Raw genomic sequence first — 288,358 nt, 5'->3', positions numbered from 1 at the left:
AAGGACTTTGTAGTGGCTGGCCCTACTCACACAACACACTACCCAGGCTCTTCACTGTATAAACCGGACGTTCTGGACATAGACGTCATGAAGAATCTCTCCCAGTCTATGGAGTTGGAGACCTTAACAGCACTGATGTCCGACCACAACCCAGTGTTGATCACAGTTGGAGACGTGTTTGAAAACCATCAACAGGACCCAAAGCACAACTTCAGGAAGTCAGACTGGAGCCCATACAAGAGCAGCCTGGGGGAAACACTGGACCCTGGTCCCTTATTCTGCATCGAAGACATTGAACAGGCGGTTCACCACTTCACAGCTGCGGATGTATGACGTTACATCGTGGACACAGTCATCGCCTGCTTTTACCCCGCGCCTATCACCTCGCACAGACCATTACATCGCCTTCTTCCACATCGGTATCAGTTGCAACGCGATTGCATTGCTTTCCATTGGCCAGCACATTACCCCGCCGAACATTAAATCGCATGGCAAAACAACGCGTTTTTTGCTATTTGCCGTGTGACCCCGCCTCTAACCCCTGGCCCCCACTCACCCACTCCCCCCGTACCCCTAGAAACACTAAAATGTGGCAGCATAGCACATCGCATTCCTTTAAATCGCGCGTCAGTACAACGCGTGATCCCGTATCTGAAGGGGGGGGGGAGGTTATTTAATCTGCCGCCCACCGTGCCTGCATCCTGGAAATGTTCCATGTCTTTATTTCTTTACTCCTATTTTGGCTCATTCCAAGTCACCAGTATTTATACTTTCGCTGATGATTCCCTGTACATCCAACCACATCCATGCCACAAACCAACCAATTCCCAGGTATTATTTTCCACGAAGAAACAAAGAAATGTGGGGTCTGCCTGTGCAAGAGCTTCATGCCATCACACCCATCGTGCACACGTCAGGATTAAAAGGGGTCCCCAGTCATCACTGGAGGCTGCAGACCTTTAAAGCTCATCCTCAAAGCCTGCAGGGACAGTGAAATGCACGGCTCCACTGTACAGATATTATTTTTTCTGTCCCTCCTTCCCTTATTCCTTCATTTCTCTTCGTCTATTTGCTTCTCTCCCATCTCTTTCTATTCTCTCTCACCTCTCTTACCTCTTCACTACTCCTTTCCCCGTCTTCCCTCTGCCTTTCTCTTGTTCTCTACCATGTTCCCTTATTCTTGCCCTTTTATTATTTCCTTATTTTCCTTGTATCTTCATTTGCCTTCTTCTCTACTTCCTCCCCATTGCCCCATCTTTTGGTGCCCCCTCCCCCTCTCGTGTCCCTTGTTCGTCCATCGGTTTCTTCTTTCCTTGTTTGTCTTCACCCCTTCTCTTTTCTTCCTTCCCACTATCCTTTCACATGTTTCTCCCACCTGTCCTCTACACCCACCTCCCACGTTGCTTGGAAGGTAAATGTGTGACATACCTCTTCACCTATCGTTGTGGTTATTAAAGGCGCCAGGTCTTCTTTTTGCAAAGTGTGTGTGGATCCATAGGAAACACTGGAACTGTAACAGTAGTTTGTAACATTTTTCTCTTTGGCTTGCTTGCATGAAACGGAAATTCTATAGGCAGTATACTATAAGGCATATTATATGGTTATCTCAGAACACGATATGTGCACGTAAGGGTTGTGAGCATCGCGCCGGTGCATATTGTACGGTCTCAGCAGCTGTTATTTTGCATCTCATATTATACGGTAAATATTTGTTATTATTGATATCTTTAATCTGATTGGGCCCGGTTTAGCATTAGCCTCTGTGCCGCCGTACTCACCTCCACCTGCGTGTGCCGAATGTTTTCTGTCTGTTCGATGACGCACACTACTACGCGGTAGGTGCCCGGCTCCACGTGCCATGTGCGCTCTTGGGCACTTCGCTAGCGCAAGCTCACGATGGCTCTCTGTGCCAGCCATTGGTTGCTTGGGAGAAGAGCAGCCGGGCTCTGCATCCACCATTCCGGCTAAAAGTGATTAGAAAGAGAACCCACGAAGAGATAGATTGCTGCTGCTCTCATTATAATGACATCCATTCTGTTGCTTGGAAGGTAAATGTGTGACAGGAAACACTGTAACTGTAACAGTAGTTTGTAACATTTTTCTCTTTGGCTTGCTTGCATGAAACGGAAATTCTATAGGCAGTATACTATAAGGCATATTATACGGTTATCTTAGAACACGATATGTGCACGTAAGCATCGCGCCGGTGCATATTGTACAGTCTCAGCAGCTGTTATTTTGCATCTCATATTATACGGTTATCTCAGAACACGGCACCTCTCAGATTGTACGGTCTCATGCGTTCTCCTGCGTTGTAATGGCATCTTAACATCGCATGCGTTGTAATTGCATGCGATGTTAATGGCATGGCGCCGTTGTAGCATGCGCAGTAAAAGCCTGCGATGCAAACGATCCTGCGATGTAAAAGTCGCGGTGCAATAGCACCGCGATGTATTTACATCGATGTAATGGGTGTTTCCCCACAGCTGCAGTCCACACTGCTATTGAATGCAGCATTCCTCAGCAGAAACTCCAACGCTGCTCCATCTACGTCCCCTAATGGCATCAAGAAGTCGATAGCTGACAAAAACAGGGCCTGGAGACAGTGGCAAAAGTATCACACCCCTGACTGCTGGAGGCGTACAAGGAGCTGACAAGACAGCTGAAGATGCAAATAAGCCAGCACAAGGTGAAAAATGGGAAGCAGCTACAACTAACTGGAAGGACTCGGACAACTCTCTCTGGAGAATGACCTGAGGCTTGACTGGAAAGAATTAACCAAACCCACCGATACAAGGAAAGACTTGCCAGGCATGCAGCAACAGAGACAAGGCTGAGGTCTTTGCTGACACGCTGGAGGCATCCTTCAAACCTAACCAGGCAAGCAAACTGGCAGCAGAGGTCGAGCAATAGGTCACTAAACACCACCTAAAGAACCCGCCAGAAACAGAAGCAGTAATCATTGAGCAATGCTCATCTGATGAAGAGCTGGCCCGTTTAAAGACACAGAAAAATGGCAAGGCTCCAAAAAAGGACAGAATAACCAACCAACCCACCAAGATGCTCCCAGATGCTGCAGAAGATCGTCTTGCTGAGATCTTCACTGCGTGTAAGCGGCACCAGCACTTCCCTACCACCTGGAAAGAAGCAAGAGTCGTAGTTTTCCCCAAGGCTGGGAAACCACCATGAGATCCTGCAAATCACCACCCTATAAGTCTGCTATCTGGCCTATCGAAGTTCTTCGAAAAAGTTATCCTCGCTCGTCTTATGGACTTTGTGTCAAGTGAAAACCTCCTCTCCAAAAAACAGTTTGGGTTCCGGAAAGACCACTCAGGAAATCACCAGCTTCTCAGAGTTGCGGACATCATTAGCAATAGACTTAACATCAATAGGTTTACTGGTGTAATCTTGTTGGATGTAGCCAAAGCATTTGACTGGGTATGGCACATAGGACTGCTTTACAAGCTTATCAAGCTCAAGTTTCCAAGCTACCTTGACCTTTCACGTGGCGGTATGAGAATAATGCTCATCATCACGCCCTATTCTTGCTGGAGTGCCTCAGGGATCAATTCTTGCACCATTCCTCTTTAATCTATTTACAAATGATATCCCCACGGACTTAATGAAGACAGATCTTGCTCTTTATGCCGATGATGTTACAACCATCTCCCAATCCTTCAGCTACAAGAAAGTGGCTAAGTACCTTGAGACATCACCCAGCAGACTCTCCGAATGGTACAGCGACTGAACACAAACAAAACCACAGCAACATTATTCACCAGGAAGCAGATCAAGAAGCATCCACAGGTCCTCCTCAATGGAGAGGTGATCAAATGGGAAAACAGCAGCTCCTACCTTGGGGTAACTCTGGACTCCAAACTCAGTTGGAGGAACACATAGAGAAGACTTGCCAGAAAGCAATAACCAAACTGGCCGTGTTGTACCCACTCCTGAGGACCAAGTTGATGCCTATGCAGAGCAAGTTACGAGCAATTGACGCAATAATTTGACCAACAATGACATACGCTTCACCAGTTTGTAGTGGCTGCCACCTGCAGTATCGGAAGGACCTGCAGAGACTACAGTGCAAGGTCTTACGGATTGCAGCTGGTGCTGCTTGCTTTGCAAGAACAGCAGACCTTCACAGAGACCTAGGCGTTGAAATGTTGGACGCCCATCTCTGCAAACTCAACGAGACATTCTACAACGGATTGGATCAAAAAAGAAAATCCACTGGTCTGTAAACTTGTTGACATTTCTACAAACCCATTTGACCGCTACCAGTGGCCCATAACAGCGCTGACCTTGTGAAACCGAAACAGCGACTAAAAAACTCAAAATTAATGTGGGGCAATGAGGCTACTGCCTCAGCATCCAAAACTCATCACTGTCAGAAGGTATCTGACAGACAAAGACAAGACTCTGCGACAAAACTTGTTGACACTTTTGCAAACCCATTTGACCGCTACCCTCAGCCCATCACAGTGCTGACTCTGTGAACCAATTTCAACTGTGACAAAGTGTCACACACCAATAAGAAGACTGAAGCAGTGACTAAAAACCTCAAAATTAATGTGGAGTAATAAGGCTACCTCCTTGGTATCCAAAAACTCATCACTGTCAGAAGTCAACTGGCATACGAAGACAAGACTCTCTCTGAGTTGGGCCCGGGGGGCCTGAGTCGGGTCTCCTATGCCTTTGCTGGTTTTTCTCATATCCTTGTTTGTCTAAAACGTTTTAACTTGTTATTGCTTTTTAATTTTGTGAGGAGTATAGACTGGGGCCCACCTAAAGCAATTCAGTTTAAACCCTGTTTCTCATGGGAAGAGTGAATTCAAAACCTTGGTCACCCCTTCACCCTCCTACTGTTTAATTGGGAAATGTACTACCCCCTCTCCCTCCGAAATTCACTGACTATGCTACGCCCCTTTTGATAAGGTGTCACATGAGGCATGCAAACACCATAAATAGATGCCCTGCAAACCGAGAATTAACAAAGGTATGCATACAGACAATGTGCACACACCCAATAAATGGCTCCCCTTGTTTCAGATGCAGGCAGTAACCTGTTACTGTGCTCTTCGACAATGGGAGCTGAGTCACACCCGCCTCTTCGAAGGATAGAAAGATAAAAGGAGGCAGAACACCTTGTTGGTGGGCAGACCAGGAAGCAAAAGGCCTTCTACTTTCCCAGTCTCCTGGACCACCAAAGGATTGTTTCAATATATTTCCAACCAACCAGCACTGAGCACTCCAGCTGCCCTGCTTGAATGACTTCATCTTTTAAGCGTCACAGGACCTGATCATTAATGCCACTGAAGTGACGATGTGGCTGTTAACTAGAGATTACATGAGGTGTTTCATACAGGAATCCTAATGTAAAAAACTGGGGAGTGAAAAACTGTAATCTTCATTCTCAGGGGTCTCACTAATACAAAGAACTTGGCACAGAAGCTGAAATATGAAAAGACATTTTTATTAAACTTAATTAAGTGAGACTACGTCACACAGAAGCCTTAACAACTGAATGAGGCAGTCTAAAGAGTATAAAACACAGAGGCCTTTTATATGCTTAGGGTTACAAACTCAGCATAAAAGAAAGGGGCAGTCCTAGCTTCTACAAGCATGCAAAATACCTAATATGGACATACAAGATCTGCAAAATATTAGCCAATAGGAGAACATTCAAAAAAAGCATCATATAACCAGAACAACCCCCTTACGTCATGTTTCGGCCCAACCCACAAGTAAATTAACTACAGCACCTATAGGTCAATCAGTAATGGCAGAACATGTCTGTATGCAGTTAGGCCAGCTGGTGTCTGAGATTGATTTCAAAGCAAGGACAGAGGGGGGTTTTCAACACATTGCAGTCCAAAGGGCAGGGACACTTCATGAATAGAGCAGCCTGTGTAAAGGCAACAAAAATTGACGACAAATGTAAGATGGAGTCAAAATTAAAGAACCTCAGACCCTCCTTTTGCCATTACACAGGCAAATCCTAATTCATTGCTAGGTGAGCATTCTACTCATTTTACACAAACAGGTATATATAAACTATCAGCAGGAATACAAAGAGAACAAAGCATTTAACATTCAGATAGCAAAAGAAAGTAATGACTACTATTACAAACACTTTTATCATATTTTTTCACAACCCCAGGCAAAAGCAAATCCTAAAATTATTTTGCAAACATGTTTAGGGCTCCTAGTTATTTCAGTGACTATTGACAATGCCAGTAAAACAAAAAGAATCAGTCTCCAAACACCCGTTCTATGCAATCGCACGGGAAATACCCAGAGTCCGTCGAAGCCTCTCTGGCAGGCTTCTATTGTCCATCAAATCTGCTTCTGTTGTTTTCTTCCGCATGGGCCTCTTCATTCAGGCCTTTCCTGAAAAATGGTGCTTCTCAGTATCCGTTGGAGTGCCTTCCTGGCAAACACTCACAGCTCATTTGAAAGTCTCAATGTCTCAAGGCAGTGCACCAATATCTCTCCTCTGCGGCAGGCACTACAGATAGTGTCCTCTTCATTGATCAAGGGCACAGATCATCTTATGCAGATCCGGGTCTACATTATCAGGCTGTCCGAATGAGGTTGCACACCGCTCGTCCCATCAGCGTGTGACCCCGGAGCATGATGGTCTATGTAGTCGGTATCAGCGGGTGCGCTTCTACCCGGGTCTTGAGTCTTCAAGGTATTCACTTGGTGTGCTTGCCATCCCTGGACACGTGTTTCGCGTTCATTAACGCTCATCAGCAGGGATTAGGCGCGTGCACGGGGTTGCTGCGTGGGCTGCCGAAAATATTCGTAGGTCCAGATACCTCTTAAGGCGCGCGGATGCGTTATCTCGAGGTCGTCACCTCCACCGGCTCAAGGGAGCCTGTATAAATAGTATATCCGAATGAGGTCGCACACCGCTCGTCCCATCAGCGTGTGACCCCGGGGCATGATGGTCGTTGTAGTCGGGATCAGCGGGTGCGCTTCTACCCGGGTCTTGAGTCTTCAAGGTATTCACTTGGTGTGCTTGCCATCCCTGTGTAGTGTAGTTCCTATCATCCCAATAGGCTCTGCGCATTGGAATAATATCTTCAATAGTATAGACATAGGACGGAGGTTAACTAGGTCTTCTACTGTCGATATTAGACTTAAAGTTATGTGTGTGCCAGCTAGCTCAGAGTTCACTAGAAACTTTCTCGAATAGACAAGGAGGAGTTTAACCTCCCTGGATAGACAAGAAGGGATTTAGTTTCTGACAACCATAGAACATGACAACTTTGCTCTCCCCTAATCAAGAGTGTATCTCTAGAGTCGTGTGAAAACAAAAGACAACTTATTTTACTCAGTCAGTTCAGTGCATTCTTAGTTTCACCAGATTGTAGAGAAAAGGAAGAGACGGGCGTGTTCAATAAAAAGATGTTATTTATTGATCGGTCTCTGTTCTCATACAAGAGAAATGAATCGCTATTATTGCAATACTTAGAGTTAAGTAAAGTGCATACAGTAATAACAGAATTATAAAATAATACTGTAAAAGCATTGATATGGTTTCTTAGCCATATGATACTTAAAATGGATAAAATAGATACATACATATATACATTGACTAATCGTACTCAACTGGTGCTCCTAACTACGCCTACCCCAATGTACCTGACCTAAGCCTAATACGTGGCGGGAGTAGATAAGTAGCAGTTTAAGTTAAGTTTGCTTTTCCAAGAGTCTGCTTCAAGAATTCTCTACAAAGGATGATTCAGTTCAGTACCTGGGAGTTTAGAAGGCTGGAGGGCTGGTATCTCTATCTCAGGTCTTGATATTCCAGCTGCCTGCGAGGGCTGCTTGGAAGCGCCGGAGCTGGATTTCTCGGCAGGAGAAAAGGCAGCGTCTCTCTCTCTCAGCGCGTCAGAAAGGAGGGGCAGCGTCTGTGGGCTTCACTGTCAGTTGGGCTCCTCGGCAAGTCTCGCTGCTCCAATCTTGTCACCACCTCGTGTGTTTGCTTAAGGCAATGTCGGTATTATTTATACCTGAAAGGTGCCGGGATTGACGTAAGGATGGACATAAATACGTCAATAAGGATGTCATACGAACTTGATCGTTCGCACATTCTTTACTGAAGTTCTCGGCTAAATCAAAACAATGGCTGTGGGGATTTCCCAGATCGTGGTAGGTTTGATTTGTTTTGAGAACACCGTATGCTTATTAGGGGGCTGGAGGAATAGTGCTTGCCTAATGAGATTGCATGCGCTATGACCTAATCAGATAACGGGCTTCTGTGCCGTTGTGTGGCTAATCAGATAACGGATTTCTGTGCAGTTGAACGGCTGCTAGTTAATTATTAACCAGACAAGGGTCAGAAACAAGGGGATCGATACAGTACCCATAATAAATACACCACACCCACTCCACGTAGTCTATGTCCATATTTACAAGTCTAGGCATAGTAAACATACTAGTAGTGCATGTGTATACCGAACCACCCCAAAATACAATCATTTGCATATTGAAATTTGGAAATGCGAAACACACGAAAAGATGAGTATAGTTACTATATGCACTTCAAGCAGTATAATAAAAGCTAAATCTAAACGTATATTTTGAAATCAGCATAAATGAAATGCGGAAATTACACATGAAATGGCTCTTAATACAGAAGAAAAAGTCGAGACCATCTCATCACAAAATCATAATACTCTTGAACATGCTAGAGGGTAGCTAATGTGTCTTGAGTAGCTAAATATAGAAAGTTTGTTCTCTAAGAATAGTCTTACTTTAAGCAAAAGATAAGTGTCCCAAAAAATCGTAAATATTTTGGAATGGAAGGGGAAAAAATATCTCGCTCTCTGTAAAAACTGGTGAGAACATTTCTTTTTGCTTTATTTTCAAGGTTGAAGGCCAAATACAGTGTGTAAGGAACGCCATGTGCTAGTTTGCTCAAAGTCATTCTTTCTGCTCTGGTGAAAACATCATATTGTTGAGACTTTCGAAAAAACTATCAACTGCGTCTTGTGAAAGTTCCACTAATTCGGATAAATTTTGTAACATGCATTCATGAGCATGATTGCCTTCATTGATGTTTCGATCAGCATAGCTGACAGAAGGTTGTACCTGATCGATGCTGCTTTCATCTTGTACTTCACAACTCTTCAATCGTAGTGGTGAAGTCTCCACGAATGCCGTCATCAGGATTGGTAGCCGCTGGGGACAGCACAATGCATGAGCCGTTACCGGACCCAACAAAGTCTCTGCGTCCATTGGCACATCCGATTGTAGTGTCAGACAGGTGTCCAACACGCATTCTTCGCCGCATAGCAAGCACCTTAATACAGGCATAACACAACTTTGCCACATCGGTCTGAATGAAAGAAACCAAGTCGTGTTCAAATCTCATAGCCGTGCTAGTCCAAGGACTTTAGTTATGCGGTCCCGGTAGCCAATAGCTCGGATTGTTTCTTCCATTATCGCTGGTGTGATGCCTGGGACGTGGTTTGCCATAGCGAAGTAACAGGATCAAAAATAGGATGCCTGCCACTAGTCCCAAAAGGAGAGGAAGTCCGCCAAAGATGGAATGGACAAAATCAGGAAAAATACCCAGGATGGCTTTGAATGGGGTTAAAGCTCCCGAAAACACTGTCTTAAATACACTCGCGATTCCGCTTGTATCAGAAATATTTAAGATTTCGCTCAGTATTTCTGCGAAATGTATGGGGGAATTGGTTGATAACAGTGAATGAATCTCAGCCGTTGTCCTTGCAACTTGGAGATCATATGTTTCTTTTGATGATGATAACATGGTTGGCGTCTGTAGGAGCACTGTCTTCATTCTGCTTAAAGTATCAATTCGAATAGAAGAAATTTTCAAACTGGGCCACAACCTTGCCTCCCTGTCTCGGGCATCGTTCGGGTACAATACTCGTTCACAGCACATGACCTTCGTAGTCACGGTTATGAGATAAGGTTTTCCGGGCAGCAGACTGCAACATCTGCGATCTACAATTAGAATGTAACTCCCGTTCGAGAGTCTCTTAAAGAATGGTTCTATTTGTGTTGCAGGTGTGCCTAGCTGGTGACATGAAAGGTTATTTGAGTTCCCTTCACAAGCTCCATGCAAACTAATACCCTGACACAGAAGTGTACCGCTTAGTGACCTTTCACAATTATTGCCACTAAGGAACACACTTTGTCCTTTATTACTAACACATGCGTGTGTATAGGGCAAGTTCCATGTTGACTTAATGTATCCTTTACCCAACCTTTCATACTGGCCTGCCTGTATATATTTTTGGCAGTATTGAAACTGGAAAGTTGTTATCGGAATATTTATTATCCCGTGTATTATCCATTCAATGACAGGTCGTTCTGACATTGTCAATGGTAATCTCTCAAGTTTTTCAATGCTCAGAATTGTATAGTCAGCGCCCTTCTGTGCCAAACTGATTTGTTTATCAGTAAGGTTAAAGATATTAAACAGTGACGTTGAGTTGATTAAACGCCAAGGCACATAGCCTGAACGCAGGTTTTGTAACGTCCAGCCAAGCTGTACAATAGAACGCAATTGGGACTGACCGTGTTGTAACATCAGTAAGTCTTGCGATATTATATCGATTGCTGAAGATACAATACTGTCCAGTGAATATATTCTGGAGGACAGAGTCATTAACCCATTGTCCACAACAGAAAGTGATTTTTCCAAATTAATACGGTCAATTTCCCGTATTTTTTCTGCTGTCTCAATTTGAGTTACTTTCCAAACTTCATTGTAAGCTGCATATATAGAGGCCGCTATGAAACGTTTTTGACGCTGCTTGCGTGGTCCCATAATGAAATCACGCAAGTCAGCACCTTCTTGAAGTAAAGTTAGGTGTTGCTTAATTTCTGCCAGTGTGGATGTTTGTAGCCATTGAAGGCAGAGCTTGCCCACACTGTAACTAGTTACTATCCCTGGATGTTGTCTTTGGGAATATCTAGGGTCTGGCCTGGTCAATTTTAACCCCTGTATTTTGTTCAGGAATCTGTCTTGACAGTTATTTGTGTCTGTGGGCCAGATCAACCATTGTTTCCAATCAGGATGTGTTCTGTTTTGGTTTAAAATATGATTTACGTCTATCTCAACATCTATAGAGTTATTACTATTCGTTGTTGGCTTTGGAATAGACGGTTTGATTTTGGCTAAGCCAAGACAGGTAGTTTGTTGAATGGTGTCATTCAAAAATATAATTTGTTCTGGGATCATGCAGGCTCTGAACAATGATTCTATACCTTGTACTTGCCAATCTTTTGTACCCCAAACAGTTTTTGTTTCAATGTTACTGTTCCAGAAATCAAAACCAAATGTATTCATTTGCTCAAAAAATGAATCTGAATATGTCAATTTTGTGTTTGTAAGCATGGTCTTCATACCTGTCTTATTTGACAATTTGAAATAAAATGTTTCTGCATTACTTGTGTTAAACCCTGAAAAGTATGAATATTTATAAAAAAATGTTTTGGAACTACCCTTTGGTGGAGTAGCACAATGTTCCCATTGGTTATAATTTAAAACATTTCTAGGTTGTGCAGATTTATGGAGATAATGGTTACCATAGTGGTTATAGCAGAACATTTGATCATAATTAGATGAACCCTGTAAATAATCATGTTCTGTAAACTTAGCAGACATTACTAGGTCAGACATCATATCATTAATACTTTCAAAGTCCCAATCATCAGCAAATGTGCTTGGTTTTACAAAGTCACTTAACGAGATCTTAAATTGGTGTGGATACTTCAGGATTTCAACCGGGCCATAGATTTCATAATCAGTATTGTCCCATGCTACACCGCCTGGTATAGGGTTGGCTGTGAAGTTCACTGAAGAAAGTTCTCTTTTCTTGACGTGTGAAGACGTGTGTGGTTTAAGGACCAAGTTGATTTTCTGGCTTGCTGTGTCCATTTTAGCATCTTTTCCCTCAATGAAATGTCCCAAGCATAGTACCATGATGAGCCAAAGTATGAGGATGAATGCACCTAATGTCACCCATATTTCAATCCATGGAGAAGTCAGATAGGTTCTCTTTAGTTGATGAAAAAGTTCCTTTGCTTTGTCTTTAAAAGTTTTTGTTGATGGCTTTACTTCTGGTTCGCTTTGTTCTTCTGAAGAATCATGGAAGTTGATAAAGTAGCCGGATGCCGTTCTGTCAATTGTTCCAATTGCTTCTGGATTACTTTTTGCTTTTGGCTTTTGCTTTGTTTCATTAGAAGACTCTGTAGTTACATCATCGTAGGTTGTTTTTTCTTGATGAAAAGCTTTGATTTGGGTTTTAAGAGGTTCAAGTTCCATCGCTTTGTTGCATAGTCCTTGTTGTTTCACTGTAGATTTTCCAAATGTGATCAGTCTTTCAGATTGAACCTCTGTGGATGTAGCAAACTTTGGTGTTCTGCTACTTCTTGGGAGTCCACTTGGCCTACTATTTGTTATCGGCCACATGATTGTGGTTTAACCAGGTCGATGGATATGACTCGGTTCTCCTTTTTACCAGCAAGGGGCGGTAGTACTACTGATCTTGTCCCGTTGATAGACAAGACAGGAACTGCTTTTCTGTAAGAAGGCCCAAATTCCTTCTTTACCGCGATCTTTTCTCTGACCAGATCCCCGACTTTTGGAATCCAGACAGGCCTTGCTGGGACAGGTGGTTTTTCTTCAGTGGTTGTTGGCTGCTGTTTCAATTTTATGTTGCTCAGGTCTTTTCTTGTTTCATTTAAGTCCTGTAAAATAGCCAAGCGATCTTTGATGTCAAAGCATTTTTCTTTAACCACTGAAGTCTGACTATCTAAGTCCTGGATTAACATTCTAGTCCCAAACAATAGTTCGTACGGACTGAGTCCTTTCAGAGAATTTCTTGGCAGGTTATTTAGACTACGTTGGACACTTATTAAATGTTTGACCCACCCAGCTCCTGAACCTAATACCTTTGCTGTTATAGATTGCTTTATGTCACGGTTTTTTCTTTCTACGATTCCGTTTCCCTCGGGATTAAATGGACAAGAGTACCGCAATGCAATCCCCATGCTGGTCATGGCCTCCTTATAAGCCCGTGAGCTAAAAGCAGGACCCTGGTCAGAATGTATCATGCCAATTGCGTATGTGCCGATAAAGACTCGCAAATCTTTTATAACAGTTCTGGCGTCAGCCCAACGCTGGGGCCACATCCATATGAATCTCGTGCATGAATCCACTGCGACCAAGATATATTTATAGTTACCATCCCTTTGTAAGGGACCACAGTGGTCCAGGTAAACACAGTCTAATGGTTTATCTGAGATTAGAAGGGGCGTCTGTGCTGGTCGTTTCACTGTTGATACTTTCATTCTTTGACATATTTCACATTCTAGAACATAGTTCCTTGTTTGTTGTCGCATTTGTGGCCACCAGAATCTCTGTTTTAATAATGATACTGTGGCTGAAACGCCAGCATGTACAGAAGCAAGCCCTTCGTGTGCCGCTATGATGAGTCCTAACCTATGTTCCATGTTTGGAATTGCCCTATCCCCCACTCCAGGGATTCGAGCAAACGGAACATTATTTGCATCAGTTATGTATGAGTACTTTACTGGAAAGCCTTTCGGGAGTGTTTCTATCGCATCTTTTACTGTAGCGCTGACAGCTTGTAATATTTCGCTGTCTATTTTTGTTTTTGACCGAGTGATGGCAGCTACGGAAGCTGTTTGCACAGCTGCCTTCGCGGCCTCATCAGCCAATGAATTCCCTGCAACGTGAATGCCATCACGTTGATGACTCAGTGTATGTATCACGTGAGTCTTTTGTAGTTCTTTTTGCAAAAGAACTACTTGTTCCCAAAGCATTTTATGCTGGATTGTGCCACCTTTTGCATCTTTAAAACCGTTCTGAACCCAGATCTGCAAGTATTCATTGTAAGATTGGACGCAGTAATATGAATCGCACACTATGAGTGTGGGGAATTCTCGATCGGTATTTTCAAGCGCCATCTTGAATGCCAGTAGTTCAGCTCGCTGAGCTGTACAATCTCCTAGAGATTGTGTTTTGGTGACCACTGGTTTAAATTTTCCTTCGTGCCAGCGACCTTTTACAATCGCGCACGCAGCACTATAAGCTTGCTTACCCCCCACTGCGGGTTGTGCTGATCCGTCTGTATATATTATACAGCCGTAATGTTCTAAAGGCAGAATCTCGGTCGGCGGAGGACATTCGAATTCATATTGGAGAAACTCTTGTGTTTTTAAGTTGGGATCAAATTCGTATGCCACGTCTGTTGCAGCAAGAGAATTAGCCCATTGTATCCATCTCGGATGGAGTGCTTTAGCATTCGGAATGCTTGCCTTTGTTACCGCCTCCAGGGCTGGTATCGGTGTCACGATGATTATTCGTTTACCTTGTGCTAGGGCTCGTTCTTTTGCTACTGCAGTCTGTACCGCGGTTAGAATTTTTTCCGTTGGGCTAAATTTCATTTCAGCTTTTGTGTACAAGTGTGATTTGTATGCTATTGGTACCTTTTCTCCCTCATTAGAGGTCAGGTACGTGAATCCGCATCTTCCTGGGATGACTCGAATCACAAGGTTGCGTGTGTTGTCACTTGTTTGTAATTTTGTTTTGACTAACATATCTGTTTGTAAAGATCTCAAAATTTCTGTGTGTTTTTGAGTCCAATTGATTCTTTTAAAATCTGGTTTTATAAGCTCATAGAGAGGTTTAACTCTCTCTGCATAATTTATAATGTAAGTTCTTCCGAAATTTAGGAAACCTAGAATTGATTGTAAGTTTTTTTAGTGTTCTAGGTGCTTGGATTACAGCACATTTCTCTAGGAAATTGTCAGCCAGGCTTTTGCCTTCACTTGATAGTTCATATCCTAAAAACAGGACTGTTAGATGGGCAATTCTTGACTTTTTAAAGTTGAATTTGTAACCCTCTGCTGCGAACCCAAGTATTATGGTGTTCACTCTCTTCAAGTGAGTATCCAAGTCATCATCTGTTAGATAGATGTCATCGACATAAGATAATGCCTCATCGTCATATATTTGTAGTAATTCTGTTACTCTTGCTGAGAATAATCCTGGGCTGTTCTTGAACCCCTGGGGCAAACGACAGAAAATTTTTTGCGCGCCATTTATTGAGAACGCGGTCAAATATCTGCTCTCTGGTGCTATGTTTTGACAGAAGAATCCATTAGAGATGTCTAATGTTGTTTTGTATTTTTTGCGCAGTATGTTATTCATTAGTGCAGCACTATGTGAGTTTTGTACTGCAAAGGTTTTGCAACAAGAGTTAAGGTGTCTGTAGTCCAAAACAAGACGATATGAATTGTCTGGTTTGGAGACAGGAAACAAAGGATTATTCATTTGTGAGGTGCAAGTTTCAATCACCCCCTGGTATTCAAGTTGATCTAGGATCTCTTTTACCCGTTTTTTAGCTTCTTGCTTAATTGGATACTGCCTCTGAGCAGTAGGTTGGATTTTGTGAGGAGGAGAGTCCTCATCCCATCCCACATGGTTTTTATATAATGCAGGAGCTTGGGCTACTGCCTACTTTCTTGCAAGTGTATATTTTTTATGAATTGGAATATGATTTGAGAAGGCAGGCATAATTATTTCTTTGCCATGAGGGCACTCCCTGACAAACTCTGGTGGCCAGTCTCTTGCAGCTAGAAGGATATCATAGCCCTTGGAGAGATTATCCCAAAAGAGACCCCTTATTTTCCTAGTCTTATCCCCCTCTATACGCAATGTTATTTCATATATTTTATGAGGTTTGCTAACTCTGGTATCTGCAGTTTCCACCTGAATGTATTCATTCGTGTCCACTGTCTCCAGATGATTCATAAGGATCTTGCGAGCTATGCTCACTTCTGCTGCGCTGTCTAGCATTGTCTGAGCCCATTCTCCGTTTTTCAGCTGTGTCCTCAGTATTCTCGGCATGGTTTATTACTTTAATACTGGCTACCTTCTTTTTTGGAAACTGTAATTTTTTATTTTGATGAGCAGGTTCCTTGTCTTTGGACTTGACGTGCTCTTCCCTGTGTTCTGACCGTCCTCTCCTTTCCGATTTCTGCGAGGAAGTCTGAAAAGATTGAGAGGGACGTGTATCAATATCTTGATATCTATCAGGTTTTTTCAGATTATCCCTATTTCTAAGGTTGTATTTTTTCTCAGAGGGCTCCCTCTGGGGAGACTTGTGTCCTTGGTCCGGAGATCTTTCTCTCCACCGAGGAGACCTTCCTCTGGACTGGAATCTTTTTTCTTTAGGAGTGGATTGTTTATTTCCATCCCAGCTCTTTTTGTGAGTGTTTAGATTATTTTTAATAAATATTTTTTCAGGTTTTTCAATTAGTTGGGGTTTCACCGGTTTTCCACCCAAACTATCTCTTCCTAGTTCTTCATAGGATTTTTCTATGATTCTGGCAATTTCAAATGGTTGGTCTGCTATATCTGTCTCTTTCAACCTCTGGCGGATCGCCACATTTGCTGCTTCTCCCTTTATATTGGCTAATAATATTGCCGAGACCTGCTTGAAGTCTTTTAGTAGTTTCATACCAAGAGTTAAAGCAGGTTCTGGACCGTATTCATCTTGAATTTGTTTTAGCACATCTGGTATTACTGACATGGATGGAACACCATGTGTTTTTGTGTAAATGGAAGCAAAGACTGTACCCCAAGTGTCACAGTCCTCCACATGTGGTGCGATTCCCATTGGAAGACAGATAGTCAGAATCCTGTGTTTCTCAACCGGGGTGGTATCTGGAAATACCGCCTCTATTTGAGTGATTTTTTGTGCTAACCAGAATGGAATTTGTTCCCGTTTTGCGGGTACTTTACCTAGACAGGACTGTATGTTCTGTGGTGTAATTTAATTTGTGTTCCCCTGGTGAGGGATCAGCTGTGGAATTTTAATAGCTGGTAGGACTGTTGAAGTCCGCATTACATATTGGACTAATTGTCTGTGTATTTTAATTAGTTGTTTTAGCTGTGCTAAAAGATCTGGTGCAGACATTTCTTTAATGTCTGGATGTCCGGATAGGACAGGCCAAGTTGCTCCTGGTCTACCTAGTGGACCGAGCCTGGTGATGTGATTATTATGTTTTAGGGCGCCATTAAACCAGAGCATGTGCTCTTGGTATTTGAGTGGTATTTCCACCTCCTCGAAAGGAGTGTACTCATTAGGAGGTTCCTCTGTTTTGTAATAGTGGAAGTCCTTTGTTACAGCGTTTGCTGCTGGAAAGTTTATCCATGAATAGAATACCTCTGTCTGCCGGTATTCGTGTGCCTCGATTACGAATATGACTGTACCACCTCTCGGTGTCAGCCCATTTTCTATAAGTTTTAAAGTTATAGATTTTCTTATGTTGACCGGGATGAGTATTGCATCTGGGTCTGTTTGCAGCAGAGTATTGTCAGCTGCTAGGAGTTCAGCTGCTATTCTAACTGTCTCCCTTTCTTCTTCTTCTAGTGACATTCTAATGTCAAGAAGGTTATTTTATTTATTTGCAGATCAGGTTTCTATGGAAACAAAGATTAGATGCACAATATTTTGGAACAGTGTATCCTTCAACTTTGAATAAACCAAGAACCATACATAGGAGTCTCCTCCTACTAAGTTTGGCGGATTTAACCTTTCACCCACTCCAGACGTCTTTGGAGTATTATGGGGAAAAGGGGTATGTGTGAAAAAGCACGACTGAGTTACTCTAATGTCTTACGTTAGATTTATCGCCCATCCAAATACGTTGGGCGCCATGTAGTGTAGTTCCTATCATCCCAATAGGCTCTGCGCATTGGAATAATATCTTCAATAGTATAGACGTAGGACGGAGGTTAACTAGGTCTTCTACTGTCGATATTAGACTTAAAGTTATGTGTGTGCCAGCTAGCTCAGAGTTCACTAGAAACTTTCTCGAATAGACAAGGAGGAGTTTAACCTCCCTGGATAGACAAGAAGGGATTTAGTTTCTGACAACCATAGAACATGACAACTTTGCTCTCCCCTAATCAAGAGTGTATCTCTAGAGTCGTGTGAAAACAAAAGACAACTTATTTTACTCAGTCAGTTCAGTGCATTCTTAGTTTCACCAGATTGTAGAGAAAAGGAAGAGACGGGCGTGTTCAATAAAAAGATGTTATTTATTGATCGGTCTCTGTTCTCATACAAGAGAAATGAATCGCTATTATTGCAATACTTAGAGTTAAGTAAAGTGCATACAGTAATAACAGAATTATAAAATAATACTGTAAAAGCATTGATATGGTTTCTTAGCCATATGATACTTAAAATGGATAAAATAGATACATACATATATACATTGACTAATCGTACTCAACTGGTGCTTCTAACTACGCCTACCCCAATGTACCTGACCTAAGCCTAATACGTGGCGGGAGTAGATAAGTAGCAGTTTAAGTTAAGTTTGCTTTGCCAAGAATCTGTTTCAAGAATTCTCTACAAAGGATGATTCAGTTCAGTACCTGGGAGTTTAGAAGGCTGGAGGGCTGGTATCTCTATCTCAGGTCTTGATATTCCAGCTGCCTGCGAGGGCTGCTTGGAAGCGCCGGAGCTGGATTTCTCGGCAGGAGAAAAGGCAGCGTCTCTCTCTCTCAGCGCGTCAGAAAGGAGGGGCAGCGTCTGTGGGCTTCGCTGTCAGCTGGGCTCCTCGGCAAGTCTCGCTGCTCCAATCTTGTCACCACCTCGTGTGTTTGCTTAAGGCAATGTCGGTATTATTTATACCTGAAAGGTGCCGGGATTGACGTAAGGATGGACATAAATACGTCAATAAGGATGTCATACGAACTTGATCGTTCGCACATTATTTACTGAAGTTCTCGGCTAAATCAAAACAATGGCTGTGGGGATTTCCCAGATCGTGGTAGGTTTGATTTGTTTTGAGAACACCGTATGCCTATTAGGGGGCTGGAGGAATAGTGCTTGCCTAATGAGATGGCATGCGCTATGACCTAATCAGATAACGGGCTTCTGTGCCGTTGTGTGGCTAATCAGATAACGGATTTCTGTGCAGTTGAATGGCTGCTAGTTAATTATTAACCAGACAAGGGTCAGAAACAGGGGGATCGATACAGTACCCATAATAAATACACCACACCTGGACACGTGTTTCGCATTCATTAACGCTCATCAGCAGGGATTAGGCGTGTGCACGGGGTTGCTGCGTGGGCTTCCGAAAATATTCGTAGGTCTAGGTACCTCTTAAGGCGCGCGGATGCGTTATCTCGAGGTCGTCACCTCCACCGGCTCAAGGGAGCCTGTATAAATAGTATGTCCGAATGAGGTCGCACACCGCTCGTCCCATCAGCATGTGACCCCGGAGCATGATGGTCGATGTAGTCGGTATCAGCGGGTGCGCTTCTACCCGGGTCTTGAATCTTCAAGGTATTCACTTGGTGTGCTTGCCATCCCTGGACACGTGTTTCGCGTTCATTAACGCTCATCAGCAGGGATTAGGCGTGTGCACGGGGTTGCTGCGTGGGCTGCCGAAAATATTCGTAGGTCCAGATACCTCTTAAGGCGCGCGGATGCGTTATCTCGAGGTCGTCACCTCCACCGGCTCAAGGGAGCCAGTATAAATAGTATGTCCGAATGAGGTCGCACACCGCTCGTCCCATCAGCGTGTGACCCCGGAGCATGATGGTCGATGTAGTCGATATCAGCGGGTGCGCTTCTACCCGGGTCTTGAGTCTTCAAGGTATTCACTTGGTGTGCTTGCCATCCCTGGACACGTGTTTCGCGTTCATTAACGCTCATCAGCAGGGATTTGGCGTGTGCACAGGGTTGCTGCGTGGGCTGCTGAAAATATTCGTAAGTCCAGATACCTCTTAAGGTATCTGGAGGTCAGAAGTGTGTGACCCATAGACTTTTTCACTTTATATGGTTCCCTTGAACCTTGGAGCTGACGAGCTCGGACACCGCATCTTCGCACCACGAGGGGTACCAAACCTGTTAATACTTTGGCAACCTATCCAGCAATCCCTGAAAATACCTACACTCTGCTGATGAGGAACATCAATTCCGAAACACCGGTGTACAGAGTTGGTGCTGCAGCTTTGCCTGTTACATGTCCAGAGCCACGAAAGGCGCACACGCCTAAAGACTGCATTTACTATGATGCTCGAGGGTTACACCAGCTGGTGAGGTCAGAAGTGTGCGACCCATAGACTTTTTCACTTTATATGGTTCCCTTGAACCTTGGAGCTGACGAGCTCGGACACCGCATCTTCGCGCCACGAGGGGTACCAAACCTGTTAATACTTTGGCGACCTATCCAGTAATCCCTGAAAATACCTACACTCTGCTTATGAGGAACAACAATTCCGAAACACCGGTGTACAGAGTTGGTGCTGCAACTTTGCCTGTTACACGTCCAGAGCTACAAAAGGCGTACACGCCTAAAGACTGCATTTACCATGATGCTCGAGGGTTACACCCGCTGGTGAGGTCAGAAGTGTGCGACCCATAGACTTTTTCACTTTATATGGTTCCCTTGAACCTTGGACCTGACGAGCTCGGACACCGCATCTTCGCGCCACGAGGGGTACCAAACCTGTTAATACTTTGGCGACCTATCCAGTAATCCCTGAAAACACCTACACTCTGCTGATGAGGAACAACAATTCCGAAACACCGGTGTACAGAGTTGGTTCTGCAATTTTGCCTGTTACACGTCCAGAGCTACGAAAGGCGCACACGCCGAAAGACTGCATTTACCATGATGCTCGAGGGTTACACCCGCTGGTGAGGTCAGAAGTGTGCGACCCATAGACTTTTTCACTTTATATGGTTCCCTTGAACATTGGAGCTGACGAGCTCGGACACCGCATCTTCGTGCCACGAGGGGTACCAAACCTGTTAATACTTTGGTGACCTATCCAGTAATCCCTGAAAATACCTACCCTCTGCTGATGAAGAACAACAATTCCGAAACACCGGTGTACAGAGTTGGTGCTGCAACTTTGCCTGTTACACGTCCAGAGCTACAAAAGGCGCACACGCCTAAAGACTCCATTTACCATGATGCTCGAGGGTTACACCCGCTGGTGAGGTCAGAAGTGTGCGACCCATAGACTTTTTCACTTTATATGGTTCCCTTGAACCTTGGAGCTGACGAGCCCGGACACCGCATCTTCGCGCCACGAGGGGTACCAAACCTGTTAATACTTTGGCAACCTATCCAGTAATCCCTGAAAATACCTACACTCTGCTTATGAGGAACAACAATTCCGAAACACCGGTGTACAGAGTTGGTGCTGCAACTTTGCCTGTTACACGTCCAGAGCTACGAAAGGCGCACACGCCTAAAGACTGCATTTACCATGATGCTCGAGGGTTACACCCGCTGGTGAGGTCAGAAGTGTGCGACCCATAGACTTTTTCACTTTATATGGTTCCCTTGAACCTGACAAGCTCGGACACCGCATCTTCGCGCCACGAGGGGTACCAAACCTGTTAATACTTTGGCGACCTATCCAGTAATCCCTGAAAATACCTACAATCTGCTGATGAGGAACAACAATTACGAAACACCGGTGTACAGAGTTGGTGCTGCAACTTTGCCTGTTACACGTCCAGAGCTACGAAAAGCGCACACGCCTAAAGACTGTATTTACCATGATGCTCGAGGGTTACACCCGCTGGTGAGGTCAGAAGTGTGCGACCCATAGACTTTTTCACTTTATATGGTTCCCTTGAACCTTGGAGCTGACGAGCTCGGACACCGCATCTTCGCGACACGAGGGGTACCAAACCTGTTAATACTTTGGCGACCTATCCAGTGATCCCTGAAAATACCTACACTCTGCTGATGAGGAACAACAATTCCGAAACACCGGTGTACAGAGTTGGTGCTGCAACTTTGCCTGTTACACGTCCAGAGCTACGAAAGGCGCACACGCCTAAAGACTGCATTTACCATGATGCTCGAGGGTTACACCCGCTGGTGAGGTCAGAAGTGTGCGACCCATAGACTTTTTCACTTTATATGGTTCCCTTGAACATTGGAGCTGACGAGCTCGGACACCGCATCTTCGTGCCACAAGGGGTACCAAACCTGTTAATACTTTAGCGACCTATCCCGTAATCCCTGAAAATACCTACACTCTGCTGATGAGGAACAACAATTCCGAAACACCGGTGTACAGAGTTGGTGCTGCAACTTTGCCTGTTACACGTCCAGAGCTACGAAAGGCGCACACGCCTAAAGACTGCATTTACCATGATGCTCGAGGGTTACACCCGCTGGTGAGGTCAGAAGTGTGCGACCCATAGACTTTTTCACTTTATATGGTTCCCTTGAACCTTGGAGCTGACGAGCTCGGACACCGAATCTTCGCGCCACGAGGGGTACCAAACCTGTTAATACTTTGGCGACCTATCCAGTAATCCCTGAAAATATCTACACTCTGCTGATGAGGGACAACAATTCCGAAACACCGGTGTACAGAGTTGGTGCTGCAACTTTGCCTGTTACACGTCCAGAGCTACGAAAGGCGCACACGCCTAAAGACTGCATTTACCATGATGCTCGAGGGTTACACCCGCTGGTGAGGTCAGAAGTGTGCGACCCATAGACTTTTTTACTATATTCTCAGGCTCCAACACTCATTACTCAGTGTCAGAGGACGCTCGGGCTGCTCCTTCATTTAATCATAGGTACCACAATGTAGCGCCTTTTGCCAATCCTGGATCCTCCGGTGCACTGCACTTCCGTTGGAGCAAAGAAAAGAGGTGGTAGCCAAAAACTCAGGCCAAGGAGCTCAAGGGACTGCACACTGTCAGAGGTTACCAGCACATGACAGGTGGAAAACTGAAGCCTCAATTATTTTGCTCTTTTGCACTGAAACTCTGGTTCTGTGGCAAAACCAGCTCCTCCTTCTTTTCTGATGTTCAACGCCTTCTGATGAAGCAAGCACAATATTTTGTAGATACCATTGATGGCACGCTGGCGATCGCTGTCTGGGTGCTGGGACTTTTCATCTGTTAACTGTCACTGATGGGATTGTGGGTGTGTTCCGCAGGTTATTATGACTTAATTCTGCAGAACCTAGTGACGTAGGAAATGTGACACAGTTGTTAGTTTCCTTCAATTAAGTACAAAAACAGTTCATTGTATAACAAGGGGACTGCAAGCAAGTGGCCTGCAATCTTCAAAGGAATGGCCATACGCCATGGGACTATTGTGATCTAAAATACACTGTCATTCTCAAAGGCAATACAAAGACAAAGGCAGTAGGCAAAACAGTGCCTCTAGCCTCTTTAATTGGGTTTCCAAGTGAGAGCATATCCTCTACCATCTAAGGGTAGATAGCGACATGGGAATTCTATCTGAATGGATGTCCTCACACATGGTGGCATTGTCTAATGGGGCAAACATTTCTTTCCCTCAATGATTACGTCTAGGTGTTCCTAAATTCCTTATCTACAACACTTCAAAAGAGAAATCGCATAATACATATTATCAGGGACATGTAGATACCTCCCTTTAATAATTGTGCATCAGGTGGACTATGCAATACAAAAGCTAATGATCAAAATGTGGAAACAAAAGACAAGAACTAGAGAGTCCTGGTATTTCCATGATTTAGAACACATCTAATCCACCAAAAATTAAAGCAGCAGAAAAAAGGAACTAAAAACCAAATTAGAATAGGCATTGAATTTATCATATTCAAAAAACGTAGGGTGTCTCCTATTGAGGTGGAAAACTTATCTTATTATAGTATTTTGTCAGTTAACCAGTCCATCACTACCCTGACAGTCCGACTGGAAAACATCAGAGTAGGCCTAAAGAAAATTCTTGAAAACCAGTCTGGTCATACAAAAGGGAATTATACATAATATGGGTGTCTCTTGTACATTACTGCAATCTGGAAGTGTGAACCTGAACAATTCAAAAATAATAAAAGGGCTAACTGGTGAAAGGAATATGGAAAAGAGAAATGGAACTAGGACACAGCTAAAATCCCCAATAGCTAGGAACTATGCGACATCGGTCAGGGGAGAAGTAACAAAAGAAAAATCTATAGGAAGAACAAGGAATTACTTGGGTGAACAAAAATCAAAAATAGTTAAAAAATGATAGCTCTACCACTGGCCGCTAAACCATATACGGTAATCTCAGCTAATGTTCCAGTTTCTTCTTCAGAGAAAAATTAAACCTTGTTTCCTTTATGGTACAAAGCCATACACTACTTAGGAAGCAGAACAAAACTGACTAATGTAATATAGAAATTAGGTCACCATGTACAAGAGTCACGAATCTATAATTTATCCTTACGTCCAATCAGGATACATAAATTTAGGGCTGTCTGTTCCTTAAGGGAAGAGGACAGTATCGTGACTAACAGCAGGTGACACACTTTGATCCTATATATCTCTTTTATTTTACTTCAATACTATATAGCCAAATTTGACATACACTGGTGAAGTGTTGTCTGTCTTGTTCACAGCATAAAAAAATCATATCTGTGAAATTTAGTATCAGCGCAAATTCACCCAACTGTTGTGCAGCGATATACATCCCTCCACAACACAGGTGAACTTGTAATAGTACCTAAAGCAGCAACATAAAACAAAAACATGCATAAAATAAAAAATAAAAAAAACACACACATGCCAAGCCATCAGATATACGCGCTGTATATCAAGCACAAAAAGCATAGACAAAGTACAATAGCATATGTAAATAAGCGGTAAAACACAACACCATTGCATGTACTTTATGCACTGTGAACCTGCAGCCCAAAACAGAATATTCAGGCCTGCTTAATTTGTCAGGCTTAAAATCCTCACCCTCCTTTTGACAGCAGATCACCAGTTAGTGGAGATTTGGCTGTCAAATACAACTTACTGTGTCGCTTCTGACACACAGGACCAACAGGAACAATTCATGAAAGTATAAAATGCAAAAATATGTAAAACGCACAAACATTTCTTTTCAAAAGAAGTCATAATAAAAAAACACATCTTTTTCAACATACTGCTGACACTGCACATAACACACAAAATATCAACTGTAGCCAACCATCTTTTGAAAACATGCTAAACCACCTTAATTGTGATGTCCCAAAAACTCTTTCACAGACACTCTGCGTGTCCCGTGCGCCAACACCCTTTGAGGCCCTGCTTTTCCAAGCAATGATTTCTCCATCTGTTTACACTTACTCCTAACTCCCAACTCACTGACCTTAAGGTCAAAATCTGCCTTGCGGGCTCCTCAGCCCTCTATCTCTTCCTCACTCTAAGCCTGAAAAAGACAAAAAACCTTCCCAATTCTTTCTAACCTGCAATAACCAACCCTATTTAAAAACACATGATATATATATTACTCCTGTTAGGGGCTACAATTTATTTTTATACTTAGATTATTAAAACAGTTACTGTGAATAATTCGCAGAACATAATAACACACATACCAGTTTTTAGGACAAATGCTTGTTTGCAATGGTACTCATTTTATCAACCTTAAATGGATGAAGGTCTCAGTTATGTCCAGCCAAAGTTAAAACCTTCCACCCTGATATTAAACTCAAACCTCTGCACCAGGCACATTGGCTCACTGAGCCATTTAAAAGCAAACCCAAATGGGACCAACCTGCAAATTTGTATTATACCTAAATGTATGCATTTACTGAAGCCTAAAGCACTTTAAGCTATTGTAAATGGCAAAAATGCCCAAATTTTACCCAAATTCGACTTTGATATTTGGGGCACTTAAAAATAAAGATCCTACAATTGCATTACTCATTAATCATCCTCAGAATGTTCTTTACAAATTGCAGAGATTGGACATTAGACATATCTCATGCAAATCCTTAGAAAAATGAGTTTGTCACGCCTGCGCCAAGTGAAATTCTATATGCTAATGTCCTCATTATGCAGTATAACATAACTTAAATTAAATTATAATGCTAGGAGGTCACAGTATAAGTATTAAGCTTCACGAATAGTAAAAAACTAATTTTGTAGCACTTATTTTTATAACCCAATCATTTTTGATAATTCCACATATTAAGGCTCTGTAATTCCTCGAATCTGACTTCATTTTCTTTTTTTCTGCTCTGTGCCATGTAGGCCTGCAAAGATAGTCTGGCGAACAAGGTGGTACACATTAACCAGATTTACTCTGAAATAAACTGTAAGAAACTGACCTCTTCACCCGAAACTGACCTCGCAAAGCCAATTTCCCTGATTGATCTTTATCTGAAATTGCCAATCAATGTTCAAGACATTGTTAACTTTTTAGTTTCCTTTCACTTGCCTTATCTTGTTTCAGCATCTGTTACTGTTTCTTTCTTTTTAAATGTTTCTTCATTACATGGGTTAATTATTATTTAGCAACAGAGCCAAGAATATGCTTACAGAAATGCTTAAAGAGAGGGAAAAAAAACCTTAATTGAAATGTCTTCCTATAATACAAAATAATTAACCTTAATTTTGGAACCTTTTTTAAAGCAACATTCTGAAATGCAAAGTTTCACCCGTGCAACTGAGGGGAAAGTCCTGGCTGAATAAATATTCCTGTGTAGCTTGTCTCTCAGTGTTTGTAACATGAGCACGATGGCAATCTATTTAAAACTAAAACTAAGACATTTCAAGTTTCAAAATGCGTGTGCAATACAGCAAGGTCCAATGTATTCAGATGATGTGTTTGCCTGTTAATATCTAATACAATATATCTAAGGAAAATGCTGTAAGTTTATTTATTTTTTGCAAAACACCCAATTTCGTTTTTGGGGCCTTTTTTATTCCTAGTGAATGTGAATTTACCTTTTAGTTTTTAAGCATTTAGACATTTTGCTTAATAGACTGAAAACATCGAAAAGAAACACAAACACACATTTGAGCTCATTTCAGACATAAACAGAAAGGAGTCAAACACTCAGGACACACAATACGGCGCTCTTTAGCCATGCATTTCATAAATAGCGCCAACGCTATTCACTTACAGAAATTGCACTAATGGGAAAACCACATAGACATTTAAACACACATTTAACCCACAAACCAATACTCAGAACAGAAATAAAGGACAGCCCACAGACTGTACTTAAACCAAACCATTTGTAAATACTAGTTGTAAGTCATATTTACAAGAAACGCTTCTCAATTGTGTTCCAAAAGACTGCAAAAACAGACTGCTACATATCCAAGAAGCCAAAACACACTCAATTCACTAGCTTTGGCTGGCAGAACACCAAAAATCGCTCTGCATATCTTCATTCATAAAATTGCACAGAACAAAGGATCCTTGTATGTATTATGTCCATATTTTAATTCCCTGGGGATACAGAATCACCAAGGAAGAAATATGTTTGTATACCTAAACCTATTAGGTATTCCTTCTAGAAGAGCCGGCTAATTAATTTCACATCACAACATGGTACCTTCCAAATAAAGCAGCACATTCCTCTATGTGAGCTTTGAAACAGGCATGCCAAAAATATTGCAAAATATACAATATTATAATTAAAGTAGTGCTTAATGTACTTTTCGTACGTGCACCGTTCAACAAAACCAAATAGAGAAAAATCTCCTCATTACCTGTCTACACAAATTGCAATTTGCATATCAAATCCATACAAATCAAAAGTTGGCCAACACAAATTCCAAAGTTCCAAAGCTACAGTAAGCGTTACTAAACTACCTTACTCTTACCAATCAAAAGGTTGTCCAAATTCTAACTGCCAAGCTCTAAATGACCTAACGGTCCTTTTTTAGAATACTCACGCCAAAAAGGTTCTCAGTCAGGAGTGACATCATGTGGAGGATCAAAATCAGGAAGATCAGAAATATACTGGGCTGCAAAGACAAAGAATCTCCAGAATCCTTGTGCACAGAGTAGTAGAGTCCCGTTCTGTCCTCCACAGTAGATTTCAGTCTCCTGACAAGATCACTCCTTCAGAAAGTCACTTCTCTGATGAAGCCCACGTTGGCCGCGCCATTTGAAGAACTGTAATCTTCATTCTCAGGGGTCTCACTAATACAAAGAACTTGGCACAGAAGCTGAAATATGAAAAGACATCTTTATTAAACTCAATTAAGTGAGACTACGTCACACAGAAGCCTGAACAACTGAATGAGGCAGTCTAAAGAGTATAAAACACAGAGGCCTTTTATATGCTTAGGGTTACAAACTCAGCATAAAAGAAAGGGGCAGTCCTAGCTTCTGCAAGCATGCAAAATACCTAATATGGACATACAAGATCTGCAAAATATTAGCCAATAGGAGAACATTTAAAAAAAGCATCATATAACCAGAACGTCCCCCTTACGTCGTGTTTCTGCCCAACCCACAAGTAAATTAACTACAGCACATATAGATCAATCAGTAATGGCAGAACATGTCTGTATGCAGTTAGGCCAGCTGGTGTCTGAGATTGATTTCAAAGCAAGGACAGACGGGGGTTTTCAACACATTGCAGTCCAAAGGGCAGAGACACTTCAAGAATAGAGCAGCCTGTGTAAAGGCAACACAAATTGACGACAAATGTAAGATGGAGTCAAAATTAAAGAACCTCAGGAGAAGCATGACGGGGTCATTGCAGAAACACGGATTCCTGCGTGTGATTCCCCAAAACGTATAATCCTAGTTATATCCACATCCTCGGAATTACCTGGACCTCCTGTAATGGTCATTCCGATGCAGGGTAAGGAGAGGCATTATTCCAGGGCACTTGTAATGAGGCCCCATAGTTGGCACACTCAAAAGCGGCTGTTTTGTATGAGTGCACCCAATGCTCACTCCCAGTAAGGAGTGACGCTGGCTCTCGTGAGCGGGTGCAGCCAGACATCGGTTCGACGTTAAGAAGAGCCCACAGCAGACATATAAACATCAGAAAGCAGTAATCCCTGTGACCTGAAGGGAACACCAAGTACCTCTGAGCAGCAACGCGCACTGCTTCTATCGGACCTCAGGCACTTCCGTTCCTGCAGAAAATATCATCACGCGGCATCATATCTGAAAAGTCAACATTTGATGAATCCATAACATTTATGCATTCGGGTGTGAATGGTATCTGCCAGACTAAAAGAATCAAACTTCACTTGTGTCCTCTTTTGAATGTGGAGCTCAACTAAGTTACATCACATAGCAACATAGCATAACAAAGCATAGCAAAGTGTAACGTAAGGTTTAGTGGGGCACTTGTGATTTAACTCTAAAGTATTGTTGAAATAAAGTATGTGTAAAAAACTGGGGCGAGAAGCGCAGGAGTTAAATGAGTGCAAATGTGGAGGAAGCGAATAAAGTGCTGCCTTCCGAACCAGGAAATGTCAGTTTCAATCCCCACTTCACCCAGTTCTGCCACCCTTGGTAAGACAGCACCCTGGATGGAGAGAAATGAGGCGCCCCTACTGATTCTAGTGAGTAAAATGAAGCAGCAGGGGACGGGTGCAAGGTAAGAGGGGCGCTTCTGCTTGCATAACCTTAATGCACAAAACTCTTTGCACCCTTCAGTAGATTGGCACCCTGGATCAAGCTCGCAGAGGCAAAAAGCCGGCCTTGGTATCACCCTGCCTCCCCCCTGTACCTCAGATCCATTATCTGCCGAAATACCTTGAAGAAATCTGATTCTCTTTATACCTTATTACTGATTTTTCACTATAATACTACCAAACTATCGTAGCCAGAATGTCAACTACCACAATAGTGTGGAGGTGAGTATGGATTTCAAATACTTAACATAGAGGTACATTATTTATATATATATATATATATATATATATATATATATATATATATATATATATATATATATATATATATATATTACCTACTGGTGCTAGCCAGTAGGTATATATAGTTAGGATTGTTTTCCATAGGGAAATCGCAAGATTCTATTGGGAATAACTTTGGCGCCGGTTGAGGAATCTTCCTGAAATTTTCCCTAACTTTGCCTCACGGAGCTCCGCTCCTTCCCTGAGAGTTTGGGGGGGATCCGTCAAGCGGGGGCCGAGATAAAAGGGGGGGTCCCAAAACTTATGTTCCCCATGTTAATTTCCATAGGGCGGTTGAACTCACTTTTAGCCCGAACGGCTGAATGGTTTCCCACCAAACTTGGCAAAATTGTAGAGACTGGTAGCCCGATGTGCCTTTGCTATGTCTCAAGATATGTGCTCCAGTGGTTTTTACGAAAATTAACTTTGAAAAAACTATATATTGGGCTAAATTGGGCTATATGTATGTTAGAGCCCAAATGTAACCCAATGTAGCCCAATGTAGCCCAAAGATGGCCTCCAGAGACAGAAAAAAACAAATGTAGCCCAAATATCAGCCAGATGTAGCCCAACTATAGCCCAATGACAGAATGTCCCAGAGTGTTCTAAAGAACAACTAGAGCGCTAACAGTCTTACTTATGACAAAAGTATGGCACACCTGAAGTCATCTTGATTGGAATAAAGTGTTAACACTTAAAACATTTAATTTGCAAAGGAACAAAATGAGGGGGTTCATTTTGCCATAGAAATTATGATTAGTGCTGAAGAAAGAAAAATTAGGGCACATTTTGAGTGACTTCTCAAATACTCTTACATTTCATTAAAAAAATTCTGATATGCAGTCTCACAAGATGGCCACCAGAGACAAAAGAGCCCAAATGTAGCCCAAATATCAGCCAGATGTAGCCCAACTATAGCCCAATGACAGAATGTCCCAGAGTGTTCTAAAGAACAACTAGAACGCTAACAGTCTTACTTATGACAAAAGTATGGCACACCTGAAGTCATCTTGATTGGAATAAAGTGGTAACACTTAATACATTTAATTTGAAAAGGAACAAAATGAGGGGTTTCATTTTGCCATAGCAATTTTATTACCTACTGGCAACAGCCAGTAGGTATATATAGTTAGGATTGTTTTCCATAGGAAAATCGCAACATTCTATTGGGAATAACTTTGGCACCGGTGGAGGAATCTTCCTGACATTTTCCTTAAATTTGCCTCGTGGCGCTCCGCTCCTTCCCTGAAAGTTTGGGGGGGATTCGTCAAGCATGGGCCGAGATAAAAGGGGGGTCCCAAATCGTGTTTTCCCCATGTTAATTTCCATAGGGCGGTTGGACTCACTTTTAGCCCGAACGGCTGAATGGTTTTCCACCAAACTTGGAAAAATTGTAGGGACTGGTAGCCCGATGTGCCTTTGCTATGTCTCAAGATATGTGCTCCAGTGGTTTTTACGAAAATTAACTTTGAAAAAATATATATTGGGCTACATTGGGCTATATATATGTTAGAGCCCAAATGTAGCCCAATGTACCCCAATATAGCCCAATGTAGCCCAAAGATGGCCACCAGAGACAAAAAAAAACAAATGTAGCCCAAATATCAGCCAGATGTAGCCCAACTATAGCCCAATGACAGAATGTCCCAGAGTGTTCTAAAGAACAACTAGAGCGCTAACAGTCTTACCTATGACAAAAGTATGGCACACCTGAAGTCATCTTGATTGGATGAAAGTGTTAACACTTAAAACATTTAATTTGCAAAGGAACAAAATGAGGGGGTTCATTTTGCCATAGAAATTATGATTAGTGCTGAAGAAAGAACAATTAGGGCACATTTTGAGTGACTTCTCAAATCCTCTTATATTTCATTAAAAAAATTCTGATATGCAGTCTCCCAAGATGGCCACCAGAGACAAAAGAGCCCAAATGTAGCCCAAATATCAGCCAGATGTAGCCCAACTATAGCCCAATGACAGAATGTCCCAGAGTGTTCTAAAGAACAACTAGAACACTAACAGTCTTACTTATGACAAAAGTATGGCACACCTGAAGTCATCTTGATTGGAATAAAGTGGTAACACTTAATACATTTAATTTGAAAAGGAACAAAATGAGGGGTTTCATTTTGCCATAGAAATTTTATATATATATATATATTCACTGAAAAAACCATAGGTTACACATCAGTTATAGTTAGGAATTAGCATTTAAAAAACCTTTGAAATTCACTGAAAAAACCATAGGTTTCAGGCCTTATATAGTTAGGAATCAGCATTTAAAAAACCTTTGAAATTCACTGAAAAAACCATAGGTTTCAGGCCTTATATAGTTAGGATTTAGCATTTAAAAAAACCTTTGAAATTCACTGAAAAAACCATAGGTTTCAGGAGTTATATAGTTAGGAATTAGTTTTTTTTTTAAAAAACCTTTGAAATTCACTCAAAAAACTATAAGTTTTAGTGGTGTTATAGTTAGCTGGACATTTTACTCATACAAAACCAATGAAATTGCTCCTATATAGTTAGTTGTACTAACTATATTTCGCGCACCCGCAATCCACTGCTGATGATGTCACATATTAGATCATTCATGACATGGTCAGTGACATCACTGATGACATCTCAAATGGCATCACTGATATCACTGATGACATCATCCATGTGACAATCACATACACCTTTTCATACACTATTACAATTTTTCATCACTGTTTGTAAAATACAGAGTATCATATTTAAATTCATTGTCACAGCAATACAAGTATCTAAAAATCCACTCAGTGATTCATAGATGTATACACACATCTAATCACTTACCTATGGATTCACTCATACATGCTGTCAATGAACAATAGAACACTATCAAAAATACTTATACGTCTATATCGACATTAAACAACAGCACGCATCCTATTCACATATGAAGTCATCCTACTCACTTATGCAAACAATGGATCATACTTACATATTTACTTAGCAAAACACTTATACAAACACCACTTCTTCTATTCATTAAGATAGTAAGTCATACTTAGTGAATTATAAAATCATTATTACAAGTATACAGTTATCTATACAGTCACTCACACAATCATTGTGTCTTATGTATACTTATTTATATACAACAACTGACACATACACTGCCTTTTATTTTTCTAGTTTGTTGGACCTGTACCTTTGAGAAATATATTTGCTCATCACCACACCCATTAAGAGATTCCCTCACCCAAACTGTTAGAACATGTAGTTTTAACTTCATATATCTACTGAATCAACTATTCACACATCTTTGGACAGTCACACACCCCCCACCGAACCACACACACTTTCACACTCCCATACAAATACTCAGTTAACTAATCAATAACTAATATAGACTTTCACATAGCTAGTAACCAACTGTAGAATCAGTTTACACAACAACTGATAAAGTGATACAGATATTCACACAGTTTAGTCACTATCCACTATATTTAGTGAGACATTATAAATTGGTCAAGTAAACAGTCAATTACACTGCTACTAAATCCTCCATCCAAATATTTATTTATATATATCCACTCATTCTTCAATGTAAATTGCTATATATATAATGCATATTTAAATAACGAAGCAAACCACATTCACTGGATGATGTCATCAGTGATGTCATTTGAGATGTCATCAGTGATGTCACTGACCATGTCATGAATGATCTAATATGTGACATCATCAGCAGTGGATTGCGGGTGCGCGAAATATAGTTAGTACAACTAACTATATAGGAGCAATTTCATTGGTTTTGTATGAGTAAAATGTCCAGCTAACTATAACACCACTAAAACTTATAGTTTTTTGAGTGAATTTCAAAGGTTTTTTAAAAACGAATTCCTACCTATATAACTCCTGAAACCTATGGGTTTTTCAGTGAATTTCAAATGTTTTTTTAAATGCTAATTCCTAACTATATAAGGCCTGAAACCTATGTTTTTTTGCAGTGAATTTCAAAGGTTTTTTAAATGCTGATTCCTAACTATATAAGTAAGGCCTGAAACCTATGGTTTTTTCAGTGAATATATATATATATATACATATATATATATATATATATATATATATATATATATATATATATATATATATATGTATATATATATATCTATTACCTACTGGTGATCGCCAGTAGGTAGTTATAGTTAGGACCTCGTTTCCATAGGAAATCCACAACATTCTGTTTGGAATAACTTTGGCGCTGGTGGACGAAAGTTTGGGGGTGATTCGCCAAGTGGGGGCCGAGAAAAAAGGGAGGTCCCAAAACGTGTTTTCCCCATGCAATTTTCCATAGGGGCCTTTAGCCAGGGCTACAGCCCGAACGGCTGAACGGAATTACACCAAATATGGCAAAAAGGTAGAGTTCGGTTCGCAGATTACCCTTTTTGTTAAATGGTGTAAATCTGTTCAGTAGTTTCTGAGAAAATTAAAAGTAAAATCATAGCGATATCTAGAGACGGAATATGGAGATCCGTTCAATTACTGAATAGGTTGTTCTACCTGGTATTGGTATCTCCATTTTTTTGAAAATTTTAGGTTCTATTTTTGAATGTGTGTATCAAAGGTTATATTAGGCTGAGAGGAGATCTGCCACTCTTTCACTAGGATGATGTCATCAGTGATGTCATTTGAGATGTCATCAGTGATGTCATGAGTGATGTCACTGACCATGTCATGAGTGATGTAATATGTGACGTCATCAGCAGTGCATTGCGGGCGCGCGAGTTATAGTTAGCTGAACTAACTATAACGGGGGGATTTCAATGGTTTTGTATGAGTGAAATGCCCAGCTAACTCTAACATGTGTGAAACCTATGGTTTTTTCAGTGAATATATATATATATATATATATATATATATATATATATATATACACACACACATACACAGACACATACACACACACACACACACCTTTAAGGTACATTGATGTGGAGTTAAGAATAGAAAGTCATCATCATAATCTTTATTCGATTTTATAGATAAAAGACAAATCATTTCATTTAAAAACAACATATAGAATATCAATATCATAGTCATTCAAATTTAAAACTCCCACCAGAAAGTGCACAAGAAAAAAGCAGGTAAAAGGTGAGTTTAACAGCTCTAAAAAACAAGCATTGCAAATGCAATAGGTCTCGCAATGTTGGAGTTGGAGCTGTTGGCATTATAAATGGCAATTTATTTTACCTAGCCATGTTGCAGGGTCCATAGGACCTCTTTAGGCCACATATGGTACCGCAGCATAGCTAGGTAAAATAACTTTGATATTTATAATGCCAATAACTTCAAATATAAGACCTAGGGCCAGATGTAGGTAATTCTTATTTACCACTTCTTAAATACCGAGTTTTACCGATTCGGTATTTAAGAAGTGGTAAATATGAAGGGGGGAGATGTAGGTATTTCCAGATGTGGAAATACGAATCGTTAAGATTCGGTATTTACCGAATCTGGAAATACCGAATCGGTATTTCCTATTGATTCCTATGGGCTGTGAAGCCCATAGGAATCAATGGTCAATACCGATTCTGTAATTACAGAATCGGTAAATACCGATTTTAGCAAGGGTGCAGGGGGTGTCACTTTGACACCCTCTGGCACCCCAAAAATAGGCATGTGCGCCATGTGGCACACAGACATGCCCTAAGGGCATGTCTGTCTGTCACATGGCTAGGTGTGCATGCACACATGTGCATGCACACCTGAATTCGGTATTTTAACACCCAATTGGATTGGGTGTTAAAATACCGAATTTGTAGGGCCTTTGGGACTCTGAAGAGTCCCACCTACATATGGATTTACAGAATCGGTATATTTACCGATTCGGTAAAATACCGAAGTGGTAAATTTACCGAATCGGTAAATATACCGATTCTGTAAATTCTGAACCACCTACATCTCAAAAGCCAAATACCGGTCGGTAACGGCCGAATTCGGCCGTTACCGACCGGTATTTGGCTACCTACATCTGGCCCCTATTGCATAGACTTTGGCGAGCTGCGCTGAAGAAAAGAAAGACTCGGCTTGCCAAAGTCAAGTTTTTCAATATTGTATGCTATTAGTAAGCAGCGCAGCATGCCTCCTGTCCGCGCTGCTTCCTAAAAGCATATAATATTAAAAATAGACTTGGTTGAGCCGCACCGAAGGAAAAAGAAAGGCACGGCTCACCAAAGTCTATTTTTTCAATATTGTTTTTCTGAATCATTTTGTCCACCATAAGCGTGGAAGGGTATACTCAGACATGAGTCCCTTGCTCACTGCTCCATCAGGATTCAAGCAAGCCGGGCCGACGACGCCTGAAATGGCAGAAACTGGTCCCCGGAAGCTTGTCTCCTTTCTGGTGAAGAATTGGCTTGGTAGTTTGGTCTGCCCTGTTCCCATGATGCACTGGGCCAGGGACAGACTAATTTGCATATAGCCAGGTTCTGAGCTGGGATGGGGCAGTGAGCTAAATAACGGTGATGGATCAAGCCCTGATCTTTGGACTGGGTAAGAGTGGTCTGCTTAATTCAGACACTCTGTTCATCACCACCCCCTTTTTCTGAATCATTTTGTCCACCATAAGCGTGGAAGGGTATACTCAGACATGAGTCCCTTGCTCACTGCTCCATCAGGATTCAAGCAAGCCGGGCCGACGACGTCTGAAATGGCAGAAACCGGTCCCCGGAAGCTTGTCTCCTTTCTGGTGAAGAATTGGCTTGGTAGTTTAGTCTGCCCTGTTCCCATGATGCACTGGGCCAGGGACAGACTAATTTGCATATAGCCAGGTTCTGAGCTGGGATGGGGCAGTGAGCTAAATAACGGTGATGGATCAAGCCCTGATCTTTGGACTAGGTAAGAGTGGTCTGCTTAATTCAGACACTCTGTTCATCACCACCCCCTTTTTCTGAATCATTTTGTCCACCATAAGCATGGAAGGGTATACTCAGACATGAGTCCCTTGCTCACTGCTCCATCAGGATTCAAGCAAGCCGGGCCGACGACGCCTGAAATGGCAGAAACCGGTCCCCGGAAGCTTGTCTCCTTTCTGGTGAAGAATTGGCTTGGTAGTTTGGTCTGCCCTGTTCCCATGATGCACTGGGCCAGGGACAGACTAATTTGCATATAGCCAGGTTCTGAGCTGGGATGGGGCAGTGAGCTAAACAACGGTGATGGATCAAGCCCTGATCTTTGGACTGGGTAAGAGTGGTCTGCTTAATTCAGACACTCTGTTCATCACCACCCCCTTTTTCTGAATCATTTTGTCCACCATAAGCGTGGAAGGGTATACTCAGACATGAGTCCCTTGCTCACTGCTCCATCAGGATTCAAGCAAGCCGGGCCGACGACGCCTGAAATGGCAGAAACCGGTCCCCGGAAGCTTGTCTCCTTTCTGGTGAAGAATTGGCTTGGTAGTTTGGTCTGCCCTGTTCCCATGATGCACTGGGCCAGGGACAGACTAATTTGCATATAGCCAGGTTCTGAGCTGGGATGGGGCAGTGAGCTAAATAACGGTGATGGATCAAGCCCTGATCTTTGGACTGGGTAAGAGTGGTCTGCTTAATTCAGACACTCTGTTCATCACCACCCCCTTTTTCTGAATCATTAGTAAGCAGCGCAGCATGCCTCCTGTCCGCGCTGCTTACTAAAAGCATATAATATTAAAAATAGACTTGGTTGAGCCGCACCGAAGGAAAAAGAAAGGCACGGCTCACCAAAGTCTATTTTTTCAATATTGTAAGCAGCGCAGCACACTGCTTGTGCTGCACTGCAAAGGTGAAAGTTGGGTGAGTCACAATCACAAACGGCCACAATTCCTAATAATAAAAATATAAACATGGGTACCCTGATGAAATCTGCTGCATGGAGCCTGGAGGTAGGACAGTAGTGAGTGGAAAAGCGGGCACTGTTGCAGAAAAGCATGTCCTGCATGCAATAGGAGAAAATTATTTCAGAAAATCGTGATCATAGACTGTAAATGAAACATAGTGAGTAACAACACTAGTAAAAGGGCCAGTCCTCATGGGAAGTTATAAAAGAAGAAAAGGCAGTACTAAGGAGGGACTACTAAGCCCATTCACGAATCGAAAGCAACTAATTAGAATGGACAGTGACAGGAGCCAATTGAAAAGATGGTTGGAAAATGGACAGAGCTTCAATGTCATACCTGAGCACAGTAGGTCTCGACAAGACAGCGCAAGCGCTGCTTAGGCGAGACCTAAAAAGGATGAAGCAGAACAGGAGGCAAGTCAAATCCCCGAGAATGATCAATAAACTATGAACATAGATTAATTGAAAGTCACCCTCAGTGAGAGGATGGAGAAACTACCCAAACCAACTTAAAACCGAACTCAGGAAAACCTTCACTGGTGGACTAATGCCACTGGGAAGAGGTCCACCACAACGCAAAGTACAGAGGCAAGGAAAGGAAGGTAAACTGGCTAGGGTGAGCGGGAAAAAGAAACCCGACTAGCCAGAACGAAATGCAGAACGGATACAGCAAAGGAGAGTCTTAAGAATACCAGTTTAAAAGCATAGGTGAAACCATAGAAGACCCAAAGCGAGCACGTTGATCAGTGACCAAAAGCAAGCTACAAGTATAAGCAGCATTGTCAAGCCCAAACTAGGAGAGAAGTAAAGACACTCAAAGATAGCATAAGTGTCAGACAGTGAGCACATTAAGCCAAAGAGGTGAAAGCATATCCAGGAAGACTATCCCAATCAGAGGGCATAAAAGAAGGCTACCTAGTAGAATCCTATCCACAGGAATCATCCCTAAAAGCACATCCAACAGGCTGCCTCTGACATTAGAAGGAGAAGCTCAACCAGAGAGTCCAGAATAACAGCGGAAGACCCACCAGGACACAGAAGTGGAAGCTGCTGCCAACACTTTAATCACCTTTAAAAAAGTAGATTGACCTAAAGTGCAGGCAAAATAAATAGGCAGCATTTAAAGTTAATATAAAAATATATTAAACAAAGCACAATTTAAACCAGCTTTGTTATTAAAGAAAAGGAGATTGTATTAGGTAGGTGTGAACAATGTGCACTAGCATTGTGCAATTCCTTTAAGTGAAGGGAGCCAGTGGGTAAAATGGGCTGAACCTTTGTGCCACGCAGGATGCTGGTAGCGAGCAGAAGCACAATGTGAATGACAATTTAAGGCTAATGCATGAAGTTCACTCTCTGTATGTATATTATGTATGACTTATTTTTGTAGAAACAAGTCTGGTAAGACAGAATGCTATCTCGGGAGACACGCTTGTTGTGAAGTTAGCAGACTAGTGGTTGTGGGTGGAGACTAGGGGGTGGACAGGAAGAGGAGGGGACGGACAAGGGAAGAGGCAGTTAGAGTAGGGACAGGGTAGAGACAGGTAGCAGAGAATAAATCTCCTTAAAAGTAGAACCTGTGTCTGTGGTTCTATGTAGCACGATGCTACAACTGGCGACGAGGGTGGGATAAGCAGGACTGCAGCCCACAGAATCGAATGAAAGCACCCTGTCCCCTGCAGCGTGGAAGAGAAAGGTCTGCTGCTGTGTGATGCTGCCAGCTGAAGAAGAGAGCAATAGTAGGTGACCCTGCCCCTCCTGTGATTGTGGGAGCCCGAGGGAGCCACTACTACGAGCGCTGAAACGCTCGAGCAAAGAAGAAGTTTTCGCGCCGAAAGCGCGAGCTCCGCCTGATGCGTGAGCTTTGGCACGCCATCGGCACCGAAGAAGCGGGAACTCCGAAAGTGAGTTGGGAGCCTACCCCAACCCACCCTGATGTCTGCTGTGGCCGGGGGAGATTGAATCTTGGGGTAGATAGCCCCACAAAGGCCTGCTGCTGAGCGCTGCTGAGCGCGAAGTAATCGGAGCCTGAGTGAGCTCCGACGTCGGAAAATCTCACGCCTGATGCGTGAGACTTGGCAAGCTGCTGCCGAGGACCATGCAAAGTAAGGCGGGAGCCCACCCCAACCTCACCTGAAGGTAGCGGTGACCTGAGGGAGTTGAATCCGGAGGGTGCTGCTCCTGAAAACGACTGCCGGTGAGTCCTGGGTGAAGAAAAAAGAGTCGAATGAAGAGAGAGAAAGTAGTGCCTGTGGATGATCACGGCGGCCATCTTTGAGTCAGGCAACTTTCGGGACACCTTCCCTGTGCAAACTGTAGGCGGCCATTTTGAAGTCAGGCATTGAGCAGAATAAACAAGCATTGGCACCTAAAGTTAAACAAGCATTGGCAAACAAACAAGCATTGGCACCTAAAGTTAAACAAGCATTGATACCAGAAACTGAAAATAAGCAGTGACAAGACAAGCATTGACGACTAAGTAAATAGCAGAAAACAAACATCAGTGAGACAAGCGGGACGCCCCTCGGACAACATGGTGTCTGACAATGAAGCCAATCTACCGCAACAAGGCGACGTCAAGCCCAAGGTTGCAGGTGGATCGCACCTACGAGCGCCCGAGCCTCTCAAAGTGACCACTGGGGGAAGCATGGGTCCCAGTTGGCAAGAATGGCTGGAAGAATTTGAAGACTACATCGAAGGGTCGGAAGTGACTGCGGACAAGAAGAAGTTGATTGCCCTGCGCAACCTGGCGGGGCGGGAAATAGTCAAAATAATCAAAGACCTTCCTGCTGCTGAGGCGGACACCTATGACAAAGTGCGTGACGCACTCAACAAAAGATTTCTTCACAAGAAAAATGTGGATTACGAACGCCATACGTTCCACTCGGCTCGTCAAGGGAAGGAAGAACCCATGAGTACGTTCATGATGCGCCTGCGGAGACTAGCCAAGCATTGTGAATTTGATAATTTCTCAACAGATGCTGCAATTAAGTCACAAATAATAGATGGATGCCACTCCGATCAACTGAGGAGGCGACTATTGAGGAAAGAACATAGCCTAGACGACATAGAGGAGATGACACGAGTCTATGACCAGGCGGAGGAGTATGCCGCTGATATCGAAACGGGACACAAAGGGAGTCACGAACAAGTGCGACGAGTCCACGCCAAAAGCGAGTTCGAGGGACAGACAATGGAGGTCACGCCCGCCCTCCCGTCAAGATCAGTCAAGATACCAGCGGCGAGAGCCATGGAAGAAAGAGAGAAAACCAGAGAGAGTGAGGAAATGTTACAGATGTGGGTATGATTACCCTCATGTGGATAGCTGCCCTGCCATGGGCCAGAGGTGTCGGAAGTGTGGTCGAACTAATCATTTCGAAGCGATGTGTGGGGAATACAACAAGGAGAGACGAAATAGTGCAACCAGGACATCTCAGTCTGACACGCGGAACAGCACTTCAAGGACATCCCGGTCCGACACTCGAAGACATCATGCGCGAGCTGTCCAAGAACTGACTGAGCAGTCCTCTGGGTCGTCACACTCCAGTAGAGAGTCACGGCGGTCCAGGTGGGAACGGAGGTCACCATCCAAGGACTCGAGACCTTCCTCCTGAGACTCAGCATACACCATCGAATACCTGAACCTAGCTGCAGATCCGGACCAACTGAAAACGTATCCGCGTTTGGACATCACAGTTGGCAATCATGACACAAAGTTCGTACTAGACTCCGGTGCATCCTTGAACTATATTCCGGTCACCGAATATGAAATAATGAGTCCACGTCCTCCTCTGACATTTGCACCAGTGAGGGTTTTCACGTGGATGGCAAAGAAGCCACTTCCCTGCCTTGGGAAGTTCTCGACGACCCTCAAGCACGAGGACTCAACCATTTCAGCGGTCATCCATGTTATCAAGGGCCCAGAAGCAGACTGTCTGCTGAGCCTTCCGACAGCTGAACGTCTTCACCTAGTGGAAATCCTCTTCAAGGTTAGCGGTAACCAAGATGTGACCCGCCAATTTCCCAGACTATTTCAAGGACTAGGCAAATTGAAAGACTGCCAAGTGCGATTACACATCAATGAACAAGTCAGGCCCGTCGCTCAACATCCGCGAAGGGTACCGTTCCATCTTCAGACTGCTGTTGAGGAAGAACTCCAGGATCTGTTAGCTGCTGACATCATCGAGCGCACGGATGGTCCCACACCGTGGGTGTCCCCAGTAGTTATAGTACCCAAGAAGGGCACGGCCAACAAAGTCAGACTCTGTGTGGACATGCGCCTGCCCAATACTGCAATCGAAAGAGAACGACATCCGGGACCCCATCTAAGCGATATGATCTCCGCCCTCAATGGTGCAACAGTGTTTTCCAAGTTGGATTTAAATAAAGGTTACCATCAGCTAGAACTAGATGTAAAGTCAAGATACATCACCACATTCGCAACCCATCTGGGGTTGTTCAGATATAAGAGACTGAGTTTTGGAGTTTCCTCCGCAGCCGAAATATTTCAGGAAGCCATTCGGCAAGTTATCCAAAACATTCCCAACACGCTTAATTATAGCGATGACATACTTGTATATGGTTCTGATCTACGAGAACACGATATTGCACTCAATCGTGTCTGTCATGCGTTATTGGAGGCCAACCTGACTCTAAACAAAGAGAAATGTGAATTTCATCAGAACACACTAAAATTCTTTGGCCACATTTTCTCAAGCGCTGGCATGAAACCTGATCCTGACAAGATCATGACCCTGAACAACACCAAGAGTCCCCAGGACGTCAGTGAACTCAGGTCGTTCCTAGGCATGGCTAGTTACTGTGCTCGCTACATCAGGGACTATGCGACGATCAGTCATCCTCTCCGCATCTTGACCAAACAAGGTCAACCATTTGAGTGGACTCCTCAATGTGAGCAATCCTTCAAGGAAATCAAGAAGGCGGTGGAGTCTGCGGATCACTTGTCTTACTTCAACCCGCAAAGAAAGACTGAGATAACTGTGGATGCCAGTCCCGTCGGACTCGGTGCCATCCTGGCCCAGTATAATAAAGACTCAGATCAACGTCGTATCATTGCTTATGCGAGCCGCAGCCTGACAGACCCGGAGAGGGCTTACTCGCAGCCCGAGAAGGAAAGCCTTGCCGTTGTGTGGGCATGTGAACATTTTCATGTTTTCATATACGGCAAACATTTCACTTTAATCACAGACCATCAAGCCCTTGTCACCATTTACGGAAACCCACGATCAAAGATGCCCCCAAGGATTGAAAGATGGGGCTTAAGGCTACAGGAGTACACATTCACCATTATCCAAAAGCCTGGCAAATCGGAAAACCCGGCTGATTATATGTCCCGGCACCCACTTGCATCGTCAGTCTCCAAGTCATCCATCGCGGAAGAATACATAAATTTTGTGACTGACCAAGGCCTACCCCCAGCTATCCCCATGGATACCTTCCGGGAAAGTACGGCTCAAGACATTTTCCTGCAGAAAGTTCTTCGCAGGGTTCGAAACAACAGGTGGAGACATGACCCTCAGGATGAAGAGACTGATCCCATTATCAAACGAGAAATGCAAGCCTTCCGGCATGTCTGTGGTGAACTATCAGCCACCACTGATGGCATACTACTGCGAGACCAGCGTATTGTGATCCCCACTCAACTAAGGCAAGGAGTGGTTGCCCTTGCACATGAAGGGCATCGGGGGATCGTGTCGACTAAACGTGCGCTACGGGAACGAGTATGGTTTCCCTATCTGGATCAACTGGTAGAAGAGACCTTGAAAGACTGTCACCTCTGTCAGCTCACCAGCAAGAGTGATCCTCCAGCACCACTGCACATGACCACGTTGCCCCCGGGAGTATGGCAGGAGATCGCCATTGACTTCTATGGACCCCTGGCATCCGGCAAATATGTGTTGGCCATCATTGATGAGCATTCTCGCTATCCCATGGCATACTTTGTACCATCCACAAATGCCTCTAGTACCATCAAAGTCCTTGATGAAGTCTTTGCCACATGGGGTGTTCCCACGAAGGTGAAAACGGACAATGGACCCCCTTTCAACGGGCAAGACTTGGCAGCTTTTGCGAGACACCTGGATTTTCATCATCGCAGGATAACACCTCTCTGGCCTCAAGCTAATGGAACAATCGAGAGATTCATGGCCACACTCAAGAAGACGTTTCAACATGCTACTACGGAGGGCAAAGATCTGCAAGTGGCTCTCAACGAGGCTCTCCGAGCCTACAGAACAACTCCTCACGCAACGACTGGGCAGTCCCCGGCGACACTCATGCTAGGACGCCCCATGAGGAATCGCATTCCAACGTGGGAAGGGGCCTTGCAGACGTCATCGCCCGCACGAGACCATTCAGAGATGGTGATAACGGACAGACGCAATAAGGACAGAATGAAGTCATATGCCGACCGCCGGAGAAGAGCGAGGTCACTGTCCTTACATGAAGGGGACCGTGTTCTCGTCAAGCAAGAACAGCAAAGGAAGACCGACTGCCCATTCAAGGATGAACCTTTGCTAATCACGAAAAGGAAAGGAACAATGCTGACTGCGGAATCAGAGCATCGGCGAGTCACGAGAAACATCTCGCATTTCAAGAAGTTATCACGAGACACCACCGGAACCATGGTGAGTGAAATGGACACTCCCAGTTCAGAAGAACCAAGTTCAGATGATCGTGATACCACGGGTCCTGTCCATGAGACAATGAACAATGCTGGTCCGAGAGCTAGGTCACCACGACCTCATCGCGACACACGTCCACCCAAAAGACTTATTGAAGAAATGGACTGAGAAGCCAGTATATTTGTTTTTGTTTGTTACAACGGGGGGAGATGTTGTGAAGTTAGCAGACTAGTGGTTGTGGGTGGAGACTAGGGGGTGGACAGGAAGAGGAGGGGACGGACAAGGGAAGAGGCAGTTAGAGTAGGGACAGGGTAGAGACAGGTAGGAGAGAATAAAGCTCCTTAAAAGTAGAACCTGTGTCTGTGGTTCTTTGTAGCACGATGCTACAACGCTGATAGCTCATGTAGCACAGCATGACACTGTCAGGACCCAAGCAGGATAAAATGATAAAGTATTAACCTTCCACTTGTTTGAGAGATCTTTGTATCTCCATGTCACTGAACAGAGTTTCAAGTCAATACAAGACTATATCTAAAGTGGGAACATTCAAGGATGGTCAGCAGATCCTTGGCACCTAGGGGTAGGGTGGCACCGAACGAACTGGAGAGACTCGTAGCATAAATGCATGTTCTCGACCTCAGAAAAAGGAACAGTACTGCTAGCATGCAAACCATGTCCCACGGTACAAACCTGAAACCTGTAGGTAGAAGCAGAACCCTTAATCCATCAGACTCGGCTGCATAGCCTGGACAGAGCATAGTGACTGACTCACAACACACTAGCAGGAAGAATATGTCAAACACACCCCAAATATGAAAGGAGCTGAACGAACTAGGCTAGCCACACAAGCAAACTCCAACATACAGCAGACAAAAATTGACAGCAGGCATGGAATACAGCTTGTAAATGGACTTTGCGGTCTGTCACTTAAGTTAGTGTACGAACACAGCAATGCCTTACTGGCTCCCCGTCTGGTAGTAAAATCGGGTGCAATACGGTCTCTGTGGCAGCACAGTCGTTTTTTTTGCCTTTTAAATTATTTTATTTACCCTGAACTCTAAATGGCAGGAAACTGACACTGTAGGTTAGAACACAACGATATCATCTTGATCTGAAAATTGGTGACATTCTAAAACACAACATTCGTACACTCAGAGGTCGAAAACTCAACCATAGAGAGCTCGTCAATGAGAGAACATATAACCCTCAAACAGCTCCCACCACAAAGTGGACCAGACCCTCCGGACTGACAATTTATACAAGCATGTGCAATGCAATAGGTTTCACCTTAATCTCAATGTGAGCTATTAGCGTTACATATCAGCCCCCCCCCCCCTTTCAAATTATCCCAGCAGTAGCATATTAATCAAAGACATTTCTGTCACGAAGAAAAGGGCGCAGTACCACAGGCTGTTACTAAATTCTAGGGATACCTATTAACAGCCTAGGGTACTGCGCCCTTTCCTACGTGAAAGGAATTTCTTTTCTAGTCGAACACGTTCCAATAGAAACTAAACAAAGGCAAATTACAATGGAGAAATGTTAATAACCAATGCACGAATGTCTTCATGTTTTTTCTAGCTTTGGTTATTAACATTTCTTCGTTGTAATTTGCCCGTGTCGTGTGTAGTTCCTAATGGAACGTGTTTGCACAACAAGCATATATAGAGATAATTGTACTGTCCCTAGAGGGAGAGGATGTGGCTCAGAGGTCAGAGCTGCAGACTCGGGCGCTGGCGACCAGATATCGACCCTCGTCATTGGCACAACATTCTGTAATTCTTAGAAAATCCTTTAATCAATTCATTTAAATACCCAAATCAAGGGATCTAATTTAAATTGAAAAAGTAGCATCGGATTTGGGGTAGGGAGCGACTATGTAAAATGAAAGATCCAGCGAGGGAAGAATCAATAAAACAAAAAATTCTCCCAAACTCAAGAAGGCCTGCTTGTACTTACACCAATGACTTATTGGCTCCCTGGCTGGTAGTAAATTCTGGTGAAATACTGTCTCTAGGGCAGCACAGTTTTTTTTTTGCCTTTTTACATTATTTTATTTACCCTCAACCCTAAATAGCAGGAAACTGACACTGTAGGTTACAACACAGCAATATCATCTTGATCTGGAAATTGGTGAAATTCTAAAACACGACAGGGCATATTATCAATAACGGAGTAAAGATTATCGCTGCTTTAAAAGGAGACATTAATTTTCCCGTTAATTTACAAATGAGTGGGGGGGGGGGGTTACATAGATAAAAGTGAAATAGCAATGTTTGCATTAAAGATATCTGGCTCTTCATTCGGATTACTGGCATAAAAGTTTCTTAGACTAAAATGCAAATGATGCTTGCCTGACATATCTTTTTTCTATCAATAATCCGGAAAGCTAAAATCACAGTAGGCATTTTTATATTTCTGATCTTTGCCTGCCATCTAGCGGTACAAATGATGTTATAGCTATTACATGACGTTAAATGCCTAGGAATTAGTAACTGGGCATCTTCTTGCTAAATTATATTTCAAAAAGTGACGGTGATTGGTAAATCAGCTAACAATAATGAATCTAATTTCCGCTTGCTAAATTCTAGTCGCAATGTGGAAGAGAAAAAAGCTAAAATATAATGACGTTTAAAGCAAGTTATTCCTCGGCATACATTGAGTTGTAGTGCCTTGAGGCAATTTTATTGCTGCTGCAGAGCACTAGTACATTATTTCTAAACTCGGGCTAGGGGTTTATTTAGAAAGCCGTACTGGGAGTTTAATTTATAATGTGGACACTTGGGAGTTCAGCAATTCTGTGGACCATGAGGGAAGTTCCATCACTTCAGTTATTCCTACAGAGAGACCTGCAAAGAGAGGGTCCATCTTCACTACTCACATAACTAGTGTCCTCTAAAGTAACTTTTGAGCTGGAATGTAAATACCTACAAACCACACACTGCGATTCCCTACTACGGATAGGAGTCAAAGTAGCTTCTAGATCCCTCGACCACATGTAAGGCTAAATTAGAGGAGGATGCACACGTTTCAGGCAAGTAGCTGTATTTTTGTTGACTGGACCTGGTGATCATTCTGGTGTATAGGGGTTCTATTGCATCAGCATAGATTTGAAGCTGTAAGTAGTACTGGGATATAACCAGTGCCAGTGGTCCCCTCTACATAGTGAAAAGGAGGATGAAAGTCGAGGACGAGCATCTAAATCCGATTTGCTGACTGCAGTTTATGGGATTGCTTAGGGACATTGAAAAGCCATCGCAGCAGTTTATGGCCACGTTTACTATGAAGTGATGCTTTCGCTGACATCAGTCCATGCTTAGTTTTTTATACCCCCATATTAATGAGGGAACTGCTGAATCTAGATTCTGGAAGAAATGTAGAAACAAAGGGCCACACCAACCTGCCGAGTTTAAAATTAATACTGTATTTATTATGCCTGTTACAAAACCACAGATACTCCAACAGCAAACGTATTCTTACCCATAAATTAGCCAACACTCCTTTACTTTTGGGCATGGCTATTTATTCAAAGGATTTTTTAATATATTTTAAAGTCAACTCATTAGGAGTGAATTTAGCAATCTGATCTAACCCCAATTTGTCTGGAGAAGGCAAAAATACAACATAATAAACATAAGAACAGCAGTTTTACAAAACCCGAGACACATTGACCCACAAAAAATATACTAGTATTAATGAGCTTTCCAATGAGTTTGGGATCATTGTGTTCAGAAAATATTTTCTGTTTAACCAAGTAACACCCTGACCAGACCACCATAAGGTTTTTTATGTGACAGTTTTCAGCCAGCTAACTTCTCCAGCAGTTAGCACATGTATTGAATATGCATCTAGGTTTAAAACCGAAATTATAGTCTTTGGCGTGAAAGGCTCAGAGGGCTCTTTCGAGTGAGCGGGAAGTGGGTAATCGTAAGTATATAACCATCTCATTCGAAAAAGACTTTAAACTGCAATATTTCAGAACCGCAGATTATAGGGGAATTATCCACTTGGCAGTGGTTAGCAGGTCTCTTGAGGAGTTTACAGTTGTAAACCTATGTGGTTTTCTATGCCATCTTGTATTTTTTTGTTTTTTCTAAACTGCTTTTATTGTGTCAAGTGCCAAACACAATGCAGAGCTTTGTAACCCAGAGGCTATCTGCTACAGTTTGCAGTACAGAAATTGCATTGACATTTAACATAGATATCTTTGAGAAGAAAATAATAATACATAACTAAGAAAACTCCCCCCCCCCGCAATGCACTGTCTTTGCGCAACATCTTAAGCAGCACCTCCACTTCCACCGCATCAATGACAATTCCTGCTGGATCATTGGCCCCCAGCACCACAGTCCTGCCCATTTATCCCAGATTCTCAGCATCTCCAGCAGAAATGGGCTCGAGGTAGATGCCTCTATGATCCGTCCATCTCTTCCGGATCTTAAAATGCTTTTGCGTGCACCCCGTACTTTAAATATAGGAGTCTCCAGACCCATGCTAAAATCAAGACCGTTCTTTCTTGCTGACAAGGAGGGTGGGGCCAATGTAAACCCCAGTAGCATCAGGTGACGTTTATAAATATATCCCCCACACCCTCCATTATATGTAGCAGCACTCATTTAGGCGAGAAGGGGAGCTCCCAACCCACAACCTCCGCAAGGCAGGCCAAAACCCACCGCCAGAATTTTGCAATTGCTATACACTGCCAGACCGTGTGAAATAAGGTGCCATTCTCCTGACCATATCGCAGGCAATGCGGGGATGCCACAAGGCCCGCCTTCCACAACCTGACTTAAGTATATTATACTCGGTGAAGGTAGTTAAATTGGATTAGCCGGATGCTCATTTCGATTACAGTCTACCGAGGGGAAGCCAGTGCCTCCGTCCAGTTATCCCCTTCCAAAGGGCCAAGGTCCTCCTCCCACACTGCCCTAAGTTTGTCTAATGTGGTGGGGCAGTCTGTTACCAGAGACTGATAAATCTTGGAGATTTCACGGTCTTGTACATCTCCCATAACCAGTTTGGCCTCAATGGGACTAAAGTCAGGAAGGGACTCCAAACCAGTAACACTGGGGAGGACGGAGTGCCTAAACTGAAGATATTTATAAAATTGCATCTTTTGCATCTGATGTTCTTTCTGGAGATCTTGAAAGGACTTTAGGACCGTACCTCACATCACATGCCCCAGGGAAGAGATCCCTATACTGTCCCAATCTCAGAAGCCCGCTAGACCAGCTAATTGTGGCTGTCTTCCATTGGACCAAAATCGAGTCTTCTTAGTCAACCTGCCCCACAATCCCATCTTCCGCAGAGCTTGCCTCCAAACCTGAAATACCACCCTAGTGGCGAACGGCAGGGCATTGCGCACTGGGGCCGAGTATAATATGTGTGTATAGTGTTGGTCCCCATTTTATAAGCGGGATCAGACCTGTCTCCATACCACCAATCATTTAATATCAATAATTGTGAGGCCATATAATATGATTAGACATCTGAGGTGGCCAGCCCTCCACAATATGTTGACTGAAAAGAGGTTTGCAATGGCACTCTGGGTGCCTTCCATGCCCACAAGAACTGCCCCAGGGCTGAGTTAACTTGACGAAACCACGAAGGGGGGATGGAGAAGGGATAGTTCTGTAGTTGGTAGAGCAGTTGCGGCAACGATACCATCTTGAAGATGGCCGATTGACCGGGAACGGAAAGGGGCATATGAGACCAGGCCCTCAGCTCGTCACGCACCTGTGCCCACACCTTCATAATGGTATGTTCCCGGGACACCTCCGATGAGTCTGATAGAAAAACTCCCAAATCCTTTCTCCTACTGTGGTTGCCTGCACAGCCGAGGCCCAAGTACCCAGATCCACCTGTTTCCCCAGAATCCACAAAGTGGACTTACAGGGGTTCATAAACAAACCAGACGGCTCCCCAAAGATTTCCATGATACGAGGTAACCTTGGTCCTGTTCTATTGACGTCCGTCAAGAAAATAGGACATCGTTGGCGTATAACGCGACAAGGTCCGATAATCCCTGGGCCCACTCAAAGTCTGCCACCTGTGCATCCATCCGCACCCATTTTTTTTATTTTTTTTATTTAAAAAATCTTTTTATTAACAGATTAACAAAGAATAGAAAAACACCGGGTATGTAAACAGTTACTCATTAGTCAAGAAAATAAAGTGTCACTCATACAGGATAATAATGACAATACATATGTAGTGAATCATGGGGATTCTTGCGCTTCCACCAAATCTTGCCGTGCCGGGGGCGCACAGATCTCTCCACGGTGGCTATTCCAGGCCCCCCATATCTTCCCCCACTTCTCGGGACAACCCCCAGCAACATACACCAACTTCTCCTGGAACATACAACAGTCCATGTCCTCCGCCCATTTGGTGACCCGGGGTGGCTGACTGGCTCCCCACAGCTGAGCAATATTTCGCTTCGCTACCATATAAGTCAGTGTTACCTACTGTTTCCGGTACGCATTAAAGTCTGTGAGTTCCCACACATTCAATAAACACCTACGGGCCTCCTGTAGTATCTCCACCCCAGAGCACCACGCATCTCATCATGGACCTTTGTCCAATATTCCTGTACTTCCGTGCAATGCCACAGTGTATGCATAAATGTGCCAAGCTCTCCACACCCCCTACGGCACTCTCCACTCTCGCTGCGACCCATTCGTACCAAGCGAGGCCCCGTGATGTACGACCTATGCAAAATCTTTAGTTGCACCAGTCTAAGTCTCATCTGGATCGCAACCACCCTAGGAGATGAGACCGCCTCTGTCCAGTCCTCGTCATCTAGTTCCAACCCATCAGCAGTCCACTGTGTCCGGATATGGCCTAGCGGGTCCTCCATATTGGTAATACGTTTTTTATATATTAGAGAGATAGTCTTCTCAGGGATATACTCGTCTAGTACTCGAGAGGATAGGCTTCTGGAAGTGTGGTGCCCCGAGGTATGTGTGCGAGGAGTGCATGTCTGACCTGGAGGTAGCGATGGTACTCACTGTCTTGTAGACTATATTGCTGCTTGAGAGAGTCGAATGTGTGTATTGTGTCTCCGCCCCAAACGTCTTTGATCTGAGTGATTCCAATTGGATCCCACTTGTCAAACCCCTTAGACTTCCACTAACTCCCAAGTCTCTCCGAATTCCATAGGTTATCTTCCCTTCCCAGGTAAGATATCTATTGGCCGCATGCCACACGTGGACTGCATGCGCCGTTGGGCCTGCCAGTGAGAACCACCTAGGCCTGGCATAAAGCGCCCTGGTGATATCCCCACTCGGCGCCTGTCTGCGGTCCATGGAATACCCTGGATCCCCTGGGGGTATGTACACAACATGGTTTACCGCTGCTAGATGTGAGGCCCAGTAACATTTCCGCAGATCAGGGAATCCAATCCCCCCACTGTACCAAGGGTGGGTAAGCTTAGTGAATGCAATACGGGGACTTCCGTCCCACAGAAGCTTCCTCTGGAAGACTTCTATTTCTTTAAAATAGGATGCCGGTACCGGGTCTATTGTATTCTGGAGTACATAAAAAAATCGAGGAAGAGCCATCATCTTAAACAGTACCGCCCTACCCAAAAGGGAGAGCGGGAGAGCCTTCCAGCGCTCCACGTCCCTTTTAAACCGGCTCGGGGGGGGGTCCAGGTTATTGGTATATTGTAACTTCGAATCAAGTGTCACATAAATACCTAGATATTTAAACCCTACTGGCTCAATTTGTATAGGGATCACCGGCGGCTCACCCTTGAGAATGAAAAGCACCGATTTCAACCAATTATTTGCAAATCCGGAATACCTTCCGAATATGGCGAGCACGTCTAGAAAACTGATCAGAGATCCCCTGGAGTTGGTGAGATAAAGTAAGATATCATCAGCGTACAATGAGATTTTGTCCTCCCACTCCGGTGTCCATCGCAAGCCGCGTATTGACCAGTCCCATCTGACCCAAGCCGCAAGAGGTTCCAGAGCGGGAGCGAAGAGAAGCGGGGACAAAGGGCACCCCTGTCTCGTGCCCCTACCAAGGGGAAAATCAGCCAACTCGCAGTTATTGACGACTACTCTAGCCAAGGGATTAGCATAAAGCAAATGCACCCAACCAATAAACTCTGGGCCAAAGTCCATCTTCGCTAGTACCGCAAATAAATACGACCACTCGACCCTATCAAATGCCATTGTGGCATCCAAGGACACAAGTACTGTCGGCTCATGAATCTTCGGGGACCCACCCAAAATCCCATGCAACCTCCGCAGGTTAAGAGCTGTGTTTCGGCGCGGCATGAAGTCAGGCTGATCCAGGTGTATCAAAGTGTTGATTACCTTAATCAATCTAGTAGCAAGTAGTTTCGCCAGGATTTTAGGCTCGGCGTTGAGCAAAGAAATAGGTCTGTATGAGGAACAAAGCTCCTAAGGCTTACCTGCCTTATAAATAATCACAATATTAGCCACCCGCTGGTCATATGGGAGTCTACCTATTTCCCTACTTTCTGCGAACATAGATCGAATAAATGGGGCGAGTTTATTAGCGTTCAATTTATATAATTCTATAGGAATTACGTTTGGGCCTGTGGCCTTCCCAGATCCAACCCCTCTAATCGCCTGTGCCACTTCGTCGTCAGTAAAAGGGGAGTCCAAATATCCCATATCTTCCTCCAAAAGCTCAGGCATACAGACATCCCTGATCATATCACTGTTCTCAGCCTCTCAGTATCCATCGGCCGAGGTGTATACTCCCCTATAATAGCCAGAGAATTAATCCGCCACTGCCTGCGGGTCCGTAACCATGACTGAATCTGCTCCCTGCAGCTCAGGCACGAGCCTAGATGCCCACTCCTCACGTTCAAGCCATGCAATCAATTTACCGACCTTGTCTCCATGTTCATATATTCGACTCTGAGTGACATTATTCTGGGCTATCGCCCTATCTCTAGCTAGGCCTTTATATTCATCCTGCCGTAGTTTAAAAAGATGCAGGTCCTCCGAAGTGGCCGACCTAGCCACCTTACCTTCCAACCTTACCACCTCTGCCTCTGCCCTCGCAACCTCAGCCTGATGCCTCTTTTTCTTCCCCGCCACCAAAGATATAACCTCTCCTCGCACTACCGTATTGAATGCTTCCCACAAAGTCTGCGCTGAGTCAACAGTACCAACATTTTCCTGGAAGTAACACTCCTAAATCATGGTGACTTCCCGCTTGGTGGCAGGGTCTTTTAAGTGCCACGCATTAATAGGAGCAACCCTGCCAACCGCTGGCTGCCCAAACTCCACCCTCAACCACATAGGCGCATGATCGGAAGTACCCCTGCCAAGGTAGTGTGCCTCTCTGACTACAGCCACCAGGGCTGCCGGTATCAACATGTAGTCCAGTCTGGACATGCTGCGGCGTGCGGCGGAGACATGCATGAAGTGTACCTGTGTCGGATTTCAGACCCGGAAGCTATCTACAAGCCCCAACGTTTCAAGGAAATCTGATAGCCACCTTTGAGCTGGTCTGAGTATCTTTGCCGGTTGTCTGTCAATCTCACCGTCAATTACTGCATTAAAGTCGCACGCTAAAACCACAAGGCCCAGGGGCAGGGTGAGAAAAACAGCACCCAGATCTCGGAAAGTGTCGGATTGGAGGCCAGTGGGGACATATATGGAGAAAAAGGTGACCGTCCTCCCCACCCACTGACCCGAAACACCAATATATCGGCCCCTTTGGTCAGACCACGTAGCCTGTATCGTCAAGGGAAAGGAGTTCTTTATCAAAATTCCGACTCCCCTGGACCCCGTCGTAAACCCGGCATGAGCCACCAGTTTATACCCCCCCTTATGAAGAGCCATGCAGCGGTTACCAATGAGATGTGTCTCTTGCAATAAAACTACATCCGGAGCGTGCCTCCTAACCAATTGGTTAATAATAATAATAATAATACAGAATTTTGTAAAACGTGTGCGGTTACCTCAAACGGAAGTGTCCCGGCGCTAAGCGTGCAGTACGAGAGATGGAAGTGGTGAGGGGAAGTCCATGGCTCTGATCTAATGGGTAAAAAGCCAAGTTTTCAGGCCCTTTTTGAAACCAGCCTCTGAGGGGGCTAGCTGTAAGACAGGCGGCAGGGTGTTCCACAGCTTCGCCGTATTGGCCGAGAAAGTCCTACCACCCAAACGTACCCTTCTTACTCGCAGAACGAGTAGCTGGAGTAGAGCGCTGGAGCGTAGGAGTCTCGTCTGTGTATATCTGGGGAGTCGAGCTTTTAGGTACTTGGGGCAGCTCCCATGTAAGGCTCTAAAGGCCAAAGTCAGAGCCTTAAATTTTATTCTGCTTGCTACTGGCAGCCAGTGAAGTGCGCGCAAATGCGGAGAGACATGCTGCTTGTACGGGATACACTTTATCAGCCTCGCAGCCGCATTTTGAACGGTTTGCATCCGTTGGATCAAGTATTTGGGCAAGCCCAGGTACAAGCCGTTGGCATAATCCAGCCTTGAGGTGACCATAGCATGGATTACTGTTTTCCGGCAGCCTTCAGGTAGAAGCAGGAGAATTTTTCGCAAATTCCTCAATTTGCTTAAGCAGCCTCCTACGACCTGTTGGATGTGGGGAGAGAAAGATAAACTATCATCCCACTTCACCCCCAGATTTTGTGCCTTTGTGCTAGGGAGGGGCGCCTGACCCAGCTCAGCAGGCCACCACAGCTCTGAAGAGGGGTAAGGGCCTTTTCCGAAGAAAATAACCTCAGTTTTACCGGCATTCAGTTTCAATTTGTTTGTATTCAACCAGCTCGCTACATCGCAAAGGCACCCTTTGAAATTGGCAAACGCTGCCTCCGACACCTCCGAATACGGGAAAACAAGCTGGGTGTCATCGGCGTACGAGACTGCCGTGACTCCCCAGTTAGCAATTAAAGAAAAAAGAGGGGCTACATATACATTAAAGAGTAGCGGGCTAAGAGCAGAGCCTTGAGGAACCCCGCAGCCCAATCACCTAGGTTTGGAGGAAAAGGCACCCAGCGCCACCTTCTGTGATCTATTAAGCAGATACGAGCGCAACCATCCTAATACTTGTCCCTGAAGGCCAATCTCCTCCAGACGTTGTAATAGTCTGCTGTGTTCGACCGTATCAAAGGCGGCCGATAGATCTAGGAGCACCAGCATAGCAGATGTCCCTGAATCCAATGACCACCTAACCAACTCAGCCACCTCGATCAATGCGGTCTCGGTGCTAAAACCGGGCTTAAAGTCCGACTGGGTTTTGTGCAAGATGTTATTATCCTCCGTGAGTCTATTCAATTGACGTTGAATCAGTTTCTCCAGCATTTTGCCTGGTGCTGCCAGCAGCGAGGTTGGGCGTAGATTGCTGAGATCCGCCGCATCTCCGTTAGGTTTCTTTTTCAGAGGGAGGAGTGTGGCGTGTTTCCAACAATCAGGAAACACCCCAGTGGAGATAGACATATTCCATATATGCCGAAGAGTGGGCGCGATTGAGTCCGCCATCAGACTCCAAAGCTTAGATGGACAAGGGTCATCTGGTGACCCTGATTTGCATCTCTTTATTTCCTGCAGAGCCTCAGCGTGTGTTATCGGCTGAAATTGACATAGGGTCACAAGAGGGGCGCTAGCCTCCGCCGTATCGGACATTACCGTGGGCCTAGATTGGGTGAAGGTGCCATTCACTTTCGTTATTTTATCATCAAACAATTCAGAAATATTATCACAGAGAGTCTCCGAGGGAATAACCTCCGTTTCAATGCTTCTAGGTTTGAAAAAGGTCGGCACCACTTTAAATACTTCTTTGCTAGAATGTTCTGCTTGTTGAATGGAGGTGGCAATAAAACGTTTTTTTGCCTTTTTTATTGATTTATGAAGCTTGCGGATGGCTGTCTTATAATGCTCCCTAGCCAGTTCGCAATAGTTTGCCCTCCACAGCTGCTCCAGCCTCTTGCAGGCTGCTTTTTCTGTCCTCAGCTCCATTGAAAACCAGGGGGCAGAGGGAGAGCCCCTCCGTGATACTGCACGTTTAGCTGGTGCAATAGAATCCACCATATCGCCTATCCACCGATCCAGCGCCTTAGCATCAGCATTCGCATTAGCGGTAAGTGCAGGGGGGTTCAGTGCCAGGGCTGGGCCAATGGATTCAGATTGCAGATTTTTCCATTGTCTCTGCAGGAAGGAGCGTCTTCCCACCTCCCACCCCCCACCTGGCAGTGTAACAACGAAGGGGATCAGAGCGTGATCCGACCACAGCAATGGCTGAAGCGCCTCAACTGACGTGTCCCTAACGTTGGAAAATATCAGATCAAGCGAGTGTCCCGATCACTATCACTGAATGATAGTCAGTGTCAGGTTGGCCGCGCTCAGGGTAGAAATTAGCTGCTCCGCCCGGGGGCAATCAGCTCTATCAGCGTGCATATTGAAATCCCCCACTACTATGAAAAGTGGGTGGAGAAGGGAGCTTTGGACAATAGAGTCCATAAGTTCAACTGAACTAGCCTCAATACAGTCCGGTGGTCGGTAGATAACTAAGCCAGCCAGTGACTGTTGTGGGTTGACTTGGAGGCAAAAATGCAACCCTTCCACTCCTGGAATCGTAGTCGGGAGAGACGATGTAAGCGTGTACCGTTCTTTAAAGATGAGAGCCACCCCTCCGCCCCTTCTGGCGCCCACCCAATTTGAAAAGCATATTTTGAAGCCTGGAGGCACAGCTAAGGCAATACTGGTCATATTGTGGTCATTCAGCCAGGTTTCAGTCAGAAACACGGCGTCCCACTCCAAGCTCTCCAGCAACAGCCCGATATCTTCTGCATGCCTCGCTGATGATCTGCAGTTCAGCTGGCCTGCTCTAAAGTTACAAGTGAGAGGGCCGCTGAAGCATTAGATTTGTAAGTGCTTAACCATTCCTCTCTTGATCCTGTCCCCCAGGCCATGCACATTCCAGCTCAGCACCTTTATCCCCGATACCCCGCTAACACACGACATCTGACCAGTATGGGTACCGTCTCACTGCCACGTTGCCACCCGATGCATAAAAGGAAAATATTTAAAAAATACCAAACAATGCAAACATTACCATGTGCAATAGAATATCCAGACCGAACCTCTTCACCCACCCCTCAATCCACCCCCCCACCCTGCACCCCTGCATATGGCTAACACCCATCCCCAACTCGCAGTGTGCCTGTCGCCCGAATCCCCTTAAACGATTAACTAAAAATAGTAACGAGGAGGTAGTCATAGCCCCAGCCCTCCCCCCAGCCACAAAACAACGTCTTATGCCCAGACTTAGTTCACAGCCATGGTGTGATCCACTAGGACCAAAGAGACACAGCTGCTGAGTATCTCCAACAGGGCAAACAGCCATTCCTGATCTTCACCGTGCTCGTGTTCCTCAGCCCTTGAAGAGGGCCTGCTGTCAATCCAGTCCGATGCCACTTTCGGATTATCAAAGAATCAGGTCTTTCCCTCAATTTCCACTCGCAGCCGAGCCGGGTACATCATCACATACCGCAGTCCCTTATCCCTCAGTTTCTTCTTCACTGGGAGGAAACTTTGCCTTAGTTTCTGCACAGTCTGAGTGAAGTCCGGGAAGAAGGACAGGGTTGTGTTCTCATACCACAGTGAGGGCCCCACCCGCGCCGCCTGCAGGATGGCATCCCGATCTCGAAAATTCAGCACTCCGGCAATTATCGGGCGAGGGAGCGCCCCGGGTCTAGGTCTTCCTCCCAGCACTCTCTGAGCCCTTTCAATAGTAAAAAAGTTGCTGAGGCCCTTCGGCTTGCGATGGTTAAGGACGATGTTTTCCACAAACAAATCTGGCGCCGGATCCTCTGACCTCTCGGGCACAAAAGAATGCATACGTTATTATGCCTGGCTCTCCCTTCATACTCATCAAGCTTCCTATCTTTGGCATCTCGGGATTTTTAAGGACACGCACTTCCTGTTGCAGCTCCGCCACATCTTCCATTAGGCTAGCAGTCTTAATGTCGAGCCGCTTCACCTTCTCACTGGCCTTGGTTAGATCTGCGCGTATCAGGTTTACCTCAATCGTGACCGCGCCCAGTTTATTGTCCAAGGATTCCATCTTTCCTCCCAGCGAAGACTGAACCCCGCTGATAGCAGCCATGACGTCAGTTAAAGTTGGTTCCGGTAGGGCATCATGCGTGTCACCCCCTGACGCCTGAATCTTCCTGGGTTCCACCGGGGACCCTTTAGGCATTGTATAGAGATCTAACTTATTGGATTGAACGTGCTTCGCCCCCTTCGAAGACCTGGGCATAGTCTTATTGGAATCCAACTTCGTAGCCATCGCCGCAATCCCACTTCCACTTGGTTTGTTCCCGGCCTTAACCGATCCTACCAGATCCAGAAATGCTAATGGTCAGCTGCAGCTCAATGTATGCAGTAACCTGTCACCCTTATCAGTGCCACAGTCAGCGAGCCTTTCACCCTGGGTATATGAGTTTGCGGTAGGTCTACTATCAGGTGTCTGCCGTGAAGTCTAGTGCCTTGGTAGTTCAAAACTATACTAATATCTTCCGAGCACACAAAGTTCATAGATGACAGTCTTTGAATGGTAGAATCTCTCAATTTATTTTCTTCATTGAAGAGTTAAATTTTTCATAACATTCTGACGCAGCCAACACGTGTTTCGTCAAGTCAGTATTGACCTTTGACTTCCTCAGGGCTGCAACCCAAATGATAAGAGTTATACATATTTAATTATACTCCACATATGGAGACTTATTTGCAATGATAATCTCAAATAAATGTGTACATTCTGAAGGGATAAACCCTTATACCATTCAGTGTCTATAGTAATAGTAGAAAGGGAGATACCAAATTCAAACTTAAGATACCCAAAAGTGCTGTAAACGTCTATAAGTATATAGTGTGAATAGTCACCAAAGAAGAGTGTCATTCTACGTTAAATTTCTCAGTCAGGAATAGTAAATCATGCATTATAATGTTATCATTAGATGTGGTCAAGAATGAGCATCAACGCGCCATTATAACAATATCTTAATACAATATAGATCTAAATATTGTATTATCGAATTCGTTTACTCTCATAATGGAAATAACCACCATAGATAAATTCCTTGTATTCTGAAAAAGTCTAATAAAGTAAATTCTATTCTTGTTTGCGAACTCACCCCTTTATGTAGTAATCTTGACCATTTATTTTTCAAATTAACCGGCAAAATAACCTGCAAGGAACAAGTTAGGTTATGATACGAACTATTCCGTATTATAACAACTATCTGTTATCAGAACTTTAGTTGGGAGTTCGTTTTTAATATCCCTCACCTTCTTTTGTATAGTAAGCGTAGTTGCCGATATGCTCCTATGTCCCTCTATTCATTTTGTCACAGTTGTGTGAGTAAGACACCTGAAATAGTATCAATTTCTATCACTACTTGATTCAACAGTACAATTCTGTACGGTTTTCTCTTATAACGTCCAAAAAGCGCGTGTCTCAAAAGCTCGAGCTTACCTCAAGTGTTCTGATATATTCGTATCTTCCTAGCGTTCTACGTAAGCGCCATCTTGTGTCTCTCCTTTATACAATGTTAAGGTAAGCGCCATCTTAGTAAAGGAGTATACTCTCGATTCAAAATTAACTGTATTATCTTCATTAATAGTTCGTTGTCTACATTAAAGCTTCATTATTTACGGTATTTGGTATTCATATATTGATCTTAAGATTCAAATTTATTATGTGTTATATTTTTAGTGAAGGGTCTAAATTAGTTGTAATCGCTCGTTTGATGACAATGTATTCTAGTATGTATTTATTATAGTTTATGACCTTATAAATGCTGTCGTTTTTCCTCTACGTATATATCCTCGTCGTTAACATAACATAACGAAAATACGATCGCCATCTTGGATCGGATACCATGATTGAAGTAAAGTTACAAAGTATGCATAGCATGAGTTGGCTGAGCCGTTGCAGATTCATAGCCGTACTTCTGCCCGGTACAAAACCGCATTGGTCAGTGTGTATGAGTTGTGGGATGTAATGAGCTAGTCTCGTCGCCAAGATCTTACTTAATATTTTAAAATCCGTATTTAGTAAAGACAGGGGTCTGTAGTTGGCCAGATGCATTCCATCCCTGCCCGGCTTCAGCAGCGAAACTATCAAAGCCTGCAGGGATGTCTGTGGAAGAGTGTGGGTACGTAGCGCTTCTTGGTATACTACATGTAGACGTGGGGCGAGTAGGTCAATGTAGGTCCCGTAGAACTCGGCTGGGAGGCCGTCCGTTCCGGGGGTTTTATTCCTTGGGAGCGCGCAAATGGCCTGTCGTATCTCAGCAATTGTAAGGGGACGTGCCAGCTCCTTCTTCTGTCCGTCTTCTAGGTGCGGTAAATCAAGTCCTGCCCTAAACTCCTCAAACGCTATTTCTGAGAGAGGTTGGTGCGGGCCGTACAGCGTTTCATAATAGTCCCTGAAGGCGGTGTTAATGTTGATTTGTGACGTGGCGTGAGACCCCCTGTGGTCAATAACCTCCAGTATATGCATGTGTGTTGGGACATCTCGCACTAAACGGGCCAGTAGGGGCCCTGACCTGTCCGCCTGTGTGTGTTGCTTGCATGTGTATTCCCTGTAATCCAGCACACCTAATTCCTCTAGGAGTTCAGCGTGCCATATGTGCGCCTCCTGGAGTGGCGTAAGATTACTACATAAAGGGGTGAGTTCGCAAATAAGAATAGAATTTACTTTATTAGACTTTTTCAGAATACAAGGAATTTATCTATGGTGGTTATTTCCGTTATGAGAGTAAACGAATTCGATAATACAATAAAAATGAAAAATTGAACTCTTCAATGAAGAAAATAAATTGAGAGATTATACCATTCAAAGACTGTCATCTATGAACTTTGTGTGCTCGGAAGATATTAGTATAGTTTTGAACTACCCTGGTGGTTTATATATGTGGTCGTGGTAACCGACCACTGTCATCCTGAGCACCTACTTTACCAATTGGGACATTACGAGACCTTTACTTGCTGTGCGCTCAGATATAACTGTTACCAAAATTCTTTGTAAAGTCTAGTGCCTTGATGGCCACGCCTCACATCTGTTATATGCAGCCATGCTCAACTCGATTAGAGATTTGAACTTCGGCCTCTGCCAGGTAGCACTTTCCACATACAGTGTCACGGCTGCCCCAATCGGTGCACGTCTCGTGGGGCACAGGAGTAGTGTTCGCCGTCCATCAGCACTGCACCGGCGTTCCCAAACACACACCCCTTGCTGCAAGCTGTCAAGGACTGTCCTTTACTCAGGGTGTTATGTGGTGCATCAAACTGGCCGTCAAGCGGTCCCACTTGGGCACCCCCCACGACCACTTCCCTGCTTCCAGGCGTCTCCACAACCGTCCCGGGTAAACCCACCTCCTGCAGTTGTAATCACCAGATCCCAGTGTCTGACCGGCAAAGCATCGGGCCCCCTACACAGCCCTACCACTTGAAAGTCAGCCGCTCTGTCCCAGGGCCCCGCGTCACACACCACGGCCCCCCGGGGCCAACCGCAGCTCTTCACTTCCAGCGGGCGCGGAGGAGGGCCGCAGCTGCTCACTTGCTCAGTAACCACCTCTTGGCGGTGTGCCCACCTCGCCGGTCATCCGGGATAAATACCCCCAAATATTAGCAGTGCACCGTGGCCGGGCAGGACAGCAGCAGAATCGGGGCCCCTCCCGGGCCGGGCAACTCGCGGGTCGCTTCGGGGGCCGGACCAGTGACTTCCGGTTTCCGGCCCTGTTGTTATTAAACCTGCGGCCGGGGACTCTGAAGCACTCTAGTCCCCGGCTTGGAAGACAGCAGACTGCAGGCTGACGGGCGGCATAGCTCGGGGCCCCGACACCAGAGCTGGCCGAGAGACACCTCGCCGGGCGTCGCTTCTCTTCCGCCTCACAATTTTGTGACCTGGGCACAGGATATTTTCCAGGATAGGACCAAGGGTGACCGGGGTCTCGGCAGCTGAGCGCTCACGCGGCCATCTTGGTCTCGCGCATGGCTCCTCCCCCTTGTTTTTCTTTTTTAACATTTTATTTAAAGTTTTCATTCCACGAGCATACTAGGCAGAAACCCATTCAGATAGCAAAAGCATCAGTTTTAGCATAAATTGACTTTGAGGCACTATCATCTCTAGCCTATATGATGGATGTATGAAGGAACCCCGCATGCATTTACCATGCATGCCGTTACAATGCAATCTCTACCCCGACTGAGACGTTTCCACACGTTCCTTTACCATGCAAGTCATTACAACAACTTGCCTTGAAATGGCCAGAAATGGCTATAGTATCGGTAAGGCGTACTCTAGGACAAGACAGGAACAATATTTTTCTTTGCGTCATTTAAAATATTTTTCAACGGGATTTAGTGGTGTATTTCCTAGCACGGTGAGATCACTTGATGAATATAATCCCACCTCTCCTCACATGTACTTAGGCTGGCGAACCGGTTGGGTCAACCTTCCACTTTTTGGTTTGATGCACCGTTCTGAGCTTAACTGACACTCTTTTACCCTAGGGTTGAATTTTCCCTTCCTCATACTGCTTCAAACTTGAAGTTTCATACTGGCTGTGATACAGCATTGGTTTCCCTACTTACTCTCTAAAGGATTCTCTTCCCTTATTATACACTTCCCCTCTCTTTTCCTGTGTTTTTTTCTACCCAGATTACTTTAAATAAAAGTCACGTTTGTCCTGCACTCAATATTTGGTTAATATTCGGATTCTATGTATATATATATATATATATATATATATATATTGTATGATATAACAGCCCTGTAGAAGCCCATGTTTGGGCAAAACGCGTTGGCTGTTCACCTATGAAAACCAAGCACATCTGTATTAAAGACACACTAAGGCTACATACAGCAACGTGGACACATTTCTTTCCCTTAACACAGATTTTTTGATTGACTTTGTATATATATTGCCACTCATACCCCTTGAATGAATGTTTAACTTTGTGGTCAAGTGGCAGCTGGCCATCTGAGGTGGGCAATATTTTGGAACCTACGTGACTTGACTTGGCAGTGCAATCCTCCATAACCTGGCTGCCTTTATCGAAGATTAGAAATTGTGTACCCACACTGATCAGTATGGCAAATCCTTTTGTCTTAGATTGTGCAGTAGAAAGATACTATATTTGACCTCAAGGTAAGTATGTCACCAGTTAATGGGTGTGTTTCTTGGAGCAGCAACTTCAATTGCTCCTTCTTTAATATTATTGGACTGCAGGTGTGCCGTTCCTCCTGGGAGGGAAGAAGGTTATTTTTTTGTTATAGGGGGATCCGTGGAGGTGACTGCGGGGATCTGAGTGTTCTGATCTGAATACCCTCACATACCCAAGGGGTGTCATGCTTTTTCAAAGGGGTCTCCTCGTTGAGTTGGCACTGCAATACTCAACGGGCCCCACGGTGGGGGCTCTTTTGTAGCGATCGTTTGGTCTTCTAGCTTTTGATGATTGAAAGCTAGGGAGAATATAAGGAGTAGGGTGATGCATTACTGAAAAGAGTCTAGGGGTACCAAAGAGGGCACTATAGAGGTCCCCCTGACATGATACAAACAAGAGAGCTATTGTCAGTGGTAATGTACCAAATATAGTTTAGTGAGTGTTGAATCAGGTCAACATGTTTTATGCTTCTGTGCCTGGAGAGTCAGTGGCATTTCGCCAGGACCAGGGATAATCTACCCTACACTAGGAAGGAACCTACTCAGTCACAAAACATGATATACAATTGCACCTCAGACATTGTTTGCGATTCCCAAATGGGTTGCAAAGGACCGGCCTCGTTAATATTCATGAGGCAGGTCGCAATTTGCCACCCATTGGGAATAGCCAGCACTCACGGGGATGGTTGCCGGCTGGGTTCAGCAGACCACCATGTCTGTGATGGATTTTTAAATAAAGCAGTTTATTTTTTTAAATGTAGCCCTTAAAGGAAAATGGGCTGCATTTAAAAAAGTAGATTGAAACGTTTCATTTTAATTTTTTAGGCATAGGCAGGGGTCCGTGGGGCCATTTCCTCCTCTTAAAAAAACGTTTTCACTACCATTCACAAAGGGGAAGGAGTACATCCTCCTGAGACTCACCATTAGAAAGGGACGCCCATGGCACGCCCCTTCCTAATAGCGACTCACAAGCCCTATTTTGCGAGTCAGTAATACATTGCCAACTCACACAATAGGGTTTGTACATAGTAAAATGAGTTTTATTGGTTGCACCTGGTAAAATGCATTGTACATCTGTCTCCTGGTCCCTAGGCAATCCACAGAAAGGTCTTTCCAGATGTTTCTAAATGGAGACAATTATTGGCAGAAGGTATGATTTAGGAACCTCATGGTCAAGGGAGGACCCAATATAGGACCCATTGCTCAAAAGGTAGACTCGTCACCAAGCTCGACCTACATCGTCTGTGAGAGAATGGAAAAGGAGCTCTTGGGTGTCTCACATAGAAAGTTCTTCCCTTCGGCCTATTCCAAACAGTAATTGTCCTGAGTCAGTAAGGCAAAGAGGCCTCGTCAATCACTCCAATCCACAACTCACAAACTACGGTGAAGTTGCAGGCAAAAGAGATTAATATTTGATCAGTTTAGGAGTGCAGATTTTTAGTTCTATGTAAAAAGAAAAATACCAACAAAGCAGTCTGCTGTCACCTATAATTCTGGAGTGTTTCTCTCTTGTCACCCCTGATAACAGCTAGAGTAGCTTAATTTTAGCTCCATCCTTCTACATTTGGATAGGTCACATGTATATTTCCATTTAACCTCATGTATTTGTATGATGCAGTAATACTAATGAGATATGGTGCACCAGATATTTGGCAAGTACATTTATTGTGTGTTTTTGATATATATGTATATGTGGGTGTACATTAATGTTTTCCTTTTCAGAAATGTCTTCTATAGGCAGGGGCGGCTCCTCCATTAGGGGGACAAGCGCCGCCCCACTGCTTAATACATGTATCAGTTATAGTAAACTATATAAGAGTACAGTATAAGATGGTTTGATTTCCATATCAAAGATTTTCTTTTATTGGGATATGTGTAGGTTGTAGAACTAATAAGCATCCAAAGAGAAATGTTTAGTTAGAATTATTGTGGGCCTTAAGCTTACAGTTGAAACATTTAATACTAGTGTGGAAGTTGTTTTCTGCATATTTGTTCCTCTGCAGGTGCAGACCAAAGGCATTCAGTAGTTAGTGGAAAGCACATTTTATTTCTGAAAAAGTGTGGCAAAGAACTGGCAATGTTCAACAATTTTAATGAAGAACAAAGAGAGTGTCATCAGTTGGTACTATTAGACGAAGGGAGGAACCCAAGGATGCTTTGGAAGCTGAGACTGGAAATATGGGAGTATTGTTCAAGGCGCTAAGTTATTTCTTGGGAACTGAAGAGATACCATGATGTGTATGATGTCATATTTCTTGAATGTTCTTTGTGCATTTTAATTCGTGAACCCACCATAGGGTTAGTCAGATTCCCTTTAGATGTGAAGAAGTATAGACCTCTCTTGACATCTCTGATTGTGTGGCTTAATGCTGTACATGATTCTTTACTTATAGAACTTCAACATAGGTTCTGATGCTACCACCTTTCTTGCTACCTTGCCTCAATAGGGTTTGCCTTATCCTTAGGCTAGTGTAGGGTTTGTTAGATGCTGCAAATCCTTTCCATGTATGGGGAGAAGAATTGTAATTATGTGTCCAGCCATCAAGTTCTTTATCACATATGTTGTATCGCTGCAATTGAGATACCTATGCACTCTTTGCTGTTGAGGACCAATATTGTCAAAAGCATTGGTCATTCTTTAATAAACTTATATTTGTACAGTATGTTTTTGAGATTGCTTTATATTAGTCTAGCTTTGAGTTTGTAATAAATCTTTTAACCTCAAGTTACTGACTGGGACTTTTATTGTGTGGTCCTAACGATCACATTGTACTTGAAGATTCAAACTATTGTTAATACCTCTTTCTGGCTGCTAAAAAAAAGTCTATTGACCAGAGTTGAATTGGAAGTAACAACCCAGAGCATTCTCATAGCCATCAGGAATGGATGAGAGTCTTCACAACCCTCCTCAGATCTCCTCTACCTACATGAAGGTGCCTGCTCTTGCAGGGCTGGGGTGTCTTGAATTTATTTATATAATTATTTATTGATCTTGTAGAGTGCGACAGCTACCCACAAAGGTTTCCCGGCGCTAAAGGAGACTGTAAGCCAAAAAAGGCGAAAGGGATACCGACAAGCTGAGGGATTATTGGTTGAAGAGCCAGGTCTTAATAGCTCTACGGAAACGGACATAGCTGGTCTCTGAACGGATGTTATGGGGAAGGGAATTCCAAAGTCTAGGGCCTAAAAAGGGCAAGGACCTGCCACCCATTCTTGCAAGTCTGTATATGGGCACACAAAAGAAGCCTTGCGATGAGGAACGGAGACAGCGTGAAGGTGTGTAGGTTTTAACAAGAGATTGTAAATAACTAGGTGCACTACCTGTCTTTATTTTATGCATGTAACTCAAGGTTTTAAATTTGACTCGACTTTCCACTCTAAGCCAGTGAAGGTCGCGGAGGCACCCCGTGATGTGATCAGTTCTGTGACTGCCGCATAGCAAACGCGCAGCAGCATTTTGAACTAGTTGGAGACGTCTCGTTACTGCCTTGGTTGCCCCTAAATAAAGTACATTTCCATAATCCAACCGAGAAGTTATCAGGGCATTTATTACGGATTTCTGGGTGTCAGGTGGCAGCATCCAGAAGATTTTCTTCAACCAACGCAAAATGTGAAGTGAAGCAGATGGCTGCCACTTTGTTTACTTGGCATTGCATTGTTAAGCCGTTATCCACGGTCACTCCCAGGTTGCGCACATGTTCCGATGGTGAAGGAAAGGCGCCCATCTCTGATGGCCAATGTTTGGGGCTCCAGAGGTCTTGTTTTTGACCTAAGACCAGGACTTCAGTCTTCCCTCCATTCAGTTTGAGTAGGTTAAGGTTCATCCAATTGGATATTTCCCTAAGACCTGACTGGAGGAGGGAGGTGGAAGCTTGGTCAGAATGTGTTAGAGAGAAAACAATCTGTGAGTCGTCGGCGTAAGTAAACAGGGTAAGACCTGCATTTTCTGCAATAAGGGCCAGAGGTATGACGTATAGATTGAAAAGAAGAGGGCTGAGGATCGAGCCCTGGGGAACTCCGTAAGGGGATGTGTGGATTTTAGAGGTGGCCGTATTAGAGAAGATTTGAAAAGTCCGGTCAGTCAGAAAGGATGTCAGCCAGTCTAGGACCTGGCCACCTATGCCCACAGACCGAGGGATCTGAGGAGTATGTTGTGGGAAATGGTATCAAAAGCTGTGCTGAGGTCGAGTAAGATCAGCACAGCTGTGTCTCCGCAGTCTAAGAGATGCCGAAGATTTTCTGTGACGCCAAGAAGAGTGGTTTCGGTGGAAAACCCAGGGCGAAAACCAGATTGGGAGGAGTGAAGTATATCATTGGTTGCAATGAAATGGGCGAGGTGAAAATTAATATGTCTCTCCAAAATTTTGGAGAAGGCCGGCAGCAGAGAAATCGGATGAAAATTCGAAGGAACTTTGGGGTCCGCAGTGGGCTTTTTCAACAGGTGAGTCACCATGGCATTTTTTAATGAGAGATTGAGAGTTTTGCAGATCATGGAGAGCTGAGGGGTGTCCAATAGTCTAAGTATAGAGATGGGAAGAGGGTCTGTAGGTGAGCCCGATTTTACTTTACTCAAAATCTCAAGAAGTGTTTCTGGATTGAGATCAGGCCATTAAAGTAAAGGATCATAGTTGGGGATTGGAAGGTGATTAATATCACTCAGGTCGGGGGCCAACAATGGTGGAGAGCTATTACAGCTCTGATCCGATATATCTAGATAGATATTTTCAATTTTCTTTGTGAAAAACTGACCAAGTTCTTCACATTGATCTTTCACTAGACCAAAAAGTACTTTAGATTTGTTGGAAGCTTCTGCAATGGTCCTAGCAACATAGCTAGTCAGGGCACATTAACAACCACAGGGGCTGTCCAAATTCATTAAGGACACTCTAATGTCTATGTTGTTCCTTTTTTCTATCATGTAATGGTTTTGTTTGCCACATGTCTGGTTTCTGTCATATGTTTTTCCCATGTACACCAGCATTGTTTGTCTTGAGCGTAGTTGTTTTTAATGGTTTTGTGTATTATATATAATAAATAATATCCTTTTTGATACTGGTAACACTGTTTTCAGGGCTTCTTCAATCATTTTCTGGTATTGCATTTCCTTTATTTTTTTCACTTTTCTTCTTAGATAGACCACGCACAGTTTCAGATGTGCTTTCTCTCTCCCTGAACCTATTGTTTGATGTATTAACTTAGTCAGGGCACAAGCCTTATGATAGAACACCAGTTCTTTTTTATAGACAGCACCTGCTGTGGGAGAATAATCCTTTCTCCAAATACGTTCAAGTTTTTTGCATCTGGACTTATCTTCTTTTAAAGGTTCATTGAACCAGAGTGCAGGTGATTTATGAGTTTTCAGTTTTTTATGGGGTAGTGGAAGGCAGATGTTAATAGCCTTGGTGAGCCAAGTATTTGTTTTAGTAGGTGCTACTTCCACATCGTTCAACACATTCAGGTCTGTAGGATAATGTGTATCTAGGACATTCTTAAGAGAGGCAATATCTAGCTTTTTCCAGTCTCTTTTGCTGGTAATTAATGGCGTGCTGGGATGGAATAAGACAACGGTAGAGGTGAGATTAACTTTGATAAGAAAATGGTCAGACCAGTGAAGGGGAAGTGCGGGGGAACAGTGTAAGTGAGGAAAACTAGAGAATATAGGGTCAAGAAGGTGACCACCCCTATGCGTGGGGCCATCATTATGTATTGTAATGTTCATAGCCGCAAGATCGGTGATGAGATTTTTACCTGAAATGTTTTTAGGATCCTTCAAATGTATATTAAGATCTCCCACAATCAGAAAATTGCTAGAGTACACAAGTGTAGAGGCCATATAGTCTGATAGTTGGGTCGTCCAATTATTAGCAGGGCCGGTAGGGCATATAGACCAGTAAACCTGTGAGGGTGAACTTCGGGTGAAGGGCGAGTTTGAAGAGCGCTGCCTCGCAATTGCTCATAGTAATGGATTTGAGCATACATTCAAAGTTGTTCTTGAAAATTATAGCAATGCCCCCCCCAGTTTTGTTGGGTCTGTCAAGCCTAACAATTGCGTAGTTGGTGGGCAGAGCTTCAGCGATGTCCGGGCCGGAACTGTCGTGAAGCCATGTCTCAGTAATGAACAAGGCGTCAGGTAGCTCATTATCAAGGAGGTCAAAGATCTCTCTTTTATGCTTAGGTAATGAACGACAGTTTAGGCTGAGAAACGTGAAGATGGAATAAGGGGGAGATATAGTAAGAGGTGCAAAGCATTGACACAACTGAGGGGCATCCAGGGAGAAAGTACAGTGCGTGCAAGACCTAGGGTCTTGTGCATCCATATCGAGAATGCTACAACACTGCTTCTCCCTAGGTCTAAGAGCATGAAATTGCAAAGCGGAGTAAGTGTGACACACCGTAGATTTATAAACAGGGAGTATGGCCCCTGGGCCCGGTGGTGCGTGGACGGGCGCAGACGGGCTCGCCCCTGGCGCGCCTTCGGTGCGCCGTCGGCGCGGCCGGGTAATGATGGTCATTTATACAAAATGAGGGCGGGAGGGACCGAACAACTGGACCGCAACCCGGAGACTACCCCCAAGATGGCGGCTTACCCCCGAAGTATCCCACGTCAGCGCCAAATCGGCTGTGAGGGATCAAGGGTGGTGATGCGGTAAGTAGGTGCAAAGAATAGTGCAAGTTACAATTTTAAAAACAAAGTTAAAATTAGTGCCTTGCTTTCCCGGCTTCCACCTCAGGAAAGTGCTCACAGTCTGAATGCCGCGTTTGCTTCCGCTACTCTCCATCAGGCATTGAAAGCAATTGCCATTGAATGGGGTTTGAAGGCTCCGCTCTTCTTGGAGGTTACCCAAGGTAGTCTCTCCACTTCTGTCCCCAACAGCACCCTCAGACATTCCACCCATTGTGCCAGGTGTGAAGAGTAGTTTTTGTCACTGGCTGGGTCCACGTCTTCAATTGTGTGGTCCATATTTACTAAGTGGCTTTCACATATCTTTCTCACTGTGCAGGCCTTCAATTCTCAATGCACCCAGGATTGTTTCAAATCTTCCTCGCCCTGCCCGACTCCAGGAGAAGAGCTCTGGTGACTGTTGCTGATAATGTACCACATATGTACCTTGGAAACACAGTCGTAGCCTAGGCCTCAAAAAGAGTGAACTCAACGAAACTGATCACCAAACTGCAATGAAAACTCTAGTTGTCCCCAAGGTCTCATCAGTCAATAACCCCCCTTCCTTTCATCCTCATAATCTGCCTGTGCAGTATGTAAATCTGAGAAAACACTGATCCACCTACGGGAAGCAGCCCAGATCACGGAGCTCAGTCAGGTCACTTTAATATAGGTGCTTGTCACATCCACGTAACTTGTCATCTTGTTTTCAAGTGTCAAAGCCAAAGCAGCAATAGCTGGCAACATCCTGAAATTATCACCTCAATCTGGTGAGGAATCATGATGTTTCACCAAAAATTATTTCTGATCAGGGCTTTCAATCTCTCCAGAATATATCCCACAAACTGTCTTCATTTTGCTATTCTCCCATTACCTTACTAGTAAACACAGACCATTCAGGACTTAACTGAGACTTTTCTTCTACTGAAAACCTAACATTAGTGTACTTGTTGACATGTAAAATGCACACTGGTTGAAGACTGCATGGCATTCAGGTAATTCTGTAAAACCTACCCAGCATCATAAAAAAGGTCTCACATAGCTCCTAGCTGGTCTCACAAATATGAACCCTCAAGATACCTGAAATCTTTCAGTGCTGACCCTATGCAAACTTGTTACTAGGGAACAAATGGCCTCCTGCACTTTGCATTCTGACAACATGGGGTCTGTTACACACACTAACCCATATTCCTGTGCCAAGGTTGTCTGAAGTTGTGGGAGCAATCTTAATTCTACCAATCCCCTCACCAGACACCCCCAGCAATGTAGGAAGCTGTTGGTTTGGGTCTCAGGCTGGGTAAAGGGGTGGGGTGGAAACTATAGTTCTTGATTGTGAAGCACTCTTTGGGGATCTCCAGATTTAGGTATGGCTTCCTATGCTTATGTCTGTCTCAGTAAACTCTTTCAGCAGTTCCCTAGGCAGCAACAATGTTGCATTTAAACATCGCACTTTACAGTATAAATAGATACTTTCACTTTTTTTTAACATTGATGTAACTCCCAGTTTGATTTCGCACTTATGTTTTTCACTGTTCGACGGGGGTTCAAAAACAGTTCCGTGCTATGGCTCAATAGCTGATTTCTTTGCTTGATCAAGTTCCTTCCTGCGTTATTAACCAGGTAGCTGATTGGCAGGCAAGAGAAGGTGCCACTAAATAAACTCTTGTTTGCACAATTATTCTTTGGCGAGGCAACTGAGGTGGTTGTCCCCTTTTGCGTTACAGCTTGACAACCAGCTGTAAGTGTACACTTGTTTGCTACCTTGCCTTGCCTTCCAAAGAGAAGTCCTTTAATAATTTGTTCATGTTTTTTTGTTTAGTAAAAACAAATGTGGCTAACCTTTCTTCACTTTATTACAGGGTCTGACTAGCTGAATAATTGACAGGATTTTCCGGAACTGGATTCTAGAAGCAGGTATGATTCAAGGATGCCCTTCCTACACAAAAACAAAAACCATTCTTAGAAGCATTTTCCATTTTCTTAGAAAGGAGGAAACGAGGAGAAATAAACATTTCTCCTTGAAGCCTCTTCCCTGGGAAGATGTAGCATTTTGACGCATTCTCAGGTTTCACAAGTTTTGGTAAATCATGAATGGGAACACCCGTGCTTCACCCATGGAACGCCTTCCCAGGGCAGAGTAACGCATTTCAGTGACTTGTGCGGCCTTGTCTTACTCCTGATTTATCAAGCAATGTGTGGACCACAAATCTAAACATGTCGTTGTATGAAAAACAACTTCAGAGAGAGCCAAGTTCCATCTGTATTAGAAAATCTTTATTAGGCTTTAGCCATGTTGAGCGTACCAACTTCTCAGCATGGGGAGGGTTATGAGTTGACAGCTTACAATCGTATAAGAATACGTTTCAGAAATAAAACCATCAGTGTATATTTAACAGGTTCAGTAATTAAACTAACTATGTTACAGATAAAATCATGTTACAACTACATTTTCCAAAAGTCTCAATTTTAACTCAATGACGTGTTAAAAGTGTCAGCACGTGGTGGCAATCATCTTTTACACTGTCAATCAAGGAGCCTCGAATTCAACAATGGGCTTATTTGATACACAGGAATATGTACTTTAGTACGTCTAGTTGTTATGTCTGTCATGTGACTTTGTTATTTTCATTTCAACAACAGTATGCCATATCCAAATTTTTTACAAAGCCTCAACATATAAGCAAACCGTAAAGTAGAATGTGAATAGCACAAAAGTGTGTTGACGGTCAATACAAATTATGGCGGCTATCTTAGGTGTATTTTCTGATAACTTAGCTTTTAACAAGAATACACACTTTAATAAGTCTAGCTTTTATCATGGACTTGTCACTTTTTTATTTTTATTTTACCAATAGCTTACCCATATCTAAATTTCTTGCAAAGTCTTGGCGCATTATCAAAAACCAAAGTAGTGTATGAATACCAGTGTATTGTCGGGCATGTGTATGAGAATATATTGGTTAGCAATTACATGCAATTTCAACAGAATGTTTTATTCCTAAAATATTGGTTGAGTGGAGGAAGTGTTGTTGACATTGCTGCAAAATAGACATAGGATAATTGTGTTCTAACTATGTGTTTTTATTCTTATTAAAATAAGTCTACATACGCTTACTTGTAGCCTTGGAAAGTATATATTGGGACAACATGTTTTGGCTCTCAAATATTTTATGTGATGGATCATTTTACCCCTATATTTTTTGGGGAATAAGAACAATATAGATTGAAAAATACACAGAAAAAAGACTCTCTGAAATACTTATGATCTTGGACTTGTTGTCTACCTCAAAAAAGTACTTGAATGTTATCAGATTGCTGAGTGCACACAAACTTGTTTAAAATTATAGCAATCATAAAAGTTGCAGCATGTTCCTATGAGGGCTTGAGGAAATATAATCAAATCACCCCCATTCTGTTCGAACTCCCCTGGCTCCCCTTGCCAGCCCACACCATCTTCAAAACCAGCTGCATCATTTACAGACTCAAACACAAGGAAATGATGGATGGAGCGCTGAAAATTTTCAGACACTCACTCTCAGTCACAGATCTGGATTGAATCCATCATCGTTCTTTAGCTCACTTTGCCACCTCAGTTCAGACCCAGCGTAATGCAAATCAGTCTTCACCCTGTGCCTCATGGGAACAGTCCAGCATCCTGGGACCGGTTTCAGGGTAACACCCCTCATCAGCCAGGTTATCTTGAACCCAACGGCGAAGTGAGCAAGGTACCCACGTCTGGGCATAACCTGCCATCTTAGGGCGAACTAAGCAAACACAAGGAGATCAATCAATCAATCAGATCATTTGTAAAGCGCACTACTCACCAGGGGGGAGGGGGTGCTACTGCTCGAATAGCCAGGTCTTGAGTAGCCTACTGAAGGTTAGTAGGTCTTGGGTTTGCCGTAGGAGGATGGGGAGGGTGTTCCAGGTCTTGGTGGCGAGGTGGGAGAACGATCTGCCACCCGTGGTTGCTCTTCGGATGCGGGGGACGGTGACGAGGGTGAGGTCGGCGGAGCAGAGCTGGCGGTTTGGGGTGTAGAAGGTGAGTCGTCTGTTGAGGTATGCCGGTCCGGTGTTGTGGAGTGCCTTGTGAGCGTGGGTGAGGAGCTTGAAGGTGATTCTCTTGTTGACGGGAAGCCAGTGCAAGTCTCTCGGGTGGGGTGTGATGTGGCTGTTGCAAGGGATGTCGAGGATCAGGCGTGCAGAGGCGTTCTGTATGCGTTGAAGTCGTTTCAGGAGTTTGGCCGAGGCTCCTGCATAGAGAGTGTTTCCGTAATTCAGCCTGCTGCTGATAAGGGCCTTCGTGACCGTTCTTTTTGTTCTGATGGGGATCCACCTGTAGATCTTGCGGAGCATGCGGAGGGTGTTGAAGCAGGAGGATGAGGCGGCGTTGACTTGCTTGGTCATGGAGAGTGTTGAGTCAAGGATGAACCCCAGGTTGCAGGCATGGTTGGTTTGTGTCGGTGCTGCTCCCAGTGTGGTCGGTCACCAGGAGTCATCCCAGGCTGAGGGGGTGGAGCCGAGGATGAGGACCTCCGTCTTGTCCGAGTTCAGCTTCAGACGGCTGTTCTTCATCCACTTGGCGACTGCCTTCATTCGTTCGTGGGGGTTGGTTTTGGCGTGAGGGAGTCCTTGGTGAGGGAGAGGATCAGCTGGGTGTCGTCAGCATAAGATATGATGTTAAGGTCGGTGCAGTTGGGCGACGTGGGCGAGTGGTGCCTCATAGACGTTGAACAATGCCGGGCTGAGGGATGATCCTTGGGGTATGCCGCAGATGATCTCGGAGGCTATTGACCGGAATGGGGGGAGGGGGACGCTCTGTGTTTTGCTGGAGAGGAACGAGGTGGTCCATTCCAGAGCCTTGTCTCAGACCCCTGCGTTGTGGAGGCGTGTGCGTAGGGTGCGGTGACGGACAGTGTCGAAGGCAGCTGATAGGTCCAGGAGGATGAGGGCTGCAGTTTCGCCATTGTCCAGCAGGGCCCTGATGTCATTAGTGGCAGCGATGAGGGCAGTTTTGTTACTGTGGTTGCTGCGGAACCCGGACTGGGACGGGTCCAGGATGTTGTTCTCCTCGACGAGCGGTTCAGTTGTCTGTTGATGGTCTTCTCTATGACCTTCGCCGGGAACGGGAGCAGGGAGATGGGCTGGAAGTTCTTGAGGTCCTTCGGATCCGTCTTGGGTTTCCTGAGTAAGGCGTTGATCTCGGCGTGCTTCCAGCTCTCTGGGAAGGTCGAGATCTCGAATGAGATGTTGATGGCCTTGCGGCGATGGGGTGCGATGGTGACGTTAGCTTTGTTGATGATGATGGACAGAGTGCTGAAGCTTTTCAGACACTCACTCCCAATCAAGGATCTGGTCCAAGGATGCTTATTTCTGGTTCAGGGAAGACCTGGCTTGGCAGTTCTGGCTGGACTGTTCCCATGAGGCACAGGGTCAAGGCTGATTTAGATATAGCTGTGTCTGAACTGCGGCGGCAAAGTGAGCTGAAGAACTATGTTGGATTCAACCCAGATCTGTGACTGGGATTGAGAGTCTGAAACGTTTCAGCGCTCCGTCCATCATCTCCTTGTGTTTGCTTCATTTACAGACTCATCACAACCAGCACCACATCTTATCTTTCAGACAAGCTCACCATCTCTGGTGGTTCCTGGCATGCCCGCAACCAGGACCTCATCAGACTGCAAACTAAGAAGTGTAAAAAATAAAAACAAATAAGGCACTAACTTTCACACTACCTGCCTCTCCGATTCTGTACCTAGCTCAAGTAACCGTGATGAAGCTTGTTTTTGTTTCAATAAAAAGACTTAAAAAAAAAAAACAAGGCCTTTTCCAGTTATGCAAACAGGATTTGGAACAACCTCCCCATATCCAGCAGGACTGCCCTAATGATACTCTATTTTAGGAGAGAGATGAAGACTCACCCCTTTAAAGAACACTACGCCACAATGCATTATCAGTCCCTAACCGTGCTTCTTCTTTCATCACTCATTGACTTTCTGCTAGTTTTTGACCAATACGGTGGTCTGCAAACTTTTGGCAAATTTTGGACTATAGAAATACCATATACATACATATAACATCAATATTTTGGACCATAATATTGCTGTAGTCAATATTTTGGTACTCTACATCATAAGTATGGAAATTTGATATTTTTGATGTAGATATTTTGACATGAATATTATTATCAACAGTAGATTCTAGTTACAAGAATTGGGGGCAGTGCTATCCCAGATCGAGAATGGGGATGAGAGGGTGGCGGCGTTTGCCTCTCATTCTCTCAAAGGGTCCTAAAGTAACTACTCCGTAATTGAGAGGGGGCACTTATTTGTACATGAACTACTCATCTCTTTACATTTTTTCTGTAGGGTTTATGGTTTAGGGTGAGAAGTGTCTGCTTATCCATGTGTTTTCTTGCAAAGGAGGTAAGAGATCTACACTTTGTAACAGCAGGTAGATGGAAGCCATGACAAAGTTGAATTGTCCTGTGGATTATCTATCAGGGTCAATGAACAAGTCTTCTGGTTGTGTTTCCAAATTGCCCACATTTAGTCCTAGTGTTATCAATGAAGTCTGACCAGGTTTGTGAGTTTGTGAATGAGCTGTGGCTAGAGAAGAGTGAGGCAGTGAGGGCAGACAGTATATTAAATGAGATGAAGCAGTTAGCAGTGCAAGGGTGGCCTAATGCAGTAGTTTTACTGAGGCAGAAAAACAGTTTTGAGGTGTGTGAGTTAAACTTTATGCTCCGGAAGCAGAGTTGTGTGAGAAAGACAGAAGGAATCTGGCCAAGGACTATTCCATGGACTGAGTAGTTGCTAAATGTGTAAGCTCCGTCACCACCAACATTGGTATGAGAGGCAACTGCCTAATGTCATAATAGCAGACAAGGGAGTTGAGTCCATGTGTATTAAAATGCCAGATTTCCTCAAGTAGCTGGACATCACACATTAAAAAACTTGTATTCTCTCCTCAAGCCAAAGGGTTAGCTGAAACGATGAATAGGTTGGTCCAGAGATGTGTACAGAGTGCTATGAGTGTGAGGGAACTACACAAGTGTGTTTGGAGAGAAACTATGTGAGGTCATAGGATGGTGCCCAGCAGTGTAATTGGGGGTTTCCTTTCATTAGCCTAACGGGATGGTTGCCGTGCACCAAGGTCAGTCCACTCTGGTTGGATTTTGGTTTGAGGAAAATCGTTGCACATGTTTCCTTGGGTTTTCCACAATTCACAAGGAATGCTATGGTGGTGGTGGACACTGGAGATGTGTGAATCATGTCCAGATAAGTCAAGTAAAATGTTAGGGATTGTCCAAATGAAGAAATTATTTCATAGGAGGAAAGCTGGAAAATCCTAACTGTAAGGAGTATGTAACCAAGCACAGTCAAAAAGGTCCTACTTGCATGTGTTGGAATCTTAGCACAGGTGGATTAATGTCTGCATTTGACTCCCTGCCTCTCCGCTTCTCCCCTCCTTCTCACCGCTGCTGCCCATGCGGCCCCTCCCTCCTGTCCACGCCTGTTTTCCCACCTCCCAGCTGTCTCGTCCCTCCCCTACCCTACTAAATGGCAGCCTAAGGCAAGCTCGTCTGAGCCCGTCCGAGACCCGACCTCGACCAGCACCAGGGACCCTGCATCTCATCCCACACAGCGATACAACATACCCGCCCTGCACGCATTCAACGCCGGAAGACTCAGCCAACAGGCCACGCACAACGTGACCCACGGACAGTTCTCCGGCCTCCACTGCTGCCAGACCTTCACCACAACCCCCACCACCGCAGGAACCAACGCCGGCAACATCCTAAGATGCATCCTCCTCAACGTGCGCTCTGTACACAAACACGCCATGAAGATCTGGAATCTGCTCGACTCCCTATTGCCGACATCACGTTCTTCATGGAGAACTGAACCAACGCCATCTCGGCCCCCGACATCAACACCGCCATCCCGGATGGATACATGATCCAGAGGAAGGACCGCCCAAACCAACAGGGAGGGGACCTCGCCATCGCCCACAAGAACACCCTCCAGCTCATCACCTCCAGTGAAACCTTCCCCTCCGCCAAACACCTGCACTTCCAGTTCAAGACCAGCCCCAACTCCACACTCTGAGAAACCCTCGTCTACACACCCCCCGGCCCCGGACTCCCTTTGCCTCTACCATCACTGACCTCATCGCACCCCACTCCATCGCCACAATGAACTACATACTCATCGGAGACCTGAACTTCCACCTCGACAACGCCAGTGACCCCAACTCCACCACCCTTCTAGACAACCTCGCCAACATCGGACTCAAACAACTCATTCCACACCGACCCACAGGGCAGGACGCACCCTCGACCCCATCTTCGCAGCAGGCAATAGCGTTTGTTTCAGCCACACTACAAAACCCCCATAGACGACCACTACTGCGTATATTTCACCGTGGACAAATCCCGGGCACCCAAACCAGCCCCACACCCTCCACGAAGAAACTGGAGCAAGGTCACCGACGACCAACTCAACTTCGCCCTCGCCCGAAACAACCACACCTCGGCACCCTACGCCAACATCGCAGCCAGAGGACTCCACACCTGGATCTCCAAATGCGCAGACGAGCTTGCTCCGCTACGCAACCCTGACAAACAGCACCCCATGAAAGCCGCCTGGTTCACCACCGACCTCCAAGAAGCCAGACGCACCTGCAGACGCCTAGAAAAGAACTGGAGAAACACCAAGACATCCGAACACCACGCCACCTACAAGGAGGCCATGACGGACTACCACAACCAAATCAGAACCACCAAGAGGACATTCATCCACACCAAAATCCTCGCAAACTTCACCAACTCCAAGGAACTCTTCACTGTCATTCAAGAATTCACCAACCCTCACTGCGAAGCCACAGACATCACCCCGTCCCTGGACCTCTGCGACAACCATGGGACATACTTTCAACTCAAGATCAAAAACCTCTACGACAACTTCATCAACCTTCCACCCGAGGCCACGGCTGGCCCGCCCCCCAGATGCACCGACCAACCCACCATCTCCACCTGGACGCCGATCACAGTTGAAGACACCACCTCAACCATGAAAGGCATCCACTCAGTGGCCCCCACCAACACTTGCCCCCCACACATCTACCACAGAGCTGCCATCACACCCAAACTACACACCGTCAGCAACCCTCGAAACAGGCACCTTCACAGATGACTGGAAACACACAGAAGTCAGACCCCTGCTCAAGAATCCGACAGGTGACCCCACTGACCTCAAGAACTTCCAACCCGGGAAAAGTATGGGCGCCCTCCTATCGGATCAGCGTCTGGCCTCTCTGGTAGTTATCCACAAAGAGGCAAACCTAAGGATCTGTGCTCCGCATACAGGCCCATCTCCCTTCTCAATGCGGAACCCAAAATCCTCTCAAGCTACTTGTGACTAGGCTAATTAAGGCCATAAATAGCTTAGGGCATGCTGATTAATCGGGCTTCATGCCTCAGCGGCGTACGGCCCTTAACCTGCGGCTAGTACATGGTGTATTGGACAGGGTTGACACGATCCAGGAAGACACCATTATACTATCCCTGGATGCCTCGATGGCTTTCGATATCACCGTATGGCCATATCTCATGGCGGTGCTTGAGAAGCTGGGCTTTGGACCTACTTTTATATCCTGGATCAGACTGCTGTATGCGACACCACAGGCACAAGTAGTAGTTAACAACAAACGCTCTGAGGCCTTTGAACTAAGCTGAGGTACCCGTAAGGGGTGTCCACTGTCATCATTATTATTTGCTCTATCCCTGGAGCCCCTGGCGGCCTGGATCCGACAGGATCCCGTTATCCGAGGGCTGAAATGGTCAATAGATTGGGAGGATCACATCTCGCTATATGCAGATGACATACTCCTTTTTTTAACTTCCCCCTGTAGATCACTCAGGAGTATCCTGGACATTTTTGCAGCATTTGGGAGACACTCTGGTTTTTCGATTAATTGGGATAAATCCACAATGTGTATGCTCATTGGTGCCCCCCGTTTGTTTGACGATTGTCCCATTCAGACCGCGGAAAGTGGATTTCGTTATTTGGGAATATTTGTTACTATTGACCCCAAATTTCACTTTGCAAGAAACCTGCGCCCACCTTTACAGAGGCTGCGGTGAGATATTGCCACCTGGGGGGCGCTGCCTCCCTCACTCCTTGGACGGTCAGCTCTATTTAAAATGATGTCACTACCCCGTTTCCTATATGCTTTTCAAAACGCGCCAAATCCGGTACTGGCCAGTTATTTTGGGGAAATGGAGGGTCTCCAGAAGGAATTGAGCTGGAACGGGAGACCTCACATAGCACATAAAAAATTGGTCCTTAACTGTTATGACGGTGGCATAAGCCACCCAGACGTTAAAAAATACTACTGGGCTGCTCAGCTTACAGCCATCAATCAAGCCACTTACCGCAGCCCCCATGACCCAGGCTCTGCCTGGGTCATGGGGGCTCTGCCATGGATAGATGGCTCCTGCCAGGCGGAATCTATAATGTAGCATTATACTCGCCCCACAAAAAGTTACCGCTCACTGGTCCAACCAAACATGCAGTAAGGATTTGGCACGACGTCCAGAAAAGTCTGGGTTGGAGTGGTAGATAATTCTTGCCACTCGGAACAACTAGGTCAGCTGAGGACCTCCAAGGGTTTTGATAGATGGGATCTAATTGGCGTATCACGTACAGGTGATCTCTGGTCCAGGGGGGAGGTAGTACCATTCTCGACATTACAACAACAATACGAAATGGCAGACACAGAATTAATCTGATACTTACAGATCCGCCATGCCCTCTATGCGGTTATACTAAAGGGCACTTCGCTCCCTGACTCCTCCTCGCTGGCAAATAGACCCATGGATGGCTACCTACCGCAAAAAGCGGTTTCTCTTATGTATAAGAAACTGCTACATAATACCCCTGACCCCCTCGAGAAAGTTAGGGAACACTGGGCAGCAGACGTCCTTGAAATAGAGGATGATGAGTGGCGGGGGACGGTGGCATCCCCCGAGAGGTGGGTATCTCCGCCCAACTGCGACTGATACAACTCAAGATCCTCCATAGGATCTATATCACAGGACCGCAACTGCTACATATGTGGAGGGGAGGTGAGGGTGAATGCCGTAGAGGGTGTGGGCAGGTAGGCACGTTTATGCACATCCTCTGGGAATGCGTTCATATTCAGCGGTTTTGGCAAGCAATATATCAGACCTTGAGCACGGTTCTGAACAAAAACATACACCCCGAAGCGAAGTGCTGCCTCCTTAACATATGGGAGCCCTGTGACCTTAACACCTCTGAGAAAAACCTGGGTGACACTAGGTCTTACAGAAGCAAAAAGGGACATTGCACAAAAAGGGGGTCCGACACGCCACCTACATTGTTAACCTCTTGGCTGCTTGAGTTCTTCTTCTGCTGTGCTGGACCACAATAGAAACGGGTGTGGTCATGACGAGCTCAGCTCGTCATAAGCACACGAGCACTGTGCTGCATGACGAGCTGAGCTCGTCATGAGCATGGATGGGGTTAAAATGGAAACAAAACCTTGACTGGTGCATGTTTAGAGAAAAGACTGTAAACATTGCACGGGGAATTCCAGAAAAGTGGTCCTCAATTTGGGGAAACTGGAATACTTACAAAGGAGATATATATGAGGCACCTTTGATACCAACAGATGACAAGGACCTGTCTTCTTGAGTCCATGTTATGAAACTGTCTTTAAATGTAATACTGACGTTTACTGTATGTGTATTGCAGGTGATAGATGCGTTGTATTTCTCTATTGTTATGCCGCTGTCTCTTTGTATTTTCAATAAAAAGAATTTAAAAGAAAAAAAAGAACTACCGACCCATCTCGCAGCACCCCTACGTGGTCAAAGTCACAGAGAAAACAGTGAACAAGGAACGGACACGATTCGTCGAAGACAATGCCATCCTCGACCCGTCCCAATCTGGATTCCGAAGCAACCGCAGCACTGAAACCGCCCTACTCGCCGCCACAGATGACATCCGCACCCTCCTGGACCTAGGCCATTCCGCAGCCCTCATCCTACTCGACCTATCAGCAGCCTTCAACACAGTCTCCCACTACACATTCGTCGCCAGACTGCACAATGCCGGCATACAAGGAACAGCCCTAGACTGGATCCGATCATTCCTCACCTGAAGAAGCCAAAGAGTTAGACAGCCGCCCTTCCTCTCTGATCCCACGGAAATCATCTGCAGAGTACCAAAGGAATCATCGCTACGCCCGACCCTCTTCAACATCTACATGGCCACCCTCGCTGCCATCGTCCGACAACACGGCCTCAACATCATTCCTACGTCGATGACACCCAGCTCATCCTCGCCCTCACCAAAGGGGACTCAACTTCCAGAACGGAATGCAGAAAGTCGCCGCCTGGATGACCAACAGCTGCCTCAAACTCATCGCCAAAAAGGCAGAAGTCCTCATACCCGGAGCCACCCCTTCAGCATGGGACAACACCTGGTGGCCGACAGCCCTCGGAAGCCCATGACCCCCTCGGACCTCGGCTGCCGCACAAAGCCATGCAAATAGGGATTTTCACAGCTTTGTAAATCCCAAAAGGTTATGCAACCCCGACTCAAAATCTAAGTAAATCTGGGCATAGCTGTGTGCCTGCTTTCAGAGGTTTCATACATGCTTCATATCACACTTCATATCATAAAGACAGCAGTGGTGTAATGTCATATTTGTTTAGCTTTATCATGGGAGTTGGATAAACAACATAGGTAGATAGACCATGGAAGAATAAAATCTGTCCATAACGGTAAATCACAGTAGTGAAAAGATGGAGTGTGCAGATGGGAGGAATATAACTGATTTGTTTGCAACGAAAAAAAACTTGACAAATCCATTTACCCAGTTTTTTCAGTGCTCAAGAAGAATCTCAGCATGGCAATGGCTATTAAGTGCAAAATGATGATCTTTCTGGAGATGATTTCACCTAACATCCTCCTGAGGAATAATTCAGTCCGCATCGTTCAGCTGCCAGGATGCTTTCTTGAATACTGGAGCGAATGATCTCCGTCTTAATTTCGTTTAAATTGTAGCGCCCAATGATGGGCAGGAAGCAGGAGAGCATTACGGTGATGATGGCCATCATGAAGCCCCAGCCCAGTTTGCACTGGCCACTGTTGTAAGCCCAGGTGGAGCCGCACACCTCCATTGCGAATGGTGAGTCCAAGCTGAAGGGGAATATCAGGAGCCCCAGGACCGTCACAACCACTGGATAAACACAAGACCAAAACATTGAGTCAGCAATGCTTTGTAAAGCTTACACGCCAAATTCTCCAATAAATTGAGAATTGCGAAATAATCAAGTACAAGATTATAAGAACAACAGATTTACGGACTCTGCAACAAGGTTTTTGATATTTGCTTTAAATATGACTATTTTAAATATTCATCATTTTGGTAGGCTGTTCTTAGAAGCTAATCCTGCTGATTAAGATTCAACTCTTAAACTGAACTTGGCAGCAGCATCTTCCACTTCGGTGTAGTCTGCTAGCTGGGGAAGAGTGGTCTCCTTTTCTGGCTAAGTGCAACGGGTCTGAGAGGGTTTTCTCCTTGCTTAAGAGTCCTAAAAATGTCTTATGCTACCAAAAGTCCTTGAAAATCAATCTGAATTTATTGTATATATTTTAAAACCTCTCTGCTCTGCCTCTGATGCTGCACTATGCCCCTGAGGCTCTGTTGCTGCAGTGACTCCATTGAATGTGGCTTAGGTTCTAGGCATCCACAAAACTGCTGCTCCACAATATGGCTGGTGAGCGCCAGGGGCTTTTGCAATGTCCCAGTAGATGTGCTTGTTTCTCTAAATCACCACTGCGAGAGATTATTCAGCTTAAAACGTGCCCAGGGGAGGAAATAGCCATTTGGAAGGGACAGTTACCTGCTACAGTCCAAATCCTTAGGGGATAAGCAGAGGTGTCCTAATACACATAGCGGGACCCCAACACTGCGACGTGGGAGGAAATTAAAATAGGTAAACTATACATCATTAGCGGTAGAGCAGACACCTAATCAAAGATTTCTGAGATTGTGTATAGGATACCGTAACAATGTAAAACCCAACGCTATATTGGGTCTGTTAAGCTTCCAATTCATGCAAAACCAAATCATTATATACAAATTGAATTTAAAAGTCGTCTCAGTATTAATTTTTTAGAGGCAAGTGTCTCTGGAAGCCTCTCACTAATTTTACTATGGACTGTCAAAAAGCTGTCACTATTTGAATCGTTGTGGTTCCTGGGATGACTAAAAAACACGCAATACAACGTTTTCATAATACAAGCCGTGAAGTACTATGTTGCATGGTTTTGGAAGCTTCCTTCTCTGTACCGCCCTGAGTTACCCAACTGAAAGTATCAACACTATCTTATATATGTAGTCCTCAGCGCATGTGCACTGAGGCCTTGTATGTGTATTCCAAAGACCAACAGCCTAGCCTGATTCATCATTCTCCCGTTTAGCGAGCCCCTAATAGCGATTCATAACGAATCGCTATTAAGGACTTGCAAAACGGGATTCATGTAGGAATTGCAATAAATATTGCGATTCCTAAATGTTCCTTATTTGCGATTAGCTAATTGCTAATCGCTAATAAGGAATAACTCCCCATGCATTCCTATGGGCCTAAAGGCCCATAGGAATGCATGGGGAGTTATTCCTTATTTGCGATGAGCAATTAGCTAATCGCAAATAAGGATGCGATTTCAAGGGTGCAAGGGTGTCCAAAGGACACCCTGTAGCACCCCTGAAATGTAATCTACATTGGTGTTGCGCACACACATGTCCAAAGGACGTGTGTGTGTAACATGCAACTTAGAAAAATGCATTTAAATGCATTTTTCTAAGTTTTTGCTATTTACCGAGAGGTCTGACCTCTCGGTAAATAGCGGCCCAAAATTGCAATTTCGCAATTTTAAAATGCTTCATGAATTGCATTTAAGGAATCTCAAATAGAGATTCCTTAAATTCAATTCTTCGCAAATGTGCGAATTCTTAAATAGCGAATTTTGCATTTGGGATGATGAATCCCAAATGCAAAAATTGCACTCGCAAAAGGCAAGATTCTGAGAATCTTGCCCTTTGCGAGTGCAATTTAGCTTGATGAATCAGGCGGCAAGAGCGCAGGATTCTGTGGTCTGGAAGGATACACCGAGTGTGACTTCCTTGTTACAACGAACTACAGTCTATGTACTGGTTCGTACATGCTTAGCAGTGAAAGCAGCATGCAGTGTTTGAATCTCTAGAACATTCAGTCCTTTTTCCTGTCATGAGTGAGAAACCTACAATACTTCCTCTCCAAGGTTCCACTGAAGTTCATGTGTATCTCCCTTTCCTTCCTGGTTGTCAGAGCACCAAGAGACCCTTGGGTGTGCGTGCATGCTAGACATTTTCATAACATAACATATAATATAACATAGCATATATTATATTATGAGTCTGCATAGCATGCAAGTGTGGTTATGAGATCAGTGGGATTCATTTTGGATTTACTCTAGAAAAACATATCACAAGATGGAGACTGGGTACCTGCCTCTTAGACGAGCAAAGTGTGTTGTTGACATTCCTAAACCTTTTGAGAAGCACCAGACATAAGCGTGTGGGAGGATTGCGACAGGGATCCCTGCATAAATGTAGCAGTGGCCTGTCAGCAGAGGCTTGCTTGACTGTGGAGAGGTGGTGATATCAATAGTCCATTGTCAACACAATCAACTTCTCCAAATGGATGCAGGATTTTCACTGGTTGAAGAGATGACACTCCGAAGTGTGTCAAGAAAACTCTTGAGATCTGGAGCTGTTATTGCTGACAATCCATCTCCTAGAGATGAGGGAGTCTAACTGGACTGCTAAGAGAGGGGAGTGGAGCGTACCCTTGCAAGAGAAAGTCTACACAGAGGAGAAACCCAGCTGTGGTGATATGGAAAAAGAAACTGTATAGAAGTGTGGACTGGCTGGAGAAAAGTAGCTGGAGCCAACACAAGTGCTGGCGTGGGTCTCCATGAGTCCCCTCTTTACTGTCTGGGGCGCTCCTCCAAAGATCTCAATTTTGACTGATGCTTGTGGCCATTTTGACCAGGAGCTCATGACAGCAACCGACCTGCAAGTTGGAGTGTTCTTTCCTGAATCCCCCGGTGAACCTTTCATATTGTACCAATGAAGAGAAGCATCACCTCCTCCCTCGTACTTTGCTGGGCTGTGACACCTAGAACTGTGACTGGTGCTGGCATCAGCCGTGACCTATGACCGGCTGGGAACCTAGTAGACTTGCCTTTATTTTTGGGTGGGCTCTGATCACCATTTAGGTGGGGGGAGGGGGGTGATTCGGCCTGCATAACACCACCAGGATATTGCAACAGCCCTCACTGAATGCCCGTTGAATCTGCTGCTCCATCTGCAGTGCATAGAGATGGTGGGGCCATTCTCACACAAGCTTATCCTGACCTTGTCCTACTGAAATGGAGAAAATAAAGGCTAACTGAACACTATGCCAGAGGCACAAGGGGCTTAGAACCATGACCTAATTTGTAATTGCTAAGAAACCAGATACCATTAAAAGACTGGCCTGTCGGTCATAGACACAGTAACCTGCTTGCACTGAGTGTACGCTGGTCATTTGCTTTATAGATTGCATTGCCTTACCGGTAGGGCTATTTAATGATTGTTGAGTTCTGAGTCTCTGCGCCCACACTACATCCCTGTAAACCCGTGAATGGTCACCTCTCTACACTGAGATTAAAGGGCTAGGAAGAGTATACTTGATGTTCAGTTTTAAATAACCAGAGTGAGTCAGGTCTGGGGACATCCGAGGAAAAGTGCACCACTCACCTTGGTTGTAGCCCTCTAACCCCTGCATGCCTTCAGCAGTCCACCCTCCCCATCCCACCCCCTTGGAATTTTGCAATTTCGAATGAGGTTTTTTTTCTCCTATGATTGCCTCCAATTCTGCAATCCCGGCCCTTTTGGGGAATTAGCAAACAGAATCTTGCCTCATTAATACCAATTGTGATGGATCAGTACACTCACTGCAGTGCAAAATAAGTCCCACGTCACAAACAAATTGCCGTACCACACAGAGACTGGGGCTTTCTACATCGGGCCCTGATTCTAAAGAAGGAAAGTTAAATGATTACCCTGTCAAGTTTTATTGAGAATAATTGCAGGCCTTATTAGGCGCTCACAGAGACTGCCATCGACAAAAACTGAAGGAAGTGTTTCTTGGCTTTTTGCAGTAGATCAAATGCAAAGCCTTTAAAGGGACCTTGAATATAATACCTGCCTGTGCTGTAAAACCTCATTGTTATAGCTATCATTAGAACCGTTTCCTTCAGTTTTAGCACATCACCCCATTCTCTTTATTATGCACCACATGCAATGTTCTGTTTTTTTTTATATATTGTCTGTAATACCCACATTTAGCTAATTTCACACGGTTATGGGGATATTGAAAGTGGAAAGTGATATTGAACCAAACCCATAAAGAAAGAGCAATAGGAAACAGAGACACAGAAAGATACAACAACAGGATAATGAGATCAAATGAAATAAAGCAATATAGTACTGAGGCGCATTGAGATAAAGTAACTGAGAACTAGGAAGCAAAGAGATAGACAATAGGATCCGAAAGCTAGAGATTAAAAGTCAACGAGGAACAGAGATCTGAGTTGATAACGCAACAGCGAAATGAGGACAAGAGAGATAAAGCGACGAGAAACTGAAGCCCAAAAAGAAGAAGCACTGACAAGGTTAACTGTTCTCTGGCCTGTGACAACTACTGGCCTTGCAAGAGCTTTTATTTTTCTCATGTTTGCGGTGCCTGCTGTCATTTCAAATGTTTCTTTCTGAAAACCAAAAAACTCCAAGATGTCGGCCATATGCAGCAGACCACCTTAAATATTATTTTTCTTTTTATATAAAATCATTCAAAGATGATATGCATGAGCATCTCAGGCGGCATCTTTGAATGATTTTTCTAAAAGCAAAACACACTCACCTCTCTTTACTTTTTAGCTTATCTCTGTCTCTCCATTGAACTCTTTTCTCTCTATATCTCTTTCCTCTTTGTAGTCTTCACCCCTGTGTCTATCTCTTTGCCTAATTAATCTCTTTACATGGTCTGTCTTTTCACACCTCTTCTCAATTTGCTTCTCTCTAGTTCACCACTCTTTCTCTACCTTGCTCCTCTCTATAATTATCTCCTTACTTCACCTTTCTGCCTTTCTACCCCTTCAGGTACAGATGTCTGCCTTATCCATACTACTTTGGACTTCAAAAACTAATGGGATTGCTTGCTTGTCCCAGTGACTCTTAGGGTTGAACATTTTTGTGAATAAGTAATTACCCATTTTTAAGTGGATCGTATTAGCCATTTTCTCCAAGTTTGGGTATTTAGATTATTTCACATTTCTTTATGTTTTCATGTTTGTTGAAAGTGTGGTCTCATTTGTTATCTCAGTGGCTTCTCTTCTTTAGTTATCCTCCCTTTGTCTCCCTGCATCACTTTATCTCCAATTGGGCACAAAATACTGAGATGCTTATGCCTTAGGCTAAAACCTTATTGGTGGCTTTTTACGGGCTTTGTGGGTGCATGAGTTTTTATAGATTTTGAGGTGATATTTAATGGCCTGTTTCATTTTGACTATGATACACACACCCCTTGCCACTGTATAAGTGGAGAGGGCAACACCAATGCTACCAATACAGTCAGAGGAAGCAATTGGTCCTATTCACTTCTCATCCGGGAGTAGTATTGACTGTATGATGGTACTAAACAATCTATGAAATGTGAGCTACATGGTTACTTCACACAGAAACAAGGGGAGAGGGTCAGCTACTCACAGTGCTTAATTTGTAAAATATGAAGTGCAGGTGCTCACAGTCTTTAACGAGGCCACAACCACTTCCCCAGCTCCACCCACTCCCTCTAGTGGCCCCACCCACTTCCCTTTATTGGCTCCACCCACATCCACAAGACTCAATACATCTGAGTCACCTACTCCATTCTTGAGTTCCGCAAGAAGATAAAGGGCTGGCTCTTCACAAAAGCAACTCACGCACCTCACACCTACACATCTGCCTAAATCCCTGGATAACCTCCTGGGTAATCAGTGCGCTATACGCTATACAAATCAATATAAAATAATATAACATATTGGAAGCCTATGACAAAAACTTAAAAGTGAACTCAATTTAGAGAAAGGTCATTTGAAGACTTGAGCCAGCTTTGCGAACAAAAGAAAATGTGCTTGCACTGCGCTGTTTAAAAGAAAGAAAATAATGAATTAAGGAATATTAAAGAAGGCAGTAACAAATACAGGCAGTAAGAGGAGCACTGGAGTAAGGAAAGAAATAAGTAATGGAGGAAAGGAAGAAAAAATAAGAAAAGAAAGTGAAAGGAAGAAATGAAGGGATAGAGGGAGAAACACGCCATGTATGTTTGTAAAGCACATATTCACTAGAGGGGGCCTTGACACCAAATTAAAAATGTTGTTATCCATCTCAATTGCACTAATTTTGTCTAAAGATGAAAGACGGAGTGGGCACACCAAGATTTCAATTTATGACCCTGAGATAGAACACAGATTCCTGGAGTAGATATAAACATATGTGCAAGAAGGAAAAAATTAAAAGGGAGAGTGAGGGAGGAGGACAGGTCTAAAGGCAAAGATAGATTCAGTAGACAATGTGAAGAGAAATGTGGAAAGCAGAGATTAGGATTGCAAGACTGGAGTGGAACGTGATGAGAAGGAAAAGTGAAAAGAGGAGAAAGGCAAGGGAAGAAAAGCAGACAGTGGGTAGCGTGTGAGAGTAGACTGGAAGGGAAAGATGGAAAGGTGAACAATGAAAAGCATTTAATGAGGGGAGGTGGCAATTAAGAGAAAACGCAGATGTAGGGCAGAAAGTGAAGTAAGATTCGAGAGAAGTGAAGGAGTGAAGTGTGAAGGGGAGGAAGAATAGCAGATACTGAGATAGAGAAAGCAAAGAGTACACCTCTGCTTTATTAAATATACAGTCATTAATTATGAAAAGTTGAGAGGTGACAGGAGTGTATTATTCTTGGCCTGTCACAGCAGTGTTGTCCAAGACACACAATAGCGATTCTTTAACTGTGTTAAGTTTTATGCCTTAAAAAGATGTTTTGTTATGTCACAATAGGTATTCCTGATAAAACATAATAAAGTGTCAGTTATACCATTGGGATTACGCCTTGATGGAGAACCACACTCTCATGCTTCAAACAAATAGTTCTATTACATGATCAGGCTATAAGTCGCAAAATCCCACTGCCACGTATTTTCAAATTAAGTCAGACATTCAACTCCATTCAGACAGGCTCCCACACATACTTTTTAACTAATAAAGCCCAAAAAGTCTACTGAGTCTGCCGCCTGTGCAATATTAGGATTGTAATTTATGATCAGCGAGTAACAAAAGGACGCCACATATAGTTCTGTCATCTACATGGTACATGTTTGTTAGGATGTAGTGCCTCTTTAATGGCCACGAGCTTTCTCCACGAGCGTGGTTGTACTCGTGGCTTCCTGGTCTAGGAATTGTGGAATTCCCCGGACGGCAGTTGCTGCCGGGAGAGCTGATGCCTGGACGTAATTAAAGGAAGATCTCTTCTACAATCGTCTCCGTCTCTTCCTTCCACTGGCGACGATGGTCCAGTGCTTCGCCTCTCCTTAGAGTTGCCTTTCCTTTAATTTCGAAGACGAGGCAACCGTGACGTCGGGTCTGATGTTAATCCCTACAGAAAAAGAAAATCAGAAACGGCACGACGTTCACGCATCCTAATTGGTGTAACTATTTGGACCGTGAGTTTTTTCAAAAGACTTTCCTTTTTCTCTGCGTGTTTTAAAGCTTTTCCTGTCTCAACAGTTTTAATGCTAAGACACGAACTTTGTTCTCGAGCCAACGCGCGAGCTCTGCACATCTACGCGCTGTCATCCTCGCTCTCTTTGTAGAAGACACATTGTGACGCTTGCTATAACTGCGTTCACAAGCAGATTTCCTCACGCATGAATTTACTTTGTGATGTGCATTCTCCTGACATTCCATACAGATTACAATGCGCTTAAAGTTACAACATGGCATTGTATTTTCTTGATAGAATTATGTAAATTCATGCACTGTTTTAAAAAGGAAAAAAAAGGAATACAAACACCTTAAATAATACTTATTACTGGAATATTGTAATTTTGGATTTTCTTCTTGGGGTTTTGTGGCAGCAACCCACCCACGCAAATGGAAAAGGTAGCCTCGCCACCTCCCTCTTTGCAGTCTTCTGCTCCTCCTCCTATTTCCCTGGAAGCAATGGAAAGCCACGTTTGAAGCTTACATTGAGGCCATTGATGGTGATACCTTCACATCTAAAAAGAAGAAGGCGTTATTAGTGTACAATTTGGGGCCTGAAGGAAGGTCCATTCTAGAAACCTTACCCCTAGAAGAAGTAAGAATATCCATTTCAAGTGATGACGGTGATGCACAAGTATTGGATGAATATGCTTCTCTTATCAAAACTCTAGACAAAAGATTTAGTCCCAAAAGAAATACTGTTTTGGAGCGTCACAAGTTTTTGCAACGTGCGCAAATGCCCGGGGAGTCTATTGACGATTTCGTTGCAGCTTTGAGGATCTTAGCAGTTAATTGCAACTACATAGAATTTAGGGATGAAATTATAAGGGATCAGCTTATTGAACGCACTCATGACAGGAAGGTGCGTGAAAAACTTTTATCTTCTGGTGACCCTGACTTAGAAACTGCGTTGACTTTGGCCAAATCTGTTGAGCATTCCCAGTTTTGTTTGAAGGAGATGAGTACTCCTGCGTCAACTCCTGTGTCAACTGTTGTGGCCCCAGCAGAATCTTCTGAAATCAATGCTATCACCACTAAAGCGGCAATTAGGACTTCTGAGCGGAGGACATCGAATCCAAATACTCTTCGTTCTTCAATTCCTGCCAACAAGCCCAGGAGTGATGCGCAAGGATTGTCTTGTTATCGTTGTGGTAGTAGATCTCATTTGGGAAACTTCAAATTTTGCTTTGCGATTAATCAATCTTGTTTCAAGTGTGGGAAGAAAGGTCATCTAGCACGCATGTGCAAGGCCACTAGTGTACAAAGAGGGTCTTCACACATGGTGAAGAGCATTGATGAACGCCTGTATGTTGTTGATGATGAAGATGAGCACTATGAGTTGTTGATGTTGTCTTCTTCTCCCATGGATGCAGATGGTGTTGTTGAGATAGCTTCTATGGATGGGTCTCGGAGAAGAAAGTCCCCGATTTGTTCCATTAATGTGAATGGTGTGTGTATCAAATTTCTAGCGAACTCCGGTTCTCCTTTCTCCATAGTCAATGTTAAAGATTTGGACATGCTAGGGAGAGTTCTTTTGTCCCAGTCCTTTATTAAAATGTTTGCGTATGGAGGCAAAAGAGTGGAAGTATTAGGAAAGTTTAGAGGTGAGCTCGAGTTCAAAGGTGATTCTACGTCTTCCATTATTTATGTTGTCAAAGACGGTACTAATTTGCTGGGTTGGCATGAACAGGGTGAGCTTGGTATGATCCTTGATCCTAACCATGAAGACATGGTTTTGTCAAGACGTGAGGCTAAGCAGTATTATGCCTCCTTGCCTGATTTTGAGTCTGTGCACTCTCTGAGTGTTTCTTGTGCGAGTGAATGGGTGCATGAGTTTCCAGAAGTTTTTTGCGACAAGTTGGGTAAACTCAAGGGTTTTCAGCACCAGATTGTTTTGAAAGAAGGAGTTAAAGCAGTTGCACACAAGGTTCGCAAAGTACCACTTAGTATGCGAAACGAATTAAAGAATGAACTGGAGAGATTGCGTCTTTTAGGAGTGATTGAACCCAAAGAGGCGTCAGAATGGTTGTCTCCCGTAGTTTTAGTGCGCAAGGCTGATAAGTCTCTTAGGATGTGTGAAGACTTGCGCGACTTGAATGCTTGTATTTGGGTTGATCGACAACCATTACCTAATATTAATGAAATGCTGTCTACATTGGAGGGTGCCAGGTATTTTACCACCCTGGACATTTTTTCGGCATACCACCAAGTTGTGCTGAGCAAGGAATCAAGGCACCTAACGTCTTTTGTGACTCCTGAGGGTGCCTTCCGTTATTTAAGGATGCCATTCGGACTGGCGTCGGCTTCCGCAGTTTTTCAACGCCTTATGGGCAATCTTTTTAAAGATACTGCGGGAGTCGTCTTCTTTCAGGATGACATTCTCATTTATGGCAAATCTGTGGATGAGCATAATAGCAGAGTGAGAACGGTTTTAGAAATCTTAAAGAAGTTTGGTTTAACATTAAGGAAGGACAAGTGCAAATTTCTCAGGGATGGTGTGGATTATTTGGGTCATCACATCTCAGCCAAAGGGGTGGAACCCAAAATGAAATTGTTGGATGCCATTCAAAATGCACCAGAACCATCGAACAAGGATCAATTGCGCTCCTTTTTGGGACTGGTTGAATATTATGCCAAGTTTGTTCGTAATTTTTCTGACAGGACTGTGTCTTTAAGAAATCTGTTAAAAAAAAATGTCAAGTATGATTGGTCACAAGAGTGTGCAAATGATTTTACTTTACTGAAAGATGCAATTGTGCAAGCACATCCTCTCAAGCTTTTTAATATCAATGATCAATGTATTGTAATTACTGATGCCAGCAATGTGGGTCTTGGGGCGGTTCTTTTGCAGAAGAGGCCGGATGGTAAGGTGGAAGTAATTGCTTTTGCTTCCAGAACCTTACATGGAGCAGAAAGCACATACTCTACCATTGAAAAGGAGGCGTTGGCTTTATGGTGGGGTGTGCAACATTTCAGGAATTTTCTCTGGGGGAATCATATTATACTCAAGACTGATCATAAGCCTCTTGTTGATCTCTTCACTACTAAAGGTGGTGGGAGGGGTTCTCCTCGCATTGCTAAATGACAATACAGGCTTAGTGAGTTTGATTATCATCTGGAATATGTCCCTGGGATTAGGAACAATGTGGCTGATTGTTTGTCCAGGTTGCCTCTTCCTTACGATGAATTGGAGCTCAGTTGTGGGGATTTGTAAATGGTGTGTGCAGTGGGTTCTGTGTCGGAGGTTGGCATTACGCTGTCGGAGGCTGATTGGAAGTTGGCTGTAACTGAGGATAGGAATTTGTGTTGTGTAATTGATTACTTGATGAATGGTTGGCCCGATAGCAAGTCCTTGTCTTCGGAGTTAGTACCTTTCAGGAGGGTTTGTGATGAATTGTCCTTTATTGATGGTGTTTTACGTAGAGGTGGTTTATTGGTAGTTCCTGAAACTCTTTGCAAAAAGGTTTTGGATTTGGCTCACATTGGTCACTTGGGTATTCGTGCAATGAAAAGAAGAGTACGTGAAGATTTTTGGTGGCCTGGAGTGGACAGGGCGATCGAACACTGTGTTCGTGATTGTGGTGCTTGTGTTCTTAGTGATAAGTCTCAAGTTACTAGTCCCTCTCCTGTGACTCCGGTACAGGTTGAGGAATTGCCTTGGCATAAGTTGGCGTTTGATGTGGCTGGTCCATTTTATAATCTAGGAGTGACTCCGAAGTATGCACTAGTTTTGATTGACTACATGTCAAAATGGCCGGAAGTTAAGTTTGTTGAGGGCATCAATTCAGCTACTGTTATTGATTACTTCAAGGATATTTTCTTGCGGGAGGGTTTGCCAGAAGAGCTGGTGTCTGATAATGGCACTCAGTTGGTGTCGGGTGAAATGCTAAATTTTTTAAAGTCTCTTGGCATCAAGCACATTCTCACCTCTTTGTATCACCCTTCAAGTAATGGATTAGTTGAGCGGTTGAACCGCGTGATCAAGGATCAATTGCAGTTGGCCAACATCAATGGTTTGAATTGGAGGAAGGTAATTTCCGACATGTTGTGGGCATTGAGAGTTACCCCTCATTCTAGCACGGGTGTGTCACCTTTTACTTTACTCAGGGGTAGAATAGCAGGTTCGGAATTGAACAAAGGATTGGATGTCGAGGAAAGATATTGATGTGATCAAGCTAGGCAGGGTGGCTGATGTTAGAGCTTGTACTCAGGCCAACTATGCTCAGAGTAGTTTTAGATCATCTCCAGTGCGCTCGGGGGACTGGGTGAGAATCAGGAAACCTGTACTTTTGCGTAAAGGATTAGCTCGATTTTCCCCTCCTATTCAAGTTAAGGAAGTTAAGGACCATGTGGTGGTTTTGGAGAATGGTAAGATTTGGAACAAATCTCGTGTTTCTGTTGTTCCTAAGCACAAAGTGGAGTTTGTGAAGAGCAAATTTGGTTTGGAGTCTCGCGTTTTACCCACCTCTGACTCAGGTTTACTTCCTGCTAGTACCATTCCTCGGGTTTTGCCTGCTTCTAACCCTAATTCTGTTTCTAATGATGTTATTCCTCAACGATGTTCCACCAGGTGCAAAGTTGTTCCTGGAAAGTTTCGAGATTTTGTCACTTATTGAACAAATGCATTTATCCTGTTTTATTTTTAGGGAGGGGGTGGGTTAGTTGTTATTATTTTATATTTTATTCAATGTTTGTTAATTGAGGGAAGGGGGATGTGTTAGGATGTACTGCCTCTTTAATGGCCACGAGCTTTCTCCACGAGCGTGGTTGTACTCGTGGCTTCCTGGTCTAGGAATTGTGGAATTCCCCGGACGGCAGTTGCTGCCGGGAGAGCTGATGCCTGGACGTAATTAAAGGAAGATCTCTTCTACAATCGTCTCCGTCTCTTCCTTTCAATGTTCTACATTACCCCTCTGTGCTACAGTCAAAACTTCAACTAGACAAAACTCTGATCTCTCTCCAACAGGGACATAAGGCTGTAAGTATGCAGCAGGGGTTTATAGGACATGGGTCTTTGGAGGTGAAGAGAAGGTGTGGGGCGATAGATCTCAGCAGGCTTGTGGGGGTGGGGGAGGTACAGAGCGCCCAACACAGCCTAGCCCCTCTGATAGCACGTTTTGAATCAATGCTATTTTTCTCCAGGTCAAAGGTGAGAAATTCCCTGTGTAACCTCTCTCTGGTTAGGGGGTAATTGGGAAAGCCTCCTGGTTCGAGTAGCCAAGACCGAGAAGGGCTTTGCGGTCTTACGTGCGAACTTAAAGTATGGATACTTAGGGCCCAGTGCAAGCTTTAATACAAAGCGATGGTGGGGAGGGGCCTTCTGAGAGTGAGGGAGGGAGCCAAGGGGTACTGTAACAGGAGTGAGCGAGTGTTGTTGCAGGGAGGGGCATTGTGATACAGAGGGGAAGGGGACTGTAAGCAGAGGGGCACTGAGATACAGGTGAGGAAGGCCCTGTGGGAAGAGGGGCACTGGGATAGTGGGAGAAGGCCACTGTGGAGAGAGGGGCACTGTCGGAGGTAGCGGTGGGGCACAGTCACAGTGGCAGGGATGGGAGGTGTTCTTCAAGGTGCTTGTGGATGCAACGGTGTCCATTGCAGAAGAGAGAGGACGGGTGTGATAGAAACAAGATGGTACTGGGACAGGTAGGCGCGTGGTACTAATACACTGACTGGCAGGAAGAAATGTTTTCACTTTTGGACCACCCTCAGCTGCTTCCCTTATTTTGTCATTACGCTGCAAGGCCTTGTCTGGGCTCCTGAGGCAGGCAGCTAATGGGCACCGTGAACATTTCAAACAAAGGTTGCTCAATCCCTCCCCCCAGCCTGCACTCACCGAGTTTACTGATTTAAAGAACTCAAAATGCCGGCGGGCAGGGAGAACCCCTAAGAACACAACCTGCATCACAGTGCAAACCAGCAGTCGTAAGCACAAATATCCTGCTAAATCTGGCAAGTATGTTCCTCGTCAAATCACCCGGTAAACCCCAGGGTCAAGCCCGCTTATTGTCCCGAAGGTGGTTCACGCCATTCCAGCTAGCCTCATCACCGCCGTGTAGTGTACCGTTGAGGCGCCGGGCAGAGCAATAAGTATCCTGCTTCCGCATACGGCCCGTATCACGTGGGGCACGTCTGCGTCAGGATTCTCAACACTGGAAAGGGTGTAGTCCCACCTACAAGTTCCACCTCTTCACAGGCCGCACCATACTGCCGTCACAAGTGCTATTCTCCATGTCAAAGGGCATTGCCATAGCTTCTTATCATATGCCCTCAGCAAAGCCATTTTCCAGAGCGTATATTGTAAATGTCACCTCCGCTATCGACATGTCAAATGAACAGATACCGGGGACATTCCCCAATAAAGACATTTTTAAATTTAAGCCTCCTAATACAGCTCTCGACCACCGGTAATAGAGTCGAGGGATTCAGTTCTGATTCAGGTGATGATCACCAACTTAGCACATACCCCACCACCCCATATAAACTGAGTTATCACAAGGAGAGACGGGGAGTGGACACGTAAGACCTGTGAACTCCACAAGTCTGCAGATGGAAACACATTATTCATCCCATACATGCAATCCACGAAAAGCCTCAGATATAAATCAGTGGTAATCAAGAGTACCCAAGAGTGCCACATAGGGTTCATCTCGTGAGAGCATGCCACGGGATATCATTTAATCCCACCATGTGGCTTTTCAATCGGTAAACCCACTTCTGTTCTCGCAGTAAGAGAGCTCTTTTCTTATCCCTAACATAAGAATTCAACTGCAGTTTTTCAATAACGGACCATCTCAGATCTTTCGTGGTGTGCCGTAATTCCAGGAAATGTGCAGTCAATTTCGTATTAGATCTCCCACATCTAATAGTGCTGCGATGCTCCATTATCCGGGTTTTACCTTTCCGGCTTGTCATACCAACATATTGCTTTCGGCATGGGCACGTAATCAAATAATTCCAAATTACAATCGGTGTGAGTTCTCTGTTCCCAAGGGTATGCCAAACCAACATCAATACACTTCGTGTTACTGGTCAAATGGCACACACTACATGAACCACACCGTGTATGCCAAGTGACCGGCAGCAGACAAGTTGGTATGTTAGCTCCACCGTCTCGTGTCCCCCTAGGTCTGGTGTGAACTAATAGATCTTTGAAGTTTTGACTACGTTTGAATGAGAATAATGGTTTTTCTACATTCAACCTATTTGAATTCAAAATCCTCCAATTCTTGTGGACAGTCCGTTTGATCTGCTGAGAAGCTGTGTTAAATGTGAAGACAAAAACAGGTTTGTTAGTAGCAAGTCTGATCGTTTTGGACAAAAGAAGGTCCTGGTTAATATTGGTCGCTCTCTTTCTTGCCCTTTTGATCACCCATGCTGGGTAACCCCTCCTTGACAATTTCTTGGATAATAGACTCACCTCCTCCTTAAAGTCTGATTTATCAGAACAATTACGTCATATTCGGAAAAATTGTCCAACCGGTAGGTTTTCCCTAAGGGATTTTGGGTGGAAGCTATCGAAGACTAGCAGTGAATTCTTGTCCGTAGGTTTATGAAACACTTTCATCTGGAGTACCCCCTCTCTATGCTTGATTATAAGATCTAGGAATGGTAACCGTGTTTGGGTGACAGTAGAAGTTAAGTGGAGCAAGGGATTCTTCATATTGAGCCATTCTAAGAAGAGGTGAACAGATGTTTCATCACCCTTCCAGGTCACCAAGACATCGTCAATATACCGACGCCAGAGTCTTATATTGGACGACCAGGAGCAAAAGATGTCATAAATCACAGATTTCTCAAAAGATCCCACATAAAGTCCTGCCAAGCTCGGGGCAAAAACACTGCCCATAGAGGTACCATGGGTCTGCAGGTATAGGGTCCCCTCATATTCAAAATAATTCCTGGTCAGGGCTATTTCCGCCAGATGCAGGACGAATGCCCTAGGTGTTTGATAGGGCCAGTCTTTAGAGAACAAAATATCCTCCAGGACTCTGAGGGTTTCTCTTTGTGGAATGTTGGTATTTAATGCCTCACTATCGAGGCCTATGAGAAACTCGGTCCCAGGGTCAAAAGGCAAGTCCTTCAGATGGTGTAGGATATCTAGAGTGTCCCTTAAATATGCCGGTAACTTCTGAACCAAAGATTTCAAATAAAAGTCACAAAATTGTGACAGAGGTTCCAACAAGGAACCCATCCCTGAGTCAGTAGGTCTCCTGGGAGGGGGTCTGACAGGTTTATGAATTTTAGGGAGAACATAAATATATGGAGTTCTCAGCTGTTTATTAACCAAAAATTCAGCTTCATGGTCAGGGATCCAGTCATTGGATCGTGCTTCCTCAACAAGAGAGACAATTTCTTTAGTGATATCGTGTGTAGGGTCCCTAGATAATTTCTGATAATTCCTGTCATCAGAGAACAGGCGGGTGCACTCATTGTCACAGGTGGTTCTATCCAGAATCACTATTGCCCTCCCCTTATCTGCAGGTTTCAGAACAATATTCGAATTGTCCTCTAGTTCTTTTAAAGCCCTTTTCTCCACATTAGGCAAATTGGAGAAGAAACGAGTCTTACTCTCATTTAAATTCTCTAGATCATGAATCACTGCCTGTTCAAATGTCCCCACCTCAATAGGTAGTAACTAAAATGTTATTTATTTATTACATTTATATGGCGCAACAGCTACCCTGAGGGTTTCCCGGTGCCTTGGATCTGAGTTTGCTTAACTAGGATGGAAGTAAGAGAAGAGGAAAAGTGGAATATTTATTGGATAAATAACCAAGCTTTGATGCCTTTCCTATATAGGATATAGCTAGGTTCAAGTCGTAGATTGAGCGGAAGTGAGTTCCACAGAACCGGGGCCAGGTAGGCGAAGGAGCGTCTGCCCAGTCGTACCCGTTTGACCCTAGGGACAGCAAATTTGGACTGATGCATTGAGCGAAGGTTTCGTGAGGGAATATATTTATGCACTATCTTACATAAATAGGCAGGAGCATCCCCTGTATTTATCCTGAACATGTAACAGAGTGCTTTAAATTTGACTCTATTGGCTATCTTCAGCCAGTGTAGTTTTTTGAGATGTTCTGCAACACTCGTTCGTCCAGGGAGATGGAGAAGCAGCCTGGCTGCCGCATTTTGAACGACTTGGAGTCGGTGTATAATGTCTTAATTGGCTCCTAGATATAAGATATTCCCATAGTCAAGCCTTGAGCCAACTAGGGCCTGTAGCACTGTTCTCTGTGCCCCTTCCGGGAGTTGCCATAGGATTTTCCTCAACCATTTGAGGATGGCAAAGCAGGTTGAGGCAGTTTTTGCTGTTTGCACACGCATAGACAGCTTGTCATCAATTATCACCCCTAGATTGCGTGCGGATGATACCGCAACCGGGGCCGGACCCATTTCCGTCGGCCAATGAGTTCGTCCCCAAAGGTCCTTATGTTCTCCAAAAATGATGAGCTCTGTTTTTTCCCCGTTCAGTTTTAGTTTCTTGGTATGCAACCAGTCTGCCATTTTTAATAGTCCAGAGCGGAGAGAGGATGTGTTGGATTTGTCAATTGTTGATAGGGAGAACACTAATTGTGTATCATCCGCATAGGAGTAAATTGTGAGGCCCATTTCTTCAGCTATTTTTTGCTAACGGGGTAATATAAATATTGAAGAGTAGTGGACTCAATATTGAGCCCTGGGGTACCCCGTAGAGGGAATTGAGGATGTTGGAGGTATTGTTTTTCAAAAAGACCTGGAAAGTCCGGTGTGAGAGGAATTGTTCCAACCACTCCAGAGCTTTCTCTCTTATCCCAATGTCATCAAGAGTCTGAATCAAGGTTTTATGGGAAATGGTGTCAAAAGCGGCACTCAAATCTAAAAAAATGAGTGCCACCGTGCCACCACTGTCCAGTTCCTGGCGGATGGTTTCCGTTACCCCAAGTAAGGTTGACTCAGTAGAATGACCCTTTCTAAAACCCGACTGGGAGGGGTGTAATATCTTATTTATAGTAACAAAATCCGCGAACTGTTTATTCACATACTTCTCCAGAATTTTGGAAAAAATTGGCAGAAGAGATATTGGGCGGTAATTTGAGAAGTCCTCAGGGTCTCTATTAGCCTTTTTTTGCAGCGGCACTACCATTGCCCGCTTCCAGTCTTCAGGAACTACTGCTTCAGTAAGAGAAGCATTTAACAGTGTTCTAATAACATCTAAAATGTGTGGGTCGAGCTGTTTAAAGATGTGTGCTGGCATTGGGTCCTGAGGAGAGCCTGATTTGATGCTGTTTAGTATTTTCAGAAAAGTAGTGGTGTCTAATGGTTGCCAGGCAGTAAGTAGGTTCTCAGGAGTTTTACCCCTCTTGCCAGACCCACTGAGAGTAGGAGTCAGCGGCGGGATAGCTGTAGAATTGCATCCTTCGTGGAAATTTGAGTAGATTTTAGATATTTTCTCATTGAAATAATTAGCAATGAGATTACATTGAGTGGTAGATAATGTAGGGGGTTCTGGTTGGAGTGCAGCTCCTGCTAAGTCCTTTAAAACTTTAAAAACAGTGCTGGAGTTACTTTGTGCTTCTAAAATGGTGTTTTTTCTATACTATCCCTTAGCTATTTTACAAGACATTCAGTGCTTGTTTATATGCTTCTTTACTAGTTGTGTCATAATTTCTCCTCCACTGCCTCTCTAGCTTCTTGCAATTGCTTTTTGCTTCCTTTAGTTTCACGGAAAACCATGGGACCGGGGGATTACATAACTTTCGTTTACTCAAAGTGAGTGGGATGATAGTCTGTACGGCCGAAGATAGCCAGGTGTTGACCTCTTTGTGATCTCTGACTTTAAGGTCACTGAGATCGATATCCGGTCTCGATCGTATTATCTGAGAATTAAGATCATTCATATTTAGTTTTTTCCAGTTTCTACACCAGACCTCAGTTCTATTCAAATCTTTTGTAATAGGTACCCGGATTTCGAAATTGATTAGATAGTGGTCAGACCATGGAATGGGAGATGCGGGCTCACATCTTAAGTTATTAAAATTAGCAAAATGGGGTCTAGTAAGTGACCTGCTCTGTGTGTGGGGCCTTTGTTCCATAATTGGACGTTAAGTGCTTCTAAATCGGTGAGAAGGTTGAGGACCATAGGGCAGTTATGATCCTCCAAGTGCATGTTCAGATCACCAAGGATAGAGAACATGGATGCTTCCATCAGGAGTGGGGTGATGAACTCTAAAAGAGCCGCCACCCAGACCCCTGCTGCACCTGGTGGTCTATAAATCAGAATACCAGTAAATGTGATTTGCGTCGTAAGAGTTAGTTTTAAAAGACCTGCTTCGCAGTTGGCCATTTTAAGATCCTCCCATTTACATTTATAATTTTTCCTAAAAATTATCGCTATGCCACCCCCACTTTGGTTCAATCGATCTTTCCTAACTATAATGTAGTTTGGGGGTAGGGCCGTGGCGATATCCGGCCTGAGCTGTCATTGAGCCAGGTTTCTGTTAAGAACAGCGCATCAGGCTTCTGATCATTTAATAGATTAAAAATATCCTCTTTATGTTTGGGGAGTGATCTGCAGTTGGTACTAATAAAGTTGAATTGTTTGACATCAACTCTATTTGTCCCAGTTTCCGCATTCATGCAAGCTCCATTTTCCCCTGTTATTCCTAACTGTAAATGGGAGAAGGAAAAATTACATTCGGGACAGAAAGCAGGTAAATCTTCTGAAAGCATTAACCTACAGTTAGTGTTACATTTGGACCTGAGGCTGAGTAAATGGTAGCGAGAGCAGGTATGTGCTTTGGAAAATTGGGCAGGGGGGGTGGCCCCTGGTCCTGGACGGTCGCGGACGGGCTCAGACGGGCTCCCCTTTGGCGCGCCCGCTGTGCTCGTCCGCTGCGCGACGTGCACATAGCCGACTAAATATTGCTCCAGCAGGAGTGAAAGTGGACTTGGGACGTAAAGTAGTATCCCCTCTTAAAGGTTCACTGATCTCCTTATCTTAAAAAAGATGTTCAATCTTATGTTACGAAAAAATGGCGCCAAATCCTGACGTAGCTGGAAGTGACCCAGATGATTCGTGGGAACAAATCCCAGCCCTTTGTTGAGGAGTTTTTATTGGGTGTCTGATACGATGAATGAAGACAAGTAAACTACTAAGGACATCAGCTACATGGTTACCCAGAGGCTCTAACATGAAAAACATCAAATATCATTTTCCAAGTTATTCATTGCATCCTTCGGTGTAGCCTCAGTGTTTTCTCAGGGTTAGTACTACCTTTCTGAAAATCCATTGAGGCCTTGAAAGTGTGAACATGATTCTTCATATTTCTCGTTATTCAAGCCCTGCAGGCATGTGAGAAGTGTTTATGGGGTCTGGACACTCATGCGGGGCACAATGTAGAACAATCATCTTTTTCTAAATTAAACAAGTACTGGCAATGCCAATAGATTTATTTTTATTGTGCTGCATCTGCACTCTCACAGGCATGCCACTCACCTTACGCTCACATGAGCAGAGTCTTTTACCTCTGCTGTACTTGAAATGGGAGTGAAAAAAAAGAAAGTCTGTCTCCCTGCTCTGATGGACTAGAACATGGGCACAACTAATAGTGCATGAGGAGAAGAAGAGAACATGGGAGAGGGTATGTAAGAGTGAAGTGGAAAGCTGAGCATCACAGGGAAAGGACCAGCTAGTGCTTTGTGCACCATGTAAAAAAAGATCTGTTGAGTCACTAGTAACTTCTGGTGGGACTGTAACTAGAATTTAAACAAGTGTGCTTAGGAAATTTAATTAAGAAAGGTGTTACCTGCATTTTGCACAATCTGAAGGTGGCAGATAAGATATTTATCTTTATTTTCAGATGGGATAATAAAGCCCATCAACCAAATGCAAACATATCAACATTCAATAAAAGTTCATAAATACAACAAAAATGTCTAGGTTTAAAAAAGAAAATAGCAAAACAGAATTACAATCTAATAAGCAATGGGCAGACTACCTGCCTTAATGTTTTAGATGTTATGAGCAATGCTGTGTATACATACCTATAAACGGAAACAGCCTTTACAATGCAGCATTTACCACACAATGCCTTTACCACATGTTCTTTACCACGCAATCTCTTTACAGTGCATTGCCTTTGCCACTCAGGTCTTTACTACGCATATGCCTTTCTACCACGCATCCCTACAACAAAATGGTAAGTATATATCAGGTAAGTGTAGAAGTGTGTATATATATACATATATATATTCACTAAAAAAAAACACGTTACAGGGATGTTATAGTTAGGGTTAGATTTTACTCATACAAAACAAGAGAAATTCAGCCGTTATAGTTAGCTGAGTTAACTATAACTTGCGCCCCACTATGCACTGCTCATGGCCTCATATATTACATCACTCATGACATGGTCAGTGACATCACTGATGACATCATTGATTACATCTCAAATAACATCACTGAAGATATCAGTGATTACATCATCCAGTGACTATGAGCGTTTTTAAAAAGTGTTAAATATATATACCAAGGTGTATTGGTGAATCAGTGGGTGTATGAGTGACTGTATGGATGACTCAGTGGGTGCGTGACTGACTGTATAAGTAAGTGAGTAGGTATCCCAGTGAATGTATGGATGAGTGCTTGGTTGTGTGAATGTGTTTGTCTGTCAGTTGATGTGTAAGTGGGTATATGAGTGTCTTAGTGGGTATGTGAATGGCTATATAGTAACTAAGTATTATGCTTGTAAAGTGCACGAATGCCGAGGCGTCTTGGCCCTGAGGGAGGACACAAGTTTAGCACAGGAGAGGTAGCATTACTTCTACCTAGCAAATAGTTACGTCTTCAGCAACTTCCTGAAACGAGGTCTGATCGGTTGGAGTCTGATATCGTCAAGTAACTCATTCCGTAGTTTGGACGCACGGTATGTCATGCTCCTACCACCCCATCAGCCTTTGTTGGCCGATTTAAGGTTGCGCCGAGGAGTGTACTGTAGAAATAGTTTTTGTAAATCCGCCACTCCTCCCCGCCGCTCCTCCCCCAAACTTGGTTTTATGTACCAAGCACAAAGCTTTAAACTCAATTCGCTGTTGCACCTGCATCCAGTGAAGAGTTTTGATGATGCCAGATATATGGTGGAACTTAGGAATATTTAACAGCATTCTAGCTGCAGCATTTGAATGCAGTGCAATTTTGACAGTTGACGCTTATTTATGCCCATGAAGAGGGTATTACAGTAGTCAATCCTAGAAAGGATCAAAGCGATGACAACTGATATCCGTAATTCCGGAGGGATAAAAGGGAAGATTTTTCATAGGACTTTCAGCTGGAAAAAGCAAGCTGATGTAAGCTGGTTAGTTTGGCTTAGGAAGCTCAGCTGATTATCCATTAAGATTCCTAAGTTCACGACCCTTCCTGCGGGTACAGGGCAGTTTCCTGCCTCTTCCGGCCACCAATCCTGGTTCCAGAGTGGTGCACCAGACCCAAACTCCATCACTTCAGTCTTTCCAGTATTTAGCTTGAGATAGTTCTGGTGCATCCAGTCCATGATATGTTTTAGACAGCCATGACATTTTCCTGCAATGGTGTCAGCGTTAGAAGAGATGGAAATTACCAGTTGGGTGTCATCAGCATATGACACTAGCGAAAAGCCATGTCCTCTAGTTAACTCAGCCAGAGGTGTCTTATAAATGTTGAAGAGTGTTGGGGACAGTGCTAACCTCTGGGGAACTCCACAGGGGAGGGAGCACTTCTCTGATTGGTGGTTGCCCCAACATACCCTTTGTTCCCTATCCATGAGGAAAGAGCCTTCTCATTGACACCTATTTCCTTCAGCCTTTGAATCAATACCTGATGGTTGACTGTATCAAAAGCGGCTGAGAGGTCTATGAGGATTAATATGGCCTTACCTCCACTGTCCGGTTCCCTACGTATCTCCTCCGTGGCCATAATCAGTGCTGCTTTGGTGGAATGGTGTTGAGAATGGTCCAAGATGTTATTAAGCTCTAGATAGCCCAGTAAGTCTTGGTTCGTGGATTATTCCAGTATTTTTGCCGCTAGTGGCAGACAGGAAATGGGCCGATAGTTTTCGATCGCGTGGGGGTCCAGAGATGGGTTCTTTAAGATTGGCCTGATACATGCCTTCTTCTAAGAGGTGGGTGATTAAATGGTTGTCTGAATACCTCTGTGGTTGTCTGGGTGTCTGTGTTTGTGGGTGAGGAGGCATGTGACTGCCTGTATGGATGAGTCAGTGGGTGAATCCGTGGCTGTATGGGGTACTGTTGTGTGTGTGGGGAGGTGTATGGATGAGTGAGTGTCTGTTAGGCTGTGTCAGTGATTGAGTGCAGGTGTCAGTATGGGTAAGTAACTGAGTATGTGAAAGGCAGTATACGTGAGTGATGGGGTATATGAGTGGCTGTATGCATGAGTGAATGTGAGAGTAGCTATATGGATGAGTGAATGCTTCTGTCAGTGACTGTATAGCTGAGTGAGTATGTGTTACTATTTGTATGAACAAGTAAGTGAGTGGGTGTGTAACTGTTTGGGTAAGCAAGTGGCTGTGTGATTGACTGTATGGGTGAGTGACTAGGTGTGTGAGTAGTTCTATTGGTGACTTCCTCAGTGTGTGAGTGCCTGTTTGGGTATATAAGTGGATATGTCAATGGTTATATTAGTGAGTGGGTGGGTCTATGAGTAGGAGTATGGGTAAGCAAGTGGATGTGTGTTTAGATCAATGTATCAGTGAGTGGGTGTGTACTGGTATGGCTCTGTGAATGGGTTTGTGAATGGTTGTGTGGGAGTGGCAGTGGGTGTATAAAAGATTCTATAGGGGTGTGCTTGGGTGCATCAGATATGCTGTGGATGATGTCATCACTGATTTCATCAGTGATGTCATCTGAGATGTCATCAGTGATGTCACTGGCGATGTCATGAGTGATGTAATATGTGAGGTCATAAAGAGTGCAGGGGCACAAGTTATAGTTATCTCAGCTAACTATAATTGCTGAATTTCTCTGGTTTTATATGAGTAATATCTGACCCTAACTATAATGTCCCTGTAATCTTTGGTTTTTGAGTGAATTTTTAAAGTTTTTTCAATTCTATTTGCTAACTATAACGTCCCGGTAACCTTTGTTTTTTTTAGTGAATTTCTATGGTTTTTAAATTCTATTTGCTAACTATAATGTCCCTGTAACCTTTGTTTTTAGTGAATTTCTAAGTTTTTTTAAATTCTATTTGCTGACTATAACCTTTGTTTTTTGTTAATTTCTAACGTTTTTTAAATTCTATTTGCTAACTATAACATCCCTATAACCTTTGTTTTTTTGTGAATTTCTAAGGTTTGGTGCAGAAAGGGGGCTGGGCCTCTAACCAGCTCTCGTGAATTCCATAGCATAGGACTTACAGGATGTACCAGGAGGGCTCCTTGGCCCCTATGTACTCTCAGGCGAGAAGGGGACTTCATCCCCCATCCAAGAGCATGCCATCAGGTGCTTTCTCTCTCTCTCTCTCTCTCTCTCTCTCTCTCCACACACACACACACACACACACACACACACACACATATATATACACCTTGTGCCTGTCGCTAGTAGGTAGGTATAGTTAGCACCTAGTTTCAGTTGATGTAGCATTTTGTTTTGCCAATAAATTTGGCACTGTTTGACAAATCTTCACAAAAGTTTCAAAATTAGTACACAGCTTACTTCAGCTTCTGTGTGGGAAGTTTCAGGGTGATTCATCAAGCAAGTTCTGTGAAAATAGGGGGTTCTAAAACACATTTTCCACATGCAATTTCCCATAGGGATTTTAAACACAACCTCAGCCCAAACTGCTGAAAAGAATTACACTAAGTTTAGTAGAAGGACAGATCTTGTCCAGAAAGAGTGCTTTTTATGATTTGGTTATAAATTTGCATATCTTGGGATGCAAATCCTCTATGGATCCAGAATATATCTTGCTGAAATCTGATTGACTGCCAACTCTTCAACCAGAACATGTTGTCAGCCATCTTGGGACTCTGACTGGTCTGAGTCTCAAGAAAAAAGGTGAAAAAAAGAGAAAGGGGCAGGGTAGGAATACCCTGACCCGCTAGGCCTGGTGGTGGGTTCCCATAGGGACCCCCCGGGAGCCAAAAATGTTTTCCGCTAATTGGCAGAGGATCTGCTGAATTATAATAAAAAACAAGCTCTGGCTCCCATGCTTGTTTGGTATATGCCCCACCATGTGGGCCAGGTTCCGGGGGTATATTTATTGATTTAATTTGGGGAGGTGTGTGCAGCCAACCAAACCAGCCCGGGGACCACCACCTCCCCAGGGCCAGGCCATCATTGGAAAGGGAGAGGGGAGCCACACTGCCCTCCTTCTTGGGCTGTTTTTGGCCCTGTGGACTGCCACCCCATGGGCTCTGGGGGCAGGCCAATAAAGAAAAGAGAGTGGGTGGCCCACGGCCCCCCTCCAGAGTTCTGGTATTACCAAGGCTATAGGTACTCCCTCCGTTACTGAGAAGTCAGTTCAGGGCTTCCTTATTAATGTTAGATCCCTGATTAAAAACAAAGTGGCTTTTAAAGATTTTGTTTTACAACGAAAACCAAACTGGGTGTTCGTAACTGAAACTTGGGCTAATGATTTCTCAGGTCCCGATCTTGTAGAGGCTATCCCTTTGGGATACTGCCTTACCAGATTGGACAGAGTAGGATGACGAGGGGGGGTCTGGGTATTTTGTTCAGGGATACTTTGACCTGTCGCTCTGAACCACTCACCTCACCTCTCGACCAGTACCAGGCTTTATACTTCTCCATAAACACGAATCCTACAGAAAGGTTCTCTGGTGTTCTCTGTTACCGACAACCTGGCCCTAGGGCATCCTTCAGCCAGGATTTTTGTAAACTTCTGGAGCCCTACCTAGAAAGAACAAATCTTACACTTCTTGGCGATTTTAATTTTAATTTAGAGAATAGCTTAAGTCACGACACAAAAACCCTCTTGGAAAGTATGAATTGCTGCGGCTTTTCATAACTGGTCACCTCCCCCACACATGCGGCGGGCCACACCCTAGATGGGATCTTTTCTAACGATCATCCCATTAGGGTGGGAGAGCCCCTTCCGCTAACTTGGTCAGACTACTTTGCCATTCCCTTTAATGTAAGGGTCTCTGCATCTTGGAATATTCGACCTGAAAATAAGAAAGTGGTTGACAAACGGAATCTTAATCTGATTGGTAATGAGGCCTGCGCTAACTCTCTCTCAAATTTTCAGCTTTCATCACATCTAAGCACAAACTTAGCCGTTGATGAGTTATCTAAGAAGTTAATAACAGTTATGGACAGCTTAGCACCCATAAAATGTCATTATTCAGCAAGAAAAATGCCTTTGACCCCTTGGTTCTCTGACAGACTGCGTAAGTTGAGACAGGAGTGTAGGAAACAGGAAAGACTATGGCGCATTGCCCTAGCTGGTTCAGGAAGAGAACTGCATAAACAATGCTTGAAAGCATATAAAGCAGCTATCATGGAGGAAAAGGGAAAGTACTACGTAAAAATGTCAGAGTCGCTTAAATCCCCCAAAGAGCTTTATAATATTGTTAACTCCCTTATTTCTCCCCCGGTTATTGACCCTGTGGAGTCTTCACAGGAGCTCTGGGATAGGCTTTCAGCTTTCTTTGCACTAAAATCTCAGAGAAACATGCCCAGTTTGAAGCCTTAAATTTAAATAAGGACCTAGATGCCCAGCCTGTAACTCATCCAATGGAAAGTCCTAGCAAGAATGCGACTCCTAGTTTACTTGCCTTTCCGAGTATGTCATCAGAGATTATAGACCACTTATTAGAAGGAGTTAAGTCTGCATCTACTATGGATCCTTGTCCTTTGAAGGTCCTAAAAAGTGCTAAAGCTGCTATTATACCACATCTCACCACTATCCTAAATTTAGCCATCTCGGAGGTGCAATATCCCCTGGTTTGGAAGGCGGAGTAGTTAGGCCACTTTTAAAAAAGCCCTCACTGGAACCGATAGAACTGAAAAACTATCGTCCCATCTCCCTCTTGCCGGTCCCAGTGAATATTTTAGAATCTTACTTGAATTCCCACCTGAGTGCCTATTTGAGTGACCATTACATCCTTGACATGGGTTCAGAAGTTGTCATAGCACAGAAACTGCGCTCACCGCGGTTTTTGACAACATTCGTACACAGGTGGATGCAGGTCATACCACCTTACATATTTTACTTGATCTTACCGCAGCTTTTGATACCCTTTCTCACTGAGACTTGTGGGGCGTCTCAGGGAGATAGGTGTTAGGGGCTCGGCTTTTAGGGCTTCTCGCCTCTTTCCTTAGTGAGCGGACGCAAACAGTGAAATTGGGAAATTTCTATTCGGATCCAACTCCCCTTTTATGTGGAGTGCATCAGGGCTCTTCCCTGAGCCTTAAATTTTTTTAATATCTATGTTGCCCCGATGGCAAAGGTGGTAAAATATTTTGGTTTAGAGGTGTTGGTGTATGCAGCTGACACGCAAATAATAGTATCCATCACTCATAACATCGCAATTTTAAAAACTGCATGCAAGCTGTCTCTTCATGGATGGTGCAAAACTATCTGAAACTGAATGGCGAGAAGACGGAGGTTCTTATTTTTGGGGACAGGTTGGACATTTGGTCCGGGGAGTGGTGGCCTGACTCTCTGGGCCCAAGTCCCATCTACCATGGAAAAAACTTGGGAGTGCTGGTGGACAATTCCCTTTCTCTGAATCTGCAGATTAGCAGGATGGTGGCTACCTGTTTTGGACTAATCAGGCTTATCGCAAACTATTTTACTACCAAAGTTGAGAAGATATATAGTTCATTGAAGTCCTCTATTCCTGGGAATGAAGAGAGTCCCCTGATTGACAGGATTGGCAGGAGCCACTACTCTTCAGCAGCCAAGATCTCTATATGGTCCCCTTTCGAAGATCGATCTTTCTTTGACTGTCTAGTTAGGGTAAATTCAGGTTCCCCATTAGACCTGCTACCTGTTAATATCCTGCAACAGCTCTCTTCAGATGCCTTTGGAGTTCTTAAAAGGCTTTTAAATGCCTCTCTGCGAGAATCATGCGTCCCTCTGGATTGGAAGCGTGCAATGGTCATTCCTTTGCTAAAAAAGCCAGGAGCCGACCACACAATTATGTCTAATTTTCGTCCTATCTCTCTGTTGCTGGTGCTCTCTAAAATTTTGGAAAGACACGTTAGCAGCCAGCTTTCAACCCATGTGGAAAGCTCGGGCTTCCTTCACCCATCCCAATCTGGTTTTAGAACTCATTTTTCTACAAAGTCTACTTTGTTGGGGGTCACCGAGAACTTGCGCTCCTGTCTGGATCGGGGGGAGACTACGGCGCTCGTTTTACTTGATCTGAGCGCCGCATTCAATACTGTGTCACATACCATCCTTCTTAAGTCTCTCCAGTCGGCAGGAGTTGAGGGCCCTGCTCTAACTTGGTTGGCCTCCTTTCTCAGTGACCGCACATTTCAGGTTTTCTCTTCCAAATCCGCTTCTACCATCCAGCCATCAGCATATGGAGTTCCCCAGGGGTCCACTTTGAGCCCTCTGCTCTTTAACATCTATGTGAGACCCCTGGCATCCATTGTAGAGGATGCGGGTTTATCCCTTTACTCGTACGCTGATGACACCCAAATTATCTTTTCCCTGTCTTCCACCAAGGATGGCTCCACATCTTGCCTTCAGCTTGGTTTACGGCGGGTGTCTGAGTGGATGAGTTCTAATCGGCTGAAACTAAACGGAGATAAGACGGAGGTTGTTATTTAGGCAAACACAAGCATCTCTGGGGTCCCCAACATTGGCCCCATGAAATGGGTCCTTTTCCTCAACCTGTTACCCAAGTTCTAACCTTGGGTTTGTTATTGACAACAATCTCTCAATGCAGCAACAGGCGGTTAGCGTTGCCTCCACCTGTTTTACCATCCTAAGGTAGCTACTGAAGATCATCTGGATGCTTCCTGACTCCACTAAAAGAACCGTGGTCCAGGCACTTGTCATCTCCCGCCTGGAATACGGAAATATTCTTTATTTGGGTAGTAGTCAGGAGGTGTTGAAGAAGCTCCAGGTGGTCCAGAATTCCGCGGCCCGCTCCTATGTCACATCCCAAGGAAAACATCCATCTCTCCCTTCCTTCGGGATCGGCATTGGCTCCTCATTGAGAGTCGTATCAAATTCAAGGCCCTGTGTATTGTCTTCAAAATTAAACAAGGGACCGCTCCTCCCTATCTCAAAGATCTTATCCTTCCTTATGTCCCTTCCCGGCCTTTACGCTCATCTGCACAAGGCAATTATGTAACCCCTAGCTGTAAGCTAACTAGAATGGGTGGTCGCTCCTTTTCATTTCTTGGTCCTAGACTATGGAATTCCCTCCCTAGTTCTATGAAACAAGAATCCCTTTACCTCAAGTTTCGGCGAGATCTTAAGACCTGGCTCTTCTCTCAGTAATTAGCTGGTTACTTACGTAGTCTGCAGCAGTGGACGCGCCGGTAAACCCTGTTAGGGTAGCTGTGCGCATTATAAATGTAATTAATAATAATAATAATAATAATAATAAGGAAGATCTCCCAGTTTCTTTAATTTGCCGCACGCAAACAAGTTGTTGTTGCGCTAATATTGTCCAGATTGGACTATTGTAATGCCCTCTATTTGGGCATTAACAAAGGACAGTTGTGGCACCTGCAGCTGGTGCAGAACGCCTCTGCTAGGCTGGTGATGGACTTCCCTAAACACCAGTCTGTCTTGGCTTCGCTTTTTTACATTGGCTCCCTATGGACCGCAGAATTATGTTCAGAACCCTCTGCCTCACTCACAATGCTTACTATGGCCTAGGTCTTGATGGCATTAAAGCTGAATTTCAACACTATGCTCCCACTAGGAATTCCAGGTCAGCAAGCAAACTTCTCCTTACCGTTCCCAGGTTTGAAAGGGTTAGATGGGGCGGGAGAGCCTTTTCAATTGCCTCAGCCAAATTGTGGGACTCCCTCCCAGAGGAAATTTCGGGACAACGATCACACACTCTTTTTCTAAAGGTTTTAAAGACCTGGCTGTTCCCTTAGATGTTTGTCAGAATGTGTCTTCTCCTGCTCTGCTGTGAGTGCCTTGATGCCCTTGGGCTAAGTTAGCGCTCTATAAATTTTATATTCACTCATGCATTCTGTTTTTGGCACCGGGGACCACCACCCCCTGGGGCACAGTCTAGCAAATGGTAAAGTAGGAGGACCAGGATGCCCCAGGGGCACAGTCTAGCAAATGGTAAAGTAGGAGGACCAAGATGCCCCAGGGCCGGCTCCTGCTATGTCTTGGGGTGCTCACTCTCGGGACATAGTGATTTCCCTGGTCGGAGTGCCACATGCAGAGAAATCTCTGTTTGCTCTCGCATGCCAATTGAGAGCAAACAGTAAGTCTGCTTCCAGCGAGCGTGAGCACATCAATTTCAGAGAAAACCGATGAAAAAATTGCTCCTACCCACAAGGAGCCGCATTTTAAGCTGCTCCTTGCAGGCTGAAGCATTGCCTCCCCTCCCCCTTAAGTATGAGGTCAGGCCCCAGGAGATGGAGTCCCCAGGGCCAAATACACCCCGTGGAGGGAGGCTTCTCTTTATTTTCAATACCAATATTTGTCCAATGGAAACATACGCTTAGAATTTAAAAACAACGTTGGCTGCAAACTGCAGTATGTTGCAAGTCTGAGGAAGGCAAGCGCCGAAACGTGTCATTTGCAGAATAAATGATGATTATTTGATCCCATGAGTACTTCTTATATGCTTTGAGATTGTGAGTGTGTTTAACCTGGGTTCACCCCCACACAAAGCTAGGACCAGTCGCTGAGTTCGGCAGGGCATTTCGTGGATTTTGGAGTGCAGTTTATGAGCCTATGGTTTTTTGAGCCTATGGTTTTTTACGAGTGAAATGTCCAGCTAACTATACTATAACACCCCTGAAACCTATGTTTTTTTCAGTGAATTTCTAAGGTTTTTTAAATGCTAATTCCTAACTATAACATGTCTGAAACCTATGTTTTTTTCAGTGAATTTCAAAGGTTTTTTAAATGCAAATTGCTAACTATAACCTGTCTGAAACCTATGGTTTTTTCAGTGAATTTCAAAGGGCAATTTTTAAATGTAATAATAGTTATATTTATTTTTTATACTGATTTTCTACATTTTTTTTAACCATTTATTTTTACATATTTTATTTTGTTAAATGACATTATATATTTTTAATATAAATGGGAAAAAAGTTTTTAAAATATGGAAACAGTTTTTTTGGTTTTATACTTTTTAAAAATATATTTATATTATTTACTTTATTGGGGTTTTTTTCAAATTTTTTTTGGGGAGTCGCGCACCCAAAGAGTACCTTTCTCGATCACTGCGCGGAACCTAGCTGCCATTTTAGGATTGTTGTGTAGGATCCGCGTAGGATGTGCGATGGGTGCATATTTTCCTGCGCGATCGCTATGCGACTGGTACGCGACTCCAGGCGCATACGCGACAAATATGTATTACTTTACGCGACGCTCACGCGCTTGTGTGTGACGTCATATACGTGTACGCCGCGGTGGGTTCGCGAATACCGTAAAAAAATGTTATGTTTCAAATTATATATATATGTATTTAATATACATATCATGGCAAGACATTATCTAAGCTAATCATAAAAATAATATACTTTTACTTTTAATAAACTTATATTACTTTTAAATGCAATTTCGGGAAGTCGCGTTGGGTGTGTGTTGCCTGTGCGCACGGTGCTAACTATTGAAGGACCCCACCCATTTCCATCATTCTTCTTTGAGCTTCTTTGGAGGAACATCTCATAGCTGAGAAGAACTTTTTTTGGTGATTTCCATAGCTGCTATTGACTTCAATATCAAGACAATGGCTTCTGGACAGCATCCAGCATCAGATTCAGAACATTCTTCTTGATGATGGGTTTGTTCCTGAACCTGCACGCCCTGAGAGATACACATCAGTGGTCTGAAAAAAAAAATCAATTCCAGAGGGACAAAAAAAAGTCAACGCCACTACAGTGACTTGCAAAATCTGCAAAAGGGTCCTGTCGAGAGGTGATCCAACTTAGAAGTATTCTTGCGGGATCGCAAGCATGATGAAGCACCTCAAGACTCTGCACCCCGTCAACCTGGCTAAGGAGGAGTACAGAAGACTTTGTGAAAACCCTCCGCCAGCAGTCGCAAGTACATCTGCGGCATCTTCATCACTAGGGCACCAGGACATATGTGCAGAATTTGGACAAGTCAAAATTAGTTGCATTAGATGCAACAAACTGCTGTGCTTCGGAGAGCAGTCCATCGACCTTATCTGTGCAGCGCAGAGAAATCACCGGTGTTAGATTTTTGTTTATGTTTTTTTCCTGAAGTTCACTGTTTTGTGCCTCCTGTTCTCTTTTTCTTTTTAAAAATATCATAAAATCGTTCAAAAAACTACAAAAAAAATAAAACAAAAAAAAAGTTATTTTCAGAACTAACTTCTCTGGTTTAAAAAAGAGCTATATTTGTATGATAGTGTGTGAAAGTTTGGTTGAATCTATGTGTAGTGCATAATTGACTGAAAGAATGCATTAGTAGTGTTTGGTGAATGTATAAGTGCAGAACTATAAGGAAGTGCTGCAGCATGACACTGTAACCTCTTTAGCTGCAGTGTGCTGTGGTACTTCCGAAGCACAGGGATGCAACATATGTCCATAAATATGTTGCAAGTCCATGCTTCCCTCTGCACTGCTGTTTAAACTGCAGCCATGCAGCGACACAGGCACCCTTGCACCATGGTGCAAGGATATCTGTGTTGTGTGGAGTTTGTTTTTGTGCAGGAAGACACACCTTCATGCACAAAAATAATCAGTGAAGGCATTTTTCTCCTTTACTGTATGCTGTGCAATGTAGCATTTATTGAAAGAAAAATAATGAGGAGAAATGAAAACAATTCTCCTTGTTGTGCCTTGCTACACCAATTGGAGGATGGTGCAGCATTCACACACGTCCAGATTTATGATTTATGATAAATCTGGAGATGTGTCTTGTTCTATGAGTGTTCTGTGCAAACACGCACAGCAACACCTAAAGAACGCCCTGCCAACGCAAAGTGGTGTGTATGATGAGGTTGTATTTACATGGAGAAGAAAAGCTACACAGAGTGCCTTTTCCTCTCTTTGTAAATATGAAAGAGTGTCTTGCGCTATCACTATGTTACAAAAAGTGACATATTGTTGGCACAGGATTCTTCTAAATTTGCCCCATAAGTGCTTAGGTATTGGCAGACTGTTACAATAAGAACATATTGCTAGTTCATTGATTGAAAAATTGCATGAGAGTGACAGGAGGTAAACACAGAGTTATCAAGGATGCTCAAAGAAGAATGATTGAAATGATTGCGGTCCTTCAATAGGTACAATGGCAAATGTTATGAACCAATCAAATCTATTTTTTTCAGGTCACATAGGATCCTATGATAGAGAGATTCTAAAACTACATAGGTATACACTGGGTGTTTTGAAGACTGTATTAATACTTTGTAGCTTCTTGCAGATGTGCATGCATAATATATAAATAAATTAACATGTACTAGGGTTAGTGGCTAGGCCAATCCTTAACTATATGACTAATAAGTAGAGTAATTTCGGTACTGCAAATAGAGAACAAGCCACATTTATTAGTACTTTGGTTTTGGCAAAGTGATAAGACATGTTTATAGAGTGGTGAAGGGAAGGGGTCGGGCCTGATGTGACATGTGCAAAAACACTCTGTGACGTGTTTTAAGTTGAGGAATTTAGTCTCTTTTAATCCTGAAAGTCCCTGGGTCCTACTAGCCCACCATGTCTCTCTATTGAACACCATACAGCTGCGTTGCAGAGAGGTGCTCCGAAGCCTTGTCCCATTTTACACCTCTCTGCAATGCAACTCTCTGGCACAGTCTGCACATATCTGGTGGGTTAGTTGGCCCCCAGGGACACTCAGTATTCAAGGCAACTTTATTCCGTAACTTAAAATGCCCACAGAGCATCCTTCCACACATATCTACTCCGTCCATCCCCCCTTTCTTCACCAGTGTGCAAACACAGCCTATTGTGCATAGTAATACTTAGTTAATTTTACCTTCACAGTAATAGAAATAAAAAACGCTAAACATTTTTTCAGTTGTTTTTTATAATTTAATTTTCTGAAAATTTCATATTTTAGAATTAGGATCTGTGAAAGAGAAGAAAAAATAAAGTTATAATATATAATATTATATTTTTTACAACACAACATAATTTTATCATTTTATAAATTATTTTATTTGCCTTTTTTGCTGTTCTCAGAATATATTGAATTTCACTACAAACAGTGATTTCAATCTTACTCATCACATAACAGCGGGCACAAAAAACCCATTCAATAAGATTGTTAAAAAAAAAAAAAAGTAAGTCTAACATATTTTTCATATACTCAACTATTTCAGAACATTGCACAAAAACTACATCCTCAATAACAAACCATATAATACAAATCACACATATATAAAATGCTTTCTTCCAAGAGAATTTTCTCACTTGAATATGAAGGAACTCAAATAATAATACGATGCATAATTATTTCTAATAATACACTGTAAAGAATGTTCTTTAAATATATATGCTGACAGAATAGTCCTTAATTCAAATATATACTTTTCCTCTAGGGCAAATGTTATTCTTGAAATCCCTTATATTGAAATTGCCCAATAATAATCGTGTTAATACATATTAATAAATTCCTCAGAGGCCGAATTATGTTCCTAAAACTTTGGCTTTAAAAATTTTAGGTAGAAATTTGGTAATTCGCTAGGCAAACATTGTATAAAAACCAATTGAGCATCATTACAATATGTCCATCCTTTATCACATTTTAAATAGGCAGTGTAATGTCCAGATGTTGTAGAAAGACGATCATGGAAAATTATTGCTACTGCTACAGAAGTTCTTCCTGATATTGATAGTTGACTTGCTACAAAATGTTTTATTAAAGTTTCCAATTTTCTTCCATCAGCTGTACAACGTTGCATCATTAAAATTATATATTGTCCATATCTTTGTATAAATAATATTGATAACATTTCTGATTTGCATTGGCTACACTCCATGTTTTGATTTGCTGCTTTAACTAGTTTGTTGAAAGACACTGATTTACAGTCTGATAATGTCAAATATATAAATCTTTCAGTGTCTATATATCAGTGCTACATGTAAACATACAATTTTCACATTGGTGCTCCTATTTATAACAAAGGCCAAAAAGAGTTTTCATTTTTATGCCTTAATTTTTCAATACGGTAAGCATATACATTAGAAATTCCTGAGTATCTTGTTGGATATTTACGTAAATTGTGTAGAACCAGAACATATATCCAAAAGATTACTAATATCAGAAACGCTTTGCATTTTACTTTTATCAGTTGTCAATTTTTAATAAACAGAATGCAACAAGGAACAAAATCTTTTTTTCTCGATTCTCCATAATTTGCTGTTGCAAACTTTCAAGAAAAAAAGCAACATTGACCACTACATTAGCATAGCAGTTGATACCTGAACTATTTTCAAACTAATAACCAACAATCTCTTCAACAGTGTCCTTTTTCTTTTCGCTTGCAAACACAACATTATCTTGTTTTTTTTCCTTCTCTATAACTTTACTACAGATATTCTCATATGTTCTTTTTCGACCTACCACACGCTTTTAAATACAGGATATTGACCTAAATTGGGAGCATACGCTCTTCTTAACCTATTATACTGTTTTACAAAGTTTGCATCTGCAGTAACCTTTGTCTCATCAAAATCAATCAAAAACAAACCTGATAAAGTTCTGACTTGGGACAAAGCAACATATGCCATACCCTCTTTAAACACGGTACTTCAAATGTTCACCAAAGCACTGTCTACACTTAAACCTTGAGATTTATGAATAGTCACTGCATATGCCAGAGAAAGTGGAAACTGTTTTTTACGGACATATAAATCTTTAACAAGCAAAAAACTAACTGAACAACGACCAATTTGTTTTACTTTTTCAATCTGATCAAATTTAATTTTTAAAAATTAAATTCCATCTTCCAAATTCCATCAAATTCCATATATTCTGATAATTAACAAAATCCACAACTTTAACCATTGCTCCATTAACTAAACCTTTTTCTACATCCAAATTACGCCTTAAAATTACCCGCAAGCTTATCCATGCACATAGATTCTTTTCTAAACCAGCAGTTTTAGATATCGATTTTTCTAAAGAATCCAATTTTATTTTTCTATTTTTCCGTCAATATAATATTTATTTATTTTTGACATTTGTACAGAGCTCTGTTACCCGTAGGTGCCCTGGCGCTAATAGTGATTCCTTCATGCTCTATTTTATCAATGGCTTCCATTTCTATTATTTCTTCCTTTTCTAGCTTCAAAAGTTGTTAATTGAATATAGAACACTCGCGCAGTGTTGGCATTAAGCAGATTATAGATTTATTTTCTGCAATTTTCATATATATTTTTTCAGGAACTATGTTTTCATTTGGAAACAAATTGAAAAGTAATCGACTTTGCAAAGCTTGTTTGCCATGTTCTGTCAGTACTCCAATTCTTATATCTTGAAGAATAGTTCCATAATCAACATCATTTACCAGTTGCATATTTGTAATGAGTTCTTTGTATTCCAAATATGACCAAATATTAATGTTTTCAACACTACCCAAACACTTTCTAGTGTCTTCATGCTCAAGTGTTTTAAATACTGTTTGTCCTTTTAGGGGAGTAAGTTGCAGTAGATCTCCAAAAACGATGACATGTTTTCCTCCAAATAAGACATCGTTCTCTGTTTTAACAATTTGCTGCATTCTTAAATGCACAAAAGCAAGCATTAAGTTTGAGACCATGCTTACCTCATCAATATTCAGATGTTTCATTTTCTTTAGCACTCTCGAAACTTCGTAACAAGCTTCTCCAGTGTTACAGGGATTCTGCTCAGACACAGAACTGTGCCTAGAGACTTAGGACCTCAGTGAATTAGGGTGTGCCAAAATTCACCTTAGTACCCAAAATCCCCTACCAGACTAGCAATCAGTGTCATATTAGCTCTTCGTCCTATAGCAAAGAAACCAATGATTAGACAACCTAGAACATGTGACTTAGGACTATCTCAGAGATGGTGAGAAGTGAGAACACTCTTTTGTTATACGTTCATACCAGTCCACAACAGGAGTAAAATGGAGACACTGTAAGGTTAAAAGGTTTATTTTAACGACGTGATCTCAAGCGCAGTATTTTAATCAACATAAGCATACATATGATTAAGAATAATACGGTCAGCATGGTTACAATTCCATAAAATACAAAAGGAGGAATCATATTACAATGATAGTGCAAACAGGTGATAAAAGCGCCTATTTGAAACACACTCTCTATCTAGGAACTATTTATTATAAAACTATAGAAGGTCTCTTGAGCTTTCTTAGGGGGACCCCATTTACCTGTCCTCTCAGTAAGTGTAAATTACATCAGGATCGGTTAGTCTCTCTGCATGCCTGTAATCTTCCAAGTGTGTTCAATTCTGGCAAGTGTGCTATGATAAAGGCGCCAGAATCCTACTCGGCTTGCAGCTGCCAAATTGTTGTGTTTAGAATGTGTTACGTGGACACGCCGATAAACAGGCTTGCACGTTATGATAACCTTGGTGGCTCAGCACTCACTGTACAGACTGGGGACACGATGTATGTCTAGAGATGTCGAAAAACAAACCTTTTCTCATGTATAGACCTTCGTGAAAGCTAACGCTGCAAAAACAGTTAAGCAGTGTTGTGTGCAAAAAAAGCAGTAAAAGGAAAAATGGCGTTCAAACTCCTAATAAGCCATGCTAACTTAACTTGCACGCAGAAAGAGGCCTATAAACCACACTACAACAGATAGCTTGTGATATTCCAATTTGTTTTCATGCTCCACAGATAGCATAAGTAAATTATACAATGTAATTCCTTTAATGTAGTGTGCTGCCAACTCAGTTGGAGCAGTTACAACACAAGACAAATGTGAGTCAGTTGTTTTCTGTAGATAACTGGTCATTACTTTAATTAAAAATGTTTTTCCTGTTCCAGCTTGAGCACTCACATACATTCGGATAGGTTGAAATGAGGTGCATGTGCATTCTTTCTTTTCATGAAGAAATCCGTGGTCAATCTGTTGTCTCACTTGCTGATATATTTCTTTCTGTTCAACATTTAGTTGTTCTTCCAAATTTCCTAAGTCCATAATATCTTCTTGAACTTGATGCATTGCTGTTTCCACTTCATTCATGGCGATTGCCGCTTCATTTTCAAGAAATGGTTGTCAAAGTGGATCTTGACTCAGTGGAGCAGAACTTTGACTGTCTTGAGAACTGTCTCTAGCAATCTCAGCTGCAATAGTGGCTTCTTGATCAATTTAATCGATCAATGTAATACAATCTTTTGACTAGCTTCCGCATTTGAGAAGGATGTACTGCTAACATCCTGAAATATTGAAATACACTTTGACATACTTTTCTAGAAAGACAAGCCAGAGAATGACCTCGCAAACCAGTATTTTTTTTCACTCTGCAAGGGTCTTGTCCTTGCAACATCTTAATCTTTTGTTTAACACTTTTTTACTGTATTGTCATAAGAAATTGCATAAAATATCAATAGATTCTTGTCGTACACTACAAATACTACTGCAATCCCAAGTGTACACTGGGGCTTTAGGACATCTTCCTAGAACTTCATCAACTAACACTTCTTCTGCATTTCTGGGAACCATCTTCTCTTCCTCAATTGGACAACCATTTCTAACCTCATGAGCTCGACCACTGGTATCAACTGCATGCAATAAATTATTGGTCTGAAAATAACTCTCTTCATTAAAGAAAGGCTCTGAACTTGGACTGTATTTCCATTCTCCCCAAAAAATATCACAAAAATGTATTCTGTTAATTACTCTTTTCCTCTTAATTTTGGCCTTCATAAAATGGATTGGTTTATCTAGTGATCGAATTCTGTTTAAAACTAAAATAAATAATTTCCTTTTTAATTCAAAAGCTTTTTGAACAATGGATTCAATATGCTTCTTCTTTTTATAAAATAGTGCTCTTTTTTTATATTTTCTCACATCTTTGAGCAAGTTAAAAAACACTCTATTATAAAAAAATCTTTTTCCTGATTTCTTTGTACTGATTTTGCCTTCTTTTCCCATTCAATATGTCTTGTGGACATAATATTCCATTTACTCCTTTCTTTTTACTCACATTCTTTTTTCTGGTTGAAGCATTATTTGTAGTTTGTACAATCTGCACACTATTTCTAGGGTTTGAAATTCTTTAGTTGTCTTACCGGAAGACTTTTTCTTTATACCCACATGATGTTGGTCATCCAAAACTTGTTCTGTAATTTTCTTCAAATAATTGTCCTTTTGCTGTCGTTTTCTCTTTATTGATTTTTCAGGCATGATAACTTTATTTTAATGGTGATAAACAATATCTGTAAAAAATAATTATAAATAAATGTATTTTAATAAATGTATAAATTATACTTTTCTATTACTATACAAACACATTGCATGTGCTTAGGCCTAGCTCACTGTATGAGTAGTTGGGTAGTAACACAATCATTAGAGTACTACAAAGAGAGTGCCTGGGTCAATTTATAACTGGTTCAGTTTTGGCAAAGTGAATGGATTAGTACATAGTGCTGAATGGGTCACTACAACAGTGCAAGGACAGTTCCAGAATGTTTGATGGAGTGTATGGATACTGCCTGGGGGAAATGAAGGTGTGTAGGATAAGTGTGGGGTCAATTTAATTTTTATAAAGAGGGAGGGGGCCACGTGGCTCCTATCTCCCGAGGTGCCCACCCTTGGGAAATAGTTATTGCATTTGTTTGGTGGGAGCTAAAAGCAACCATTCTGCGTGCAGCTAGCGGGAGCTGTCTAAATGCTCAAGCTTGCTGGAAGCTGAGTTTTCATCTCTTTTGCTGCATGCAGACATGCAGGCACAGAAAGAGATGAAAGTATTGCTCCTGCATGCAGGGAGCTGCATTTCCGGCAACTCCCTGTGTGCAGGAGCAATTGCAGCTCCCACAGGAGGTGGGCAGCTGGCTGGGACAATGGGGGAATTCAGGCTACCCCCACGGTCCCCAACATGCACACATGGGAGACATGGCCAGGCCCTGAGGGATGGGGTCCCTGGAGCTGATACTGTCTCAGGGAGGGGGGCCACATGGCCCCCCTCTCAGTTTTCCTTAATAGTCTGCAATGGTCTTTCCACTTTTCCCACGTTGATGGGCAGCTTAACAAAAGGCCCTCGGGCGAGTTTCCAACAGGATTTGGTGACGTGTTATTGATGCATAGGAAAACGAGGACATCTCCACCAAAAAACGTAAGCACTTACGTCATTTAGTTAAGGGGAAGTACCCTTGTTTGGTGAAGATTCATCTCTTTGTAGTCTTGTCATCTTCTCTTGCCGAGGATTCACTTTATCACAGATTTTTGGGTGAACACGCTTAAGAAACAATCACATTGTCGAAATTACATGCACACATTGTGGTCCTTTATGCAGCTGTAGTGTAGAATATGCACAGACATTTACCAACGAGGTAGCACTTACTAACTAACCAAATAAAAGTACTCCAGTTGTGTAGACTTTTTTGTCAAAAGTGGGGACTCTTCTTAAAAAAAATGAGGTTCGATTCTGGCCCTGCTGCTGATTTCACAGAAATTAAACCCTAACTTACAAATATAAACATAGCAGGTGCCCTAGTTGAAGCTCCACTTCAGTAAAGCACAAACGATCCTAACTTCTTGGGTTTGGTGAAGACAAAGCAAGTGTGTTTCCTCACGTATTCCACGTTGTAAAACTATATGAAATCCTTAATGGAGGTGAATTCATCATTGGTCTATTTGAGCACAGTCTGATGTGTAGTGGCTGTGATGAGTGGTTTCTTTCTAACCCTAGGCATAGTGTCTCTATGCGTATTTCCACGGACTTTGAAAAAAACTCTGTGATAATACGCTCCCTTCCCATTCCCAAATTAATAAAAAAATAAAAAGGAAGGCACTTACCTGCGTGGCTGCCTTCTTTTCTGCCTAGCCGCCCTCCTTCCTGCCTAGCCGCCCTCCTTCCTGCTCCTCGCCGTCCTTCTCCTTTGAAAAAACACTATGTTGTGCGTCTTGCGCGTGCACGCCCAACTTAGTGTGTTTTTCATAGGAGAAGGACAGCAAAGAGCAGGAAGGAGAGCGGCCAGGCAGAGGAGGAAGCTGCCACGCAGGTAACTGCCTACTTTTTTAGTTTTTAATTAATTTGGGATGGTGGAGGGGCTGGTTAACTCCGCTCCGCCACGGAGGGGAGTTTTTGCCAAAACTCCGTGTTTGGAAGGGAGTGCGGAGTAGGCACAAATAAGCAAACTCCATTGGCGGAGTGGAATTACCCGCCATGGGTTATTTCTTTCTTGAAGTCTCCTGGTGATAGCGGAGTTCATGGGTCTCCCTTTTAAATACTCTAAGTATGCAAATGCCCAAAATGCATAGCACCCACGCACCCACTCACAGACATACACAGACACTCACACGCCCACTCACAGACATACACAGGCATGCAAAACCCACTCAGACACTAACACAAGCACTCATAGACCCACTTACTGATCCAAACAGGCCTCACAGACCCACTCAAAGGCACTCACACAGGTACTTACACACCCACTCAGAGACCCACACAGACACTCACACACACACACACACACACTCACACAGGTGCTCACAGACCTATTCCCAGGGGAAACATCCATTAGTACGTGGACATTTGTTTGCGTACCATTTCTATGCACACGTTAGTATGCATGCGATGTAACAAACCGTAGCCTTTAGTATGCGTGCTGTTACATCGCATGCGTTGTACAACGCAGGCGTAGGGGGAAGGCGCCGCTTTTGGAAGTCATCACGGCAGCCATTTGCTCCGAGGGTCTGCTGCTGGTGCTTTTCCAGGTCTGCTGCTGCTTTTCCTGGTGCAGGCGAGGACGTAGGAAGCCCACGACGGAGGAAGCCGGAGGAAGCAGGAAGGGGGAGAAGATTGGAACTACGCGTGGTAAGAGGTAAGTGGGGCTGTGTAGGGTTGTGTAGGGGCTGTTTAGGGCCGTGCAGGGTTGTGTACTTGTGTAGAGTTGTGTACTTGTGTTTGTGTAGGGTAGAGTAGTGTTGGGGATATGCAGGGTAGTGTACCTGTGTTTGTCTGGTGTAGAGCAGGGACAGGACTGGAGCTAGGGGGAGGGTCGTGCAGGGGGTAGTGTTGTAGGGTTTAGGTTGATGTTAGTGTAGTGTAGGGTACTGTTTTAGGGTGGTGTCATGCATGATAGTGTTTGGGAGTAGGGACGATTGTGTAGGTGTAGTGTAGAGTAGTGTATTTGGGTGTAGGGTAGTGTAGGGGTCGTGAAGGGTAGTGTTTGGAAATAGTGAACCGACTAGGGATAGGGTCAGGATCGTGCAGGGGGTAGTGTTTTGGGGTAGTGTTGTGGTATTAGTTTAGTTTAGTTTGGTTTTTATAGAGCGCGTAGTCACCCTTGAGTATCCCAGCGCTAAAAACCTCGAACTCCTCAAGGGGGGCACAGGGAGATTTGAGAAAGAAAAATCAGGGAAAAAGGAGGGTTTTGAGGGACTTCCTAAAACGTAGGAGGTTCGGTTCAGCTCTGAGGTTCGAGGGGAGAGCGTTCCATTTTCCGGCCGTGTTTACTGAAAATCTGCGGCCGCCGATACGGGTTTTCTTCACCCTCGGGACAACGATAAGGTTTTCCTGTTCAGATCGAAGCGCTCTCGACGGTCTGTATGGAGTGATCCAGGTGCTCAGAATGGGAGGACCCGCATTGTTCAGGACCTTGTGTGCCAGACAGAGGGCCTTGAAAGCGACTCTTTCCCTCACGGGGAGCCAATGTAGTTTTCTCAGGGCAGGTTTGGCCGATGTTCTTGCTGGGGTGTTTGTGAGTAGACGGGCTGCGGCATTTTGGGTTTTTTGTAGTGTTTGCAAGGTGGCTTCCGGTGCCCCGAGGTAAATAGCGTTACTGTAATCCAGCCTTGCCAGCACTAAGCCCTGAATCAGCAAAAGGCGGGACTGGAATGGTAGTAGGGGGAGCACCTTTCTGCATGATCTCAGGAGCCCATAGCAGATGCCGGCTGTTTTCCTAGCCTGTGTCCGGAAAGTGAGGTCTGTCTCTAGCCATACTCCCAGACTCTTAACCTCTGTTTTAGGGGAGGGGGGGTCACCCATACAGGCAGGCCATATGTTAGGGGGGAGACTCGGAGTTTTGTGGCCGAGAAGCAGGATCTCTGTTTTTGACCCGTTAAGCTTTAGGTTAGAGTCGCCCATCCATTGATGGACGGTGGATAGGCAATCTTGCAGGTTGGAAGGCTTTAGCTTAGGGTGAGAGAGGGTCACAACCAGCTGAGTATCGTCAGCGTAGCTGACGATCGTGACTCCGAATGGGGCGACCAGCTCCTCCAGTGGGGCCATATACACGTTGAAAAGTGTGGGGCTCAGTGAGGAACCCTGGGGCACTCCACACCGGAGGGGGATTGAGGGAGAGCGGCTTTCTCCTTCCCAGACTTGGAAGGAGCGTCGGGAGAGAAAGGATGTGAGCCATCTCAGCGCACTGTCTTGTACGCCAGTGTTCTCTAGGCGGTGAGCTAGGACCTGGTGGCTGACAGTGTCGAATGCTGCGCTCAGGTCCAGGAGGACCACTGCCACTGATCCTCCTGTATCCATGATTTCCCTCGCCTTTTCTACGGCCGCCAGGAGGGCGGTGTCCGTGCCCTGGCCTGGTCTAAAACCTGTCTGGGAGTTTTTCAGGCGATGGTTTGCTTCTAAGAAGTGGGACAGTTTTTTGTTTGCGAGCTTCTCCGCGACCTTACCTATCCAGGGGAGGAGCGAGATGGGTCGATAATTGGATAGGTCCGCTGGGTCTAGTGAGGGCTTCTTCAGCAGACCTTTAACAACGGCCTCCTTCCAGCTTTGTGGGACTACTCCCTGGGCAAAAGAGGTGTTAATGAGGTCCGTGAGCCTAGCTGTGATGGTCCGGGCTATGTTTTTAGTGAACCGAACGGGGACTGGGTCGCTGGGGGCCCCACTTTTCGTGGCTGCTAGAGTGATTGCCACTTCTTCTTCTGTGACTGGTCCAAATGCAGTTAGACAAGGGGATTCAGATATGCCTATGGGGTTTCCTGACGTGAGGGTACACTCCTTGGCTATTCCCAGGGTGGCCTGATTAGTAGCAGGTAAAGAAGAAAGGATTTTCTTGATTTTATTGTCGAAGAAGTTGGCCAGATTAACGCATTTCTCCTCGGCTGCTTTGGGGTCCAAGGGTATCTGCGGGGGGGCTGGGACATGGAGAAGCTCTTTAAGGATGGAAAAAGTCTCTTTCGCAGAGCACGAGGAATTCTGTATTCTTACCTCAAAGAAAGAGCTTTTAGCGCTGTGGAGGGCTTGTTTGTACGCCTTCATCGCAGTTTGATAGGCGTTTTTATCCGTCGCTGATTTATTTTTTCTCCACGTTCGTTCCATCTTTTTACACTCCTTCCTAAGAATGTTCAGGGCCGGTGTGTACCAAGGAGCATGCTTGATCCTCTTTACATGTTTAAGAGAGCATGTTAATGGAATGAGGCTGTCTAGGGGATTGGTGAGCCAGCTGTTAAATTCTCTATCAGCGGTGTTAGGGTCAGTTGAGAGGGGGCCGTCGGAATCCCTAAGCTTCGCTTCCCATTTTTCAGGACTCAGCTTGTGCCAACGCCGGGTTAAAATCCTGGTTTTCTGTTTGGGGACCGGGGCGGGATGGTAGGACCAGTGCATGGGGACCAGAAAGTGGTCAGTCCATGGAAGGGGGGAGGGATCTTGAATTTGGAGATTCTTGATGTTGGTGAAAACTGGGTCTAGGAGATGCCCTTTCTCGTGAGTAGGTTTCGAGTTCAGGAGCTGGAGATCAGCTGATACGAGGTCTGCTAGAAGATTCGCGGCAGTGTGGTCTGCCGGGTCTAAAAAATGTAAGTTCAAATCCCCTAGAAGGAGGAAGTTGGGCGTTGCTATTGTTTTTAAAAAGATGTGATCCATCAGAGTGTTTGAGAAGTCACCTAGTGTAGTGTAGGGTAGTTTTTTAGGGTTTAGGGTAGTGTCAGGATGTTGTGCAGGGTAGTGTTTCAGTGTAGGGACAGGACTGGGGGTAGGCACAGGGTCGTGATGGGGTAGTGTTTTAGGGTTTAGGGTAGTGTTGTGGGGTTAGTGTAGTGTAGGGTAGTGTTTTAGGGTTTAGGGTAGTGTTGGGGTTGTGCAGGATAGTGTTTGAGAGTAGGGACAGAACTGGGGCTAGGGGCAGGGTCGTGCAGGGGGTAGTGTTTTTGGGGTAGTGTTGTGGTGTTAGTGTAGTGTAGGGTAGTTTTTTAGAGTTCGGGGTAGTGTCGGGATGTCGTGCAGGGTAGTGTTTCAGCGTAGGGACAGGACTGGGGGTAGGCACAGGGTCGTGACGGGGTAGTGTTTTAGGGTTTAGGGTAGTGTTGTGGGTTAGTGTAGTGTAGGGTAGTGTTTTAGGGTTTAGGGTAGTGTCGGGTTGTGCAGGGTAGTGTTTGGAAGTAGGGACAGGACTGGGGCTAGGGGCAGGGTTGTGCTGGTGGTAGTGTTTTAGGGTTTAGGATAGTGTTGTAGTGATAGTGTAGTGTAGTTTACTGTTTTAGTGTTTACTGTAGTGTCGGGGTTGTGATGGGTAGTGAAGTTTACTGTTTTAGTGTTTACTGTGGTGTCGGGGTTGTGATGGCTAGTGAATGAGTGTAGGGAGCGGAGTAGGGGAACGTGTATGTTAGTGCAAGGGGTAGTGATTTAGGGTTTAGGGTAGTGTAGTGGTGTTTCAGTAATGTAGGGTAGTGTAGTGTTTTCGTGTTTTGGTAGTCTTTTAGTGTTTTAGATGTGGAGGGTAGTGTATTTTCTATAGTGTTGTGTTTTAAACAATTTTTTTTTAAATGACATGTTATTCCGCATACCATTTTTATTACTGGGCAATTTTTTACTTCGCATACATTAACACTTTCAATGTAATGGTATGCGAAGTAAAACCTTGCGTAGTAACGGTTATTGCTAAGTAATAGCCGCCTAGTAATAGCATGCAAAGTAATGGCATGCGAAATAACGTCTCACATTCATTCCCAGACCTTCCCAGCCACTCACTCAGCCACTCTCAAAGGTGACAGGTTAGAGTTAGGATTAAAAGGTTAAAAAACCATAGAAATTCACTGGAAAAAAAACAAAGGTTATAGGGATGTTATAGTTAGGCTCAGATTTCTCTCATACAAAACCAGTGAAATTCAGCAGTTATGGTTACCTGAGTTAATTAGAACGTATGCCCAGCAATGCACTACTAATGACCACACATATTACATCACTTATGACATGGTCAGTGACATCACTGGTAACATCACTGATGACATCATCCACACAACCACTTACATACCCATTCACACATCCATACAAGCACTACCACATCTGCTCACTCATACATACAGCCATTCACACAGACACTCACTCTCCAATACATCCACTCACACACCAACTCACTTAACCACACACCCACTCAAACAGGCACTCACTCACCCATACAGTCACTCACTCTTACAGCCACGCACACAGCTACTCACAAACCAACCTATACAGCCAACCATGCATCCACTCACTTACCCATAAAGCCTATCAACATAGCCACTCACTTATCCATACAAGTACTGAAATGCTCACTCACCCCCACACAACCACTTACACCAGTGGTTCCCAAAGTGTGCGTCGCGGCACCCTGGCGTGCCGTGATGAGAAGCCAGGGGCGCCACGCCGCTTTGCAGGATGTGGGTCGTGGAAACTGCAGCCACAATTCCTCCCCCTCCTTTGTGCTGCCTGGTCAATTGATCCCAACCCTCGCCCTCTGCATCTGAATAGCTCCATTAAGGGCTGGGCTCATCAGCCCCAGCACCTTACCTGGTCCTGCTGTCCCAGTGATGAGCTGCTCATTACTGGACTCCCATTGTCTTTGCAGATAAGGCCGGCCAGAGCGGGGGCTCTGTGATAACAGCTAATGAGCCCAGATGATTGATCACTCCCCAGATCAAGGGCGCCTCTTTAATCAGACCCCCAAGGGGGCTGGGCCAGAAAGAAACATCTCCGGCCTCAGAGAAGAGTAGAGTTAAACGAGGCACACTTCGGAAATGCAGATAATAACTTCCATGGACTGACCTGACCGGCAGACATTTTAAGCCCTTCAGCCATACAGGTAGGTGCTTGGCAACAATTTACAAGTTGTATGGTTCTGCTCTTACCATTTCGTTCATCAGCTGGCTCTTCGTGCCTTCACTTTGTTCTTTTACCTCCCTTTTGATTCCAGTAAGTCACTGAGTTAGAAATTCTATGTTCTTTATTTATTTATATGTTGGCCTGGTATTCCAGCTGATTGCTTTGTGCTGCAATACTATCTCTCCTCAGCGTCATGGTGTCTTCTTCCAGTTCAAAGTTGTCTTAAGTGCTCATCAAAGCTATATCCGCCTTAGAGTCATGTCTTTTCATAATACACATATAACCCCTCTTTATCTGTAATTGCCATTTAGTTACCTCTTTCTTAATATGTTTCCGAGATTCAGGATGCCTTGTGTTTGAAGACCCTGTGAGTAAACCGAGTTATGCTGATAACTATTTCCCTTTTTCCACGCTCGTCTCTTTGAAAAGCATAGCTGAGCTATAACCCATTTTTGGAGAGTGGGTGGGAAGCCTGGAACTCTCATCAAATTCTTCTCCTTCCAGCCGAGCGTGAATATTTGACCTACAGGCTTGATGTTTTAAGATCACAAGTGAATGTGACACATAGCGGGGAACCTTTTCTAGGCTGAGGTGTTAACTATTTACATGAAGCCTACCTTTGGTGCTTGTATGTATATCTCCCTCAGGTTGAAAACTCCAATCAGAAGGATTGTATGAATTAGAACTTTGGTGTAGTTGTTTAGGACTTGATCTATTCTAGAAACCTGCCACTGCATTCTCTATTATAAGCGATTATCGACAGGCTGCATGGGGAGGTGGGGTGATGGAGCATTGTGCAGTCAGGTGTTTAATTTACACTGCAACACTGATGCCTCTGCATACGTCTGATTCAGTGGGTCAGTTTGTTGGTGCCTGAATGGAGTTTATCAAACACTATTTGTTCACTCTCAGAGACTCAAGATTCTGTCTTTCGTAACATGTAAAAACAAGCATTGGCATAGCCAATAGGTCTCGCCTTTGGGACCTTATAATTAGCAACGCAAATGGCATTCACTTAACTAAAGGCGAGACGTTTGCATTTTCGGTGCTTGTTAAAGTATACATGGGGTTAGAGCTGATACCCTCTAGCTAGGGTACTAGATAGGTGATGGAGTCCTAGTAGGGGTAGCAATATTGGCGGTATAAATATGTACACATGGAGACCCTATAGTTTGAATGGAGTAGAGGTTCAAAGTTATAGTTAGATTTATAGGTGCTAAAGTAAACATAATTAGAGATACTACAGTATGGGTCACAGGTGAGGAAGGGGCAAAATAAAAACATAATTGACGGAGAGAGTTGGAGGACTGACTTGGATATACAAAGAGATGTCTAGAGACATGGCAAAATTAGGTTAGACGTGTTGACAGAGAAAAAAAAAGTGGAATTTCTGCCTGTAAATGAGACAAGTGATCTATGTGACCATGTAGTACAGTGCACAGATTATTTTCAATATGATGAGCATTCTCCAAGATGGTTTTGGCTTCTTAAAAGGGAATGCAAGTGATTTTGAGAGCTTTGGGGACCCCGATCTGTTCATTGTTATAAAATCGCACACAAATGTTTCTACATTAGCATTGCTAATTAAGGCCACCAGTATTACCCTGCGCGTCACGTGGAAGGAAGCACCCTTGGGAAATGCCAACTTGTCATTTTGCTGTGCCAGCAGCAGTCTTTGAGAGGATGCGGCAGTCGGTGATGGAGGGGCTTAGACTTTTCAAGTTCGTTTCATGTGCAGTGTGATCACTGCTGGCCTGGGAGAGCTGCCTCGCCCCGATCAGGTTGAGCTCCAGCTGCAGATCTGAAGCAGCGTCTCGACTTGCCCAGTGCATGCAACTCGAGTACCCCAAGATCATGGATGTTGTATTTGGCACGCCCAAGAAATGCTATCTTCCTTCCGTACATGACGACTTGCTACTCTATGATGGTGTTGTATGCATTGCGATGTACTTTATAAGATCTTTGTGATTGCAAATAAAGTTTTATGATGGTGATGGCTACTCTCTGAATCCTTCATCACGTCTAGGCTTGATTCTTCATGTAGACCAGTGGTTCCCAAAGTGTTCTCCGTGGCACCCTGGTGCGCCGGTAAAAAAATGGTGGGGAGCCACGGCCAACTGCCAATTAGGTCAAGGGACGGGTCAAAAAAGTTTGGGAACCACTGACTTACACACCCACTCACTCATCCATGCAACCACTCACACAGCCACTCACCCATACAATCACTTACACACCCACTCACCCTTACAGCCACTCAGTCACTCATACAGTCACTCATTCACCCATACAGCTGCTCACACACTTACTCACACACCCATACAGACACTCAGACACCCACTCACACATGGATACATATACAGTCTTACAGCCACTTACATAATATATGTTAGAAGTATTATCTCTCATTAGAGGTACACGTCCTATACTAATTTAACTTTTGTAGTAGGTTAGTATATATGTTTAACAATCATAAACTCTTAGAAAATACTTACACTCACTGGATTATGTCATCAGTGATGTAACTGACCATGTCATGAGTCATGTAATATGTGGGGCAATAAGCAGTGTATTGCGGCAGCACAAGTTATAGTTAGCTTAGGTAACTATAACTGCTGAATTTCACTGGTTGTGTATGAGTGAAATCTGAGCCTAATTATAGGGTCCCTGTAACCTTTGGGTATTTCAGTGAATTTCTAAGTTTTTTTTTAATTCTATTATCTAACTATAACGTCCCTGTAACCTTTGATTTTGTCAGTGAATTTCTAAAGTTTATTTTTATTTTTTTTAAGGTAATTCTATTTTCTAACTATAACCAGGGCCACTGGAAGTATGCAGCAGGATTTCGTAAATTATGCGGCAGGAAAAAGCAAATTAGGCATTGTGTAATAATATTACATTATTGTTTCATCCTCTTTAAACTTAGTACACTGTATGGGTATTGCTTTCCCTCATTAGTACCCATTTCACACACGAATATAGCTTAACACACCAGAAAGGTGATCAGTTCAGCTTTGAAAAAGGCCTTTCACTGCTTACCAACATGAGTCGCTGCATTTTTTACAAATTTGGAATCATCTGAGCTATAAACATTTCTTTTTTTAAATCTGCAAAATATGCAACAGATATTGGATTATTAAGCTGCACAATACCATAATTCTATTGCCCTGATTATAATGTCCCTGTTACATTTGTCCACCACTGGCATTGGAGCTAATTTATTATGCACCATTCATATATAACATTTCATTTGCTTTCATATGTTATAAATGGTTTCAAAGTAAGCCTTCCAGAGGAGACAGGGGATGTGCCATTCGTTTTCTGCCTCCTCTGGGGGTGAGCCATGCTCTTGAGGGGGGCCTGGGCGAGTTTCAGCCTTCATGGGTGTACTGTGCTCCTTGGTTGTAAGTCAGCAACATTGTATCGTGCTAATGAGCTAGGACTACTGGCATTAATCAGATTCATCTGAATACCTGTTTCAAGGGAGTGGTTTTAACACTATCAATGCTACAGCAATTCATCCTCTGTGCTGCAGATCCATGTTTCCCATTGTTCATGACGAGCTCAGCTCATCATGAGCACACAAGCAGTGTACTGCATTACGAGCTGAGCTCGTCATGAGCATGGAAGGGGTTAAGGAGGAATGGATAATCCCGGTCACCGGATGTTAAAAGGGGGCACAAGAAAACTCGGGCCCTGTTGGTTATGGTGAGTGAAGCGCTGTCTCTGAATGTGGAAGAGTGGCTGAGGGGCATAATATCAAGAAACGCGTTAAAATTATTGCCGCTTTAGTGGCAGGAAACTGTTGCTAAAGCTGCGATAATGAGCTTGATAATATGCCCTGGTGAACTCCCATAGAAGCCCATGTTCTGGGCTTCTATGGGAATTCTCCAGGGCATATTATCAAGCCTGCTATCGCCGCTTTAGCTTTAGGGGCGATAATTTTAATACCGTTCTTGATAATTTGCCCCCGAATTTGTTCATGTTATAAACACGTGCTCTAGTCACTTATCTGCCAAACCAAGAAGCTAGTAGGGACATGCAGAAAGCGAGTATCACAGACTAAAAAAAATAACTAGATCGGCCACCTGTCAATGAAGGTACCCAGAAGCGATCTGCAGCACAATTTTGTGTTGTACAACCGGCCTCACTTGTTGGCTGTGCCTGATGCTCTAAGGTAAGTGAGGCACAGAAGCTCAGAGACAGCACAGTAACGCTCTCTTGAGATGCACGTGTTTCCAAGCAGGCATCGCCAAAAGGAAGCTGCCATTTCGGCAACGTGCTTGCAACGCAATAACAGGGGCTGTGGGTCAGGTAACAGCACACGATGTATTTGTACTTACACTGGCTTCGTGCTAAGCCATTACAGGGATCCCTATACAATTTTTATAAGTAGTGCAATACGTTTAAGTAGCCATTGCAGACTATGTTTAGTTATTGCATCACAAAGTTTCACAGTCATTGGATGCAGCAACTCTGAAAGTGGATAACCATTCTGAAATACACACCACATGCTTAGTAATACATGTTCTAAAACAACCTAGCCAACAGAGTTTGTAAATGAAATACTGACCACACAGGAACATCTCCGTGCGTCCAGAAAAGGCAAACTCAGTGTCGCTTAGAATCTCCAAATTGTCTGCACGTTGCTGTTAATACAAGTTGAACACACAAGATGATGGACGGAATGTTGCACAATGGCAAAACATTCACCCCCAGTCACAGATCTGGGTTTAATCCATTGTTGTTTTGCTCACCAAGCCACCCCAGTTCAGACATGGCCATATGCAAATCAGTCTTGACCCTGTGCCTCATGGGAACAGTCCAGACCGAACTGCCAAGCCATGTCTTCCCTGGACCGGAATCAAGCATCCTAGGACTGGTTTCTGGCTATCTGGGTCCAAACTGGAATGGCATGGTGAGCAAAAAAACGATGGATTTAGGCCCAGATCTCTGTACTGGGGTGAATGTATAACATTGTTCTGCATTCTGTCCATCAATAGTTCATTTTGCATTTGTCACCCCGAGTGGGACGGGTATGCTCAGACGCGAGTCCCGTGTTCTCCATGCCACTGGACTCAAGCTATCCTGGCTGAAGAAGGGTGAAACCCCGAAACCGGTCCTAGGATGCTTGTTTCCAGTCCAGGGAGGACCTGGCTTGGCAGTTCGGGCTGGACTGTTCCCATTGGCCGCAGGGTCAAGACTGATTTGCATACGGCAGGATTCAAACTGGAATGGCATGGTGAGCAAAAAACAATGGATTTAGGCCCAGATCTCTGGACTGGGGTGAATGTATGACATTGTTCTGCATTCTGTCCATCAATAGTTCATTTTGCATTTGTCACCCCGAGTGGGACGGGTATGCTTAGACGTGAGTCCGTGCTCTCCATGCCACTGGACTCAAGCTATCCTGGCTGAAGAGGGGTGAAACCCCGAAACCGGTCCCAGGATGCTTGTTTCCAGTCCAGGGAGGACCTGGCTTGGCAGTTCGTGCTGGACTGTTCCCATTGGGCGCAGGGTCAAGACTGATTTGCATACGGCTGGGTCCAAAGTGGAATGGCATGGTGAGCAAAAAAACAATGGGTTTAGGCCCAGATCTCTGGACTGGGGTGAATGTATGACATTGTTCTGCATTCTGTCCATCAATAGTTATTTTTGCATTTGTCACCCCGAGTGGGATGGGTATGCTCAGACTTGAGTCCCGTGCTCTCCATGCCACTGGACTCAAGCTATCCTGACTGAAGAGGGGTGAAACCCCGAAACCGGTCCTAGGATGCTTGATGCCAGTCCAGGAAGGACCTGGCTTGGCAGTTCGGGCTGGACTGTTCCCATTGGGCGCAAGGTCAAGACTGATTTGCATACAGCTGGGTCCAAACTGGAATGGCATGGTGAGCAAAAAAACGATGGATTTAGGCCCATATCTCTGTACTGGGGTGAATGTATAACATTGTTCTGCATTCTGTCCATCAATAGTTATTTTTGTATTTGTCACTCCGAGTGGGATGAGTATGCTCAGACGTGAGTCCCATGCTCTCCATGCCACTGGACTCAAGCTATCCTGGCTGAAGAGAGGTGAAACCCCGAAACCGGTCCTAGGATGCTTGTTTCCAGTCCAGGGAGGACCTGGCTTGGCAGTTCGGGCTGGACTGTTCCCATTGGGCGCAGGGTCAAGACTGATTTGCATACGGCTGGGTCCAAACTGGAATGACATGGTGAGCAAAAAAACAATGGATTTAGGCCCAGATCTCTGGACTAGGGTGAATGTAAGACATTGTTCTGCATTCTGTCCATCAATAGTTCTTTTTGCAGTTAATACAAGTTGGACACCTGATTTTTACAGTCTCCACCCCCTAACCCTCTAATTGCCATGTGGTCAAGAGTAGGAATGTGCCTTGTTGTCACAATATCTGTCTGTCTGTCTGTCGAAAGAGTGTCTGCAAACATGCATATCTAGCCTTGTAGTGCTGCATTCTTGGGTAATATATGTCATATCCTTCTGCATGCCCTCCTCCTTGAGTCCCCTACACCTTATGGTAAGTCACCGCTCCTAGTATTCTACCTCAGCTCAGCAAAAAGATGTTCCTGCCCTCACACCTCTAAAGCTGGTCCCCCCGCTGTTGCACTTTGCAGATTTTCATGCTTGGCACTTTGCTTGCTTTTACCCTGTTACGTTTGGCAGATAAGATGCCGGGCGCTGCTTCCTCGCAGTTATAATATATTAGCTCGAGGAGATGTGGGAGGCAGGCGCTTTATAATAGCTGATTTCAACCGCTGTGTTGTTTTGTATCATCAGCGTCTATTTGGTTAGTGCCCTCGAGTGTGAGACCTAATTTTGCATATACCTGCGGCCTGTCACTGTCTAAGCTTGTTAGAAAGAAAGCATGTTCCGGTGCATTTGCACTCCTAAATTACATTTGTCTGGACTGCGTACTTGTAACACCATCACTGACACAATTAACTGACAATTTCAATCAAACAACAGAATCTTCTGTTGGGTTTGGAATATAAGATGTTAGGTGTTTGTATTTTTAAAATGTTTGCCACGGATTTGTGAATTTGTTGCGTTTTACCGTGATTTTTGTTAAAATTCTTTTTGCCTGGGGGGAAACCCCAGCACCACGGCTAATGGGTCAGGGTATTCCTACCCTGCTCCCTTCTCTTTTTTATCTCTTTTTGTTTGCGACTCGGCTGAGATTAAGTCCCAAGAAGGCTACCAACACTTCCTGGTTGAAGCCAATTAGATCTCAGCACAAGATCAGAAGGATACTTTTTCCAACAATTAAGAATAGATGAACAGAAATTGGTTGATCCTCAGTGAGTCAAATCGAGGCGTTCTTATTGGCTCAGCAATAAAATCGAAGAACTAATCCCTAGATTTACTAAGCCTATATGTTATCCTTGAGTTGTGAAAGGTGATGCAAGGACAACACAATGGCTTCAGTAACATTTACAAAGCCATGCAAGGGGCAATTTGCATTGCCTTGTGTGGCTTTGTAAAGAAATGTAACACATGGGTTACATTCCATTTCAAGCAGGGAGGCGTTCCATGGGTGGAGCATGGGCGTTCCCATGCATCCTCCCATGGATTTTGAGGCATTCCCAGATTTACCAAAGCTAGAAAACCTGGGAATGCTTCAAAGTGCTACGCCTTACCCAGTGAGGTGTAATGATGTGAAATATCCTTATTATGCCTCATTTCCTCCTTCCATTCTGCAGCATGCATAGAGATAGGCGAATGCTTTAGGGATTGTTTTTGTTCAGAAATGTGTCAAATTATCCTGCCTAAGGTGCTAGGTTGCCTGCGCTGATGCTAGGCTGCACATCGTGCTCCAGTGCAAGGAGAGAGCAGGAATGCTCCATATCTTCGTAAACATACCTGCTCTCTCTCTTCCACACAACACAGCCCAGCAACTTTGCTTGCTGCCCTGAGAAGCATGAACGATTAGTAAATATGCCCCTAAGCTTAAAGTAAAAAAACAGGTTAAAATAGGTGACTATTGCATCACCACCACCCCTATAAACGGTGAAAGTGCACAGCATGCACCTCCTGTACACTGGTTTGTGAAGCAAAATTACAGTTTGCCCCTTGGGTTCTCCTTTTTTCATAGCAACAGAGAATTTTAGGGCAATAATTTGCAATCACCGGCCCTGATTGCATAACAAGTGGTATGTACCTTAACAATGCGCTCTTAAGGCTATCACTTCAGCTCCTATCCAGTTGACCGTCTTACCTTCAATCATGAAAGTATGGTTTCCCAGATAATTGTAAAAAGCACAGAAATATACATCAAATGCTACTCAGTGAGTGGAAAAAAACACTATTACCTGCTGCAGTTTGCGCATATCTTGCTGGTGTACAGACTCTTCTCTGGCAGAGACCCTCTGGTATAAATGTCCAGGATAAAATAAGAACGGCTCCAAATATCAGGAGCAGCCATCCTCCAAAAAGAAGCACAGCAGCAATCTGAAACAAGAAACATTGATTGCTTCAATCAATGTTGCAAATTAATTGTCAATACATTTCTTGGGCGCATTTACTTCTTGTGCCACAGAACAGACTTCTGGGACTTCACAGTCCCTGTCTCCTTTGTATCACATCACGCTTGCGATAAGAGATACAGCCTGGACATCCCTTTGCCTCAAAACAAGCAAGATAATTAGTGCCAACATGTTTGCCTTAAATATTTGCCATTCATGTGGTACTCAAGCACAGTATAATATCTGTTTTATTATCCACGGGCTGTAACTGAAGTTCTGAGTCCTTTTCCAAACAGGCAATGCCAAGTAGTGCTCAGACCTTTAAAAGGCTGGGTGGAATGGTCCCAGGCCTTTTCAGACCGATCCTACTTATCCCTTTAGCTGAATGGCGAGACCTTGTGCCATCATACACGCACGCATACATACATATATACATACAAAGTTGCTTTTGGACAGCCCCAGCCAGCCATTGGCTACTGAGATTCAGCTGGTTTTAAGAAATTGCTGACAGGATTGTCCATCAGCCAATCACATCGCGGATACCTCTTAGAAAGTAGTTTACATCCCTGATATGCCTTTTATTTATTGTTTGTTGTAGGCGGGGGCTAATTATTGTATGTTTTAGTGCCAGAGCTCTCTATTCCAAAGCATGCATGTTTATCATACCTATAATTGAAAAGCAAAGCTGAAAATCCATCCATGCCTCACTGAGACCGAATTGTGAGTCCTGTGTTTTCCATAATAAAGCAAAGCATCACAATCAGGTGTATAATCAGATGAGTGCATGAGGAGAAAACATAGACTACAACATACATCATCCATCTGGTTGTGCCACGAAGTCAAGGAACCAAAACATGAGCTCATCTATGATACATGTTTTAAAAAAAAACTTTATAAAGGAAATGATTGCAATAAACAACATTTTTTTAGTTTAAAAGGAAGTTTATTTCAAGAAAAGATTGCAACCAGAAAACATACATTATAATCAAAATACAAAATAAACAGCAATCCAATATATAATTATAAAGCACAAGATATAGAAGGGGAAAAGGAAGGGAAAAGAAAGAAAAATAGAGGTATGAAAGACAAAAAGAAGAAAAAGGTAAAGAAAGAAAAGGGATGGGGCAGGAAAACAATAACAGTTCATTATGCAAGATGCCTAAAATATATCTAAAGAGATAAACGTTGCTAAATAAAATTCTTTAACTGTAAACAATGAGAAAATGCTTATATAATACAATTAAATATTACTATAGAAACACTAACTACATCATGGTGGTTTAGGGACTTCCTCAACAGCAGGATTATGCAAGGAACGGGAAGAAGCAGAAACATCAAGAAAATTAGTAATTGGTATCCATAAGAGGTCACGTTTAATAGCAAGAGATAGGGGGGAGACATAAGCTCTATCCAATCTGTGGTTGTAGCAAACACCATACCACCACGCTTGAAAAGAGACGTTTGATGTATCCTTCCAGGATTTAGTGATCTGTTGAAAAGCCACTGCCAAGAGCAGGTCAATAATAGAAGTATTAATGGGCAAAGAGGACCAAACCTCAGACAAGCTACCTAGAAAAATGTGAGTGATCGAATAGGGAAAATGTGTAGAAAAAATGGAATTAATTTGTTGCCATACTTTAGACCAAAAGAGATGAATAAGTGGGCAAGTGAAAAGCATATGTTTGAGATCAGCACAAGGATAGGAGCAGGACCAACACGTGGAGGGGAGAGATGAGTCCATAGTGTGTAATCGGGCAGGAGTGATCAAGAGTCTGTTGTAAATAAAAAATAAGGTCTGAGTAGTATTAGCTGCTCTAGAAGATCTTCTTATTTTATTCCAAATGTCATGCCATAACGAAATAGAAAAAGTATCAGCCAAATCAGATTCCCAATCAAGTTCCGTCTTGGATTTATCTCTATCAAGAGGAAAGTCATGTATTTTTTTATAAATTTGCGAAGCCGAAGGGGAAGACAAAAGGAACGGGCGAGTAAGAGAGGAGGATACAGGAGGAGAAGAAGAAGTAGGAGAAGAGTTATAAGACGTTTGGAGAGCCACGCGCAACAAATGATACTTATTAAGAAAGGAAGAAGGAAGAGCAAAAAGAGATTGAAGGGACGAGAAAGGAAGGCAAAGGCCATCATGAAAGAATTGATGAACCCAAAAAAGACCACGAGAATACCAATCTTTCCAGAAGAACGTTCTGTTATGAATTTTAACAGAAGGGTTATACCATATGGGCGAAGATAAAAATTGAGCTCGATCGTCAAGACCAGTGAGGAAAAAGGGTAAGAAGAGTTTCCTAGCAAGTTTAAGAATAGGAAGAGACATCTTAGATGGAACGCGAGAAAGAGAAATAAATTCTTTGAAGGTAAAAGGATGGAAGAAGGAGGATTCAAGTGTGACCCATATCGGAGGTGAGGAAAAACCTGATACCGCGTCTAATAAAAAAGGAGTTGAATGAGAAAGAAAAAATGAAGAGTGGTAGGACGCGAAATCCGGAAAGTTAACTCCACCTAGAAACTTGGGACGTTTAAGTTTGGTAAAAGATATCCTAGCTTTTTTATGTTGCCATAGAAATTTTGAAAGGACAGAATAAATGGTTTTGAAACAGGACTTAGGAAGGTTAACAGGAAGGTTAGAAAGAAAAAATAAAATTACCGGAACCAACATCATTTTAATAGAGTCTAATCTGCCCCACCAGGATAAAAATAAGGGATGCCATCTAGTCGTGGAGGCTGTTAGATTATCAATTAAGTTTTTAATGTTTAAAGCCACTGTATCTTTAATAGATGGGGTAAATTCAAGACCTAAATATTTGATTTTATTGGGACTCCAATGGAAGGACGAAAGTAAAAAAATCAGCATGGAAACAATATTTATTAAGAGGGAGAATTTCACATTTGTCAACATTAAGTTTATAACCAGAGACTGATGCATAAGAAGAGACTTCGGATAAAAAAGCCGGGATAGATGTGTGAGGGTGAGATATAAACAGAAGAATATCGTCTGCATAAGCAGATAGCTTTAATTGTGTGTCTCCATATGGAAATCCAGAAATATCACTATTTAATCTAATTTTTGACAAAAACGGTTCTAAAGCAAGGATAAAAAGTAAAGGAGAAAGAGGACAACCTTGACGAACACCACGGAAAAGGGGGAAAGAAGAAGATACAAGACCGTTAGCAAAAATAAAAGACCTAGGAAAGGAATATAGTAGGGAGATGTAAGATATGAATTTAGGGCCAAACCCAAACCAAGAGAGAGTAGAAAGCATAAAGGACCAATTGACTCTATCGAAAGCTTTCTCTGCATTCAATGCAATTGCAGCTAAGGAGTGTTTGAAAGTGGGGGACGTACTAAGAACGTTAAAGAAAAGACGGGTATTATCCGAGAGAAGGCGTCCCTTGATGAAGCCACATTGTTCCGAACCTATCAGGAGTGGAAGAATTTTATCTAAACGAAGAGCTAAAATCTTAGCAAATATTTTGTAATCTAAATTAATTAATGAAATAGGCCTATCATTTTTACAGAGAGTATGATCCTTGTTATCCTTAGGAAGGAGACAAATGAGAGCTTCTTGGAAGGTACCTTCAGATTTCTGAGAGTATATAAAAAAGCTGAATAAATGGTGGAGTTTGGGAACAAGAAAAGAAGAAAAATGAGAATAAAATTCTATAGAGAACCCATCGGGACCCGGTGCTTTACCTTTTTTGAGGACATGAATGGCATCCAAAATATCTTTGGGAAGGATATCCTTATCTAAAGAGGAAAAATCAACATCGGTCAGTTGAGGACGAGGAATAGAGGATAAGTAGTTATCAATATCGGAGGGTACAGGAGGAGATTCTGGAGTATAAAGATTTTGGTAAAAAGCAGAGAATTCATTTAAAATGTCCTCATCCTTATGAAGTACAGTATTAGAGGAAGAAACAATCGAATCGATCTTCGTTCGCTTTTTTTTTATTTTAAGGTAGTTGGCAAGAATATTCCCAGCCTTGTTTTGGGCAGAGTAACATTTAGCGCTAGACTTAAGTAAAAACAAGTTGGCTGAGTTGGTAGTTAATTTATTAAAGGAAAGTTTAGCTTTAATGAGTTGGGTAAGGACTGATTGAGATTTGGTGGAATGATAAGAAAGTTCCAATTGTTTAATCTGAGAGGTTAAAGAAGATAAAGATTGGTGTGCAAGGCGACGTTTCTTGGCAACATAAGAAATAATAAAATCCCTAGAAGCAGCTTTAAAGGTGTCCCAAATTAATTGAGGAGAAGAGTGTGGTGTTTCATTCTCTGCAAAAAAGCGTGGTGCAAAGTCAAGGAAAGAAGAAGTAAAGGATGTAGCTAAAAGGAGGGCATTATTAAAACGCCATCTTCGAGTTCCTTTAACTGGAGGGAGTAAATCAAGACCTAATGAGACAGGGGCATGGTCGGAAATTAGGATAGACCCAATGTCAGAATGAGTGATATGTTGAGTGAGATTCTTAGAAATAAAGAGATAATCAATACGTGATTGGGAGGAGTGGACAGGTGAGAAATATGTATACTCTAGTAAGGTGGGATTGGAAAGTCTCCAGGAATCAACAAGGGACCTTTGGGAAATAGTGGATGTGAATTGAGTATGAACCTGAGAAGGGGAGAAACGAGACGTGGACTTCCTATCAAGAAATGGGTCTACAACCATATTACAATCTCCTCCAAGAATAAAGTAGTCATCATTATAATTCATAGAGGATTGAAGGATGGAGGGCCAAAACAATTTATCAGGAACAGTGGGGGCATATAAGTTGAAAACGGTTAAAGGAATTTTATTGACCAATAACGAAACCACCACCCATCTACCCTCCATATCAGTATCTTGGGAAAGAAGTTGAATGTTTAGACGTTTATGACATAAAATTGCGACCCCGTTACGCTTCTCCGAACCTGGGGAGGCATAAACATGACCTACCCAGTTCCGGCGTAATTTAGAAATTTCAACATCTTTAATATGAATCTCCTGCAATAAAGCTATATCAGCCTTCAAATGTGCTAAATGCGAAAGAACCCGTTGTCTCTTAATTGGGGACCCCAAACCTTTGACATTCCATGAGATTACATTAATAGACATTGAAACTTATCAGCAAAATTGAATAACACAATATTTAGCAACATGAGCATGAGTAACCAGCATAACTTACAACTTAACCGCAAGGTAGCAAAATTAGCAAAAGACAAAGGAGTATAGATCAGAAAAGTGAAGGACAATGAAGGAAGAAACTTAGTACAGAAAAGAAGAGGATGGAAACAGAAGAAAAAGGAAAAGAGTGAAAAAGATAAAAGAAAAAGAGAGAAGAAAGAGAAAAAAGGGAAAAGAGAGCGAAAGGGGAAAAAAGCGATTAAAGGAAAAGGAAGGGTACAGAAGAAAAATAAGAGAAAAACGTTATATGAAAAACATACCACTGGGAAATAGAAAAAATAGGGATGGTGAAGCCACATGAGGGAGATGGAGCGAAGAACGGGAAAACTCCACGACGAGACGACAGAGAAGGAAACAACCTCAGGAACAACGCCATAGGTGAAAAAACAATTTGGGACCATATACGAAACCACCTAGAAGGGGAGAGAAAAAGGAGGGAAAAAACTTGAGGAACAAGGGAAAACTTACAACGAAACTTAGAAAAGAAACACAATCAGAGCTACAACCTCCAGAAAGGTGAAGAATTACGTCAGACAATAAATATCAACAAAAATGAAAGACAAAAATCACCAAAATAAGGAGACATTACAAGAGACAAAAGGGGAGCGAAGAAGATGAAAAAATGTTGAAGAAAAATCATGTTAAATAGGTATCAGACTTCATGGTAGAGGAATGTCCATTGAATCCACTCGGCAGCTATTCAGGAACCGTTGCAGAAGAGCAGGGTCTTCGTAAGTGGTAGTTTTATTGTTATATGTCACTTTGAAAAGGCAAGGATGGAATAAACCGTATCTCGCATTCAAACTGCGCAACGCCGGCCTCATATCCAGGAATTTCTTACGCCGATCCGCTGTAGCCTTAGCGTAATCTTGAGCAAAAAATAGAGTAGAGCCATTCCAGATGATTTTCCCTCGTTGTTTAGCAGCTTGCAACACACGGAGTAGATCAGTATATTCAAGAAAGTACAAAATAACTCCCCTAGGTTTAGGAGAGGAGGCTGAAGACAATGTACTTGGACCAAGACGGTGTGCTCGCTGAATATTCAGAACGGGAGAATCAGGTAGGCCAAGAAGTGTTGGCAAAAAGTATTGAAAAAAGGAAATCGGTGTGGGGCCCTCCAAACCCTCTACTAGGCCATAAATGCGTAGGTTGTTACGCCTATTACGGTTTTCTAACTGTTCAACCTGTTGTTTAAGTAATGTAATCTCTTTAGACATGGGTGAAATCTGGTCTGTAAGGCCTTGAATAAGCTCAACACGATTTTCCAACACTCCAACTTTCTGTTCAGTGACAGACCAGTTGGACTCTAGGTTAAGCAAACGCAGATTAGTTTCCTCCATGTGAGGCTTGAGGGCACGTAGTTCTTCAAGAATGAGGTCTGAGGAAGCCAAAGAGGATGATGCAGGAGGAGGAGAAGGAGGATTCACCTTGACTCGTTTGCCTGATAAAGTGGAGGAATTAGGTACAGTAAGGGGCGCTTTAGTGTTTTGCTTAGTGGTCAAGCGGGACACCGAAGAAGCAGACCCCTTAGAATTAACAGAGTCTGTGAGGGAATCCTCTGGAGAGTCTTGTAAGACATTAAAAGGATTAAAGTCCTCCAAAGTTGTTTCCTTTAGCCGAGAAGACCCATTGCGATTAGTACGTGCCGTAGCCATTATCAAAGTGAGAGGAAAACCACTGCGTAATCGATATAAATCTGTGCGCCAAAGATAACCAACTGGTGAAGGTAAAAAGAAAGTGTGCAGAGTCTGTCTCAGAAAACACCCATGAATGCCAGCAATAATCAAAAATGGCAAAGGCGAGGTAAAGAGAGGAAGAAACCAACCTTATGGCCGAAAAGTAGAGGGTCCGCTGAGGAGTTGTGAGGAATAAGCATCAAAAGCGGGAAAAACGCGGACGCGCCGAAAAACAAAATGGCGGCCGCAACGCTGCTGAGGAGAGCGGCAGCGATAAACATCAAAATGAAGGGGAACTGCTTACAGAAAGCGACCGTCGTGGCAGCAGGGCAGGCAGCATCCTGTCCGACGTCGGAAAAGACCAAATTCCGGGTCCGAAGACAGAAATGAAGTCCTGGAAGCAGCTCGGACTTCTACGTCTCGGCGGAGCTCCCGTGAGTCGCGGCCATCTCGAAAGGCTCCTAAGCCACGCCCCCCGCAATAAACAAACATAACATTGCTTATGACATCAAGAATCATGGTACAGTATATTGAGAACTTAATCAGTGTCTAGACTGTCAACGTACCTCCAACTCACCGACACCGATAGAATTTCTTCCAACATCCCATAGGATAAAGTCGATCGACCGGCATGTTTAACAACCCTATATATCCATTCGACTTTCCCCAAATTTTGGTCCCTTTGTTTGGGCAGCCTCTACTCTCATAAACCACCCGCTCCGTCAGCATACACCAATCCATATCCTCCTTCCACTCCCTCAGGGCAGGGGAGAATACAGCCCTCCACATTTTGGCTATGTTGCGTTTGGCCACCATAAAGTTCAAAGTCACCCAGAGGTGATCCTTGCTATTCAAATCAATAGGCTCTAATAGATTACAAAGTGCTTTGTTTACTCACCTATCAACAGCACTGAAGAAAAAGCTGCCAGTTTCTGGGCTAGAGATGTCACATCGTTGTTCTGCCCCATAATGGCAGAAGTAATTTACAGGTTCACTGTTTAAGGTTGGTGTAATTAGATATTTTTAATTTACATACAGAGATCTTGATTATATGCGCTGCTGTGCTAATTGTCTTAGGGAAACGTTTCTTTAAATATGGTAAAATGATGCACGTGCGCCAGCACATTTGGAGAGACCTCGGAGAGGTGGATGGTTTTGTTTTAGGTCTGATAACAGACAATTCTTTCCGTCTGGAAAGATCTTTATTGTGTGCGCATACACACAAAGTCTATCTATCTATCTCTATTCTGCCACTGCCTTGTTTTGGGTCAGCCGTTTTTTGACACTGCCTTGCTTGGGTGGGCTCTCTACAGGCATTGCTTGATGGGCATTTTGCATATGTTTCCATTTTCTGCTTATCAAAGAAGTGGTCCAAATCCGCTGTTTTTGTGGGCACCATTGCAACGAGGATGTATCTTGCAAGGTAAATGGGTATGTACCCATCTGGCTGAGCGCCCAACGGTATGTGAAACTGGTCTTATGACTTTTATTTTGGCACTGGTGTCACTCTAATCTAACGTGTGCAGAGGTCTAGCCTACCCTTGTCAATGCAAGGTCCCGGAACTGTACTGTGGCCCTGTGGCCTGGAGGGGCACACCAAGCATGTCATCATAGTAGGCAGTGGACTACAATCCATGCCACAGGAGTATCACATAAAGCAGTGGTAACAGTGTATTGTGTTTTGTGTTTTGTAGTGTAGCCAGATCTTTTTTCTCAGCATCAGTGACAGTGCAGTATACTGACCACTCTTGTATAAAGCTCCACAGTTAAGTGAACACAGAACCTTGCGCTGACATTCCGTGTGTGTGTGTCTGTGTGTGCAATGCGTGTGTGTTGCGTGGGTGGTAGTAAGAATGTGTGTGTGTCTGAGTGAGTGGGATTCATTTTGGATACCACTGATTTAGTTTGTCATAAGATGAAGAATGAGGACAGCTTCGCCCAGACAGTGGAAGTGTATTGACTGCATTCCTGTAGCTGAAGAGTGGAGACCCAGACTCTGAAGTGGGGAGGAAGGAAACAGAGCAACCGTAATAAGTTAAATGAGGTCGTTGTTAGCAAAGGACTGATTATTGGCTCTTTTTGACTACTGCCATTTGGGGGATGGCAGTATCAGGTGAGTGGTAGAACCATAGTTTCATGTTCAAGACGAGGAAGCTTCTAGGCAGGGCTTTCTCTTTTGCCTGTCTGTGATTACTGCTTCAGGAAGGTGATGGCAGCCAGGTGCAGAGAGTTAACACTTCATTGTGGCCATGTTTTGCATACTTCTTTTTGAAGTCAGCTCTATTGCTACCATCACTTTGCACAAAGACTGTGTCTGGAAAGTAGCCTAAATATGACACTCAAAAGGAACCAACCCAAACTGATATTAAATCTTAGCGGATCAAAAATCCCTGTCTAGAAAATGAGTTTAAATCGGGGTCCAAACAACCCCTTTTTATTCCACCTCTATGCTGTCCATGACCAAGGAAGGTCATGCTCTCCAGAGTACTCAAAGGACTGCTGTGTGGCTAGGGCTGGTCTCTGCTTGATGCTCGTCTCCCAGAGGTGAAGGAACATCATCTGAAGTCTGCACTTTCTTCTGAAGGAGCTGAAAATTTGCGTAGTGCCTAAAAGCCTTAGTGTATGCTAAGGGATAGTAAGAGAGTGCCCGGCACTGCAGGAGAAGGGACTCTACAGGAGGTGAAGCGCAGCCTGGAATGCAGGATCAATGTGTGTCATGAGGGGTCTCCCCATCTCTCTACACAGTTCCTCTTGTGAACTGCGCTAAGAAATTACAAGCACATGTGCACTGTGTCAGCAAGCAACCACTGTGAATACACAAGCTCACGCTGACACTGGAGAGGAGCCACATTTCCCCTGAAGTGGAACACGATTTGCCTTGGAGGCCACGATTGCTAAAGATACATAGCTGACGAATCGGCCCAGAGGCTGAAGCTGCCTTTCCTGTCCACCTGTCTGCACTCGGCCAAGAGTACAGCACCTCAAAACATGTTGTGCATCTACATTTAAGAGGGTGTGCAGTTGTAATGTAATGTGATGTAATGCAGATTTATTTAATGCGGTTTTATAAAGCACACTATCACCCCACGGGCATCCTGGCACTGAGGTTTGCAGGTACTTCGCTAAATGCCAAAGTTTACCAATCAGAAGACTGTCCTACACTTCATCCGAGGGAACAGCCAAGTTTTAAGCAGTTGCGCAAGTCCTACTGTGTTAATGTCGTCCAGCGATTCCTATTCTGGAGGGAATCTGCCACTGAGGTCCCGCAGTGAGGTGGAGCTGTGAAGAGCAGAGAAGCAGACTGAAACTTTTCTCTGACTTAATACCTGGGATAAGGACTATTAGAATGAGCTGCACATCTAACCAACGGGGGTAAAAGTGAAGTATTCTGCACCTGCGCACCGTTCCTGCCTCTATCAGGAGCATACTGGAACTAACTTATTAGAATCACCAGATCGGGAAAAGATTATCAAAGGGGGGAGAAGATTGTAATCCTATACTTGCATTTTACTTCGACTATGTTGTGCTTTGTGATTAAAGTGCTTTCTTTTCACATAAAAGATAAGCACCTAGCAGGGCATTACCTCAGTCAGTCTGATGGATGATGGATTAGTTCTGATCTCTTGACCCCTGATCTCACGGGGCAGATTTATGAGAAAGTGACACATCTGCAGAGATGCATCACTTTCCCTGCACCACCCTGAGAATCCCTTGTGCCAACATAGATGCGCCGTATTTTCAGTACGGCGCACCATGGCGCAAGGATTGACAGATGCGTTAGAAATTCTGACGCATCTTTTGGGGCAAAAGTCCCACATTGCTGGAGTCGTGTTGCAAGCACGATACAACTCCAGCAAAGCATTTTGAGGCCTATTCTCACTACATTGCATCACTCTCTACGCCTGCTTAAGGTTTTGACGCAGTGGGGTCCTAAAAGTGATATAGTGAAATCTTCTAGATTTCACTATGTCACTTTTATGAGGCTTTCCTGCGTGGGAACTCCCACCTTGTATACATTATACCCGACACAGGTATATTGTGGCGCAGGGCCTTACAACGTGACGCATCTCCCAGGATGCGTCACATTGTAAATTGGCTGCATTTTGCATCACAAAAGTGATGCAACGGCGGCACAAAAGTGTCGCAAGGGGCTTGTAAATCTGCCCCTATCTCCCTAAGAAGCCTGTGACTAGCGGGAAGATTTCCACAATGTGGCACCCACAATAGAAAAAGATCTATCTCTGTAGGAACTACCATTACTTTGCAAAATTCCTCGTTTCCTGAATATACTTCTTTGACAATTTTCTATGTTCATAGGCACTCTCCATCACCTTTCAACTATACTAGTCTGGGAACCTGGACCGAAAACAGCACCAGGAGTAAGACACTCTGAACCCACTGGCTGAAACACTCTCTGAAGCTCTCTCACTCCAGGTGACTGTGTCCAATCAGAGCGACCAGGAAGCTGACTGCTCCTGCAGGAGTGCAGGAGAAGAAGGAGGGGGTGAGGGTGGAGTTGGAGTTGGGGGACAGAGGTCTACAGAGGCTTGGGCTTCGCAACTTTATATCCAGAAACTCGAGAAGAACAGGGGCTGTGCGGAACGCAGCTCTGGTACGCTGCTAGTGATTGCACATGGAGAGGCAGTAAGTCATGGACTGTAAACATACCTGAGCTGTGAATCAGCTGCTTTTCAGGGGGCAAATCTGTGCCACAGACAAAGATCAAGCTTTAAAGGACAATCAAGTCAGCATAGTGATAACAGCTACCACCACGAGCTCATCACAACCTGCTTCATTCCGCTCTAGTATCCCACACAAAGGATGTGCATGGGAAACAGCTATACCAACCACCACCTATTAAATTGAACAGACTAAGACAGCCTTCAGCTTCAAAGACTCAAAAGCAGGAAGGTAAAATCTGCACCAGAGCTAAAATGGTGAATTAAGGTGGTGGGGGCTGCAAGAGCGTGACGCTTTATAGTTACAATTTGCACTAAGAACCTTTTTTCACCTCTATTTTTTACTATCAAACATGATTCAATTAGTGCCATTTAGGAACATTGGCCTTAGCTTAATAGAAGACCAATCCCCACAAAAATAAATAAATAAAATCCTTAATCAGGCTATAAGTTGCCTAACACCTCTGGAATTCTATTCTACATTTGCTTGAAAGTTGGCACCTGCCCAAGGGCCTCTAGATCACCAACAAAGGGAAGACTAAAAGATTGAAATATAGAGAGATGTAAAACTGAAAAACAGCCACAAACATCAAATAATGAAGCTCCATGGAAGTAGGAGCTAGTCTTATACAGCAGAAACCACAAAAGCTATATTAGAAAAAGGATACATTCTGACTCAATTCTTTGAGCATCCGGAGGCTTTATAAACAACACAGCTACAAAGCTAGGTATAAATCAACGAGACCATCTAGACTTACTGCCATTGTACAAATACTGTATAACAAACAAACCAATTTAAAACACCAACAAAGAAAGGCAAATAAAATAGAGCAGCCAAGAAATCCAGAACGTAGCTTATAAAGACAACATGATCTATATAATCAGACACCTCATGCCTTCTGCCCACTTCTAACAATTGTTTAAAATGCAGACTGATTCACTGCTGGAAATAACATCTAAAATGAACGGTTTTCAAACTGAATCACTAAGGGCCTTCGATCTATCTCCTTTCATGAAGGGGAAGGATCATGGTGTTAGCACAAGAAGCACAAGTAAAATCAATGATTATCAGTACAAATAAACGGAAAGCATAAATAGCAATTATGTAGTAAGCCACTATAACATTGCTGATAAAGATTTACTAGCATCTCTTAACAACGACCCAACCACTAGGCACATGGGAGAAAAATGCTTCCTATAATCTTTCAAGCTTAAACCATGACAGAAGTCTTCAATTTAGCAAAGTTGCTAAATGCACCAATGCAAGAAAGACAGGTAAACCTATTGGATAACATGCGTAATGACAACAAAATGAGTAAACTAAATACCCTGATACATTGGGCCCAAGACAAAGTAAATCAAAGAAAAGGATCTTGTACGTGTGCTACTCTTCTCGACAGACTTCCTAATATACCAACTATTTTAACATCTTTGGTAGAGGACCTAAAAAAAACGCTGCGACCAGATTTTGCTAGCAAAATCAGTCAAAACCAAGGAGACCCTTACATCGGCAGGCATCCAAACAATATGTTCTAGCCAGAAAGACCTAATTGATTAAATTGTGGCAGCAACAAGCGAACTTGCTTTCACCAACAAGCCAGAAGATAATGAACAAAACAACTTTCAGAACACAGCTGCAATTTCTAAGTATGGGTGAATTTTGCGACTTCGCGGTACACGAATTAGTGCGAAAGCGTACTCACAGTCCGCAAAATCCGTGAACTTTTGCGAGATTGCGGACTTTTTAATTTTTGCGTGTTCGCAGGATTTTTTTCAGCGCGGCTACCGCAAAGTTACCCATGCGGTCATACATGGGCGCGGCCATCTTGTTTTCAGTGTTCGTGTTGCGTATTTCCGTTTCCGGGCGCTAGTTGCATGCTTGCGTTGTGCATTTCCTACTTGCGGGGCGCGATTGCGTGTTTGCGTCCGTTTTTGCGTGCTCGCGGGGGAAATATCACGCGAACTTACCCACGTGGTTGCAATGGGCGCGGCCATCTTGTTTTTCATTCATTGCTATGGTTCTGGGCATGCTTTTTCTATCCAGCTTTAATCTTTGTAATCCTTTGTTTGTTTGAACTTTTTTTTGATCTTTTTTACTCATTATCCATTTCTCTATTTTTCTACATCTATATTTTGTGTTTTTTTCAACTTTTTGCTACTTTTGCTCCTTTTTGCTACTTTAATAACTACTTTTTTTTTAGCTCTCTCTTTTCTTTTATTTACTTTTTTTCCCTATCCTTTCCTATTTTTCCTTGCTTTTACCCTTTTCCCTTGTTCACTTGGCCACTGGATTCAAGATAGCCTGGCTGATGAGGATTATTAATCCGAAACCGGTCCCAGGATGCTTGTTTCCGGTCCAGGGAAGACTTGGCTTGGCAGTTCGGGCTGGACTGTTCCCATGAGGCACAGGGTCAGACTGATTTGCATATAGCCATGTCTGAACTGGGGTGGCTGAGTGAACTAAAGAATGGTGATGGATTAAACCCAGATCAGTTGACTGGGGGTGAGTGTTTGATTTGTTCAAACGCTCCGTCCATCATCCCCTTTTGTATCGCTTTGTTCGCCCTAAGTGTGGCAGGGTATGCTCAGACGTGAGTCCCTTGTTCACTTGGCCACTGGATTCAAGATAGCCTGGCTGATGAGGATTATTAATCCGAAACCGGTCCCAGGATGCTTGTTTCCGGTCCAGGGAAGACATAGCTTGGCAGTTCGGGCTGGACTGTTCCCATGAGGCACAGGGTCAGACTGATTTGCATATAGCCATGTCTGAACTGGGGTGGCTGGGTGAACTAAAGAATGGTGATGGATTAAACCCAGATCAGTTGACTTGGGGTGAGTGTTTGATTTGTTCAAACGCTCTGTCCATCATCCCCTTTTGTATCGCTTTGTTCGCCCTAAGTGTGGCAGGGTGTGCTCAGACGTGAGTCCCTTGTTCACTTGGCCACTGGATTCAAGATAGCCTGGCTGATGAGGATTATTAATCCGAAACCGGTCCCAGGAATGCTTGATTCCGGTCCAGGGAAGACATGGCTTGGCAGTTCGGGCTGGAATGTTCCCATGAGGCACAGGGTCAGACTGATTTGCATATAGCCATGTCTGAACTGGGGTGGCTGAGTGAACTAAAGAATGGTGATGGATTAAACCCAGATCAGTTGACTGGGGGTGAGTGTTTGATTTGTTCAAACGCTCCGTCCATCATCCCCTTTTGTATCGCTTTGTTCGCCCTAAGTGTGGCAGGGTATGCTCAGACGTGAGTCCCTTGTTCACTTGGCCACTGGATTCAAGATAGCCTGGCTGATGAGGATTATTAATCCGAAACATGTCCCAGGATGCTTGTTTCTGGTCCAGGGAAGACATGGCTTGGCAGTTTGGGCTGGACTGTTCCCATGAGGCACAGGGTCAGAATGATTTGCATATAGCCATGTCTGAACTGGGGTGGCTGAGTGAACTAAAGAATGGTGATGGATTAAACCCAAATCAGTTGACTGGGGGTGAGTGTTTGATTTGTTCAAACGCTCCGTCCATCATCCCCTTTTGTATCGCTTTGTTCGCCCTCAGTGTGGCAGGGTATGCTCAGACGTGAGTCCCTTGTTCACTTGGCCACTGGATTCAAGATAGCCTGGCTGATGAGGATTATTAATCCGAAACCGGTCCCAGGATGCTTGTTTCCGGTCCAGGGAAGACATGGCTTGGCAGTTCGGGCTGGACTGTTCCCATGAGGCACAGGGTCAGACTGATTTGCATATAGCCATGTCTGAACTGGGGTGGCTGAGTGTACTAAAGAATGGTGATGGATTAAACCCAGATCAGTTGACTGGGGGTGAGTGTTTGATTTGTTCAAACGCTCCGTCCATCATCCCCTTTTGTATCGCTTTACCCAGGACCATGGCAAAGGGAGCCGGCAAGTCGAAGGGGAAAAGTCCCGCACCCCGTAGCCGGCTCCCTTGCGGGCAGTTAAGGGGGGAGTTAGTAAGTCCTAGGGAGATCTTTAGCGCGGTGGAGGTGGCCGCACCTGTCTTCTTTGTACAGCGCCACCTCCCCAAGACCGTCACAGCAGGTGGCAGGCCCGGTACCGGGTATGGCCTCCGGGAGCATCACCAGCTAATGGGTAAGGTGTGCCGGGCCATGTATCGGGAGTCTGGGGTCCGGCACACCTACAACCAGGTGACGCACCAGTGGTCCGACATCCTGGACCGGGAACAAAACCTGCTCGACCTGCTTGACGTCGAGATCCCTGAGCTTGGTGAGTACTAGTAGCTAAATAACTACTTTGTTTTCTTCTGCTCTGTGTTATATTGCAAATATAAGTTTTTTCCGAATAGCAAGAATGCTGCCAATTACATTGCAGGAAAATTATGTTTCAAAAGCTTCTGTGATTGCAGGTGCTTGCCTATTCAGTCAGTGGCGGTGCTACTATGCTTACTTGTTTTCAATTTTGTGCTCATTTGGCTTGAGTGATTATGTATGAGTGTACTTTACAGAACTGCGTAATGCTAGAGAGACTAGAGACTCAAGTCCAGTCCTTCCTTTGTATTCCTGCCACTAAGAGGAGATATTGGTAGTGGATTGATAGGTTGAGTATATTATGACTTGTTATTTAGTAGGACATTTTTTAGTGGTCTGCAATCATGACAGACTGTGTCTGTCACTCCGGGTGCTGCTGAGTGCTGCCAGTCCTAGTAGAACCTTTTTGAAATTGGTTTAGTGAGTTACATAACTTTCCAAGTAGACGGTCCGCGAATCCAGCAATACTAATATCCTAGTAGACCACGTCAGATAGGTCAATAAATTTAGTGCAATTGTTGTTTATTTCCCCGAAATAATTTGTTATTGTTTTTTTTTAATGTTTGATTTCGTTGACAACAATCATCCATGTTTGTGTCTTTCTTTCATGTACATCAGGTCCTCCCAGAGGCAAGAGGACAGAGGTGGCAGTGGCGGTGCCGGCGGAGCAGGAAGGCCAGGATCGGTCCGCCAAGGGCTCTTCTGCTGGCCCCAGTAAGTTTTCCTGTTAATATTAATAATTATACTTCCCTAACTTTTACAGCACCTATTTAATCCAAACGTTCATCATAATTCTATTTTTTCCTAAATCGTCTTTGATCTTCTTGTAGACTGTTTCTAAATTCTTATCCTGCCTCCACTATGACTCTCTGTGCTACTACTATTTTATTAGTCTGCCTGTGTAGCTAGCTAAGCTTGCACAGTTGGCAAAAGGTGTTTAACAAAACTCCTATTCAACAATAGCTCTAGGCACTGAGTGCAGTCCTCTGGGTTGTCCATAATGTCTATTGAAGTCTTCTTAATGTTTATGCTTTGACAATTCCCAACAATAAAATGTCAATGGCCACCAAGAATAAGATACTAGTTTACTTTTTGATTGTATAGGAGGACATACTACTACTGTTGCAGGGACTATTCTGCACATACAGAACTATGGACAAGAAATAGGGCATTGGTGATAATAGGCGCAGTTAGACTTTCCACATACCTCAGTCATAACAGAAGTTGAACCAATTTCCCCCAATTTCCTTACTGACTAGCTAGTATGTCAGAGTCATTATTTAGCTCAATGATTATACAACCCAGAGAACATAAGATTACGGAGTCAGAGTCCCGACCTCTCAGAGTCACGAACTCATGCTTGCAAATGCAAACCCTTTCACTCACTCACTCATGACCAAAAACCACAGTCTATGTAAGTTTTAAAGCTTTAATAAAAGTAAAACAACTAGCTCTGTGTGTTCTCTGTATATTAAATTTCAATTGTGCATTTTATAAAAACATTTATTAAAATCGACTTCATATAATATAAACGGTGAACTCTTGAAAACTGAACAGTGGCTGATATCACACATTAATTGTGGGAGAGCCTTTACCTGGTTGGAACTTAAAGTCTTGGTGGTGAGGATGACGGCTCCGAGTAACATATTGCTCTTGTTCGTAGAAGGGAAGCTTCTGTCTTTTATGAGAAAAATGGTGCGTGTTAAAAAGCAAGCATTCATCAGTTGTGCCAAAAAGTGTAGAATGTTATGGCTAAGCATACATAAAAAACACCCTCCCCTTACGAAAGGGTAATTTTTAGTTTAGACTAGAGAGTCACAAATAATTAAATGTGTTTATGTAGTAACATATTTTTTCATTCCTAGACAAAATAGGGAGTGGTGTATATGGCATCTAAAAATATTACATGTATTTTCTAGGCGTAACACCATCGGCACAGCCCACCACCAGTGCCGGGGCCAGTGCGGAAGGTGGTCACTCAAGGGGAGGATGCAGTGCCAGCAGGAACTGCTGTGAGGGATGCCACAGTAGTGGCGGGCAGTGGTAAGCTATTATATTCCTTACTTATTGAGATTGCAGAGTAGGCTCGCTGAAGGGGTGTATATGTTGTACAGTACAAGTACACTTTACTGTTAAGAAGACTTACAAATTTAGAACTAAGTTTTTGTCAACCAGGTAGAAGACAGTCACCCTTGACTTCGCATTAGCAATAGCATTAGCGGCGAGAGTTGATGAGTAACCAATGGCCTCCTCTAAATTTGACTCCAACTCAGCTGTGAAAGTTTTATCGAGAAGCCAAGTCAGATAAGAGATGAACTTGATGGATGGAATGAACAAAAAGGGAAAGAAGGGTGTAAGGAAGGACGAGCAAGTTAAATTAATGACTGGCAAAGAATGATACGTGTTTTTGAATGCAGGCACAGGTGACTGGGAATCTGATGCATGGCCGGTTGAAGGCTGAAGCAAGGATGGGTGGAAGGAAAAAGAAAAGAGGACTACCTGGGTGGGTGAAACAGAAACTGTATGTGTGCGCAATATATCCTTTGGTTCAAATTCAAATGCAAGTCAAGCACGGATGCATGGCTGGCGGTTTACAAAATAAAATAAAAAGGGTGTTTTCAGTGAGAAAAAGTAAGGTTTGTCCAGTTGAGACATTACGAAGAATGGTTGACATTTACTTTGAATGGATGGATGCCTGGATGGTATCTTCCTCATAGATAGCATAGGTGTATGTAGAAAGAGTAGATTACGGAGACCACTCACTACCTCTGTTAATAATATTTTTACATCTCTGTCATTCATGTGTGGCCTAATGGTGTTCACTCAATCAATAAAAACAAAGCACCTAAAGTCATCCCTTATATAAGCAAATATCCTGTGAAGGGATAGATGATCATATTATTTATCTTCTTCATTTTCCTTTTGTAGTAGTCAGGGGCAGGTCAGGGTGAAAGTTACATTAATTGAGCAGTAGGCCTTGTAACAGAGTATGGCCAGTGCCACCCGTAATAGAAAAGTAAGAGCTTCACCACCTGCAAGTACTGTACTGGTTACAGTAATGCAAGTCTGCGTCATCATGGCTTGCGTCCGTTTTTCTTGGGTGCAAGCTGACTGCGCTGGTATTATGCCGGCTTCCACAAGTTTACTTACTAATTTCGCTAAACAAGAGAAAAGAAGAAGACTGGTGTACTGTCTGAGTCTAATGTAGTGAGTCCATATAGTGCTAGTAGAATTCCTGAAACTCCCACTAATGTTAGAGCAGAGGCCGACGAAGTGGGAGGTTAGATAGATACATGCCACAAATGTTATGTACTGTGCTTGCAAGTTGCTAGTGCTACTGTGACACAACTTTCTGTTGAATTATTTTGTGTTAATCTTAAAGAGTATTGGTTACTGTATTTTTTTCTTTCTTCATATAGATACTCCTAAACTATCAAGGAAGGAGTTGGCTATCCAGGCCAGGCAACGGAAGCTGGAGGCAATTGTCGCCGAATATCGGCGGCTGGTGGCTCAGGAGGAGGAGGATGACTCGCAGTCAACATCCACAACAGCTGCATCCTCCTCCGCTGCCCCTGGGTCATACAGCCAGCGGAATACTCCAACGGTACAGCGCCATGGTCCGGCAACCACCCACCCCCGCCGAGCAGCGAAAACAACAGCTGCCCCCCACAGTACCTTCCTGGCTCATATGCACCGATTGACCCTGCAAGTGCCCTACCTTGAGCAGGAGGTGGCGAGGCAGAAAGCCCTGCTCAAGGACCTCCGGAGAGTGCTGCGTGACCACCTGGCCATAGAACACTGCCGGCGAAAGTAGAGAGAGAGAGACTGTACCTTGCCCCTTTTTTAAAGACTTTTGGGGGGGGGGGGAGGGGAATTGGGCGTTGGGGTTTTTGGACTTTTGGGGACATCTCATGGACATTGGTTGGGGTTAGGGAGGGGGGTGGGTCGGGTCTTGCAGGATAGTTTATTTTTGTTAGGGTCAAAATAATTATTTATTATTAACTTAAACATAGCATACGCGTTTTTACTGTTTTGTGGGGGAGGCAGGGGGGGTTAACTGTACCTTTGTTTTCCTGAAACTTAACTGGCTGGTTGATTCAAATTGTCCTAGTAATTGCCCACATTTGTACAAAAGTGCCACTGACTAGGTTAGTGAATTCAATTGTCCTACTACTTTACTAGTACTACCGTCAGTCTCTCCTCTCCTCCTACTCAATTATTCTGCCTCCTCCAAAATGCTTATCTATCCTGTGATTCGTGTTTGAGAATAGGGCTAGGCACAGGGCTGGCTGCATGGCAAATGGCGATTAAGCTTGGCTATGGAATCCTGGACGGATGAAATGTCATTGTTGTGGTGGTAGTAGTAGTGGTACACACTGGCAGTAGCAGCATACAAAAAAAAGGAAATGAAACATTGAGTGGCCTGAGAGGAGCATTAGAACAGTACGATAGTACAGTACACAAGAACAGTGCCATAAATTGTAGCCTAGCAATGCTAAAGTATTCCATCAAAAGTTAACTACTAGTTGCGTGGAGTATGGCTACTACAAGAAATAGTACTGAAGGACACAGCAGCGTAAGCATTCGTCAGGTGTAGGAGGAGGATGTTGTTGATGATGAATCCGCTCGATGGCGCACATGAAATTCTGATTTGATTTGCAAATACTCATGGGTGTGTGTCAAGAGGAATAAGAATATATCCTCGGATTCCTTGACCTGCCATGAAATTGATTTTCTGTTGCTTTTGACCTTATCCTCCGCAGCAAGTGTGTGGAATTATTGTTGTCATTTAGTCACACCTCAATGAAAACCACACAGCCCGGGGGAAGAGGGTTACGGTTTGAAAATTGAATGGGAATGGGGGTTTTTGGGAAAGTTTTGTGGAGAGAGAAAAAAAACCACAGCATGGACAAACAACAAATGAAAAAAACAAATCTTTGGATACGAAGATATCCATAAATCTTTTAAGGGACATAAAGGAAGTGCATGCATGAAATTGTTTGCTAAATGGATGGTTAGGTTACTGAAAAGTCGTACTTACTACAACTTACTAACTATGAATAAACAATTTGACAGTACAAGGCTGCAGGAACTACGCAATTTCACTTGCCTATCTGCCCTCAAAGAGAGTAAACACATATTAGTACATTAAATTAGTTTTAAAAATAGCAAAGAAACGTATCAAAAAGCTGTAGGGATGAATTTGAAGCAGAGAGCAAACGCACAGAGTCCCACTCATAGAAGTTCACAACAATAACATTATTTAAAAGATAAGGAGAAGTGAAGAGGATACTGTAACTGTATGTTGTAGTTGTCCTGTTCAATTTGGGAAGTTGCATGCATCCAGCCATTCCTCTTATTCGCGGTACTCCTCCATTCCATCTGACGCTCCATCGATCAATTTTGGTGACCACACTGTCCACTGCCTGCCTGGCGGATGCGGAATTGCGGATTGCAATGGTAAGCCTGAGTTAATCTTTTTCCCATCGCACAGGGTAAAAGCCGGCCTGTAATTGTCGACGGAAAAACAGAAAGGGATATTAAAACACCCCGGAGGAAAAATATAAGATACGGTGTGTAGTGCAAAAATAACACTTTCACTTTCAGAGGCGACAGTATTACATACAAGCATCATTTCTAAAGTGCGTACTCTAAGTCTCCTTTTCAAGGATAATAATTAGCACACAGCAGGCCAGGGCCATGCAGACGGTCAAGGCAGGCAGCACTGAGTGAAAAAACCTCCATGTAGCATACCTTTTTGACACAGACAGCCAAAGCAGATCTAATTTTATACAGCAAGCCACATAGCCGCAATTTTACATGAACCGCTGTCTGAACTCTGGCATAACACTACACCGGCTCGACCACTCCATACCACGACTAGACAGACATGTAGTTCTGCTGTGGTTGTTGTTGACTTGTTTATCTGTTTGCCACTCACGAAATGGCCATAGTTCTTCCGTAAATCGACGATGATGATCCATCCATACAGGGAGTGACTGTAAAGATATTATGTAACTTTGGTCATCATGACTCATCTTCATCATGGTGTTGGCAAACTCAGTGTTGTCCATGCAGTCACAGTCTACACACAGTGAGTCCAAGTACATTTTCCTTTTTTTTAACTTTTTTTTATTGTTTAGCAAGCTGACAGATAAAAAAGACATAAATAAGTGCATACATGAATTAAAGGACATCAGAGTAGATATATTATATAGCAAATAAAATAATATATAAAGACAAAGAAGAAGTTCCAAATTCATTGTCAGTCAATATAAGTACATATCTTTACATAAAGGAAAAAAAAAGCACAAAAAAAAAAGCACTGAGTAATTTTTATTCTAGGAAGGTTCCCCAGTTTCTATTACATTTGATCAGTGAGCGCATTCCCCTAAGATTTGCTAGGGCTAGCTCCATGGCATGTATCTCTGTTGCTAGTGCCCACCAGTCCCAAACGGTCGGTGGTTCGGTACAGATCCAGGCTCTAGCCAAGGTTAATTTAGCACAAGACATGAGTATAGTAACTAGAGCAGATTGTGGAGACGACAAGGGATAAGAGTTTAGTAAGACCGAAGCAGCCGTAAAGGTAGGTAGCATAATATTCTTTATTCTCAATACATTCTGTATGTCCCCCCCAATATGTCTTAAGTTTGGGGCATGAGAACAGCATGTGTATTAAATTTGCTGCGTCGGCTGAGCATTTAGGGCATTTAGTGCGATCACCATAAACGGCATTAGGGGACCATCTAGAGATTATTTCAGGGGTATAATAGAGCATGCAGGTTGTTCTGAATTGTTGAAGCCTAAGGCTGGATGACCGTACAAGTTTATTGATGTTAGAAAGAGAGTGCTCTATTTGTTTCGGAGTAATATTTAGGCCCAATTGAGTGCCCCACTTCACGGCTAGTTTAGCACTATCATTCGTTTTAAAGTTACTGAGTGATTTGTATGCTTCGCTTATGACTGATTTGTTCTTGTTTGAGTATAAGCAGGTCCATACATCGCATTCAGCAACATTTTGAATCTTTTTTTTATTAATCAAGTAATCATGTATCTGTAGATGTTTGTATCTTGTGGCTTCCGGTAAGTCATATATTCGTTTAAGCGTATTAAATTCCAAGAACCCTTGCGTGTCATACAAATCCGCCAAAACCCTGATCCCAAGTGCCGCCCAATTGTGAGTGATATTATCCGTAAAGATAGCCGGGAGACCTGGGTTGCCCCATAACGGAAGCTTTGGATGAAAGAAAGATGTTTTGCAATATGTTAATACATTGCCCCAGATCCTAACAATGTCTCTAGCAGTCTTGAATCTCACCCTCTTCTAATAATTCGGGTCATTAACTCTGAGTAAAAAAAAAGTGAATCTTGTTTCAACATAAAAAAATGAAAAAATAAAGCTCTTTCTCCATGGAGTAAAGATCGCAAACGTGTAAAGAATGCTGACCAGAAATATAATTTAAAATCTGGAAAGTTGAGCCCTCCCATATTTGTATTGTTCTTTAGCAATTTTAGTGACCTTCTCGGCTTCTTATAGCCCCATATACAGCTACTCAGAACTCTATCTAAATGTTGAAAGAACTGATTGTTTAATGTCAGTGGGATGGATCGAAATAAATAGACAAACTTTGGCAGTACCTTCATCTTTATGAGATTAATTCTTCCAATCAGATTCAGGGGCAATCTATTCCATTTTTTTAGTAGTAGAACGGTTCGTTTGATCAGTTCATTATAGTTTATATTGTTAACATCTTGTATTTTGGCCGTTATTTTAACCCCTAAATAGGTAGCATCTTTGCAGATCTCGGGGACAGCCACGGCAGGGGAGTAGTTGGCTATAACTTGTGTCTTCTGTGGATTAAGTTTATAGCCAGACACCTTCCCGAATTTCGAGGCCTCTATAGAGATCCCTTTCAATGCTTTGACAATATCAGAAGTATAAATGGCAATGTCGTCCGCATAGGCTGTCATTTTCAGCTCCTGTGAACCGGAGCTGAAAGGTACAATCAAAGTTTGGGAGTGTAGGGCAAGCAAAAAAGGTTCTAGCGAAAGGGCAAATAAAAGAGGTGAGAGGGGACAGCCCTGGCGGGTACCACGCATAATTGGAAATTCTGAAGAGGTCAAACCCCCGTAGCTAATGCAAGCCGTGGGATTATCATATAGTGCCTGTATGCCCTTCAGGAAGTTCCCCCCAAAACCCATCCTAGACAACGCGCTCCAGAGATAGTCCCACCCCACTCGGTCAAAAGCTTTTTCAGCGTCTAATAAGATCATGCCGAGTGGGGTGGATTCTGCCTCCCCAACGTCAAACGCCATGATGGCCATGTTTACATGTGTCGTAGTGTCTCTCCCGGAGATGAACCCATGTTGTTGTGGATTAACAATTTGGGGCATAATAGGAGCTAGTCTAAGTGCCATAATTTTTGCGAATATTTTCGCATCAGTATTTATCAGGGAGATTGGTCGATATGACCCTCTCTCCTCCTTGGGCTTATCTTTCTTTAAAAAAAAATTATTTTAGCCCTGTTCCAAGACTTGGGAGCCTTTCCGTTTAGCCCGACTGATTGCATAACTTCCAGCATTAGCTGTTCCAATTCCATTTTACAGGCTTTATATAATTCCAGGGGTATTGTATCCTCTCCTGCAGCTTTCCCGGCAGGCAGGAAGTTGATGGCCTGATATAATTCTGCCATTGTTATATCGTCGGATAGTGAGCCCAGGCCTAAGATGTTCTCTACATTCAGTGAATATTCCTCAACATAGCCTCGGATTAAATCGTGGTTTACAGAGTTGTCTGGGGTATAAAGATTTCTGTAGTAATCGGCAAATTGCTCAAGTATATCTTGTGGCTTGTTAAATAATTTGTTGCCATGCCCCCGGATATTAGAGATTAGAGTGTCTGCTCTGTCTTCGGCGACTTTATAGGCCAGGATTTTGCCGATTTTGTCGTCCCCCCCCCCTCGTATTGTGCAATTTTAAATTTGTGAATCTTGGCGCTGCTTTTTCGGATAAAATTAGTTTTTGTGTCGTTTTTAAGCGCACTAAGTTTGAGGCTGATTTCTGTAATTGTTGGAAGATTTAACTGAAGCGCTGAAGACAGCAGTTCTTCTTGTTTAGTTATGCTTGATATTAGCATGGACTTATGCTTCCTTCGTTCTGCGTTTTGCCTGATCACATAGGCCTGCGAGAAACCCCTAATACTAGCCTTACAGGCATCCCAAACCATACAGCATCCGGTTGAGTTCTTATTAATATTTATAAATTCAACCAGGTGAGCTTTAAGCTGCGTCAAATAGGTTGAGTCAGAAATTAAGTATCTAGGAAAAGAAAATGGTCTAGGGGGTGTCCTAATGCTTGGTGTGTCAAATGTCAATATTAGTGCGTTATGGTCTGAGGTAATTCGGGGGCATAAAACCATGGAGCTAGTTCGCAGTAAATTATCGCTAGCTAATGCCATGTCCAATCTGGTGCACAGTTTATGGGGAGAAATATGTATACCCCGGTGTTTTTGGGTGCAGATGGCGCCAAGCATCTTTGATATTATGAGTCTGGCATAAGTCTAATATAGATGACCTGGTCTTATGCATCCTCTGATGAGTGCTCGGCTTAGTTGTATCAGTTTTATAGTCCATGATGCAATTAAAATCCCCCATTATAATAATTTCTCCCTCCCAATCCAAAAGTTTCATATTTAGTTGGTCAAAAATCGTTGGTTCATCTAAGTTTGAGCCGTACACCACGCATAAAACATATTTGTTGTTTCCATAGTTAATCTGAGCGATAGCCCATCTGCCGTCATTGTCGTGGGCAGTTTGCGTTACTTCAACCCTGAAACGCTTATCTTTGAGGATGGCTACCCCTCTTGTGGGGCTCCCATAAGTAGAGCAGACCATAATATCATACCCCAATTGGCTTAGTATTTTCCTGTCCTCCCATATAATGTGAGTTTCTGACAGTAAACAAAAATGAGGATTGTGTAATTTTAGCTCTTCTGACACCAAGGATCTTTTGTTTTTACTGTTGAGCCCCGCTACGTTCCAAGCTAAACATTTTATTACATACATTTGCAAAGTAGCAGGAAAATCATACCCAGCTTCAAATAATCAAGTAATTGTTCTTGGTCTTGGTCCCTCAAACAACTAACACAGCCGATAATCCATTCAAAAAACAGTGTTTTGATGTCTTTATCAAAATTTTCATCATATTCTCCCCTGTCAGCCTGCAAACAAATTTTAAGTGATTTTTTTCTCCCCCCCAACTCCCCTAAACCCCAACCTGCGGAGATGGGTCCCACCCCCCTCCCACCCCCTTGGCTCTCTCCCCTGCCGGGGAAGAGCCACCCTCCAGCTATAGCTGCCGTTGATAAGGCAGCTCGTGTGGTGGATCACCCTGAGAGGCTCCTGCCCCCCCCCTTGTCAAACATCATTGTACATACTAAGCAAGTGTAAAAATAGATTGAAACTTGTTAAGCATTTATCATATATTGAGGAGTAATCCTCTATTAACCCCTCTAAGCTAAATCCTATCTTTTGGAGAAATTATATATTTATGTTTTTTTTTTTGTGCTTTTATTTCCCCCATCACCCTTAGTGCCAGTTGTGATTGTTATTTTACATCCGGCTCTAGCTAGAGCTGATACTAGAGAGGTAAGCCTCTGCCTCCTTAACATCGTTGAAAAAATGTGTCCGCCCATTTCTAATAACCTTAAGGCGGGCGGGTTCTTGAAGGAGCACCTGCCCTCCACAAGACTTAATGGGGTCCATCAGTTTACGGAGCTGCCACCTCCTTTCCATGGTGTCCCTGCTTAGGTCTGATCGAGCAAAAAATGAAAACTCCCCTACAGCTATTGGAGAGTTAGGGCGGGCTCTCTGCCAGACCGACTGGCGCAAAAGAAAATTGCCAAAATAAATTAGAAAGGGACGTGGGAATTGATTCTCTCTATTTTTTTTAAACAAAGGCAGACGATGGGCCCGCTGAATTTGTGAGTCGCAATCCCAGTCTACCAAGTCGGGGAAAGCCTTTTGGAGTACCCCAACAATGTACGCTCTTGGGTCTGAGCCCTCAGATCTCTCCGGTATACCAAATAGTCTTAGATTAGATCTTCTCTGCCTGTTTTCCAAATCCTCGACTTTTAACTGTAGTGCAGTCAGCTGGTCATTATGCTTTCCCACTGTAGCTGTCATTTTAGTGGTAGAGTCCTCCACCTCTACCAGCCGTTGCTGCAGTTCCTTGGTTTCCTGCGAAATCCCCCCGATTTTAGGGGTGAGGTCGCACAAAGAGGATTGCATCTTATTGTTGTCCTCCCTAAGTTGGAGGTAGTGCTCCTGTGCTTCTGCCCGTTGGTTGCTCAGCTGTTTACTCAATATCTTTAGTATATCGTCCAGAGGAGAAGAATTGGCAGTTTCCGCTCTTAAGTCTTGTCTCATTGATCCCTCATCTGGTGAATTCCCCCTGCTTTTAGCCATAACAGGAGACGAAGAGGCTAGAACAGGGCCGGGAGTTGACCCCTCCGAAGAAGGGAAGCTGATGTTACCTGTTATATGGGCAGCTAAATTAGTATTAGGATGCAGGGCATCGTTTGTGTAGGCTAATGTTAGTCCCGGCGTACCAGACGGGGCAGGCAGATTTCCCTGCACCTGAGGCTGTGCTTCCTCTGTATAGTCCTCTGAAGGCAGACTAGCAGGGTTGGTTGAGATACTTTTATCCGGAGTGATCAGTACAGGTACAGGTATAGAGTCTGTGGGGCTTGTTCCTGAGAGCCTTAATGTCATGGTTTTGACCAAGCCCTTCGTTTCAATCCATTTTCTAAGTGGGCTTTTGTCCGGCAGGTTCTTCTTTAAAGCTTGGTTATTGCCTAGTTTTGAACGTTTAGAGAAAACACCAGCCTTACTACCTCTTCTTGTTTTTTGTTTACTCTTCACCTTAACCTTAGAAGTGCGCCCCTCCACAAGAGGGTTGGCAATAGAGCCATCCTCGGCTTCCGTCTCGGTCTCACCCTCGTAGCCCTCATAGGAGTCCGGCTCAATGTCCACTATAGACGCTGTAGGCACTATATGTACTATATGCTCATTTTGTGCCCCGTGTTCATCGTCTTTCAAGTGAGCTTCTGGTAATCTTCCCAGACTGGTTGGGCCCGGATCGCAGAGTGCTGGCTGAGTGACACTTGAAGGGTCAGGCCGTGGTACAGGGGCTAATATGGCTGGCTCACCTCCCCCAAGCAGTGGCTGTTCAACGTCAGCGTTACCATGCTTCGCTAACAGTGGCTGCGAGGCCGAGGGGTTAATCGAGAGTCCCTCAGAGTCAGTGCCAGCATGAATATAGTCAACATCGTTGTCATCATGGCTATGTGCACCCATTGCTGTTTGCCCCCCCTCTTGGGTTGCATTGGAGTTTGTAGCAACTTTTCTTAAGGACTGTGGATCTATTTCTCCTGCCACCCCCCTCCCCCCACCCCCGTTTTGGTGGTCAGTTCAGGCCCCGTTTTAGCTGTCTTAGGGGTAAAGTCCTTACAGGTTTTAAGTTGAGTCCCTGCTAAGAGAATAGGTGGTCTCAATACCTGTTTGTCTTTGACCAAATCTTCAGCTGGGTTCCGTTTCTTGGCAGTAACAGCTGGCTCCCCAAACGATGTGGCGACTGCAGCTTTCTTTCCGCCAAGCAGAGCGGAGCCCCTGCTGTCTTCTGATGAGGCGCCCTCGTTCATAGCCTCCGCAATGGGCGGGGGTGGTGCCGCCACTGCTGCTGCTGCTGCTGTAGTTACCGGAGCGGCTGTGGCGGGGGGGGGGCGCTGTCGCCTGCTTGCTGTTCCTTGTGGAGCGCGGCGGGTCGGATTCTTGGGAGACATTCTCCCAAGCCGCAGAACGCCGGCAGTCACTCGCCGGCTAAGCCCAATCCAACCGATCCCGGAGCTGCTGAGCAGGTCGTGGAGCATCCGCCGGAGCAGCCAAGCCGGGTCTGGGAGTCGGAGCATCGGCATTCGAAGATAAGAGACACCGGTGAAGTTTTTCTTTTTTATAAAAGATTTGGAATCAATCCGTTTCTATCACATCTCAATTTCCAGTCAATGCCATTCCGTTAAATCGCAAACCCTTGCGAGGTCAGGAGAGGGGAGAGTGGAGCCTCCAGGAGAGCCAGCGGCACGGATCCTCACTCCGCCATCTTGGACCGCGATGGACGAGTCCAAGGGCATTTTCCATATTAAAAAATGCAATGTAGTGGCCCCTGCAGTAGAAGTACAATTTGCATTAAACAAGGTAAACAGAGTAGACTTGAGTTACATTTAGTGTGTAAAAGATTAAATAATAACAGAACACATAGGATTCATTTCATGCACAACAAACAAACAGAAATTGCTTTCATCAGAGCCAGACAGCCAATGTTGTCCACTGCATGCCATCTCATCATTCCGTACCTGTTCCACTTTTTGTCAGCATCTTATTCTTAAGTGAAGGGCCACAGGGCAGCCTCTCGTGTCAATTTCAGAAGTAACAGTCAGTATAGCGACAGTTTCTTGATTCTGCGTAATCCGGCCATCACCCGTGAGGGAAACAAATTGATATGGGGAGTCTGGAGGAGGAGGATAGAGGAGCATGACTGAGTTGTGAACTTGTGAACTTCAGGAATGCAGACAGCGTCACCTTCAATATGGAAATAAGACAAAGGGTAGTGCTGCTGATGGATTTGTTGTGATTAGAGTTTTGTTGTGCTAAAAGTTGCAAAACAAAGAAAGACACACAGAAATAAAAGTGAATAAGAATGAAAAAAAAAGTAAGTATTTCAAGCCTAGGTGTCAGGGAAGTAGAGCTCATCCTCAAACTCTGTGAATTGAACCTGGAGTAGGTCAGCTAACAGAGAAGAACTTCCGTCACCTAAGTCGGTGTCCTCTTCTTCCTGCGTGGATTCACGTATTTTGTAATCTGGTGGTATGAAGTGCTGATTCACCTTGATCAGTGTCAACCTCTCCACATTTTTGGGCAAGAGGCGGGTCCTTTTTGAAGTTACAATGGCACCAGCAGCACTGAAAACACGTTCAGAAGACACGCTTGTGAGTGGGCAAGCCAAATAATTTATAGCCAGCTTAGTGATCAGTGGCCATTGAGGCCTTTTCCCATACCAATACACCAATGGGTTCTGATCAAAGAAGACCTCTGTTGGGTCATCCATATAGGCCTGCACCATCCACTCAAGGTCCTCCATGGGTGCTCCACTTTGCGTACCATCTGTTGCTTTTTCATCAACACTGGAACGAGCAAACCCATGATGAGTTATCCAATCTGCTTCCGACCATATTATGGCTGGGCCTGGTGCAGGTGATGATGATGATACGGTTGCTGCTGTCGATAAGGGCTGTGAGGAAAAGTGACTGCCTTCGGCCACAGAAGTGAACCTTGACGCCGCATGGCCTGCTGCTTCAGTAGTACTTCAATTTCCTTCCGCTCTTTTTTTAACCGAGTTGCTGACAGAGCTAGCCAATGTTTGTACTTTGAAACATATACTTCATAAAAAGGAATTAATGTATAGCTGGCCAGTGCCTTTTTGTACCGTGGATCTAGAATAGTGGCACAAATGTAATGTTGTTCTGAATGTATTGCTTTAAGCCTTTCATTGTCAACTAGGAGGCTTAATAAGCTCTCCTCCAACTGATATGCGTCTTGTTTTTCAGCATCAACTCGGAACGTTGAAGACACCGCCTTCAGTTGGTTCTCTAGCATGCGCAACAATGGGATTGATTTGCCCAAAGTACAGTCCTCCCTGCTGACTTCACGCGTGAACACCTCAAAAGGATGAAGCATGTCTGTCAGGCTTTTAACTAGGTCTCATTCATCCACCTCTAGCCTCATGTCTTTCATAGAAGCACCCCATGCGTTAAAGACATACTCATTGATTACCAAGTACTGCTCAAACAGACGCTCAAGCATGTAGAAGGTTGAGTTCCAATGTGTTGCCACCTCCTGGATGAGTCCTCTGACTGGCACTCTACGGTCACGTTGAATGATCCTCAGCTGCTTCCGGGCCTTAAAAGAATGGCTGAAATGTGTGCAGATTCTTCGGCAGGTGGTCAGTAACTTGCTGACTGTGTTTTCTTTTTTCAATAAATCTTGAACAACAATGTTAATACTGTGCGCCAAACACGGCACTCTGACATAGCCACCATAAGACATGGCCTTAACTATATTACTGCCATTATCCGTGGAAAAATAACCAATCATGCGCTTTCTTGGATGCAGCCATTCAAAGACCTTACTGTTAAACTCCTCCAAAATGTTTACTGCAGTATGAGATTTCTCCATGGCAAACATGGCTACTGTTGCATGTTTCCGAGTAGCTTTAAAAATTGTGACACTGTCAACACGTGCAGCTATCTTCTCTCTAACCCCCGCAAAAGAGACCCAGTGTGCAGTGATTCACATGTAATCAACAGCTTGGCAACTGGTCCATATGTCTGTTGTCAGGTGGATAGTGTGAACAGCACTCTTCTGCAAAGCTGCCCCAATCACGTCCAGCCCATCGTGATGTAGTGCTAGAACCGCAACTCTGGCAAAATAGCACCGGCTAGGAACCTTCCATTTAGGGCAGACTGTTGCCACAAATTCTAGAAAACCCACCCCTTCCATGAAAGAAAAAGGGAGAAGGTCTAGCGCTAACATTTTAGCCAGCATTGCATTATACAGACGTGCCGTTGGGTGGTTGCGTTCAAATGGCACCTCCGACCAAAACATGCTTTTAATGGTGGTCTGGACCGTTTTCATATGTGATGAGGATCCAGACTTCTTCAACCCAGTTAGGCTCACTGATGTACTTTTTCGCATTGCTGTCTCTACCAGACTACTGTGCCTCCTAGATGTTGCTGGGGTAGAGGAGGGTGTGGGCGCTACCACTGCAATGCTGCTGCCAGGGGTACTGTGTGTACCAGAAAAAATGTCTCTTGCTTTTTCACCTCCCCCCTGCACGATCAGCTCCTCGTCATCAGATGGAATATCAATGGCTACTTTTGGATTTGTACTTTTGGCTTTCCGGATGTTACTTAGGTGCGCCTCCCACTGGATAATGTGGTGTTTTTGGAGATTACCTCTATGGCCTTCGGTACCATAGTTGGTATCAAGCTTACCCCGACTAACTACTTGTTTACAAATCAAACAAATGACTAGGTTTTCCGCCTTTTTGCTAATACTAAAGAAGTCCCAAACTGGGGAGTTGAAATTTCTGGTGGTGGTGGAGGTGCTACTTTCAATGCCAGATGAAGTGGAGGATGGGCATGGTGGAATTTGACTCTGTTGTGCATTTACAGCACCACTACTTGAGGTAATGGAGGTCGAGCTGGATGGAGGTCCCTGCCGGCCCTTGTGATGAAAAAATATGGAAGCTGTAGGTCGTGTTGGTGTAGTAGTTACCTGTGTTGGTGGTGTTACCAGTGGTGCCACGCCGCACACATCCTGCACAGCAGCATTTTTGTATAGGGTGAAAGTGTCTGTCTGCTGCATGCCCGCTGGGGCTGGAGTGACAACTGTGGTGAATGGGTCGTCATCGTCAGACTGTTCATCAGCAGCAGAATACACCTCTTCTACTTCTTCTTCGTCATCACCCATAACTGAAAGCCTTGCGGGAGCCTTCCTTTTACCTAGCTTTGTCGGCTCATGGCGTGCCTCCCTCTCAGACTGCATTGGTGGGTGCCAATCAAGATTTAGATCATCAGAAGGAAGGGGGCTTGAACAAGAACTTGTACTAGCCCTCCTTGACCTTTTCCTTGCTGGGGATCTGGAAGACAATGGATAATCAGGAGGAATGGCTTGCTCGGCTGATACCTCCGCATGAAACTCGATTTCCTGATGTGCCCCTACTTCTGGAGGAACAAACATTGTGGGCAGTTGTGCCTCTCCATGCGCCTCTCCATGCGCCTCTCCATGCACCTCTACTTGCACCTCTACTTGCACCTCTCCATGCGCCTCTCCTTGCGCCTCTCCTTGCGCCTCTCTTTGCACCTCTCCTTGCGCCTCTCCTTGCGCCTCTCCTTGTTGCACCTGTGGTTGTCGTTGCAGCTGTGGTTGAACACTCGTCAGATGAGTTACACCCTGCGTGGATTGGATGCTACTTTGGGATGAGTCAACGCCAACATCACTGGTCGATGGTGAAAGAGCAATTAAAGTGGCTGCCTCTGTGGCACTCATGGCCTTGGGCCTAACTTGGTGTGGTGGCACTGAGACCAATGAAGCGGAGGTGCTGCTCCCAGCTTGGTCCCCGGCGGACACCGCTGCTGTAGGTGTAGTTTTTTTTCCCCCAAAAAAAGTGTCTGTCAGCACACCAGTCTCCTTGGTAAGGGGCGCCACTTGCTTCTTCTGCTCCTTCTTACTGGCAGTGGCACTGGCAACTTTCTTGGTAGAGGAGCTACGCCACCTTTCTTTGGGCCCATCTTCTTCAGATGTCAGAACAGCAGGACGCGGTTGCACGAGTTGCAGAGTTGTCTGTGGCCACACCTGACGTCACGTGACGTTGTGCACAACCCGCAGCAGGACTTCTTCCTGGCACTATAACAAGGGATCATGATGAGGATGATTCCTGGTTCTCTGTCTTTGTGCACCTAAAAGCAAAGGAAGCCAGAGGAACACCAGTTAAATAAATGTTGCACATGTCGTGCTTCAATTAATATTTGCAACTAGGCATTTATTATTATTAACACAACACACCCAAAAACGGAAAGACCAAAAATAAAAATTGCAATTCTAATCCAAAATGGATGTTTAAATTAATAGAAGAGAGACCACACAGAGAGAGTTGTTTCATGCACCACTGAGTACCCCTGGGCATACTGGATGAAAGCAAGGCAGACAGGGTGCAGGCCTATGGCACAAAGTACACTGCCTGGCTTCAAAATGACCCCTAGACCCCCACCCACATGGCCAGGTCCTGGACCAGGCATCAAAATGGCCCCTACCCACATGGCCAGGCCCTGGACCAGGCCCCAACAATACCCCAAAAATCGAAATTCACACAAAAATCACCCCAATCCAATGCCATCCATGCCCTAAATGATGTTTAAATTCAAGGGATCCCAAAGAAAGACTTGGCCCATGCACCACTGACTACCCCTGGGCCTACTGGCTAGTGTGGCTTTAACGCGCACCCCAAAATTACAAAAAACCTCCACATAGATATAACAGTGAGCTATTCAATTCCATGCCATCCATGCCGTAAATGATATTTAAGTTCAACAAATCTCACAGAAACAGTTGTATCATTCACCCATGACTAACCCTGGGCCTACTGGATACTGTGGCTACCCACAATATATTTTTTTTAAAGTTGTGAAAAAGTTTATAGATTGTAGTTTCAGCAACTGCAATGCCCCAAATAAACAACACCAACTTACTTGTAAAATCTCAACTCCAAAAGTGATCCGAACAAAAAGTCCTCAAATACAAATATCCACTAGCAGCCACAAAGAGTGACCCTTCCAGCTCCAGATCCAAATGAAAAGTGACCAGGACATGGACAAAGCACTGGGATGAGCATGCTGGACAGGAACAGGAAGTTGGAGACTCTGGGGCACTTCTTTCCTCCCAACCCCCCAAAAATGCACTCCTTGCACAAAAAAGTGCAGCCAAATGTCAATCTGAGGAGTTATTCTGATTCAAATCATCAATTTCAGAAGGTTTATGCTGCCAGCAATAGATTTCTTGTGCAGAATTGCAATTTTTGAGATTTCGGGAACGTGAGATGTTCAAATCTCCCGCTGGATGTCAGCTGCGCGGCGCATCTACATATTCGCTATTGTTTACTCTCCCGATACGTGATCGCGGGCCCTTATGACGTAGTCGCGTTCTGAAAGTTCCGCATTGCAAGATGGCGGGACTCCATGACGTACTCGCGGTTGAATAGTCTCGCGCGATCACGCCATGACGTACTCGGGGTTGAAAAGTCTTGCGCGATCACGCAGCAAGATCGAAAATGGCAAACTCAGAATCACGGTAGGTCAATGCCGCGCACGTGAGATTGTATTTTTGAAGCGTGACCAAGCAAAAAAAATCCGCCAACTCGCGAATTGCGAATTCTTTGACTATTTTGCGTGATTCGCAGACCGTGAAATTGCCAAAAATTTGCAAATTCCGCGAGCGGAACGGATTTTCAGCCCATGCTAAGTAATTTCGGACATAAATTAGACGTTAACAACTACTGATATAGAGAACCTCAATGACAATACCAATTTCATGCCATTTATTTCAAGAAAAGAACAACTGAAGATTAAGCTTTGAAACACAGAATAAAGTTGATGATGACAATAGAACAATCCGTACACCTAACTACCCAATCTCCTCAAAACAAAAGAGCAACTAAAAGCAGGAAGTAACCATAGTTCTGATAGGTGAGATACTTACTGGACAGAAATAGGAGAGAGATCAATTTCCACCATCGGTGAATAGTTCTTCAAAAGAACTTCACAGACTTCACAAGAAATAATCCTCATAGAATATCGGGGCATATTACCAACAAATAGCGATATTTATCGCTAAGTAGGGTTAGCGGCAATATTTTTATCGCCGCGCATCACCGGTTTTTATCGCTGAGATAACTTGCTATTAGCAAGGTTTATCTCAAAAGCAATAAAAATCAAGGCGACAGCAGCGAAATGCGTGAATATCGCTGAGAATACAGCGATATTCACGCATTATCGCTAACAGGGTCTTAGCCATTATATCCAACTCCAATTGGATATAATGGCTAAGAACTGGTCTGAGCAGGCGCTGACCTGCAAAGCAGGCCCCAAACCGCTCACTTTCGCCTACAAGCTGTCACTAACTGCTATTACTCGAGATAGCTAAAATTATAGTGTGCCCTGAACGGTATATTCTACATTATTATTCAGGCAGGTTTTTCTATCTTGGAGAGACAGACTGAAATATTTAAACAGTCGTATCAGAACATAAGAACTGAAGATTCCTTAGAATAGGTTAGTCATCCTTCCTTCCATTAAAGTTACCTTCATAGAAATGCATTAATCAATGTTAGTCTTGTAAACCTGTAATAATGCATGTTCTCTGTTTTCATTAACAACATTTCAGAATCATTTCTAAAATCAGAAACGTGAATTCCGGTTCAAAACATTAGAGGGACCCTCTCTAGCGTCGAATTCTTTACTTATGGGTTAAATCCATTTTTATTTGGGGTAAGTGATAACTACATGCGTAATCTCATTCTATATAACTTGCCAAAAACTGCTAGCGATCAAAATTAAAGCATAAATGAGCAGCTTCTCTCCACAGAGAGATTTACAAAAGATGACAAATATCTGCTGTTCAGATAAAATAGATAGAACAGAGAATCCCTTGCTTTTTAATCAACCAAGACTCTCACAAAGAGTAGAGAATAGAATAGTTATAAAGTACAGAGCACGAAACTACCAGACTTGTACTTGCTTTTTCCATCTAAATTCTACCTCATATCTGTCCTTTTGAATTAAATTCTTAGTTCTATCTTTACCACCCATGACTGATGAAAGCATTTAGAAATCTTTTCTGTGACATGTAAACGGAAGTATCTAGTTTAAGACTATCATGTGTCAGATATAATTCATTGTGATAAAATGTTGATCAAATATCAGGGAATGACAGAAGTAGACTTTGTATTTATAGGATATTATGCCATCAAGAGACCTTAGTAATAAATGAAATAGCAGCAGGCTACAATAGAGGTCATGTTATGCGATTTATGTTTCCCCATCTTTGGACTATCAGTTATATTTTAATTAAATGGACCTGAGTTTCCTGAACAGTGTTTCCTTGTTTTAATAGTACACATTTTTTACTAGTTACCTTTTAAGTTATATATATCTCTGTGATGATAATATTATAATAATTGAGAATGAAAAAATTAAACAATATATTGTTTTATTTTCAGCAAGTTGTAATTGGTCTTGAGAAAGGCGCTGGTCGCCGAAACGCGTCGACACACAACTTACTCTTCTATGTTCAAGAATTTTTATGTTATGATTGAAGTATATTGAATTTTTTATGAATTGTACATTTTTAGCTATTGTTTATGTGATTGCAATAAAATTGTGTAACTAATTGGAAACTGTTCACTCGTAGCGTTGGTCCTTTCACCACTGTGTCATTATTTCAGAATTACTGCCTAGGTAGTTTTCTCCACTGACTAACTGCTATTAGCGACAGCTTGTTAATAGGGGGATAGAATTATCGCTGCTTAGCGGCCGAAAACGGCCGCTAACGCGGCGGTATTCGCCTATCGCCCTCCTTGGTAATATGCCCCATCTTATTTTGCATTTTGAGCAATGAATTTGAAAACAAACAGCTAGATGCATCAAACAAAAATCCGCTCGCAAAGGGGCAGATTCTCAGAATCTGCCCCTTTGCAACCGGTATTTTTGCATTTGGGATGCATCATCCCAAATGCAAAAATCGCAAATTGAGAAATCGCTAAATTGCGATTATTTGCATTTAAGGAATCTCAAATTGAGATTCCTTAAATGCAATGAATGAAAGTTTTAAAAATAGGGAATTCGCTAATAGGGCACGCAAATTACCATGAAGTACAACTTCATGGTAATTTGCAAAAACTTTGAAAAATGCACTAAAGTTTCATGTTGCGCACACACATGCCCTAAGGGCATGTGTGTGCACAACATATGTGCATAGATCAATTTCAGGGGTGCAACAGGGTGTCCTTTGGACACCCCTGCACCCTTGAAATCGCAATCTCAATTTGCGATTCGCTAATTGCGATTCGCAAATTGAGATTGTCTTCCCATTCATTCCTATGGGCCTCTAGGCCCATAGGAATGAATGTGGAGGTATTCCTTAATTAAGGAATTCTAAGAAATCGCTATTTTTTTTGTGATTTCTTGATGCATTCCATTTTGCTATTCCAATAGCGAATCGGTATTTTTCGCTATTAAGGAATCGCAAAATGGGTTGTTGATGCATCTGGGGGATAATCTCAAAAGGCATGATATCCTGGCATAGTACAATAGCAAAGTCACAAATAGCGTGAAAATGTCAAAACGATGTTAACAATCTCTTGGGGCCAGATGTATCAAAATACACTTTTGCGATTCTCAAATAGCGATTTTTAAGGAATCGCTATTTGAGAATTGCAAAATGGTATGTATGTAGAAATTCGCTATTTTTAGCGATTTCTTAAAATTCCTTAATTGCGATTAGCAAATTGCTAATCGCAATTAAGGAATAATTTCCCATTCATTTCAAATTTCAAATTTGCGATTCCTTATTTTGCACTGAAATTTGCTACATTACATACAATACTACGATTTGTAAAAATTACCAATTGTGCTCATTCTAACCTATGTCACACAGACTCAATAACCTGGACATTAAAGATCAACAATTTAAGACAATAATTTGCTCTTTTCGACCCATGAGAAATAAAATAATTGTGAAAAGAGTGATGCCAGTTTACAGGTTTGTAATAATGAAACTCTATTATATACCATATGCTGCAGTTCAGTAATCCCTGTTCAGCGCAAAAAGCTCCTACTTCCAACATTTATAAAACAAGTACTACGACCTTGCAAAGTTGCTCATTACTATAACTTCCAAAACACAGATGGCTTTTTATTAATCATGTTATATGATTCATGTAATTAGTCAAAATGCGTTGTATATTGTCGACCATACTCACACACTAAAGATGACAAAGAGACCAGTTTAGTCTTTCAGGATTAGTGAATTTAAACACTATTTTCCAAAATGTATTGACACAATACACTTTTAGTTTTTATACATATGTTGAATCTAATTGAAGATTTTATATTGTAATGACTTTAATTAACCAAGCAATAAATGAATAGCACACAAACACCATTGACCTGTGACTGCTCGCCCTCACTACCCTAAGAGTGAAGTAAGAAAGGGTTCTACTTTGTCTACTTTGCAGTCCATCGCACGATGGACCGCTGTACACCAGTGGCAAATTACTTAAGCAGCTGCATTTGGTGCCCTGTAGCCCTTCCTCACCTGTTAAACAAAATGCAGGGTGAGACTGAAGCAAGATCTATGACCGAGATTCTAACACATACCCCCAGATGCATCAAGCATCCATTTTGCGATTCCTTATTAGCGAAAAATAAGGATTCGCTAACAAGGAATAGCAAAATGCTATGCATGAAGAAATCGCTAAAAAAAAATTGCGATTTCTTAATATTCCTTAATTGCGAGTCGCAATTAAGGAATACCTCCCCATTCATTCCTATGGCCTAGAGGCCCATAGGAATGAATGGGAAGACATTCTCAATTTGCGATTAGCAATTAGCGAATCGCAAATTGAGAATACAATTTCAAGTGTGCAGGGGTGTCCAAAGGACAACCTGTTGCACCCCTGAAATTAATCTGTGCGCAACATGAACTTTGAAAAATGCACAAAAGTGCATTTTTCAAAGTTTTTGCAAATTACCATGAAGTTCAACTTCATGGTAATTTGCTCCCCCTATTAGCGAAATCGCTAATTTTTTTACTTTGTTGCATTGCATTTAAGGAATCTCAATTTGGGATTCCTTAAATGCAATCGCAATTTAAGGAATCTCAATTTAGAGATTCCTTAAATTGCGATTTTTGCATTTGGGATGATGCATCCCAAAGGCAAAAATACAGGTCGCAAAGGGGCAGATTCTGAGAATCTGCCCCTTTGCGACCAGATATTTCTTTCATGCATCTGGGCCATAGTACTCTCTTTAGGCCATTACTGACATTCACGGCTTGAGTAGGAAGCCCAGTGTAGAGTTCCCAAACTGAGCTAGACTTGCAGCATCATGCACATAAGCATATCCTTTCTCGTAGTTCCATTGAATTTGGTTGTGAATGCCTTGGTGGCTTTAAATCAGAGTTAGTGCATGCCAGTACCATATCTTGAACTGTCTCCGCATGCTGTGCAGGAGGGTTGGGATAGGGGTGGAGAGGTAATGATGCCCCCTATGAATGGATGGAGGTGCCAGCGTCTACAATCGTCTGCCCCCTTTTCAAAACTCTTGCCAACCGAGAGAAAGGGCTTTAGGTGATTTTGAGCTTTTCGCTGCTGGACTCTGGGAGTGCAATAGTCATAGACAACAGGAAGGAGAACCCCCTGATGCCCAAAAGGACCAAGGACTCTACCCCAGTTGACCACAGGACCAGTAGGTATCTCCAAGGGCCAGTGAGACTGGTCCCCTTGGCCCCCTGATGAGCAGTTGGGGGCAAAGATCTGGACTTCTACACCCAAAGACCAGGAGGAAATCTGGCAGAGGGAGCTAGTGGAACCAGCTCCTTGTCGATTACAACTCTTTTCAGCCCTGAAGACCTTCCAAACCTGTTCCTGGTGGCTAGAGCTTGAGTAAACTGAGCCCAGGATCATAAAAATCGGTCTAATGGGGCCCGAGGTATGGCTGTTTTTAGGTTGGTGACCTTTGACCTTTTCCAAATGCCAGAGCGCTTAAAGCAGCTGCCTGCCAGGATTTTACCCCCGAGCTGGACCAGGACAAGAATTCATTTATTATTTGCTGGGAGGGAGCATGCATGTGGCCTCCTCTACATTTTAATTCTTGCAGCTGAGGACCCCCATCTTCCCGGAAGCTGACTCAATTCTGATCCAGGTCTGGAACCCCAACCCCACGACCGCAGGACAGGTCCAAGAGCGCCTTCTCCGTGCCCATGTCTGGGGGGCAGAGGGCACCCAACAGCCTGCATCCTGCCCACATAGACACACGCGGAAGAAGGAAGACAAGCTGGCTCCCACACCAGCCATGAATGAATGCTGAGAGTAAGGGAGCCAGGCTGGACCATGAGGCCTCCTACCAGCGCTCCTACTGCATAAGCCTGCCTTGGGGGGGTCCCAGGTAGGTCTGTGAATCCCCACTTAAAGCAAAACAAAAACCAAAAGAAAAATGAAAGAGTCTCTCTCTGAAGCAGCGGGAAAACCTCTCATAAAATATTAATTGGTCCAGGCTGGAGTGCCCCATAATGCACTGCGGGATGTCTTATTTGCATATGTTCTTGTTGTGTGTTGGCCCCACGATGGCAGTGGCACAACCTACAAAATAAAGAAGTGTCACAGTGGTTGCAGGAGTGCAGCAGACCCCGACCTGGAACTTTGAAAGATACTGACCATATGTTTGCGGGTTCTAGGAATTCCTGACCATCTGGGATTTCCACATTATTTTTGTAAGCATTCCCAAGATGTTTATTGTTGTACAACTGGGAGTGTAGTGCTCTCTAGAGACTGGTGGTTAGGTTGCATATTATGTGTCCTGAAAGTGGTGTAGTTTAGTAGTTGTTATAACAGTTGTACTTTCTGAGGCCTGAAAGTATATAAAAAGAACACAAATATATTATTTTAAATTAAGTATGCTTTAGTGAACTAACAGTTATTACTGATGAAGGTTTATATGCTTTGTTGACTTTAATGATTGCATTTACACGTAGTTATTATCGATCATTGCATATAAGCAAAAAAGGGTTGTGTTTTTCACATGCACTTAGTTGCTCTTGTAAAGAATGAATGAATGAATATAATTTATAAAGCGCAACTTATGCCCATGGGCTTCTTGGTGCAACAGAAAACGAGGACAGCTACAGCAGATGTCAGAAGCGAGTCAGGCCGATGACCAGATTCCTTCTAATCCTGCGTGAAAAGCCAGGTCATTAAGGCCTTTCTGAAAGTAAGTAAAGAGGAAGCAGCTTTTAATGTCAGTGGTAGGCTGTTCCAATGCACAGCTGTGGCCCTGGAAAAGCTCTTCCCACCGCAGTTGGTCCTCCTAAATAGGGGGAAAGTCAGGTTCATGGCAGAGCCTGAGTGAAGTGTCCTCACTGGGACGAACCATTTGAGTTTCTCCTTGAAGTGGGCTGGACCAGTCCATGCAATGATTTATAGGCCAGGCAGAGAGCCATAAATCTACATAGTTGTCTAACTGGCAACCAGCGCAGTTTCCTGATGGCTCCTCCAGCCGATTCATGTTTAGGAATTTAAAAAAGGAAACAGACAGCAGCATTTTGCAACATCTGAAGCCTATTCACGCGACCTGCTGAGAGAGTAAGATTGAGACTATTGCGATAGTCGATCTTTGTAAGTACCAATTCAATGATAGCAGTTCTCAGAAGTTCAGGAGGCAAGAATGTTTTGATCTTTTTTTATAAGCCTTAAGGAGCAAAATAAGGCTGTTGTAATTGTATTTACTTGATCCTTGAACTTCAGTTCTTTATCTACCAGGACGCCTACATTTTTTACTTTTTTTGAGGGTTCAGGAAGTGAGTCTAATTTGGGTGGCCACCAATCCAGCATCCAAAATGAGGGGTTGTTACCAAATAGGATGACCTCCTTTTTAGTGTCATTTAATTTAAGGCAATTGTGGTCCATCCACTTGCTCACATTGCTCATGCATGTTCTGAATGCCATGCCAGAGTTGTTTTCAGGTTTTGCCATTGACACCACAATTTGGGTGTCATCGGCGTAAGACGCCAGGAGAAAACCAGTATTTTTGATAATTGTCGCGAGTGGTGTAACATAAAGGTTGAATAGTGTTGGACTCCATGCCACTCCTTGGGGAACTCCACAGGGCAGAGTGAAAGGACTAGATGTAAACTTGGCCATCGTCACAGTATGTTGTCTGTTAGCCAGGAAGGATTGAAGGGGTTCTAATGCTGTATCCCCAGACTAGGGATACGGTCAGCAAGATCTCGTGGCTGACCGCATCAAACGCTGTGGAGAGATCCAACAAAATCAGGGCAGCGGTCCCTCCCTGTCCAGCATTCCCTGAATATTCTCTGTAGCTACCACCAGGACAGACTCAGTACTACAATTTTTTCTGAACCCATGTTGAGTATCAACCAGAAGCAGGTTTTCCTCTAGATACTCAAAGATTTGTATATTCATTACTTTCTCCGCCAACTTGGCAGCAAAGGGAAATCTTGATATGGGGGGGGGGGGCGGTAATTATTCAGTTCCAGTGCATTTAGATTGTCTTTCTTTAACAAGGGCAGAATGGAGGCATGTTTTCAGTACGTAGGAAAGGTTCCTTCTGCAAACATGTTGTTCAGAATATAGCCAAAATATTATCCCATTTGTGCAGGAATCATATGCATTATTTTGAGGTGCACCAGATTTGATTAGTGGAATTAATTTTACAAGTTGCTCTTCTGACAGGGCCGGCCTTAAAGGTGGATACTCTGGTTACACCTACAGAGGTGGTAAAGGCACACCCATCGTGTTGACCAGCTACCCTTTTTGCTGAAAGATTATTAAAAATGTTAGACACATTTTCTTGAAAAAAGTTTGCCAGCGCATGGTTGGGGCTAGCTGGTGTTATCAATTTATTTATAACTAGAAAAAGAGTTTTATTTGCATAACAGGCTGCTCTTATATGCTCAGAGTTGTGTGAGCTTTTAGCTGCTAGGATTCTTTTTTATGTTCAGCTAGTTTATTTTTATAGATGTTGTGGTGGACCCTTGATAAGGGCAATAGGCCTTTTTATCTAAATTGATATCTCCCTATATTGTTATATAATCTCTAGGTATAGGTGGGGTGCACTGTGATATTGGGAGTAATGACCCTTTCATGGTCAAATGTGATTTCATAATGAAATCCAACATATGTATATGTTTATTTACAGTATATACTTAATGCATACATTCAGTAGTGTGTGTGACAAATGTACTTTTCCTTTTCTAAAAAAAAGCACTGACAGGACACTCACTTACTGATTGTTATTATTGTGTACCAGTGAATGGTGATTACTAGCCCGCACCATCACCCCAGGGAACGCCTTGGACTCCTCTGCTTCACTACCCTAAGAGAGTCAAGCACTTCAATGGAGTGCTTGGTTCACAGTTAGGCTAAATTGTGGACCTACTACTTGCCAGGTCTCACATCCTGCAGAACAAATAATCCAATTTCCTACTGGCTCAAATATATTTTGTGCAATTCATTTAACACATTTATTCCACATTATTGTAAAGAAATGAGAGCTATATTTTAGATTGTGTAAAAGATATATGTAGTTATAATCTGCATTAAAAGTATAACAACACATTAAAATAAATTCAAAACATTAAAGGCATTTGCACGGATCGTATTCCCTTTTAGGAATTTTGGTAAGTGTGCATGACACAATACCCTCCCTGCTGCTTCCGGTGCTTCCGGTTTCCGGCCACCGCCGCTGCTGTGTGGACCTTGCTGGACCTTGTTTGCTCGACTCCTTTGATCTCGCCACTGACCTCGCCATTGTTGCTGTGCTGCTGTAGTCTGTCACGGCTGCCGCGCCCGGAGTGCATTGGAGTTTGCAGGAGTTCGCTGGAGCCCGGGTAGCTGCATGCCTGCTGGGAATTGAAGCTTGGAGCTGCCTGCTCGGCTGTTGTTGGCAGTGTCCCGCCCTGATTCGACCCGATTTCGACCTTTAGCCCTGACCGGACATCTGGTTCTGGCTGGCTGCTTCCCCTGCTCCCGCTCCTGTTGCGGAGGCTGCCCGGCGCCAGCTTGGTGCGCCCCGCCCGCCACAGCTCTACACTGCTTCTTATCACCTACCACTTACTTGGTGTCTCATCTCCACCCAGCCCAGTTGTTGGCATTGCCTCTCTCCCGCTCCCGCTCCCACCGTTCTGGCCCGGGCCGGACTGTACGGCACAGGCATAGGTCTCTTGCGAAGCGTAGCATCCATTTGAGAGCTTTGGAGCAACGGAGCAGCGGAAAACACTGGGCTGTGGCTGCGGAGCGGAGCAGAGAAGGTGAGAGCAGCAGGGAGTGCGTGAGCAGTGGGGGGGAGACAAAGAGCTTGGCGTGCTCTGCAGTTCCGGACTGCGGGGGCCGTGGGGGGACAGTGGGGATTTGCTGAAAATTATTATCATCAACATCTGACATCAGACTAAGGCCGAGGCTAAGGTCCAGGCTAAGGTCAAGGCTCAGGTCGAGGTCAAGGTTGAGGGTCTCCCAACCTCACCCCAGCAGGACCCCCTAGGAGTCCACTAGAAAGCTCATTATAACCCTACTATGAGTCTTGATCAAGGAGGTCAAAGTTGGGTCTAGCTTTCTCCCTGCTTCATCTTTGCTACCCATAGAAGGCTTATTTCAAGCGAAAAATCAATCGAATCTAAAATCTACGTGACAGCTCCAAGTTACATCACAACAACAACAGAAAGGAGACGACTGACACTAAGGTAATTGGGGATAACACCAGTAAATAACGAGGAAAAAAGGGGGGAACATGAGGCCTGGCAAAGAAAGAAAGACCCCAACCACCTCTATGTCAAAGCTCAAAGCTACAAAATCTATAAAAAAGAAAAAAGGGGACGATGTCCCCCCTGGCTTTGATTCAGACTCCCATAATAGCGATATATTGCCACCAGAAGAAATCTCCAGCACCTCAAAAATGTCTTCAATTGACAGTTTAGTACATTATAGTTCTTATAGAACCCCCCACAATGCCTTTTCAAACCAGGCCAGGACATCAAACATCTGACGACACAAAGTTAAACCTTGTGGCCAATATAAGGCCGGGTGTGGCAACAAAAAATGTATTCACAATAGAGGGCTCCTCCCAACGGAAGACTCCACACTACCTCCAGCCCAAGATTTACACCAAATGTGCGTTTCTGAAAGACCAGGGCACCATAATATTTTCAAAAACTAGTGATATTAAAGGATTGCAAACCCCTCTGCAACCAAGCAACTTCAATTTATTCTTTCAGCCTGACACAAAATCACATTCAAAACAAACAGTAGCACAAATCCACACAATGGAACCACAACAGCTGGAATCAAATGGAACAAGTAACAGTAACTTAACAAATAACAGGCCTACTCAAGACCAGAACCAAAAGATAAACTTGAAGGGATAAGAGGTCTAAAGACAATAGCGGAACTCACTAGCATTTATCATAAAGTAGAATTAGGGGATTCCGCCAAAATTACTGATAATGTACAAACACAAAACCTAACATACTCACAGGTAGGCATAGGGACCATCCGGGACCCCACAAATAAATCTGACCAACTCTTCCAACTCCCCGTGATCACTGCAAGAAGAGAATCCGAGGTAGTCATGCCGAAATCTTGCCAGCAAGAAGGGCCAGAAAATGGCACAACTATTAACCCCAAACAGCGTCTCTCACAGACAGAGGAATCCTATCCTCTGGCTGTCACTCAAAATTCTTCAGAACAATTAGGATCAATTACCATGTCAGACTCAAGTGTCCATCAGGTATGTATGTATGTATGTATGTATAGATATTCTTATATAGCGCATTTGCTGTCACCCTACGGGCATCCTGGCGCTTAGACAGTCATGACATACAAGATGTTACCAGCATCCGAAACCCTATTACAGCATCCTGGGGAACAAGTGGGTCTTCAAGGCTTTCTTAAAAGAAGGAAAATCTTCCATACCCCTCAGGTCCAGAGGAAGGGAATTCCACAGTCGCGCTGCGGTGAATCTGAAGGCTCGACCTCCCATCCAGGAGCGTCGGATCTTGGGCACTACTGCCAAGTAGGCTGAAGCTGACCGAAGTGGCCTGCCCGGGGTATACCAAGAGAAGAGATTCTGCAGAGGGAGGGGACCTTGACCATGAAGAGCCCTGAATACCAAGCACAGGGCTTTAAAATCAATTCGCTGCAAGATTGGCAGCCAATGGAGGTCCCTGAGTGCCTGAGCAGAGGAGTCCAGACGACGGCGCGTACAAAGAGCAGAACAAAAATCCAAGGCACCTAGCGTGCAAGTCACCAGCGCCTCCCCTCAACATCGGCCAATTACTCAGCAGAACGAAGCAATAATCTTGACGACTGCCGGGAAATTTGAACAAAACACCCCGTTGGGGAATAGTCAGGCGACCCCCCACGACAACCACCACAACTCCAACTGCGACATGTCCTTTCTAGCTTCTCAAGAGTGGGAGGAATTAGTTGCTTCATACAGCAATGATCCAAAAAATACAATAAATAGTGCCAAGACAGAACCTAGTGACAAAAGCAAAACGACTAAAGACATATTTTGGGCAACAGTATTAAGCACTATGCAATACTCAACTGCAGCACTACAATATCAATCCCGCAAAATGGATTTACAGCAGACAGTGCTTCAAACCTTAGCAGACTTCACTTCTGCAATTGACAGGAAGTTGGTAGACTTAAACGGATTGATAAAGAGAGGGCAAGAAGCGGCCTTTAACGACAAATTACTACTGCAAGAATGTACCTGTGCCCCAATTGTAGACAAACTATCCATGTTACCAACACTGTTGGGCGACTTACTATCCATTGTAGTAATAACTGAAACTCAGACAGCGGCAAGCCAGGACTCACCTACAAAGGGGGAAAAAAAACAGAACCCCAACACAATGAGATGCTGACTTTAAACAGGACCGACAAAACAGGAGAGAGCGGGGCCTCGCAACACTCCAACGCAGTCACTCCAGACAAACTAGTAGTGGAATTATCTGAATCAACTAATAAAATCACGCTAACGAATACCCGTCGCAAGAACAAAAGGCAGGGGAGGAAAAGGAAAATAACTGCTCAGGCTCAACATCTGACCAATTGGCTACCGTTGCGATCATTAGTTACAAACATTAATGCCACAAACACTCAATGTTCCCCAGTTCCATTATTGGAAGAAGGTACAAACGATGTGTCCACACAACCGCAAACAACATTGCGAGGGGATTCGCATATCTCACCAAAAATCAAGCAAATAGAGGCAAGTGCTCAAGTAAAAACAAAAAACAAACTTAGCAACCAATTAGTAATAAACCCTAAATCCAACAGTACTATCCAGGAGTGGACGCAATTGATAAAAGCTCCAGGCAAGTCTCCTCAGGCCCATAGTTTACCATCGGAAGACGAGAGACTAACAAAATCGCAGACCACGAGTAGAGAGTTACACCATTCACTAACAAAAAACCTAGAGCACAATAGTGACATGCAAGAAAAACTTGGGATCCTCACGGCCAATTACCAACCACTTATGAGAACATTGACAGTAAAACAAACAGCCTTAACACCTTCAGTTCACATCAGCCTACAGCCGCTATTAGAGACGGCCTTGAGCCCTCGATCCAGAAGCCCACTAAAAAGGAGGAGAGAGAGACACGATCATTTTTGCCCCCAATACAAGTCGCGAGGTCAAGCAGAAATCTTAAACAGAGGGAACATGCTACGGCTTCTACAAGCCATCCCCAAATTAGCCAACATTTACAATTATGACTTACTGTTTGTAGAGTTTTTACCAAATAACAGCCTGCCAAACTCCGAAGCTTCCAAAACTAGATGGAAAACGCCAGAGATAGCTAGTAGAATTATTCAAGAAAGTAATAGTTTTCAAAGATGGGAAATTACTTTAAAACCATTGTGGCAAACCACTAGATCTTTTCTAACCGCCCGCACCCTGACAGTTCAGCTAGACACCTTTTTATCTGAACAACTGGCCCTACCTTGTGGTGTTCCCCAAGGCTCATCCCTCAGTCCAACCCTATTTAATATCTATGTCACCGATCTGGCAAGGGTAATTAAAGACTGGGGGATGAGCCTAACATCCTATGCGGATGACACCCAGTTGGCCCTTACCATCAAAGAGAATGGAGAAAAAATAGCAGCCAATTTTCAGCAGGGCATGCTGGCCATCAGTAATTGGATGTCAGTAAACTGTCTTAAATTAAACTCAAATAAAACCGACGTTATGACCTTCGGCAAGCTCACTCCTACTTGGCCAGATGCATGGTGGCCCACCAATCTAGGCCCTCCCCCCCCCCAGCTACCAAGGTTAAAAACCTAGGAATACTCATAGACAACAAACTCACTTATTCAGCTCATGTTAACTCCATTGTCTCATCATCGTTTTTTAAACTTAAAGCCATAAAAAAGATTCTCCCACTCCTTCCCCCCAACTCTGGCAAAACCCTGGTCACCTCATTTGTCATGTCCTCAGTGGATTATTGTAACAGACTTTTGGTTAATGCCCAAAACAAGGTCATCAAAAATTTATAATCTATACAAAACGCCGCGGCCAGACTACTTTCCGGCACCCCTAAATTCAAACCTATTGCCGACACCATAAAAAACTATCATTGGCTTACAGTCAAAAATAGGATAACGTTTAAGGCGCTCTGCATCGCCTACAAAGCCTCGTACAAACAAGGCCCGCGTTTTCTCATTGACCCTTTCACATTTCATGTCCCTAAACGATCACTCCGCTCAATGAAGAATTTCACCATGACAGTCCCACGCACCAGAATTGTTGCATGGGGTGATCGTAGTTTCCACGTATCAGCGGCAAAACTCTGGAATTCCCTTTAACTAGACGTTAGGTCCGCTCCCACTCTGACCATTTTCAGAAAAAAAATAAAAACATGGCTCTTCAACCAGTAATCCAACGCCCTCTTCCATTTTCTGCCTCATCCATAGCGCCGAGACGCCCTCGGACAATTGTTCGCGCTCAACAAATTGCAAAAATAAATAAATAAATAAATACCCAGCTCCATTTCTAATCACTGACACTAGCAGTCAATACAGACCATCTATCTAAGTCCTAAGGGGAGCTAGGGGCTGCTCCCAATAGAAGGCCAATCTCTTCCAATGGAATCCATATCAACGAACGGAAGGCAGGGCCTACAACATACAATTCTGTTAGCACAATCGTATTGACATTGGATGCCCTCTCCACCAAATCTTCGACTGGGTCCCAACAAAGTTAAAATATGTACCTGGAATGTCAAAAGCCTAAACTCCAAACTAAGTGATTATAACTTTTTAAACTACCTCAACATCATTTTACTCCATCAGACCTGGAAAGATAGACCTTTTCTCCGCTTTAAATCAGGAGTTGTAGCACACTGGGGGGACATTTGGTCTCCCCAGTGGGAACCCAATGATGAAGCATGCCACCACCAGTGAGTGAGGGTTCTTTTTAGGAAAATAGTTTTTTTCTTTTTACTTATTTATCACTCTTTATTTAGTGACATTATAGTTCGTTTTTGAGCTATAAAACAGTTTAATAAGGCACAATTATTTTATTGTGTTTGGCACACTTTGTGGCACTCTTTTGTTGTTATTATTCCATAAGATAAACCTTTTGACTTACATGGCTACACCTCCAGTTTCATTGCGGCCACTAAGGGATCTGCTTTTGGACGCCCCTCGGGGGTCTACTTCTTCTCTCTTCTATAACAAAAATTGGAGAAACGCTCCCTATAAAAACGTACATTACCCCTCCCTGTTGTATTCAGGCTTCAATAGTTATGTTGACTCTCAACTAGACTGTTCAGAAAGTAATATTGATAAACATCTACTTACATCCTAAACACAAACTAAAAGCATCTAAGGAACTGATTAAAGAAGTTACAAGAGTAATGAAAGAAGAGGACACAGATAACGTTATCTTGGCTGGAGATTTGAACATGCACCTTTTAGGGAATAATCAGGACGATGACTTCACGCAAGACCTGACTGGTGCATGGAGAATTCCGACTCAAGGCCCCTCGAAGGAAACCAGACCAGTAAAGAGCTCAAATTGCCTCTTCTCTGAATTAGAGCACCTGAACTTGAGGTCAGTAAACGGTTGTTTAGAGGGGATAATCCTCCGGTACCTACATACCATTCAGCCAAAACATCCTCCTACCTAGATTTTACATTCACTACGTTATCCATGTTTAACAAGATAGCCTCCTTCCAAATAGGCAACAATGAACTTAGTGACCATATGCCACAAGAAATGATACTTCGAGCGGTTTCAACTTTATCTTTGGAGGCCGATAAATCCATCATTTCGGTAGGAACAACAAACCTCAAATGCATAAGGTGTAATTCAACAAATATAGACACAGTATCAGTTACAGCTAAAGAAGTTCTCAATCAAGTACAGGATAACACAACTCAACCATTGGAAAGTGGCGAGAAATTAGTCTGGTCCCTTGGTGACAAATTTCCAACTAAAATGGGTCCGAAACGAAAGAACGGAAAAGACCCGCCGATGACGACTGTAAGGAGCCCAGTCTCTTAGAAACTGAAACAAACGATAAACCAATTATTACGGCAACTCCTGAAAACACCAGGAAATCAGAACCTACGGCAGTCTCTTCGTGATTCAAAGGCCCTTTTTAAGCAAAGACGATGGATCAGGAAAAGAACCATGAATAACTAATTTTGGGCTAAACTCCTTTACAATGCAAAACAGAAAAATAGTGCCAAGTTTTGGCAATCTGTAAATAAATTACATCAGCCAAACCATCCCGGTATTAACTCTCACATTATCGAAGTGACCTGGGTAGACTTCCTCTTTAATCATTTCAACGAAACAGAGCAAATAGCTACCCTACCCATACATCTGGGATTTGAGTGTTCCAGCAGGACTGCAAAGGAGTTGATACAACAATGCCCACCTTCACCAGAGGATAAGGAAAGTACAGTGTCATTCCAACAACAATGGGTAACAACTTCAACTTCTGCACAAAATGATACACGGAGATCAGAGGAGGGGCACAGCAGCCAAGTAGCTCAACAGATAAAGAAACAAATAGCAAGGGGCAGACTGGCTGGCGCCCCTGGCCCTAATGGCAATCCGCCAATGCTGTTTAAAAATTATCTGGATCACTGGAGTAACGTACTTGAACCTGTCTTTAAGTATGCAGTTAGAAACTTCACAATTCCTGAGTCATGGAGAGGCTCAATTCTAAGCCCAATTTTTAAACAAGGTGTGAGGTCTGCGCCGAAAAACTACCGCCTGATAACCCTGATTGGGGTTGGTCCGAGTTGAAGAGTTTCAAAAGGCTTGTAGAAAGCCAGTTATTTAGTTGTTCACACAATCAACGACTTCATTGTCATTTACTTTAAAGTATATTCTTCACAAACTTTAAACAATTTAATTCAAGATGCATTGGCATTTATTCAGGCAAAGTTTCAATCAAATTGCAGCCAATGGTTCATTTAAAGAACATAGTGAACATGTAATTATAGATTCATTACATTCATAACTTCAAAAAAGTGCTCTCGGTGAAAGGGGGAGGGGTGAGTGAAGTGAGTGGGACACGGTAAAGGTGTAGTGACATTTTTATGGCATCATTTCGCAATTGAGAAGCCTTTACACTCAAATCAATAAGCAAAGGTTCCAAGTATTCATCACACATAGAGGGCGAGACACAATCTCTTATTTCAGTCCTATGGTGTGAAGTAAGCAAAGCGTAGTTCTACGTTTCGACCCCCGGTTACGCTAAAGGGTTGCTTTCAGCCTCATGTTGGGGTCTTCATCAGGAAAGGGAGAGAGCCTAGGGGGCAAGTTAAACACATTATTTTAGTAACTATCAGTGATTGTGTGTTTAAAGGAGATATATGGTGACATTGGGGATGTGGTAGTACCTACACTGGGGATGTGGCTCATTGATTGAACCACTGTGCAAGTATATTGATGTTTTCTTGAAGCCCTTAGCGGAAGCCACCCCGACGTACCTAAGAGACACCATGCAAGTCATCAATCTCTTTGACCAGAAAACATTCAGCAAACAGAACCAGATTATGGTGACCATGGACATCGTCTCGCTGTATACCAGCATTCCGCAGAGACCAGCTTTGGAGTGCATGAGGAGAGTACTCAATAGACGGGAACAACCTATGTCAGTCCCCACGGAGTTTTTGATCGAATTGCTTGAAATTGCAATGACTAAGAACTTTTTTATTTTCCAGAACCACTTTTACATACAGAGTAAAGGAGTAGCCATGGGCGCTGCCCCGGACCTAGCTATCCTTTATATGTCTGAATTTGAGCAAGATTGCATCCTCTCACCACACAACCCACACAGGGAGATGATAACAACTTGGCACCGCTACATCGACAATGTTATAATGATATGGACCGGTGATGAAGACAACCTCCTTGCTTTTCTACTCTGGCTGAATAACCAATCCCAAGACATCAAATTCACGATGCATATGGATAAAGAGTCGATTGATTTCCTCGACATAAGCATCAAGGAGAAAGATGGATACTTATATACCACCCTCTTCCGTAAACCATCAGAGCGTAATTCCCTCCTACGCTATTCCAGCCACCACACGAGGGGGCTGAGGGACAACCTACCCTTCGGGCAGTTTTTGCGCCTTCGAAGAAATTGCTCACAAAAAGAAGACTTTTTTAAGGAATCAGATGAACTCATCAACCGTCTGATAGACAGAGGTTATCCCAAACGCTTAGTGAAGCGATCCCGTAAGAGAGCTTGGTTCCAGGACCGATCAACCTTACTTGAACCTAAGAAACGAGCATCGTCATTTGAACGCATGATATGCGTCACCACGTTCTGCACCCAGAGTAACAACATAAGAAAAAGTGTCAACAAACATTGGGGCCTGGTGGCAGATATTCTTGAGGTGCGAGAACCTCCAATGCACGCCTTCAAAAAAGCGAGAAACGTCAGAGATATGGTGGTACGATCATTGCTTGATACTCCGCAGGCACCTACGATCCAGAGCCTATGGAAGCTACCTGAAATTGTTGGACACTTTAAATGCACCTCCTGCAAAGCGTGTCCGATGTGCTGGGAGACCAAACAAATTCAATATAACAATTTCACTATCAATCTTAAGTCCCTGACCAATTGCAACTCCAGTGGGGTGATCTATGCAATCTTATGCCCCTGCGACCTCATGTATATAGGTCAAACTATACAAAAAGTCAAAAATCGTATATTTCAGCACTGCAGCAGAATCCGTTGCTCCACAACCGGGGCTCCTCTGGTGGAACATTTTCAAGAAAGAAACCATACACCAGAATCTCTACGCTGGCTAGTGATAGAGAAAGTTTGTCTGGGGCCACGGGGAGGTAACTTGACCTCTATCCTTAACACCAGGGAATGTAAGTGGATGCAGAAATTTCAAACCATAAGGAGGGGACTTAATGAACTTGACGCTAATTTTTCCCAGATGGCCGGTTTGTGTCCAGAATGAACATTGGGTGTCAGCATAGACTCTGAATCCTTCGTCACAGCCATCTCATTCACAGAGATTGCCCTTCTATGCACCATCTGAGTATTGGAGACAGAGGGTAGATTGTTGTCTACATATTATTTGTCACAATACAATGTCTGGCTTTCCTAAATTGCTCTATGTCCTTTGCCACGGCCATCTATAGACTAGCGTTCTCATCAATATATGTGCATTTATGAATGATTCCTTATCACTACCATTTCTGATGTCAAGGTGGTTCTCACTCCACCATCGCCCTTTTAACGTACCACGACCATCCATACATGAATGATTTCTGATTACTGACATTTGTATTGCTATAAGGTATTTGTAAATTCATTTTAACTTTCTGACGTTTTGTCGAACTACAATGAGGTGCGACATGTTATTGTGTAGGACGTGTTTCCATATGTTTTTTTTTTTTTTTGTAAATTTCTTTTTATTGTTGCAACATACGGATCATCAAGAAAAGCAGTGTGGCAACCCGGGGGGGCGTCAACATTCCGCAACCCCCGGTTATACGCAACTTTTTGAACATAGTAGCTTACAGTATGTATCATGATAAGATCATTTCGTGTTCCAACTTTTCACCCCAAACCCCCCCTCCCAACTTTCACACTGAACTTCCCCGGGCAACTGAGAGGCCTCTATCCGAGGTCCCCCTTCCCGCCCTTCACCCCCCCCCCCCCCCAAACAGCTCGTCCCCCCTACCTCCCCCCAGCCCCCGGATCTCGTGTCTTCCACACCCCACATGGCAGAAGCCGCAAGCATTAGTTCGACTCATCCTCCGGGTCCTCCAGGTGCAACAGGTGCAAAACATTCGTACGTGAGACCACCTCTGTGGGCCATATCGTAACCCTCAATTTCCCCCCCCCCCTCCACAGTGCATCCCCCTATTCGAGTCCATGATAGTGCCTCCACTTGGCCCATATTTTACGAAATTTCCTCGGGCACCCCCTCGCTTTATACGTAACCCTCTCAGCTGCCATGTACATGTCTAGGCCTCGTCTCCAGTCATCCAGATTCGGCCGTCCTGGTGCCCCCCACATTCTAGCTATATCTCTCTTGGCGACTACCAGCGCCAACAACAGGAAGATAAGAGAGTATCGTGTGACATCCACCTCAGTCGACAAGCCCAGGAGTGCCAGCCTAGGTTCCCTGGGGACGTCAACCTCCAGAACTGCTGACAATTCTGTGAAGACCTCATTCCAGTACCCCCGAATCACGGAACAACCCCAAATGATATGGTAAAAATCACCCTGAGGATGTTGGCACCTCAGGCAGGAGGCATCAGCGGCCCTCCCCATCCGGAAGAGTCGTGTCCTATCAAAGTAGGCCCTGTGGAGAACCTTGAATTGGATGAGGCGAAGCCGTGATTTGATGGCCACCTCCCTAGGGTGCATGAGAATGAGCTCCCAATCCAGGGTTTCAAACGTGCCCACATCACCCTCCCATCTCTCCCTCAAGGCCTGTAGGTCACCTAGCATATTGTTTGTCAGTGTTTTGTAGATCATGGATACCGCCCCTCTGTGTATCCGTTCCTGGAGCAGGCGCCCCTCAAGTGGTGCATATTGGGGAATGTCAGTAAGGGAGATGTTCTGTGTGCCCCACGCATGTCGCAATTGCAGGTATCGGAAGTATTGTGTGTTATGAAGACCAAAGTCCTGTTGCAGTGCCTGGAAGGTTTTCAGCTCCCCCCTCGCCACGACATCCCCGATCGTAGAGATGCCAATGTCATCCCACTGTTTGAAACCCCTCAGTTTGTGGAGTTCGGTCAGCCAGCTGCAGGACCACAGGGGGGTTTGCCGGGTGGGTCTATGTTGCCATCCCATTTTCACCGTAGCTTTACGCCACGCCGTTAGGGTGATTCTAGTTGCCGGGAGAAGCCTACGACCCCCCTTACCCCCGTATAGGAAGTGTAGCACCGTCTTTGCGCCCCATTTGGATTTTTCTAGCGCATAGGTCGGGTGATCTGCGGTGGCATGTATCCACTCGTTGACCGGGGCCAGGTGTTCGGCCCAGTAGTATGCCTCTAAGTTGGGTAGCGAGATGCCCCCGCTGTATTGGTGCCGCTGCAAAGTCGTCAGTGCCACTCTCGGTTGTTTCCCCAGCCACAGGAAGGAGCGGAGGTCAGCGTGTATTTTCGATGTAGTCGCAGCTGGCAGCGGGTAATATTCGTTTTGGAGGGCGTATAAGAATTTCGGTAAAAGGATCATTTTATACAGGGCGGCCCTGCCCAGGATGGTGAGTGGGAGTTGTCGCCATCGCTCCATTTCCGCCTTCGCGGCCACCAGGATCCTGTCAATGTTAGCAGTATAGGAACGACGGGCGTCTCGGGTGATGAAAACCCCCAGATATCGGAAGCCCTCTGTGGTGTGCAGGAGCTGTTCGGGCAAGCACTCCCCTCTAGGGGCCCCCTGAGGATCGTAAATGACCGATTTGTGCCAGTTAATGGTATGGCCTGCCACTGCCCCGAAGTCTCCCAGCTCCTTAAATAGGGCAGGGATAGTCCTAGTCGGCTCCGTGATGTACAATAAAACGTCGTCAGCGTAGAGGGAGATTTTCTCCTGGTCCGCGTCCGACTCCCCCCAGTGAAACCCCCTCACGTCCCGGTTGTATCGAATGCGAATCGCCAGGATTTCAATCGTGAGGGTGAAAAGTAGTGGGGATAGCGGGCACCCCTGTCTTGTCCCCCGCTCTATCGCAAACTCTCTGGATAGCCTTCCATTGACCCTCACCTTCGCTCTGGGGTTCGAATAGAGCAGCTTCACCCATCCTAAGAACTTAGGCCCTAACCCAAAGCGTTCGAGCGTGCCCATCAAGAAGGGCCAATGCACCGCGTCGAACGCCTTCTCCGCGTCCAGGGAGAGGAACCAGTGGGGTTCATCCCTGTCACAGACCTCCTGGAGCCAATTGTGGGTTCGCCGTAAGTTGAGTTTGGTGGCCCTATCCGGGAGAAACCCAGATTGGTCCGGGTGCACTAGATCTGGAATGACCTGTCGTAGGCGTCGCGCCAAAATAGTGGCCAACAGTTTGGTCTCGATATTAAGGAGGGAGATTGGGCGGTAGGAGGAGCACTCCTCCCTGGGTTTATCCTCCTTATAAATTGGGACTATGGTGGCTAGGGTCAAATCTGGCGGGAGTCGCCCGGCATCAAACGCCTCGACGAGCAATCCCTGCAGGTGGCGCGAGAGGAGGTCTCCCGTCCGTTTGAAAAACTCCGCCGGAAAACCGTTGGGGCCCGGCACCTTCCCAGGCTTCAAAAGCGCCAGCGCCTCCGTAATTTCGGTAAGTGATAAGTCTGCCTCCAGGGTCTCACAATCCTCGGGGGTCAACTGCGGGATTTCCATATCTCCCAGATAGGCCCGCACCACCTCCGCTCCCCCTAGGTCTCTAGCCCGATAAAAATTCTCAAAGTAGGCCGCGAAGGCCTCTGCCACGGAGTCATCTGTGGACGCCCGCGCGCCCCCTTGGAGCCTGATCTCGTCCACCCACCTAGCAGCTCTCTCCCGCCTACTCAGCCAGGCCATAAGCTTCCCTGATTTGTCACCCACATCGTAGAGACGGTGTAGGGTGGCCAAGGCCTGCGTGCGTGCCTCGTTCGTTGCCAATTCCCTGTGAACCTTTTGGGCGTCGAGCAGTTTCCTAAGGTCCAACTCACTCCTCGTGCTATGGTATTCGGTCTCTAGAGAGAGTATGGTCGCCTCCCCAGTTGCAATTGCCTCATCACGCTTCCTCCGAGCCTCACCCACCCTAGATTGGAAGCGATCTCTTAGGACCGTTTTCATGGCCTCCCACAACGTAACCCTGGACTGTACGGAGCCCTCATTTTCCGCCACATACACTCGGATATCCGCCCTAATGCCTCTCAGAATTTCAGGCGTCTGTATGTCCCATGCCGACATGTGCCAGTGGGCCCGTCTGCCACCCCCGTCCCGCCCTATGTGCACAAGCAGAGGTGAGTGATCCGAGATGCCCCTCGCCCTATACTCAGCCTGGTCCCCCAACGATAGCTCCTGTCTCGAGGTGAAGATGTAATCTAATCTTGAGAAGACTTTGTGTGCCCCGGAGAAGAAAGAGTATTCGGTCTGTGCGGGGTGGAGCCATCTCCAAACATCAGTGAGGCCAAGCGTGTCCATTTGACTTGCCAGTGCCGTGTCTGTAGTTACTGCACGGGCGTTGCCGGACCTATCTCGTGCCGTGCACATCACATCGTTGAAATCTCCACCTATAATTTGGACCGTATCAGCCGTGTGCAGTAGTATGTTAGTGATCCCCTGCAGTGTGCGCGCCTGAAGTTTGGGTGGGGCATAGACCGACAGTAGCGTATACCTGCGCCTCCTCCAGGTCCCCTGCACCCCCGCGTACGTCCCTTGTGGATCTAACCATGTGCGCGTGGAGGTGAAAGGGGTCGTTTTCCTGATGAGTATGGCCGTGCCCCGTGAGTCCGTGGTATACCCTGCGTGTGCTAGTACTACGTATTGGCCCCGTGCCAGAAAAGCGCACCTGTTCCCTCTCAAATGCGTTTCCTGTAGGAAGATAATGTCTGGCGCTGTTCGTTTAATGTAGGCCGTAACCAGGCCTCTCTTGATTTTGGAGCCCAGACCGTTCACGTTCCAAGTGAGCACCTTCACCCCGGGCCCATCTCGAGACGGGTCAGTTAGTGTACCTGCCATTGTGTTGCTTGATGTGAGAAGTGCGGCCCCCCCAGACTCCGCTGCTTGGGCCATGTGTATAGCGATAGGATAAGCGCACCCCCGGGCATGGGACCGAGTAGTCGGGCACACATTTGCAATGATGGAACCACACCTTTCTCCGGACTCCTAAGCATGGCTCCCCCCGCATCCCCCCCAAGAACAACCAAACAACATAAACAAACCCCCATCCCCCCCACCCCCACCCCACCTACGCCACCCGGCCATCCCGCCCGTGCAACCATCGACGGTTCAGGATACCAGGGAGCAAGGTCTGTCGCCCACCCTCCAAACAAAACCCACCTAGTGGGTACCTAGGTGTCCAAAGTCACGTAGCAGTACGGAGTGTTTCCACCCCTCAGAACAAAGCAAAAGAGTACCTGTGCGTCCCCGGCAGGGGGACTGCCAAAACAGATTCTCAGGTCCTTAGCCCCTCAGGAATGCGAATCTTGTGTCTCAGGATCAGTACCTTCCACGGCGTGTGGCCCACCCTGTTCCAAGTCGTGGATGGCCACGGCCAGTGGGTGGAGGGACGGTTCCGTGCGGTCTTCCGCGTCCGATGCAGACACTTCTCCCTCGTGGTCCGCGCCATCGCCAGACCCGTTCAGCAGACACCGGAATCTTGATCCCCTTTCTGGGTCCCGTGCCGCCTCGTCGCCTGTGTCCCCCGTTCTCCCACCAGCGGTACCCTGGCGCGATGGATACGGGTTCCGTTGAGATTTCCTGTCCACTCGCTGTTGGCGAGAGCGCTGCGACCCACTGCGAGCACGTTCGAAGTTAGCTGCCGCGAGCTCCTCCCGGATCCTACGACCTTCCTCTTCCGCCTCTCTCAGCAAGGGCCGTTCCTCTAGCCAGTGCCAGGCCTCCTCCGGTCGAGCAAAGAAAAGCGATTTTCCCTTATAAAGAACCTTGAGTTTGGCGGGAAAGAGAAGCATGTACGATAAGTTCAGGGACCGCAACTTAGCCTTTACAGTATCATAGGAGCGCCTCTGCTTCTGCACATCCTGGCTATAATCGGGGAATATCATCACAACCGTGTTCTCAAACTTAAGTTCCCCCATTTTCCGGGCCTCCCTCAGGATAAGGTCTCTGTCCGCATAATTCAGAAATCGAGCAATTATCGGGCGGGGTCTCGCTCCCTCCGGAGGCCTAGCCAGGAGCGCCCTGTGCGCTCTCTCGATCAGGAAGCACGAAGAGAAGGGTGCCTGTGGAAACATGGTCCTGAGCCAGGAGTGGAGGAAGGCCGCCGTATCGTTCTTCTCAATTCCCTCCCTCAGGCCCACGAAGCGCAGGTTGTTCCGGCGGGCTCTGTTCTCCGCATCGTCCACCCGCCACAGCAGTTGTCTGTGGGAGGCCTGTAGTTCCGCCATATCTTTCTTCAGTGAGGAAACAGACTCCTCCGTCTCCGTAATCCTGGTCTCTGTTGTGCCCACGCGGTCCGATAAGTTCCGAAGGTCTTGACGCAGCAGTAGGACTTCTGATCCCACCTCTCCAATCTTTGTTTCAAGGGCAGCTCTGGAGTCCTGAATATCAGTCCTGGAGGCCTGGATCGCCTCCAGGAGCATGGCGGTGTCCGCATGCGTGTCCCGCGCTCCTGCGGCCATATCGTTGGGGGTCCGGGTGGTGGTGAAGGACTCAATGGACCCCTGCCTGGTGGAGCGCTGTGGCGGGTTCCCTTTACCCATTCTGGACCCCGGGGGGGGGGAGCCCCAATGCCCGCAGTCCGGCCGCCGGGAGACCGGCTCAGTGTTGCCCCCGAGGCTGACCCCCGGGTCTCGCCAAACTCCGCTACGATGCCCCCACCTCCGCTACTTCCAGGCGTCGTGGGCCAGGCACCTCCCCCCGAGCCAGGCCGTCACCGGGTCCCCTCGTGTCTCAGGGGGAATAGGGAGGCAAGATGACGGATTGCGCCCGCGTGGCACCGGGGTCCGGGATTCCCACTAGGGCTCCGTGTGTAGAGGCGGTGGGGGGGGGGGGGGAGGGGGGGACTACCACCCCACAGCCCCGTGCAGGCCCCGGCGGGACAGCGTTGCGCTCAGGCGCGAGCGCCTCTTACTTGGCTCCCGTCCCAGGGAGGGCGGTCTGCGGCCAGCAACTTCAGTCCCCGGCTCCACAGGCCCCAATCCGCCACCGCGTTCCGTCAGCGGGGGGGGGGCTCTCAGGCGTCGGTCGCCGATTCCGGAGCAACCGCACTCACGCGGGAGGGGAAGCGGTCCGCCCGTCTACGTCGCAGCCCTCGAGCCGCGTCAGCTCCGGATCCCGGCTCCGACCGCCTCCGCCATCTTTAGGCGCCTCGGGTCTCCAGGGAAGGCTCTCGAGTAATTCGGTCTCCCCACAACGGGAGGGCAAATCGGAGGAACGTGCCTGCACCTCCTACCTCCGCCCACTCCTCCGCCGTGTTTTATCCTGAGTTTCGTAGGCTAAGGGCATAGAAATCGCCGGATCATAGGCAGCTCTGCCGGGAGCGTTGCCGAGGCACGTCTTACTCCGCCATGCAGCTAGCCACGCCCTCCGTGTTTCCATATGTTTCATGCTTACGGCCACGACCGTCTGCATGCAAGTGTTTCAAACTATCTGACAATTTAATTACGAATGTTTTCCAACCGTGTTTGCCATTAATATGCTTCCACATGCATTTCGTTACTCATAGCAACACGTAGCTAGATCGAGGCTGTCCATGTATACACCCGACATAAGTTGTTTTTAGACTCCCCCTTGCCTTCGTCACTCCAAACTGAACTCAGATTAGACGCTCCCTTAAGGGTTGGAACGGGTCCGCCCTCCCTACCCTCTGATTGGCCGTTTGAGACGAGCCCCTGTTCCCTTTACCGGCATCCAGCGGCTGCACCGCGAGTAATCACTCGGATGCAGCCCGCCGCTGGAACGGGAATCGACCCACTGCGGTCCCGTTTTAAGGTAATGCTGTAACCTCTCCTGCTTGGCTGTAGACCCTAAAACTAATTCTTCTCTCGTCATATGCCTAAACATCGGTGCCCGCGTCCCTCAATCCTCAATGCGCTGCTTTTCTGTCCCTACAGCCAAGGAGCACTTGATGTCCCCGGGCGTGAGGGACGCTCACACAGCGCAATCCGGTACTATGCCAACTAGTACAACCTAAAAGTAAGTCCCGTTCGGCTTGACCGCTCACCCTTTGGCAGTTTTTTGGAAACTAGCACCTTGACGCCCAGTGTTAATTTATTTCAGAATAACTCGGGAGCTGTGGGCCCCGCCTTAGACGGTACAGATGCCGACCGTCTTTTGATGTAGGTACTACCACATCCCCAATGTCACCATATATCTCCTTTAAACACACAATCACTGATAGTTACTAAAATAATGTGTTTAACTTGCCCCCTAGGCTCTCTCCCTTTCCTGATGAAGACCCCAACATGAGGCTGAAAGCAACCCTTTAGCGTAACCGGGGGTCGAAACGTGTAACTACGCTTTGCTTACTTCACACCATAGGACTGAAATAAGAGATTGTGTCTCGCCCTCTATGTGTGATGAATACTTGGAACCTTTGCTTACTGATTTGAGTGTAAAGGCTTCTCAATTGCGAAATGATGCCATAAAAATGTCACTACACCTTTACCGTGTCCCACTCACTTCACTCACCCCTCCCCCTTTCACCGAGAGCACTTTTTTGAAGTTATGAATGTAATGAATCTATAATTACATGTTCACTATGTTCTTTAAATGAACCATTGGCTGCAATTTGATTGAAACTTTGCCTGAATAAATGCCAATGCATCTTGAATTAAATTGTTTAAAGTTTGTGAAGAATATACTTTAAAGTAAATGACAATGAAGTCGTTGATTGTGTGAACAACTAAATAACTGGCTTTCTACAAGCCTTTTGAAACTCTTCAACTCGGACCAACCCCAATTTTGCACTGCTTCACGGACCCAGGTCCTGAGTTCGTAAGGGCCTACCCCTTTTTGTACTCATACTCTCAGAGCAAGAGATCTCTTGCGAGGGTTTTTCGTTCTTTGGAAACAATTTTGATTAATTCATTTTGTGTATAGTTAGGGCTTCATCAATATGGAACTTGAGACCCTCTCATATACAGAAGACTATATTAAGAATCTAATCGGGGGTGAAACAGGAACTGCATTTCTTACCAGCGATACTCGCAGTGTGGACCATTCCCTCAATGAGAAGATCACTAGACTTGAACGTTTAGAGAAGAAACTAGTTAGAACCAAGCTACATGGTCACTTACTAACAGGGTATCTCAGAGCAAACATCATACCTACCGGACTCCAGGTCCGGAACGAACCAGCCATCTTCGTGGATAACCCAAAATTTAAGGAAGGATTCAGTTTCGTGGCCAACAACTGCTCCCGGCACTGGATGGTGCTGGGAGTGGAGACGGCCAAAGACCAAGTGGAACAACTGACAAAAGAAATTGACGACTTGAAGGCGGAGATTGCTAACCATTCGGCGTTTGCGGATGCTAAGGAAACATTAGAGAGACTGAAAAAGACTCTAAAAGACTTTGATGTTGAGACCCAGACAAAAAAACTAGACAAATTGGCTAAGGATATCAAGTACTTTGACCGGAAAAAGACCTATCCATACCTACAACCAGACTATTATAGGCAAGACAACCAAGGCCGTTTCTCCAACAGAGGAAGGGGAGGATATAGGGGCACAAGAAGGTACACCAACTTCTCGGATTCTTCTTACAGTGGTGATAGCGAGAACGACCAGAGCGCATCCAGTGCCAACTACCAACAACAGGACCAATGGTACCAACCACAGGAATTCTCACACAAACACCAATCGGCTTTTTTAGAGGGCAGCCAGTGGAGACCACCCAGAGGAAGAGGCCGAGGAGGGTCATGGAACAATCGCCCCAATCGAGGCAACCAACAGCAGAATTGGGACAGCGGGAGACAGCAGGGCAACACTCCCAAACAAGTACGTTTCCAACAAGAAGATCACGGGGAGAGGAGCACGAGGAGGAAGACATACAGGTGGTAACTAGGTCACCCGACAGAAGTGACCCTATCATAAATTTATCCAAATACACACTCACTGAAGATGAAAGGAATATACTGTGCAAAGGCCTCTCCTTTGTACCAACCTCCTACCCGAACAAGTTCAACATACAAACTGAACTCACAAGGTTTTTCAGGAAACTCAGGCTGAAATTCTTTTTCAAAAATAAACCATCTCCAGCCATGACTGCCTTCACCAATCTGCGACCACCTTCCACCTTCATGCCCTCAATGGCGTCAGTAGCCCATGAGATACTAACCTATGAAAGTGTAGTCATGAGGGATGTCTTCAAAACCATCAACAAAAAACAATACGTGAAACAGAACATCAGCGGTGGTGAGAGGAGTGCTCTCCAATCTCTGAAAAACAACAAGTCTGTGGTAATTAAGCCGGCGGACAAGGGTGGCTCAATAGTTATACTGGATGTGGACGATTACAAAGCTGAGATCCAATCCCAACTCACTGACGGGGTCAGTTATAGACCGACGGCAAGGGATCCCACCAGAGAAGTACGAAAAGACATTGTGACCATTACAACACAAGCTCTGGAAATGGGATTCCTGTCCAAGAAAGAGTTCGAGTACCTCAACGTGGATCACCCTAGGACCCCTACTATATATGTACTACCTAAGGTACACAAGAACCTCAGCAAGCCACCTGGACGACCCACCATATCGGGATGTGGCTCATTGATTGAACCACTGTGCAAGTATATTGATGTTTTCTTGAAGCCCTTAGCGGAAGCCACCCCGACGTACCTAAGAGACACCATGCAAGTCATCAATCTCTTTGACCAGAAAACATTCAGCAAACAGAACCAGATTATGGTGACCATGGACATCGTCTCGCTGTATACCAGCATTCCGCAGAGACCAGCTTTGGAGTGCATGAGGAGAGTACTCAATAGACGGGAACAACCTATGTCAGTCCCCACGGAGTTTTTGATCGAATTGCTTGAAATTGCAATGACTAAGAACTTTTTTATTTTCCAGAACCACTTTTACATACAGAGTAAAGGAGTAGCCATGGGCGCTGCCTTCGCCCCGGACCTAGCTATCCTTTATATGTCTGAATTTGAGCAAGATTGCATCCTCTCACCACACAACCCACACAGGGAGATGATAACAACTTGGCACCGCTACATCGACGATGTTATAATGATATGGACCGGTGATGAAGACAACCTCCTTGCTTTTCTACTCTGGCTGAATAACCAATCCCAAGACATCAAATTCACGATGCATATGGATAAAGAGTCGATTGATTTCCTCGACATAAGCATCAAGGAGAAAGATGGATACTTATATACCACCCTCTTCCGTAAACCATCAGAGCGTAATTCCCTCCTACGCTATTCCAGCCACCACACGAGGGGGCTGAGGGACAACCTACCCTTCGGGCAGTTTTTGCGCCTTCGAAGAAATTGCTCACAAAAAGAAGACTTTTTTAAGGAATCAGATGAACTCATCAACCGTCTGATAGACAGAGGTTATCCCAAACGCTTAGTGAAGCGATCCCGTAAGAGAGCTTGGTTCCAGGACCGATCAACCTTACTTGAACCTAAGAAACGAGCATCGTCATTTGAACGCATGATATGCGTCACCACGTTCTGCACCCAGAGTAACAACATAAGAAAAAGTGTCAACAAACATTGGGGCCTGGTGGCAGATATTCTTGAGGTGCGAGAACCTCCAATGCACGCCTTCAAAAAAGCGAGAAACGTCAGAGATATGGTGGTACGATCATTGCTTGATACTCCGCAGGCACCTACGATCCAGAGCCTATGGAAGCTACCTGAAATTGTTGGACACTTTAAATGCACCTCCTGCAAAGCGTGTCCGATGTGCTGGGAGACCAAACAAATTCAATATAACAATTTCACTATCAATCTTAAGTCCCTGACCAATTGCAACTCCAGTGGGGTGATCTATGCAATCTTATGCCCCTGCGACCTCATGTATATAGGTCAAACTATACAAAAAGTCAAAAATCGTATATTTCAGCACTGCAGCAGAATCCGTTGCTCCACAACCGGGGCTCCTCTGGTGGAACATTTTCAAGAAAGAAACCATACACCAGAATCTCTACGCTGGCTAGTGATAGAGAAAGTTTGTCTGGGGCCACGGGGAGGTAACTTGACCTCTATCCTTAACACCAGGGAATGTAGGTGGATGCAGAAATTTCAAACCATAAGGAGGGGACTTAATGAACTTGACGCTAATTTTTCCCAGATGGCCGGTTTGTGTCCAGAATGAACATTGGGTGTCAGCATAGACTCTGAATCCTTCGTCACAGCCATCTCATTCACAGAGATTGCCCTTCTATGCACCATCTGAGTATTGGAGACAGAGGGTAGATTGTTGTCTACATATAATTTGTCACAATACAATGTCTGGCTTTCCTAAATTGCTCTATGTCCTTTGCCACGGCCATCTATAGACTAGCGTTCTCATCAATATATGTGCATTTATGAATGATTCCTTATCACTACCATTTCTGATGTCAAGGTGGTTCTCACTCCACCATCGCCCTTTTAACGTACCACGACCATCCATACATGAATGATTTCTGATTACTGACATTTGTATTGCTATAAGGTATTTGTAAATTCATTTTAACTTTCTGACGTTTTGTCGAACTACAATGAGGTGCGACATGTTATTGTGTAGGACGTGTTTCCATATGTTTCATGCTTACGGCCACGACCGTCTGCATGCAAGTGTTTCAAGCTATCTGATAATTTAATTACGAATGTTTTCCAACCGTGTTTGCCATTAATATGCTTCCACATGCATTTCGTTACTCATAGCAACACGTAGCTAGATCGAGGCTGTCCATGTATACACCCGACATAAGTTGTTTTTAGACTCCCCCTTGCCTTCGTCACTCCAAACTGAACTCAGATTAGACGCTCCCTTAAGGGTTGGAACGGGTCCGCCCTCCCTACCCTCTGATTGGCCGTTTGAGACGAGCCCCTGTTCCCTTTACCGGCATCCAGCGGCTGCACCGCGAGTAATCACTCGGATGCAGCCCGCCGCTGGAACGGGAATCGACCCACTGCGGTCCCGTTTTAAGGTAATGCTGTAACCTCTCCTGCTTGGCTGTAGACCCTAAAACTAATTCTTCTCTCGTCATATGCCTAAACGTCGGTGCCCGCGTCCCTCAATCCTCAATGCGCTGCTTTTCTGTCCCTACAGCCAAGGAGCACTTGATGTCCCCGGGCGTGAGGGACGCTCACACAGCGCAATCCGGTACTATGCCAACTAGTACAACCTAAAAGTAAGTCCCGTTCGGCTTGACCGCTCACCCTTTGGCAGTTTTTTGGAAACTAGCACCTTGACGCCCAGTGTTAATTTATTTCAGAATAACTCGGGAGCTGTGGGCCCCGCCTTAGACGGTACAGATGCCGACCGTCTTTTGATGTAGGTACTACCACATCCCCAATGTCACCATATATCTCCTTTAAACACACAATCACTGATAGTTACTAAAATAATGTGTTTAACTTGCCCCCTAGGCTCTCTCCCTTTCCTGATGAAGACCCCAACATGAGGCTGAAAGCAACCCTTTAGCGTAACCGGGGGTCGAAACGTAGAACTACGCTTTGCTTACTTCACACCATAGGACTGAAATAAGAGATTGTGTCTCGCCCTCTATGTGTGATGAATACTTGGAACCTTTGCTTATTGATTTGAGTGTAAAGGCTTCTCAATTGCGAAATGATGCCATAAAAATGTCACTACACCTTTACCGTGTCCCACTCACTTCACTCACCCCTCCCCCTTTCACCGAGAGCACTTTTTTGAAGTTATGAATGTAATGAATCTATAATTACATGTTCACTATGTTCTTTAAATGAACCATTGCCTGCAATTTGATTGAAACTTTGCCTGAATAAATGCCAATGCATCTTGAATTAAATTGTTTAAAGTTTGTGAAGAATATACTTTAAAGTAAATGACAATGAAGTCGTTGATTGTGTGAACAACTAAATAACTGGCTTTCTACAAGCCTTTTGAAACTCTTCAACTCGGACCAACCCCAATTTTGCACTGCTTCACGGACCCAGGTCCTGAGTTCGTAAGGGCCTACCCCTTTTTGTACTCATGATAACCCTGATTGACATTGAGGCAAAATACTTTGTGGGGCCCATCTTAAACAACCTAGCCACTTGGGCCAAAGAGAATCATATAACCCCGCCAACGCAAACAGGGTCTCGGAAAGGGCAAGGTACAATAACCAACATAATGGCACTGACCTTGCTCATGGACACAGCTAAACAGGGAAATTACCCCCTTTTTCTTTGCTTCATAGACTTTGTAGCTGTGTTCGACCACGTTGACCGAACAAAACTTTAGCAAAAACTGGATGGCTGGGGGATACCTTAAACTCTCCTACACCTACTAAGGAACCTGCATACTAACACATGGGTCAGGATAAAGCTCGGCGAAGGTCTACATATATGAGAAAAAAAAATCCTACTACAAAAGGACTAAAACAAGGGTGCATTATTGCACCCTTGCTTTTCAATCTTTTCTTAGCGGACCTTCCGGGGGAGCTGAACAGTCGCGTAGCCCACGCACGAAAACTAAGGAACATGACCTTGTCGAACCTGTTATACGCGGACGACCTAGTTTTGATAAGTCGGACCCCAATCGGACTTCAGCACCTATTGAACGCAACTCATAGATTCTCCAAACAAAATGCACTAAAAATAAACTTCAACAAAACAAAAATGATGGCAGTCAACTATCACAAGAAGAAACATCTTAATTGGTTTCTCGACGGCCATTGTTTGGATCAAGCAGCAAGCTACAAGTACCTAGGGGTTATACTGGATCAAAATAATTCATCGAAACTGCAAATAGAATCTTTGCGGAGAAAGGGGGTAATGACCTAACTAGCCATAAAGCCCCTAAAGAAGCTTTTACCAGATCTGACATGTGACCCTTTGCTAAGGGTTCTGCAAGCTAAACTCCAGCCAACAATAACTCACGGGAGCAAAACGATGAAGGGAAAAGATGCAACAATCCTTGACAACATAATATCCAACTCTTACCGAGCGATCTTTCAACTCCCCAGAAACGTCTCTCCAGCCCAAATACGGTTGGAATTTGGGCTTCAAAAACAAAAACGAAGGGGAGCATATGTGTAATGTTGGTATAAGATCAAAGGCGACGAAGAAGGATCCCTGAATGACCAACTTTGGATGGAACTCTCTCTCTCAGGAAAAGCACCAGCAAGTGCTTACCTACAGGAATCTATTAAACTTCTATGTCTAACAGACTTGTGGAATGCCTCGATGAATCATTTCACTTTAAATAAAACAGTTACAAAGGTAACCCACTTATTATCTGCAATAGAGGACAAAAAAAACATTAGCCAAATGATCGCACGGCTGGGTGGTCCTAAACACATACAAAACGCTTAAACCCCAACTCTACTTGAAAATGGGAATAAATGTTAATATTAAGGAAAAATTCCTGAAACTCCGGCTGGGGGTTGGGCCCTTTAATCAATTCCTACCCCCTTGGGAGAGAAAGGGAGGAGACCAGTAGTATCGTTTATGCGGCTGCCGTGTCGAGGACGTAATTCACGTTATATGCATCTGTACCATGCTAAATGATATAAGCATTACCCTGCTAAAGCCAGTGTTTAGACAGTATGGAGTTAGATCTTGCAGACAAGCGGTAATGTTGTGTTTCAATCCTGAGTTGGTGCAGCTAAATTGCCAGCTAACTAAGGGCCATATTATCAAGAAAGGGCGATACATTATCGCCGCTTTTATCGGCAGGAAACTGCCGCTAAAGCGGCGATAATGGGCTTGATATTATGCCCTTGTGAATTCCCATAGAAGCCCAGGTTCTGGTGTTAACCTGGGCTTCTATGGGAATTCACAAGAGCATATTATCAAGCCCATTATCGCTGCTTTAGTGGCAGTTTCCTGCCGATAAAAGTGGCAATAATGTATCGCCCTTTCTTGATAATATGGCCCTAAATTCCTTGACATAACCGCAAAAAGATTGAAACACCGGTCCGAGTCGGCCAAGGACTAATTACTACAAGAACTGACATCATTACTACGAGAATGGGCACAGTTGAAATAATACCTACAGTCAAACACGATCAACGTGCAGAATGTTTTAATAAATTGTGCACTTCCTTTAATCACCTGAATGATTTTATTTATCCTTCTACTTATTGCTGATAAAAATTCTGGAATTTTTCTAATGGTTTTATCAAAAAAGTGTAAGATATTTTATTTTTAGTGTATGCAATGGTTTTTTTTTTTTTATATTTTTTATTGTCGCAAGAACATATATAGTCAATACCCACAAAGTGCTTGTATTTGTGCCTACAACCCTGAGGCCGGCAAAACAAAAGCAGCGTATTTACAATCGTTCAGTATATATTCTGCCCCACTCAGGCATGCAGCAAAGTAATGATTAGGTATTGTGTGTGAACCTTACGAATACGGTATTCAAGTGTGTGCTGAAATCTTGCAGTTTGTATTCTACTTACAACTTATAAAAAACTTAAAACGTGACTCAGTTGCATCTCACAGAACTCGCATCCTTCAGTGCACTCTAGACGTTACTCCAGAGTGGGTCCCTCCCACCAGTCAACAAAAGCCAAAGCCTCCTCCCAACCTCCCCTCCCTGCTGCTCCCGTTGCATCGGAAAAGGTCTGTGCCCATTGTGCCTGGCCTCAGTTACAATCACTGATCGTCACTCAATGTCTTCCTCTCCCTCCGAACTATCAATATCATCCTCCGGCAAAGGATCACAAATGTCCCCTCTGTAGGTGTTCCAGGGCTGCCAGAGACCATTCCATTTACGCGGGCTGGCTCTTGATTGGTATACCGCCCTCTCCGTCAGCATGAGCATGTCCATATTTCTACTCCACTGTGCCAAGGTATGCAATGGTTTTAACTAATCAAGCATAATGAATAAACTTCAAAACTTCAAACATTGCCCTTCTTATGAGGCACTTTATAAAAAGATAGAGCTAAGCATTGTTGTATATAAAGCTCTATGTGTGTGGGAGCGTCAATATACGAACATCTGTAATGTAACCCTTTTCATGACTGCCTGGTGAACGGAGCCTACAATAAGCAGTAACGATCAGGGCAAGCAAGATGTTTATTAAGAAATGTTACTTCTTATTAAAGTATTTTAAGTAATTTCAGGTCACATTAATCTAGTCCTGCATAGCAACAAAGTAGGCGGTAAAAGCTCATCTACTTCTGTTTGGCAAAGGCAGGAGAGAGAAGCATTCTTGGACAGAAGTGAGAAAGTGGGCCACAGAGAACGTTTTCCATAAACAATAAAAATGCAACTCCTTTTAAAGAGGTGGCTGTAAGCTACATTTATTCTTATCTGTTTAAGTTAGGTAAGCAGAGGAATGAAGAACCGTAGAATGTATATCCGATCCTATAAATAAAGGGCCCTATTCACAAACTGCATAGAATAAATAGTACTACACTTACAACAAACTACATTTCACACACCGACACAAGATCTCCACCTCCGCAAGTCCTATCTTTTCTGAATGGAGATCTCTTCCATGGTGGTGGAGATATCCGCAGAAGTATATGTTTTGTGGTAAATGTGAGAGAGGCCAGGGAGAGTGGTTCAAAAATGAAGAATTGCAACAAAATGGGAAGGGTTAAGTGAAAATTAAGGAGGACTTTAGGGGGAACATGCTAGTACAACACACCCATATAAACCACATTACAATTCACAAAACTCACTTTTAAATTTACTGCAGCCCTAACAGTGTCAAAACTGGCTTACATGTACTCCAACAAAGCTTTGGAGTAAGTCAATCGTCACGCATTAACAACTACTGGTACCAGAGAAAACAGAGGAGGCAGGAAATTATAATAACATAGCAATTAATGTGACATCTAATAAATTCATTCTAAAGTAATATTTTGTGTATATTTCTTTTTAATGTTAAAAAATGTGTACTTCAGTCAGTCCTAACCTTTTAACCATTTGAGCTGTGCATGTTGGAATCATCAACTGTTTACTTTTCTCCTTATAATAAGGCGAGACCAGGAAGGGGCGTAACAAATGTCCCCGCAGCCCCCGCGGTGCGGGGGGGCCCCCCTCTCTTGGGGCACCACTTTCTTGAAGAGAGTCTCTTCAGTTAATGAAGGGGGCCCCGGCCCCCCAGCTCTTCTGAGAGCTGTGAGAAGCAAGCCTCTCTCCGTCTCAGAAGCAGGTGCAGCCTGCTCTGAGGCCCTCGCCCCCTTCCTCTGACTGGAGAGAAACAAAGTATCAACATTGTTTCTCTTCAGTCAGAGCCGGAGGCAGGCCCGGGACAAGGGTGGGGATGGCGGCCCCAGAGACAGCAGCCTCCACTGCTCCTCTGAGGCAGCACAGAGCACGGCCCCCACTCTCTCCTCTCCATAAGCAAATCCCACCCCACAAGAGAAGAGAAGAGAGGGGACAAGGATGGGGTGGGGCCTCAGAGAGCAAGAGCAGGAGGCAGCACAGAGCACTGCCTGAGACCCTGAAAAGGGTGGGAGTTGGGGCCCCCAGAGAGAGCATTCTCCAGGGCAAAGCTCATATGAGAAGGGATGAGGCAGCAAAATGGTGCCCTCAGGTAAGCACTCTTATTGGAACGCACCATGTGGGCATCCTGGGGGGGGCAAGGTGGGGCTGAGAATGGTGCAAGGCAGAGGGGAGAAGGGTGCAAGGCAGAGGGGAGAAGGGTGCAAGGCAGAGGGGAGAAAGGTGCAAGGTAGAGAAGGGTGCAAGGCGGAGGGGGAAAAGGGTGCAAGGCAGAGAGGAGAAGGGTGTAAGGTAGAGAAGGGTGCAAGGGGGAGAAGGGTGCAAGGGGGAGAAGGGTGCAAGGCAGAGAGGAGAAGGGTGCAAGGTAGAGAGGAGAAGAGTGCAAGGCAGAGAGGAGAAGGATGCAAGGCAGAGAGGAGAAGGGTGCAAGGCAGAGGGGAGAAGGGTACAAGGCAGAGAAGAGAAGGGTGCAAGGCAGAGAGGAGAAGGGTGCAAGGCAGAGAGGAGAAGGGTGCAAAGGCAGAGGGGATAAGGGTGCAAGGTAGAGAAGGGTGCAAGGCGGAGGGGGAGAAGGGTGCAAGGCAGAGAAGGGTACAATGCAGAGGGGGGAAGGGTACATGGCAGAGAGGAGAAGGGCGCAAGGTAGAGCGCAAGGTAGAGAGGATAAGGGTGCAAGGCAGAGAGGAAAAGGGTGCAAGGTAGAGAAGGGTGCAAGGCAGAGGGAAGAAGGGTGCAAGGTAGAGAGGAGAAGGGTGCAAGGCAGAGAGGAGAAGGGTGCAAGGCAGAGGGGAGAAGGGTGCAAGGTAGAGAGGAGAAGGGTGCAAGGCAGAGGGGAGAAGGGTGCAAAGCAGAGAGGAGAAGGGTGCAAGGTAGAGATAGGTGCAAGGCGGAGGGGAGAAGGGTGAAGGGCAGAGGGGAGAAGGGTGCAAGGCAGAGGGGGGAAGGGGGCAAGGTAGAGAAGGGTGCAATGCGGAGGGGGAGAAGGGTGCAAGGCAGAGAGGAGAAGGGTGCAAGGAAGAGAGGAGAATGGTGCAAGGTAGAGAAGGGTGCAAGACGGAGGGGGAGAAGGGTGAAAGGCAGAGAGGAGAAGGGTGCAAGGTAGAGAAGGGTGCAAGGCGGAGGGGGAGAAGGGTGTAAGGCAGAGGGGAGAAGGGTCCAAGGCAGAGAAGAGAAGGGTGCAAGGCAGAGAAGAGAAGGGTGCAAGGCAGAGAGGAGAAGGGTGCAATGTAGAGAGGAGAAGGGTGCAAGGCAGGGGGGAGAAGGGTACAAGGCAGAGAAGAGAAGGGTGCAAGGCAGAGGGGAGAAGGGTGCAAGGCAGAAGGGAGAAGGGTGCAAGGCAGAGGGGAGAATGGTGCAAGGCAGAGGGGAGAATGGTGCAAGGTAGAAAAGGGTGCAAGGCGGAGGTGGAGTAGGGTACAAGGGGGAGGGAGAGAAGGGTTCAAGGGGGAGGGGGAGAAGGGTGCCAGAGGGAGGGCGAGAAGGGTGTAAGGCAGAGGGGAGAAGGGTGCAAGGGGGATGGTGATGGTGATGAAGTTAAAAATGTGCCCCTCTGGAAACATTTCTGCGGACGCCCATGGAACGCACATTACTTTGTGAGGGAGAGTGGGAGAGAGTGGAGAGAGAGAGAGTGGAGAGAGAGTGGAGAGAGACAGTGGAGAGAGAGTGGGGAGAGAGAGAAAGTGGAGAGAGACAGTGGAGAGAGAGTAGAGAGAGAGTGGAGAGAGTGGAGATAGACAGTGGAGAGAGAGAGAGAGTGGAGAGAGTGAGAGAGAGAGAGTGGAGAGAGCGAGAGTGGAGAGAGACAGTGGAGAGAGAGTGGAGAGAGAGAGAGTGGAGAGAGAGAGTGGAGAGATTGGAGAGAGAGAGAGTGGAGAGAGAGTAGAGAGAGAGAGTGGAGAGAGTGGAGAGAGAGAGAGTGGAGTTAGAGTAGAGACAGAGTGGAGAGAGACAGTGGAGAGAGACAGTGGAGAGAGAGAGAGTGGAGAGAGAGTAGAGAGAGAGAAGGGAGAGAGGGTGAGAGAGAGTGGAGAGAGAGTGGAGAGAGGAGAGAGAGAGTGGAGGGAGATAGTGGAGGGAGACAGTAGAGAGAGAGTGGAGAGAGAGAGAGAGAGAGAGTGATAGTGAGAGAGTGGAGAGAGAGTAGAGAGAGAGAAAGTGGAGAGAGAGAGACAGTGGAGAGACACAGTGGCGTAATGAAACTTGAGGGGGGGGGCCCTGCAAACTACATGGAGGCCCCCCCACATTCTCCGTGACAGAGAGAGATAGACTGACTGACTGAGAGAGAGAGACTGACTGACTGAGAGAGAGAGACTGACTGACAGAGAGAGAGAGACCGACTGACTGACAGGCTGACAGAGAGAGAGAGATACTGACTGACTGACAGACTGACTGACTGAGAGAGACTGGCTGACTGAGAGAGACTGAATGACAGCGAGAGATAGACTGACTGATTGAGACAGACTGACTGACTGAGAGAGAGAGAGAGAGAGAGACTGTGATGGAATTGGGGTCAAAGTGTGTATGAAGCTATGCAATGCCTCTTAAGATTGCTATTGTCTACTTATAAAAATATATTATCAAAATGTGCTCTTTGTAGTTACATCTGCTTTTGAAATACTGCATTGTCGCATTGTCTAATGTTTTAAAACAGAAACGAGAAGGAGCAGTGGATGCACTTTTGTCAAAACTGAACGATGAGTGGGCCTCATGTTGTATATCATGACAAGAGCAGGCATCAGGAAACCCACCTAACATTGGGCAAACTTCCCTGGTCTACCGATGGCAGGGACCCTGCAATGAATGGACCACCACCTATGATAGCCTGCTGGTAGACTAAGCCCAACCTTTAACTCCACCATCCAGTGTTACTTATAACGGCTGTATTGGTGACAGTGGCGTAACAATAGCCCCGCATCCCCTGCAGTGTGGCGGGTCGCTGGCCTGAGAGCTCTAGACTGACACGGAGAATGTGGGGGGGCCCTCCATGTATTTTGCAGGGGGGCCCCCTCAAGTTTCGTTACGCCACTGAGACTAGGAGGATGCTATATTTTGTCCTGCCTTGCCAAAGTATGGAATGCACTTCATCTTCAAGTAAGGTCTCATTTTATTTTCATGAAATCCTTAAAATATAAATCAGCGTCATTTATCAAAGAGTTTATTTTGGAAACAAACCTAACGCCTGCAAGATGAACGTTGCTCTCTATAAAATGAACATATTTTAATTTCACATTTACAGTTTAATTCATTCGATCTGTCTAAACCGAAAATGCAAATCAGGCCAATTAGCTTTGCTAATCATTGTCTTTAATAGTTTCTTTTTTATAGTCTATTCATAGTCCTTTTTTCATTCCAAAAGATTTCCAACAGGGGCCCTGGACTAAAACAGTAAACAATGTTTCGTTTCGCACAAAGAATGTTTGCAATGTTTCTCCGACTGTAAAACCTTGGTGAACAGTGATCAGTAAGGTTAAGGCTTAACCTTGCATATGTTTACAAACCATAAAAGTAAAGCACGTTTCGCCTTTAAATATAAAAGCTATGAGAAAAGTATAAGCATTTTACAAGAGGTGCACCTTAGACATAATATACTGTGGAAAAGATGAGAATTGCACGTGCTAGTCTGTTAGTTTAACAAGGGTTTTACACCTTGGAACTGGCAGGCATGGCTCCGTCCAGCAAGGTTTACCTGTGGCAGGTTCTGGATTGGTGCTGTGTTTAATCTGTTAAAAAAAAGGCAAGTGCCAGGCCCGAGTTATATTTAGGAGGCCACTAGGCTGACCTAATTTGCTACCCATCAGCTCTGACAAATGCAGATCCAAAGCTACCTGCTTACCACCACACTCATGCAAGCTTGTGCTGGAAGGATAAACTAGATGCACTAGTTTCAGCATGATTTTTAAAATATATGGAATTGTGAAACATTCTGCCGATATTAAAAAAAAGATCCAGGTGGTATCTCTTGGCACTAAAGTGGCAAACGTAGTAAGAATTTGAGAGATTGCCACAGTGTGTGGCAGGCAAAGTGAGTGACAAATAGGCAGGAACAGTACAGAATCCAATTGCTTGACTGTAGTATTTCCTGCTCCAATATGGAATTGCCACTCTTGCTACATAACCCATGGGTGTATAATCTGCAGATTAAAAAAAAATATTTGTTTTCAGACATAGTGGATGAAACGGTATTAAAAATCTGGACACATGGGGAGACACAACCCCAGACACTTTGTAAAATGGATCCTTCACGTTTCGGTGAAACTTACATTAAGTTAATATTCTCAACTGGTGAACTGGGAGAATAACTTTAGGCTGCAACAGGGAACAAAAAATCCTTAGATTTGTAAATGTAAACAGTGTAAGAAATGATTCCATCTTTCTCATGAAATTGGTATGTTACCCTATTCATGCAGTCATATTCACAACACCATCAGTTTTCAAAGAAGCAGATATTTGAAAATAGCAAATGAGAGTTTAGAAGTCTACCAAACAAGTTGCATCTCTTTTTGTTATGTCACTAAAGGTTGCAGACAGAATTGTATCCAATACTACACAGAGTGGGCTTTGTCATAGCCCTTACTCATGATTAAATGCAGTGAAGTAGCAAGGGTGGGTGGGGAGTTGGGGCGGTTCGACCCAGGCGGCACGAGTTTTGAGGGTGGCGGCCTCCCCCCCTCCCTGCTGCAGCAACACCAGCACCCCCCATTCTTAGATACGGCCGCAGAGCTATGTCACTGATCAATTGGCTTTATTTTCAATCTCACTTTCCGGCTCTTTACTGAAAGGATTTCCTCCCTATTATGTGTTTGTTGATGAATAGTCTTGATGATTCCCTGGATGTTGTTGTCCCTCCTCAGTTCTCCTGTCTCTCCCCTCCCTCTAATACCTTGGTGATCCCCTCGAGTTCTTTTCTGCCTCACCCACTGTTTCTCTCCTGATGTTCCTCCATGGCACACCAGGGACCAGATGGAGGCCTTGGTGTTTCCCCGGATATTGTCCCACAGCACTTTCCTCTGCCTCTCTCCACGGTGGCAGACCATCATTGACTTTGCCAATGCAGGGTGCTTTTAAACTGCACAGCTGGGAAGGCAAATAGCAGTGCCCAGCCATGCTGAAAATGTTAAAAGTATAGAAATCATTACTTTTTAACTCTCTCAACGTGCAAATAGTCTCTCCAAACAAAGAGGCAAAGGCAATCAGTCTCGCTTTGCCAATGCTGCATGGGCAATGCTATTGTCTTTTATAATGAAGGAGTCTTTGGCATTGGCAAACCCAGTAACAGTGACCATTCATGTTAAAAGTACAAAAGGCGTTGTTTTCTATGCTTTAAAGGCAGCCATGTTGTGAGTCACTGCGTCACGTTTCTTAATGGTTTCCTGATTAAAAGATCATTTACTTGCACTTAAAAGAACTGCCTTGCACAGCCATTCTGTAGGAAACCATGCCATGCAGCCTCCGTCCCCAAGCTTTTAAAAGGCCCTGGGGTCCCCATTCCACAAGGCAACGTTTCTTTTAAAGGGGAGGGAGGCCACATCCCGAGCCTCATTAGTCTCATTAGGCCATAGAGACCCAATCCCACAGGGCCTTACGTATTTTCAGGGGCAGAGGGGTCAGGTAGCATCTTCCCTAAGCCTTATAAGGCCCTTGGGGGCCCATACCAGAGGGCTTTTTTTTAAAGGGGAGGGTAGCCAAGGGCCCCCCAACCATTAAAGGCCTGGAGAGCCCATCCCGGGTGCTAAAACTTACAAATAAAGAGGTGGGGCCATGCGGCCCCTTTCCTAGACTCTCTTTAGGTCCTGAGGACCCCATCCCCAGTGATTCTTTTCATTAAAGGGGAGGGGTGCTGTGGAATCCCCTCTCTGAGCATTAAGCCCTGGGGACCCCATCCCCCAAGGCCTGTTTTACTTTATTAAAGACGAGTTGGCCGCGTGGCCCTCACTCATTGGGCCATATTAGGTTCTGGAGACACCACCCCAGGGCCATTTTTTAAAATTAGAGGGTAGAGGGCCCTTTAGTTTATAGTTTATAGTTTGTTAAGCACCAGAATCACCCCCAGAGGGGTATCTCTGTGCTGGAAGTCAGAGTAGCAGGCCAGTGGAATTAGTTGCCAAAATGTTCAGTCTTAAGAAGTTTTCTAAAAGGAAAGTGGTCTGCACACTTACGTAGGTGCAGGGATAGCTAGTTCCAAAACTGGGGGGCCAAACAGGAGCAGGTTTTACCCCCAATATTAGACTTTCTGAAACTGGGAATAGTAAGAAGGTATTTCTCCCCAGAGTGTAAGGACCTACTCGGCTGAAACGGAATACGTTTTCATTAAATAACTAGGTTCTTTGCCATGTAAAGCTTTGTGAACTATACAGCAGATCTTAAACTTGATTCTCTGGCATATGGGAAGCCAGTGAAGTAGACGCAGAAGGAGGAGAGAAGCCGTTCCAGCGGAAGCGTTCTGGACCAGACGAACAGCTGTTTTCTGAACCACCTTAAGTTTATTCAATAATGATTCATTAGCTGCCGCCAAAAGTGTGTTAAAATAGTCCAGGGGACTAATAACCAGTGCCTGAACAAGAGTTCTTTGCACCAACAATGGGAGGAGGGGAAATACGCTACGCAAGAGACTCATCATATGAAAGCAGGTGATTGCCACTACCTGAACTTTCATAGAGAGAGACTGACCGAGGCAAACACCCACATTTTTAACAACGGTCTTAGGAGTTGGAGGAGTACCCAATTCAAAGGGGCCACCACTCTGAAGACCAGAGTGATAGGGCACTGCCAAAAAGCATAATCTCCATTTTACCCCTATTCAGCTGGAGATAATTTTCCATCATCCATGAGGAGATTGTTTTCATACCTTCCAAGAAGCTGGATTTGGTGAATTCATTACTGTTGTTAAAAATTAGAAGAAGTTGGGTATAATCTGCGTATGAGATAGGAGTAAACCCAAATTCTCTGATGATCTCAGCCAGGGTGCCACATATACATTAAACAATGTAGGGCTAAGACAGGAGCCCTGCGGTACTCCCTTGGTAAGCACAGTTGGAGAAGGTGGAGAAGCGTGGCTCAGTGGTTAGAGGCGGCAGACCCGGAAGCTGAGATCGACCGTGGACCAGGGTTCGATTCCCCGCCTCGGCGGGTCTCGGGCTCAAAAATTCCACGGACTCGACAATTCTCGCTCTGGTGCCCACTCAACTCACGGGGTCACACTCTGCGACTCTGGGCAATAGCTTGCTTAATCTCCACTACGGCCCCTCGCGGCGGGATGCCTGGCTTTCACCTTGTGGACACCCTGCCGGGGTTTCTCACAGGGGAATACCAGGACGGGTTCCCTAAGCAAGCGCCGGGACGCTTACGGGCAGCCGTGCGCTTTACAAGTCCAATACATTTACATTTACATTTACATTTACAGTGGTTCGAGAGCAGCAGGGACCAAAATTAATGGTCTGCGTGCCTTGGGTTAAAAAGCCAACAAACCATTGCAGCACTCGTCCATGAATCCCTATCTCCTCTGGTCTCTGAAGCAGTGTGCGGTGTGACACCGTGTCAAATGCTGCTGACAAATCCACCAACACCAGCAACACTGCCTGGTTGTTATCAAGGGAATATCTAATGTAAACAGTTACTGCTATCAATGCTTACTTAGTAGTACTGTACATAGGTCTAAAGCCAGATTGAGAAGAGTCCAGGCAACCAATAGACTCTATATATTCTGTGAGTTTTTTGTTAATGTAGCTTTCTAATAATTTGCTCATCAGAGGAAGAAAGGAAATGGGTCGATATTTTGACAGATAAGACGCAGGGAGATTCACCTACTAACGATTTGGAATTACCTGAACAGCTTTCCACGCTTATGGTAGTAAACCTTCACTCAGTGATAAATTTAGTATTGGACAGATGGATGGGGCCAGCTGAGTGGATGGCAACGAAAAAATCCTGGCTGGCACAATATCAAGAGGTGATCCAGATTTGGCTGATTTCAACATTCCTTCCACTGTGTCTACCTGAAGGGGAGTGAAATTTTCTAAAGGATGGGCACGGTCCATAGTCGTTGGGATATGAGTGGATGATTCTTACCGGATATCACTGGCTCCTGGGAATTTATCATAAATTAACTTTATTTCTTCTTAAAAATGGTTAGCGATAGCAACACAAAATGCCTGGGAGTGAAGGGTGGCGTCAGTGCTGGCGATAGGATTAGTAAAAGATTTAAGAACTTTACAGAGTTCTTTGGAGGAGTTCCCCGCCCGACTAATTAGAAGAGCGATGTATGATTTCCGAGCTTTTTTTATTTTCTTATGATAAAGCACTAAATAACTTTTATAGGCTTCTTCTCATTCAGGTTGTGAGAGATTTTCCAACGTTTCTCTAGTTGTTTACAAATCGACTCCTCCTGACGCAATTATGGCAAATAACAGGGTGCATGCTGTCCCTGCGTACCTTTGTGTTGTTTTAAAGAGCGAGGATGTCAATAGTGGATTTTAGAGTGTCATGGAAGTCAACTAATCCTAAGGTAATAGCTCCTGACCCCCCCCCCATCATAGGAGCCCTAAAGTCTTTCTTAAAGGAGTCCGTAGCAATACTGTCCCACTATCTCCTAAGACTATAAGTGGATTTATTCGGGGGGGACGTCCATATGAGTGCCAGTAATCTGAAAATCGATCATGGGGGCTTCTGTGTGTAAGTGTAGAAGTTAGTTAGAATGAGATCCAGCGTGTGGCCCGCAGAATGGGTAGGACCAGCGGACTTTTTCAGGCCTAGGAAGGCCAGGTCAGAAAGTAACTGAGCAGCTTCCGTCTTTGCATTGTTGTCACTAGGTATATTAATTAGTGTATAGCACTCTGTTCCATCAGTCTAAGAGTTAAATCACGAAGGGGTCCTGGGGGGTGATACACAAGGGCACCATTCCAACAGTCAAGGGAAGAGAATTAAAAAATAAACATACAGATCTCTATCTGATCCTCCAAGCAGCTATCAATTAAATAAACTTTGTAGCCCCCTCCTCAAGCCTTGTTAGGTCCTGGGGACCCCATACCACTACTAAAATGAAAGGGCAAGGGGTAACAAGACCCGCCCCTACCTGAGCCTTTTTTGGCCCCAGGGACCCCATCCCTGGGGCCTGCATCAATAAAGATGGGTGCCCTGGTTCCCACCAAGGGCACCCACCATACATTCATTGATGGTTGCAGGGGAGCCCCAATGCCCCCGTGGCCCAAGCTAAACTCCTTCTGCATCTGTAAACAGATTTCTAAAGTGAGCCTGCACAATATATTAATTATATAAGAGTTAGCTTGGCCCACAAAGATAGATGGCACCAAATGCTGGACCTGCTGAGTTTTCTACTTATTCCCAGGGCATGTTTTTTTATACTTAGAATGTAGTGTCCAGAGGGGACCCCATGGTGAATTTGACCTAAGCCCTGCAGAAATCTCTGACAGGCCTTTGGGGACGTCTGTGAGGGGTTAAATGTCAATGTTATAGAGGAGTGCAATAAAGGGGATTCTTGCAGGACTGAGCTTGTAGGGGACGTCATGTCTAGTGATACTTGTAGAGTACAATCTGAGTAAGAAATGTAACCACTACTAGCTGTTTGTCAGGTGTGCTACTGATCTGGGATGGTTTAAGAAGACATAGTTGTCCACCACATTTAAAGCAACAGGTCAAGAGTTCCAAGAAGCTGATTCTGAGAAGGTTTAGCAGGGTAAGAGTAGTGAGGGAGTGGGCTTTTGAGGGTGATGACTGCTCCAAGTTTTTAACTTTTTCAGTAAAAGAAAGAGCCTTGTTTGTGTGTGGGGGATGGCTATTGTGGAACATTGTGGGCTGATGAATATACGTACCACTTTGAAGAGTTTTTCGTGGGGTGTCTATGGCCTTCTGTACTTTCCCTGTGATGTATTCTTTGTTTAGTGTTAAAGATGGTTTTGAGTCATGTGGATCTTGAGTCTTTGAGGGCTGTTGTATAGTAGGTGACATTCATCTACACTAGGCAACCTGTAGGAGTAACACTCTGTTTTAGTTTCTTGATCGTTGGTGAATCGCACATTGTGTGTTTGTCTGTGTTTGGCTATTAGCAGGATAGCGCAAGTTGTTATGGTTGTGGACAGAGTGATGAGGAATGGGGTGAATTGTGGATATATGTCCATCAGTTTTGTATGGACTTCAATGTGTAAAGGTTAGTTTTTTTTGTTAGACAAAAGTAGGGTGGGTCTGCTTCACCAATATTTATGGGGTTTGGGGTGAGAAGAGAAACTGCCAATTGGATAATTCTTTGATGGGATTGGAGGTTGTATTTTTGGAAAGTGTAATGCTATTGTCCTTGGGAGATGATGGACTTTTGGGGAGTACCTCTGGGTTATGGCTATCAAATGTGCTTAGAAATTCTTTGTAGGATGAAATGGAATTGTCCTCGAAGCATGACTTAAAATTGCCCACATTCAGGATATGGTTGGCGCTAAAGAAGATTTCTGAGATAAAGATGGTGAATTCTTTGACGAAGGTATTAGCTGAGTGACTGTCTGTTAATGTAATGTTGAGGTATGCTTGTACAAGCAGTCTATTTTAGCTGCAATTTGTGAGTCCTTTTTTCAGCAATTAGTCAAAGAATTCCCAAGAGAAAGAATGTCATATAGGAGATTGGGAAGATAATACTTTGAGTAAAGTGAACCACATTACCACCAGCAGAAAACATTAAAACAAAAGTGACACAGCAGGATATGACATCTTACATGCTCCAAGGCTGTACATCACATCACATTAATGTGCCTGAAGAGCATTTCACTTTCTTTTTTAATTGCCTATGACTTTGACAGGTCATTCTTTGTGGCCTTAGATCCACGCCCAGCATCTCAGGTTAGAGGATCTAGTCTCAATAGAATTTTGGAGTAGAGGAGGGAAAGGGGAAAAAAATAAAGTTCTGACTATCTGACCTAGAGTGTAAGAAAAGAAGCCTGAAGAGCCGTAAGGGCACAGGGGTATAGAGGAGGTAGTTGCCAACAGACGGAGAAAAGGAGACACCATGGCCCATCCCCTCAGTCTAATGTGGAATTGTGCAGGTCCGAAAAAGACAGTGCCATTACAGGACAGCTGTGAAGAGAACAGCAGAGGGCTTCTACAAGTAGGGGATAAAAATCTAAGAAAGGTTTAGAGTGTTGTTTGTTTCAACTCGTAGTGGTAGAAAAGTAGGGTAAGTATGTTCATGTAGTACTCAATATCAAAAGAGAATTAAAGTGGGAGGGTGTGCACCATCATGAAGCATGTGTCGAGATCTTCAGGAGTTGGCAAGTTAGAGCTGTGACCTTGAGTGTATGGAGGATGGCCTAGTCCTAGCTTGAAACAGTGCATATGTTGCTAAAAGTGTATAGTTGATCATGAAGTGTGTACGCTACCTGTTTAGAGGCTACAATCTGCATCAGCACAGTGAACCATTCGGCAACAGTAGGTACAGCTTGTGACCATCAGTGGCATAGAATGCAGAGTTGGCTGCATCCAGGGATGTCGCAATCCACTACCGTCCATGTCTTGTCATTCTCATTAAGTCCCTTATGCAATGGAGAAGGCCAAGATGAACTGAAGCAGCTACTTCCATCCATCCCAGTACCACGCCAGTGAAGGACAGTACCACATAATATTAAATATGTCACAGTAAGGGACACCACGCCACCAACAGTCAGAATGAGGCAATATCGATTCCTTATGTAGTTTGTGAGTAGTCCAGTACCAGTAGTGGAACATTTTAAAATACAGAAATTCCAGACTGGCTTCTCTAAGACATTTGTCACAGGTTATTTTGTAACAACACCCAGTCTTCCTTGATGTAGTCTGTTTTTAGTGTAGTCTGCCAAACTACTCTAGTATTACATAAGGCCTACCCTGGAAACAGACTATGAGGACTCTCAATAAGCCATAAACTGCTCTGAACACCAAGTCTTAATGTAACTCAAGTCTGGTGAGTCAGCTAACGTTGTGATTTGACCTCCATATTTGCAGCCTAGGCAGAGCACTAACTGCTGATATTGCAAAAGGAACATGCTAGGTAGGGCACATTCTGGGCACATGGAATTAAAGGGTTTGATCAGAAATGAGTTGATCCAGGTGAGTTATCCCTTTCAACTCCCAACTTTTCCAACAGAACCCCCCCCCCCCACTCTGAATACAGATGCCTCCAGTGTCAAAGAGAGGCGCCATGCTCTGCACCAGTGAGTCCATTTCCTTTTTCTCATACCCAGTTTTCCAAATAGTAAAAGAGGCTTTTATTATAGAGTAGCTAAGTGTTGGGGTGTTTATGGGTATAAAGAGGTACTAGACCCTGGGCAGCGCAGTGTGCTCCAGGTGCATCCATAATGGAGGCGAACCAGCACAAGTCAGGAAATTTACCAGCTGTGACAGAAAATTCTTTAAGTAATAAGAGTGTATATGTGGTATTTTCAAGCACCCAGCCATGGTGTGTGCATGCAGCATGTGCTATTTCAGTCTAGGGTAGGCACCATTCCATGTAAGCGACTTAATGTTTCCAACAATGAGGACTAACGCCAAGAGTCGTTTCAGTACGGGGAATGTGCCAAAGGCACATATATATTGGTACCCAATCATAATTTTTAAAAGCCTGGATCCCAGCCAACATAGATAGGTTAAAATGTCTCCATTTCAGCATGTTGTTTTGAGTTTTAGAGATTAGGGGGTTCAAATTGTCACCAACTATCCCTTCTAACCATTTTAATTCTGATGTCCAAGTAGTTGAAGCCCTTGGGTATCCAGCACATGGCATGTTCATCCAACCTGGCACTAGTGGCAACTCTTGACATAGGAAGGTCCTCACACATTCTCCCAAATCATTTTGTACCCAGATAGTTTAAAGAAGGGCTAAATAATCAACATCATTGTGCAAAGGGAAGTCTAAGGCCTAGTAATTGTCTACAGAATGTCATCGGCATAGAGGAAGGGTTTCACCTGACTACAGGTCGTTTCAACCTGCTTGATCACTTCACATCCACGTAAAGCGGCAAACTGGGGCTCCAGGGCCAGAGCAAAAATGAGCAGGGACACTGGACAGCTCTACTTAGTCTCTCAGTTATCAGAAAACTGTTCTGAGAGAAAGCCACCGCAGGTAACCTGCTGTTGTGGTTGTGTACCCATTATCAACAATGGGGTAACCCAAATTGGTCCTGGACCTGGGTACAGTACGTTATCAAAAACAATGGTCCTTGACCAGAATGTAATTAAGGAATTTATCACATCTATAATCATTAATTACTCAGTTTGAGCCTTCATCCAATTGCTCCTGGTATACAATCCAAAATTATTTCTAAAATTGCAAGACCCAACACAATTACTTGGAGAATCAGTTCATTTTAATTCTTCCAAACATGTATGTTCCTTTTATAATTCAAAGGTTCCAATACAGTTTTTTAGTTATTTTCAATATTTCAGTACGAAAGTGAGAGTGCTCATAAGAACGTGCATAGAGATAGTGCTCAAGGGTTGACGCGTGTGATTAAGAAGAAAAAGGAAGAGAGATTTGGTGACAATATAAAAACACACAACACTGGTGTAATGATTTCAAAACAATATCAACTTGTCCACATCCGAATTTCAAAACCTAGTGCTTCAGAATTAAATCCTATTTATTTTACACGTTAGCACATTAGGGTTTTTGGTGGTCCAAGGGGATTCAACTTTAGGATGTCGACGTTTCGACCCTACTTAATGCTTGTGGGTAATTTGGTAACCTCAGCTTGCGGGTCTTCTTCAGGACAAGGAGCACCCTCCGTACTAGAAGAGTATATTTCCTAGGTTTAAAAATAAATAATATGAGGGTCCTGCATATGAGGTATCTACTCGTAATTAACAAATAAAAACTGGACTCACCCTGATGAGGGTCTGATACACAATATCCGACCAGGGGTGTCTGGGTCCGTGTCCCAGAGAATTTCTGCACCAAGATGGTAATTCTGTGTGCAATGATTAAAATTAGAACCTGAGCTTGTGAGTTACATTCACATCATAGTTAATCCAATAGTTAGGTTCGTAGCCACTTACCTAACTAATTATGATTGTAGTATTCATCTATTAAACACTTCGTTTTACACAGTTTTCTTTTTATGGGTTGGGATCAGGTGACTCATCTGAAATGAAAAGGATTGCTAAGTCACCCCGAATTTGCCATCACCTTAGTTCATAATTACATGTGTCGTGTATCAAGTACACTTACCCTAATTTGTAGATCTACACGAATATTACCGGTGAGGTCACTGAAAGTACAAATGAAAGATAGGGCCAAAGATTACTAATCTCCCCCATTCAATGCAGCGATGTTAAAAAAATAGCAGTGTCATAGAATCAACCTTTTCAGGTATTAGTTGCTCACCTATCTTTTTACTTGCTTCGGCATTGACTCTCACACTTCCCAAAGCCCGTCTCAGACGTCTCAGTGGCTGAAGGTGCCTGTTGTCGATGTCCGGCGTGCATCTAAAATGCACCGGAACGACAATTGAGAAAGTGTGGGCCCACGGTTATTAATCTGCCCTATTCGATGTGACGATGTCTAAACTGGCAGTGTCATTAAATCCCCATTGCGACTCACCTATCGTTTATTTTTATTTTTATTTTCCGGCAGTGGCTCTCCCAACTCCAAAGCAGGCTCAGCGGTCTCCGCAGCTATCGATACCTATTGCCGAATGACGACGTGCATCCAATGCGCACCGGAACTATGCGAGCAGTCGCGTAGTAGACAGCGTGTCAGTAGACAGCAAAGAAAGACTTTGTCTCATATAATTACATGCCTAAGATATTATTTATTTAGCAGTACGGATACGGTTCCCATGTTATTAACCTAATATTCTGCATAGATGTTAATTTAAAATGTTGCTCGAAAAGTAACCAACAAGGATTACATTTCAACAATTATTTACATCGGCATTTTTTGATGACAAACACATTTTCAACAGTCAATATACATTATCACACATATTAAAAACGTAGTATGTTCGTGGTTTTCATAACAGCCCCAAATAGGTTATACACATTAAAGGGTAAAAAAGATGCAATGCATGCCAAATATTTATCAAACAATGGTCAACCAGAATTCACAATTCACCTAGATCATACAGTAAAGTGTAGGTTCCACTCTCTAACCATTATTCAATGTGGAGATATGTCTGCCAAGTTCCTCATATTCGTTAAGGCCATGTGTGATGGTGTCGAAAAGGTGAATAAAGCGACATTCACGAATATTCAAGATATTGCTGAAGTCACCACCTCTTGGGTTTGGTCTCACCTTCTCCACCACCCACCATTTGAAGCTGTCAGGTTTGTGTCCAAACTTGGTGAAATGTTCCACCAAAGGGGCTCCCACAGTCTGGCATTTAATACGACTACAATGCTGTAAAATACGGCATTTTACTTTTTGTATAGTCTGCCCTATATACATGAAATTACATGGGCATGTTATAGCGTATATAACACCCGAGCTATTACAATTAGTGTGTTCCTTTAGCTCGTGTGTATGCCCATTGTGTGTGAATCGGATGGTATCTTGTACTAATGGGCATGCTTTACACTGTCCACATTTCGTATGTCCCTTGACAGGAAGGGCTCCCCATAAGATGGTTTGACTTGCTCTGGGATTAGTTGGTAGTAATGACTTTACTACGTGATCTCTTACATTTTTCGCCTTTTTGAAGGCATGTAAGGGTAATTCAGCCATCCCTGCTATGTCTGATACCAAATGCCAATGCTCATTAATGATCTTTTTGATTTCCGTGCTTTTAGTCGAGAAAGTTGTAACACAGACTAGCCGATCTTCACTGTTACGTGATCGGGTTCTTGGTTCTAGTAGTTGTTCTCTGTGATTATACCAGGCACGTTTTCGTGCCTGTTTTAGTAGTCGAATAGGGTACCCCCTTTCCGTCAGTCATGCCACTAGACCAGCCGCCTCCATAAAGTAATCTTCCTTTTTGGAGCAATTCCTGCGCAACCTCAGGAACTGCCCAAAGGGGAGATTGTCCCTGAGGTTGCGCGGGTGGTGGCTCGAGTAACGAAGGAGCGTGTTACGCTCACTGGTCTTCCTATAAAGGCTAGTATATAGACCGTTCTCTTCTGAGTTTATGTTTATATCAAGGAAATGTATGCTGCATCTATCATGTTCAAGCGTGAACTGTATGTCAGTGGAGCAACTATTCAGCCAAGTATGAAATGCTTTCAAAGTATCCTCATTGCCTTTCCATATGATTAAAACGTCATCGATATAACGACGCCATAGTTCTAGATGTTCAACAAAGGGATTAGATGTATTCAGGACATGTGTATTTTCAAAATTATCCATAAAGAGGATCGCCAGATTTGGCACGAAGCTTGCGCCCATGGCTACGCTCTTGGTTTGGACGTAGTAATGACCTTGAAAGCAGAAATAATTCTTGGTCATGGCAATTGTTAGTAATTCGATGATGAATTCCGTTGGTACATAATGCGGGGCTGGACGTTGGTTTAGTACTGTTTTCATGCATTCAAGTGCCTCAGTTTGGGGAATATTTGTATATAAGGCGACAATATCCATTGTCGCCAACAATTGGTACGTGTGGTCATAAGGACGCTGATCCACCAGTTGTATTACTTGTGTGGTGTCTCTAAGATATGTCTCGGTACTCTCAGCCAAGGGTTTCAAGAAGATATCTATATATTTACAGATAGGTTCCAAGAGGGATCCGCATCCCGATATGATTGGCCTCCCAGGTGGATCTCTCAACCTCTTATGTACTTTCGGGAGATTAAGATCAGACCCAACCAAGGAACTAAGTAAAATGATAGAATCCATGACACACAAGGGCTAACATCCGGATTCATCAATAAAAATGAATTTGAATATCTTAATAACAAACATCCAAGAATGGCTACGATATATACCCTCCCGAAAGTACATAAACAAACTGAGGCACTTGAATGCATGAAAACAGTACTAAACCAACGTCCAGCCCCGCATTATGTACCAACTGAATTCATCATCGAATTACTAACAATTGCCATGACCAAGAATTATTTCTGCTTTCAAGGTCATTACTACGTCCAAACCAAGGGCGTAGCCATGGGCGCAAGCTTCGCGCCAAATCTGGCGATCCTCTTTATGGATAATTTTGAAAATACACATGTCCTGAATACATCTAATCCCTTTGTTGAATATCTAGAACTATGGGGTCGTTATATCGATGACGTTTTAATCATATGGAAAGGCAATGAGGATACTTTGAAAGCATTTCATACTTGGCTGAATAGTTGCTCCACTGACATACAGTTCACGCTTGAACATGATAGACGCAGCATACATTTCCTTGATATGAACATGAACTCAGAAGAGAACGGTCTATATACTAGCCTTTATAGGAAGACCAGTGAGCGTAACACGCTCCTTCGTTACTCGAGCCACCACCCGCGCAACCTCAGGGACAATCTCCACCTTGGGCAGTTCCTGAGGTTGCGCAGGAATTGCTCGAAAAAGGAAGATTACTTTATGGAGGCGGCTAGTCTAGTGGCATGACTGACGGAAAGGGGGTACCCTATTCGACTACTAAAACAGGCACGAAAACGTGCCTGGTATAATCACAGAGAACAACTACTAGAACCAAGAACCCGATCACGTAACAGTGAAGATCGGCTAGTCTGTGTTACAACTTTCTCGACTAAAAGCACGGAAATCAAAAAGATCATTAATGAGCATTGGCATTTGGTATCAGACATAGCAGGGATGGCTGAATTACCCTTACATGCCTTCAAAAAGGCGAAAAATGTAAGAGATCACGTAGTAAAGTCATTACTACCAACTAATCCCAGAGCAAGTCAAACCACCTTATGGGGAGCCCTTCCTGTCAAGGGACATACAAAATGTGGACAGTGTAAAGCATGCCCATTAGTACAAGATACCATCCGATTCACACACAATGGGCATACACACGAACTAAAGGAACACACTAATTGTAATAGCTCGGGTGTTATATACGCTATAACATGCCCATGTAATTTCATGTATATAGGGCAGACTATACAAAAAGTAAAATGCCGTATTTTACAGCATTGTAGTCGTATTAAATGCCAGACTGTGGGAGCCCCTTTGGTGGAACATTTCACCAAGTTTGGACACAAACCTGACAGCTTCAAATGGTGGGTGGTGGAGAAGGTGAGACCAAACCCGAGAGGTGGTGACTTCAGCAATATCTTGAATATTCATGAATGTCGCTTTATTCACCTTTTCGACACCATCACACATGGCCTTAATGAATATGAGGAACTTGGCAGACATATCTCCACATTGAATAATGGTTAGAGAGTGGAACCTACACTTTACTGTATGATCTAGGTGAATTGTGAATTCTGGTTGACCATTGTTTGATAAATATTTGGCATGCATTGCATCTTTTTTACCCTTTAATGTGTATAACCTATTTGGGGCTGTTATGAAAACCACGAACATACTACGTTTTTAATATGTGTGATAATGTATATTGACTGTTGATAATGTGTTTGTCATCAAAAAATGCCGATGTAAATAATTGTTGAAATTTAATTCGTGTTGGTTACTTTACAAGCAACATTTTAAATTAACATCTATGCAGAATATTAGGTTAATAACATGGGAACCGTATCCGTACTGCTAAATAAATAATATCTTAGGCATGTAATTATATGAGACAAAGTCTTTCTTTGCTGTCTACTGACACGCTGTCTTCTACGCGACTGCTCGCATAGTTCCGGTGCGCATTGGATGCACGTTGTCATTCGGCAATAGGTATCGATAGCTGCGGAGACCGCCGAGCCTGGTTTGGAGTTGGGAGAGCCACTGCCGGAAAATAAAAATAAAAATAAACGATAGGTGAGTCGCAATGGGGATTTAATGACACTGCCAGTTTAGACATCGTCACATCGAATAGGGCAGATTAATACCCATGGGCCCCCTCTTTCTCAATTGCAGTTCCGGTGCATTTTAGATGCACGCCGGACATCGACAACAGGCACCTTCAGCCACTGAGACGTCTGAGACGGGCTTTGGGAAGTGTGAGAGTCAATGCCGAAGCAAGTAAAAAGATAGGTGAGCAACTAATACCTGAAAAGGTTGATTCTATGACACTGCTATTTTTTAACATCGCTGCATTGAATGGGGGAGATTAGTAATCTTTGGCCCTATCTTTCATTTGTACTTTCAGTGACCTCACCGGTAATATTCGTGTAGATCTACAAATTAGGGTAAGTGTACTTGATACACGACACATGCAATTATGAACTAAGGTGATGGCAAATTCGGGGTGACTTAGCAATCCTTTTCATTTCAGATGAGTCACCTGATCCCAACCCATAAAAAGAAAACTGTGTAAAACGAAGTGTTTAATAGATGAATACTACAATCATAATTAGTTAGGTAAGTGGCTACGAACCTAACTATTGGATTAACTATGATGTGAATGTAACTCACAAGCTCAGGTTCTAATTTTAATCATTGCACACAGAATTACCATCTTGGTGCAGAAATTCTCTGGGACACGGACCCAGACACCCCTGGTCGGATATTGTGTATCAGACCCTCATCAGGGTGAGTCCAGTTTTTATTTGTTAATTACGAGTAGATACCTCATATGCAGGACCCTCATATTATTTATTTTTAAACCTAGGAAATATACTCTTCTAGTACGGAGGGTGCTCCTTGTCCTGAAGAAGACCCGCAAGCTGAGGTTACCAAATTACCCACAAGCATTAAGTCGGGTCGAAACGTCGACATCCTAAAGTTGAATCCCCTTGGACCACCAAAAACCCTAATGTGCTAAAGTGTAAAATAAATAGGATTTAATTCTGAAGCACTAGGTTTTGAAATTCGGATGTGGACAAGTTGATATTGTTTTGAAATCATTACACCAGTGTTGTGTGTTTTTATATTGTCACCAAATCTCTCTTCCTTTTTCTTCTTAATCACACGCGTCAACCCTTGAGCACTATCTCTATGCACGTTCTTATGAGTACTCTCACTTTCGTACTGAAATATTGAAAATAACTAAAAAACTGTATTGGAACCTTTGAATTATAAAAGGAACATACATGTTTGGAAGAATTAAAATGAACTGATTCTCCAAGTAATTGTGTTGGGTCTTGCAATTTTAGAAATAATTTTGGATTGTATACCAGGAGCAATTGGATGAAGGCTCAAACTGAGTAATTAATGATTATAGATGTGATAAATTCCTTAATTACATTCTGGTCAAGGACCATTGTTTTTGATAACGTTGTGGTTGTGTACAGCCTCCTGACTTTGGAGCTACATTCACACTTAACCCTGCCTTTTTCAGGGTCTGCAAGGCAGACTGGGACAAATCTTATCTGTAATCCTGAAATAGGGAGGAATACCCCCGTCTTGTATCTAATGCCTTGGCCTAGATTTTGATATCCCTGTTAATCTGATCAAAATGGGGATAAACTACTACTTCTAGTGTGGGTATCTACCTTCCTTCTGTATCAGGGATATAATCACTTGGTTCGTGATATGCCCTAGGTTGCCAGTCACCTCAGCTTCTTTGAAAGCCTTATATAGCATGGATACTAATAAATCCCTGCACATTCTATAACATGCTGTCGTCCCCAGAGAACCTTTCTATTGGCTGTGAGGTTTCGTCCTTGGTAATCTCATCATCCACGAGCCTCCTGCCCTCAGGGCAGAGCATGGGGCACCCTACATTTCTCAAAAAGACTTCCTCAGTTGTGTTGTGCGATTCTGCCCAGAGTGGTACAGATGCCTATAGTGCAATGCAAATATTTGAGACTTCCCATATAGCAGCCACCACATCTGGGATTCCCTTTGGTGTAAGTGTGACATCAACAGTTTACCTCTCGCATAATGATGTCCTTTAATTTTCACTAAAGCAAGCCCTGCTTTGGAAAAGAGCAAAATATTTCAAGATTATTTCACTTTCTCAAGGCGACGGTGTACTGCAGAGAATGACTTAGCATGGTATTGGGCCATTACAACTCAGATGAACTATCCCACTCTTGTTGTTCATGTTTGGCACTTATTTAACCTATTGCCAGGTCTCTCATTATCAGTCAGTCCTCATCAGCTCACCTTTCAGGCTGCCCACAGCAACTGGGCTGAAGAAATTGAGTCCAGGTTGCACACCCTAATCTGTCAGTATGAGATATTAAAGATCTCTTGTCGTGGAAAGGTTTTATATCTATTTTCTGGCATGCGACAAGTGCAATTGGGTGGTAGTAGATGCCTCAAGTCAAGTTCAATACACACCTAGGAAGGGTTGGATATGCACCCTTTAAGGATTTGCATGAGGATAGAACTAGAAGGAATGAATGTCGGACCAGGAGGTCAAAATTCGGGGATGTGCTGTACACATCCAAAATTAATATGTAGTCGCTATCAGTTGGGTGGAGTAGTCTCCAAGCATCTCCCTGGTTGTGGTCTGATATGAATATCACAGAGCACAGCTATGTCAACATCATGACACCAGTCAGGTGGACCTATCTTGTTCAAGAGGAGCTCCAGTGTCAGGTTACAACCGCCCACCCACACATTTCACTATGACCTTGGTGGACCCAAATCCTGCAAAGAGTCTCAAAAGTTGGGTGAAAATTAGCCTCTTACAAGCATTAGCTTCATACACTGAGTCAATTATCAGTGCCATACCTAGAGTCTTCAGCTTGACAAAGGCAAATCTGGCTTCTTTGTCCAATATTCTCTAAATAAATGGCCCAACTACCTTGATCACAGGTGAAACCTGCAAAAATGTAATGCACCAAGAAAGACAATCTGCCATGCCTCGCCCTAAAGCTGGAAAACACAAGATACCTTGCTGCCTCACAGCTGCTGGACGGAAGATGCAGACCTTCCAATCGAATTCACAACCATGAGTAAAATCCTAAACCGTCCCCAAAAAAACCAAGAGCTGCTCACACTCACAAGATTACACTGTGTGCTTCCAATGACTGATGGGTTCCTTGCAGAAGTACCATTTAGGTAAGTGGTAGCTCCACACAGCATGAGCGTGAGAGGCAGAAGCTCTTAAATTAGTATGGAAGCCAAAACTCACCATTATCCTAACAGAAGCAGTATTCTGCATTTTAGTCTGGAGAGCAAGAGCAGATGAAGGGAAGCCCCAACAGCCAGAGGAACTAGTGCCACAGTCCTAGACACCAAATGAGCTCTCCGATTTTGACCACACTGCAACCAAGGGCACAAACCTGGGCTAACCGTAACTTAAATAAATAAAGCAGAAACTACTGCAAAAACTATTGTGGAATTGTACGCTGCAAAATCTTTTATTATAATGTTCTCATAAGGCATCATAAAAAGAAGACTATATAGTTAGAGATCTAAATCATTAAAGTAACAACTGCATAGAGCCAAAATGTACCTTTCTAGCAATTACATTTTCAACTACCTTTTTGATAATCCTTAGAAGACCATCATGTGGCAAATTAGTCATAGCAAAAGGTCCAAGGGAGAGGGGCGTGGCTTGGGAGCCGAAGATTGTAGCCGCAGCTTGGTGAGGCTCTGGCTGTGATGGAGAGGATCTTAGGAATAAAGTGGCATCAGGGTGATCCGTAACTAGACAAACAAGAGTGAGATAATAAGGCAACTTGTGGCAGCAGTTTCCTTGAAGAAAAAGATTATTTTCCAGCCTGTTAGCTGATATGTAAAATAGGGGATGTGTTTCTTTTAATAAGCACACACACATTGCTCCAGTTAGCTTTTCAGGACCTGCTGGGGAGATTTATGATTTAACAATTAAAAGAAACCTGTGGTGGCAGGTTTATTGAAGGGTGAGCAAGTGTATCTATTCTACAGAAATGTGAAATACTTCTGTGGGGAATCTATATGGGTTTTTTTAAGGGTGCATCACATCTGTTTTCCAGTTCTCACTTCATCATTATTGCTGTGATAAGTTTCTTTAACACCAATTTAATTTTGCTGTATAGCAGGACAGAGCTAATTATGGATTCAAATATTCCTACTCCGCAATGCATTGGAAAGCCTTTTTGAAATGAATGTAAAGTTATTTTCCTGATACTGGAGTAGGTTTTTATTAACAGAAACACACTGAAATAATTATGGTACAAGAACATTTACCCATGCAGCATATTTTGGATGAGGCCAATTTTGATGTGTGTGGTAAAATATTTTGCATCTTGTTTATTTTTGCTCCTCAGGATTTTTGTTATAAAACTAAAGTCCCAGCACTTTTTTTTTGCTCATTTATAAATGTAAAAATACTGCTGGGCTTATTTCACTACTGTGTTATTCTTCCAAACCATCAGTAATAGTAAATGGCATCTAATCCCCTTATTTTCCCCTTAAGAGGGGTACTAGACAGGGATGTCCTCTGTCTCCTTTACTCTTTATTCAGGCATTAGAACCATTTATCTTACAAATAAAACAGTCTAAGGATTTATCTGACTTTAAAGTTAAAGATCAACACATTAATTGTTCTGCTTATGCAGATGATATTCTTGTGTTTGTTTCTAAACCAGAATTGTCTATAACAACTTTCTTCACAGAACTAAAACTCTATTCCGAGCTTTCAGGTTATAAACTTAATGTAGAAAAATCAGAGGTTATGCCTCTTAATAAATATTGCAAGAAACAGCCATATTTTGCAGCTGGTGTATCCTGGAATGCAACTTAGATCAAATGCTAAGGAATCTGATATTGTAATTTTATTGGGGATACTCGTAAAATGAATACAGATGAAATAGTAAAGTCTGTCTCCTTACACAAAAATGGTTTCCTTTATTTTTATCTTGGTGGGGTCACATTAACACAATCAAGATGATGATTCTCCCAATTGTAAACTTTTTCTTATGATGGTGCAGGTTAAAATATTTAAAAGTTTTTCGGCTACCTTAGATAGCATAATTTCTAAGTTTCATTTGAATGGGTAGAAAGCTAGAATTTCCTTAGATAGAGTGTCTGAGGTTGTTTCTGGATTTCTCCACTTATCACAGGGCATTTGGAATTAAACAAATTCAGGTTCATTTAGTGGATCCTGTCTGCAACATCGACATGTCATGTTTCTATTTAGAGTGGGCCTTTGTTTTCTCTTTTTCTCCCAAAAATATTATGTTTATGTCTAATCCACCCAAGTTGTGGTTGCTGTTTACTGTTTCACACTCTTGCTCCTTATTGAAACATTTATAGTTTCACATTTATCAACTTTTGATCAGTTTGTTAGCAGTCCCATCTGGTATAATAAAATTATTTAAAAAATGATAAAACCATATTGTGGAACAGTGGACACATAGGGGTATTTTCACCATTTCACAATTTTTAAAGGATAACTTTATTGTTTTTTTTTAGATCTATCCAGCACAATCTCTGAAATAGTATGTTTTCACAATATATTGAGCTTAGGAGTCTCTCCACATTGCACTTGGGTCATTCACTTCTTTTAGCCTTGCGGCTCCTCATGTGCAGAATAGTCCTATTTCTAGGAATTTGCTCTCAAAAGCTTTTGTCATATACAAGTTTCTCTGACCACCCAATAGGACAGACCGACGTTTCCTAATGAAGCTTTGTGAGAATTGTAGTTGCATTGTACTTGGCTGGTTTCCACCTGCTATAAAATCCGGGCCAAAGGGCATGCTACAGTTCACTCTGCAACTTTAACACAAACTCTTTTTTTTTTCTATAATCGATTATTTTACACTCCATTTATTTTTTAAACTAAACTCATTGTACAAGTGATGCACTTGCTGGTTCATTCTTGCATATGATTTTTTCTATGCACTTCTGTTTCTGAATTTTAGACTCATGTTTGGCAACATTTTAAAGTTATTGCCAATGTTTCCTTTTTTGGAGGGGTACAATCTGTTTGGTCTCATAGCATATTGATAGGACAACTTGTAGACTTCTTAATAGCAACAGGTCATTACTTCTAACTGGAAATCTAAATAAAATATTTCTATTGCCTGTTGGTGGAATTTAGTAGGTCACAACCATAGATTGGACAGATTTAATCTGAACTCCCTACAGTTAACATTTAAACGTGACAACATATGGTTATCATTTATTTATCTGACAGTGCTATTGTTGATGCAAAAATGTCTTCACATGTCTAACAAGCTTTTTTGATCAATTTAATCTATGAGTTATTATTCATGTTATATTTCAATCATTTTTTAATAGGATATCTTATCATCTCTTACTATCGTATAATTTTGTCTCAACATGTACTTGACAATGAACAGTGTAAGCATTTATGTTTCTTGGTTATCTATTTTCTACCTATTGAACTATTTGTAAAGTGATCTGATACTTTTCTAGGGTCAAGTTCGCGCTATAGAAAACTTTATCATTAAAATAAAAAACAAAAATCTCATATCCTTCTGTCCACTCTCTTCTTTTTACTTTCCTTGTATTCACCTTTTAGCTTCATGTCTTCTTTCTTATTATATCACTTCATGTATTGCCTTTTTGGTGACTTATTCATTTTGACTTTTTAGTTCTCTTCATTTGCTATGTTGTTCACATCTTACTATGTAGTTGACTATATAACATACTGACTTATGCTATGACTGTTTTAATTCTTCAATAAACTTTTTTTTTTAAATATGGTCCAAAGGACATGTGGCTAGTCACTATTTTCTGGTGTCTAAAATTTCAAGGGAAAAGGGAGGGCTAACTTCTATCATGCAAAAATTATACTAAAAGAGATCAGTTTGACCAATTTTCTACAAAATTAGAGAAAGTGTAGTTCTTTAATCTTTTACCACAGCCACAGGAGTTGTACTATGAGTGGTTTTGTAAGGCCATATGCTTCTAGCATGTCAATCATTCAATACCCCGTCACTGAATAGGAAACTATAGTTTTATTATTGAGGAGGATCCAGGTGCTGAGTGCTCAACTCTGCAATGTATTGTGCGCTGAACTCCAAAATCCTTCCCAATCTGGCTGTGTCAGGAAAAAAACTTGTCCTGTCCATAAAACTCATGGGTTTACACTCTGCAAGCATTTCTTAGGCACAGGGCCTTAACCACAAAAGAGTGAAGAAAACTGCAACTGACTAATCAACAGGCAGGTGACATGGGCACTTCATAGTCTCTGTTCGTCCTCTGCTAAAAATAGTTACAGGATTCACAAAGAACTTCTCGCACACCCTCAGGACAGCTACGAAGTGCCCCCTGCCACAAGAAATTGTTTTATAAAATGCTTAGACAAATAAATAAACAAATATTGCCAGCACATTGGGATTTATAACCTGTACTTTCACCTTTGTAATTTTGTGCATGACTTTAATACTGTGGTTTTTTTTTTCTTCCAAAAACCTTTATTACATCATTCAATTACACTGCGGAATGCCTACAACCCAACGGGCTGGCCGTTATCGCATGGTGTTAATCACAATACAGCACCTTAAAGATTATTTACTAGTATGGATTGTAGCACAGTGGCTGCGTTAAAGAGGTGTGGCACATGCATCAGTTTCTCAAAAAGTGATGGTTTTTTCTTTTACATTTTTCATGAACAAGAACAAATCAAAGTAACTGTTAGGAACAACAATGTGGTCATTCATAGAGTGATACTGATCGTTTGTAAACAACTCACCCAAGTGTTACCTGTCAGACTATCTCCCAGTCTCGTTACATCCCCTGAGGGTCATAGTTGTGATCAAGTACATAACCCTCCCAATCGGCGCTCCACGCACTCCCCTCCCATCTATCTTGCGTGATAATGTAATGAAAGGCTACTCTCTCAATCCCTGGTCTCCCCCTCCTCATAGAACGCTCACTCCGCTAGCCCTCCTCCTCTTCTTCATCCGACTCTTCCTGTTCGTCCTCCCGCAAGGGGTCGCAAATCTCCCCTCTATATAGATTCCATTTGGTCCAGATTTTATTCCACTTCCCCGGGCATGCGCGGCTAGAGTACACCGCCCTTTCCGTCAACATTACCTTATCCATATTTAAACACCATTGCGACTTGGTCGGCATGTCTGCCACTCCCCAGCGTTGTGCGATATCTGGTTTTGCTACCATCAATCCTACTGTAACCCAGAGTTGCCCGTGTCTAGAGAGATCCGTAGGTCCCCACACGTTTAGAAGGCAACTCTTCGGTTCAGGCAATAGTGTTATTTCCAGTGTTTGTGAGATTGTTCGCAATACCTGTCTCCAATATTCCTGAATTCGGGGGCAGTCCCATATGGTGTGAAAGAATGTACCCTCCTCCACGCACCCACAAAGGCAGTAAGGGTGTTCTATCCTGTGGATACGGTGTAACATTGTCCTTGTGTAGTATACCCTGTGTAGTATCTTCAACTGCACTAGTCGTAGTCTTGCAGAGATGCCTACTTCCTTAGGTGACGCCAGTGCCCCATTCCATTCATGTTCGTCCATTTCACTAGTGTCTCCCTCCCATTTCACCTTTAAGGACAGTGTTGGGTCCGGTAAGTTGTTGAGTAATTTGCGGTAGGTAAGAGAAGTCGCGCGTTCAACCATAAATTCAGTGAGGAGGCGATCCTCCAGCGGGGAGGACTCGGGCAGGTCTGTGTCTATGGGCAGAGCCGCTAACAATGCATGTCGTATCTGGATGTACCTGTAGAGTTCCCTCTCGCTGAGTTCATACTGTTCTCTCAGTCTATTGAAGGGCACCACCCCCCCCCCTGTCCCAAAGATCGCCCACCGTGGATATCCCTATAGTGTCCCAGTGTGAAAACCCCTTGCTGTTCCTCATGTGGCCGAGGACTCGGGAGTCCCACAGTGGAGTCAGCTTGGTGATATTCCCCTTCCAACCCAGCGCCGCCGTCGCCGTATGCCAAAGTGTTACCGTTAGTTTGGTGGGCCCCACTAAGGCGCAAATTTTACGGTGGTCATATAATGGAGCCAATAAGCTGTCAGTGTCCAGTTGCCCCCTGTCAGCCTGGAATGCTGGTTCGTTTTGTGAAGTATGGAGCCAATGGTTGATGGGTTTAAGGTGTGCCGCCCAGTAATACAATTTTAAGTTGGGTAAGGCGATACCACCGTCAAACCAACCTCTATGCAGTTTGGATTGGGAGATGCGTGCGGGGAGGTTCCCCCATAGAAGGTTAGAGACCAATGCAGCCGCCGTCTGAAAGAACCTAGGGGCTACCGGGTAAGGTGTATTTTCAAGGACATACAAAAATCTCGACAGGGCCATCATTTTATAAAGTGCAGCTCGTCCCAAGAGCGTTAACGGGAGGCCCGACCAGAATGTAACGTCTCGTTTAAGGATATCTAAGTGGGGCTTCAGATTTTTGTCCATGAATTCTGCGGGGTCTCTGGTAACGTAAATGCCTAAATATTTAAACGACGATCCCGCTATCTTCAGAGGACACCCCTCGTCGAGGGCCGGAGCCTCCCCCCTCAGAACATACAATTCTGATTTGCTCCAATTAAGTGTATAGCCTGATATTCTGCCATGAGTATCACAGAGATGTAATAGGGCAGGCACTCCGATGACCGGATTAGTTAGGTATATCAGCATGTCGTCTGCATACAGGGACAGCCGGTCTTCCCAACCCTCCCTCCAGCAGATGCCCTTCAGTAGGGGCGAGGTTCTAATAAGAGTGGCAAGGGGTTCCAGCGAGATCGCGAACAGCAATGGCGAGAGGGGACAACCTTGTCTCGTACCCCTCCCTAGTGGGAACATCCGCGAGATGTGTCCATTGGCCACCACCCGAGCTACCGGGTCAGTGTACAACAGTCTGACCCACGCAATAAAGCGGGGCCCGAATCCCAGGCGCGACAGTGCCTCAAACAAGTATGCCCACTCCACAAGATCAAAAGCCATCTTAGCATCAAGGGCTAATATCACTGCTTGTGATGTGACCGACTCCGTCTTGGCTAGTACTCCGTGCAGTCTGCGTAGATTTAATGCCGTATTTCTGTGTGGCATAAATCCTGATTGATCCGGGTGTATAAGAGATGGTAAATGGGGCAAAATTCTCGTCGCTAGGAGTTTGGCAAGTATTTTAGCCTCTGCATTAAGCAGCGAGATAGGGCGGTATGAGGAGCATTCTTCAGGTGGTTTGCCTGGTTTGGAGATGGCTACTATAGTCGCCGCTCTCTGGTCCGGCGGGAGTGAACCCTTCTCCAGACATTCCTTAAACATCCCCAGCAGATGTGTACTGAGGGTTTCAGGAACTGATTGATCCCATTCTACAGGTATTCCGTTAGGTCCCATGGCCTTACCCGGATTCAAGGCTCGAATAGCCAGTTGTATTTCATCAGCGGTGATGTCTGCCTCCAATTCACATGCCACCTCCGAGGACAGTGTTCGGACCTCGATCGGTGCTAGGACTTCCCTGGCCATTTTGAGAAGTAATCACGTGTTCAGGGGTGTATACCCGTTCAAAGTGGGACGCAAGCAGTTCAATAATTTGTCCCGGGTTAGTACGTATCCCCCCACATTCGTCCTTCAAGCGTTGGATTCCCCTAGAACTCCCTTCCCGTTTGTCAAGCCATGCCAATAATCTCCCCGCCTTGTCACCCACCTCGTAGATCCTATTTTGAGTGTCGGTTAAATGCCCTTTTACGTGGACGCGTAGGTGATCATTATATAGCTGCTGTTGCAGTGTCAGTGCGTGTAGGGTGGATGGAGTGGGGTGTTGTTCGTGTGTCGTTGTCAATTCCTGCAAAGTTATGTCCAGATCATCTAGTTCCTGTGAGCGTTCTCGTTTGTAGCCTGTGATGGTGTTTATGGCTTGCCCCCGCAAGACCGTTTTATATGCCTCCCATAGTACCTCGGAGGAGCGCACGGAGTGGATATTCTCAGTAAAATACTGTGTCGTCGCTATTTTAAGAGCTTTGCGAACCTGGGGAATCTTGAGATAAGTCGCCTGTATTGGATATATGCGTTTGTGCGTTCGCTCCTGGGAGGAGAGTGTGAGAGTAAGTGGGGAGTGGTCCGAAATCCCTCGAGGGTGAATCTCCATTGTATCTACATGTTGGAGACCATCTCCCAGGGTTAGAAAGTGGTCAATTCTCGACAGACTCCCATGTACCGCGGAGTGAAAGGTGTACTGTTTCTCACCGGGGTGGAGGTGCCTCCAGATAGCAATCAGGCCCATGGCTGTTATGAATTGTTGGAGGCGGGGGACCCCTCCCGTGGGGACTGGTGTTGGAAACCGGTCGAGCTGTGAATCCAGAATTGCGTTGAAGTCCCCCCCAAGGATAACCTCCCCCTCGGGGAGAGTCAGAATAAAGTCCCCCAACCTAGGGAGGTGTACTGAGTGTAATGCCGGTGGAATGTATACTGAAACTAAGTTGAGAAGCTTCCCCTCCCACTGCCCCTGCAGGGCTGCGAAGCAGCCTTGTTCATCAGTCTTAGTAAGTAGGGGGATGAACCTCGTGTTTTTCTGTATCAGGATACCGGTCCCCCTGGAGCTGGACGTGAAATCTGAGTGGACTATCATCTTGTAGCCTCGCCTATCCATGGCCTTGGTAGGTCTCCCTATTAAATGAGTTTCCTGTAGTAGTGCTATGGTGGGTTTCTGTCTCTTAAGTGCGGTTAGTACCAGCCCCCGTTTCACCTTGTCCCCCAGTCCTCTCACATTCCAGGTCATGAGGCGTAAGGAGGGGCACTGTGTTTCAACTGATACTCCACTCCCGTCAGGAATTGGAACGTCAGCCATGTAATACTATGGGGTCTACGATACATCGATGGGTAAGTGCGTTACGGGTGCTGGGTGTATAGTTGCGTAGGAAAGTGTCGAAGGTCCTCATGGGAACTTCAGTCCCCTGCCCTCTCCTCCCGCCTTGTAGTGACTCCTGTGGAAGCCTAGTCTGAGTCTTTGACCGTATATGCGTGTTCCTAACTTTAAAAAAACAATCCCTTCCCCAACCCCCCCTCACTGCATCCCTGCCTAACGGACTTTCAACTGCCCGCCCCCCCAACTGAGCAGAGTGCTTCACCCATCCCACAACCAGAGTACTTGCGTGTAGGGGGGAGAGCGTCTCCCCGAGCAGGCGGCAACCCTGCATGCTTCCGGAGTAGTCTCGCCAGAGTCCATGTGCAGCAGTTAAACGGTGTGTCCATGGTCAGCGACTGCTACCAATGCCGATCTCAAAGTAGGGGTCATTCCTCTCCGCCGGTCCCTGCAAATCCATGCGAGGGAGAGCCCTCTGCTCCTTCTAGACCAGACGTTTGTGAGCCTGTCCTGCTGTTCCCTCCGCGGTCATGATTTGGTCTGTGTGTTTTTCGCTGCCGTTCCACGGTGTGCCATCCCTCAAGCCAGTCCCGGGCAGCGTCCGGGGTGTCGAAGAACCACACCTTCTTGTCCGCTACTACTCGCAGCCGGGCCGGAAACAGCATCGAGTATGGCAGTTCTTTCTCCCTCAATGTTTTTTTCACCTCCAGAAACGTCTTCCTCCTCCTGGAGACCTCCGCCGTGTAGTCCGGGAAGAATGCTATTCTTGAGTTCTGGATCTGGATGGCTGGCGCCACTCTCGCGGTCTGTAGGATGGCGTCGCGGTCTCTAAAATTGAATAGCCTTGCCAGAATTGGCCGAGGTGGGCCTCCTGTCTTAGGTTTTCCCCCCGGCACCCTGTGGGCCCGTTCCACCGAAAAGAAATTCGACAGTCCCTTAGGCTGGAGACTGGTTTTGATGACGTCTTCCACATATAGGTCCATTGCCCCCGTATCTTCCGATTCTGGCACACCTAAAATTCGGACGTTGTTGCGCCGAGAGCGACCTTCCTGGTCGGCCAGTTTGTCTCGAAGCAGTTTGTTGTCCGTTTGTAGGCGCTCCATTGCCGTTTGTAGTTCGGACACATCTTCGACCAAGGATTTGGTGACAACTTCCACCTGTTTGACCCTTTCGGACATTTTTTGGAGGTCTGCCCGTATCAAGGTGACCTCAGTGGCTGTAGCTCCCACTGTCGCTTGTACCTGGGCTAGTGCCGCCAAAACATCCTCAATTGTGGCCTTTTTAGCCCCCTCGGTCTCCGTCGTTTTCCCCGCCGTCTTGCGTTGCTCTTGGGGAGGAGACTGCCTGTCATAGGCGAATTTGTCCAGTTTGGCCTGGGTAGCGTTGTGCCGGGGGCCTCTGTTTGCCATGATGCAGTATGTACCAGCGGTTCAAGCAGCCACTGAGGATCGGTGTTCGGGCCAAGAAGGGCTGGTGCCCCCTCAACTTGCGCTCCGCCTGTGTCCCTCCAGCCCCCGACGACGTCTCACTAGGAGGGGGTGTCCGTCTCACCGCCCTTGCCGCTTGTGACCGCCTCACCCCCGTCCTCCGGCAAAGATGAGTTCTCCAAGGCAGCGGACCTCTGTGTGCGCGGTCGAGAGGCCGGTCTGATCTCTGCTCAGCAAGGGCAGCCGCCGCAGGGACTCGGGGCTCTACGTGCGTCCAACGCGGAAAATGGCGGCTCCGTGTCTCTGATTTGCGGTGTTATTCGCACCCCCGAGCCTGACCTCACGGCCGCGCCGGCTGTTGCTGGATGTCGCGGGGCCCCGCCCTTGCCACCGGGCTCTCGGAGGACACTTCACTGGTGTTTGGGCAGCGCTTTCAGTGAGCCGGTACTTCCGGCCAGTCACCGCCACCGAGAAGCAACTTCCGGTCGGCCTCCGTCTGTCCGCCACTCCGCTGCTCGTCGGCTGATGATAGGCCCCACCTCTCTCCGAGCTCCGGCAAGTGTTTCGGTCCTGCGGTCTGGCAGCCGCCGTCCCCAAAATGTTGCGCTGGGTGCCGCAGGGACTCCGGGTCCGATCCACCCCTTCGGGCACCGTCAAACTAAGGATTAATGTGCCGGATTACAGTGGGAAGCCGCCTCTGCTCGGGAGCCTCTCTAAGCTGCGGCCGCCATCGTAGGCTGCTAGCCACGCCCCTTAATACTGTGTTTTTAACATCATATTTTATATACTCATACTGTGGTGAGAGATGCAAGCTGATTGTTCCCAAAAAGATTAGTACAGTTGTTTTGAATATGCTGATAGATATAATATACTTTACATACCTGCCAAGCGACATCTGGAATGTCATCCAATCTTCTGTACACTGTGCATGTCTGGTTACAGGGAAACTTGGTTGGCCCATTACAATGGATAAAAATTCCAAATGATACAGTTTGGTTGATGAACCATGCAGCTGATGTCAGACTTAGTGCAGAAACGCAAGCTAGGCCAAGAGATAGAATTAGCCAAACTAAGCCCATAAACGACACCATTCGGAGTACAATATTGTTGATTCCTGAAACAAAGATAATAAAAAGCATTGATATTCAAATTAAAATTATAGGAACGTCCAGGAACAATGCACCTAACAAAGACATTATCACTTTTAAATACTCCATAATACTTTCATAGACTCATTTCTCACATGACTCAAGGAAGGAAAAACACCTTTGTTTTTAAAAATAATACGGTTATAAGATCTCAATATTGCACTTATGATATAAATCAAGGTAATTTGGTCTGTTGAAGAAAATAAACTCCACCAAAAGGGAGAATAGTAGTAGGCTTTAACCCCTTCACTGTGGGGCTGTTTCCCCCCGCTGTGCTGGGGGGCGGGGGGGGGCGCGCACAGCGCCCCGGTGCTCATGACGAGGTCAGCTCGTCATGAGCCACGGCGCTCCGGTGCTCATCACGCCCGTTCCAATGGAACGCTCAGCACAGGATGGGAATCAGCCCAGCATACGAGCGTTCCATTTAACGGGTGCGGTCATGACGAGCTCAGCTCGTCATGAGCACCGGAGCGCCGTGGCTCATGACGAGCTGACTTTGTCATGAGCACAGGAGGGGTTAAAAGAAATAAAATATAAATATTGAGACAAACGTTATGCTAGATAGTATCTGAAGTGGCAATGAGTGGAGCCTAGCCAGCTGCAAAAATCCTAAACATACATTTCTACCTTACCCATAACATGCAGATGTTTTTCTTGCTCAACTCAGACCTATTTAAAATACATTTTGTGAAAAAATAGTATATGTGCTGATAGCATTTTTACACTTTTCATGCTACTACACCTTGGTATCAAGTTTAGACTGTCATTCGGTAATTCAAGCCTTCATTTTTATCAAGACTTGCCTTTAGAAAACTCCATTTTGACAGCACCTTCCTGTACAAAAACAATCCTGGGAGGCCATTTGGACAGCACCTTTCTGAACAAAAACAATCCTCAGAGGCTTTTTTCTCTTTCCATGTGTGCTGAAGAATGCAGCACACATAGAAAGAGGACTAAACAAGGAGAAATAAAGTTATTTCTCTCTGTTTGCTCCGTTGTGCCTTCCCTTGGGGAGGCGTAAGGTTTTGGCGCAACCCCAGATTTACATGGTTTTGTAAATCGGGGAAAGTGTCAACATCCATGGGTGTTGCATAGGAACACCCACCGCAATGCCCATGGAATGTCTCCCTAGCACAGAGTAAGGCCACGCAGCAATTTGCACTGCCTTGCCTTACTCTATATCTGTGAGGCTATTCAAAGCCACGTAAAGTGTCTTTGTATGACTTCATAAATATGCTTTTGTAGTTTGCAGTGCCGGAGCGTCACAAAAAGTGATGCTCCAGTGGCGTAAGGGGCTCACAAATATGGCCCCAAGGTTTTAGGTGAATTGTGGGAAAGGTGATGTAGTGACCATGTCTTATATGGGATAAAGTACCAGCTGACATGCATGATAAGAATATTGCAAGCCATCTCAGAGTTCCTTAACATTATAAAGGAACTCGGCCTTCGCCTTGTTCCTTTATATGGTTATGAACTCCACGGTGACTTGCAATATCCTTGTTATGTTCGGGAGGGGGTACATTATCCCTTGTATAATACTGTTAAAATGTACTTTCCATGGCCCATCTAACAGAGAGATTGATCAGTAATTTCTTAGTAATATTTGGTTGCCTATTTGAACTATGCAAACAATGATTGCTGTCTGGGATAGGATGCAGCTGCACCCACACCACGGATCTGATTAAAGTGTATAATCAACGAGGCAACCCACAAGTTTATGTCTTGTGTAAATAAACTCTGTGAACCATATCTGAACTCATCCTTACTTCTGACACATCCTTGCTCTCACTTCTTCTTAGTTATAAATCCTAGACCCTTTCCAGCAAGTGGACTATAGGTTAATCTATCAATTAGCAAATTTAAGGTGAGAGACATGCCAGCCTAAGAAAGATGCTTAACTGGAACTTAAAGGAGGAGTGCCTGGCTGCCAAGGCTGGATTAGGAAACCAAAAGCAACCCTGGTAAAAATACTCAAACCAGCATTGCCCCTTTCCTCGCCTCACTCTTTCTCTCTCTCTTTCCATCCATCCATCCGTCCATTCCTTCGTCCATCTCTCTTTCCTCTCCTATCCTATTTCTCTTTTCCCACTCTCCTCTCTCATTGTTTCTACCTCCTGCAATCCTTTCTCTCTCGTCGAAGACCCCTTTACCTGATGCAATTAAGTGTGGGAGCTGCTGAAAATTCAGAGATACCAGCAGCAGCCATGAGCTTTAAGAATCGACCTGCAAAATGCTCCAATCCTACTGGGGAAATACTGGATGGAATAAAGGGTCAGTCCGTTCCTGCAGGCTGCTAGCAAAGTGGCTTGAGAGGACCTGTGAGAGACATCTGGTGAGATACAACCATGCCAAGAATAAATTCCCCTCCATCAGCAGTTTAGGAGTCATCTACTTCACAGAACACCATTGATGACTAGGGGAAAATCAATTAAGTTTTTCTTCCATTGAGTGTGATAGCATTTCCTTCAAGTCATCCTCCAACTATTGTGCCCCAGGGAGCTTCTATGTACCTACCAGATGTCCCCAGAGGTTTTGAAGTTTCCTTAACGTTATCCCCTGGTTTGGATTTATAAGATTGCTGAAGGTGGGTAATCCAGTTCTGTGGCCATTGCAATTGTTATTCTAGCTCAAGCAGTTCTTTAACTGTTGCCATTTCAACTGCTGTCACTACCCCAGGACTTAGATTGTCTCAACCTAGGTCCTTGATTATACTGCGCCCATGGTTGATGCCACTGTCCCTATGGATACCACACGGCCAGAGTTTGTTGATTGAGAACAGTGGGTTTCAACAAGCAGGCCCCAAAACGTTTGTGCTATCTCCATTGGTAACAAGGTGTACCTGCACCATTGGCCTAGTGGTACCAGACTAGTAAGACAACCATGAGGTGTGCCTCTGTCAGTGGACACCGAGCAAGTCAGCCACTGTGCATACCTCCTTGAAAGAGAATGCTTTGTATGTGAAGATTGTGTGGACTCTTTCTTCAGTGAGCAAGTGTCTGCGGGCACTCTGAAGGAGCTACTGAGGATTTGTAAGTGGTGCATCAAAAGTTGATTTATATTCCTCCACCTGTACCTAAAACTCAAACTATAAAAAATTGGGTTGTTGTTTGACTGGGTTGTGAGTCCTGGTTAAGCAGCAACCACAATCCTAGTCAAGGTAAAGCAAAGGCAAACCCCAAATTAGCCTGTGCTCACCTTCTGGTAGCTTGGCCAGAGCAACCAGGCTTAACTTGAAGGCAATGTGTAAAGTATTTGTGCAACACTTGGAACAGTAAAGCAGTAAAAACACCACACAAAAAGTCCCACACCAGGTTTAGAAAAATAGAGTCATTTTTAATGAAGAAAACAAGAACAAAATGCCAAAACATCCAATCAGGGAAACCGGAGATAATGAATAATAAAGTTTTAGGGTAAAATAACACCAAAAAGTACAAAGCCCCCACATCAGATATCAGGTCATACCAGACTGGGACAAAGTCACAAGTGCAGGCTGAACGCGATGGAGCATGGGCCGGATACAAGGGCCCAGTTAGGCCAGCTGAACAAAGTACCTTAAATCCTGGTTTTGAAGCGGTGCATGGATCTGCGATGAAGAAGTGTAGCACAGTTAAAGCAATTTGTCAGTTCCAAGTTGCGGTGAGGCTGTGGTGCAAGGTTCTATTGCGTCGACTTCGAGGATCCCTCCGACAGGGCTTGCGGTGTGAAGTCCGAGCATCAAGGATGAGGCGCACAGCTGGCAATTCAGAGGAGCTGCGAGCCTGCGATGCGGAGGCTGGCATCATCAAGCTGCAGTTTACGAGAGATGAAGAGCCCTTGTTTGGAGCACCACTGGTGATGTGCTGGTGCCGAAGATGCGAGGGTGATGCGGACAACCTTCTGCACCAGGCCCAATACACGCAGCAATGGCAATGCATCGGTTCTGCTGAAGGTTGCTCCACTAAGCTAAGGAGATGCATAAGTTCGGCTCAAGGAAGCGCCATTTAGCAGAGAAGACACATCGGTTCTGCTGAAGCACCCTAGGCCCATTTCCAAGGGTCCAGGACTGGGGTGGGCCCACTTGGCAGGGTAGAATCACAGTTAGCAGAATTCAGATGCAGCTGCAAGGTTATTGGAAGCCTGTTATGTCCCTGAGGCTTCAGATTGGAGGCAAGCCAACTAGCCCTTGAAGTCACTCTGGGTTCTAGGTTCAAGAGATGCAGGTCCATTCCTTCTCACCCAGGCAAGAGGGCAGCTGGTCAGCACAGCAAAGCAGGAGTCCAGCAGAGTAGCAGTCCAGCAGAGTGGAAGTCCTTCTTCCTGGCAGAGTATCCACAGGTCTAGAAATGTACTGATGTAGTGGTATCTGCTGTCCTTCTTTTATACACAGTTGTGTCGTTGAAGTGGGGGTAAACTTCTAGAGACATGCCTTTGAAGTGCACAGATGGTCTGCCCTTCTAGCCCTGGCTCCAGACTAACTAGAGACAGCTCTTTGTGTGGGGACAAAACAAAGCGTATTCAGGTGTAAGTGTAACTGGGTCTAGGTCCTCCCTCCCATCCTGCAGGATAGGCCACTCAGTCACAGCTAAGCTCCAATTGTGTGTGGCTGTCTAGGTAGAATACACAAAGCCAACAACAACCAACAACAACTGCAAAAAACACCCAGTCATGTGACCAGAGACAGGCTGCAGACACCAAAAGGCTAAGGTACGAAAATGCCAACTTTCTAAAAGTGCAATAGTATGGTGGGAGAACCCAATACACCCTTGGAGGCTTGGGCAATTCTAGTAATGTCAGGTAAAGTGTGCCAACAAGGGATTTTATTCAAGAAATATGATTTCTTTTTAGTTATATTTAAAACAATTCTTTGACAGTTCACTGTTTGCAGATTTTGAACCAGTAGAAATAAATTGAATAACTTGTGCAATCAATGCGCAGAAGATCAAAACAACAAAACACACACGGGAATATCTTATAGTCAATATATAAATATAGTTTCATTTATAAATCAGCATTAGCAGGGTACAGTCAAAACTGAAGTTAATTCTGTTCTATTGAATCCAATATGGCCACACTGGGCATCAACTTTTTAGACTTAGCCAAAGGAATTCCAATCAGTACCCCCACCAGGCTCTGTACCTTGAGTAGGATGCCTGGCGGTCCTTCTGAAAAATGTATATCAGTTACTCAGGCTTTACCTTCTGCTAGCAATTTGCCAGCCCAAGCTGCTCATCTGCATAACAGAAAATCCACTTCCAGACAGTTTGCAGACCAAGTACCTCCCTTCTCTGCTCAACTCATTAACCATGTAAGGGCCCCGGAGGGAAGAGATACCATCTCATTCCCAGATGCATTCACATTCTCCAGTCATCAACCTCCCCCTGCTGCTTGCCCGTATGTGGTCGTCTTGAGAGGGGCTCCCTCTTTGTGTCCGGAACAACGTGAATCCTACGAGCAGCTTTTCAACAAAACTTTAAATTGGTTGGCTCGACATAAAGGCCTGCAGTATCGGCACATTAAGGACATCCTGCACGTAAGGAGATGCCCATGGATTGGGCCAAATTGGCTAGATTCTCACACGGGGTCTGTATTGTGATTAATTTTAGACTTCCAGAGCTTGTACATCATTAGTTATTCAAAGCAAAAATCAGTAACGGGGCTTCCACTTCTATTTCTATGGTTCCGTTTGGCTTCTTTTACAGACCCCCCTTTGATTCCAGGCTGTGCCCACCCAATCTAGTTTCAACTAGTTGTGTTCATGTTATACCTTTCCCTTAACCTCCATAGGGACGTAAACATACACAGAGACATTTTAGTCCCGATAGCCACTATCAGTCAACCACTTTTTAATATCTTGCCGCCATCCCAGGCCTCACAGAGTGCTCCCCTGTCTCATTCCTCATTCCCATATCTAACAGATTTGAGGCACTTTCCGGTCTGGACTGACTCTCAGCCCCAAAGACAGTCACAGCACCCGCTCCTTACGGCACCATACCATTGGTAGTCATCCCCTCAGAGTTAATCACTGTTACCCCAATGCCAGAGTCAGCGACAGTCGCAACCACCACCCATACTCCACACTCACACTACAGAACTCTTTCCCTCCTTAGCTGGAATGTGGCAGGTCTCAAAGGGAATATTAACAATGATGATTGGAAGGCATTCGTATCTAAGTTTGATTTAATCCTTCTGCAGGAGACCTTTTATGGGCTACGCTTGTTATTCAAATCCTGCCACTCCTTCCACCCACGGCCAAGCAGCTGGTGGATTAGCTACCTGGGTTAGTCTGAGCCTACAGGTAGAGGTATCACTGTTTAAATCTAGTTCCTCTGCCTTTTTAGCACTAATAATACGAGTACCAAAGGCTTTTTATCTGATACATTTCTATAACAATGATCTTTCCAACACTAGCTGCTTACACTATATTAGCCTATTTAATTTTGTATCCCTACTACAATCTAAGGTTGACAATAGTACTTCACTAGTTCACTTTTTTCTTTGCGGTGACTTTAATGCTAAGATCAATGGGAGTCCCAGGTAACAAGATTCGGACACAAATAGGCATTGTGTTTTGCAAGATGCTAGGGACATTGAACTTTCTAGACATCTTCCTGCCTGTGGTTTGGTTGATTTACTTGAAACTCTTGGGGGAGCATGCAATACATGGATATCATTTAGGAGAGATTCCCTCATAGATTATATGTTTGTCAGCTTAGACTTTTTATCTTGGTTCTCCAAAAGTGAGATCCTGCCTACAGACTGGGGCGCTCATAAAGCCTTAAGTGCTTCCATGCTTTTACCGCTTAAAGGCATGGCATGTAACAGGAATTTAGCCTCCCTTACGCAACACTCCATGGATGGCCTCCGCCTAATTTGGCGTATGCATAATCTTAAAGAGTCGCTCACAGTCCTTAAGTTACATTTAAACAAATTCCTACGCTGTTTAGGGGAGAATGTTCTGGACTCTATGGCCCATCACTATGACTGGCTAATGCAAGCAATTAGGGACTCTATGCTTAAGCCTATTCGTATCCCAAACACGAACCCAAGATGGTTCGACGGGGCTTGTTCACTGGCAAACAGGAGGCAAAGGAAAGCCCTAAGTGCATGCCCCAGGAATAAGATCGAAATCTCCTTGGCACGCAATAAGTAGAAAACTGCCTTTGCAATTAGGAAGAGGGAAGTATACAATCAAGATTGGGAACTTCTAGAACTTGCATCCCAGGGAAAGGATAGTAAATCCTTCTGGGACACAGTAAACTTAATATGGTCCAGGAATTCTCCCATCAATCCCCCTCTCCAAAACAGCATCTCTGGTGTGGACCTGGTTACCCATTTTGCCTCTATTCATCCCACTGAGGAAGAGCCAATTATGTCCACTTCTTTCCACATCACACTGCAGAATTCTCCCCCACTTTTGCTAACTTTGGAGGAGGTTGAGTCAGCCATTCAGCATAATAAGGGAGGGAAAGCCCCAGGCCCAGACAGGGTACTGATGGACCTGCTGAAATCCATGCCCGAAATCTGGGGCCCTCTTATCACGAATACTTTTAACATTTCCCTATCTTCTTCTATGCCGCACTCATGGTCTACTGCAACAATAGTACCCATATTCAAAAGGGAGGTTGATTGTTGCCCAAGTGTTATCGACCAATTTCGCTCATTGATAGCACGATTAAAATCATTGGCAGAGTCATCTATGATCGCCTGGTTGAATGGGCAGCTGATAAGGATATACTCTCCCCTTTTCAATATGGATTTCGGCCTAAACTAGGTACTAATGAACAATGTCTGAATCTGGCTTTGACAATCTCCAAATACACTAAGACCAAGCGCTCCCCCATACACTTAGCTTTTATGAATGTATCCACTGCCTTTACTTCAGTAAACAGAACCAAACTTTAGCAAATGTTGTTGGATCAAGGCGTGGACCCCCCCCCTCTGGTTAATTTCTAATACTGCCTGCACTCTGATCTCTCTGCACTGATCCGTCTAACTTCGCTTGGGGAGCTTTCTTCTGAATTTCCCTTAAAGAGTGGGGTGAGGCAGGGTTGTATAGTGGCACCTTTATTATTTATTTTATATATTAACGGTTTAACAGCACATTTAGGGCCAGATGAAGGTAATTCCTATTTACCGACTCTTAAATACCGACTCATACCGAATCGGTATTTAAGAGTCGGTAAATAGGAAGGAAGCAGATGTAGGTAAAAAATTACCGATTATGTAAGAGTCGGTATTTACCGAATCTGTAAATACCGATTCGGTATTTCACATTGATTCCTATGGGCCTTGCAGCCCATAGGAATCAATGTGAAATACCGATTCGGTATTTACAGATTCGGTAAATACCGAATCCTGCAAGGGTGCAGGGGTGTCACTTTGACACCCTCTAGCACCCCAAGTACAGGCTTGTGTGCCATGTGGCACACAGACATGCCCTAAGGGCATGTCTGTGTGTCACATGGCACAGGTGTGCATGCACAGATGTGCATGCACACCTGAATTCGGTATTTTACCACCCAATAAAGGGCCTGTGGCACTCTTAGGAGTGTCACCTACATATGGATTTACAGAATCGGTATATTTACCGATTCGGTAAAATACCGAAGTGGTAAATTTACCGAATCGGTAAATATACCGATTCTGTAAATTCAGGCCCACCTACATCTCAAAAGCCAGGTCGTTACCGACCGGTATTTGGCGACCTACATCTGGCCCTTAGCCTCTTTCCACTCAGGTATACACAGAATCGCAGGCTCCCCAATACCTGCTCTACTATACGCGGACGATGCAGTATTGTTAGCCCGTACACCAAAAGCCCTGAGACACCAGGTGGACTGTTTTGCTTCCTTTATGCACCAACTGATTCTTATCACTAAATTTTCCAAGTTGCACATCATGTCCTGTGGCTCAGGCAAACTAAGGCTAAATAAAATCAGTTTTAATGGTCATGTCTTGACATCCTTTGAGAATTTTTGTTACTTAGGATTACATTTTAGTTCCTCAGGGTCATGGAATCCCCATATTGCGCTCAGGCTTGTGTTAAGTTAAGCAAAACCGCTGGCACAGTAAGCAATCTTATTAGACCCCAAATCAGGGGGGCATTGTCTCCACCTCTGAATGTTTATGACTCCCAATGTATTAGTGTGGCTATTTAGGGTGCTGGAGTATGGGGTTTCATTAATGTGGTTCTATTAAGGCAGAGGAAAAGCATTTTTTGAAAAGGATATTAAGTACACCGCCATCCATCCACAGCCTTACCACCCATTTAGAGCCAAACCAGGGTTTTATTGAGGATATGATTCAGATGGTGCCGCTTTTACTATGGATCAGTATTTGGTTGAAACCAGCCGCCATACTCTGTAAGGACATTATAAATGACTGCTCCACGTTGGACAAGGTTTACTCCATACCATGGCTGAGTTACTTACGAGACACTTTTGGCTCCCTCAGCATACCCTGGTGGTTCTCTGAACCTAGCCACAGTCCCAACAATGCCAAGATTGAGGTGAAAACATTATTTAAGGCCCACTGAGCACATATTAGACTGAAATCCAAGTTATCCAAACCCTCTGTGTCGCAATATTACAGTCTTCTTTAGTCTGACGATTCCCCTCTGTATTTGGCGTTGGAGCTGACCAGCTGGGAGCGGTCTCTACTTTTTCACTTCAAAGCTGGGACAATCTACTGGTCTCTCTTTTCTAAACATTTTTTAGATCCAGAGGGGAACACAGTCTCCTGCTGCACCTGTGATAATCACTCTGCTCAATCATGATTGCATTTTATGTTCTTTTGAAATTAGCACAGTTCTCCACGACAGCACTTTCTGATACACTTATTAAGGAGGCTAAGCCTTCGTCGCTGCAGACCTGCTCTCCTCCATTTACAATCTTTGTGCTCACCTGAAATTGTTTTTCCTGTCTGTTTCTTCCTTAAAGCAGCACTGAGGGCTAGACGTACTATGTCGGGTTAGTCCGACAGATTATTATCTGCAGTGTGGCACAGTACACAGAACATGGTGGATGTGTCCGGTCATCTAATGGGGGATGGTAGAAGCACGTGGCAGACCTTATTGGAGGTTTTTGTTCTTTCCCCATCCCACCTTCTTGCTCCTTTAATCGTAGTTTATATCCCATATTCTGTAATGGTGCATTGCAATTGGATTTCTTATTACAGTTCACATTTTGGACGTCTGATGTATTACCTAACATGCCATCCTTGAACCCCAAAAGTCTACTGTGCATCTTTTTAAACAGTTTTTTAACTTCTGCTTATTTTAACCTTGTAAGTGTGATGACAGCTGTGTGCAATATTTCTATGGATTTTTACGGCCATGTTGCTAATTTAAGCATGAATATTTGATGTATTACCTGTCCCATTTGTCTTGAACCTTAAAAGTTGAGCACCTTTTCAAATTGTTTTTATTTTATAATTATTTTAAACACTGATGTGTGTTTACAGTTATGTGCAATATTTTATGTACTTTTATGGTCTATTGCCCTTAAACCGAATAAAGATTTTGAATTGAATTGAATTGAATTGACTATGAAGGTATTCAGCCTTTGAAGATTCCCATGGATGAAATCGAGAAAGCAATCAACATATAACAATATTTTGAGTTTGGTTTTAAAAAATGGGAAAAAGTGCTGTGCAATAAAGCATATTTTGTTCTGAAACTGGCATCAAGACAAGGTTTGCCGTGCTAAGGGCACCATCCTCCCAGGTTTCAGGAAGAGCCCAAGATATAAAAAAATATTTTTACCACTGTTTCTTGCCTTTTTCTAAGTGGTAGGGAGTTTTTTGTCTTCTCTATACTTGCATTTTTTGTGGGAACAGGTTTGAAACCCATTGAATGAACCCAAAAACTATACATTTCTGAAATTTAGGGTCATTTGTGTAGATCGCGCAAGGTTTTCTCAAAAAACCTAATCATTGAAATAATGAAGATACATACAGAAAAACAGAAATAGGTGACAATGTTTTCATCTGTAACTTTTTGCCCCAATTTCAACTTACAAAAGTAACATACTCTATGTGCGTCAGACCCTTCTGGTCACATGGCTTTAAAACGTTTGTTGTTTGGCTATAATATGCAGTTCCCAGAGCCACCAACTGAACTGCAGCCTATATTCTTCTTTTACTGGCACGTGCACAGCATCTGCATATTGGGTAAGAGACTGCTCGAAGGAATTTGTATACTATAATAATATAATTTTACTAGAGAAATTAATATATATCAAGGTACATTATTGATGAACACAGTGCCTGAATAATTAGAAAGTATCCTGGGTATGTTCTCAGTCTCACAGAATCAGTTCCTCATCTTTTTCTGGAATATAGTCCCACAACATATAGGTTCTATTCCATGAACACCATACCTGTGGCGGTTAAAGCTTAGAGGTTAATCATATGATATTTCATGCCCTATGTTCTTTTTCATTAGCACAATATTCTGCGTTGGAGACTCGTGTACATTTTGAAAATTAATAATTATTTTCACAGAAACCACTTGATACAAAATATTTTCCCTTTATATTTAAAAATAAAAAATCACAACCATGGGGTCAAATAGTTCAGAACGCCAGAGTCCTATTTTTAACAACACATCACATAGACTATACTTAAATACCAATATGGTGGAAGGATTTTTACCCTGTTAGCACAGTTGACTTCTAGACCAATGCTGAAATTTGTCGCACTTTTGGCATTTTAACCAGAACTTAACACCGTTGTAAATTACTCTGTAAGATAAACCCATGTTGGCTGACATGTCAACAGATCCAATCTCATAACTCACTCCCTTAGAGGTTGAATGTGAGAACTGCAAATGCATAACTATCTAACATGGTAGCTTGTTAACTACAGTCACTAAATTTTTTTCTCTATAGAGATTCACATCAGCTTACCATAATTGTTGTGATTGCCTAAATGGAAATCAGTCAATTTTTTCATTAACAAGACCAATGGAATGAAGCGTAAGGTAATTTACATATTTATACAACTCCGTCAATTTATGAATTGTTCGTTTCCTACATCAAACTAGTTGTGCTTTTCTGACCTGGTTGCCTATTAAGTGTGTCCGTCTAATGACTGAATGTATCAGGACATGTTACACAATCATTGTCCTTTGGCATTTTTCACAAACCATTATGCCCTACGAAGATAATGCTTCATGCCAGTATGCCACTTTAAATATTTAAAGTAATTCTGAGATGCTTAGAGTAAGATATTATTTAAGGGAAAATATACCTAAAATGTTTCTTATGAAAAACACTGACTTATATAATTGCTATGAATGTTCTTTTTATTGCATTCTTTAACGCATGGTTTTGAATTACTGCCTATGAAAGACATCAATAACTCTTAGATGATGGACACTACTCTTCGGAACTGTGAAATGTAGATTGCTCAAATGTTTTTAATTGCGATAAAATTGTTTAGCCTTTTAATACAATTCACTTTTTGTAAATCTATAACCCAGAAGAAGCTATTAATTTGATGAAACACATGTTGGCTCTTTCTCTTGCAAAACAGGAGTGATAGTAATGGAAGATTATGACTGATTGCCTTTACAAAATACCTCTGTTCTGAATTGAACAAGTGAATGGCTCATAAGAATAAAAATAAACAGCAGCGACATTCAGAATCGTGGTTGATCGTTGATTGGGAGGCCCCTTCAGACCCTTTTTTCAAGTAAACCCATAGATTATATCTTTGCCTTTTGATCCTCCACTGCATTTTGGATAGCTTTGCACTCTAACAATACCACACATACATTCACAACAGGGTGTAAAATCCATGACTACCCTGCTTTCTTTTAGTACATCTGGTGTTTCTGCCAATGTTTAGGCATGTGGTCCTTCTTTTCCCCTTAACTACATTTCAGAGTGATTTTTGTTTGTTTTAATCCTATAGTGCTTATCGTATAATGACATTTCCTGACTTCTTCAATATGCCATATATGTCTCAATATATCACCGCAATTATATAGGAATTCAGAACTAGCTCTTTCCTCTGCAGCAGTACAAGTTGTCTATTTTGCTGTTGATTCACTTTATTGGTACCTTCGAATTGTTCATTCAATACCACAACAGCTTGCCGTGCTACCTTATAATAACTAATAATGTCATTGAGAGATCAAAAACCAATAGCCCAAGAGGATACTGTATATCTGGTGTTTAGATGCTCAGTAAGGATAGACAACATCTTAGTAGATCAATTAATTTCTGGGTTGATTGGCTCAGACTCACATTCATTTAAATATCAACAATGTACATAGCCAACTCAACATATTCAATAAAATCATCACTCTCAGAATGCAACAGTATGTGAAGCTCAATCCCACTAACGCAAAATTCTTTTTTGCCAAGAGCAAGAAACAACAACTATTCAAAACCTGGTGCAATGACATGGATCTGGATAGATTCAAACTCCAACTTTCATTCAACAGCAAGTCACTTGGACTCACCTTGGACACCAACTTCACCATCAAGGAATATGGTGGCAAGAAAAGAATATGACCGGATGCCATTCTCTAATAGAGATAGTGAAACCATTCCTCGAGAAAACTGTTTCAGAATTGCTGTCGAATCCATTGCACTCTTGCATCTGGATGGTGCCAAAGCTCCATGCCTGCCCGGACTTCAAACTGCTCGCTAAACCTCCAAGGTCATCTGTGCAGCAAGTCTCATCCAGGGCAGGAAGAAATATGACCACATCACCTCCCATGCTGAAGGAACTCTACTGTCTTCCGTTGGTGGCCCTCGCCATCTTGTAAACCAGCTGCATCATTTACAAGGCCATCATGACCAGTATTCCCACATATCTGGCTGACAAGGTCATCATCTCCAGTGCCTCTTTGCACACCTGTGGCCATTATACTAAAGAAGTGCAAAGAAGAGCTAAAAAAGGAAGGCAACAGGCTTTGTCGATCTATGCACTCACGGTATGAAACCACATGTCTGTTTTCAACCGCACCTCCCAGCAAGACTTGACTGGGGAACCAAAAGCAACCCTGCAAAACTGCTAAAACAAGCCCTACTCCCTCCAACTCCTCACACAACCTCTCTCTTTTTGCATATATACATTCTGTCTCTCTCCTCTCTATTTCTCTTTGATGTCTTTCTCTCTACCTTTCCCCTCTCGCTCCTTTTCTTTCTTTTGAGGCCTCCTTGTGCTTGCTGCATTGCTTTCTCTCTATATTCCCCCTTCCTCTTCTTCGCTCTCTTCTAAAGCCACCCTGTGCTTGCTGTTGTTAACCTCGGGGTCTGGGTAATGTGACAGAGGCACCAGGAGAGGCCTTTGGATTTCAAACCTGACATCCACTGTGCTCCAGCCCACTGAGGAATTGCCTGATGGAATAAAAGCCCTGTTCGGTTCTGCCTCACAATTCTGTTCCAATTTAGGAAAGAACAGGTGATCGACCTCTTTAAAGAACACTACATCATGATTCAGTAACAGTATGCTTCAGCTTCCAGAGCCCAGCCCACCTCCCACTCCAATCACTCATTGACTGTTTCTTTGCCTTTGACACTGTGCAGCACTGTGCTGCCTTTTAGCTGGATCCACACTGTACAAATACCACAAACAAAAAATACATACATACCTCACATCTATTAAACTATCCAAATACATTGTACATTAAATATATTTTTGAAATGAATTAAACAAGAATGTCATCCTTGATTGAAGGATGGAACTGTAATGATAATGTTGATTGAGCAGGAATATGTTTGTCAGTTCATCCACTCTTCAGCCTAAATTTCCTATGCATCACTTACAACTATTCTCAAATAAGGTAAAACAGAAGGCGCATTGTAACAATATTACACAGTTCATCCTATCACTTTGACATGACCATCATTTTAGTATTGAAACCACCAGATATTATTATTATAAACGCATTTGGGAAATGCAGGGGCACATTTTCTAATTGAGATTCAAGCAGCATGACATAATTACTTGCATTTCCACCATAGGCAGAAATATACATTGGCAAGCAAAGGTTCACTGATTTTACATTCATGATAAAATAAGGAAAAAACTTATCGAGGATCTTGTTAATTTCCAGTTCTATCTTACAATCACCACACTGACATTCTGGAAGATTCCAAAAAGCACTCTAGCACTTGGTTGTCTAAGAGTGACCTGACCTTTTGCAGCAAGTGAATGGATGCAACGTAATCTGACAAAGCAGGGGCGGGTAACTGCCAGGTCTCTTAAAGTATTAGCATGTGAATTGTCACCAGAAAAGGCACCAAATCTCAATTCTTTCAACACGATGTCAATCAGAGATTCCATGACTCCACAGAGGTATTTCTAGACATAATACTAAGGAAAATAGTTTTGAATGTTTGGCTGCAGGTGTATTAGTAAGCCAAGGTTGTTTGTTATTATAAGGGTGATTCACATCTTACTTCTCCCTTAAAAAACATTTGAAACATATACAAGTACATTGTCTCCCTTTTGGAGAAAGAGTTACCATAAAGTAGTGGCACTCAAACTATAATCTAGTAAAGGGACCAGCACAGGCTCTCAACAAACTGTTTTTCATTTTGGATTGAAATCCAAATACCTTTTTGCATAAGGATACATTTCAACTATGACTGGAACAGGAAACCCTGCAACCTGAAACCATTCTGCAAAGTTCAATGTAAGACCCTTGACGTTAGATGAAAATAACAAATATTCGCCATCTCATTATATTACTTTGCTCAGGTGCAGCAAACATGATTACATTCTTAGGGTGGTCTTCCCCCCAACATTTTAACTTTTGCCTCCCATTTTTGCTGTTTCTATTTGTTGGCCTTAGGCTCTGAGCACTTTACCACTGTTAACCAGTGCTAAAGTGCACGTGCTTCTCCCCTAAACTTGATGACATTGATGTATGTCTGCTTGGGATATTTGTTGTACTGGTAAGTCTCTTATAAAGTGGTATACTATGTACTCAGTGCCTGTACTTCAAATGCTATTAGTGGGCTGCAGCACTGATTGTGCTACCCACAGAAATAGCCTTTGAAACCTGTTTCAAGCCTGCTGCTGCAGTGCCTGTGTGTGCAGTTTACTGCCACTTCAACTTGGCATTTAAAACTACTTGACAAGCCTTAAATTCCTCTTTTATTACATATCAGTCACTCCTAAGGTAGGCCCTAAGTAACCCTAAGAACAGGGTGCTATGCATGTCCTAGTAGTGACAAACATTGAATTTAATTTTTTACAACTGTGAGGCCTACCTCCCTCATAGGTCAGCATTGCAAATTCTTTAATATACTTTTAAACTGTAATTCATGATCAGAGAGGAGTAGCTTTTTCATGTTTGATGTTTTTCGAATGGTAATGATAAATCCTGAAGTTGGATTTAACCTTACTGTTTTAGAAACGCCACTTTTAAAAAGTGAATAAACAAAGGAACAGCTAGATTGCACTCAATTTATACAAAAGAAACACTATTTTCAGTAGTTATTAAATGAAATAAATGACAGTGTGCACACTCTGAGGTGGTACTACCCAACCACCTGGTCAAAAGTGAAGAAAAGAACTAGAGACCCGTGTGCACTACCACTACTCATTGCACTCGACCGAGTGTCTCACAATTTAATGGGCTCAATCTAAATAAATTCAAAACTTTATACATGTTTTGCTGTGTGAGTAACCAGTAACTTGATCGCAAATGTACCAGTATGTGTCTGAAACGCCGTTATTCCATTGCTTCTTGAATTTTTGTTTATTCACAAAAAGATTTCAAAGAGAGTACAGGAATACTCAAATGTCAAACAAACATTCTGGGCGTGGAACATGAGAGTCCCAATGCATTTCGGGTGCCAAGCTCACCCTTCTTCAGGGGATTCTACAATAAATCATAATCATGATCAGTGTACAATAAATGGACTCCTGTCAATACAATCAGTTGGCCATGCTGGCCTTTAGTCCTGTGAGGTAGTGATAGAAGTGGTTAAACAAGTGAATAGTATCAAAAGAAAATGACAAACCATGTCCTGTGTAGATTGACATGCCAACTATTACCAAAAAGAGGCAATGTGTCAAGTCTGTGCAAAGGAAGATAAATTGGTTCCTGAAGAGGCAGTTATGCTTGTACTAAAGGTAAAGGTCAAGTAAGAAAAAGACCCAAGAAACAACCGACAGCACCCTCATGCTCTGTCCCAAAACCAAACAGTAGAAAAAAAGAATCTCGAATAGACAGACATTCGTGACCCGACAATTTTACTGAGAGCACTTGCTTTTGTGTGCATCAAGAACCTGCCCCATGCCTTCATAGACAAAAACTTAGAAAGTTTGAATTTACCTCCACGCCACATGTATCGTGGGAAGAGCATCCACGGTCTGATGACGTTAAAAAGTGGACATTTCCCTGTCCTTAGTGGTCTTTGTGTCTGACAGCCTGTCTCCAATACATGTCTGGGTTGGGTGATAGCTACACTTTGTGCATTCCCTCTCGCCAGCCACAAACACAGGAAGGTGAGACTCATCTGCATTCTGAGCACTCATCCGCATTAATCTGTGTTCTGATGAGCCTTCCTATGCAGGGTGAAATAGGAGGGACTTAAACTTACCCTTCAGTAGGTAGTGTCCTGTCCACACACACAGCACTGATTTACCCACCCAAGGTTAGCCTGGCAAACAGGACTGGGTTGAAAGGGATAGTTGTTTACTTCAGAGAGTTCCTTTGAAGTCTCCCCCTACATCAAAGGCACTTTTGGCTAAAAGTACCGGGTCTCTGACCCCTAAAATGAGACCCTTTTGGATCTTGAACTGAGCCTCTGTCAGAAGGACTGCTGTGCTGCTTAAAGGACTCAACTGGACTGCTTTTCTGGAAGCACTGCTTTTCTTCTTGTCCTGCTGCTTGCTGCTCCCTGACTCTGCTGGAAGGACTCTGCCTTCCCTCCAAGTTGTCTACAAGGGATTACTGGCTTGCCTCTTGTTTTCTGAAGTCTCAGGGACACAAAAGACATCCTACAATTCTGCTTGTGCTGCTGGTGGTGCTGCTGGTGCTGCTGTTGCTGGTGCTGCCGAACTCTGTACCTTCTGCGAGTCCTGCCCTTGTCTGAGGTGCCACTCTCCATGCTCTGGGCCTCAGAAGTGGGTTCTGCAGCGGATTTCATCAAAACCGATGGATTGCATTGATCCATGTCAGGGTTCACCTGTTCTACAATGCAATGTGTGAAATGTGTAGAGAAATAAAAAGATTTTACCAACTTTGCAGCTACCTCAAGGAGGCATTGTTTTTTTAAGTCTAAGTAAAGTCTGACAATTTTATTAAATAATGCTTTGCTTTACAAACTATAGGTGGTTGCACTGGAACTGCCAAGTATGACTCATGGAACACCCCTCCAATGTAGCACAATGCGCAATTTGCTCAAACATTGCAAAAAAGTTTTGCAATGGAAAGTAAATACCCTAACAAGACTTTGCATCACCTTTCATTACTTTTCAGAGGCAGAAAGTCTTTACTAATCTGCCCCTGGCAGTACGCATTTCATGAAGTGTGCTTATATCCGTTAGGGATACTGCATGCAGAGAAAGTATCTCTTCACACTAAGACTTAGAGTTCATTGAAGGGTAGTTCTTACCTCTGATCCTCGCTCCCAGGCACAATACTTAAAGCTTATAGTTTTCCAATAAGGTAGTGTGAGAGGAGGCATGACCAAGATGGCGTCTCGGTATGATGCAGTTGTGTACTTCTCCATTCCCACTGGGCCTTTTATCCACTTTTGGCGGTGGGAGGGGCACCGGAGCTTACAGAAATCCTCCCAAAAGCGGTGTTGCACTACCAGGGGCCGTTGAGGCCGCGTTGAAATTCTGGCGGCAGCTCCAGTGCCGCTGCGGAGTAGCCCTGAGGGAGATGCTGAGTGTCTGAAAGCAGCCTCAGAGAATCCATCGAGGAGGGTGCCTGCTAGGGGTTTCCATCGGTTCCCGCATGCTCCAGGACACCGCCTCAGCACAGAGACCAGAGCGGTACCTCCTGGTGGGGTGAGGAGTGGGTCCGCACAACTCTGAGCAGCGGTGGGCTCGGAACGTGAGCACCACGAGATGTCCCGGCTCCGCGGGTTGGAGTAGGCCTCATCTTTAGTGGCCCCATGAGTACGGAGCCGCTGCTTACACCAACCGTGCGGCGGCTCTGTGCTGCCACATCACCTGCTGCACCCCCCTACATTTGGAAAGTCTGACTTGGGGGTTGCCGACGTGGGACCCGGCGGTCCCCTGTAGCCTGGGGCTACGTCAGAGTGGTCTTTGAAGCTAGGCCTGGGATTGGACCTGCGGTATGGCAAACGGAGCCTGGACTGCGTGGATGCCTGTTTGGGGCACCAGAATGCCTGAGGATACGAGCGATCCTGGCCAGGGGGCTTTGGCTATGTTCCCCTCTGCCCTGCTATTGCAGCCTCCTAGATCACTGTGGCCCCTGAGTGACTCGAGCCTGTAACCTAAGCTTGCTGGGTGGGCAAGACCTGTGGAGTGACTGGGACGGGAAAGCAACTCGTCAAGAGCACTACCCAAGAGGCAAGAGAGAAGGTAAGCAGAGGTCAGACAGCGCTGCGATGGTGGGGCCCAAGTGGTGGGCTGCTGGTGATTACATCACACACCTTGTATGGCGCTTGAATTGGGGCACGAGTAGAGTATCTGCGTGGTGGAGGCATTTTGCGGGGGCCCTCCAGCTGCGACATCGCCCTCCCGGATAGTGCTCAGTCTCTGCACACAGTACTGCTCCACCTGTGGAGCCTTTTGCATCCGGCCTGCATCTCACCCGAGGACCCCACGCACGGGGGAGTTATGGTGGCCCGCAAGGGCAGGAAAGACAAGTCGATTATGCTCCACCTCCGAGAAGCTAGCATCAAATACTCTTGGGGGCACCCGTTCAGACTGATCTTTCACCACAAGGGGGAACTGAGGCAAATGTGCTCACTCTCTGCTGCCTGCAAACTCCTGGGTATTGAAGAACCCATAGGGGATCAGCCTCACGAGGACAAACGTTCTTGCAGATGCCGGTGCAGCCATGGATGGACTACCAACAAGCCTTCTAGCCCGTCGGCACGTCCTGACTCGGACACTATAGCCAGGAAGCAACGAGCAGTGTTGGCATCCCTTACAGGTGTACCCTCAGAGTGAGGCAGGACTTGCTTCAGCTAAGAACTGATGCTTTGAAGTTAGCACCCTTGGCCGTCATTGGTAACACTATCAATATTTACATGGGCTTTGCCTGAAGGGAGCGAGGAGCCGCGGGCCACAGTTACCCTCCACTTTCTTTCCAAGGAGCAGTACACTCCGGATATTGACTGTGTTCTACTTTATTATGTCTACGTTCTTGCTCTGTTGGGGTTTTGTTGTTTTTGTTGATGGGTTCCCTCTCCCCCACACTGCGCCTCCTTTGTCTTTTCTACATGCCGCGCCCATGCCTGTTTAGGCCCCTTTGTCTACGCTCTCACAGGGCCCAGCTGTGGTGGGCTAGATTGGCCCTTTTACACTTGCAGCGCAACCTGTCTGCATCGCCTGCATAGGTGAGGGTCACAATCCTAACTTTGAATGTGAAAGGGCTTAACAACCCTACTAAACGTAGGGGTATTCTGTCTTATTTGTAAAACTCTGGAGCTAATGTTTATCTGCTGCAAGAGACCCACCTGCTGCTCGGCGACATGCATAGATTGCGCTCTAAGGCCTTCCCTCAGCAATATATCTCTTCTCCCCCTAACAAGAAGGCTGGGGTCGCTGTCCTTGTAGCCTGCACATTCCCAGGGACGGTGGGGGCAAAGGTCTCTGAGATCAAGGGGAGGCTCCTGGCACCCATGCAGCCTTGCCCCCAAATTTGCTGTCCCCCCCACCCCTCAGTCATCATACTCCTGGAAGCTCCGGGACACGCTCCTCCGCCGTCCTGAAGTTGTTGCACACCTTACTAAAACACTAGAGGACTTCTTAGCTGTCAATGATACACAGGACACCCCCATCGTCTCCCTTTGGGAAACTCTCAAATTAGTGGCTCTGTGTCATGATCGCGACTCACCCGAACTACGTTTCCCGGCATGCCCTGGGCCGGAACTACAATTCCCGAGATCCTCAGCGTCGCGCTGCGTTCTCCCGATGAACACATTTAAGGAGAATGGCGGCCGGGGATCGGTGTTGGGTATTCCGGTCCACGAGTCTGTACTGGATTTTGGATTCGCTTGTCCTGGTGCGGTAAGGGTGCTTGCACCACAGCCCTACACAGCAGATCGCTGGTTTTGTTCTGGTTTACTGTTGCTTTGGAGTTTTGCGATAACGACTGTTATCACGATACTAGTTCTGAGACTTGGTATTATTAGGATTGACTCGGTTGGCATTTTCGGCCAACTGTGTTTTCGCGTTGCTTCGTGCTAACAGACTTTTGGGTAGCACATAGAACTGTCATAGTACTTTCTGTACATGGTAATTCCGCCTGGTACCCAGCTAAGAGGCATTAGTTTGGTGTTTGGAACCGCTGAGAGTTCAAGGAAGGATCTTTTGATGTATGGCATTCGAACTGTGTTTTCATTTATAAGGCTACGTGTTTATATATTCTTTAGGTGTTAACTATGTATTACCTCTTCTATTAACAGGGGATCAGGAGGTGTAGGTTACACTCTTCCCCTGTGAAGTTCAATAGAGCCAATACTTAGGTATGTTCCCATTTCATGTACAGCAGGACATGTAGATATTCCGTTGTATATTCTGTCACGAGGTATAATACGTTTTCCTGTCTTTTTGTGCGTATTATAGTTACACCATATCAACCCCTATGTTGCCTCTACACATCTACAAGGTTTAAATATTCCTTTACAGGTATATCTCTTTACAGTAGTTCCAAGAGTATTATTGTGACTAAGGCATAGAATCTAGTCTTATGTGTGTGTTCTGTTTATGTCTTTCAGATCTCCCTCCCTGCTGTCCCCTTCCTTTCCTTCCCTGTTCTGTTCTATTTTACCCCTCGCTTGATCCTGTCCATGCTCTGCGCCATTACGGCAAATCAGGCGTGGGCTCGATCTAGAGGTGGGCATACCAATCAACAAACCGATCCTGAGGACTACATCATAACACTCTGGGTGACTTTATTGCCACATCGGCCTCAGACAACAGGATGCACAGGGGGAAGAGGGAGGAGCTTTCTAAGAAAGTATTGGAATTAGAGGGGATCCATAAGCGGGCAGGGGCCCCCAGAGTCTGGAGGAAACTGAATCTGGCGCTGGCTCTGTTGGCCAGTTGGGACCTGAATAGGCCCTCTACCCTAGACAGCCCGATTCAGGTCAAGGAGGTCATTTTGGCCATAGCTCGGCTTAAGCTTCTCAAATCCCCTGGCCCGATGGATTTACCGCCATTTTTTAACAAAACTTTTTGCTCCTGGCATTGTTGCCAGTTTTGCTTAAACCCGCTAAAGATAGCAGATACTGCGCCTCTTACAGGCATATCTTTGCTGAACATAGATTTTAAGATCTTCAGGTGGATCCCGGATTCGTCACGACCAGACAATGCAGTGACAATACTAGGAGACTGCTGCATCTCCTGGACAAGGCGCATCGTCAGACGGAGGAGAGCGTAGTATAATGGGTCGATGCCGAAAAGGCCTTCAACAGGGTTCATTGGCCCTTCCTGGAGACTGTTTTGGAGAGGTATGGGGTCGGGTGCCGATTTCGCCAATGGGTGTTTAGTGGCTACAGCTTCCCCTCAGCCACGGTCCGGGTGAACGGTTTTACGTCTGACCCCTTCCCAATAACCAGAGGCACGCGTCAGGGCTGCCCGCTCTCCCCCCTACTGTTTGCTCTCTATATGTAGTCACTAGCACAGAGGGTTCGAGAGAATCAGCATATCAAAGGGATTCTCTTTGGGGGAGAGCGGCACACCATCAGCCTCTACGCGGACGATGTTATTGCCATGCTGGAGTCCCCTCAGACATCAGTCCCAGCCTTCATGGACAAACTAGAGGAGTTTTCAGCAGCTTCTGGTATTAGAGTCAACGTGGCCAAGTTGCAGGCCTTGGGTTTCTCCTTACAGCAGCCAACTGCCGCTGCCCTGGCCCAGGTGTATCCCATCCGCTGGGATCAGAAAACCATCCCGTACCTGGGCATCACACTGTCATTGTCTACCGCTGAGACGGTATGCTTAAACTATACTCGGTTATTGCAACAGACCTGGCGGGAGCTGAGAAGATGGCGGTCGTTGTGGTCGGGCCGGGTGGCAGCTCTCAAGATGAGCATACTCCCCAAAATCTTGTACATTTTTCAGACCCTACCAGTGGAGCCACCCCCAGGTATGCTGAAACAGCTTCAGTCCAAATTTACTACCTTTGTCTAGACAGACAAGAAACCGCGAATTAGTAGAGACATGAACTTTAGACCACATGGGGAGGGTGGCCTGGGGATTCCCGACCTCGATCGCTATTATAAGGTGACACAGTTACGATCCCTGCTGGAGTGGACGGATGTATGTCAGTACAACGAGATCTTTTTGATCGCGGTACTTTACAATGCGGTTTCTACAACGCAAGTCGTTGCAACGCAAGTCGTTACGACAACTTGCGTTGGAGGGCGCGGATTGAGGATTAATACAATTTTATATTCCAACACCAGCCCTTGTAACAGTAGGGAAGGTGTTGGAATATAAAATTACAATATTCCTTAACCAACAGCGCCATCCAGTGCAAGTCGTAGTAACAACTTGCGTTGTAATGGCAGCGTGGTAAAGGTAGTGCGGTGTAAACACCGCGTTGTAAACGATGTTTCCCGGAGTGGACCCAGCCGGAATCTGAGAAGTGCTGGCTCTATATGGAGCGAGCATTGGCAGGACAGTCCTTGTGGAAGGTCCCCTTCCTTAGCAGGGCCTCCAGACCCCCTGGACTTCATGGCACACCCATAGTGCGGGCCACCTTAAGGGCTTGGGACGCCACGGCTGCACGCAACAGATTGACCTCATTCCCATCGGCTCTTACTCCTATTACTGACAATCCATACTTCTCCTTGGGCTTTGATAGGGAGGCATTTGAGCTCTAGTATAAGGAGGGTCACAGGTCTATAGGGCATTTATTTGATGTGGAGGGCCCCCTGTCCTTTGAGGATCTTAAATCTGATTTCGCCATGCCCGAAACCGAGCGGTACCATTATCTGCAGCTACTGCATTGGGTTATGCAACCCCAGGTTCGCCAAGGGAGCAGAGATGCAACTTACTCAGTATGAGCAGTGTCTCCTTTTTAAGCAATCCACAAAGTGACCCATTACAGAACTGTACCACATCCTATGCCTCCAGAACAGGCAGTTAAATCTGTGGGCCAGAGACGGTGGGAGACCGAGCTGGGGTGGACACTGACCCCCAAGGAATGGGCGGATATCCATTGTAGGGGCCCGACCCTCAGTGCGTAGCATTTCCAGCTTAGAAATGTCCAGTAAGTATGATGTACTGGTACCTCACACCTTCCGACTATATAAAACTTGTTGGTGGAGTTGTGAGGCTGAGGGTTCACTACTACATTTGCTATGGGAATGCCCTACTGTTACAGCTTACTGGACGCACGTTTTGGACGAGATCGACCACCACTTTGACACCATACTCTTACGCTTCCCTGAATATGTCATCTTGGCGTATCTGATAGGCTCACATTTCCCCTCAAGTCTCGAAAAGGTAAGCAGATGGGAATAGCTCTAGAGGCGGCACTACAGAATATACTGTCTCAACTGGGGCACGGACAGAACTTCTACAGTGCAGGGATGGTTCCACCAGCTGTGGTATGTGCTTGGCATAGAGTGCATTTCCTTCTCGCTTCAGGGAGATGGGGCCTCTTTCGGCGATTTGTGGCGCCCTTTTCTTGCATTGCTGTGCTCTGTATTCTGCAAGCTCTCTTGCCCGAGGTATTTGCGGTTACTGCGCCTCCACCGGCTAATAAAAGACCTGACCCAACCGCTGCCACACTGATTACCCTTGCGCCATGCTTGATTTCCCCTTTTTAGGTCGAGGACCTAAAGGCTGCGCTTGCGCAGTCTGGGGTCCGAGATTTAATGTCTCTTAGTGTGCTGTTTAACCCGCCTCCCTGCCCCGTCTCTCCTCCATTGGCTGGCTTCCTAAACGGATGCCAGCCATTGGAGGAGAGATGCATCACTCCAATTTAGCCCCGTCTTTTTCAGATTCGGGGGCGTAAGTTTTGCTGTTCTTTAGACAGTGACGTCATGCGTCACTCAAAACAGCAAAACCACGCCCCCGATTCCGAAAAATTCGGAAGCCTGCGGCCGCCATTTTTCTTTTCCCCGCAGTGAAGGTGAGCCTCGAGCCTCTGCCTCTGCCCCCGTTTGTGCCGTTTTTAGTGCTCCTGCACCCCTGTTTGTGCGGTTAGACGCAGAGGAGAGGTTTTGTACCGACCTGCATGAGACCTCAAACAGTCATCCTTCCTCGCAAGTTATTTCGCATACCCTGAACAGTAATATCAGCAACGCACATCAACAGAACCATGCGGAAGAACTCCAATACGGTGAGCCTTTGCCCGGGCTCCGGGGAGGGAGCAGAGGCTGTTTACACCCCCGCACCTGAGGACACGACAGGTAGAACAGGACCCTCACGAACCACAACCTGTAATTTATGTTTATTCCCGCGTTATTTGGTTAAGTCCAAGCAGTTTCAGATGCCCTGTCCTTGGAATCCACTTCCCGCCATGTCTTGGGGGCAACTAGGGTAGTATCGGGTATCCCGCTCCCCCCCTCCCTCCCCTCCCTCTGCCCGCAGCTCTCCTTCGTCTCGCTCCCCCCCTCAGCTATCATCGCTCCCTTTTGAATCATTACAGGCCTGTGGGGTCCCTCTCATTACCTGGAATCCCTTTTTGTCCCGGGTCCCATTCTCCCCCCAGGAGCCCATTCAGCCGCCCCGGGGACCCCCCCTTCCCAGCCGGGCCCAGCAGTCACGGCAGCGCCACCATTCAGCAGGCCCAGCAGGACTTACAATCACAGGCCTGCCTTCTCCTTTGGCCTGCTCAGCGGGGCCCAGCGGGAGCCTAACTACACACAAGCAGTGCCCGGGCTCCGGGGAGGGGGTAGAGGCTGTTTACACCCCCACACCTGAGAACACGACAGGTAGAAAAGGACCCTCATGAACCACAACCTGTAATTTATGTTTATTCCCGCAATATTTGGTTAAGTCCAAGCAGTTTCAGATGCCCTGTCCTTGGAATCCACTTCCCACCATGTCTTGGGGGCAACTAGGGTAGTATCGGGTGTCCCGCTCCCCTCCGCCCGCAGCTCTCCTTCGTCCCGCTCCCCCCCCTTCCTCCGCCCGCAGCTATCATCGCTCCCTTTTGAATCATTACAGGCCTGTGGGGTCCCTCTCATTACCTGGAATCCCCTTTTGTCCCGGGCCCCATTCTCCCCCCAGGAACCCATTCAGCCGCCCCGGGGACCCCCTCTCTTCCCAGCGGGGTCCAGCAGTCACGGCAGCGCCACAATTCAGCAGGCCCAGCAGGACTTACAATCACAAGCCTGCCTTCGCCTTTGGCCTGCTCAGCGGGGCCCAGCGGGAGCCTAAATACACACAAGCAGTGCCCGGGCTCCGAGGGAGGGGGCAGAGGCTGTTTACACCCCCGCACCTGAGGACACGACAGGTAGAACAGGACCCTCACGAACCACAACCTGTAATTTATGTTTATTCCTGCATGATATTGTTAAGTCCAAGCAGTTTCAGATGCCCTGTCCTTGGAATCCACTTCCCGCCATGTCTTGGGGGCAACTAGGGTAGTATCGGGTGTAGAAACATTTATTTTAATTAGAGTGATGCTTGGGAAATGTGTGACGAATGCCCACGCCTTGCCTGCGTTTGACACGCACTTAATTAACGGATTCTTCGTGCTTTAAAGGGTACTAAATGTGTATAGGCACTGTGTCCAATAACCTGTAGTCATCAACTACTAAATCTGTTCTTCACCATTGACGAGAGAGGTCTTCCTTGTGTCAATGAGTTTCAATCTGATATATATTGTTTTATGACGCTTGATAACAAACCATTGCCCTGCTAGAAAAGATTATTAAAGGACAATTTTACTCGAAGAGAAAAAAACATTTCGATATTTCTTGAAAAGCATTCCTCGAAAGGACGTTATAGGTATGATACAAAATCTAATTAAAAAAGAGCTGAAATACAACCTTAGCTTCCACCTTCAGTCATGAGCATCACGTGTGTTCTGTATCAATGTCCTGCGCTCAACCTCCACTCCAAATAGCGCCTGCATGTTACGCTATGTTTAACCACAAAGTACACTATTGCGTAGCTTCTAGGTGCTAACTCAACACAATAGTGCTAAAAGAGCAAATACAGTAATATCAGGCATACAAAAACCATATACAATATACCTTATCTAATAATAGGTGGGAACACCTACCTTGGGGTGAGAAAGGCTTAAAGGACAAGTATACATGATAGTGATCAAAACACCCAACTAAAATCGATACAATAACAGAAACTAGGAGAGAATGAGTGTTATGTAGGAGGATACACAATTTCAGGCTGTATTTATTCATACATGTCATAAAAATAACAGAATAAACATTTTCCTATTATTTACATACAGTGGCATCTTCCAATGTTGTCCGTAAGCTAGATATTGAGGGGCATATTTATCAAATAGTCACTCAACGCAACGCAGCAAGCGTGAAACAGAGAGGGCAGGAATGTGCCATATTTAACATTATACAGTCAATTCCTGCTCTCTGTCTGTGCTGGCACACACCAACACAGGCCCCCTTGCACCATGGTGCAAGGGAGCCTGTGTTGTGGGCAGATTTGTTTTTGTGAATGAAGGGGGCAAAACAATCCTGTGAAGCTTTTTAGGTCGAGGGACCGTCGCTTCTCACTGCGAAGCAGTGAGAGGCGGAGTCCCGAATAATTTATGTTTTGGAGTTAGGGGCTTGGAATCCGCCTCTCTCCTCCATTGGCTGGCTTCCTAAACGGAGGCCAGCCATTGGAGGAGAAGGGCATCACTCCTGCCAAGCCCCGTCTCTTTCAGATTCGGGGGCGTGTATTTTTAGGTTCTTTCTACCTGTGACGTCATCCGACACTCAAACCTAAAAACACACGCCCCCGAATGTGAAAATTACCATGCTTTCTCCTAGGCATTTCTGCTTTGCCTCGGAGAAAGACGGTGGTGGTTTCCAGAGCTGCTCTGCTCGTCCCCCCTTCCCTCCGCCCTCAGCTCTCCTTCGTCCCGCTCCCCCCCTCCCTCTGCCCGCAGCTCTCCTTCGTCCCGCTCCCCCCTCCCTCCGCCCGCAGCTCTCCTTCGTCCCGCTCCCCCCTCCCTTCGCCCGCAGCTCTCCTTCGTCCCGCTCCCCCCTCCCTCCGCCCGCAGCTCTCCTTCGTCCCGCACCCCCCTCCCTCCGCCCGCACTCTCCTTCGTCCCGCTACCCCCCTCCCTCCGCCCGCAGCTATCCTTCGTCCCGCTCCCCCCTACCTCCCCTCCCTCCGCCCGCAGCTCTCCTTCCCCCCGCCCCACCCCCCTCCCTCCGCCCACAGCTCTCCTTCGTCCCGCTTCCCCCCTCCCTCCGCCAGCAGCTCTCCTTCGTCCCGCTCCCCCCCTTACATTCATTATCCTGGCCAATCAATCGCACACGCACTAGCCAATCAATATAAAATCTTTGACTCGTGAAATAGCGATACCTATTTTCTTTACTAATGCTTCTTTGCTGAGCAGCCTGCAGGCTTGTCATCTCGTGCTTCGTTTACACAGCCAGCCATTGGTTGTCATGAGCAAGGCAAGAACGGATACGTGAGCAAACCACCAGTGACATTAATACCTTATATTAAACAGAGCATTATGTTATCAAATTATGTAAACAAGCAGTCCTTTGTCACTTTCGACGCTGACCTGGGTTATGTGTTCTGACGTGAGAGCGAAAGCAATATGATATACGGTTCCAAAACTGGACTATTATCAGTTGTAGAAAATATCACTACATTAACGCCCCCTTTTGTGTTCCAAACAAACAGAACCTGACCACACATCTCCACAAATCGGATGAGTCTGTAGCCTCTCCGAACACACCTTCAAGTCCCCAGTAGAGTACTGCACTCTGCTGAAAAGAGAGTGAACCTCTAGTGTACCATGCCTGTAGAGGAGTGGGGCTACTACCCTATAATCTGCTTTTGGGAGGCGGATAGTTAGTATTTCACAGGGCTTAATTTGTATACATAAATGGTATTAAGTGCAGGGCTCAAGTTTTTTCTTAGAACCCCCCGTCCTGCAATACAAAGCTCTGGGTGCCGAATGCCAGGGCTTCCTAGTCCTAGTTCACCTCTTTCTCCCACCACCTTACGCATCATGTCTCTTCATCTCACTCTTTGGATTCTTTTTCGTCCCGGCGTTTCTCCTTTTGCTTCTTAGCTTCCTCCCTTATCTGCCTTTCCAGGTATGAACAGATTTCTGTTTCTAAATGCCTCTCCCACTCTGACTTTGTCGAAATTCCACTGTCTCTGCAATTCGGTAGTCCCCTCAAGAATCCCGGGGCTGATCCCATCTCTAGCACAGCCAAAAAACCCCACCTCTTTCCCCACTCTGAACCCTCGGTGTGTGTGTGTGTGTGTGTGCTGGGCTATGTGTGTGTGTGTGTGGGGCTCTGTGTGTGTGTGGGGGGCTCTGTGTGTGTGGGGGGGGGCTCTGTGTGTGTGGCTGTGTGGCTCTGTGTGTGTGTGTGGCTCTGTGTGGATAGCTTTTTTTGTAGGTGGCTCTATGTGTGGGTGGCTCTGTCTGTGTGAGGGTGGCTCTATGTGAATGACTCTGTGTGGGTGGCTCTGTATGTGTGTGTGGGTGGCTTTGTGTGTGTGGCTCTGTGTGGGTGTAAATGCAATAGGTCATGCATTTGCGAGCGATTAAGCTATTGGCATTGTAAATGACAATGCCATTTATTTAACGATTAAGCTATTGGCAATGTAAATGACAATGCCATTTATTTATGATTTAAAAAAAAAAAAGTCATGAGCAATGCCAATAGCTCTACCTTTAATAATGCCGAGACCATTGCATTGTAAATGCTTGTTCTTTTGTGGCAGCTAGGGTGGGGGGAGTGGGCAGGAGGGGTGGGATGGAGGGAGGGAGGGGCGAAGGTGTTCATATTGATTTATTTCTGATGCTCTGCGTAGCAGTACGATGGCCTCTGGCCCACGATTTGGGGTTCATTGCTTGCTCCATCTTGTTTTGTTTTTCCAATCAATAAAAAGATTTCAACATAAAGTGTGAGCGGGGGTGGCGACTTGAGAGGAACATCGATGGCTGAAATCAGTAATTCTGTAGAAAGGGGAACTAACTGTTCCTCCATGCTGCGTACTAAGGAGATACATTGTTGCTGGACAGTGAAAAGGTGCAGGTGTGATTATCACTAAGGTACATGTGTGAGTATCACTACTTTTTTTGAGAATTGTGCCAAAAGTTATTACTGCTATAGCACATCAAACATTCAATTATGCTTAGACTCCTCAAAGCTGCGTTCAATTATTTTTATGTAGACTAAATGGTATGACCTGTGTATTACACTTTAACTCAATGGTAGTAGTTTAATACTAGTTGGTATTTGGTCATTTTGTAAGCACTTTCTATTGCTGGCAGGTAAATGCAGCACAAGGAAGTAAATAGATTTACCCAAGATCACATAGTGATCAGCGATGGTTAAACATTATGCGATGCATCCCTTCCTTTCAAAGTTGATTAACTCAGCCACCAGACTACATCATATCTCAAGAGACCTCTTTCACACTCATGAGCAAATTTGCATGCAAATTCATTGCAAATAGTCAATACAACATGCACATGTATGAGAAATGTACTGTAAATGGCTGCTGATGACAGCGAGAAAAAAACACAATTTTCAAATTAAACCCATAAGCTGTCAAATGAACTATCACAGCAAACTATGCATAAGGGCTGCATGGTTGCAGTGATGCTCTAACTACCAACATGAGATGGGGCTGGCAGAAATACAATATTTGAAGAGTCATTATTTAGATTGTAAGAGATTTGTATGCATTTATATTTTAGTGCATCATTAATAACAAGCAGAATGTATTTTCAGACTAGATTTCAAATGTTTACACTGATACAGTACTGTTGCTTTTGAAGCACATTTTAAATGATGTACAAAAATGTGCTTTTCTGATCCTTGTTAAAGAGGCCTCAATCTTGTCCAAAATGGAAGTCACTCTTGACACTCATGTCTTTCCCCTGCACATCTGGCCGCCATTGCTTCTGCATCACGTAGTCAATCAAACTATTATACTTTGAGTTTTTTTCTATTGTCGTTCCTGCTGACTTTGATGAACTTCCATGGATCAGTTAAGAAACTGCAAATATTTCTTCGAGGGTTTTCTACTAAATCACTGTGCCCTATTAGTTCATATAACATGTTAATGTATCTAGTTTGTTCTAGAGTCCCCGGACGATATTAGCATAGAGGGGGTAGAATAATTACTTATGTAGAGAGAGAAAGTTTAGGTGTTAAGGCAATATGATGTTCTGTGATCTGATTTGCTGATGAAATGATACATTTGCTCACACCACAGTGATTCTGCAGTTGTGTTAATTTCATATGTGAAAATAATGTATAAAAACCCTCGATTTTGGGGGTGAGCCAGAAGAATTTATTTTTTCTACTAGGGATGCTGTCCTTTATGTTTCTGTTCACTTGGGACTTAAAATAATTTCTGGTTTTGCATACCTCTGTATTTTTATTGCAAGTCTTCATGGCTTTACCTTTGAACTTTGTAATAAAATCTTTTATCTATTTCATTTATCTACAACTCAGTTCTTGAGGGTGTCCACCATTTACTTAATCAATTGTTTTTCCTGATATTCTAAGGCATTGGAAGGTGTTTTGACGGTGGAAGCTTTGCATCAAGAAGTTTACTGTCTCTAATCCAGTAAAAGTGGGCATTCTGATTTAGATGAATTTTCGGATGTCTAAAATGTTGCTGTAACCTACACCCAAAATACTTATATTCCATGATTGTAGCAATAAGACGTAAGATGATTCTCCCGACAGGAAGTGATGAATTTATGATTTTATTTCTTTCACCTGTTTTTGAGTTTTTATTTCCAGAGATAAATCCCTATGTGAATTTACTTAGAAAAGCATACTTTCCAACACAACTGTGCCTTGCATTCTCCCCCAATCAATCTGCACCAAATCTGTGGGATATATTTTGGGGGAAATTCTAAGCATTCTAAAATATATTTACCTTTCTTGTGGAAGTGATATTTCAACCATAGCACAAATATGCGTGTGTGTATTCTCAAACCTGTAATAAATAATTAACAAGGCCATATCTGATTTTGCTGTATACTGTGGAATCAAAGCCTTGTAAAAATGCATTAAAGAACACTCTAAGACATATAATAAATCCATCAAATTTTTAACCTTGAAGAATTGCATCATGGGGGGACAGGAAAAAACAAAGGGGCATATTACCAACGTTAAGTGATATTTATCGCTAACGATGCTTAGCAACGAATTTTTTAACGCTAAGCATCGTCAGAAATTATCGCAGATAAACCTTGCTATTATCAAGGTTTATCGCAAATGCGATAAAAAATGGCCGCAATTCATGAATATCGCTGAAAAGTCCGCGATATTCATGCATTACCGAGCTAATGCTCTTAGCCATGTTATCCACCTCCCATTGGATAACATGGCTAAGAACTGCTCAGGGCAGGTGTTAGTTTTTGGAGATATTCGCGCTTAGCGCGAATATCTCCAAAAGTTGGTAATAGGAGATAGCGATGTTAGCGACTGTTTCCAGTCGCTAACATCTTGGCACGCCCACTTTGCATGTCATTAGTGATAAATATCACTGACATGCAGAGTGGGGCCCAAGATGGTCGCTATCTCCTACTAGCTGTCGCTAACTGGTGTTAGCGACAGCTAGGTAATAGGGAGATAATTTTATCTCTGCTTTCTTGGCTTTTAAAGCCAAAAAAGCAGAGATAAACCCCCTTGATAATATGCCCCACAGTTGTGAGCAACTCCAAATTGGGGACCAAATTTATCAACGCGTTGCCCTGTTGCATTCACAAAAAGTGATACAAACTGGCACAAAAATTTTATTTGGGATTTACTTTCCAGGACAAACATTTGTTTTTCGCTGGAAAGTATCCTTAAAGTAACACTAAGTAGCGCTCTGCACTACTTAGTGTTAATGGACACTTCCCCATGGCATTCCCGTGCAAGCAACCATTGTTTGTGACCCAAAGCTCTTTCTATTAATAGTGTAGGCAGGGCTTGGGTCAGAAATGTACACCTCTTTGCAGCAGGTGCAAAGCAGAAAAAAGTTTTATTTTTTTGCAAACCTTTCAAACTTCGCATAAATGCTGTACTATACAGCACAAATACAAAATGGCAAACACATTCAAGTTAGTCTAAGCATAGCTTTTTGTGCTGGTAGGTTAATCTTACAGTACAAAACCTATGCTAAACTCACGCACACCTTTGAACTGTGGTACAAAGGTGTGGGCGTGGCTTTAGGCGCCAGAAAGTGTGCCAGCTCTTGGGATATCTGCCTGGATATAGTGCTGTCCTGCTCTCTAACATTCAGGTTTCACTGCCCAGCCACTTTGGTTGCTGCATGAACATTTTTTAAATTTCCCCTTGAATTTGTGACAAGAAAATGCAAGTTGTGATTTAATCTCCAGCGGTAGCAGGCTTATTTACAACCAAACATACACCGAAAAACACAGCTGGTCTGGTTCCATTCTACACGAACCTTTACGAGGAAGCAAATCATCCTCTCAGTTTCACCTCTGGTTGGAAAAAGTGCTGTGAGCCATGAGGCTAGAACAACATTTCAGAATGGGGTTGTGTGTTTAGAGCTGCAGAATTAGTCAGTGGGACAGGAACGAAGGAGTACAAAGGCGAACAGTTCAGTTTCAGAAGTGATTAGGCTCCTTCTGCTGTCTGCAGCTGCTGCACCTCACTCTCAGTGTTATCCTATCACAAGTAAAAATCTGACCAGAGCAATATAGTGGGAAAACATCTGTAATATTTCAAGGACCCACGCGCTATAATCCACTGAAGTCCTTCTGCCTCTCTTCTGCAGCATTGCAAATAAATCAGATCACAAATACAGATATGTTACCAGATAACATTTAGAAATTACAGATTGTATTATTAATAGGAGACTTCATTATTTTAGATTATCATCAGAATTATATTGATAACAATAGCTATATTTGTATAGCGGTTCTATATTGGATCACCATGAAATTTGGTCCTGTATTACTATTGAGGGCTTTTGGTGACATCAGAAACCGGATGTGGCAAAGGTACAGGTGAGCACTTGATGACAGTACAATAGCGAAGTTTATTCATGAAAATCGAGTTTTTATTTTCTAAAATGATTAGCTTGTATTTGATTGGAAAGGTATTTTCATAAACTGACAAGGACGTTTGAGTGCAAAGTTATTGCTTTTACATCATATACTTAGGTAACAATCACTGCTGCAGTTCCGGATTTTCCTGTGTAATTTTAGTGTAAAGTCTCTGCTGTTTGAACCTTTAATCTCTGTGTACCAGCTGCATGAGCCTATAACTGAAGCCTCCTGGAGATATGTAGTTAATATTTTACTTCCCGTCCCTTCCTAGAAGATTGGCAATTATATAATTGAGAAGCTACTTTGAAGTGGCAGGATGGAAAGGTTAAAAGAAGTTACATTTAAAACTTTAGATTCTTTGAAAAATTAAAGGTACATTTAAAATAGCATTTTAACTGACTATCTCACCTATGTCGTTATAGACATTAGACATTTCTATTGCACATAGATAAATAGTGCAAATATACACTATTTTTACACCAATTCTGTCAAACCTTTCTTGGCCAGATGAACCTCTAACACTCCAGGAAAGGGTCATACTTGATAGCCACACAGTACTGGTATATTTTATGAGTGCCATTTCAGAGCCTAAGACCTATTTAAAAGGATTGGTGAATATTGAAGCACAAACTGGGGCGCAGGAAAAGAACCTCTGTGGAAAGGCCTCAAAAGTGTGCAGCGAGGCGACCAGGGCGACCACTGACCGCCTAAAGGAAATACCCTCCGGCCCAAATGTTCTTTGACTTGAAAGAGCAATCATGCCAGTGAAGGCTGGCGGACATTTAGAGTGGCGGAGTGGGCAAAATATGAGTGGTATTAAAATAATCTTTTGAAAATGGCGCTTACCTTTCTGATTTGCCGCAGGATGTCCTCCTCCCTCGGTTGTCTTTTCTCCTAGAAGCTCAGGACTCTTTCTCAGCAGATGTTCACTCTTTAGCAACTAGAGGAGGGGCCAAGAATCCACTAGTTGAATATAAAAAGAATCTACTGAAGCATAAGGAATACAGAAATACATAATAAATAAATCAAGCTAAGCATACGTACAAATTCAGTATTCAGAAATATTTTTTAAAGGTCAAGCTAAGCTTTTCAAACTTTGCAAGTGAGCTTTTTACACAATACTTGCTAACTTGATGTGACCTTTTTGGCGACCATGTTTTGCGCCTGGTGGATATTTAGAGCAGGTGATGCATAGGGGACCAAAAACACCTGGAATTCCGTTGATTCCAAACAGATATGAGTGGACCTTTGTCTTGATGTTGAATAAACGGATTCTTTTGAGATTTCACCTCTGAATAGCATTTGACTCAAACATGTATGCTCCCGGAACCGAGTACTTAAACTCTCGACTTTTCCTATTTAATTTTTTTATTCCCAAATTTCCATTGATTGTTCGCTGCCACCACAAAATCTCTACACATAGAAGCCTTTTATTTATTTTTTGTTTATTAACACTGTCTCATTCTGTATATTGTGCCCTATATGTAAAGCACTGCACATTTACATTGACATTATGTATTAAAAAGTTGACTATATATCAAAAGTAAGAGAGTGTACAATATGTTTCAACGGTCAATACATTTTCTGCCACAAAATATTTGAATTCCCAATAAATCCTAAAAGGAGTACAGTGAGGTGAACCGATCAAGTAAATCACATTCCCAAGCATAAACCGTTTCACATTTCTTTTAAGTTCTACTTAAAACATTAACGCATTTCGGAAAGGTACACTGACAAGGTCATGCTTTGCGTATCTATACTTGAAATGTCTAAATGCTTTCAGTTTCATGAAGTTCCAAGCAATTTTGCAAAGAAATATTTATTTCTGAGATTAAATCTGTTTCACATACAATATGTTAGATTTCTATAACTTACCTGGGAGCAAAATGTTCCTGAGGCTCTTCACTTCATTTCCTTTTGCCCTCCTGCACCAACTCTGAATTTGTGAGATCCCAAAGGAGTCCTACCCTGTGCCGAATGCTTTCCAGAAGTCCCCTTTGCTGTGAGGGGATTACTCTGCAAGAGTCTGTAACACCTACGTGTGATTCAGATATTATCCTTGAATACCTTTGCTTCGCACATTGAGTCAACATGCCTTCTGTTTGCTCTGGTGACTCATGAGTGCTGAAAGTCCTTCAAGAGCTATTGTTATTCTTTATCAAGGACTCTGTTGTTATTGTATGAAAAAAGCAAATTGGAAATGTGAGGATTATGAATTGATCTGCTGAGTGTCTTAATGCACCACAACAAATTGTCTATGGTCTAAACATAAGTAGCCTCGGCAGTTGAAGGTTGGGAGCTGGACAAGCAATCAGAATGCTTCCTGAGCAGGCTATAACTACCTAGGATTGTGTGACTTCCAACTCATCACTTTATTGGTGAACGTTGTCTCACTTTTACTCTGTCCTCCACTACTCTTTCAGTAGGGTCACTTCTGCTTGAGCAAGAGAGAATCCACTCTACAGCCACTGTGTGTTGGCTTCTCCTCTTGCTTTGCTCAAAGGATAATGGAAGCCCTAATGCTGCTGAACAATTTGAAAAAAAGAAACAAACCAAGAGGTTAGTTTATTTCTTTTATTTTGCAACTGTATTAAGGTGAAGCAAGGGGAGAGTCACAGGCATACCGAGGCTCTAGAGTGCTGAAGGCATTAGATGGAGTTGGAATTGTGTACCAGATTCTCTCTTGCAAGCTGTGAGACAGAGCTCCTGTTTCCACTGCACTCCCTTTTTGGGGCTGGTCCAGCGCTGGGTCGATCTACTACCATTGAATATCTGACGGATCTTTCTTTGTCAACTGAGAGGTGATGGAACTTAGCACTTAGTCAAACACATCTACCTAAAGGTGTGACCCATTTGGCTACACAATAAGGACCAGGAATTAGTAAACAAAGTTGAGGTTTTATTGCAAGTTAGCAGTTAGGTTAATGTAAATGAATCTCAATACCATGCTGTAAAGATACAGAATAACGACTGGATAGCCAAACCTTCTAAAGAAGTTCAGGCACAGCAGCATGAGGCAAACAAGAAGCTCAGTCACAGTAATACAAAAAGTTAATAGCAGAATCTGGTGCTCAGAAAAGAGTCTCGGATCCTCTCTCTTAAATATGAGTAAGGCTCCCTGTCTACCATTTTTACTGATTTTTACTGATAAATACAGACCGAAAACCATTTATTTTCTTGTTTGTATTTATTTTTAAATGTGGATAAAAACGGAAATTGGGAGCTTTTTGAGTGATTCTAAATACACTTTGCCAGGATGTATGACATTACAACGCATGCTTTTACATCGCATGCTTTTACAACGCGGTTTTTACATTGAATACCATTACAACGCATAGCGCTTTGGGGTGCTGGATAGTGAATAGTTTAATTTACTATTCCAACTCCAGTCCCCGTGGACACTAGGGAAGGTGCTGGATAGTAAATTAAATCTATTCCCTATCCTAGAGCGCCCCCCAGCGCAATGCGTTGTAATGGTTTGCGTTGTAAAAGTTGCGCCGTAAAGGCACTGCGTGGTAAAAGTTGCGTTGTAAAGGATGTTTCCCACTTTGCCATGATGCCAGTCCAATAACTGTGTGGATTTATAGGTAAGGGGGTTAAATAAAAGTTATGTTAATAAAGAGGCTTTAACAGCAGTAGATATGCACAAGGTTGATACTGAAATGCGCATATTTTCATATACGTGCATTGATTTATCTTCTGCGGGTGTTCAGATCACTGAAACGTGGCAGGTATTCAAGCATGACTGCCTATTTATTGGTTAAATAAATGTGGAAATATACCAGTTTAAGCTTTATTTCTTTCACAAAACCCATCATAAATATGGGTAAAAACAGATAAAGTTGACCAAACAAAATATGGATAAATACAGTCGGAAATGTCCCCCTAAAAATACCATAAAAACGAAATATGAGTAATGTCTAAGGTCATTTAATTTAAAGTCTAAAATCAACAAAAGTGATTTACTTTAAAGGAGTCACAAAAGTTAGGGAAATGCAGAAAAAGAGAAAAATTAGGGAAGTTCGGGATGGTTTCAGTATTTCAGAAGCTCAGTCAAGAGTCTTCTAAAGATAGGAAAGTAGGTGTTATCCTAAGCCACACTCAGAAAAGAATCAAAAGGGGTAAGCATAGAGGTCTGTACCTCTCAAAGTCCAAAGGTAAGATGGGCAACATCAATCTGTGAGAACATCAGTTAATTCCACACAAATCTTCTGGGTAACACCCCTTTATCACATTATCAGGGGCACCATTGTCCTTTCCATTCTAACATTGCAAGCTGCAACATCAGCAGATTCTCCCAGATCAGTCCTGTGAACGGCATCCTCCTTGAGCACCTGCAACATGCGGATACATTACTGTAAAGAGACTATCAATTAATACTCTTGCTCTCCATGTTCTTAGTCAAGGTCCTCTTCTCATCCTCTCTATCACAAGTACAGTGTTATTCTCAAACTAACAAACCATGTGAACGTATCTGCAAGAGAAAATACACGCAAACAGACCAGAACAGCAGCATTTAATGCAGAAATGAATCCCGTCCAACTTAGGTCAACTTAACCGTATAATTCGAGGGTGGGCGTTTAACAAGTGCTCATAAGTGCACGTACAGCTAAAAATAAATGACACGTGTCAGTACATAAATTCAACATTAGAGTCTGTTAAACTTTAAGTAAATATAAGGTAACTTAGAATGAATTAATACAAGTGCGGCTGAGAATTACATTACAAACTCAAGTATAAAAAGATTAGTGCACATGTCCACATAATCTTTTTCATTTCTAAAGTAAATACATGTCAATAGTGTGAGGAGGGTTTTATCCAATCTCTAAAGACTACATTTAATTTTTAATATGTTTAAGGCACACAGTGTATAAGAATTTTTAGTTCTACAGTGAATGCACTTCAGTACTGAATTTAAGTGCAACTGTTCACACTAATAACGTTAGGACACACAAAGTGCAACACTTCACATTAATAACGTTAGGACACACAACTGATGTAGTGATAAGTGCAAGTATATATATTGCGTATTTATGATGTGTAAGGGTGGCCCAAAACTATGCCACTCCAGGGGGTAAGGGCACTAATGGTGAGGTGGAGTTACATTTTTTTGAGGGGGATGATCTCATTGCCCTTCCCTGTAGGTCATTATTGGCCACAACTGTGACTCAGGCCCATAATTATGGGGTGAAGGGAAATGCCCACAGCTGTGAGGAATAAAGTTGAAATGTTAGTTTAATAAAAAGATACTGTAGCTATATCTACTACAAGGCCGAGCACCTCACCAAAATCATCTGTCCACAAACTAATCATTACTAGTGATCTCCAACATGCTTATCAATTGATTGATACCTAACAGACAAACCCTTAAAGCAATCAGTGAGTCATTGCTCTGCCTCATTCATACGCTCACAAGCTTTGGTTGTCCAAGATTCCCACCACCTTGCTGTTCCGCCCTCCCTATATCATGTCCACTCTTCTCCCAGGCAACCCACTCACACCTTTCCCTCAAAGAGAAGGGGGTCCTAAATTGTACAAGGTGAAATGTGAACTCCTTAACATATCATTCAACATGAGCCAGGGTCTTTGCATCCATGCCTTTATCAGTGACCTGCAGTTAATATGCAACTACTCTGTGAATACCTGGTTATTAAAAGCCTCCAACTATGTACTCAAACACTCTGGGCCTCAATATTGAAGCAACAACATGCAGGCAAGCCTCCAAAGGTGGCTGTCCTTACACAGAATACCTATATTAATCAGCATACCAAGGATTATGTGCATCTCCAACAATGAATCTCAAACATACACATTTCAGCATGCAAATATATCATCCCCTTCTTTACTCTCCCACTAACCTCACTTACAGCAAGACTGAACTAATTTACAGACTTACTCATTTCTTACCAGGTAGGTCGCTCCCCCTCCGCACAGCACCGCCTGTGTCTCCCTGCCCCAGCTGCCGCTGCTGAGGAAGTTCGGGGCCCTCCACCACCCGCAGGCTACCACCTGTGCCTCATCCCTGGTGGCCAGAGGTACGCCGTAGGTAGGTTTGTTCATCCTCTGCTTTATTGCTTTTATTGTATTGCCTGTATTTTCATTGTTGTGTCTGTGACTGCTATTGTCTGTCTTCCCCCGCTGCCTGTACGAGGTCCGTGCCCCTTTTTCTCCCCTCGCTGTCCCCGTGCTCTCTCTGCCCGGTCTTTCCTTCTGTACCTCTCACTGCCCCTGTGTCTCTGCCCGGTTTCCCTTTCTGTTCCCCTCGCTGCCCCCGTGTCTCTGCCCGGTTTTCCCTTCTGTTCCCCTCGCTGCCCCCATGCCTCTCTGCCCGTTCTGCCTTCTGTTCTCAGCTGCCCCTGTATTTCTGTGTTCTGTATTTTGCCTCTGTGCCACTCGTTTTCTGGTATTTCTGTGCCCTTTTGCCTTCTGTGGCACTCGTTTTCCCCTCGTTTTTTTGCCCCTTTTGCCTTCTGTTCCACTCGTTTTTTGTGCCCATCTGCCTTGTGTGCCACTCATTTTTTCCCTCGTTTTTGTTCCCCTTTTGCCTTCTGTTCCACTCGTTTTTTGTGCCCTTCTGCCCTCTGTTCCACTCGTTTTTTTGTGCCCATCTGCCCTCTGTGCCACTCGTTTTTCTCTTGTTTTTGTGCCCCTTTTGCCTTCTGTTCCACTCATTTTTTGTGCCCTTCTGCCCTCTGTTCCACTCGTTTCTGTGCCTCTTTTGCCTTCTGTTCCACTCGTTTTTTGTGCCCTTTTGACTTCTGTGCCATTCGTTTTTCCCTCAATTTTGTGCCCCTTTTTTCTTCTGTTACCTTCGTTGTCCCTCACCGCCCACGCCGCTGGGTCCCCTGGGTCCCCGCCCCCCTGACGGCCCACTGCCCATTATTTGCTGCCCCCGCCTCCCGCCTCCCAGCTGCTCCTCCCTCCCACCGCCCCATATATGCCGGCCGCTGCGCGGCCATGCCAAAAGCGTGCCTAAGGCAAGCCCGTCTGCACCCGTCTGCGCCTGGACCGTGCCCAGTGCCAGAACCCCTGGCCCCTGCACCCGCCACGATGACCGCCGCCACTATGACGCCAGCACTCTGCACGCTCTCAACTCCGTACGGAGCCACACCTGCTTCAGGGCCGCCCCGAAACTCACACACGGCCCCTTCACCAACACCAACGACATCCCGCCGTCGCAAGCCCCGTGCGACTCCCTCACCACCTTCTTCCACCGCAAGATAGCAGACATCCAGGACAGCTTCAACACCCAGACAAGCCCCAACAGACAGCAACACAACAGACCCTCCGCACACCATCGACCACGACCCCCTGATAGCCTGGGCCAGCGTGAGCATTGATGACACCATCAAGACCATGCACACAATCCACTCCCGCTCTCCGTCAGACCCTTTCCCGCACCACGTCTTCAACAGAGCAAGCAGCTCCATCGCACCCCACCTGAGCAACGTCATCAATCTCTCCCTCGAGACCGCAGGCCCAAGAGACCTCAAGAACTTCCGGCCCATCTCTCTGCTCACCTTCCCGGCCAAGGTCATTGAGAAAACCGTCAACAGACCGCTGACCAGATACCTCGAAGAAAACAGAATCCTGGACCCTTCCCAGTCAGGGTTCCGCAGCAACCACAGCACAGAGACTGCCCTCATTGCCGCCACCGATGACATCAGGACCCTGCTGGACAACGGCGAGACCGCAGCACTCATCCTCCTAGACCTCCCTGCCGCCTTCATCATCGTCTGTCACCGCACACTAGGCGCACGCCTCCACGCCCCAGGAATCCGAGACAAGGCTCTGAATTGGACCACCTCCTTCCTGTCTGGCAGAACCCAGAGCGTCCGCCTCCTCCCACTCCGTTCCAAAGCCTCCGAGATCATCTGCAGCGTCTCCCAGGGATCATCCCTCAGCCCGACGCTGTTCAACATTTACATGGCCCCGCTCACACACGTAGCCCGACAGCACAACCTCAACATAATCTCCTACGCCAACGACACTCAGCTGATCCTCTCCCTCACCAAGGACCCCATCACCGCCAAAGCCAACCTCCATGAAGGAATGAAGGCCGTCGCCCACTGGATGAAGACCAGCCATCTGAAGCTGAATTCAGACAAGACGGAGGTCCTCATCCTTGGCTCCAACCCTTCAGCCTGGGACGACTCCTGGTGGCCGACGGCACTGGGAGCAACCCCGACACCCACTTACCACACACGCAACCTGGGAATCATCCTCGACTCAACGCTCTCAATGACCAAGCAAGTCAACGCCCTCTCCTCCTCCTGCTTCAACAACCTCCGAATGCTCTGCAAGATCTACAGATGGATCCAGACAGATACAAGAAAGACAGTCACCCAGGCCCTCGACAGCAACAGACTCGACTACGGAAACACCCTCCATGCGGGAGCCCCGACCAAGCTCATCAGATGACTACAACGCATCCAAAATGCCTCAGCACACTTCTCCCCTTTACAGACTGATGAGATAGCGGGGATAGAACTATTGGGGTTCTCTCTGCTAGAACCCAAGGGACGAATCCTGACCGGAGCAATTTGCTACAGGCCGCCCGGCGCGGATACACAATATCAGGCGCTGTTTGATTCCATTGCTGCCTTGGCTCTGACCCACGCTAGACTACTGATCCTGGGAGATTTTAACCTTTGGGACAATGGGTCCCTAGGAAATCATCTGAAGGGACTACAGGTTATATGCGGTAACTGGGGCCTTGAACAGCTAGTACAAAAACCCATGCACTCAGGCGGAAATATCCTAGACCTAATCTTTGCAAACCAGACTGAGACTAAGATGATTGATATCTTACCTCAGTGCTGGACTGATCACTCCCTGGTTCATTTTCAGATCTCACTACCAATTGAAGGGAATGGAAGTAAGGACCCGGTAACCTATAGGAGGGGGAGAAATTGGGCTAAACTGTCAATGGACAAAACAAAACCCACTTTCATAAATGAAACACCCTATGACCCAGAGAGGTCAATAGATCTAAACTACCAGGAATACTGCAATCATATTTTAAGTACCCTGGATAGACAGGCCCCCCTGAAAAAGGTTAAGAACAAAAGAAAGTTGTCTGCCCCTTGGTTCAATGAGGAGCTGAAAACCCTGCGATGTCAATGCCGACAGGCAGAAAGAAAATGGCGAAAATGCTATTCAGAGCTAGACAAAAAACTTCTGAAAATATTGCACGCAGAATACAAAAGGGCTATAGCTAAAACCAAAGCACTCTTCTATGCCACCACTATCCTTCAATCTCCCAATAGCACTAAAACACTCTTTAACATCATCAGGGACCTCTCACAGCCCGCATGTATGAGCAATAAAGTGGTTGCAACCCAAGAGCTGTGCAACGAGATCGCCACCTATTTTGAGCAAAAGATCGCTAAAATTGTGGGGGGGCTGGAGGAGGGTAGAGATGGCAGTAAGGATATAGCAGACCAGCTGGCGGAGGAAGATTCGCCCACAATCTCATCGTCCTTGGAAAGTTTTACCCCTCTGACAATGAAGCTTTTCCTCAGCCTGGCACAAAGTGTGTCATCAGGGTCCCCGCTAGATCCCCTTCCACATAAGATCTGGAAGGAATATGGGCCAGAGCTGTTTCCCCGGTTGTACCAGATCTGCTACCAGTCTTTGGAGGAAGGCGTAGTGCCGGAGGTATGGAAGCAGGCAGTGGTCACTCCCCTGCTTAAAAAGTCTTCATTAGACCCCACAATTCCAGCACACTTCAGACCTATATCGCTCCTGCCCTACCCGATAAAGATTGTAGAAAAATTAGTCAGTAGGTCCTTGTCAGGCTACTTGGAAGATAATTGCCTATTGGACAAGGATCAGTTTGGCTTCCGCCCAGGACATGGAACGGAAACTGCACTGGCGACCGTGTTGGACACTCTTCGAATGCGAGCTGACAGTGGCAACTCCTCAGTACTAGTACTGTTGGATATGTCGGCCGCATTCGACACGGTCAGCCATGCAGTCCTGGCGCACAGACTGGAGAAACTGGGCGTGAAGGGCAGGGCCTTAAAGTGGCTCCAATCCTATCTGATGGGCAGACAGCAGGTAGTGACCCTGGCCCAATTTACCTCCCCAAGTCTCGGGTTGGCCACGGAGTACCACAGGGTTCC

At 44.3% G+C, this 288,358-nt stretch overlaps 1 protein-coding gene across 1 annotated transcript; it reads right to left on the bottom strand.

The window, feature by feature from the left end:
- Nucleotides 1-80,543: 80,543 nt before the first annotated feature.
- On the bottom strand, nucleotides 80,544-280,227 carry LHFPL7 (LHFPL tetraspan subfamily member 7). Its single transcript, XM_078666080.1, has 5 exons — nucleotides 280,107-280,227; nucleotides 279,078-279,171; nucleotides 243,656-243,888; nucleotides 138,620-138,758; nucleotides 80,544-83,322 (listed from the first exon to the last, which is right to left on the bottom strand). Exons 3-5 carry the CDS (start codon nucleotides 243,863-243,865, stop codon nucleotides 83,042-83,044), a joined length of 630 nt encoding a protein of 209 aa, XP_078522206.1. The 5' UTR covers nucleotides 243,866-243,888; nucleotides 279,078-279,171; nucleotides 280,107-280,227; the 3' UTR covers nucleotides 80,544-83,041.
- Between the last annotated feature and the right edge of the window lie 8,131 nt (nucleotides 280,228-288,358).

The sequence above is a fragment of the Lissotriton helveticus genome, chromosome 11 (assembly GCF_964261635.1).
Source record: "Lissotriton helveticus chromosome 11, aLisHel1.1, whole genome shotgun sequence".
Classification (NCBI taxonomy): Eukaryota; Metazoa; Chordata; class Amphibia; order Caudata; family Salamandridae; genus Lissotriton; species Lissotriton helveticus.
Note: the sequence above shows the minus strand (reverse complement) of the source record. Positions and strands in the feature narration are given on the sequence as shown.

Bases quoted from the DNA above. Each gene is read 5' to 3' on its own strand.
- LHFPL7 (XM_078666080.1), bottom strand. From the start codon at position 243,865: ATGGTGTCGTTTATGGGCTTAGTTTGGCTAATTCTATCTCTTGGCCTA. The intron at 138,759-243,655 runs GTATGTAAAGTA...TTCTTGTTTCAG, and splicing joins TTCCAGATGTCGCTTGGCAG to ATTGCTGCTGTGCTTCTTTT. The intron at 83,323-138,619 runs GTAATAGTGTTT...GTGTTTATCCAG, and splicing joins ATATGCGCAAACTGCAGCAG to TGGTTGTGACGGTCCTGGGG.